General features: G+C 40.2%; 2 protein-coding genes and 1 long non-coding RNA gene across 3 annotated transcripts; all 3 read left to right on the top strand.

Annotated features, from left to right (window-relative positions):
• Nucleotides 1-13,097: 13,097 nt before the first annotated feature.
• lonrf2 (LON peptidase N-terminal domain and ring finger 2) lies at nucleotides 13,098-208,448 on the top strand. The gene is made up of 12 exons (XM_084107169.1): nucleotides 13,098-14,221; nucleotides 82,572-82,690; nucleotides 133,587-133,709; nucleotides 142,962-143,123; nucleotides 143,540-143,711; nucleotides 143,857-143,959; nucleotides 144,031-144,145; nucleotides 151,172-151,293; nucleotides 186,252-186,410; nucleotides 206,424-206,586; nucleotides 206,721-206,870; nucleotides 207,054-208,448. Exons 1-12 carry the CDS (start codon nucleotides 13,483-13,485, stop codon nucleotides 207,210-207,212), a joined length of 2,286 nt encoding a protein of 761 aa, XP_083963295.1. The 5' UTR covers nucleotides 13,098-13,482; the 3' UTR covers nucleotides 207,213-208,448.
• Nucleotides 94,241-99,811, top strand: LOC311078405 (uncharacterized protein). Its single transcript, XM_084107173.1, has 2 exons — nucleotides 94,241-94,465; nucleotides 95,653-99,811. The coding sequence occupies exons 1-2, from the start codon at nucleotides 94,350-94,352 to the stop codon at nucleotides 96,545-96,547; spliced, it is 1,011 nt and encodes a 336-aa protein (XP_083963299.1). The 5' UTR covers nucleotides 94,241-94,349; the 3' UTR covers nucleotides 96,548-99,811.
• Nucleotides 208,449-212,802: 4,354 nt separating the features above from the next.
• On the top strand, nucleotides 212,803-216,315 carry LOC311078240. Its single transcript, XR_014605085.1, has 2 exons — nucleotides 212,803-212,876; nucleotides 215,877-216,315. It is a non-coding gene; the product is annotated as an uncharacterized lncRNA (long non-coding RNA).
• The last annotated feature ends 8,653 nt before the right edge of the window (nucleotides 216,316-224,968 follow it).

The raw sequence follows: 224,968 nt of genomic DNA, 5'->3' as shown, positions 1-224,968 counted from the left end.
GTATATGTGAATGATGTATAATATAACTTCAAGTCAATTAATGATCTTTTATAAATTTATTGCTAACACTTATGTCCTAAACACCTAGTGAAACTTTTAATTTGGTTTATATAATCCCTCTATATTTGTGGTTGCAAGTCCGTTAACCTGTTGTACTCTACTGACGCTCTTTTCTCTTCATCCTTTCTCTTCTGCCACCATCCCTATCCGGGGCCAGATATAGCCATCTCTTAAAGGTGGAATCGATTTCCTTTTCTGTGGCCGCAGACGTCAGGCGGTTATGCCTCACAGCCGCTGAAACATACATGGTCTGAAATTAGTTTCTGGGTCAAAAGACAATGTGGCTGTTGGATTTTAAAGGACAATTACATTAAAACTGAACCCAGAACCTATTGACAGACATTCTGTAACATTTCACATAGAGACTGTAAATTTTGTTTCAAAATTGCAAAAAACTGATGCTTCATATAAATGTTAAACTTTTTTTCTTTTTTTTTTTGTTACAATACTGATTTTATCTCTCTCTGTGTCTCTGCGTATTTGAAATTTTAAGAGGGTTTTGTGGAGGTTATGGCGTTTATATAACACAAATTAGCATGAAAATGATCCTACTTTAAATTTGATAATCTCTATAGATCAGGGATGGGCAACTTCGGTCCTGGAGGGCCACTGTCCTACAGAGTTTAGCTTCAACCCTAATCAAGCACACCTCAACAAGCTAATCAAGGTCCTCAGGATTACTAGAAAATTACAGGCAGGTGATTTTTTCAGGGTTGGAGCTAAACTCTGTAGGACAGTGGCCCTCCAGGACCGAAGTTGCCCATCCCTGCTATAGATATAAATATCATAAGGGCATACACAAAATCCTTAATCAATAGAATATAAACTAAATTAATCAATATCCTTATGATATTTATATTTTTGTGTGATGTTTCAGGTGCCAATTGCGGCTACACATTTTTGTACGTTAATCCATCAGTGTATGTCACTTAAATTGAAATAAATAAATGGCTGTGATACAAAATAAAGATGTCTGATGTCATCTAACGTTAAATGTAATCGACGAACATTTAGTGAACTAGTACATTTTAAATAACAGCTACGATTATACATTGTTGCACATCTTTAACATTTAACTTTCCGACTATGTTAACTCATACTAACTCAAACTTTGCTCGCTTTGTTCTAGAGGTGAGAAGTCCACAACCGTTAGTGAAGTGCAGCCTCAAGTGTATCAGTGCCTGCCCACTTCTCAAACTGCGGCAGCGCTGGATCCGAAGTATCAATAGAATTTTTTTTATTTGAAGCGTTCTAAACCATTAACTAAACCAGCTAAATAGCAAGATTACACAGTTTCAATTGAAGAAAAAATATTTAAAAAAAAGACAAAAGTACAAGATTGAGTGTAAAGACTACAATGAGGTAAAACTGCAAACCCATGAAGCATTGCGTTTTAGGCGCGCTTTCTGTAATTCGACCTGATTGGCGACCTGATATATATAAACATACACACACACACACACACACACACATATATATATATATATATATATATATATATATATATATATATATGCTGTGTGTATGAAACTGTTATCAATTATGAAATATCTGAAATTACATTTTAACTGTGGGATAAGTCTGGCCACACATATGTGGGCCACATTTCTATATTTTACATGTGGGCCAAATAATACACTTAACCAGTGGCCCATATCCTGTTTGCCGCCTTAAAGACGGTTCAATCTCCCCCATAACCGGGCCATGTTCGGTTCACATGCCTCATGCCAGTGCCTACTGAATGCTAGCTGTGCCGGCTTCACGCCAAATCGGGACAGAATTCTTTGCTACCTGGGTAGTTTTCCCAGCCAGGCGGGCTGAAAAATCCTGAATGTGTGGAACCGGGCATCGATCGGGCGTGGTGATGTTATTGAGTCGACGATAATCCCCACAAGGGCGGCAACCGCCGTCTGCTTTGGGAACCATGTGGAGGGGTGAGCGTTGCACTATGCCCAGTTTTTCCATGTCTGCTAAGGCAACTGCCAGCTTCACTGGATCTAATCGATGGGGCCGGGCATGAACTGGCGGCCCGGATGTAGAGATATGATGTACGACCCCATGGCTGGCCAGTGCTGAGGAGAAAGTGGGCTTGGTGAGATTGGGAATTTCACAGAGCAGCTGGGCGAACCCGCACTCGCCTGTCAATGCGCTAGACATGGTGGTTGTGTCAACAGTCCATTAGTGCACAGGAAGTCTGCACCCAGGAGGGGCCTACTCACATCCGCTAAGACAAACTCCCATGTAAAACGTTGTCCATTGAAGCACAGTGGTACTACCGTTTCACATAGGTGCATATCTTGCCTTGGTTGGCCACCTCGAGCGGTGAGCGGTGAGCACCTTCCATTCTGAATGTCACAGAGGCATGGGAGTTGGTTTATATCATTCATATAGACTAGACGGATTTCAGAAAAATGGCCTTCTATAAGAAGTGAGGAGCATTTATGGGTACAAGTCAGGAACCGGCCTACCTTACATATTTCAAGGGTGCTGAGTCCAAAAAAACTGGTACCCAAGCGAAATTTTGAGTTTTTTACCTTCTAATTTGCATATCAAAATGGCCGCCAAATTGCCTATCTTGCTCAGTCGTTGGACCATTTTCCCCTAGTTTTTTTGTAAGTAGGCAATCAAGATGAGGAAATTAAGTTTCTAGATCGATAGTCAAGGGTCAGAGCAAAGATATAATGGAGGCTCACTGCCTTTTTTATGTATATATATATATATATATATATGCAAAATACCAACTTTTAAGGTGAAATTAAGCATTATTTGTGTCATTTTTTAAGGCCGACATACATATTCAATCAATATCACTCTTAAATGTTCCCAGTGTATATATGATATGTGATGTATTCCATATTACATAATAACTAAGAAAAACACCATTGCAAGTTGTCTGAGATTCATTTTTTTATGCAAATTAAGCATTTGTTCTCTAAATTTTAAGACGGGAAAAACCCAGGTGAATAGGGAAAAATATTCAAAAAGAGACCACCATGAAACTTCCCAAGTTGAATATTTAGATCAGGACATAGCATGGTCAGACCCATCTCTGAGGACCCTTTGCCTGAGGTGAATGTTACAGCAAAGAGGATCATAACAGTTTCACACGCTTTGGTAAATTTCCTGTTTTTTTTAATTTTTTTAAACAATGTCAATATTCCTTAGTTATTGATTGAACTTGTTACCCTATTTATCCGAAATGATACTTTTTCAACCATAGTGGGTCAAAATTTAGGGCCATATGATTTCCGCGATCACGGAACCGCGGACAGAATTGCGGACGCGGAATCTAGTTTTAACGCGGAATTTCGCAGAATTGTACATATTTGGAATGGAGTACCGGTACTCACTAACGTTTATAGGCTCGGCTGCTTTCAGATGCTTCCGTGTCTCTGAATGGTGCATATGCGCGGCATTCAGTGAGAAAAATTATCCTTAATTTTTCAGCCAAAAAATTATCCTTAATTTTGTATTTATTGTCAACGCAGTGCGGCAGCCAGCAGACCATAGCAGGCTGTATAAGCATGCTCATTGGCTGCCCTGCGGCAACTGCAGCAGCCTACCAGTGAGCCCTGCGTGACGTCACGCCCAATGAGCGCCTCAGCCCGCCAGAATGGGTGTGGCTAGCGTGTATAAAAGAGGGGCTCACAGGCTGAAATTCTGCTTTTCATAGACTGAAGCGAATAAGCTCGTGGCGCGACACGGCAGGTTACGCAATACTCGTTCCCTCTTCTAGAGAGAACCGAGGCCACGTTAGGTAACCGAGTACGTTCTCTTACGAGAGGTTCTCTCGTATTGCGTAAGTTGCTTACGCTACGGGAACCCCTTGTCAACGCCGTGCGCGCCGAGCATCCACTGCATGAGTCCCAGGGGAGCCCGGGGAACACAACATGCGGGAACAGGCGGCCAGCAACGCGGGCCAGCACATGTCATAAGCACTTCATAGGAATACAGAGCGGCTCTGCCGGTCTATGTATAAGCATGGAGAATGCGGCCAGCAGCACGGGCCAGCACAGTACATAAGCACATCATAGGGAGAATATAGAGCGGCTTCATAGAGCGGCTATGTATAGAGAGTATAACCCCTAGCGCAGCTGAGTGGAGAATAGGCGGCCAGCAACGCGGGCCAGCACCAGTGCACAAGCGCGTGATGGGGAAAATACAGAGCAGCTCCGCCGGCCTGTATATAGAGAATCTCATCCCTTAGTGCAGCTCACCAGAAAAGCTAGTAGTACACGAAAGTAGTCTGCACATGAACGACTGGGCAGAACATACATATCACTTAAACTGATAACAGTTTAGCCTGCAAGGCGGGAACTTCCAGGTTATAAAATCTCACGAATGTAGAGGGGGAGGCCCAGCCTGCCGCCATACAAATGTCGTGAATAGAAATCCCGCTGGACCAAGCCCATGATGAGGCCATGCCTCTAGTGGAATGGGCTCTGATGCCCAAAGGGCACTGCAGGTGTTTGGACGCATAAGCTGCTGCAATAGCGTCCACTATCCATCTGGACAGGCTCTGTTTTGAGGCGGCGAGACCCCTGGTGCGCCCACCAAACGAAACAAAGTGCTGCTCAGAACGCCTAAAGGCGGCGGAGCGTGTGATGTAAACTCGCAGCGCCCTGACGGGGCATAAGAGGTTATCACTGTCCTCACTATCGGATGCTGGCAGAGCCGACAGGGAGATGATGTGCGCCCTAAAGGGAGTGCCATTTGTCATTTGGTCCGAACTCGAGACATGCGGGGCTAACAGACAGTGCATGTAGATCCCCCACGCGTTTTACTGACGACAGACCTGTCAGAAAACGGTTTTGAGCGAAAGGTATTTCAGATCCACAGATTCTAGCGGTTCAAGGGGAAACGCTTTCAGGGCCTCTAGGACCAGAGAAAGATCCCAAATAGGAACCGGGGGGGGCCGCGGGGGGTTCATCCTCCTGGCTCCTCTAAGGAAGCGGATGATAAGCTCGCTCCTTCCTATTGCACGGCTGCGCGTCGTCTCCGCGAATGCTGCAATAGCCGCAATGTACACTTTGAGCGTGGAGGGGGACCCGCCCTTGTCCAACAGCTCTTGTAGGAAGGAGAGCACCCGTGAAACCCCACAAGTGTGTGGATCCAGACTCTTAGTAGCGCACCATTTAGAGAACACTGACCATTTAGTCAGTAGAGTAGAGCCTTAGTAGAGCCTTCTCGTGGAAGGAGCTCTAGACTGCGTGATCGTGTTTACGACCCCTTCTGGCAAATCAACGGGTATCCGTTGATTATCCACGCATGCAGAGACAGCGCTCTGGATGGGGATGCCAGATTGATCCACCGGCTTGAGAGAGAAGATCTTTCCTCACCGGGATCGGCCATGGGGCTACGTGCGACAGCCTAACTAGCTCTGGGTACCAGATTTGGTTATCCCATCGCGGGGCTATGAGGAGCACTGAGTGGCGCGTTTCCCTGATCCTCTTGATTACCTGTGGTAACAGCAAGATCGGAGGGAAAGCATACAGCGGGCGGCTGGGCCAGGTTTGGGCCAGCGCGTCCTCGCTCTTTGAGAAAAACGTCGGGCAGTGAGCGTTGTCTTTTGACGCAAAAAGGTCGACTTCCGCCCTGCCGAACAGGGGCCACAGTAGCTGGACTGTCTGGGGGTGCAGGGACCATTCTCCCGGGGGAATGTTGTCTCTGGAAAGTCTGTCTGGGCCGACATTCAGGTGGGCCGGCACGTGCGCAGCTCCCAGCGAGCGCAACGAGTGATAAGCAATCATGTACAACACCCCAGCAACCGAGTGGCGAGTTTTGCCACTCGTATGCAATCATGTACAACACCCCAGCAACCGAGTGGCGAGTTTTGCCACTGCAAGCACCACTTCACATTTTCTTCAGGAAATGTACATTCTAGTTAATGGTGCTTGCCAAAGGCAAGGCATCATTAGTGTTCTCTTGCATACTTATTATTAGTGGTGCTTGCTGAAAGCAAGGCATCACTATTGTTATTGCTCATACTTATTAGTGGTGCTTGCTGAAAGCAAGGCATCACTATTGTTATTGCTCATACTTATTAGTGGTGCTTTTTTGAAAGCATCACTATTGTTATTGCTCATACTTATTATTATTCTTTTTTTTATTATTCTGGACAAAGTTTGGCGCGAAACTCGCCCCGCACCGTTTGTCACAGACCCCTGAGTGAGGCGTCAAATCGAGCGGCTCATTGAGGAGAGGTGTGCTATGACTTTTCTAAGCGATCGGGTGTACGATGTTCGCACAGCGGACGAAAAAGCGGCCAAAAAAGTCCCATTGACTTTACATTGGGCATTCTAAAAATATTTGAATCCCAACCGACGTTTTCACACACACAGACTCCAAAGGGCCTGACACCCCTGCGTCTCTCCCTCTCTCTCTCTCCCTCAGAGGATTTATATTATCAAGCAGCCAATAAGTAATGACCTAAAATCTTCATAGCCACACCATAGCAACCAGTTTCAGCACCCTAGCAACCACTAAGAGCTCCCTAGCAACCACCCTAAACCAAAAAAAATATTTTTTTACATTTTTTTGTATTTTTTAACGCGATATTACACTCGTGGCCTTGCGATATTGCTCCATGCTTGTGCCTATTCGGCCATAGGCACGAGGCCGCAGGCCGAGTGCCGTACTGAAGGCACTCGTTATTAAAGATTTTAATAACTCTATAAAAACTCCATAGTAACCATCTTTGACAACTACCAACCACCTAGTAACACCATAGCAACTAAAAAAAATACCTTAGCAACCATCCTGAACACCCTAGCAACGTCTAGAAACGCTCTAGTAACCACCAAAAATACCGTAGCAACTACCCAGAACACCTTAGCAACTGCCTAGCAACGCCCTAGCATCCACCCAAAATACCATAGCAACTGCCTAGCAACACCATAGCAACCACCCAGAAAACCCTAGCAACCACCTAGCAACGCCCTAGCAACAACCAAGAATACCCTAGGAACCACCTAGCAACCACCTAGCAACCACCCAGAATACCCTAGCAACCGCCTAGCAACACCATAGCAACCACCCAGAATACCCTAGCAACCGCCTAGCAACACCATAGCAACCACTCAGAACACCCTAGCAACTGCCTAACAACCACCCAGAACACCCTAGCAACCACCCAAAATACCTTAGAACACCCTAGCAACACCATAGCAACCACTCAGAACACCCTATCAACCACCCAAAATACCTTAGAACACCATAGCAACCACCCAGAACACCCTAGCAACCACCCAAAATACCCTAGCAACCATCCAAAATATCCTAGCAACCGCCTAGCAACCACCCAGAACACCCTAGCAACCGCCTAGCAACCACCCAGAACACCCTAGCAACCACCCAAAATACCCTAGCAACCGCCTAGCAACCACCCAGAACACCCTAGCAACCACCGAAAATATCTTAGAAACCGCCTAGCAACTACCCAAAAGACCCTAGCAACCACCCAAAAGACCCTAGCAACCACCTAGCAACCACCCAGAATACCCTAGCAACCACCTAAAATACCCTAGCAACCACCTAAAATACCCTAGCAACCGCCTATCAACCACCCAAAAGACCCTAGCAACCACCCAAAATATCCTAGCAACCGCCTAGCAACCACCCAGAACACCCTAGCAACCGCCTAGCAACCACCCAGAACACCCTAGCAACCACCCAAAATACCCTAGCAACCGCCTAGCAACCACCCAAAAGACCCTAGCAACCACCAGAAATATCCTAGCAACCGCCTAGAAACCACTCAGAATACCCTAGCAACCGCCTAGCAAAAAACTTTCTGGTCCAAACTTTCTCAAGCCAACTTAAAGTTTGTCTCGACGAACTTTCGCATCTAGTTATTATTATTCTTCTTACTCAAAAAAACTAAATGTATCTCCTCCTAGAGCTTTAACTCTACATACTCCAAACTCGGCTCAGACCTTCAAACTGATCTGACTCGAGTTGCTTTATCTTTTCAGACTGATGGGACTTACGGTTTTCCTGAAAATGACGATCAAAACTCGGAAAAACTCCCATTGAGGAGTTACATTGGGGAGTTCTAAAAAATTCAAATCCAGATTCAAACTCACCAACCGACGAAAATTCAAATCTAAATACCTTGAAAACTTGATCCTGGGACAAACGGTCTAAGAGTTATGAGCGATTTTGAACTTTTGGTAGGTTGTCCCCAAATTGAGGCCTACCATCTGGCCAGGTTTCAAGTCTCTAGGCCTTACGGTTTGTCCTGCACGATGCGTTTTACGAATCCTTACAATTACAATAGGGTTTCAGCATTTCATGCTTGAACCCCTAATAAGAATGAAGGCTTTTTGCCAGTTATAGCGCCACCTATGGTCCGATCTCCATGAAACTCTGCATGCTTCCTCACCGTGTTCTGACACATATGCTCATCAATTTTGGTGAAGTTCTGAGTTTTCATTTGGGATGTATAGGCTTTTTAGTGTATTTTGCCACGCCCCTTTTCTAAATGACCCTGTTACAGCCACCCAAATGCAAAAGTTCAACTTTTTTTCGATAATTATTGATCTAGAGAGTCCAGAGAATTGTCCTAGACTGGTTTGGTTCCGATCGGGCGAAAAACCAGGGACTAGTTCGCAAAAGTAGGTTTTGGACAAAATTCGACATAGCAGAAAATGTTCCCTGCCTCCATCCAAATCGGAGATGGCCATTTTGTCCGATTTTGAGCGATTTTGAACTTTTGGTCGCTGTATGGGCCAATCGGGGTCATACTCTGATAGGTTGTCCCCAAATTGAGGCCTACCATCTGGCCAGGTTTCAAGTCTCTAGGCCTTACGGTTTGTCCTGCACGATGCGTTTTACGAATCTTTACAATTACAATAGGGTTTCAGCATTTCATGCTTGAACCCCTAATAAAAATCAGTACAATTACAATAGGGTTTCAGCACTTCGTGCTTGAACCCCTAAAAATCAGTACAATTACAATAGGGTTTCAGCACTTCGTGCTTGAACCCCTAATCAGCACAATTACAATAGGGTTTCAGCACTTCGTGCTTGAACCCCTAAAAATCAGTACAATTACAATAGGGTTTCAGCACTTCGTGCTTGAACCCCTGATAATAAAAATCAGTACAATTACAATAGGGTTTCAGCACTTCGTGCTTGAACCCCTAAAAATCGGTACAATTACAATAGGGTTTCAGCACTTCGTGCTTGAACCCCTAATAATAATAAGAAAACTAACAGATACAATAGGTGCCACAGCCCCTTCGGGGCTTGGCCCCTAATAATAATAAGAAGAAGAAAACTAACAGATACAATAGGTGCCTCAGCCCCTTCGGGGCTTGGCCCCTAAATATAGCTGCAAGCAGCAATACGGGGCCAAGCCCTGCAAGGCACAGCAAGCAGACCAAGTATGGCGCACAGCAAGTACAGCAGCGCAGCAAGCATTTAAGCACCAAGAGCAGTGCGGAGCCTGAAGAACAAAGCATCAGAAATTTAATGTACATGTAAATGTACATCAAGCACAGCAAGTACTGTAAGCACAGCAGTGCAGCAAGCATTTAAGCATCAACAGCAGTGCGGAGCCGGAAGAGCAAAACAGAGCTTAATTCTAATGTAGTTTATAGTTAGCCAATGTGGAGCCAGAAGAGCATTAGCGCAATGCAGAGCAAAAGATTAGAACAATGCTTGAACAATACAGGAATCAACACAATTTTTATACTCATCCAACACGGGGTTCGAACCCATGCATCATCCATGCGATGATGCAATTCTTTCCTTAAATCTTTTCAGAAGTGAGTTTGCTCAGATCCGCTCGCTAAAGGCAAGAATTTCATCCAACTACAATAAAAATAGCCTAATTAATGTGTTCACAATTCTATGGAAGCATGCATGTCATCCTGTGTCGTGTCGTGTCGTGTCCTGTCGAGTGAAGCCTGAAGATCAATAAGCTTAGTCGACAAGTCATAATTTCGATTTTGTTATGTCATAATTTCGACTTTTTAATGTCATAATTTCGACTTGGTATGTCAAAATTTTGACTTTTTATCTCATAATTATGACTTTTAAAGTCATCATTTCGATTTAGTAAATCATAAATTCGACATTTTATGTCATAATAATGACTTAAGAATGTCATAATTTCGTTTTTTTATGCTCGTTCTTATGTGTCGTGAATGGGCTTTAATGATGAGAAACTTTATTGAAATAATGACTTAACATCTCATAATAATGAGAAACTTTCTCGAAATAATGACTTAACATCTCGTTATAATGAGAAACTTTCTCATAATTATGACTTAACATCTCATAATAATGAGAGACTTTCTCGAAATAATGAGAAACTTTCTCGTAATAATGACTTAACATCTCGTAATAATGAGAAACTTTCTCATAATTATGACTTAACATCTCATAATAATGAGAAACTTTCTCGTAATAATGACTTATAATAGCGACATAATAGCGACATCCGCTGGTCAAAGCCGTGTAAATACATCACAGCAAACATGGCACGCTCTGCAAAACAGTTGTTTTCATTAAAGTCAGTGTGATCTACGAAGTGCAATCTGTAGTATCATTAAATAACATCAATTAAAAATCATCAGTAGGCCTATATCTTCCATACTTTTCCATGCGTACGTAAAGGTGTGAAAGTGGAATTCAGAAGCAGGACGGTTACCATGGTAACAAAGGACGTCTGCTTGTGCACACCGATGGAAATTGTGTTACATGAATTTACAAAACTATCAGATTAAAGTTGGAATATTACATTTATTCGTCAAGTTTAAGTGTAACATCTTCATAAAATATATGGGTATGTGTGTGTTAATATAACACGTATTGCAGATGATTCTAGTATATTTGATGTGCAGGTTCATCTGGAAGATATCAATATAGAAATCACCTTTAAGATGTTTAAGACTTTGGGGACATTTACACATAAGTGGGCAGTGGAATGGGGGAAAACGCAAGGTCGAGACGTGTTTTTAAAAGCTGAACTTCTTTTCAATTGAGCGCCGCGTTTTTAGAACGCCGTGTCATGCGCGAGACGCTGCAAAAGAGCGAGCGCAACGTCCGTCTAGTGCGCGTATGCCTAGAGAAGCAATGAAAAAGCGCGTTCTGTATAAACGGACCTTTACACAGATTTCCAGATGAAGTGTTCTTAAACAGATTTGGAAAGGTGTGCTGTCTTATCATTCCTCCATCTATTTGAAATCCATGGATCACCCTTCTGTGTTGCTGCTTGTTCATACACAAAAATACAAATTAATATTACAAATTAATAAAAGACTATCTAGTATGGAAGCCTGTCTCATATACTGATCATTTATCATTAATGTTATTCACTGCAGAGCGTGCCATGTTTGCTGTGATGCATTTACACGGCTTTGACCAGGGGATGTCGCTATAGCGTGGCACGCCCATAGATGGGCACGCCCTTCTGCTCCGCTGCTTTGCGCATGCGTAGAAGTGCAAGAAAGTTTCTCATTATTACGAGAAAGTTTCTCATTATTATGAGATGTTAAGTCATTATTATGAGAAAGTTTCTCATTATTACGAGATGTTAAGTCATTATTACGAGAAAGTTTCTCATTATTACGAGATGTTAAGTCATTATTACGAGAAAGTTTCGCATTATTACGAGATGTTAAGTCATTATTACGAGAAAGTTTCTCATTATTACGAGATGTTAAGTCATAATTACAAGAAAGTTTCTCATTATTATGAGAACGTTTCTCATTATTTTGAGATGTTAAGTCATTATTACGAGAAAGTTTCTCATTATTATGACTTAAAGAATCTTTACTTTTTTTACTCAATGTGGCAGAAACGGGCTTCCATAGATACGCATTCATACGATTTTATACATATTAATGGTTGCGGTTTAAATTTGTATATGTGATTCCACATAGATATTGATATTTGGGTTTATTGCTTAATAGTTGTTGACCTTGAGTATACATATTTGAGTTCTGTATAAGTTTGAACTCTAAAGTGCTAAAAATTTAAATAATACTGGCATAAGTTCATCATATAGAAAAGAAAGGGGGAATCAAACCTAGAACTGAAATTTTGAGTCATATACAAATTAATTCATTTTTTAAAAAAATTTTTTTTGGTTAATAGTCCAATTTAAAGTTGATTTATACACTTAAGTTTACATTTCTTTGCTTTGTTTTTGGCTTCTACAGTGTCATTGATCCACTCAATGTGTGTATTCTGTTAAATCCCAACGAACTACTTCACCTTACATAAGTGCATTTAATTCATATTGTACGTGTGTGTGTGCGTGTGTGTGTGCACCCTTGCCTCTTACAAATTCTTATTCTTACTATAATTCTTACTACAGTAATAGTAGACCATTTGGGGACTTTTGGCATACTCTTTTCAACACACCATGATTTGGGACACAATTATTGTAATTGCACATCTTGTTATATATCATGTCAGGTTGAACACTGATGACATCATCTTGAACTGACATTACGAAGAAACATGTTATATTTTTAAAAAAATATATATATACTCATTTAAGTGTGGTAAATTTTGTATTTTTATTAACAGTTTTTGTGTGTAAATTAACCTGTAGGCCTATGCCAAAACTGATGTATATTTGTTTAGAATACATAATGTGTTTAACAAATGAGTAATATGTTAGATAAAGCTTGGATATGTTCATAAAAGGTACAGCCAATGCATCAAGCTGCATAAATCTACAAATTTGGTAAACAAGGTTTAGTCATTGTTATTACACTTAATGTAGGCTATTAAATGGCATCTTACATAAAGTAAACAATTATATAAAACTTTGGATTAATGTTGAATATTCATGTTCAAGCTAGTCACACGAGCCAATAATTTATGAATGTCCTCAAACCTTTACGGTTTTTGAATGTCTTTCACATGCCATCGAATCAAAATATCATAACATTATCAAAAAGCCTTTTTTTAAGTATGAAATTATCTCCTATTTTCTATATACCTGCCCCTTTTAGGTTATACAACCGTCTGAATCATTATATAAGTGCGCTATATAACACCAATGGGGCCTCAATCCTGACGTCACGTGCTTCTTACGTGAATGAGAGCGAGACAGGCGGTCGGTGTCATACTTTCCCGTATTAGTGCGAACCAAATGTAACATCGCAACTGTCTCCGTTTGTTAAAACAAGTTATTAATATTTACAGTTTCCAGTAGCTCGTATAAGACATGGACATCCCCTAGAATGATCCGAACAAAAGAGTCCCGGAGAAGGACCGTTTCAAAAGGTATTCCGATCGAAAGAGTTCTCGAGGATTACACAGAGTGCCGTTGCCGGAGACATCGGGTCTTACATAAAACGAATGGGTCATTTTAAACGTCGGTCATGAAAATGCTTATACGTTGTTATTTTTTACCGCTTTCCTAAATAATAATTAGCGTTTCGTGTGGAGTAGCAGGAAATGGATTCTGGGATTCAAAATCACACCGAACATTATGTGCACGACCTCTCTAACCCGACCGCACCGGGTTTGTGTGCGGAAATGCTCGGGGTGGCAGACGAAGCGTGTTGGGCTGGAGACTTCGATCTGGCCGCGGAGATCTATTCCTCTCAGCTAGCCGAGCTGGAGCACACCGACCGTGGTCTCTGTCTGCGGAAAGCTGATGCCCTGGCCCGTGGGGGACGCATAGCCGATGCGTTGGACTCGTACTGCATCGCTGCAAACCTTCAGGCACTGAGACCTAATGAACTGAAGGTTTTAGTTGAAGTTATAGCGCATACGATACGCACGAAAGATCAGTGTGACATTAAGACAATAAGCGTGGGTTCTAACTCCGAAAACAGATGTTTTGAGAGTGACGAGTTAGAGGAAGAGCAGAACTTAGATTTGTTTTCGTGTCGCCTTTGCAAGTGCTTGTTAACGGAGCCGACGTCTTTGGTGTGTGGACACACTTTCTGTAAGCGCTGTCTGGAAGATAACTTGACAAAAGAGTGCAGAAGCTGTCGTTTAAAAACGAACAAAACACCAAGAGACTTAAATGTGGACGGACTCAGAGTAAATGTTATTGTCAGTGGCTTGATTGACAAATGGTTCAATTCGGAAAGCAAAGCGAGACGATACTGGTTGGAGGGGGAATGTCTTTGGAAAAAACAAGACTTATCCAACGCCATAGTGAAGTTCAACAAGGCGATGGAACTAGGTAAGAGACCAATAATAAGTTGTATTCTTATGTATACGGCCTTTCACCCAATTTATTGCAGCGAGTATTTTATAAAGAACTGACCTACTTTCCGAGAGACTGATGAAACAGCCACAGGGGGCGACATTGTGCATCTCGCTCTCAAAAATGTTTTGTATCAACGTGACTAATATAATTAACATATATTGAATTGGGGTTCATTGAGCTGTCAGGATGATAAAATGTAGGTACATTGATGTCTTGTTGATCACAATTACCAAACAACAACCATTATCTTTGGTTTTGTTGCATGTTATCAGCCCAACCCAAAGTCTTCCAAACAGTACTCTCTGTCTAAACAATGCACAATAATGATTGTGATATAATGATATTACTGAATTAATGCAGACATTTTGTTTACAAATTTATTTTGTTCAGGTTGCTGTTAGGCTCTTGTTTTAGCTCAAGTCTGGGTTTCTCAAAAGTAGGTCATTGCATTAGACCTGCTAATTATTTTAAGTGTGAGAAATACATGCTGTCTCATTTTGAAGGCTGTTCCCTCCGGGGGTCTCATTTGACAGCCACATCTCATTTCAGAAAAGCAACAATTACATTTCAAAATAAGAAAGAAATTACAGTAATTGTGCTTCAAGAGGAATAATAGTCTTGGTTGCTTTTCTAAAATGAGACGGTGACATATACAGCTGAAAAATGCGACCTGAAGGTGCAGCCTTCGAAATGAGACCCTACAATAAGACAGCTACCAAACAGTGAAACCACTGGAAAGCAAAGACATTGTTAAAGGTTAAATGTTTTGTCCAACAGATTAGCCAGACATTGATTAAGCTAATTTGTATAACAGAAATTTCATGTCTAAAGTCATTATGTCAAATGGAAAAGATGATGTCCTATTAGATATAAAAAATATTTTATTTAAAGTTTTTTTCCCCCCCTTTCAGGCATTATTAGAATGTTGTTTCCTACCCTGGAAGGTTACATGATGGTGTAAAAGAAATACAATTATGGCAATTAAGTAGGTCAGTTCAAATGTATCCTAACTAGGGGTGTAACGGTACACAAAAATCACGGTTCGGTACGTACCTCGGTTTTAAAGTCACGGTTCGGTTTATTTTCGGTACAGTAAGGGAAAGAAATGCAAACATTAAACTGCAGGTTGTTTATTACTATAATTTTTTTTTACAAGTTGTTTACACTTTTTTAAACACTTTTTAATAAAATAGATATAAAATAAAAAAAGAATAAGAAATAAAATACTGCTGCAAAGTTCTCCACTAAATAAAATACTCTCAGTCTCAAACCAATATCACATAATAAAATATAATGAAAAATATAAATAAATAACTATGATTACAGTGCAGGAACAGAAAATAGCCCTATATTAAAATAATATTAAACAAATATATTAATGTATTATTATTTTTCAATAATCAATTTAAGATTTTTTTTTCACTTTTTTAATAATTATCAAAATAAAATATAGTCCAAAGCTATTATTACCAGAGCATGTGATCAGAGCAGGTCATTTTACCATTGTTGCCAGCATGACTATACCAGCTGCTCAGCAAACAGAAGTCTAGTTACTACTGAGAAATGTCACCTTATTTGAGCGGACTTTGCTTTTCCAGTGCGTGATCGGTACATGATTGAAGTGTTTGGGCCGTTAACGACAGAGCAGAACGCGCAGCGCAAACAGGGACTCGAACATTGAGCAGAGAGCGCAGCGGGTCGTCGACACACACACACACACACACACACACCACGGAACGGAGAGTGCGGCGGCGCACACGAAGCGGAAAAGCTTTTTTTCGCCCTGCAGTCTATTTCATTGGTTTAGGTTACAGTGACGACGGGTAAAACACTGGTAAAACCAGAGAATGTCTAATAGGAAAAAACATTAGAATCAGCTGCAGGGCGGGATTTGCGCTGAACGCGGAGACTTCCGCCACTTAATATGTTCGTGTGGAAACACGAAAATGTACCTATGTTCCGCACACAAAATATTGCATTCAGTCATTCGGTACACACGTGCACCGAACCGAAAGCCCTGTACCGAAACGGTTCGGTACGAATACACGTACCGTTACAGCCCTAATCCTAACACATTTTGATTTTACAAGATAGACAGAGCCAAAATGTTTGCACTTGATGAGGATGCGTTAATTCCATGGATCACGCTTAACCTAATTTTGCCTGTCTAGAGCCTGTATTCCAAGCTCTATGCTGGGTAATTTAGACAGACCATTAGCAGGTCACTCACAGAGACAAGGCGTAAAAGCAGAAAGCTGAGTTTTGTTTCTCATAGTGAGCCTCACTTCTATGTTTGTGAATTAGAGTTTTGGCAGAATTTCTTCTGGTCTCTCACATGGTGGCAGTGTAGGCGGTTTGTGTGCTGTATGTTTTCTTCTCACAATATGCTGCTCGGGCAGTTTGAAAGTAAACACGAATGCTGCCTGCTTTCCCAGTGCTGACTCAGTGTCTGTCATATGAGAAACGTAGAGTTCCACCTTGAGTCACACATTGTAAATGCTGAGAAACGAATTTGTCTGAATAATTTTCTCACTGCTAAACAAGTCATGTAACCTTTATTTATATAGGGCTTTTTACAATACCGATTGTTTCAAAGCAGCTTTACAGAGATAACAGGAAAATAATGCAACAAAGTTTGTTTCTAGAAGAAAATAGCGTTGTCAGTCCAGCTTAAGTTCAGTGATGGTTCGTTTTTGTTGTAAAAAAGTTATTAATTTAGTTCATTTATATATATATAGCCGCTCTAGAGAAAACCGTGATGTCATTGTTAGTGGTCGACCGATATAGTTTTTTTTTGATGCCGATATCTTAGAGAGCAGGGTGGCCGATGGCCGATATAAAGCCTATATATATATATATATATATATATATATATATATATATATATATATATATATATATATAATATATATTAGGGTTGTGCACGAATATCCGAATTTTCGAATATTCGATGTGTAATTATTATTCGAAAAATAAAATACTATTCGAATTTTACTACGTTGCTTTGCTGGCGTTAATGCAGTGAATCCATGATAAATCCCAATCACCAACTCGCAGTTATAATTAAATGCACTGGGTGGCGCTGTGGAGCATGTTTAACAAGTGGATGGTATTTGATCACATTAGTGTTGGGCGATATGCTCCATTTTCATATCGTCCTATCGTCAGCCTGTGAGATCGGCGATACACGATATTATCGTGAGGGTGGCGGGGCTTACTTATTTGATTATTAACTTGCTTATTTACTCGTTAATTTGCTTGTTTTATTAGTTCGTTTTATATATGAGAATTGTTTTCCATTTTGCTAGCAAAGGTGGAGTGTTTATTAATAGGTTAAATCAGGTTATTTCCAGGTATAGTGAGGTAAAAAAAGATCCTAATCATTCTTGTATCTGACTTAGAGTATTTCAACATGTCAGCGGGAAATTTACAGACACACATTATCCTCTCATGCCGTTACAGATGCAGCATTTTGACTGTACTTCTGCACGAGATGGGAACACGTTTTAATAATTTCTTAGGTCAAGAAAGAGTCGGAGTTTGTGATGTCCTCCTACCAGTGCTCTCTCTGTCTGTATGCATTTCACATATCGCACTTCAATAAGCCCAAAGAACGCGGGTTGTGTTTTAAATGCCGGGAGAAATCAAAGGCAAAAATCTAAAAGTCGATCGGTTTATACTTAAACTTATGACTTGACTCCGATAAAGGAAAAAGGGTTAATGTGTTTACATGACATGCATTGTCAGTTTATTCAGCATACTCCAGTTAATAACGTGCATGTAAATACGCTCATTCCCTGAAAGTGAAAGCAGAAACAGACTGAGCTTTCGCTGCATTAACTGCGCGTTCTCTCAGAGACGACGGTGGATATAACGGTATAGCAACTATCTTAATTTACTGGCTTAATATTTCTCTTGTGGACTTACATTATTGACAGTGAAACAATTATTAGAATATTACTTGTTAAACAAGTGTTTGAAGTTGCTTTTGATTTTCACAGACGGCAGAGTTGTGCTGCGTTCGTGAACTAAAGACTGTTATTAGGCCTATATAATTTTATTAGGGGCCAAGCACCGAAGGTGCGGAGGCACCTATTGTATCTGTTCCCGTTCTTATTATTAGGGGCCAAGCACCGAAGGTGCGGAGGCACCTATTGTATTTGTTCCGGTTCTTATTATTAGGGGCCAAGCACCGAAGGTGCGGAGGCACCTATTGTATCTGTTCCCGTTATTATTCTTCCGACTGGGAGTCTATGGCAGCCCATAGAACCGATTGCGGGAAAGTTGTTTTGGTTTGACATTCTGATAGAGGACAGTCCCAACATTAAATACACCAATTTTGGTGTTTCCAAGTCATTCCCTCTAGTGCCACCACCTGTCCAAAGTTTCACTAATATTTTTCTAATAACTTTTGAACCGTAAGGCCAATCAACAATATTTGTATTGAATATTGAATTTTCCTAAAAAGCTACTTTTTCGAACTCGTCCTAGGCGGTTTGTCCGATTTGCACGAAAATTGAACCAGATCATCTACAGACCATGCTGACAAAAAGTTATGGAATTCAAGTTGATTAACCGTTAACCGTTTTCGATAAACCACAAACAAATTTTACGTAGCGCTTGCAAAAACAGACGTAAGGCTGTATCTCCGCAACGCTTTATCGGATTCAGACCAAACTTGGTACATGTCATCCCAAGCATGACCTGAGGCTACATGCTGCGTTTCGGCGCAGCGCCACCTACTGGTCCGGAGATATGAAAAATGGCTATTTTTGCTTATAACTTCTGAACAGTTTGTCCAAAAAAATTTGTCCATAAGTCGACTGATATCCAATTTTACCATATCGGCCATTTTGACTGTCGGCCATTTTGAATTTTGTGCTAAAATGCTGTATTTTAAGAACGCATGAACGGATTGTTACGAAACTTGGTATGGGTCATCAGCACAATGTCCTGAAGAAGCGTGAGAAGTTTCGAAACAGCGCCACCTAGTGGTGAATTTTTTTCCCCAAATGCTTATAACTTTGGGTGTGGTCGACTTATTTTCACGAGACTCATCTAAGTAGACTCCTGAATCCTTGCCGAGTCCTACGATACCAAACATGCTAGGTTTTGCCTTACGGTTTGTGTAGCGTTGTAATTTAGCGCTTAAAAAACATTTGGCTATATCTTCGAAACCGCTTGTCCGATCGAGACGAAACCACCGTCAGAAGTTTGGAAACATAGGTCGATAGCTATACACCAATGCCCAAATGCGAAAATATTGATAGTAAGGGGTAGTAAAATTCAATCAAAGTCATGTGTCAGTCATTTTTTACGTGTTTTTTCATATAAATGTCTATAACTCTGAAGTGAATTGAGATATTTTCACCAAAATTGACACACATATGTATGGGCTCACTCTGAGGACACATAAAAAAATTGTGTGACTGAGCCTCTTGGTGGCGCTATAATAGAACAAAACATGGAATTCCCATTGACTTCAATACAGTTTTGTGAAATAAAATGCTATACTAAACAAATGCATTGGTGTAATATTACGAAACTCAGAATGTGCCATCAGCACCATCCCCTGAAGGTACTCAAAATATTTAGAGACAGCGCCACCTAGTGGTCAAAAGTTATAACAACATTTCCAAAACTGCTAATAACTTTTGAATACATCGGCCTATGTAAATGCCACTGGTCTTAATAGATTTCTTGGGTCAAGCCGAGAACATAGATACCAAGTTTTCCTTATTTGGCCGAACTTCCTGTCCGCCATCTTGATTTTCATTCAAAACCTACTTTTTCGAACTCCTCCTAGACCGTTTATCCGATTTTCACCAAAATCTAATCGTATCATCTCCAGACTGTGCTGACTAAAAGTTATGGATTTCGTGTCAATAGACGAAACCGTTTTTGTATAGCGCAGCAGCAAAGTTTAGGCATGATGCCAAAATGACTTTTCCAGCTTTATCTCTGCAATGCCTTGACATATTGACACCAAACTTTGTATGTCATTATCACCTTACTCTGACCACATCACATTAATTTCAGAACAGTAATACTTATTGGCCAAATGTGATATACCATAAATCATTAGTAGTGACTATTTATAATTTTCTGCCATTTTGCCTAAAATCATCTTATGACTTTGATTGTTGCAGTTGGTCTGTTTCTATTTACAATGTTTGTTTAACTCCTAATTTTGCCACTACTGTGAATTTCGATGTAACTTTAGAAATTTTGGTCTGATTGATTTCAAAATTGGCAGGCAGTGTCTTTGTCTGCATTGCCATCAAATTACATGTACTTTGAGAAACATGGTTGCTATATGTCAATTACATTTCAGCACCTATTAGACAGGGATAATAAAATCTGAATGAAACCGTCATACTGTGTAGCATATATTGTCTATTATGCAAAAAGTGAGCCTGCATGACAGTAAATAGACAATAATGAACAAATATAAACTATGCTTACTGTAGTGCCTACCTTGCAGACTTGCTCTTCAAGTGGAGCCCATTGACGAATTATTTTATTCTAAATATCTAGGTTTTTTCAGTATGCATCAATGCCAAATAAAGGTGTAATATATATATATATATATATATATATATTATACTATACTCTCCTTTCATAAAAACTGCCAGTAGGTAGTAGAATTTTTTAACGAGCAAGTCATTGAATCTTTCAATCAAATAGCTTATATTCAATAAAACCACCATTCTTGTTCAAGTGATAATACTTATCTTATTTTATTAATATAAAAATGAGTAAGTCATTACATGCCCCCATAAATTGATATATTTAGCCAAAACAAAATAAGTATTTTATAGAAAATTTATATTATTTTGAAAAGAAGACTAAAATGTTATATTAATTTTAAATCGACAGCAATATATTTGTGTCAACTTGAAAAATATTAATATTGAAAATATGTGTTTTATTTTATTGATAAAGTTTTAACATTTTCAGCATTTGACAGATTCTATGTAAAACAATGTTGTCACCTTAGTTATACAAATTAGTTAGATCAATACATTTATTTCCATTTAAATTGATGTTAACTAATTTAAAATAACAAACATTGGGCTTAAAAGTTTCCTTATACTGGGGCTCACTCTAGTGGCAAACATTAATATCACAGCCTCTGTATTTCAGTTGAAATGGCTGATATAGGCTACATTAGGGATATAATTCACCTTTAGTGCTTTTAACGTTCATTATATTACTTATGGCACCAAGACAACAGAAAAACACTACTTACATTTGTATTTTATACAGGATAATTTTTTTTAAGGAAGCCATATGACCCAGTATGCATCCCTGCGGTTTACTAGCCTATTGATTGTTCATATAAAGATTGTTACGTCTACATTACAGAAGTCCATGTACTTTTTGATCATTTCCTGTTTGGAATGGAATAACGAGAATTGAAAAGCAGCTCGTTTATTCGTTTTTCGTTTGTGGTTTACAAATCGGTTTATGGGTTCGATATTTCATTTGCACACGTGTGCGGCACTGAAATGCCCCCTTCATCTGATTGGTCAAACTGCTCCGCCTTCAGTAGGCTACGAGCTTTTCTTTATGTCAGGCAGAATAAGAGTCAGTAGGAGTGCGCAATGACAAATGCACTTTAATAAAATAATGTCTGGAACCACCACTCACTGTTAACTACGGACAATATTTGAAGCAGAAATATTTTGCTGGTCACGTAATTCATGCTGCTGCGACTTGCAGGCGACCCCAATGTGAACCACAGTATGACAGATTATTTTAGCATGATATTTCCCATTGATAAATACAGTGCAAATAGTTCCGTATCTTTGGATAAAAGGGAAGTGTAAATAAAAATCAATAATAGGCTGAACTGTACCATGATAATATGTCCGTAACATTTACCACTCTCGTCTTTTATTTGCATCAAAAGGTAGGCGTGTGTGACATATGTAGGCTATAAATAATTTAGAAAATTGAATAGAAATAAAGTTTATGTTTATGAATGTAAGCATGTGTAGCCTACTCAGTTCACACGAAAATAAAGAGACAGAAAAGAGAGAAGCTAGAATCAGTGAACGTACATTAACACTGACAAAATGTTCAGGTTTGGGATTAATTAAAATCATGTTGGTTGAATAGCACGGCATACCTTTAAAAGGTATTAGTTTTATTATAAAACTAATATAATTTTATTACATACTGAATTGGTCGATGTTTCTCTGAGTTTTATTTATTATGTTGGCTTAAGAAAGTGTGCTTTATGCTTCCCCAAACTCAGCTCAGACCTTCAGACTGGTCTGACTCGCTTATATCTTTTCTAACTGTTCAGAATTACTTTCCCAAAAAAATCCATTGACTTGCGTTATCTGAGTAATGAAGGCCGTAATACTTAATGCTGTCCACTAGAGGGGGCAACAGGATAATAAGTGTTTTCTACCCTCTTTCCCTGTTTGCATCAGTTTAAATGACAAATAAATGCATGAATTGCATTTATAAATAGGCCATATCACTCTCTAGTTTATTTTAAGATATTGGTATTCACACTAGTTTTTGCATTGTTTCAGTTCTGTTTAGGCTATTGTAGTTTGTAATGCTTATGTTAATAAATGTATATAGGCCTAACACATTTAAACTTCTATCTATCTATCTATCTATCTATCTATCTATCTATCTATCTATCTATCTATCTATCTATCTATCTATCTATCTATCTATCTATCTATCCATCTATCCATCTATCTATCTATGTCTATCTGTCTGTCTTGTCTGTCTGTCTGAGCTTCCTTTGTGAAAAATAGCAGAGCATGTTTTTTTAAACTATTATTTAAAACAGTGGACTGCTATATTTCACAAAGGAAGCCCATTTGTGCTTGTTGATTTAGTCACTTTTGACTGTAAAAGAAATTTGATTGGATATCATATTATGGCATTTTGCCCATTAGAAATACATATTTGGTTTTAATGTTATAAGGTTTAGGAGATATAAATGAATGGCAATGCATGCTTTAAACAGTTTAATATATATCCTCACTTTAACTGATGTTCTAAATTAATGTGAGCTTTCATTATAGCACAGGCACATAGATAGTCACTGGTTTCACGGATGCAAACGAAACATTCAAGATCACAAAAAAGTTCACAGGCAAAACCAACCTTTTCATAAATTATAATAAAAAATAATGAAAGAATTATTTGTATATATTGACAATAAGTAGCATTGCTGTATTTAATTAATTAAATCAATTTAATACTGAAAATCCATACATTTGTATTATCAATCCAAATGAGTATAAATGCATAGAAATAACAACGAATTCACCAAACACAGGTGTGCATAATGGGCAACCCATGAAACAAATGAGAACACACTAGAAACATAGGCACCTCAGAAAAACATAACATAAGTTTAAACATAAGAATGAACTCAGAAACTATTGATATTTATTTTTTAAATCAAAATACGAGTCCTAGAACAGAAACAGAACATCACAATACATGCACTTCCAAAAGGCAGCTCTTCATGCCTAAATACAACATCACAGCAGCAGCAGTATGGTGGTGGGGAGACAGGGACGTGCGGTCAGGGTAGGCAGGGTAGGCAGTGCCTCACCAAAGGAAATGTTGACATTACATTTATTAATTCCAAGAACTTTATTAATTCACCACATTATGATTTATTTTATTCCAAATATTAATTTTTGTAACAAAAATTCTCAGGAATACACATATAATATACTCATTTTGCCATTGTTTGCTCCTAAAACCATTGTTTCATGCAGGAGGCAGAGGTTAGCAGTGCCTCTTTGGTCCATAGAACGTAGTTTACGTAGGTTTGCGCATGCGCAGTCAGTTCTCATGCTGTCTTGAATTATCAACATTGAGGCAGAGACCGAGCTTGCTTCATGTCACGTGATCCACTCACTCTCACTCAATCCGCGCTTCCCGATCTAGCGGCGCCTAGCGTTGGCTGTCAACAGGCCCGGGGTGGGTAATCGGGAGAATTCCCGGTGGGCCGCTTCACTTTTGGGCCGGTCGAGGTTTTTTTTCCCCACATTTGTCACGTTAGTTACATTAGGTTACACACGTTCCGCATTCTGACACCGCAGCGCGCAGCCTCTGCATAGGTTGTACCATGTGAGGGAGTTCTCCCCTCCCCTCCTATAGAGTTGGTTGGGTCCATAGCCCGTCTTTTCCAAAACGTTTTCTCAGGTAATTACCGCGGCACCGCCGGCGCCTACCGATAGCTGGGCCGGCTCGGTAGCTATGCGTCAGGGAGGATGGATGGGAGGAAGAGGCCAGGAGGTATGGAAGCTTGTTTCCGCCACAGAATAAAACATTTTAAAAGATAATTGCGACTTTTTATCTCGCAATTCTGTCATTATTTCTCAGAATTGCATGAAATAAAGTCGCAATTGCGTGTTATAAAGTCAGAATTGCGTGAAATAAAGTCGCAATTGCATGTTATAAAGTCAGAATTGCAAGATATAAAGTCAGAATTGTGTGAAATAAAGTCGCAATTGCTTCTTATAAAGTCTAAGTGAGTTATTATTTAACCTTTACATTATTTGTTGAACCATGGCATTAATACAAACTACACAATAGTGACTAGGCTGCTTGTCGGTTCGCTGACACCGCGCCGCCTCCCTCTTACTGTGTCCCGCACAAAACATTTGTTTTGTTGTATAAGTCATAAGATAGATGTGTCCATTAATTTGATTATTAGATTTGATTGTGCATTAGCCTCACATATGAATGACTTTGCTGTATGCAGGCAGCGATGTGATGATGCCTGATATGAACTTGGGTTGCTACATTAACTGAATGAATATATGCCACATTGATAGGTCACAGCCTACCCATGACAAGATTTCACCGCACGTTACTGTGGGGAGAAGATACTAAGGTGGAGAAGACCCGAGGAAGACACCACATAACTAGTGGAAGAAGAGCCCATGGGTGTGCAGTGGAGGAAAGACTAATGCAAAATCAATTAAGCTTGCCATGGCAGAAATGGCATAGTGGGATGCCTTGATGGAGGCGCAGGAATAGAGGCTCATGGTGGAGGTGGTGCAGACCTGTATAGATCAGATGGAAGACCAAGGTGAAGTCAGGATCATAAAATTGGTCTTGTTAGATTCAGGGCGACATGCCGAGTCGACTGATATCCAATTTTACCATATCGGCCATTTTGACTGTCGGCCATTTTGAATTTTGTGCTAAAATGCTGTATTTTAAGAACGCATGAACGGATTGTTACGAAACTTGGTATGGGTCATCAGCACAATGTCCTGAAGAAGCCTGAGAAGTTTCGAAACAGCGCCACCTAGTGGTGAATTTTTTTTTCCAAATGCTTATAACTTTGGGTGTGGTCGACTTATTTTCACGAAACTCATCTCTTTAGACTCCTGAATCCTTGCCGAGTCCAACGATACCAAACATGCTAGGTTTTGCCTTACGGTTTGTGTAGCGTTGTGATTTAGCGCTTAAAAAACATTTGGCTATATCTTCAAAACCGCTTGTCCGATCGAGACGAAACCACCGTCAGAAGTTTGAAAACATAGGTCGATAGCTATATGCCAATGCCCAAATGCGAAAATATTGATGTTTAGGGATAGTAAATTCCAATCAAAGTCATGTGTCAGTAATTTTTTACGTGTTTTTTCATATAAATGTCTATAACTCCGAAGCGAATTGAGATATTTTCACCAAAATCAAAACACATATGTATGGGCTCACTCTGAGGACACATAAAAAAAATGGTGGGACTGAGCCTCTTGGTGGCGCTATAATAGTACAAAACATGAAATTCCCATTGACTTCAATACAGTTTTGTGAAATAAAATGCTATACTAAACAAATGCATTGGTGTAATATTACAAAACTCAGAATGTGCCATCTGCACCATCCCCTGAAGGTACCCAAAATATTTAGAAACAGCGCCACCTAGTGGTCAAAAGTTATAACAAAATTTACAAAACTGATAATAACTTTTGAATAAATTGGCTTATTGTAATGCAACTGGTCTTAATAGATTCCTTGGGTCAAACCGAGAACATAGATACCAAGTTTACCTTATTTGGCCGAACTTCCTGTCCGCCATCTTGATTTTCATTCAAAACCTACTTTTTCGAACTCCTCCTAGATCGTTTGTCCGATTTTCACCAAAATCGAATCGTATCATCTCCAGACCGTGCCGACTAAAAGTTATGGATTTCATGTCAATTGACGAAACCGTTCTCGTATACCGCAGCAGCAAAGTTGAGGCATGATGCCAAAAGGACTATTCAGGCTTTATCTCTGCAATGCCTTGACATATTGACACCAAACTTTGTATGTGTCATTGTCACTTCACTCTGACATCACATCAGTTTTGTAACTGCACCACCTATTGGTCGAAAGTGATAATCAATTAAATCATATTTTTAATTACTGTTTCTATGATTTTTTAGCCATTTCGCCTAAAATCCTCTCTAAATGTCTTTAATTGCTCATTGTTGCAGTTGGTCTGACACCTTCAGCCATGTTGGCATATCCTGTCATCTGCTTGCGCTTGGCCCCGATAATTGCTGCTTGCAGCTATATTTATTATTAGGGGCCAAGCACCGAAGGTGCGGAGGCACCTATTGTATCTGTTCCCGTTCTTATTAGGGGCCAAGCACCGAAGGTGCGGAGGCACCTATTGTTTTCGTTCGCGTTCTTATTATTATTAGGGGCCAAGCACCGAAGGTGCGTAGGCACCTATTGTATCTGTTCCCGTTCTTATTATTATTATTCTTCATTTTTCCGACTGGGAGTCTATGGCAGCCCATAGAACCGCTTGCGGGAAAGTTATAAAATTTGGCACACTGATAGAGGAGAGTCTGATCTATCAGCATAGCAAATTTGGAGTCTCCAATTCATTCTCTCTAGCGCCACCAGCTGTCCAAAGTTGCACTCATGTTTATGCTAATAACTTTTGAACCACAAGGGCTAGAAACAAAATTCTTTTTTCCTCTGATGCCTTGGCTCAAGAAGATTCGATTGCACCCTATGACGTCATTTTCCGTCATGAAAATTTTTCCGCCATTTTGAATTTTCCGAAAAAACAACTTTTTCGAACTCCTCCTAGGCCGTTACTCCGATTTTCACGAAAATTGAACCAGATCATCTCCAGACCATGCCGACAAAAAGTTATGGAATTCATGTTGATTCTCTAAACCGTTTTCGATAAAACCACGAACAAATTTTACGTAGTCTTGCGAAAACAGACATAAGGCTGTATCTCCGCAACGCTTTATCCGATTCAGACCAAACTTGGTACATGTCATCACAAGCATGACCTGAGGCTACGTGCTGCGTTTCGGCACAGCACCACCTACTGGTCCGGAGATATGAAAAATGTCTGTTTTTGCTTATAACTTCTGATTGCTTTGTCCAAAAATCATAAACATGGTCTCGTTAGATCCAGGACGTCATGCTGAGTCGACCGATATCCAATTTTCCCAGATCAGCCATTTTGGCTGTCGGCCATTTTGAATTATGTGCTAAAATGCTGTATTTTATGAACGCATGAACGTATCATTACGAAACTCAGTATGGGTAATCAGCACGATGCCCTGAAGGAGCATGAGAAGTTTCGAACCAGCGCCACCTAGTGGTCAAAAGTTATAACAAAATTTACAAAAAGGCTAATAACTTTTGAATTAATCTGGCTATTGAAATGCCACTGGTCTTAATAGATTCCTTGGGTTACGCCGAGAACATAGATACCAAGCTTTCCTTATTTGGCCTAACTTCCTGTCCACCATCTTGATTTTCCTTCAAAACGTACTTTTTCGAACTCCTCCTAGACCGTTTTTCTGATTTTCACCAAAATCGAATCATATCATCTCCAGACTGTGCCGACTAAAAGTTATGGATTTCGTGTCGATAGACGAAACCGTTTTCGTATAGCGCAGCAGCAAAGTTGAGGCATGATGCTAATAGCACTATTCAGGCTTTATCTCTGCAATGCCTTAACATATTGACACCAAACTTTGTATGTGTCATTGTCACTTCACTCTGACCACATCACATCAGTTTTGTAACTGCTCCACCTATTGGTCGAAAGTGATAATCCATTAAATCATATTCTGGATTACTTTTTATATGATTTTTCAGCCATTTCGCCTAAAATCCTCTCTAAATGTCTTTAATTGCTCATTGTTGCAGTTGGTCTGACACCTTCAGCCATGTTGGCATATCCTGTCATCTGCTTGCGCTTGGCCCCGATAATTGCTGCTTGCAGCTATATTTATTATTATTATTATTCTTCCTTCTTCCGACTGGGAGTCTATGGCAGCCCATAGAACCGATCGCGGGAAAGTTGTAATGGTTTGACATTCTAATAGAGGACAGTCCCAACATTAAATACACCAATTTTGGTGTGTCTAAGTCATTCCCTCTAGCGCCACCAACTGTCCAAAGTTTCACTCATGTTTATGCTAATAACTTTTGAACCACAAGGGCTAGAAACAAAATTATTTTTTCCTCTGATTCCTGAGCTCATGGCGATTCGAGGGCACCATATGACGTCATTTTCCGTCATAATAATTTTTCCGCCATTTCGAATTTTCCGAAAAAGCTACTTTTTCGAACTCCTCCTAGGCCGTTTCTCCAATTTCCACGAAAATTGAATCAGATCATCTTCAGACCATGCTGACAAAAAGTTATGGAATTCGTGTTGATTCGTCAAACCGTTCTCGAATACCGCGCAAACAAATTTTATGTAGCGCTTGCAAAAATAGACACAAGCCAGTATCTCCTCAACACTTTATCATATTCAGACCAAACTTGGTACATGTCATCACAAGCATGACCTGAGGCTACATGCTGCGTTTCGGCGCAGCGCCACCTACTGGTCCGGAGATATGAAAAATGGCTGTTTTTGCTTATAACTTCTGAATGGTTTGTCCAAAAATCATAAAAGTGGTCTCGTTAGATTCAGGGCAGCATGCTGAGTCGACTGATATCCAATTTTCCCCGATCAGCCATTTTGGCTGTCGGCCATTTTGAATTATGTGCTAAAATGCTGTATTTTAGGAATGCATGAACGTATCGTTATGAAACTCGGTATGGGTCATCAGTACAAGGCCCTGAAGGTACTCAAAAGATTACAAGACAGCGCCACCTTTTGGTCAAAAGTTATAATTAAATTCCCAAAAATGCTAATAACTGTTTACTACGTACGCTTACGCTTGTGGGAATGTTATGAAATTTGGCACACTGACAGAGGAGAGTCTGATCTATCAGCATAGCAAATTTGGAGTCTCCAACTCATTCCCTCTAGCGCCACCAACTGTCCAAAGTTGCACTCATGTTTATGCTAATAACTTTTGAACCACAAGGGTTAGAAACAAAATTCTTTTTTCCTCTTATTCCTTAGCTCAAGACGATTCGATTGCATCCTATGACGTCATTTTCCGTCATGGAAAGTTTTCCGCCATTTTGAATTTTCCGAAAAACCTACTTTTTCGAACTCCTCCTAGACCGTTTGTCCGATTTTCACCAAAATCGAATCGTATCATCTCCAGACTGTGCCGACTAAAAGTTATGGATTTCGTGTCGATAGACGAAACCGTTTTCGTATAGCGCAGCAGCAAAGTTGAGGCATGATGCCAAAAGCACTATTCAGGCTTTATCTCTGAAATCCCTTGAAATATTGACACCAAACTTTGTATATGTCATTGTCACTTCACTCTGACCACATCACATCAGTTTTGTAACTGCTCCACCTATTGGTCGAAAGTGATAATCCATTAAATCATATTCTGAATTACTTTTTATATGATTTTTCAGCCATTTCGCCTAAAATCCTCTCTAAATGTCTTTAATTGCTCATTGTTGCAGTTGGTCTGACACCTTCAGCCATGTTGGCATATCCTGTCATCTGCTTGCGCTTGGCCCCGATAATTGCTGCTTGCAGCTATATTTATTAGGGGCCAAGCACCGAAGGTGCGGAGGCACCTATTGTATCTGTTCCCGTTCTTATTAGGGGCCAAGCACCGAAGGTGCGGAGGCACCTATTGTATCTGTTCCCGTTCTTATTATTCTTCTTCTTCTTCTTCTTCTTCTTCCGCTCTTGGAGTCTATGGCAGCCCATAGAACCGATTGCGGGAAAGTTGTTTTGGTTTGACATTCTGATAGAGGACAGTCCCAACATTAAATACACCAATTTTGGTGTTTCTAAGTCATTCCCTGTAGCGCCACCACCTGTCCAAAGTTTCACTTTTACTTTGCTAATAACTTTTGAACCGTAAGGCCAATCAACAAAATTCTTTTTCCCTCTGATTCCTGAGCTCATGGCGATTCGATTGCACCCTATGACGTCATTTTCCGTCATAAAAATATGGCCGCCATCTTGAATGTTCAAAAAAAGCTACTTTTTCGAACTCGTCCTAGACGGTTTGTCCGATTTGCACGAAAATTGAACCAGATCATCTTCAGGTAGTGCTGACAAAAAGTTATGGAATTCAAATTGATTCGTCAAACCGTTTTCGATAAACGCACGAATACATTTTACATAGTGCTAGCAAAATCAGTCGTAAGGCCGTATCTCCGCAACGGTTTATCGTATTCAGACCAAACTTGGTACTTGTACTCACAAGCATGACCTGAGGCTACATGCTGTGTTTCGGCGCAGCGCCACCTACTGGTCCGGAGATATGAAAAATGGCTATTTTTGCTTATAACTTCTGAACAGTTTGTCCAAAAATCATAAAATTGGTCTCGTTAGATTCAGGGCAACATGCCGAGTTGACTGATATCCAATTTTACCATATCGGTCATTTTGGCTGTCGGCCATTTTGAATTTTGTGCTAAAATTCTGTATTTTATGAACGCATGAACGGATTGTTACGAAACGTGGTATGGGTCATCAGCACAATGCCCTGAATGAGCCTGAGAAGTTTCGAAACAGCGCCACCTAGTGGTGAATTTTTTTTTTCAAACGCTTATAACTTTGGGTGTGGTCGACTTATTTTCACGAGACTAGTCTAATTAGTCTCCTGAAACCTTGCCGAGTCCTACGATACCAAACATGCTAGGTTTCGCCTTACGGTTTGTGTAGCGTTGTGATTTAGCGCTTAAAAAACATTTGGCTATATCTTCGAAACCGATTGTCCGATCGAGACGAAACCTCCGTCAGAAGTTTGGAAACATAGGTCGATAGCTATATGCCAATGCCCAAATGTGAAAATATTGATGTTTAGGGGTAGTAAAATTCAAACAAAGTCATGTGTCAGTCATTTTTTACATGTTTTTTCATATAAATGTCTATAACTCTAAAGCGAATTGAGATATTTTCACCAAAACTGACACACATATGCATGGGCTCACTCTGAGGACACGTAAAAAAAATTGTGGGACTTAGCCTCTTGGTGGCGCTATAACAGAACAAAACATTAAATTCCCATTGACTTCAATACAGTTTTGTGAAATAAAATGCTATTTTCATTCACAATCTACTTTTTCGAACTCCTCCCACACCGTTTGTCCGATTTTCACCAAAATCGAATCATATCATCTCCAGACTGTGCCGACTAAAAGCTATGGATTTCGTGTCGATTGACGAAACCGTTTTCGTATAGCGCAGCAGCAAAGTTGAGGCATGATGCTAAAAGCATTATTCAGGCTTTATCTCTGCAATGCCTTGTCATATTGACACCAAACTTTGTATGTGTCATTGTCACTTCACTCTGACCACATCACATCAGTTTTGTAACTGCGCCACCTATTGGTCAAAAGTGATAGTCCATTAAATCATATTTTTAATTATTGTTTCTATGATTTTTCAGGCATTTTGCCTAAAATCCTCTTTAAATGTCTTTAATTGCTCATCGCTGCAGTTGGTCTGACACTTTCAGACATGTTGGCATGTCTTGTCGTCTTATTCTGCTTGGCCCCGGTAATGGCTGCTTGCAGCTATATTTAGGGGCCAAGCACCGAAGGTGCGGAGGCACCTATTGTATCCGTTCGGTTTCTTATTATTATTATTATTATTATTATTATTAGGGGCCAAGCACCGAAGGTGCGGAGGCACCTATTGTATCTGTTCCGTTTCTTATTAGGGGCCAAGCACCGAAGGTGCGTAGGCACCTATTGTATCTGTTCCCGTTCCTATTATTATTATTATTCTTCATTTTTCCGACTGGGAGTCTATGGCAGCCCATAGAACCGCTTGCGGGAAAGTTATCAAATTTGGCACACTGATAGAGGAGAGTCTGACCTATCAGCATAGCAAATTTGGAGTCTCCAATTCATTCCCTCTAGCGCCACCAGCTGTCCAAAGTTGCACTCATGTTTATGCTAATAACTTTTGAACCACAAGGGCTAGAAACAAAATTCTTTTTTCCTCTTATTCCTTGGCTCAGGACGATTCGACTGCACCCTATGACGTCATTTTCCGTCATGGAAATTTTTCCACCATTTTGAATTTTCCGAAAAACATACTTTTTCAAACTCCTCCTAGACCGTTACTCCGATTTTCACGAAAATTGAACCAGATCATCTCCAGACCATGCCGACAAAAAGTTATGGAATTCGTGTTGATTCGTCAAACTGTTCTCGAATACCGCGCAAACAAATTTTACGTAGCGCTAACGAAAACAGACACAAGCTTGTATCTCCTCAACACTTTATCATATTCAGACCAAACTTGGTCCATATCATCACAAGCATGACTTGAGGCTACTTGCTGCGTTTCGCCATAGTGCCACCTACTGGTCTGGAGATATGAAAAATGGCTGTTTTTGCTTATAACTTCTGAATGGATTGCCCAAAAATCATAAACGTGGTCTCGTTAGATTCAGGACGTCATGCTGAGTCGACTGATATCCAATTTTCCCAGATCAGCCATTTTGGCTGTCGGCCATTTTGAATTATGTGCTAAAATGCTGTATTTTAGGAATGCATGAACGTATCGTTACGAAACTCGGTATGGGTCATCAGCACGATGTCCTGAAGGAGTCTGAGAAGTTTCGAAACAGTGCCATCTAGTGGTGAATTTTTTTCCCCAAATGCTTCCAAATGCTTATAACTTTGGGTGTGGTCAACTTATTTTCACAAGACTCATCTCTTTAGACTCCTGAATCGTTGCCGAGTCCAACGATACCAAACATGTTAGGTTTCGCCTTATGGTTTGTGTAGCGTTGTGATTTAGCGCTTAAAAAACATTTGGCTATATCTTTGAAACCGCTTGTCCGATCGAGACGAAACCACCGTCAGAAGTTTGGAAACATAGGTCGATAGCTATACGCCAATGCCCAAATGTGAAAATATTGATGTTTAGGGGTAGTAAATTCCAATCAAAGTCATGTGTCAGTCATTTTTTACGTGTTTTTTCATATAAATGTCTATAACTCCGAAGCGAATTGAGATATTTTCACCAAAATTGACACACATATGTATGGGCTCACTCTGAGGACACGTAAAAAAAATTGTGGGACTGAGCCTCTTGGTGGCGCTATAATTGAACAAAATATGAAATTCCCATTGACTTCAATACAGTTTTGTGAAATAAAATGCTATACTAAACAAATGCATTGGTGTAATATTACGAAACTCAGATTGTGTCATCAGCACCATCCCCTGAAGGCAACCAAAATATTTCAAGACAGCGCCACCTAGTGGTCAAAAGTTATAACAAAATTTCCAAAAAGGCTAATAACTTTTGAATAAATCTGGCTATTGAAATGCCACGGGTCTTAATAGATTCCTTGGGTCAAGCCGAGAACATAGATACCAAGTTTTCCTTATTTGGCCAAACTTCCTGTCCGCCATCTTGATTTTCATTCAAAACCTACTTTTTCGAACTCCTCCTAGACCGTTTGTCCGATTTTCACCAAAATCGAATCGTATCATCTCCAGACTGTGCCGACAAAAAGTTATGGATTTCGTGTCGATTGATGAAACCGTTTTCGTATAGCACAGCAGCAAAGTTGAGGCATGATGCCAAAATGACTATTCAGGCTTTATATCTGCAATGCCTCGACATATTGACACAAAACTTTGTATGTGTCACTGTCTCCTTACTCTGACCACACCACATCAATTTCGTAACAGCGCCACCTTTTGGTCAAAAGTGACAATCCATTAAATCATATTTTGAATCACTTTTTACATGATTTTTCAGCCATTTCGCCTAAAATCCTCTTTAAATGTCTTTAATTGCTCATTGTTGCAGTTGGTCTGACACTTTCAGACATGTTGGCATGTCTTGTCGTCTTATTCTGCTTGGCCCCGGTAATTGCTGCTTGCAGCTATATTTATTATTAGGGGCCAAGCACCGAAGGTGCGGAGGCACCTATTGTATCTGTTCCCGTTCTTATTATTATTAGGGGCCAAGCACCGAAGGTGCGGAGGCACCTATTGTATCTGTTCCCGTTCTTATTATTATTCTTCTTCTTCTTCTTCTTCCGCCATGGGAGTCTATGGCAGCCCATAGAACCGATTGCGGGAAAGTTGTTTTGGTTTGACATTCTGATAGAGGACAGTCCCAACATTAAATACACCAATTTTTGTGTTTCTAAGTCATTCCCTCTAGCGCCACCACCTGTCCAAAGTTTCACTTTTATTTTGCTAATAACTTTTGAACCGTAAGGCCAATCAACAAAATTCTTTTTTCCTCTGATTCCTGAGCTCATGCAGATTCGATTGCACCCTATGACGTCATTTTCCGTCATATAAATATGGCCGCCATTTTGAATTTTCTGAAAAAGCTACTTTTTCGAACTCGTCCTAGACGGTTTGTCCGATTTGCACGAAAATTGAACCAGATCATCTTCAGGCAGTGCTGACCAAAAGTTATGGAATTCAAATTGATTCGTCAAACCGTTTTCGATAAACACACGAATACATTTTAAGTAGCCCTAGCAAAAAGAGTCGTAAGGCCGTATCTCCGCAACGGTTTATCGTATTCAGACCAAACTTGGTACATGTACTCACAAGCATGACCTGAGGCTACATGCTGCGTTTCGGCGCAGCGCCACCTACTGGTCCGGAGATATGAAAAATGGCTATTTTTGCTTATAACTTCTGAACAGTTTGTCCAAAAATCATAAAATTGGTCTCGATAGATTCAGGGCAACATGCCGAGTCGACTGATATCCAATTTTGCCATATCGGCCATTTTGACTGTCGGCCATTTTGAATTTTGTGCTAAAATGCTATATTTTAAGAACGCACAAACGGATTGTTACGAAACTTGGTATGGGTCATCAACACGATGTCCTGAAGGAGTGTGAGAAGTTTCGAAACAGCGCCACCTAGTGGTAATTTTTTTTTTTTAAATGCTTATAACTTTGGGTGTGATCGACTTATTTTCACGAAACTCATCTTTTTAGACTCCTGAATCGTTGCCGAGTCCTACGATACCAAACATGCTAGGTTTTGCCTTACGGTTTGTGTAGCGTTGTGATTTAGCGCTTAAAAAACATTTGGCTATATCTTTGAAACCGCTAGTCCGATCGAGACGAAACCACCGTCAGAAGTTTGGAAACATAGGTCGATAGCTATACGCCAATGCCCAAATGCGAAAATATTGATGTTTAGGGGTACTAATTTCCAATCAAAGTCATGTGTCAGTCATTTTTTTCATGTTTATTCATATAAATGTCTATAACTCCGAAGCGAATTGAGATATTTTCACCAAAATTGACACACATATGTATGGGCTCACTCTGAGGACACGTAAAAAAAATTGTGGGACTGAGCCTCTTGGTGGCGCTATAATTGAACAAAATATGAAATTCCCATTGACTTCAATACAGTTTTGTGAAATAAAATGCTATACTAAACAAATGCATTGGTGTAATATTACGAAACTCAGATTGTGTCATCAGCACCATCCCCTGAAGGCAACCAAAATATTTCAAGACAGCGCCACCTAGTGGTCAAAAGTTATAACAAAATTTCCAAAAAGGCTAATAACTTTTGAATAAATCTGGCTATTGAAATGGCACGGGTCTTAATAGATTCCTTGGGTCAAGCCGAGAACATAGATACCAAGTTTTCCTTATTTGGCCAAACTTCCTGTCCGCCATCTTGATTTTCATTCAAAACCTACTTTTTCGAACTCCTCCTAGACCGTTTGTCCGATTTTCACCAAAATCGAATCGTATCATCTCCAGACTGTGCCGACAAAAAGTTATGGATTTCGTGTCGATTGATGAAACCGTTTTCGTATAGCACAGCAGCAAAGTTGAGGCATGATGCCAAAATGACTATTCAGGCTTTATATCTGCAATGCCTCGACATATTGACACAAAACTTTGTATGTGTCACTGTCTCCTTACTCTGACCACACCACATCAATTTCGTAACAGCGCCACCTTTTGGTCAAAAGTGACAATCCATTAAATCATATTTTGAATCACTTTTTACATGATTTTTCAGCCATTTCGCCTAAAATCCTCTTTAAATGTCTTTAATTGCTCATTGTTGCAGTTGGTCTGACACTTTCAGACATGTTGGCATGTCTTGTCGTCTTATTCTGCTTGGCCCCGGTAATTGCTGCTTGCAGCTATATTTATTATTCTTCCTTCTTCCGACTGGGAGTCTATGGCAGCCCATAGAACCGATTGCGGGAAAGTTGTTTTGGTTTGACATTCTGATAGAGGACAGTCCCAACATTAAATACACCAATTTTGGTGTTTCTAAGTCATTCCCTCTAGCGCCACCACCTGTCCAAAGTTTCACTTTTACTTTGCTAATAACTTTTGAACCGTAAGGCCAATCAACAAAATTATTTTTTCCTCTGATTCCTGAGCTCATGGCGATTCGACTGCACCCTATGACGTCATTTTCCGTCATAAAAATATGGCCGCCATCTTGAATTTTCAAAAAAAGCTACTTTTTCGAACTCGTCCTAGACGGTTTGTCCGATTTGCACGAAAATTGAACCAGATCATCTTCAGGTAGTGCTGACAAAAAGTTATGGAATTCAAATTGATTCGTCAAACCGTTTTCGATAAACGCACGAATACATTTTACGTAGCGCTAGCAAAAACAGTCGTAAGGCCGTATCTCCGCAACGGTTTATCGTATTCAGACCAAACTTGGTACTTGTACTCACAAGCATGACCTGAGGCTACATGCTGTGTTTCGGCGCAGCGCCACCTACTGGTCCGGAGATATGAAAAATGGCTATTTTTGCTTATAACTTCTGAACAGTTTGTCCAAAAATCATACAATTGGTCTCGTTAGATTCAGGGCAACATGCCGAGTCGACTGATATCCAATTTGACCATATCGGTCATTTTGGCTGTCGGCCATTTTGAGTTTTGTGCTAAAATTCTGTATTTTATGAACGCATGAACGGATTGTTACGAAACGTGGTATGGGTCATCAGCACAATGCCCTGAATGAGCCTGAGAAGTTTCGAAACAGCGCCACCTAGTGGTGAATTTTTTTTTTCAAATGCTTATAACTTTGGGTGTGGTCGACTTATTTTCACGAAACTCATCTTTTTAGACTCCTGAATCGTTGCCGAGTCCTACGATACCAAACATGCTAGGTTTTGCCTTACGGTTTGTGTAGCGTTGTGATTTAGCGCTTAAAAAACATTTGGCTATATCTTTGAAACTGCTAGTCCGATCGAGACGAAACCACCGTCAGAAGTTTGGAAACATAGGTCGATAGCTATATGCCAATGCCCAAATGCGAAAATATTGATGTTTAGGGGTACTAATTTCCAATCAAAGTCATGTGTCAGTCATTTTTTTCGTGTTTTTTCATATAAATGTCTATAACTCCGAAGCGAATTGAGATATTTTCACCAAAATTGACACACATATGTATGGGCTCACTCTGAGGACACGTAAAAAAAATTGTGGGACTGAGCCTCTTGGTGGCGCTATAATTGAACAAAATATGAAATTCCCATTGACTTCAATACAGTTTTGTGAAATAAAATGCTATACTAAACAAATGCATTGGTGTAATATTACGAAACTCAGATTGTGTCATCAGCACCATCCCCTGAAGGCAACCAAAATATTTCAAGACAGCGCCACCTAGTGGTCAAAAGTTATAACAAAATTTCCAAAAAGGCTAATAACTTTTGAATAATTCTGGCTATTGAAATGCCACGGGTCTTAATAGATTCCTTGGGTCAAGCCGAGAACATAGATACCAAGTTTTCCTTATTTGGCCAAACTTCCTGTCCGCCATCTTGATTTTCATTCAAAACCTACTTTTTCGAACTCCTCCTAGACCGTTTGCCCGATTTTCACCAAAATCGAATCGTATCATCTCCAGACTGTGCCGACAAAAAGTTATGGATTTCGTGTCGATTGATGAAACCGTTTTCGTATAGCACAGCAGCAAAGTTGAGGCATGATGCCAAAATGACTATTCAGGCTTTATATCTGCAATGCCTCGACATATTGACACAAAACTTTGTATGTGTCACTGTCTCCTTACTCTGACCACACCACATCAATTTCGTAACAGCGCCACCTTTTGGTCAAAAGTGACAATCCATTAAATCATATTTTGAATCACTTTTTACATGATTTTTCAGCCATTTCGCCTAAAATCCTCTTTAAATGTCTTTAATTGCTCATTGTTGCAGTTGGTCTGACACTTTCAGACATGTTGGCATGTCTTGTCGTCTTATTCTGCTTGGCCCCGGTAATTGCTGCTTGCAGCTATATTTATTATTATTATTATTATTATTATTATTATCATTCATATTTTGTAATTTTATTGTTTTTAGTGTTATTAGTGTCATTAAATGTTTTGTTAATGTGCTATGGAAACAAAATATTGACGAACAACGATGCCGTCTTCATGGCTCTGTATAAGAATGATGCGTCTGTTAAAACAAGCACTCTTGACAATTTGTGAATGGATCTCATACGTGCGTCTGTGAAGTCGCAAGTGTGGTTATGTGGTGATGTCGTTATGAATTTAGGCAAGGCAAATTAATTGTAGTTCCTAATTAATTTAATAACAATACTAGCTTCATAATAATAATAATGATTTAATACATTAATGGGAAAACGAGCTAATTATCGTATTGATATCGTCAAAGGCATCTGCCAGCAGCGATATCTCTGACTATTGTCGATACACGATAGGCTACTATCGTCTATCGGCACAACCCTAGATCACATAATGTCGTTGTCTGCCTCGCGAAGTTTGGAATTACTTAGATGAAAATTATATTACAAAATGGAAGTACTTTTAATCAAATTAATTAATGAAACTGAGTTATCATAATATCACCACCACAATGAAAAATCACATGAAATCCAAACAGCAGTCGACTGAGGAAAGACAGCTGTCCATCACTGCATTAACGACTGCAGGTAAACTCAGCTGTAGCGCGAGTGATCAGATATATCTTCTGATAGCAAAATGATTTTGAGACATATACTTCCTTTAAGTTTCGTTAAGGGAGACAGGTTATAGAACAGAAAACTCATAGTGCTTTTAGAAACTTTGCTTAGCAAACCGTTATCTTTGTGTCTCTGCAACGTCTGTCAGCGCAACGCGTTTTCTCACTCGAGCAAGTGGATATTATTTGTTTTTCTCAACATGAACGTGAACCAATATAAACACGATAACCATATGCTGACTCGAGTGCATACGATCTGTACGATAACTGCGCAGTCTGCTTTATAGAGCTCGGGCGTAGACGTTATGGAATGGTGCATTGTGGGTAACGGCGGCCATTTTAGAGGCAACGCAAAAGCCGGTTTGGAATAAGGTAATAGCGTAGCCGGCCGGTCTCCACCGGCACCGAGAAAGAAAGAAAAAGAATTATGGACCGTGACAAAAAAAAAAGTTGGCTATACCGTATACTGACTAACTTAATAATGAAGCCAAACAATGCTACTTAAAAAAAAATGAGATTATAGGTGGAATCGATCCCTATGAACAAAGTATGGAGTAATAATTATGAAAGTTTACCAAGCCTCAGTTTCCCTGATATTTTCTCCTACCTGGTCTGTGGAGTGAGCGCTTACACCTCCGATCCAGGGCCAGATTAACAATTTTCTGTGCCCTGGGCAACTACATTCAAGCCCCCCCCCCAAGACGCTGACTCGCGATCTTCGCTGTAGTGAACGCGCCAGAAAGAAATGCACATTTCATACGGATTACATAAGCAGAGAGCAGTCTGTTTTCTTTCATTTTGAATTGTTTGTTTAAAAGTAGACATTTCAATATAGATATATTTTTCAGGTCTGTGAGGCAAGTACCTTATATTCTGAGTTTCGGTTAATTTATGAGACAACCTCCAGTTCACGCGCCGGCGCCTCTCTGCTATATTTATTAAATCCAGGCAATTGGTTGATGAAACATTTATTAAAATTAAAATACAAATTTATGCAAAACGAAATTCACTTTAAAGAAAGGCTTTGTGCTTTCTGTTTGAAGTCTCTGCTCCGATCAATTTAAAAACTTGTCACTGGAGGCTCACCTGCAGTTCACAAATGGATGAGTGCAAGATCTGCAGATCTACAAAGTAAATGCGGAGAAAACAATCGGTCGCACTTAGGTACCGTTAACCAAGCATCAGTGGTGACACACACACACTTGTCAGATTCTGTGAGCTATGAAGCTTGTCTCTGCGGGTTTGTTACACTTCAGGAGTAATTTATCATACGTGCAATAATCCACTGTTTTTGTCCGGTAGTATAATATTGACGACCAGCGGCGACCCAAGCCATCCGACGCCTCTTTGTGATTTCAGACACCAAGTCTCCTTGTGTTTTTTCTAAGTAGGAAAATGGGGAAAACTAATATGATTTATGAAAAAAACAAACACTGCGTGTATGCTGCGCAAAACACGTGCGCGCTCTGATGTAAACAATCCCCACATGTATTAGCACTGTGTGCATGTGGCCCAGTGCGCACTCTAGTCTAATGGAAACAATCCTCACATGGAGAAGAAGCATGGTGAAAGGAGGAACGCTGCCGACGATTTATCCCGACTCACGCAGTTGACACTTTTCACACGCTCTCATGCCTCACATTCATTTTCTCATGCAGAGAAAAATCGCGGAGCAAAGACACCGACAGACTAGAATAGAGCAGGCTACTTATGATATGAAAAAAAATTCTCACCTCTTCTCATCCATTCTTATCCAAATTCTCATCCATTTTATTACGAAATTCAGACAATAAATACCGTTTTGGCACTTGTAAATGTGACGTGACAGATCGCTGTAGCGCCTCAGTTCAAGTAAACCGATCATCTTGGTGTCATGTGTACAGTACAACTTACCGAAAGTTATATATGCCTCATAAATAATAATCGATCAATCAGTGTTTTTCAGCCACGGAAAGAGGTCAATAAAACTGCAGGATAACAATTATGTCACAGAACGTTACATTTACCTCAGGAAAGCCATTTAATGACCATTGCACGTTAGTTGACTAGAAAAAATAGCTATAGAGAGGAGTATTTTGCTAAATATGTGCACTATATTACATATTTATTATATTTTTACTTGTCATTACATAATTGTTATTATAATGAAAACCGCATTATATTTAATTTAATTTGTTATTTTTAACCTTTAATAATACCAGCTGATAGGGCTCTCTGTATGTTTACAGCATTATGTGAGATGTATTTTTTCTTGAGAAAAATTAACATGTAGGCTATCTACTGTAGCCTACCTAATATTTATCCAAAGAGTCAATATTGAATCAAGATTGAAATCAAATCCCAAAAACTGAATTGAAATCGTGAAAATTGTGTTAAGCAATAATACAAAGAGTAGCCTACATGGTACTACATGGTAATACATTGTACCATGTAAACATTGTAACATGTTGTCACTAAACTTAATAAAATTCTACAATTACACCTATTGTGATGCAAGTTGGGTTTTTTTTTACATCCCCCCCCCCAATCCATCCGTTTCTCTTGTGCAATTAAAATATCGTGATAATACCGTATACCGTGATAAAAGCTCAAACAATTAATCGCAGCATGACAATTTGATACCAGCACATGCCTTTTATGTGTCCAATTAGTCCATGCGTTCATGACATCAAGGCTAGATTATTGTAATGCTATTATGGGTGGTTGCCCTGCACGCTTAATAAACAAATTACAGCTGGTCCAAAACGCAGCAGCTCGAGTTCTTACCAGAACCAGGAAGTATGACCATATTAGCCCAGTTCTGTCAACACTGCATTGGCTTCCTATTAAACATCGTATAAATTTTAAAATATTGCTGATTACTTAGAAAGCACTAAATGGTTTAGCTCCGCAGTACTTGAGCAAGCTCTTAACGCATTATTATTATTATTATTATACATTTTATTTATATAGTCCTATATTTTATAGTCCTTCACGTCTATTGCGATCTCAAAATTCTGGCCAGTTGATAATACCTAGAATATCAAAATCTTTTTTGGCCGCTTTTTCACCCCTGGGGTGAACACCGCACCCCCGATCGCTTATAAAAGTCATAGCACACCTCTCCTTAATGAGCCGGTCGATTTGACACCTCATTCATGGGTCTGAGACAAACGGTGCGGGGCGAGTTACGCGCCAAACTTTGTCCAGAATAAAAATAAGAATAATAACTAGAATGTACATTTCCTGAAGAAAATGTGAAGTGGTGCTTGCAGTGGCAAAACTCGCCACTCGGTTGCTAGGGTGTTGTACATGATTGCATACGAGCCAACAACCATGCCTGTACGATGTTGTGGAGCTGAAATATGGCTTCTATATGTTGCAATATGGTTGCTAGGTGGCTCTAAATGGTTGCTAGGGTGTGAATACACAGTTACCATGGTGATATTTACAGACTGTTTTCCAACTGAAACTAATGAGCCAACCCCCATCTCTATACAATATTCTGATGCAGAGATGTAGGTCTTGTAAAATGGTTGCTAGGGTACTCTGTTTGGTTGCTATGGAGATGCTTGTCAGCTGCTAATGATGAAACTGCAAAGGCTTCTTGTCACTATGAATGATATAAACCAACTCCCATCTCTATACGATGTTCTGATGCAGAGATAAACGTTTTGCTAAACGGTTGCTAGGGTACTCTATTTGGTTGCTAGCGAGTGGCTTGTCAGCTGCCAATCATGAAACTCCAAAGGCTTCTTGTCACTATGAATGATATAAACCAACTCCCATGCCTCTGCGACATTCAGAATGGAAGATATGCCTCTTTGGATTTTGGTTGCTAGGGTACTCTGTTTGGTTGCTAGGGAGTGGCTTGTCAGCTGTCAATGATGAAATTCCAAAGGCTTCTTGTCAGTATGAATGATATAATCCAACTCCCATGCCTCTGTGACATTCAGAATGGAAGATATGCCTCTTTGGATTTTGGTTGCTAGGGTACTCTGTTTGGTTGCTATGGAGTTACTTGGCAGCTGCCAATGATGCAATTCCAAAGGCTTCTTGTCACTATGAATGATATAAACCAACTCCCATGCCTCTGTGACATTCAGAATGGAAGATATCCCTCTTTGGATTTTGGTTGCTAGGGTACTCTGTTTGGTTGCTAGGGAGTGGCTTGGCAGCTGCCAATGATGAAACTGCAAAGGCTTCTTGTCATTATGAATTATATAAACCAACTCCCATGCCTCTGTGACATTCAGAATGGAAGATATCCCTCTTTGTATTTTGGTTGCTAGGGTACTCTGTTGGTTGCTAGGGAGTGGCTTGGCAGCTGCCAATCATGAAACTCCAAAGGCTGCTTGTCAGTATGAATGATATAAACCAACTCCAATCTCTATACGATGTTCTGATACAGAGATATTCGTTTTGCTAAACGGTTGCTAGGGTACTCTGTTTGGTTGCTAGGGAGTGGCTTGGCAGTTGCCAATGATGAATCTGCAAAGGTTTCTTGTCACTATGAATGATATAAACCAACTCCCATTTCTCTGTGACATTCAGAATGGCAGATATCCCTCTTTGGATTTTGGTTGCTAAGGTACTCTGTTTGGTTGCTATGGAGTGGCTTGGCAGATGCCAATGATGAAACTGCAAAAGCTTCTTGTCACTATGAATGATATAAACCAACTCCCATGCCTCTGTGACATTCATAATGGAAGATATCCCTCTTTGGATTTTGGTTGCTAAGGTGTTCGACAATGGTTGCTAGGGAGGGGCTAGGAAGTGTTGAGGTGATTCATGATTGGCTGTTTGCTGCCCCGAGTCAAATGAGACCACCCCCATGTTTCTATGACAATTCAGTCCGGAGATATCTCTTTGAACTCTTTCAATGGAAGTCTATGGAACTTGTTGCTAAGGGGCTCTAAATGGTTGCTAGGGCGTGGCTTGATAGCTTCACAATGATCCTGAGAGACTGATTGGTCGTCTGAGTAAAATGAGCCTGCCCCCTTGTCTCTATGACACTGTGATCAGGAGCTATGTTCAATACAAAATCCCTATGCAATTTACCATAGTAGGAAAAGCATGTGTGTTTCACGGGACGTTCCTTCCCCATAGTAAGTCAATGGGGCAACTTTGGGCAGCTTCTGCCCCCCAGGGGGGCAACTTTTACCCCATTGTGAGGTATGTTCTTACAGAGCCTGTCAGCCTCTTCAAATGTGGCAAATCACAAGTTTATGTGAAATCCTCGCTCTGAGCTAGGAGTCGTCAAAGTTTGTCGCAATGTTAAGTCTATGGGACTTTTTTGGCCGCTTTTTCGCCCCTGGGGCAAACATCGCACCCCCGATCGCTTATAAAAGTCATAGCACACCTCTCCTCAATGAGCCGGTCGATTTGATGCCTCACTCAGGGGTCTGTGACAAACGGTGCGGGGCGAGTTTCGCGCCAAACTTTTGTCCGGAATAATAAGAAGAAGAATAATAACTAGAATGTACATTTCCTGAAGAAAATGTGAAGTGGTGCTTGCAGTGGCAAAACTCGCCACTCGGTTGCTAGGGTGCGGTTAGCTAGATTTTAGCAAGATGATAACAAAATTAACATGATAAGCATGTGACTAACATAATGCTAGCACCATGTTAGCATGATTAGCATATTGCTAGCATGATTATTATGTTGCTAGGATGATGCTAGCATGCTTTTACCATGTGGCTAGCATAGTTTACCATGATTTACCATAGTTTACCATGATTTACCATAGCTTACCATGATTTACTATAGTATACCATGATTTACCATGTTCAAGTATGATTTACTGATTCAAGCATGATTTACCATAGTTTACCATGATTTACCACGATTTACCATAGTTTACCATGATTAACTATAGTATACCATGATTTACCATGTTGAAGTATGATTTACTGATTCTAGCATGATTTAGCATTGTTTACCATGATTTACCACGATTTACCATAGTTTACCATGATTTACTATAGTATACCACGATTTACCATGTTCAAGTATAATTTACTGATTCTAGCATGATTTACCATAGTTTACCATGATTTACCATAGTTTACCACGATTTACCATAGTTTACCATGATTTACCATAGTTTACCACGATTTACCATAGTTTACCATGATTTACCATAGTTTACCATGATTTCCCACGATTTACCATAGTTTACCATGATTTACTATAGTATACCATGATTTACCATGTTCAAGTATGATTTACTGATTCTAGCATGATTTACCATAGTTTACCATGATTTACCATAGTTTACCATTATTTACCACGATTTACCATAGTTTACCATGATTTACCATAGTTTACCATGATTTACCACGATTTACCACGATTTACCGTAGTTTACCATGATTTACTATAGTATACCATGATTTACCATGTTCAAGTATGATTTACTGATTCTAGCATTATTTATCATAGTTTACCATGATTTACCATGATTTACTATAGTATACCAGATTTACCATAGTTTACCATGATTTACCATGATTTACCATAGTTTACTATGATTTACTATAGTAGACCATGATTTACCATGTTCAAGTATGATTTACTGATTCTAGCATGATTTACCATAGTTTACCATGCTTTTCCATAGTTTACCATGATTTACTATAGTATACCATGATTTACCATGTTCAAGTATGATTTACTGATTCAAGCATGGTTTACCATAGTTTACCACGATTTACTATAGTTTACCATGATTTACTATAGTATACCATGATTTACCATGTTCAAGTATGATTTACTGATTCTAGCATGATATACCATAGTTTACCATGATTTACCATAGTTTACCATGATTTACTATAGTATACCATGATATACCATGTTCAAGTATGATTTACTGATTCTAGCATGATTTACCATAGTTTACCATGATTTACCATAGTTTAACATGATTTACCATAGTTTACCATGATTTACTATAGTATACCATGATTTACCATGTTCAAGTATGATTTACTATGATTCTAGCATGATTCACCATAGTTTACCATGATTTACCACGATTTACCATAGTTTACTATGATTTACTATAGTATACCATGATTTACCATGTTTTAGTATGATTTACTATGATTCTAGGATGATTTACCATAGTTTACCATGATTTAGTCAAAAGAGCCAAGTCCCATCTCTATACTATGTTTTGATGCAGAGATATACGTTTTGCTAAACGGTTGCTAGGGTACTCTTTTTGGTTGTTATGGAGTTGCTTGACAGCTGCCAATGATGAAACTGCAAAGGCTTCTTGACACTTTGAATGATATAAACCAACTCCCATGCCTCTGTGACATTCAGAATGGAAGATATCCCTCTTTGGATTTTGGTTGCTAAGGTGCTCGACAATGGTTGCTATGGAGGGGCTAGGAAGTGTTGAGGTGATTCATGATTGGCCGTTTGCTGCCCCGAGTCAAATGAGACCACCCTCGTGTTTGTATGACAATTCAGTCTGGAGATATCCCTTTGATCTATTTCAATGGAAGTCTATGGGACTTGTTGCTAAGGTTCTCTAAATGGTTGCTAGGGCGTGGCTTGATAGCTTCACAATGAGCCTGAGAGACTGATTGGTCGTCTGAGTAAAATGAGCCCGCCCCCTTGTCTCTATGACACTGTGATCCAGAGCTACGTTCAATAGAAAATCCCTATGCAATTTACCATAGTAGGAAAAGCATGTGTGTTTCACGGGACGTTCCTTCCCCATAGTAAGTCAATGGGGCAACTTTGGGCAGCTCCTGCCCCCCAGGGGTGCAACTTTTACCCCATTGTGAGGTATGCTCTTACAGAGCCTGTTAGCCTCTTCAAATGTGGCAAATCACACGTTTCTGCGAAATCCTCGCTCCGAGCTACGAGTGCTCAAAGTTCGTTGCAATGTTAAGTCATTGGGACTTTTTGGGCCACTTTTTCACCCCTGGGGCGAACACCGCCCCCCCGATCGCTTATAAAAGTCATAGCACACCTCTCCTCAATGAGCCGGTCGATTTGACACCTCATTCATGAATCTGTGACAAACGGTGCGGGACGAGTTACGCGCCAAACTTTGTGTGGAATAATAATAAAAAGAAGAACTAGAATGTACATTTCCTGAAGAAAATGTGAAGTGGTGCTTGCAGTGGCAAAATTCGGCACGGTTGCTAGGGTGCAGTTAGCTAAGTTTTAGCAAGATGATAACATGATAAGCATATGACTAATATAATGCATGGTTGCTAGGGTGTTCTGGGTGGTTGCTATGGAGTTGCTAGGTGGTTGCTAGAGTATTCTGGGTGGTTGCTAGGGCTTTGCTAGGTGGTTGCTAGGGTGTTCTGGGTGGTTGCTATGGTGTTCTGGGTGGTTGCTATGGTGTTGCTAGGCGGTTGCTAGGGTATTCTGGGTGGTTGCTAGGCGGTTGCTAGGGTATTATTGGTGGTTGCTAGGGCGTTGCTAGGCAGTTGCTAGAGTATTCTGGGTGGTTGCTATGGTGTTGCTAGGCGGTTGCTAGGGTATTCTGGGTGGTTGCTAGGGCGTTGCTAGACAGTTGCTAGGGTGTTCTGGGTGGTTGCTATGAAGTTGCTAGGCGGTTGCTAGGGTATTCTGGGTGGTTGCTATGGTGTTGCTAGGCGGTTGCTAGGGTATTCTGGGTGGTTGCTAGGCGGTTGTTAGGGTATTATTGGCGGTTGCTAAGGCGTTGCTAGGCAGTTGCTAGGGTGTTCTGGGTGGTTGCTATGGTGTTGCTAGGCGGTTGCTAGGGTATTCTGGGTGGTTGCTAGGGCGTTGCTAGGGTATTCTGGGTGGTTGCTATGAAGTTGCTAGGCGGTTGCTAGGGTATTCTGGGTGGTTGCTATGGTGTTGCTAGGCGGTTGCTAGGGTATTCTGGGTGGTTGCTAGGCGGTTGTTAGGGTATTATTGGCGGTTGCTAAGGCGTTGCTAGGCAGTTGCTAGGGTGTTCTGGGTGGTTGCTATGGTGTTGCTAGGCGGTTGCTAGGGTATTCTGGGTGGTTGCTAGGGCGTTGCTAGGGTATTCTGGGTGGTTGCTATGATGTTGTTAGGCGGTTGCTAGGGTGTTCTGGGTGGTTGTTATGGTGTTGCTAGGCGGTTGCTAGGGTATTCTGGGTGGTTGCTATGGTGTTGCTAGGCGGTTGCTAGGGTATTCTGGGTGGTTGCTGGGCGGTTGCTAGGGTATTATTGGTGGTTGCTAGGCAGTTGCTAGGGTGTTCTGGGTTGTTGCTATGGTGTTGCTAGGCGGTTGCTAGGGTATTCTGGGTGGTTGCTAGGGCGTTGCTAGGCAGTTGATAGGGTATTCTGGGTGGTTGCTATGGTGTTGCTAGGTGGTTGCTAGGGTATTCTGGATGGTTGCTAGGGCGTTGCTAGGCAGTTGCTAGGGTATTCTGGGTGGTTGCTATGGTGTTGCTAGGCGGTTGCTAGGGTATTCTGGGTGGCTGATATGGGGTTGCTAGGTGGTTGCTAGGGTGTTCTGGGTGGTTGCTATGGTGTTGCTAGGCAGTTGCTATGGTATTCTGGGTGGATGCTAGGGCGTTGCTAGGGTGTTCTGGGTGGTTGCTAGGCAGTTGCTAGGTGTTCTGTGGCTGAATAGGCACAAGCATGGAGCGATATCGCAAGGCCACGAGAGTAAAATTGCTTTAAAAAATTAAAAAAAATGTTTTATTTTTGGTTTAGGGTGGTTGCTAGGGAGCTCTTAGTGGTTGCTAGGGTGCTGAAACTGGTTGCTAGGGTGTGGCTATGAAGATTTTAGGCCATTACTTATTGGCTGCTTGATAATATAAATCCTCTGAGGGAGAGAGAGAGGGAGAGACGCAGGGGTGTCAGGCCCTTTGGAGTCTGTGTGTTTGAAAACGTCGGTTTGGATTTGAATTTTTTTAGAATGCCCAATGTTAAGTCAATGGGACTTTTTTGGCCGCTTTTTCGTCCGCTGTGCGAACATCGTACACCCGATCGCTTAGAAAAGTCATAGCACCTCTCCTCAATGAGCCGGTCGATTTGACACCTCACTCAGGGGTCTGTGACAAACGGTGCGGGGCGCATTACGCGCCAAACTTTTGTCCAGAATAAGAAGAAGAAGAAGAAGAAGTAGAAGAATAATAAGTATGAGCAATAACAATAGTGATGCCTTGCTTTCAGGGAATTGGATGGGGATTGGATGAATTCTCTAGGAGGAGTACATCAAATTCCACAGCATGCGTTTCTCAAACAACCCATAATAGCTGACTTCCTGTTGGGCGGAGCTAATAACTTAGGAAGTTGTTTGGCCTGATGAAATCTATACGTGTACCGAGTTTCATTTTAATTCATGCAAGCGTGTTTGATCTATGGACCAAGTTTTCGGACCCCGTTCAAGGGGGCGCTGTCGAACCCCCCTGCCACTCCCAGGTACCAGCTTCAGCCCGGCCCTGATGGCCGCGGGTTCTGACCTGTGTGCAAAGTTTCAAGAGTTACCTAAAGGCATTGGGGTGGCGGTGCCGCCGGCTTTGGCCCTTCATCGCTGTATATATATATATATATATATATATATATATATATATATATATATATATATATATATATATAAATAAAAGACAGAAAATATTACTTGTCTTACCTTTTAACGTTATTAACCCGTTGATTAACCGGTGGAAAAATATTCTCACCGTCACATACCTAGTATATTTTTATATAGATACAATAGTCCTACCTGATTTTGAACACAAGAGGGCAGTATAGCACTATGAATGACATGATTTATTTATTTTTTGGACTAAAAAAACATTCTGGCTGTTTTTAAACTTAAACAATTATTAAATTGAAAAAAAAAAGTGTTTCCATTTTTTACATTACTTTAATCCCTCGCCATAGCAAAGCCGTTTGAGATATGTATTGTCCGTTCACAATTTAGCATCTTTAATGTATTTTTATCATGTTGAAAAAGTTTGGTGGGAATAAAATAAACCACTTAAGAGGAGTGGGTAAAAATTCAGAGGCTGATTTTGCAAAGAAATCCACATTCAAACCAAAATATCTGACTTCCTGTTAGTCGGAGCTAATGACTGTAAATTAAAAAGTTGTCCGGCTCGATGAGTCCAATATACGTACTGATTTTTGTAACTGTGGGTAAAACTAACCCCCCCACTTTTGTCAAAAGCATTTTGAAAGTGACACACTTCCTGCTTCCAGTTGGTGGCGCTATAACTTTGACTCACAATAGTTACATCCATCTGATCGGCCTCTTACCATGAACACACTGCTGAAGTTTCATCAATATCAGTTAATGTGTACAGAAGTTATAACACTTTGTGTTTCTCTTTTTTCGCCATAAATTCGTGTCCTCGCCATGGCCAAACCGTTCGAGATATAAAAAATTCGTCCGCAATTTAGCATCCTCAATGTCTTGATTTCATACACACCAAGTTTGGTGGCGATTTAATTCATTCTCTAGGAGGAGTGTTTCAAATTCCACAGCAAGCGTTCTCCAAACAACCCATAATAGCTGACTTCCTGTTGGGCTGGCGTATAACTTAAGAGTGCAAAAGTTGTTCGGCCCGATGAGATCTATATGTGTACCGAGTTTCATATTAATTCATGCAAGCTAGTTTGATCTATGGACCAAGTTTTCGGACCTCATTCAAGGGGGCGCTGTTGAGCCTCCCTGCCATGCCCGGGTACCAGCTTCAGCCCGGCCCTGATGGCCGCAGGTTCTGACCTGTGTGCAAAGTTTCAAGAGTTTTTAAACAAGTTAACCTGTTAACCGTTGCCAGAGCGCGGACGCACTGAAGCGGTTTTATTTATATATAGTTCAAAGTTACTATCAGATTTAATGTTATACCTTGACAAACTATACATCATTAAAAAGATATAAGACTCAAGTTTCAGAATTTGACCACTATTGTATTCTGAGAAACTTATAGCGACAGTTATTTCTTAATTTGTGTCAGGAGTTATGAAATGAAAAAATTAGTCGATACCTTTGATGTGAATTATGCGCGTCAGCCGCTTTCATTCATAAAAAAACTCCCGTGCCGTCGTCATGACAGCGATACACAAAACAACGTGCCTCAGGGCTTTAGCTCAAAAATGTGCAGATTTGGAGAAATATTGATATATTCTCATAGGTTTATATCAGATTTCTATAGACAGGAATAATATTTATTGAATTTATACCCAAATGCGTCGATGTAATCATTATGAGCGTTTGCATAACTCTGATACTGTGTTTTCAATTCATACCAATAGCCTGAGGGCGCCCTCGCCGCCCTGTGCACAGTATTAGAACATGAAGAAGTGCCATAATCATGTGACAATCCAGGAAGCCTCGAACACACACAAAGCTAACGAGAGATCGCGCTGTAACTATGGCTGTAACATGCAGTTTTGAAGACAATAAACATGTTTGCTATGATATTTGAGTTACCTGTGTTTTTCAAGCCATGCCAGGTATTTCCATAATAATAGATTATATTTATAATGTAATGCTAATCTATATAGAATCGTTGTGCAGAACACTATCCAATAGTATATTTTCTGTCTGATTTTTTATCTGAAGCCAAATTAGATCACAAAAAATTATTTAAAATACTCGATTTGCTTTATAAAGTAAGTTTATAAGCACAAACATGGTTTTAATCTCATAAATTGTCGTGTATTGATGGTGTGCTAAGCTAACATGCTAGCTAGCCCTAGGTGCACCTGCCACCTAGAAGTTATATTTTTATTATGTTTTGAATGCTTACTGAAATGTTTCTTTATTCAAGAAATGCATTTGATACAGTTTAAAATGTAAGGGTGAACTTTAAGAAAAGAAATTAGTGACTGAAACCATATGAATAGCCTGTGAATAGCCAGTCGTTAGTAACTATAATGCAGACAAAAGAAATGCATATTTAGAGCCATAACCGGGCTGGAGAGGTGTGAATGTGTGCAGGGGGAGACTGAGACTGAATGGGGCTCGTTTGCACCACAAAACAATAAAGACAATATACTGGATAGATGGTTAGAAGATGACAATAAACATCAGTAGCATTTTAGCGTCAAATCAAAATAAAGTCACATGACATGGTCTTGAAAAACATTTCACTAAATACAGAGTTTTGGACTTATTATCTTCAGATTTTAAACATAAAATGTTTAGACATGTGGCATTAGCTGTAGTGCATTTCTAGATTGCTCCAGTGCCAACTTCAATTTTTTTTTCATGAGGATGTTTCATAAAAAATAATTTCTAATAACTTTACAAAACTTTGAAGCTATTTATAACAATTTTTGTCATTATGACAATAATTAATTCTACATTTACAATAAACTGCCAGGTGTCAGCTTTCAAATGAGATCATACTTGTGCTTTTAGTACAAAGGGTTCATGAACTGTATCTGTTTCAGTTTGGGTATGTCATTTCTTGGGATTTTTCAAAAGTGGGGTTGCAGCTTAACAGGTTAAGAGCCCCAAAAGCCGCTGAAACCTTGAAAAACAATTATAAAAGCAAATCTCTCCTAACAGACAAATCCCCCACACCCCACACAGACACTGATACAGAGAGAGAGAGAATTCTCCAAAAATCCACATTCAAACCAAAATATCTGACTTCCTGTTGGTCAGAGCTAATTACTATAAATTAGAAAGTTGTCCGGCTCGATGAGAACAATATACGTATCGAGTTTTGTGACTCTAGGAAAAACTAAGCCCCAATTTTTGACTAAAGGTGAGGTGACTACTGAGCCCCTCACCACGCCCATTTCTGAAACTTTACACATGTCTACTAGGTAATAAATGTAATGTGTCTGTCAAGTTTCATGCAATTTCAAGCATGCTAAGAGTCTCAAAAGCATCAAAAAAGAATATTAAAGTTCAATGCATTGCCATGGCAACAGTATTAAAGGTATAAAAAATCCTTTCACAGGTCTACATCTGCTGTGCGTTTACATTATACACATAAAGTTTGAAGCAAATCGGGTAAAAATAAGAGGGTGATTTCAAAGCATTTTGAAAGTGACACACTTCCTGCTGCCAGTTGGTGGCGCTATAACTTTGACTCACAATAGTCACATCCTTGTGTTCGGCCTCTTACAATGAACACACTGCTGAAGTTTCATCAAGATCAGTTAATGTATGCAGAAGTTATAACACACTTCCTGTTTCCATTATTCGCCATACATTTGTTTCCTCGCCACGGCCAAACCGTTCGAGATATCAAAAATCCCCTGGCAATTTTTCATCCTCAATGCCTTGACTTCATGCACACCGAGTTTGGTGGCGATCGGGTGAATTCCCTAGGAGAAGTGTTTCAAATACCAGACCATGCGTTTCCAAACAACCCTTAATAGCCGACTTCCTGTTGGGCTGGCGTATAACTTAAGAGTGCGAAAGTTGTTCGGCCCGATGAGATCTATATGTGTACCGAGTTTCATATTAATTCATGCAAGCTAGTTTGATCTAAGGACCAAGTTTTCGGACCCAATTCAAGGGGGCGCTGTTGAGCCCCCCTGCCACGCCCGGGTACCAGCTTCAGCCCGGCCCTGATGGCCGCGGGTTCTGATCTGTGTGCAAAGTTTCAAGAGTTTTCGAGCACGTTAAGGGCCCCAAAAGCCCCTGAAACCTTGAAAAACAATTATAAAAGCAAATTTCTCCTAACAGACAAATCCCCCACACCCCCCCCCCCCCCCACACACACAGAGACACACAGATACAGAGAGAGAGAGAATTCTCCAAAAAATCACATTCAAACCAAAATATCTGAATTCCTGTTGGTCGGAGCTAATAACTGTAAATTAGAAAGTTGTCCGGCTCGATGAGAACAATATACATACCGATTTTTGTGATTCTAGGAAAAACTAAGCCCCCATTTTTGACTAAAGGTGGCGCTACTGAACCCCTCACCACGCCCATTTCTGAAACTTTGCACATGTCTACTGGATAATAAATGTGATGTGTCTGTCGAGTTTCATGCATTTTCAAGCATGTGAAGAGTCTAAAAAGCATCCGAAAAGAATATTGAAGTTTGATGTGCTGCCACAGCAACAGTATCTAAGATATCAATAATCCTTTCACAGGTCTACATCTGCCGTGTGTCTACATTATACACATAAAGTTTGAAGCAAATCGGGTAAAAAATAAGAGAGTGATTTCAAAGCATTTTGAAAGTGACACACTTCCTGCTGCCAGTTGGTGGCGCTATAACTTTGACTCACAATAGTCACATCCTTGTGTTCGGCCTCTTACAATGAACACACTGCTGAAGTTTCATCAAGATCAGTTAATGTATGCAGAAGTTATAACACACTTCCTGTGTCCCTTATTCGCCATAAATTAATTTCCTCGCCACGGCCAAACCGTTCGAGATATCAAAAATCCGTCCGCAATTTAGCATCCTCAATGTCTTGACTTCATGCTGACCCAGTTTGGAGGCAAATGGATGAATTTCCTAGGAGGAGTACATCAAATTCCACAGCATGCGTTTCCAAACAACCCATAATAGCTGACTTCCTGTTGGGCTGGCGTAAAACTTAAAGCACGAAAGTTGTTCGGCCCGATGAGATCTATATGTGTTCTGAGTTTCATATTATTACATGCAAGTGTGTTTGATTTATGGACAAGTGTTCGGATCCCGTTCCAGGGGGCGCTGTCGAGCCCCCCTGCCACGCCCGGGTACCAGCTTCAGCCCGGCCCTGATGGCCGCGGGTTCTGACCCGTGTGCAAAGTTTCAAGAGTTTTCGAGCATGTTAATGCTTTCAGGGCTTGGGCCCTAATAATAATAATCCTTACGAAAACAATAGGGCCTTCGCCCTTTCAGGGCTTGGGCCCTAATAATAATAATAGAAAAATAAAGCTGCGAGCAGCGATTACGGGCCCAAGCCGGTGGCACCGCAACCCCGGTGCCTTTAGTTACCTAAAGGCACCGGGGTGGCGGTGCCGCCGGCTTTGGCCCTTCATCGCTGCTTGCAGCTATATTTATATATATATATATATATATACAGTGAGGAAAATAAGTATTTGAACACCCTGCTATTTTGCAAGTTCTCCCACTTAGAAATCATGGAGGGGTCTGAAATTGTCATCGTAGGTGCATGTCCACTGTGAGAGACATAATCTAAAAAAAAAAATCCAGAAATCACAATGTATGATTTTTTAACTATTTATTTGTATGATACAGCTGCAAATAAGTATTTGAACACCTGAGAAAATCAATGTTAATATTTGGTACAGTAGCCTTTGTTTGCAATTACAGAGGTCAAACGTTTCCTGTAGTTTTTCACCAGGTTTGCACACACTGCAGGAGGGATTTTGGCCCACTCCTCCACACAGATCTTCTCTAGATCAGTCAGGTTTCTGGGCTGTCGCTGAGAAACACGGAGTTTGAGCTCCCTCCAAAGATTCTCTATTGGGTTTAGGTCTGGAGACTGGCTAGGCCACGCCAGAACCTTGATATGCTTCTTACAGAGCCACTCCTTGGTTATCCTGGCTGTGTGCTTCGGGTCATTGTCATGTTGGAAGACCCAGCCTCGACCCATTTTCAATGCTCTAACTGAGGGAAGGAGGTTGTTCCCCAAAATCTCGCAATACATGGCCCCGGTCATCCTCTCCTTAATACAGTGCAGTCGCCCTGTCCCATGTGCAGAAAAACACCCCCAAAGCATGATGCTACCACCCCCATGCTTCACAGTAGGGATGGTGTTCTTGGGATGGTACTCATCATTCTTCTTCCTCCAAACACGTTTAGTGGAATTATGACCAAAAAGTTCTGTTTTGGTCTCATCTGACCACATGACTTTCTCCCATGACTCTTCTGGATCATCCAAATGGTCATTGGCAAACTTAAGACGGGCCTTGACATGTGCTGGTTTAAGCAGGGGAACCTTCCGTGCCATGCATGATTTCAAACCATGACGTCTTAGTGTATTACCAACAGTAACCTTGGAAACGGTGGTCCCAGCTCTTTTCAGGTCATTGACCAGCTCCTCCCGTGTAGTTCTGGGCTGATTTCTCACCTTTCTTAGGATCATTGAGACCCCACGAGGTGAGATCTTGCATGGAGCCCCAGTCCGAGGGAGATTGACAGTCATGTTTAGCTTCTTCCATTTTCTAATGATTGCTCCAACAGTGGACCTTTTTTCATCAAGCTGCTTGGCAATTTCCCCATAGCCCTTTCCAGCCTTGTGGAGGTGTACAATTTTGTCTCTAGTGTCTTTGGACAGCTCTTTGGTCTTGGCCATGTTAGTAGTTGGATTCTTACTGATTGTATGGGGTGGACAGGTGTCTTTATGCAGCTAACGACCTCAAACAGGTGCATCTAATTTAGGATAATAAATGGAGTGGAGGTGGACATTTTAAAGGCAGACTAACAGGTCTTTGAGGGTCAGAATTCTAGCTGATAGACAGGTGTTCAAATACTTATTTGCAGCTGTATCATACAAATAAATTGTTAAAAAATCATATATTGTGATTTCTGGATTTTTTTTTTAGATTATGTCTCTCACAGTGGACATGCACCTACGATGACAATTTCAGACCCCTCCATGATTTCCAAGTGGGAGAACTTGCAAAATAGCAGGGTGTTCAAATACTTATTTTCCTCACTGTATATATATAAGACAGAAACCTTATTACCTTATTCTGATTTTATGATACGCTCAAAATATTCCACAACAAATCCTTTAAATTTAAATGTAGGCTGCATTTTTAGAAGATATGAGGCTTTTAGTGTTTCCTTTTTTGACATTACTTTAATCCCTCGCCATAGCAAAACCGTTTGAGATATTTATTATCCGTTCACAATTTAGCATCTTTAATGTGTTTTCATCATGTTGAAAAAGTTTGGTGGGGATAAAATAAACCACTTAAGAGCAGTGGTTAAAAAATTTAGAGGCCGATTTTGCAAAGAAATCCACATTCAAACCAAAATATCTGATTTCCTGTTGGTCGGAGCTAATGACTGTAAATTAGAAAGTTGTCCGGCTCGATGAGACCAATATAAGTACTGATTTTTGTAACTGTGGGTAAAACTAACCCCCCCACTTTTGTCAAAAGCATTTTGAAAGTGACACACTTCCTGCTGCCAGTTGGTGGCGCTATAACTTTGACTCGCAATAGTCACATCCTTGTCTTCGGCCTCTTACAATGAATACACTGCTGAAGTTTGATGAAGATCAGTCAATGTATGCAGAAGTTATAACACACTTCCTGTTTCTCTTTTCTCGCCGTAAATTCGTTTCCTCGCCACGGCCGAACCGTTTGAGATATCAAAAATCCGTCTGCAATTTTTCATCCTCAATGTCTTGCCTTCATGCTGACCGAGTTTGCTGGCAAACGGATGAATTCTCTAAGAGGAGTACATCAAATTCCAGAGGATGCGTTTTCCAAACAACCCATAATAGCTGACTTCCTGTTGGGCGGAGCTAATAACATAGAGCACGGAAGTTGTTCAGCCCGATGAGATCTATATGTGTACCGAGATTCATATTAATTCATGCAAGCGTGTTTGATATATGGACCAAGTTTTCGGACCCCATTCAATGGGCCGCTGTTGAGCCCCCCTGCCACACCCGGGTACCAGCTTCAGCCCGGCCCTGATGGCCGCGGGTTCTGACCTGTGTGCAAAGTTTCAAGAGTTTTCGCGCACGTTAAGGGCCCCAAAAGTGCCCAATAAGTAGAAAAAAATAAAAAATATAGCTGCGAGCAGCGATTACGGGCCCAAGCCGGTGGCACCGCAACCCCGGTGCCTTTAGTTACCTAAAGGCACCGGGGTGGCGGTGCCCCCGGCTTTGGCCCTTCATCGCTGCTCACAGCTATATTTATATATATATATATATATATATATATATATATATATATATATTTTTTTTTTTATCATGTTGAAAAAGTTTGGTGTGAATAAAATAAACCACTTAGGAGGAGTAGCTAAAAACTCAGAGTCTGACATATCCAAAAAATCCACATTCAAACCAAAATATCTGACTTCCTGTTGCTCGGAGCTAATGACTGTAAATTAGAAAGTTGTCCGGCTCGATGAGACCAATATGCGTACTGATTTTTGTAACTGTGGGTAAAAGTAACCCCCCCACTTTTGTCAAAAGCATTTTGAAAGTGACGCACTTCCTGCTACCATTTGGTGGCGCTATAACTTTGACTCACAATAGTTACATCCATCTGACCGGCCTCTTACCACGAACACACTGCTGAAGTTTCATCAAGATCAGTTAATGTATGCAGAAGTTATAACACTTCGTGTTTCTCTTTTCTCGCCATAAATTCGTTTCCTCGCCATGGCCAAACCGTTCGAGATATCAAAAATCCATCCGCAATTTAGAATCCTCAATGTCTTGACTTCATGCACACCGAGTTGGGTGGCGATTTAATTAATTCTCTAGGAGAAGTGTTTCAAATTCCACAGCAAGCGTTCTCCAAACAACCCATAATTGCCGACTTCCTGTTGGGCTGGTGTAAAACTTAGAGCACGAAAGTTGTTCGGCCCGATGAGATCTATATGTGTACCGAGTTTCATATCATTACATGCAAGTGTGTTTGATTTATGGACAAGTGTTCGGATCCCGTTCCAGGGGGCGCTGTTGAGCCCCCCTGCCACGCCCGGGTACCAGCTTCAGCCCGGCCCTGATGGCCGCAGGTTCTGACCTGTGTGCAAAGTTTCAAGAGTTTTCGAGCACGTTAAGGGCCCCAAAAGCCCCTGAAACCTTGAAAAACAATTATAAAAGTAAATCTCTCCTAACAGACAAATCCCCCCACCCCACACACACACACAGAGACACAGATGCAGAGAGAGAGAGAGAGAGAATTCTCCAAAAAATCACATTCAAACCAAAATATCTCACTTCCTGTTGGTCACAGCTTATGACTATAAATTAGAAAGTTGTCCGGCTTGATGAGAACAATATACATAACGATTTTTGTGACTCTACTTAAAACTAAGCCCCCATTTTTGACTAAAGGTGGCGCTACTGAGCCCCTCACCACGCCCGTTTCTGAAACTTTGCACATGTCTACTGGCTAATAAATGTGATGTGTCTGTCGAGTTTCATCCAATTTCAAGTATGTTAAGAGTCTCAAAAGCATCTGAAAAGAATATTAAAGTTTGATGCGTTGCCACGGCAACAGTATCTAAGATATCAATAAACCTTTCACAGGTCTACATCTGCCGTGTGTCTACATTATACACTTAAAGTTTGAAGCAAATCGGGTGAAAATAAGAGAGTGATTTCAAAGCATTTTGAAAGTGACACACTTCCTGCTGCCAGTTGGTGGCGCTATAACTTTGACTCACAATAGTCACATCCATGTGATCGGCCTCTTACAACGAACACACTGCGGAAGTTTCATCAAGATCAGTTAATGTATGCAGAAGTTATAACACACTTCCTGTTTCCATTATTCGCCATAAATTCGTTTCCTCGCCACGGCCAAACCGTTCGAGATATCAAAAATCCCCTGGCAATTTTTCATCCTCAATCTCTTGACTTCATGCACACCGAGTTTGGTGGCGATCGGGTGAATTCCCTAGGAGAAGTGTTTCAAATACCAGACCATGCGTTTCCAAACAACCCTTAATAGCTGACTTCCTGTTGGGCTGGCGTAAAAAGTAAAAGTACGAAAGTTGTTCGGCCCGATGAGATCTATATATGTACCGAGTTTCATATTATTACATGCAAGCGTGTCTGATTTATGGACCAAGTTTTCGGACCCCGTTCAAGGGGGCGCTGTTGAGCCCCCCTGCCACGCCCGGGTACCAGCTTCAGCCCGTCCCTGATGGCCGCGGGTTCTGACCCGTGTGCAAAGTTTCAAGAGTTTTCGAGCACGTTAAGGGTCTCAAAAGTGCCCGAAAGGTTGACAGAAAAATAATAATAATAATAATAATAATAATAATAAATATAGCTGCGAGCAGCGATTACGGGCCCAAGCCGGTGGCACCGCAACCCCGGTGCCTTTAGTTACCTAAGGCGGTACCGCCGGCTTTGGCCCTCCATCGCTGCTCGCAGCTATATTTATATATATATATATATGGGTCAATGACGTATAAGGATTACAAAAGTTTGGGGTCAGTAAGATTTGTTATGTTTTTAGGAGAAGTCTCTTCTGCTCACCAAGGCTGCATTTATTTGATTAAAAATACAAACAAAAACTGTAATATTGTGAAATATTATTCCAATTTAAAACAGCTGTTTTCAATTTTAAAATATTTTACATAGTAATTAATTTCTGTGATCAAAGTTGAGTTTTCAGCATCATTACTCCAGTCTTCAGTGTCACATGATCCTTCAGAAATCATTCTAATATGATGATTGATGCTCAATAAATATTCATTATTATTTTCAATGTTGAAAACAGTTGTGTACAGATTTTTTTTTTCAAAATGCTTTGATGAATGTAAAGTTCAAAAGAACAGCATTTATTTAAAATATAATTTTTTTAACATTATAAATGTCTTTACTGTAACTGTTGATCAGTTTAACTCATCCTTCATAAATAAAAGTATTGATTTATTTTATTTCTTTCCCCCAAAAATAAAATTTAAATTATTACTAACCCCAAACTTTTGAGCGGTAGTGTTATGTTACAAAAGCTTTAGATTTCAGATAAATGCTGTTCTTTTGAACTTTCTATTCATCAAAGACTGTACACAACTGTTTTCGACATTTAAAATAATAATGAATGTTTCTTGAGCATCAATCATCATATTAGAATAATTTCTGAAGGATCATGTGACAGTGACTCCGCTTTGATCACAGGAATAAATAACAGTTTAAAATATATTAAAATAGAAAGCAGCTGTTTTAAATTGGAATAATATTTTACAATATTACTGTTTTTGTTTGTATTTTTAATCAAATAAATGCAGCCTTGGTGAGCAGAAGAAACTTCTCTGTTATGTGCGCTCCACAGACTGCATGCACGTCCGCTTAGAGTTCCGCCTTTTGCGTTCCGTCAATATTACGTTATTAGAAAAATATTTTTTTAGAGAATCGATTTTTTGACATTTGTGAATCGATTCAGAATCGTCCACGTCCGGATCGCGATGCATCTAAGAATCAATTTTTTCTCCCACTGCTAGATTTCATACAACAGGTTAATAAACAGTTACAATTAAGTCACTTACATTTTAGATGCAGTATTGACTGTTTTTGTTCTGTTTCAGCACCGAAAATAGTTAAAGATCACAGCAGAACCATCACGCATCACGCGTTTTCTCATAACTGAACGATTCAGCATTTTTAAGGAATCGGTTGACTCAAAGTTTGAATGATCAATCCATAAACATCTGTCTTAATCATGATCGACTCATTCGAACGAATCGTTTGAACGAATGAATCAATGACTCGCTTATTAAGATGGATGCCTGGTGACACCTAATGGCGGTTTAGTGTTTTTTAAAAGCATCATTCTTTCCAACGTGTGTGTGATTTGTGTGTGCAACATTATCAATGTCAGTGTGGAAGTCTGTATTTTTCTTTCACTTTTATATTAGCAATTTGTGTCACACGTCAAATAACCGGTGGGAAAATATCCTCAGACACATACCTAATAAATGTATCTTTAAATAGAATATTGGCCTACCTGGTAAAAAGTTTTATATACTATTTTGATGTGCTTTTGGACACAAGAGGGCAGTATAGCCCTATGTATGACTTGTTTTTTTTTTTTACTTTACTGTTTTTAATTTTAGAATAAAATTAGAATAAAATTCTTTTTAAAAACAGGATAAAATTGGTTTAGTTGTGATATTTGTATACTTTTATATATTAATAAATGGTGTATAATTACATTTTTATAAGATTTGAGGCTTTTAGTGTTTCCTTTTTTGACATTACTTTAATCCCTAGCCATAGCAAAACCATTTGAGATATTTAATATCCGTTCACAATTTAGCATATTTAATGTATTTTCATCATTTTGAAAAAAGTTTGGTGGGAATATAATAAACCAGTTAGGAAGAGTAGCTAAAAACTCAGAGTCTGAAATATCCCAAAAATCCACATTCAAACCAAAATATCTGACTTCCTTTGGCTCGGAGCTAATGACTGTAAATTAGAAAGTTGTCTGGCTCGATGAGACCAATATATATTCTAATTTTTGTAACTGTTGGTAAAACTAACAAAAAGCATGTTGAAAGTGACACACTTCCTGCTGCCAGTTGGTGGCGCTAAAACTTTGACTCACAATAGTTACATCAATCTGATCGGCCTCTTACCACGAACACACTGGTGAAGTTTCATCAAGATCAGTTAATGTATGCAGAAGTTATACCACTTCGTGTTTCTCTTTTCTCGCCATAAATTCGTTTCCTCGCCATGGCCAAACCGTTCGAGATATCAAAAATCCGTCCGCAATTTAGAATCCTCAATGTCTTGACTTCATGCACACCGAGTTTGGTGGGGATTGGATTAATTCTCTAGGAGGAGTACTTCGCATTCCACAGCAAGCGTTTTCCAAACAACCCATAATAGCCGACTTCCTGTTGGGCTGGCGTAAAACTTGACGGGGGGAAAGTTGTTCGGCCCGATGAGATCTATATGTGTACCGAGTTTCATATTAATTCATGCAAGCGTGTTTGATCTATGGACCAAGTTTCGTGACCCCGTTCAAGGGGGCGCTGTTGAGCCCCCCTGCCACGCCCGGGTACCAGCTTCAGCCCGTCCCTGATGGCAGGGGGTTCTGACTTGTGTGCAAAGTTTCAAGAGTTTTTGAGCACGTTAAGGACCCCAAAAGCCCCTGAAACCTTGATTAACAATATAAAAGCAATAGTCAAATCCCCCCCCTCCCCTCACACACACAGAGACACAGAGAGAGGGAGATAAAATTCTTCAGAAAATCCACATTCAAACCAAAATATCTCTCTTCCTGTTGGTCGGAGATAGTTAATGTAAATTAGAAAGTTGTCCGTCTTGATGAGAACAATACACATACCAAGTTTTGTTGCTGTTGATAAAACTAACCCCCCCACTTATGACTAAAGGTGGCGCTACTGAGCCCCTCACCACGCCCGTTTCTGAAACTTTGCACATGTCTACGGGCTAATAAATGTGATGTGTCTGTCGAGTTTCATCCAATTTCAAGTATGTTAAGAGTCTCAAAAGCATCAAAAAAGAATATTAAAGTTTGAAGCGTTGCCATGGCAACAGTATTAAAGATATCAAAAATCCTTTCACAGGTCTACATCTGCCGTGTGTTTACATTATACACATAAAGTTTGAAGCAAATCGGGTAAAAATAAGAGGGTGATTTCAAAGCATTTTGAAAGTGACACACTTCCTGCTGCCAGTTGGTGGCGCTATAACTTTGACTCACAAAAGTCACATCCATGTGATCGGCCTCTTACAACGAACACACTGCTGAAGTTTAATCAAGATCAGTTAATGTATGCAGAAGTTATAACACACTTCCTGTTTTCATTATTCGCCATAAATTCGTTTCCTCGCCACGGCCAAACCGTTCGAGATATCAAAAATCCCCTGGCAATTTTTCATCCTCAATGTCTTGACTTCATGCACACTGAGTTTGGTGCCGACCAGGTGAATTCCCTAGGAGAAGTGTTTCAAATTCCTAAGCATGCATTTCCAAACAACCCTAAATAGTCGACTTCCTGTTGGGCTGGCGTAAAAAGTAAAAGTACGAAAGTTGTTTGGCCCGATGAGATCTATATGTGTATTGAGTTTCATATTATTACATGCAAGCGCGTCTGATTTATGGACCAAGTTTTCGGACCCCGTTCAAGGGGGCGCTGTTGAGCCCCCCTGCCACGCCCGGGTACCAGCTTCAGCCCGGCCCTGATGGCCGCAGGTTCTGACCTGTGTGCAAAATTTCAAGAGTTTTCGAGCATGTTAAAGGCCCCAAAAGTGCCCGAAAGGTTGACAGAAAAATAAGAATAAATATAGCTATTGAATGATCAATCCATAAACATCTGTCTTAATCATGATCGACTCATTCGAACGAATCGTTTGAACGAATGAATCAATGACTCGCTTATTAAGATGGATGCCTGGCGACACCTAATGGCGGTTTAGTGTTGTTTAAAAGCATCATTCTTTCCCACATGTGTGTGATTTGTGTGTGCAACATTATCATTATTTTTCTTTCACTATTATATTAGCGATTTAAAAGCACCCACTCGTGTCACACGTCGATTAACCGGTGGGAAAATATCCTCAGACACATACCTAATAAATGTATATTTAAATACAATATTGGCCTACCTGGTAAAAAGTTTTATATACTATTTTGATGTCCTTTTGGACACAAGAGGGCAGTATAGCCCTATGTTTGCTTTTTTGTTGAACCAAATAGCACTAAATAGCCTGTTTTAACTTTTTCATTCTTCTTGAATTGCAAAAACAGAATAAAATGGGTTTAGTTGTGATATTTGTATTCTTTTATATAGAAATAAATGGTATATAATTACATTTTTAGAAGATTTTTAGTGTTTCCTTTTTGGACATTACTTTAATCCCTCGCCATAGCAAAACCATTTGAGATATTTATTATCCATTCACAATTTAGCATATTTAATGTAGTTTCATCATGTTGAAAAAGTTTGGTACGAATAAAATAAATAGTTTAAGAGGAGTGGCTAAAAATTCAGAGGCTGATTTTGCAAAAAAATTCACATTCAGACCAAAATATCTGACTTCCTGATGGCCAGAGCTATTGAATGTAAATTAGAAAGTTGTCCGGCTTGATGAGAACAATATACAAACTGTTTTTTCTTTACTGTAGTTAAAACTAACCCCCCCACTTTTGTCAAAAGCATGTTGAAAGTGACACACTTCCTGCTGCCAGTTGGTGGCGCTATAACTTTGACTCACAATAGCTACATCCATCTGATCGGCCTCTTATCACGAACACACTGCTGAAGTTTCATCAAGATCAGTTAATGTATGCAGAAGTTATTCCACTTCCGTGTTTCTCTTTTCTCGCCATAAATTCGATTCCTCGCCACAGCCAAACCGTTCGAGATATCAAAAATCCGTCCGCAATTTAGCATCCTCAAAGTCTTGACTACATGCACACCGAGTTTGAAGGGGACACGGTGAATTTTCTAGGAGGAGTATTTCACATTCCACAGCAAGCGTTTTCCAAACAACCCATAATAGCCGACTTCCTGTTGGGCTGGCGTAAAACTTGACCGGGGTAAAGTTGTTTCGGCCCGATGAGATCTATATGTGTACCGAGTTTCATATTAATTCATGCGAGCGTGTTTGATATATGGATCAAGTTTTAGAACCCCGTTCAAGGGGGCGCTGTTGAGCCCCCCAGCCACGCCCGGGTACCAGCTTCAGCCCGGCCCTGATGGCCGTGGGTTCTGACCTGTGTGCAAAGTTTCAAGAGTTTTTGAGCACGTTAAGGACCCCAAAAGCCCCTGAAACCTTGATTAACAATATAAAAGCAATAGTCAAATCCCCCCCTCCCCTCACACACACACAGACACAGAGAGAGGGAGAGAAAATTCTTCAGAAAATCCACATTCAAACCAAAATATCTCTCTTCCTGTTGGTCGGAGATGGTTCATGTAAATTAGAAAGTTGTCCGTCTTGATGAGAACAATACACATACCAAGTTTTGTGATTCTAGGAAAAACTAAGCCCCCATTTTTGACTAAAGGTGGCGCTACTGAGCCATTCCACCACGCCCGTTTCTGAAACTTTGCACATGTCTACGGGCTAATAAATGTGATGTGTCTGTTGAGTTTCATGCAATTTCAAGTATGTTAAGAGTCTCAAAAGCATCAAAAAATAATATTAAAGTTTGATGCGTTGCCACGGCAACAGTATCTAAGATATCAATAATCCTTTCACAGGTTTACATCTGCCGTGTGTCTACATTGTACGCATAAAGTTTGAAGCAAATCGGGTAAAAATAAGACACTGATTTCAAAGCATTTTGAAAGTGATGTACTTCCTGCTGCCTGTTGGTGGCGCTATAACTTTGACTCACAATAGTCACATCCATGTGATCGGCCTCTTACAACGAACACACTGCTGAAGTTTCATCAAGATCAGTTAATGTATGCAGAAGTTATAACACACTTCCTGTTTCATTTTTTCGCCATAAATTTGTTTCCTCGCCACGGCCAAACCGTTCGAGATATCAAAAATCCGTCCGCAATTTAGCATCCTCAATGTCTTGACTTCATGCACACCGAGTTTGGAGGCGAATCGATGAATTCCCTAGGAGGAGTACATTAAATTCCACAGCATGCGTTTCCAAACAACGCTAAATAGCCAACTTCCTGTTTGGCTGGCGTAAAACTTAGAGCACGAAAGTTGTTCGGCCCAATGAGATCTATATGTGTACCGAGTTTCATATTATTACATGCAAGCGTGTTTGATTTATGGACACGTGTTTGGATCCCGTTCCAGGGGGCGCTGTCGAGCCCCCCTGCCACGCCCGGGTACCAGCTTCAGTCCGGCCCTGATGGCCGCGGGTTCTGACGTGTGTGCAAAATTTCAAGAGTTTTCGAGCATGTTAAGGGCCCCAAAAGTGCCCGAAAGGTTGACAAAATAATAATAATAATAATAATAAATATAGCTGCGAGCAGCGATTACGGGCCCAAGCCGGTGGCACCGCAACCCGGTGGCGGTACCGCCGGCTTTGGCCCTCCATCGCTGCTCGCAGCTATATTTATATATATATATATATATATATATATATATATACACATACATACATACACACACATACATATATATGTATATATATATATATATATATATATATATATTATTGTTCAAAAGTTTGGGGTCAGTAAGATTTTTAATGTTTTTAGGAGAAGTCTCTTCTGCTCACCAAGGCTGCATTTATTGATTAAAAATACAAACAAAAACAGTAATATTGTGAAATATTATTCCAATTTAAAACAGCTGTTTTCAATTTTAAAATATTTTACATAGTAATTCATTTCTGTGATCAAAGTTGAGTTTTCAGCATCATTACTCCAGTCTTCAGTGTCACATGATCCTTCAGAAATCATACTAATATGATGATTGATGCTCAATAAATATTCATTATTATTTTCAATGTTGAAAACAGTTGTGTACAGATTTTTTTTTTTCAAAATGCTTTGATGAATGTAAAGTTCAAAAGAACAGCATATATTTCAAATATATATATTTTTAACATTATAAATGTCTTTACTGTAACTGTTGATCAGTTTAACTCATCCTTCATAAATAAAAGTACTGATTTATTTTATTTCTTTCCCCCAAAAATAAAATTTTAATTATTACTAACCACAAACTTTTGAGCGGTAGTGTTTAACGTTACAAAAGCTTTAGATTTCAGATAAATGCTGTTCTTTTGAACTTTCTATTCATCAAAGACTGTACACAACTGTTTTCGACATTTAAAATAATAATGAATGTTTCTTGAGTATCAATCATCATATTAGAATAATTTCTGAAGGATCATGTGACAGTGACGACTGGAGTAATGATGCTGAAAACTCAGCTTTGATCACAGGAATAAATAACAGTTTAAAATATATTAAAATAGAAAGCAGCTGTTTTAAATTGGAATACTATTTTACAATATTACTGTTTTTGTTTGTATTTTTAATCAAATAAATGCAGCCTTGGTGAGCAGAAGAAACTTCTCTGTTATGTGCGCGCCACAGACTGCACGCACGTCCGCTTAGAGTTCCGCCTTTTGCCTTCCGTCAATATTACGTTATTAGAAAAATATTTTTTTAGAGAATCGATTTTTTGACATTTGTGAATCGATTCAGAATCGTCCACGTCCGCATCGCGATGCATCTAAGAATCAATTTTTTCTCCCACCCCTAGATTTCATACAACAGGTTAATAAACAGTTACAATTAAGTCACTTACATTTTAGATGCAATGTTGACTGTTTTTGTTCTGTTTCAGCAGCGAAAATAGTTAAACAAAGATCACGGCAGAACCATCACGCATCACGTGTTTTCTCATAACTGAACGATTCAGCATTTTTAACGAATCGGTTGACTCAAAGATTGAATGATCAATCCATAAACATCTGTCTTAATCATGATCGACTCATTCGAACGAATCGTTTGAACGAATGAATCAATGACTCGCTTATTAAGATGGATGCCTGGCGACACCTAATGGCGGTTTAGTGTTGTTTAAAAGCATCATTCTTTCCCACATGTGTGTGATTTGTGTGTGCAACATTATCATTATTTTTCTTACACTATTATATTAGCGATTTAAAAGCACCCACTCGTGTCACACGTCGATTAACCGGTGGGAAAATATCCTCAGACACATACCTAATACATGTATATTTAAATACAATATTGGCCTACCTGGTAAAAAGTTTTATATACTATTTTGATGTCCTTTTGGACACAAGAGGGCAGTATAGCCCTATGTTTGCTTTTTTGTTGAACCAAATAGCACTAAATAGCCTGTTTTAACTTTTTCATTCTTCTTGAATTGCAAAAACAGAATAAAATGGGTTTAGTTGTGATATTTGTATACTTTTATATAGAAATAAATGGTATATAATTACATTTTTAGAAGATTTTTAGTGTTTCCTTTTTGGACATTATTTAATCCCTCGCCATAGCAAAACCGTTTGAGATATTTATTATCCATTCACAATTTAGCATATTTAATGTAGTTTCATCATGTTGAAAAAGTTTGGTACGAATAAAATAAATAGTTTAAGAGGAGTGGCTAAAAATTCAGAGGCTGATTTTGCAAAAAAATCCACATTCAGACCAAAATATCTGACTTCCTGATGGCCAGAGCTATTGAATGTAAATTAGAAAGTTGTCCGGCTTGATGAGAACAATATACAAACTATTTTTTCTTTACTGTAGTTAAAACTAACCCCCCCACTTTTGTCAAAAGCATGTTGAAAGTGACACACTTCCTGCTGCCAGTTGGTGGCGCTATAACTTTGACTCACAATAGCTACATCCATCTGATCGGCCTCTTACCACGAACACACTGCTGAAGTTTCATCAAGATCAGTTAATGTATGCAGAAGTTATTCCACTTCCGTGTTTCTCTTTTCTCGCCATAAATTCGATTCCTCGCCACAGCCAAACCGTTCGAGATATCAAAAATCCGTCCGCAATTTAGCATCCTCAATGTCTTGACTACATCCACACCGAGTTTGAAGGGGGCACGGTGAATTTTCTAGGAGGAGTATTTCACATTCCACAGCAAGCGTTTTCCAAACAACCCATAATAGCCGACTTCCTGTTGGGCTGGCGTAAAACTTGACCGGGGTAAAGTTGTTCGGCCCGATGAGATCTATATGTGTACCGAGTTTCATATTAATTCATGCGAGCGTGTTTGATATATGGATCAAGTTTTAGAACCCCGTTCAAGGGGGCGCTGTTGAGCCCCCCAGCCACGCCCGGGTCCCAGCTTCAGCCCGGCCCTGATGGCCGTGGGTTCTGACCTGTGTGCAAAGTTTCAAGAGTTTTTGAGCACGTTAAGGACCCCAAAAGCCCCTGAAACCTTGATTAACAATATAAAAGCAATAGTCAAATCCCCCCCTCCCCTCACACACACACAGACACAGAGAGGGAGAGAAAATTCTTCAGAAAATCCACATTCAAACCAAAATATCTCTCTTCCTGTTGGTCAGAGATGGTTCATGTAAATTAGAAAGTTGTCCGTCTTGATGAGAACAATACACATACCAAGTTTTGTTGCTGTTGATAAAACTAACACCCCCACTTATGACTAAAGGTGGCGCTACTGAGCCCCTCACCACGCCCGTTTCTGAAACTTTGCACATGTCTACTGGATAATAAATGTGATGTGTCTGTCGAGTTTCATGCAATTTCAAGTATGTTAAGAGTCTCAAAAGCATAAAAAAAGAATATTAAAGTTTGATGCGTTGCCACGGCAACAGTATCTAAGATATCAATAATCCTTTCACAGGTTTACATCTGCCGTGTGTCTACATTGTACACATAAAGTTTGAAGCAAATCTGGTAAAAATAAGACAGTGATTTCAAAGCATTTTAATAGTGATGTACTTCCTGCTGCCTGTTGGTGGCGCTATAACTTTGACTCACAATAGTCACATCTGTGCGATCGGCCTCTTACAACGAACACACTGCTGAAGTTTCATCAAGATCAGTTAATGTATGCAGAAGTTATAACACACTTCCTGTTTCATTTTTTCGCCATAAATTCGTTTCCTCGCCACGGCCAAACCGTTCGAGATATCAAAAATCCGTCCGCAATTTAGCATCCTCAATGTCTTGACTTCATGCACACCGAGTTTGGAGGCGAATCGATGAATTCCCTAGGAGGAGTACATTAAATTCCACAGCATGCGTTTCCAAACAACCCTAAATAGCCGACTTCCTGTTGGGCTGGCGTAAAACTTAGAGCACGAAAGTTGTTCGGCCCGATGAGTTCTATATGTGTACCGAGTTTCATATTATTACATGCAAGCGTGTCTGATTTATGGACAAGTGTTCGGATACCGTTCCAGGGGGCGCTGTCGAGCCCCCCTGCCACGCCCGGGTACCAGCTTCAGTCCGGCCCTGATGGCCGCGGGTTCTGACCTGTGTGCAAAATTTCAAGAGTTTTCGAGCATGTTAAGGGCCCCAAAAGTGGCCGAAAGGTTGACAAAATAATAATAATAATAATAATAATAATAATAATAATAATAATAATCCTACCGAAAACAATAGGGCCTTCGCCCTTTCAGGGCTTGGGCCCTAATAATAATAATAATCCTACCGAAAACAATAGGGCCTTCGCCCTTTCAGGGCTTGGGCCCTAAATATAGCTGCGAGCAGCGATTACGGGCCCAAGCCGGTGGCACCGCAACCCCGATGCCTTTAGTTACCTTTAGTTATATATACAGTATATATATAACAAAAGATATATACATTATATATATATCAGACAAGTAATATTCTCTGTCTTGTCACTTCACAAAAAAATGGTACAAATTGTACTACTGACTATTTAAACAGAGCAGTGTAATTTTGATAAGTTAGGTTGACTATTTTATAATTATATTTTATTAGGGCTATAATGAACAGGCTGCGATGTCAAGATTGCAATGCTGGTGTGTGTGTGTGTGTGTGTGTGTGTGTCATGGGCGTGATTGAACAGTGGAGACATAAAAATATACTTTATGGTGCTAACTTTAAAATTGAAATAAAATGCTCACGGCTGCACGGGAATTCATTCCTACTTCCATAGGAATTCATTGAAAAAGCTCGCTCTGCTCCCAACCATAATCAATGTCAGTGCGGCCGAACATATTTTACTTTCGTTTTTAAGTTAGCGATTCAAAAGCCCCCAGCGGTGTCACACGTCAATTAACCGGTGGTAAAATTATATTCTCACTGTCACATACATAGTATAGGCCGCCTACCTGAAAGAGAGTTTAGCTTGCCCGACCATAGTAGCCTGATTAGAACGTCAATGACAAAAAAATAACTTGGGAATCACTAAAACGAGAGATTATTCTAATTATATTACATTAATTTTAAGTTGCAATCAACAGTTGATAATAAATGTATTACTGATCAATGGTAACGAGGTTGCGCTGCTGAGGCTCGTGCAGCTTCTCCAGGAGAAACGTAAACAACTGAGCGCAGCACACAAAAAAGAAACCCAGTTAACAACATACTGACTATAAAAATTACAAATATGGAGTTTTTATATATTTTATAACATATGATAAGAGCACCCTCACTTGACGAGTAGGCTGTGTTTCCTGAATACAATCACGATTGAAACTGCGACATTGATTTCATCAACAGGTTAATAAACAGTTACAATTAAGTCACTTACATTTAAGATGTAATATTGACTGTTTTTGTTCTGTTTCAGCAGCAAAAATAGTTAAACCAAGATCACAGCAGAACCATCGCGCATCTCACAGCAACTTGTTTTCTCATTTCTGATTGATTCAGCATTTTGAACGAATCGGTTGACTCAAAGATTCAATGACCAATCCATAAACATCTGTCTCAATCATGAATGACTCAGTCATTCGAACGAATCGTTTGAACGAATTAATTAATGACTCGCTCATTAAGACGATCGCCTGGCGACACCTAATGGCGGTTTAGTGTTATGTTTAAAAGTATCATTCTTTCCAACGTGTGTGCACCATTATCAATGTCTGTGCGGACGTCTTCACTTTCACTTTTATATTAGCGATTTAAAAGCACCCGCTCGTGTCACACATCGATTAACCAATGGGAAAATATCCTCACAGTCATATACCTAATAAATGTATATTTAAATACAATAGGCCTACCTAGTAAAACGTTTTATATACTATTTGGATATCCTTTTGGACACAAGAGGGCAGTATAGCCCTATGTTTGCTTTTTTGTTGAACCAAATAGCACTAAATAGCCTGTTCATAACTTTTTCATACTTCTTGAATTGCAAAAACAGAATAAAATGGGTTTAGTTCTAATATTTGTATAATTTTATATAAAAATAAATGGTGTATAATTACATTTTTAGAAGTTATGAGATGTTTCCTGCTTCCTTTTTGACATTAATTTAATCCCTCGCCATAGCAAAACCGTTTGAGATATTCAATATCCGTTCACAATTTAGCATCTTTAATGTATTTTCATCATGTTGAAAAAGTTTGGTGGGAATAAAATAAATATTTTAAGAGGAGTGGCTAAAAATTCAGAGGCTGATTTTGCAAAAAAATCCACATTCAGACCAAAATATCTGACTTCCTCATGGCCGGAGCTAATGAATGTAAATTAGAAAGTTGTCCGGCTTGATGAGAACAATATACAAACTTTTTTTTTTTACTGTAGTTAAAACTAACCCCCCCACTTTTGTCAAAAGCATGTTGAAAGTGACACACTTCCTGCTGCCAGTTGGTGGCGCTATAACTTTGACTCACAATAGTTACATCCATCTGATCGGCCTCTTACCACGAACACACTGGTGAAGTTTCATCAAGATCAGTTAATGTATGCAGAAGTTATACCACTTCGTGTTTCTCTTTTCTCGCCATAAATTCGTTTCCTCGCCACGGCCAAACCGTTCGAGATATCAAAAATCCGTCCGCAATTTAGCATCCTCAATGTCTTGACTTCATGCACACCGAGTTTGGTGGGGATTGGATGAATTCTCTAGGAGGAGTACTTCGCATTCCACAGCGAGCGTTTTCCAAACAACCCATAATAGCCGACTTCCTGTTGGGCTGGCGTAAAACTTGACCTGGGGAAAGTTGTTCGGCACGATGAGATCTATATGTGTACCGAGTTTCATATTAATTCATGCAAGCGTGTTTGATATATGGACCAAGTTTTAGAACCCTGTTCAAGGGGGCGCTGTTGAGCCCCCCAGCCACGCCCGGGTACCAGCTTCTGCCCGTCCCTGATGGCAGGGGGTTCTGACTTGTGTGCAAAGTTTCAAGAGTTTTTGAGCACGTTAAGGACCCCAAAAGCCCCTGAAACCTTGATTAACAATATAAAAGCAATAGTCAAATCCCCCCTCCCCTCACACACACAGAGACACAGAGAGAGGGAGAGAAAATTCTTTAGAAAATCCACATTCAAACCAAAATATCTCTCTTCCTGTTGGTCGGAGATAGTTAATGTCAATTAGAAAGTTGTCCGTCTTGATGAGAACAATACACATACCAAGTTTTGTTGCTGTTGATAAAACTAACCCCCCCACTTATGACTAAAGGTGGCGCTACTGAGCCCCTCACCACGCCCGTTTCTGAAACTTTGCACATGTCTACGGGCTAATAAATGTGATGTGTCTGTCGAGTTTCATCCAATTTCAAGTATGTTAAGAGTCTCAAAAGCATCAAAAAAGAATATTAAAGTTTGATGCGTTGCCACGGCAACAGTATCTAAGATATCTATAATCCTTTCACAGGTCTACATCTGCCGTGTGTTTACATTATACACATAAAGTTTGAAGCAAATCGGGTAAAAATAAGAGGGTGATTTCAAAGCATTTTGAAAGTGACACACTTCCTGCTGCCAGTTGGTGGCGCTATAATTTTGACTCACAATAGTCACATCCATGTGATCGGCCTTTTACCACGAACACACTGCTGAAGTTTCATCAAGATCAGTTAATGTATGCAGGAGTTATAACACACTTCCTGTTTTCATTATTCGCCATAAATTTGTTTCCTCGCCACGGCCAAACCGTTCGAGATATCAAAAATCCGTCCGCAATTTAGCATCCTCAATGTCTTGACTTCATGCTGACCGAGTTTGCAGGCGATTGGATCAATTCCCTAGGAGGAGTACATTAAATTCCACAGCATGCGTTTCCAAACAACCCATAATAGCCGACTTCCTGTTGGGCTGGCGTAAAACTTAGAGCACGAAAGTTGTTCGGCCCGATGAGATCTATATGTGTTCTGAGTTTCATATTATTACATGCAAGTGTGTTTGATTTATGGACAAGTGTTCGGATCCCGTTCCAGGGGGCGCTGTCGAGCCCCCCTGCCACGCCCGGGTACCAGCTTCAGCCCGGCCCTGATGGCTGCGGGTTCTGACCCGTGTGCAAAGTTTCAAGAGTTTTCGAGCATGTTAAGGGCCCCAAAAGTGCCCGGAACCTTGACAAAATAATAATAATAATAATAATAATAAATATAGCTGCGAGCAGCGATTACGGGCCCAAGCCGGTGGCACCGCAACCCCGGTGCCTTTAGTTACCTAAAGGCACCGGGGTGGCGGTGCCCCCGGCTTTGGCCCTTCATCGCTGCTCGCAGCTATATTTATATATATATATATATATATATATATATATATATCTTTAATGTATTTTTATCATGTTGAAAAAGTTTGGTGTGAATAAAATAAACCACTTAGGAGGAGTAGCTAAAAACTCAAGAGTCTGACATATCCAAAAAATCCACATTCAAACCAAAATATCTGACTTCCTGTTGCTCGGAGCTAATGACTGTAAATTAGAAAGTTGTCCGGCTCGATGAGACCAATATGCGTACTGATTTTTGTAACTGTGGGTAAAGGTAACCCCCCCACCTTTGTCAAAAGCATTTTGAAATTGACACACTTCCTGCTACCAGTTGGTGGCGCTATAACTTTGACTCACAATAGTTACATCCATCTGACCGGCCTCTTACCATGAACACACTGCTGAAGTTTCATCAAGATCAGTTAATGTATGCAGAAGTTATAACACTTCGTGTTTCTCTTTTCTCGCCATAAATTCGTGTCCTCGCCATGGCCAAACCGTTTGAGATATCAAAAATCCATCCGCAATTTAGAATCCTCAATGTCTTGACTTCATGCTGACCGAGTTTGGAGGCGAGTGGATGAATTCTGTAGGAGGAGTACATCAAATTCCACAGCATGCGTTTTTCAAACAACCCATAATAGCCGACTTCCTGTTGGGCGGAGCTAATAACTTAGAGTGCGGAAGTTGTTCAGCCCCATGAGATCTATATGTGTACCGAGTTTCATATTAATTCATGCAAGAGTTTTTGATATATGGACCAAGTTTTCAGACCGTGTTCAAGGGGGCGCTGTTGAGCCCCCCTGCCACGCCCGGGTACCAGCTTCAGCCCGGCCCTGATGACTGTGGGCTCTGACCTGTGTGCAAAGTTTCAAGAGTTTTTGAGCATGTTAAGGGCCCCAAAAGCCCCTGAAACCTTGAAAAACAAAGATTAAATGGAATAGACAAATCCTCCCCACCCCCTCCACACACACACACACACACATAGAGACAGAGAGAGAGAGAGAAAATTCTCCAGAAAATCCACATTCAAACCAAAATATCTGACTTTCTGATGGTCTGAGCTAATGACTGTGAATTAGAAAGTTGTCCGGCTCGATGAGAACAATATACATACCGATTTTTGTGATTCTAGGAAAAACTAAGCCCTCATTTTTGACTAAAGGTGGCGCTACTGAGCCCCTCACCACGCCCATTTCTGAAACTTTGCACATGTCTACTGGATAATAAATGTGATGTGTCTGTCGAGTTTCATGCATTTTCAAGCATGTGAAGAGTCTCAGAAGCATCCGAAAAGAATATTAAAGTTTGATGCGTTGCCACGGCAACAGTATCTAAGATATCAATAATCCTTTCACAGGTCTACATCTGCCGTGTGTCTACATTATACACATAAAGTTTGAAGCAAATCGGATAAAAATAAGAGGGTGATTTCAAAGCATTTTGAAAGTGACACACTTCCTGCTGCCAGTTGGTGGCGCTATAACTTTGACTCACAAATGTCACATCCATGTGATCGGCCTCTTACAACGAACACACTGCTGAAGTTTCATCAAGATCAGTTAATGTATACAGAAGTTATAACACACTTCCTGTTTCCATTATTCGCCATAAATTCGTTTCCTCGCCACGGCCAAACCGTTCGAGATATCAAAAATCCGTCCGCAATTTAGCATCCTCAATGTCTTGACTTCATGCTGACCGAGATTGGAGGAGATTGGATGAATTCTCTAGGAGGAGTACATCAAATTCCACAGCATGCGTTTCCAAACAACCCATAATAGCTGACTTCCTGTTGGGCTGGCATAAAACTTAGAGCACGAAAGTTGTTCGGCCCGATGAGATCTATATGTGTACAGAGTTGTACAGAAATGTTTTAGTTAATTCCTACATCCATAGGAATACATTGAAAATGCTCGCTCTACTACGCACCATTATCAATGTCTGTGCAGACGTCTGTATTTTACTAGTATATAGTATACTATAGTTAGCGATTTAAAAGCCCTCAGCGGTGTCACACGTCGATTAACCGGTGGGAAAATTTTATCACAGTCACATCCCTAATATATTTATATATAAATACAATAGGCCTACCTGAAAGAGAATTGTACTTGCCCGACCAGAGTATAGCCTGATTAGAACGCCAATAACAAAAAAATAACTTGGGAGTCACTAAAACGAGAGATTATTCTAATTTCATTACATTCATTTTAAGTTGCAATCAGCAGTTAAAAATGAATGTATTACTGATCAATGGTAACAAGGTTGCACTGCTGAGGCTCATGCTGCTTCTCCAGGAGAATTGTAAACAAATGAGCGCAGCACACAAAAAAGCAAACCAGTTAACAACATACTGACTATAAAAATGACAAATATGGAGTTTTTATATATTTTATAACATATGATAGAGTTAAGCAACCTCACTTGACGAGTAGGCAACTATTTCCTGAATACAATCACGATTGAAACTGTGACATTGATTTCATACAACAGGTTAATAAACAGTTACAATTAAGTCACTTACATTTTAGATGCAATATTGACTGTTTTTGTTCTGTTTCAGCAGCAAAAATAGTTAAACCAAGATCACAGCAGAACCATCGCGCATCTCACAGCAACTTGTTTTCTCATTTCTGAATGATTCAGCATTTTGAACGAATCGGTTGACTCAAAGATTCAATGACCAATCCATAAACATCTGTCTCAATCATGAATGACTCAGTCATTCGAACGAATCGTCTGAACGAATTAATTAATGACTCGCTCATTAAGACGATCGCCTGGCGACACCTAATGGCGCTTTAGTGTTATGTTTAAAAGTATCATTTTTTCCAACGTTTAAACGTTTAAACGTTCCACCATTATCAATGTCCGTGCGGACGTCCGTTTTTTACTTTCACTTTTATATTAGCGATTTAAAAGCACCCGCTCATGTCACACGTCGATTAACCGATGGGAAAATATCCTCACAGTCATATACCTAATAAATTAATATTTAAATACAATAGGCCTACCTAGTAAAACGTTTTATATACTATTTTGATATCCTTTTGGACACAAGAGGGCAGTATAGCCCTATGTTTGCTTTTTTGTTGAACCAAATAGCACTAAATAGCCTGTTTTTAACTTTTTCATACTTCTTGAATTGCAAAAACAGAATAAAATAGGTTTAGTTCTAATATTTGTATAATTTTATATAAAAATAAATGGTGTATAATTACATTTTTAGAAGTTATGAGATGTTTCCTGCTTCCTTTTTGACATTAATTTAATCCCTCGCCATAGCAAAACCGTTTGAGATATTCAATATCCGTTTACAATTTAGCATCATTAATATATTTTTATCATGTTGAAAAAGTTTGGTGGGAATAAAATAAACCTTTTAGGAGGAGTAACTAAAAACTCAGAGGCTGATTTAACAAAAAATCCATATTCAGACCAAAATATCTGACTTCCTGTTGGTTGCAGCTAATGCCTGTAAATTAGAAAGTTGTCCGGCTCGATGAGACCAATATACATACTGATTTTTGTAATTGTGGGTAAAACTAACCCCCCCACTTTTGTCAAAAACATTTTGAAAGTGACACACTTCCTGCTGCCAGTTGGTGGCGCTATAACTTTGACTCACAATAGTCACATCCATCTGATCGGCCTCTTACCACGAACACACTGCTGAAGTTTCATCAAGATCAGTTAATGTGTGCAGAAGTTATAACACTTCGTGTTTCTCTTTTCTCGCCATAAATTCGTGTCCTCGCCACGGCCAAACCGTTCGAGATATCAAAAATCCGTCCGCAATTTAGCATCCTCAATGTCTTGACTTCATGCACACCGAGTTTGGTGGCGATTTAATTAATTCTCTAGGAGAAGTGTTTCAAATTCCACAGCAAGCGTTCTCCAAACAACCCATAATTGCTGACTTCCTGTTGGGCTGGCGTAAAATTTAGAGCACGAAAGTTGTTCGGCCCGATGAGATCTATATGTGTACCGAGTTTCATATCATTACATGCAAGTGTGTTTGATTTATGGACAAGTGTTCGGATCCCGTTCCAGGGGGCGCTGTTGAGCCCCCCTGCCACGCCCGGGTACCAGCTTCAGCCCGGCCCTGATGGCCGCGGGTTCTGACCTGTGTGCAAAGTTTCAAGAGTTTTCGAGCACGTTAAAGGCCCCAAAAGCCCCTGAAACCTTGAAAAACAGGAATTTTAAACAAATCTCACTCAAAAGACAAATCCCCCCACCCCTCACACACACAGAGACGCAGAGGCAGAGAGAGAGAGGGAGAGAATTCTCCAAAAAATCACATTCAAACCAAAATATCTCACTTCCTGTTGGTCACAGCTTATGACTATAAATTAGAAAGTTGTCCGGCTTGATGAGAACAATATACATACTGATTTTTGTGACTCTACTTAAAACTAAGCCCCCATTTTTGACTAAAGGTGGCGCTACTGAGCCCCTCACCACGCCCGTTTCTGAAACTTTGCACATGTCTACTGGATCATAAATGTGATGTGTCTGTCGAGTTTCATGCATTTTCAAGCATGTGAAGAGTCTCAAAAGCATCCGAAAAGAATATTAAAGTTTGATGCGTTGCCACGGCAACAGTATCTAAGATATCAATAATCCTTTCACAGGTCTACATCTGCCGTGTGTCTACATTATAAACATAAAGTTTGAAGCAAATCGGATAAAAATAAGAGGGTGATTTCAAAGCATTTTGAAAGTGACACTTCCTGCTGCCAGTTGGTGGCGCTATAACTTTGACTCACAATAGTCACATCCATGTGATCGGCCTCTTACAACGAACACACTGCTGAAGTTTCATCAAGATCAGTTAATGTATGCAGAAGTTATAACACACTTCCTGTTTCCATTATTCGCCATAAATTCGTTTCCTCGCCACGGCCAAACCGTTCGAGATATCAAAAATCCCCTGGCAATTTTTCATCCTCAATGCCTTGACTTCATGCACACCGAGTTTGGTGGCGATCGGGTGAATTCCCTAGGAGAAGTGTTTCAAATACCAGACCATGCGTTTCCAAACAACCCTTAATAGCTGACTTCCTGTTGGGCTGGCGTAAAAAGTAAAAGTACGAAAGTTGTTCAGCCCGATGAGATCTATATATGTACCGAGTTTCATATTATTACATGCAAGCGTGTCTGATTTATGGACCAAGTTTTCGGACCCCGTTCAAGGGGGCGCTGTTGAGCCCCCCTGCCACGCCCGGGTACCAGCTTCAGCCCGGCCCTGATGGCCGCGGGTTCTGACCTGTGTGCAAAGTTTCAAGAGTTTTCGAGCACGTTAAGGGTTTCAAAAGTGCCCGAAAGGTTGACAGAAAAATAAGAATAATAATAATAATAATAATAATAATAATAATAATAATAAATAATCCTACCGAAAACAATAGGGCCTTCGCCCTTTCAGGGCTTGGGCCCTAATAATAATAATCCTTACGAAAACAATAGGGCCTTCGCCCTTTCAGGGCTTGGGCCCTAATAAATAATCCTACCGGAAACAATAGGGCCTTCGCCCTTTCAGGGCTTGGGCCCTAATAATCCTACCGAAAACAATAGGGCCTTCGCCCTTTCAGGGCTTGGGCCCTAATAATCCTACCGAAAACAATAGGGCCTTCGCCCTTTCAGGGCTTGGGCCCTAATAATCCTACCGAAAACAATAGGGCCTTCGCCCTTTCAGGGCTTGGGCCCTAATAAATAATCCTACCGAAAACAATAGGGCCTTCGCCCTTTCAGGGCTTGGGCCCTAATAATCCTACCGAAAACAATAGGGCCTTCGCCCTTTCAGGGCTTGGGCCCTAATAATAATAATAAATAATCCTACCGAAAACAATAGGGCCTTCGCCCTTTCAGGGCTTGGGCCCTAATAAATAATCCTACCGAAAACAATAGGGCCTTCGCCCTTTCAGGGCTTGGGCCCTAAATAATAAAAATAATCCTACCGAAAACAATAGGGCCTTCGCCCTTTCAGGGCTTGGGCCCTAAATAATCCTAACAAAAACAATAGGGCCTTCGCCCTTTCAGGGCTTGGGCCCTAAATAATCCTTACGAAAACAATAGGGCCTTCGCCCTTTCAGGGCTTGGGCCCTAAATAATCCTTACGAAAACAATAGGGCCTTCGCCCTTTCAGGGCATTGTGATTTCTGGATTTTTTTTTTTTAGATTATGTCTCTCACAGTGGACATGCACCTACGATGACAATTTCAGACCCCTCCATGATTTCTAAGTGGGAGAACTTGCAAAATAGCAGGGTGTTCAAATACTTATTTTCCTCACTGTATATATATGAAGAGCTCTTTTCCAAAACGCGATAAACGGCATTTAAAAAAAAAAAATTTGTTTGTCGTGTCATTTTGTTGTGTACTGAACCTATTCACTGCTCCATCAACGTTTCATGCCAAATCGCTATATTTCCTTGTTTAAAATGTACTGCAAGATGCAGTTTCTTTCCAAAACGCGATAAGCGCCGAACCTATTTTTAGCCTAAACGCGATATATCCTCTGGACTAATCAGAATTCTCTCTCACCCTCAAATCACTCGCGCGTATCGCGCCAGACGCTCAATTCGCCTCATTCGCACGTAAACTCAGATGCGCGTAAACGCGTCTTCACATTGACTTAACATGAAAATCACTTGCGCCAGACGCTCTATTCGCGTTTGGTGTGAACGCCACTCACTCACATACACAAGGTAATGTCGTGATTTGTTCTATGTAAAGTGGACAATGGTTCGACTTGTTATGGGTTCGACACTTTACTGAATGCCAATGTATTTATTATGCCTTTTTTTTTTTTTAAAGACAAACCATCATTTTTTGGAAAAAGTTGATGGATTTATAGCGTTTTGGAAAAAAAAATGGATGGATTTATAGCGTTTAAAAAAATAAATAAAAATAACTTTGAATTTATCATCAACAATGTTGTTGTTTGATTTAATAATCATTGTTCAACATGTTCAGACTGAGCCAAAAAAAAACATTTTAAAAGGATAAATTGAATATTCACAAAATGTGTGGGTCTAGGTAAAAAATGTTATTTTCCTGGCTGGAAAATTTCATGCTCCTAGTCACATTGGTGTGCAAAAAAACTTAAATATGAATGGGAATATACAGTAGTCAACATTTGAAGTGGATCAAAACCATGGTGCAGTTAGTGTTACAACAGTAAATCCATGGTAACTTACGGCGATTTGTACACTAAAACGAACATTTATCGAACTCTTGGTGTTGTTTTATCGAGGAAAAATCGCAATAATATGCTATATCGTTTTATCTCCCAGTCCTACTTTTATGTAAAACCTACCCATTCTTCTCTCTACAGAGCCCTCTATATGTTGGCTTCTGGCTCGGCGGGCAGAGCTGCTTTTGGAAATGAAGAATTTCAGCCAAGCAATCAAGGATGCAGACACCATGTGCCAACTCCGTCCCCTGTGGCCAAAGGTAGGAATCTGTGTAGAGATGCACCTATACAAAGCATGGTTTTAAAATCTCATAAGACTAAGAACATTTCACACAAGTGCAAATATTCAAACAAGGTTTTGAATAGAAACAGTGCTTTCCTATTGAGATATTCAAACCAGGGACATTTAACCAATGGTAAACCAATTTTACTTGTGGTGTCTTTCATTTAATTAATAGATTATTCAGAAAGTACTTCATATACAGATTAACCAAAAATAGTCAAAAACATACTTCAAGTTAAGGCCATGACACACCAAACCAACATCAAAGAACTAGTAGCAATGAAAGCCAACTGTGCTGTCACCTCATCAATGTTACTCAGGAAATGTAATTAAATTACTGATAACTAATTACACCTTTTAAAAGTAATCAAGTTACTGTTCTGATTACTTTATTTCAAAAGTAATTAATTACATAGCCTCTCCAGTAGTTAGAAGTCTCTCCTGACTGCTGCATTTGACACTATCGACCACAACATTCTTTTAAATAGACTAGAAAATTAAGTTGGCATTAGTGAAATTGCATTAGCATGGTTTAAATCATACTTCTCTGACTGTTATCAGTTTGTAGCAGTAAATGAAGAGATGTCTTATCGATCAAAAGTTCAGTATGGTGTACCACTAGGCTCAGTACTAGGACCGTTGCTTTTCACTCTGTACATGCTACACTTGGGAGATATCATTAGTAAGCATAGCATTAGTTTTCACTATTATGCTGATGATACACAGCTCAATATTTCTTCACACCCTGACGAAACTTACCAATTCACAAAATTAACGGAATGCAAAGCTGATATAAAAAACTGGATGACTAGCAATTTCCTACTAAATTCTGAAAAAACAGAGATTCTAATTATTGGACAAAGACTTCCTCACGTAATAACCTAGAATACTGTCTAAAACTTGATGGCTGCTCTGTCAAGTCCTCGTCGTCGGTTAGGAACCTGGGTGTGCTCTATGATACCAATCTTTCATTTGAAAGTCACGTGTCTAGTATCTGTAAAACTGCATTTTTTCATCTTAAAAATATATCTAAATTACGTCTCATGCTCTCAATGAAAAATGCAGAACAATTAGTTCATGCGTTCATGACATCAAGGCTAGATTATTGTAATGCTATTATGGGTGGTTGCCCTGCACGCTTAGTAAACAAACTATAGCGGGTCCAAAATGCAGCAGCTAGAGTTCTTACCAGAACCAGGAAGTATGACCATATTAGCCCGGTTCTGTCAATATTGCATTGGCTCCCTATTAAACAACGTATACATTTTAAAATATAGCTGATTACTTACAAAGCACTACATGGTTTAGCTCCCCAGTTCTTGAGCGAGCTCTTAACGCATTATAGTCCTTCACGTTGTTAGTGGCAAGAATTCTGTTAACCCTTCATCACTGCGTAAGACACACTCTGAATCCAATTGTCTTTTAAAAAGTATTTATTCTTGCAAGAATAGTCCCAGTCAACCACACAGAAGTTACGCTGTGGAGTGAGTGAGACCCAGACAGGAAGAGATGGGCAGCCTTTATACCCTGTTTCAAGGTTCCTTCCCAGCGGCTGTTTCTTTGACCCATATAGATAAGGGACCCATTGCTGTTCACGTTTCTATACCTAAAGACACAAACTGTCAGATACTAGGGTCAAAGGTCCTGTCCCATATGTTCCTGAAGCGTCACACCCAGCCCCTCCCCAGGCAAGTACATACATATATCTTGTTTCACACATTGACAATATAGATCCGTGACGCATTACTTTGCAATATATGTTGAAGATCAATGGAAATCAAAATTTTCCATTACAATTCCCCCTTTTTATCATTCACTGATAAACAAAACAATAATACTAATACTGCAACAAATTGAAGTCATTACATCTCTTCATCTCTGATCACTCTTCTTAAACTAGTAAAAAAAGAATTTAAAAGGAAAAAGCTTAGGCTGTTTTTGTAAGGATAGGCCCTTAATTTTATAGCAAGCAAGTAAAGGTTTATCTGAAGCTGGGCTAAATTAATAATCACTGTTATTGCACTCCTGACCTAGATCAGACCCTCAGTCACCTCAGTATAAAAAAGAAATAGAATAGATCACAGTAGGAAAACGCATACCTTAACTCAATTTAACATGTTCCACTGTAGCCTCCGCTACTTGTATTGTCTGCCTAATTTTGTTCATCCTTGGGAATTTTTGTTAAAAATGAACTCTGACTTTTCTATTACAGACCGACCGTCTTTTTAGCTTATGACCGTACTTCACATCATTGAATAGATTTTCTACTTTTCCTGAAAACATTTGCACCAATCAAATCATTAGATCTATATCAATACTAAGCCCTAGTTTGATTTAATCAAATAAAATCATCAAAATCATCACAAAACAGATTCTTCTGCTAAACTTAAACCATTAGTTGGTCCACATCTACCTCCAGGTGTGCTGATCATCTCGTTCGCCCCATGGACATTCCGTCTTCACCAGGGTGACTCTTTGCGAGTCGTTGCAATGGCCTTTCCCTCGTTGGCAAGGGAGGCCGTTACTAGCACAAGCCCTTGATCCTTCACTTTCTGCTATATAGGATAGTTGAGGCTTGTCGGTGTAGTCTAAGGTGAGAGGCTTGTACCCAGGTGTCACACTCTCCAACCATTTTCTGATCATTACAAGATTTTTCCCTCAGATCACAACTGCGCACCCCCACTGGAATGAACCATTTCCTGCCTGCTGTCACCTGTGAATGGAGACCTTAAGTATTTTTGTTAGTGACCGCTTGTCTAGACGATCGTCCCTTTTGGTGTGACCTGTGGAATTTTCACCATTTGTTTACCTTGCTGATGATATGCTCAACATTTGTCCAATAAACCATTCGTTTCTTCTCATTTTACAAACTGAAACATTATCACCGGATAATTTCTTGCTCAATTAATAGCACTCAGAGTCCTTTTTTTTTTCTTTTTTTCTGAAAAACACTCAACCCACTTTGCTTATGTCAACAAAACAATATTTATACATTTGGAACAGAATCAGTTCTCTTTGATGCAATCCATCCTGACATTCTGCAAAAGGAAAATTAAGTTATGTGCTGCGCAGGCGTGGCACTGTTTCTTTCTGCCACAATAATAACCCAGGCCAGAATAGTTAGCAAAATTCATCCATAGCCATTATTTTATTGGGCACATTCTGCCCTGTATCAAAAATCTGCATGATCTGTAGAGAAAACAAATGTTGAGGTTATTGTCAGATAGTAAAGTACATGTAGTTTCTTTTGTCTGCTGTGCTGCCGCATCCGCCCTGGTGTTCCCTGTTGAAACAGCCCTTGTTATTAGCACACTTACAGACAGCAATTTTGTTAGGGAGAAGAATAGCTTCTTTTAGGGCTTTTACCCAATTAAACCCAGTGTCCTCCCAACATTTATTGTCCCAGCTGTGCGATGGCTTTCAGCAAATGTGAACCCCTTGGTAAACCATATTTGCCCATTGTTACCATCCCCCTTTTGATGCATGATCCAACTCGTGCATCAATTTAACATAATGGTGTTTGGATAAACAAATTTTGCAACGCTAACCCAAACACCGTCCTTCAGCCAAATTTCCTCCAGACATCTTTCTCTGCCTCTGAAACAAAAATATTACTTAAAGCCACAATCTCATCTTCTTATCTAATAATTTGAAGGGCAACGGCCCTGAGTCTCACAGAGTATCCTGCTTTTCAGTCCTGTTGTTTGGTCTCTTAAGTCAGTCATCTACAAACATTTTTCAATGTTAAAGTCATCAGTTGTTTCTATCAGGTCAGGTCGTGGTGTACAGACTTGGTCAATGTCTGTCAAACAACATTCTCCTCCTTTGTTCACTATAATCTACCAGACAGAGCTTGATGACCAATCAACGTAAAGCTTGCCCCATGTTCTGTACTGTCTTTTCATCAGATTTTCGGCTTTTTAAAAATTTGTCATTTTCCTTAACCCATCTGTAATAATAAAACACTCATTCCAGAGGTTAATGACACAATATACACACTATTAGGAAATAAGAGTACCCCAAACTAACACATACCAAACATGAATTAACACTTATAAAACATACAATGCTGTCACCATCCAACACACACATTCATACCTGACTATGTGTTATGAATGCTGCGAGACACGAAGATCGATCCAAACGCAGCTTTATTAAATAAGGGTAATCCAAACTCGTAATCCAGTAAACAGGCAGTGGTCAAGGCAGGCAGCAATAAACAGAGTCCAATAAACAATCCAGATAGGGGCAGGCAGAACAGAGTCAGAAACGGTAAACAGTCCAGGGTCAAAAACAGAAAACAAACACAGGAAACCCGCTCAGAAATGCAGACTAACAGTACAACAAGACTTTGCGATGAGTGAATGTGAAAACCAGGTATTTATGGTGTGAGTGAAACAAGGTGATGAGAAACAGGTGAAAGAGATGAGTGCTGATGAGTCCGGGCAGTGCGTTATGGGAAATGTAGTGTTTGAAGGAGTGATCACAGTCTAGTGTGGAGTGGCCTCTGGTGGCTCTTGAAGGCACTCCAGCTGGTGACTGTTACACTATGAACCGCTCATGTTCTCATTTTCATATCTAAAATTTAAGGTTTAAATAAGATTTTAAACTTCTCATTTTCCTGTAGCTTTTATCTAATTTTACATGGTCTCTTAACCAGTTTCAAAGCACGCCTGTTCATTATTCATTTTTCCTTAGAAAAGTCAGCTGGGTTGTTTTGGTTCATTATCATTATTTTGTTTCAGCTTGCTTTAGCAGGCCGATAACAGAAAGACAGATAGAGTACCATCACTGGCGGAGCTAGGGGGTGGCCGTGGCCACCCTTGGTCTAAGCTTGGCCACCCCTTTGGCCACCCCTCTCACAACTGCTGTTTCTGTCTCTTTTTTATTGACAAAAATTGCATTTTTTTAAACGCTGAACCGTCTCTTTAAGACCACAAAAAACGTGAGACTTTTCAGACGCACACTCCAACTTCACCTCAGCGCCAGGCGCAAGTCAAACGAGTGCGGAAATGTGCAAGTGCCGAATGAGCTTCAGCAGAACATCAGACAGTGATATGCACATAGTAAATATAGAGTCAATCTTTCTCAACTGGTGGGTTGCAAGACCGTTTTGAGTAAGTCGAATAGTGTACAGTCAACAACAAACGTAATTCTCTTTTTTTCTGATGCTACTTTTATTTTAGAAAATGTGTGTGAAAGCCTGTCAGATGCTGAGAAAAGCGCGTTGTCCTTATTCAGTTGGCTATCTTCGGTAAGATGAGATGTTGTCAGGCCAAATATCAGTAAAACTAACTAACTTTCCTGTCATTCGGCTGACAGCCGTTGTACTGTGCTTGCGGTACGCACATCACGCGCAAATGCGGCGCGCTGTAGCCGTAGTTCTGTCATCAATTAACTCATGTAAGAATCAAAAAGGCGATTAAAGCTGTCAAAACTGCATGCATATATTTGTTATATATGCGTCACATGTGTCTGGATTAAAATATTCTGCTATGTGAGATCACAATATAAGGCACAAACTGATATGTAATGTTTTAATGTCCAAATAAATGTGAGCACTGTGCATTTTTACTAGAAGATAGGCATTCATTTTGCGTTAATTTGTAAAGGACAAACAAAAATGGATAATTTTTAAATCCATAAAGTAACTAATTTTACATTCTGGCAACATTACATTATGAAAAACATAACATTTTACATTAGCCTATGTGCTGTTGACTTCCGCCTTGTTCACATTCTTGCACATGGGGATTCAAAAGAGAACTTTTGTTTTCCTTTTTAATTTAGGTATGATATAACTGTTGCAATTATTCATTTTGACAACTAATATAGAAAGTTTTTTTTTTTTTTTTTGACAAACTTGGAATTGGTTGAAGAGTTCATTGATTATATAAAACGCATTGAAGGTTGAATAATCTTTGGACTACAGTAGTTATCTGCATGTTATCTCATCCATGAAGATGCAACAATGTAGAACAAGCTATTGGAGATTTTGAGCGGGCGTGACGTAGCACGAGGGAGAGCGGTCGATTCAAACAACAGGGAAATAATGGATCGCATGACGTTTCGGACGCTGAGGAAATTGTTCATACTTACTCGTATGACGGAGCACAGCTATACAATTATGAGCCTGCTAGGCAGCCAAGAAAGCAGGGACAGGCCAGGATTAATGTTAGACAGAACAACGGTCAGAGGAGACAAATTGAGTTGTGGTGTGAGGAGATAGTGAAGAACAGGGCAGGTGAAGACCAGTGTTAGCTTATAGGTACGTTTCCTTGAAATTTCCTTGAATTAATTTTTTTATTTTATTAAAACTAACATCATAAATATGATATTTTTTTTACTTTGAGCAATGATGGAGCTATACTTGACTCTTCTTAGAAGCAAATAAAAGAAAACAGCTCCTTGGACAAAATGAAATGTAATATTGGTAGTAGGCTATAAACAGGTTTATTTTAGTTCAGATTAACATTTGAGGGCAGCAATTGTATTCATAATGTCAAAATAAAACCGACGTAATGTAAATTGAAAGCATTTTATCCTACTATTCCTGCCAAACGTCCATGGTTGCAGACAGTAGTGTTACTACAGTAAATCCATGGTGAATGTTGCTGATCTGTGGACACTGGATAGTTCATTCATTGCACAGTTTATTCCTGGTTTCCACGTCAGCGCTGTTTGATCCGTTAATAACGGAGAAATGTGAATATTTCTCACTAGATCTCGCAGCGATGTTATTACTTCAGTGGTGAATTCAAATGCTTTATTTACTGGATCTCGCAGTAACAGTGTTGCTTGATCAGGCTTGATCAGGCTCGCGCTGCACTGGTCCAAACTGATAAACGGTCCACACAAACACAATAACGACTCTTCACCTGCACAAACCGCGCCCAGGCACGAAAGATAGCACCGTCCCTTTTCTTGTTAGGAAACCGGTGGACTCGATGTCCTGACAGGCTGGAGTTTTTGCAAGCTCCACAAACACAATAATTTACCATGACGATGATAAATTGAAATACAAAAACTACTGAAAACACACTGACTCTTACTGAATACCAACCTACTCTGCACTGAGCTGCGGCAGAGCCGCAGAGCACAGCACACATCTCCCTCTTGTGACGTAAAATGACGCGATGTTGAAAAAAAGGTGGTTAATATGAGGTGGTGGGTAATAATAAAAAAAAAAATAATAATTCACTCAGTATTCCATGATTCCTAATTCACTACTATCTCAATTACAATCAAGTACAAATTAACTGTATTCAGTTGTGTAGGCACTAAAACAGTCCAATGCATTAGAGTCAAATTATTTTTTATGATCAAATAATTAAGATTTCTGTGCCAACTGGTTGCTGGCCCTAGCCTGGCCACCCCTATGAAAAAATCCATCCCTGCCTCCACTCAAGCAGTCTCTCTCACTATAAACAAATAATCTTTTCAACAGCCTCCTAAGACTGTAATTTAGACAGAATGTAATATTAAATCCATTACAATAACATTTGACCATTCACCTTTGTTATCCAGACTTTTCTAGAATCTACAAAAGCTCCAGAACCTTTGGACATAGCTGTCTTTAAATGTCTTACACAGCTATCATTCATATTGGCTAATTTGGTTTTATCATCAACTTAACTCATTACAAAACAGGTACGGGCTAAATAAGCAAGCACTGTTGCTGTATTCCTAGCATGGGCTAGACCCACAGTCACTACTCATATCCTAAATACATACATTGTCTATAATCATAAATACCAGGATATATAGGTTTCTGTACATTTTCCTTGCCCATAATGCAACTAACATCATAATTTTTTTTGTTTTAGAACATCACTTCTATCGTTTAAGGTCTGCATTATTGAACAACTCTTCTGATTATTCTTTTCACTCCTCTATCAGAAATCTTGCGAGGAGCACTGGTCGAGGCAAATTTATGGTGAAATTATTGTCTTTCCACTTCCGTATTATGTAGTGCTCACTGGACCATTCAGAAGCTTAGAATGGCGTCTATAACCAATGCCATCATTATGTTTTGCAACAATTAGGTTGCGAAGGTCTTGAGACAGCTCTTTGCTTTTACCCATCATGAGATGTGTCTTGTGTGACACCTTGGCAATGAGACCTTTTTGTAGGCCATCATTTGGGACTGAACCAGCTGTTATTAATTTCCACTGACAGGGGGCTGGATTGCTTTTTAATTACTGTAAGTTTTCAGCAGTTGTCTTGGCTTTCAATGCCTTTTTGCGCCTCCCTTTCTTCATGTGTTCAATACTTTTTCCCTGAGTCATTTCACATTATTACACATAACTTAATTTCTGAACTTATTTTTGTTTGTTTCTTTGTATGTATGGCTTACTTGGGTTGTTACCAACATCTGGTGAAAATTTCATGTCAATAGCACCTTTGGAAATATATTTACTGAGAAAAATGATGACGTGTTCAATACTTATTTCCCCCGCTGTATTATAAAGACTTCTTTAAAGTCATTGAATTTTACCTTTAAAACATTAATATTCAAATTGCCTTCTAAATGTATAAAATCTGTACTGCCTGTAGCATGATTTCTTTTAACATCTCCATATCTATGATTTTCAACTGAAACACTGTGCTTCACTATAAATAGTTCATTAACACTTATGACACAGGCTCAGATAACAGCTTTTAACTGACATTGAATGAGAGAGACTCTGAGACATTCAGCAGTGGTACACTGCACTCTCATCAACTTTTAACATAGTTTCATTTTACTTTCTTTTCTCTAGCCCAACTTAATACATTTGCCAGAATTTACATGTATTTTCAAACAACCATATTTTATATTTGTCTTTTGCCCACATCAGGGAATTTAGACATTACAAATTTCCACTCAGATTGTGTCTCTGTCGCACTGGCCGTTTCAGCCACAGCACACACCAGATTCAGATAAGCGAACAATTAGGATTCACACTAACTTTGAAGAGGCTATCACTCTCCGCTTGATGCATCTTTTGCAGTTATCATTGTAAATCATCCTGAGACTTTTTAAAGTGTTCCATTAAAACACAATCATCCTTATTATAGTTATAATATATAGTTATTTTTATATATTTTTCCACTCATATTATATTTTCCAGTCATTATCTGTAATTTAACATCAACCGGTACTTTTCCATTCACTTTAACCCCCTGGGGTCGACAATCGCGCCGGCACGATAGGCTCGCTTTTTTTCTTATCAGTGCAAAAGAGATTCAAAATACTCTGTTGACTTTGATCTTGCATACAAGTTTCATACATCAATCGATCCTGTTAAGTGTGTATTTTTTTTGTGTATACTCACAATAAAAACAACGTGTTGTGCTTTTTGCCAAATAAAGAAAAATAAACATGATGTGAGTTCTGCTTTCTCTCTGTCAGTGAAGTCCATTCTTAAACACGTCCGAAAATGAACTGTAACTCAGCGAGTACTCAGTTAAACAGGCATACAGACACACAGGCATGAAGCTTGAATTCTCTTCTTTTAAATGAAGTAATGTTTATAAAAAACAAATATTCTCAGTTTATGTAATATGTATGAAAAGAAAGAGATGTCAGTCGTTCTCAGCTCATTATGTTTTAATGTGACCCCGCCCACGGAGAGCGCGCGCTATTCAAACGCAAATGATCTGAGGTGATCCATGCAAACCTATGAAATGCCCACATCAGCTGGATAACACACACCGCAAGTTCACTTTCAGACTCATGTACTTTACGACGCTGTGAGGAATAATACTATCTTAATAATAATCCTGGAAAATTTACCTCAGAAGTGCTGGAAGTTTCATTTCGAGGAGCAACGGATCCGGCTGAGGAATAGGTCAGTTCTATATTTGCTTTGTTCTAATCGCAATAGTGTATGTCTGTACACGCAAAAATACTGTTTCAAAATGAATCGCGTTTTTGTGTGTGAATGAATGAACAGCTTTTACCAAACTCTATTGCTATACTGAAGCAATAGACTACAAAAAAATCGACTACAAAAATCGGATAGATTATAACGTTTTTACTGTAAAATACTGCCACATCAAATAAGCTTATAATGTTGCCAATTTCTGCTCATATGTTAAATATATATATACTATGTTTTGTCAAAAATAAAATCATCAACTAAGATGTTATTATAGTGTTTGTTCCAATGTAGGCTATATTCAAACTAATGAATCCTTAACTTTGAATTACGTATGATAAAATGTATACTTTAGTTTTTACAAAGAAAGATTACACTGGAAATATTGTTACAATTTTAATTGTTGTTGTAATTGTATAACCTTTTTAACCCTCTGGAGTCTGAGGGGTTTTCTGGGCCCTGGAGGTGTTCTGACATGCTCTGACATTTGTTGTTTTTTTCAGTTATTTATAAACATGTTAATGGCAAAGGTGTAAATTCACTCTATAAAGCACAAACAGGGCTACCATCATATCTGATCAACATGCTTGTAAATCTTTGTGTTTTTAAGAGAATAATGTTTATGCGTGGTTATTTGAAAAAATAAAAATGAAAGTTGCTGAAATAAGACCACAAAACATATAGTAAATATGTGTCCACAAGACTTTTGACTAATGGCCTAGTCGCCTAGAGTTTTTTCTTCAAAATGATGTGAAAATCATCCTGCCTAATCGTTCTCATAAAACAATACATTGATTTAAAAGTTGTAAAACAGTGTGTAATGGCCTATAAATATTATTTAAACGTTTTAAGCGCTGTAAAACAGTGGGTAATGGCCTATAAATATTAATGAGTTTCAGACCAGGGGTGTGACTTAAGCGGGTCGCACACCGGACACGCAGCTCAGCGCCGCGCCGCGCCACATCTAGGAAAACGTCCGGTATCACACACCAGACGCGCACGTTCTATTCGCGCAAGCTCAATTTTTTGAATCGACTCCTGGTAGAAGAGCTGCACGATGGGTGAGTTTTAACTTTATTTATTATTTATTATCATTATTTAGTTGTTTTATATTAATTGAATAATAGCTGACATGTTGAACGTTAATTAAGTAACAGTAAAGTATCAACAATTGTTTTGTTGTATCCGTTGTCTAGGCAACTATGTTACATGTTTACTAGCTGACTCGAGTGAAAACGTTAACCAAACGAGTTATTTGATATATTCTTGTTTATCTTATTGTACGTAACTGGCATTATAACATTATTTTACAAAGAAATAATATATTGCCAGTTACGTACAATGAGATAAACAAAAATATATCAAATAACTCGTTTGGTTTAGTAACGTTTTTCTTACAATGAATGATGAATGTACTGTATTTTAGTTTAATAATAGTTTTTCTTTAATATGTTTTGGTACTCAAGAACATTCACTTCTAAATTATTCACTATTCAACAGTCATATTTACATTTGGGTATATTTAACCTACGTAACTTATGAAGGCTTTTTTGTATGAATGCCCTGTTTTTCCTATTCTTCCCAAAACAGATACAATTTTGACTGACAAAAAAAAAAACTGCTGTACTGCTACTTTTACGTCGCAGACTGAAAAATAGAGGCAATCGAATTTGGGTACACCCTCTAAATGAAAAAAGGCAACAATTTGGAACTTTCCACCACCTTGTTCAGGAGCTACAATTAAGTCCAGAAAAGCACAAGCAGTACTTCAGAATGAATGCAGAGCAGATGGAGGATCTGCTGTCAATTATTGGACCTGACATCACAGGGATGTCAGTAAATTACCGGACACCAATTGAGCCAAAAGAAAAACTTGCAGTAACATTGCGGTAAGCAATTTTCTATATAATCTATATCTGATTTACAGTTTACATTTATTATGTTGGAAGAATGAAGACATTTTTTAACATAATAATTCATTTAATAGATTTTACCATGTGAGCCATATGTTAAGATAGCACAGTAATGTACACATAGATAATTCTAATAATAATAATAATTGCTGACCATTCTAGCCAGCCTCCACATACAATTACGGGTGGGTCCAAACATCACATACAACAGTAATAAAAAACAATATCTGTATGTAATTCTAACATAAAACAGGATTAGGTTAACAATTCCCAAATCAATCAACCAATCAAACAAACAACTGTTACATCTCATTGAACTATATGAATATGGTATGTTGAGAAAGCTGAGAGTGGCACAATATTTTAATTTGGAGCATTCCAGCTACCAAACAGTGGTGGTCCTGTGTGGTAGCTAATCACACCTTGCCCATGATGTGCCTGACTCTGCACATCCAGGTCATCCAGGATACGTAGCATTTCTATTTTTGCCCGTGTTTGTTCCCTTTTTCCCAAGGACCTCATTTGAGGTGCTAAACTTAAAAGGAAAAGCTCGGTTTCATCATGCTGTTTTGGTGGTACTGTTGGTGTTGCTAAAAAGTCAACAAGCTTTTCATTAATTTGTGTGTTTGGACTTTTTGGGTCTCTTTTTTTTTTCTTGGGTCTCTGTGGCCATCCTGAAACTTCACTTTCGGTCCCTGCTGTCTCTGGTACTGTGATTTCCTCTTCTGGAGTCATTTGTGTTTCTAAATCACCTTCATGGGTCGATCCATCCACAGAGGTGTCGAATTCAACGTTACTGATTGTACTGAGAAAAAGAGAGACAAACAAGAGCACACAGTTTATAACATTTTTATTTATTTTTTTTACAGTTAAAAGTCTAATTCAACACATACTTTAGTCCCTTGTATTGTATGTTAGAAAGCAAATTTAATATAAATATAAATCTATAAATAGTACCTTCTATTTTGTAGGAAGATATTCAGGAAGGAAATTGCGGCAGCATATTTCCACTCCTGTAGACGCACTGCTCCAGAGCCACTTGGCAATTGTTGTCTTTTCTTCCACTTGATGTAGTTGTCTCTTAGGGACTTCCATCTCATTCTGCACTCATTTTCTGTCAAAAGGGAGAAATTAATGTTTACATTAATGTTTATGTTTTACAGATATCTGGCCACAGGAAATTCAGTAAGAACGATTGCCTTTAACTACCGTATGGGGGAGAGCACAGTGGCTAAATCCATCAAGGACACATGTGCAGCAATTAACAGGCGGATGATGGATACACACCTAGCAAAACCAACTGAGCAGGAGTGGAGGAATATTGCCTCAAAATTTTCAACTAGGTGGTATTTTCCTAACTGCATAGGAGCGATAGATGGGAAGCACATCCTCCTCTTTGCACCACCACATTCAGGCAGCCTTTATTTTAACTACAAAAAAACATTCTCTGTAGTATTACTGGCTGTTGTTGATGCTGAATATCGCTTCCGCCTAGTCCATATTGGAGAGTATGGACGGTCAAGCGATGGGGGTGTCTTTGCTGGCTCAGCCATAGGGCAGGCACTAGATGCAAAGAAGCTGGAGGTGCCAGATGAACAGCATCTTCCAGGAGCAGAGCATCTGGGGAACATGCCATTCACCATTGTTGGGGATGCAGCATTTCCATTAAAAACCTACCTGATGTGGCCTTACCCTGGTCGGGACTTGACGAGACAACAACGCATCTTCAACTACAGATTGTCTCGAGCGCGCAATGTAGTAGAAAATGCCGAAGGCATTTTGTCAGCTCGCTGGAGAATCCTGCATAGCAGGATCAACATACACCCTGACAAAATAAACAGTCTTATTTTGTCAGCTTGCATCCTGCACAACTTTCTTCTCAAGCCAACGGAAGTAGAGAGGTGGCTGGATACCAGTGCCCCAACTACTGGATCCATGGAGAGCATTTCCACCGTTGGTGGACTTCGTGGTGCAAGGGAGGCCTACACGGTTCGAGACAAATTCTGCTCTTATTTCAACTCTGAGGGACATGTGTCTTGGCAGAATGAAATGGTTTAATGGTCACCATTAGTTTATGTTTTAAATTTAATTGATTTTAGAATTGATCACTTCCTTGATATCTTATTACTGTATGTAAATATTTAGGCTAATATCTTAATGTATGCCTGCTTACCTCATAATTTAGTCTTTGATTAGCATTAATATTAGCTTAGCACTAATCAATTATTAGAATTATTCTGTATTATTACAAATCAATTGCAACATTTCTTATAGCTACTAATATGATTTGTTTGTTCAATAAAACAAAGATGTTACATATGTGTGGTTTAAGCTATTGGTTTCATTTGTAAACAATTGATATTCCTGTGGTGCACTGAGGCAGGTAATTGGAGTCTTAATTCAACAAGATTTATTTATGGAAATATCATTGTCAGTTTGTGGTAAAAAATATTATGTTAAGGACATTATGAAATTAAAATAATGTGTGTAATGTATGTTATTTTACTATACAATTACGTACAGTCGTTGCTAACGTCACAGAACATTTTACCTCAGGTTGTAAGTTAACATAATTAGAGAATCTTACCTGAAAATCCGATGACATCGGCGATCTTCCTCCACGCTGCTGACTTCCTTGTGTTGTCTTTAAAAAATCTGTGGTTTATTGCATATATTTCAGGTTATTTCCCTACTTCATTGATGAGTTTTTCGTCGTCCATTTCGCTCCGCTACTACGCTACAGAAATGACCTGAAGTGTGTTGTGACCTGGTAAATCCAGTAGGTGGCAATACACGACAGTGAATGTAACCACGATAGGCAAGCGCACTGAGATTAAAGTATGGTTAGTATGGAAGAGTATTGAAAAATGGCACAAAAGGGAAAAATAAAAGATTAAAAGGTCTATGTTTGTTATAATTTAAAGATGTTGAATTAGGAATTTAAAACTAAACATATATTACAGCACAGGATGAAATCAGTATGTACATTAACGACGATTTGAGACAAATAATGTAAATTTAGTATTAAAAACTATGTAAATGGCGCTCTGTGGCGCGGCAGGATTTTGAACACGGTCCTGAGCCGTAGCTGGGTGCCGCGGACACACGCCGACAGGCGCCGCCGGTGTGTGTACTCTCATAGAGAATAATGTGTTCGAATTTAAAAGACATGGCGCTGCGCGGCGCGGCACTGAGCTGCGCGTCCGGTGTGCGACCCCCTATAGACACCCCCCCAATGACTAATGGCCAATCGCAGCCTGAACAAAGAAGTAGAGGAGGTTTTGTTTTTCAATCTGTTTTATTGTAATTCCTCTATGTGGAGGAACATAATGTTCTAAATTTGCTCTAAGCAAATCAAATGTGAGCAAAATAAAAAAAAATAATCAGTCTGTTATAAACAAAGCAATTGTGACCGATAAACAAAAGTAATTTGTACAATCCGACCCCCCAAACATGAAAAGAGCTGAAAGAAGTTAAAGAGAAAACAAATAACACACACTATAACCTTATAAACAATAATATGTTATAAATTATATGCGATTTTTAATACTGTAGGGCAGTAGCCTATTCCCGGAAGCAACCTCCGAGTGGCCCAGCCCATGGTCCCGTGTCGTCAAAAACGCATACGTAAATTCGAAATAGTGCGCGCAAAAGCACATGCGCAAAACCGTTTTGTAAAATGATTTATGAATTTATTTATTTTTATCATATGTCATTTTAAAAAAAAGGACATTTTACAAACCTACGTTTTGCGCATGTGCTCCTGCACGCACTTTTTCAGTCAGAACACAGCAATCAGAGGAGGACGCGCTGAAAATTGTAATGGTGTTCTCTTCCTTCATAACTCGTACTGAGAAGGTTTGAGCTGCAGAGGAATTTGTGACTGTTTCACCTGTTCAACCACATCAAAGTTTCGTAATTAGTAAGTCCGTGCTTTTTCTCTTTTTTTTTTCTTATGTGCTGAAGGGCCGCTGTGCCTTGGTGAAACGGTGTTTGTACGTGAAGAGCTCTTTTCCAAAACGCCATAAACCTAAAAAGCTGCCTCAAAGATCCAGCAAAAATAATGATTATGAATATGTAAAATATTGCAATAAGACATTTTAATTGTTTATTAACTTCTGGCAAAGATGAAGTTGACGATAGGCTATTGACTCGCAATCTTCAGCAGTAGGCTAGTGAATGCACCGGAGAAATGCACATTTATTAGGCTACATAGTTTTTTGTTTTGGATGGTTTTGTTTAGAACCAGCTTTCTGTAAATATATTTCACATTTTTTAGACCTGTGAGGCGAGTAGGCTACGGTCTGGTTCATGATGATCTCCAGTTCAAGCACCTTATGTTGTGATTGCTAGCCTATATTTACTTTTTATGTATTAAATCCAGGAAATTTGTTAATGAAAATAATATTAAAATTAAGATACAATTAATACAAAACGAAATTCGTTTTAAAGAAAGGATTTGTGCTTTCTGTTTTGAGGTCTCTGTGAAAGTTTGAAAGTCTTTTAGTGCTGCTTTCAGAGCGCTCGCGTCCATAATGGAGAACTGTCACGTAATATTGTTTTTTCCTCATAAATGCGAACACGTGTCAACTAATGCAAGTAAATTTAAAAAGACTTACTCACCCGAAATATTATCCACGGCTGGATCAAGTCGCTCAACGTTCGTCGCTCAAAATACAAACGTTCGTCGTCAGAGTCCTGCTCTTCTTCTGAGGAAAATTTGAACTCGTGTCATCTTCCAACAGCACAGGAAAGTGAATGAATGAAACTTGCTGGTTTGAAGGCATTTCAGGGGGTGTTTACCTTATTTTGCATAGATCACCTCAGCACATTATCTTATGAATAGCGCGCTCTGCGAGTGGGTGTGAACTCATTACAGATAATTAGATGAGACGGGAGAAACTGTACTTCTCTTTAGTTTCATACAGATTACATTGCAGGAGAATATTTGTTTTGAATGTGAATTGTTTTATTTAAAAGTAGAAATTTAAAGCATTCTTTAGACGCATGTTTCATGGTTGTGTGATAAGTATTAGCTGAGTTTCAGTTCATTTTCCAGACTTGTTTCAGAAAGATTTTTGCGGAGACAGAGTGAGCTGAAAGCGCACCCTGTTTATTTTATTTATTTAAAAATAAAAACAAGGTTTTGATGTTAATGTGAGTGTACACAAAAAAAGAAGACCCTCTATAGTTTATAATCATGTATTTATTTTATTTATATGACCACAAATTACGGATTTTTTTAAGTTTATGTTGCTGCTATGTGAAAAAAATCCAGCAAAACGCGCCGGCGCGTTTGTCGACCTCAGAGGGTTAATAAAATAGCACAAAAAATAAAAAAATAAAATAAAATATATACAAGGATAGATGTAAACAAAATCTTAAAGGGCACCTATTATGCAAAATTCACTTTTACATGGTGTTTGAACATAAATGTGTGTTGGCAGTGTGTGAGCAAAACCACCCTAGAATGATAAAAATCCACCCAGTGTTTTTTTTACAATCTCAATAAATTATAAGCACTGTCTCAGAATGAGCTTGCTTGGGGTTGCATGCTTGGGGTTGACTTGTCACCACTATAGGAAAAGCACCAGACATATTCAAGGACTGATCACTGATGGATGTGGATTCTTCCAAGGAAGTGGTAAGTGCAGAACTCAACCCTTGCAGTAAGGACTGGATAACTAGTGTTAGGGGATTTCCTAGTTTATGATACTGGAATTTGTTAGGAGGCCCACGCTGCCTTTTGGAGCGTCTAGGGTCAATAGCTCCAAGGTCATCATCTGTAACGGGCTGGTTACTTGTAACATCCTGGGCAGGTGAGATTGTGTCGTTGGACTGCGTTTCCTCCGTCACAGTGTCCGACAGACCTGAAAACTCCAGCACATTTCCATTCATAGGTGCTAACAACTCTGGGGGCTCAGTACTTTCAATGCATTTGCTTCTGCAGTTCTCCACTTCAACAGTGTCTCCATCTTGAACAGGTATACAATTTTCTTCTTCATTTTCTGATTTATTATCTGTGGAGTCTTCTTCTAGTCTGATGCCAGGTAAGGTTTCTTTTACAGGGTCTACGGCAGCCGGAAGGGTTCCAATGTCAGGTAAGGTTTCATTCACAGGTTCTACCACAGCAGCAGGGGAATTGAGAAACTCTGTTTCAGGTAAGTTCTCTACGGTCATAGGATGTTCTGGAGGTGAAATAATTTTTGTACTAAACTCCAATTGGCGTCCTGAATTTCCAATATAAGAGTCATCCTCTGATTCAGACTGACTACTCAGATGTTCTTGAGGAACCGCTTCATGTGCAGAGTGGGATCTGGTTCTAGGCTTACGATGAATTTTCAGAGGGTCTGTTCCTTCAATTTCATTCAGGGGTAGAAACCCACAAGGCAGTAGAAGGTTGCGGTGTAATGTGCGGACCGGTCCATCTTTCCCTTCTGGGCAGACTGTATATACTGGCATGTCACCTGCTTTCCGGACTACCACATAGATCTCAGAGGCCCATTTATATGACAACTTGTGTTTCCCTCTCAATCTGACATTTCGCACAAGGACTCCATCACCTGGTTCAAGTGTAGAGGCAACTACATTTCTGTCAAAACGTCTTTTGCTCCGGTCAGCTATTTTGGATGCATTGTGAGAAGCAACTCTGTAGCTTTCCTCTAATCTACTCTTTAGGGATTTCACATAGTGCGAATGGGACTGTAATGGGAAGTTGGTATGAAGTCCGAAAGCAAGGTCGACCGGCAGTCGAGGCTGCCTCCCAAACATTAACTCATATGGTGAGTATCCAGTTACATCGCTCCTGGTGCAGTTATATGCATGCACCAATGGTTTGACGTGATCTTTCCAATGAGCTTTGCTTTTGTTCTCCAGGGTGCCTAGCATCTGCAAGAGGGTCCGATTAAAACGTTCCACCGAGTTCCCTCTAGGATGGTAGGGGGTGGTTCTCACTTTTCGGATGCCAGCAATTCGGCACAACTCTTGGATGGTATGAGATTCAAAATCTGGCCCCTGGTCGCTGAGCAGTTTCTCCGGAAAACCGTAACGGACAAAGAAATGAACCCACAGGCATCTAGCAACTGTTTGCGCTTTCTGGTTACGGGTAGGAATAGCAACAGTGTACTTGGTGAAATGGTCTGTGACGACCAAAATATCCTTGGTGTTACTGCTGTCTGGTTCCAGTGACAGAAAATACATACAAACTAGTTCTAATGGCCTATGAGTCTGAATATTCACCAGGGGAGCCGCTTTCTGTGGAGGAGTCTTCCTACGAACACAGCGCTCGCACCTTTTGATTTTTTTGTCCACATCAGCTGCCATCTTCGGCCAGTAAAATCTGGAACGGAGAAGATCGAGAGTTCGCTCCAGACCCAGATGCCCCATGTCATCATGAAGACTGGTAAGTACAATTCCTCGAAAATGTTCAGGTAAAGCCAGTTGGTTCAACACTTTGTCTCCGTCCATCCTCTTCCGATATAACAACCCATTATTCAGCTCAGGTTTGTTCCATTGTCTCATCCACAAAGTTACTGCAGGTAAGTGGAATTTCGTTGTTAGACTCCAAGCACTCAATTACCTCTTTTATTTCAGGGTCAGCTCGCTGCTTCCTGATCAGATCTTCTTCAGACAGGCAAGGAATCTCTGGGAGACCATGGCCATCTTCTTCCTGGATTTCTGGAGGTAATGCCTTTGCGTTCATGCTCAGAGACTCTACCAAGGTCACCGGGAAAGACTGAGAATCATGGGATTGATTGATCTGTGAATGTTTTTCACAGATGGCCTCCACTACTTCAGGTAAGATTGTCTTGGTGTTGCCTTCAAGATCTCCAAGTATCTCCACTAGCATCTAGTTTGGCAGACGTAAGGACATAGGTGAGGGGATTGCTATCAGTGACCGCTGTGAAGTCTGCCCCATACAGATAGTCATGGAATTTTGTGGTGATTGACCATTTGAGAGCCAGAAATTCCAATTTGTGGGCAGGATACTTGGCTTCACACTTTGTTAATCCACGGCTGGCAAATGCTATGACTCTCATGTGTCCTTGCTGTTCTTGATACAAGGCTGCTCCTAGTCCTGTAGCACAAGCATCTGTATGCAATAGGTAAGGCAGACAAGGATTTGCGTACCCCAAGACAGGAGCAGAGGTTAACCTTTCCACAAGGCTTTCAAATGCCTGTTGACACTCGGTAGTCCATCTGTCACACATAGACTCTTTTGGATTAAAGTAAGTATGATCTTTATCTTTCCTTTTTCCCTTTCGAACAGGAGGATAGCCAGCTGTAAGGTTGTTGAGCGGCTTTGCAATCTTGGAGAAATCCTTAACAAATCTACGGTAATATCCTGTAAATCCTAAGAAGGATTTTAGTTCCCGCAGGTTCTGGGGCCTTGGCCAGGTTTTAATGGCCTCAATTTTTGATGGGTCAGTTTCTACACCATTCTGGAAGACAATGTGGCCCAAGTAGCGCACAGATGTTTGGAAGAATTTGCATTTCTCGGGTGAGAGCTTCAATCCGTATTCTTTTAGACGATTCAGGACTTGTATCAGTCTGCGCTCATGCTCCTCAAGGGTTTCGGAGAAGATGATAAGATCATCAGTGAAAACTAAGACTTCTCTTCTATTTAAGTCACCCATGCAGCGCTCCATGAGCCGCTGAAATGTGCTTGGCGCATTGGTTATCCCTTGCGGCATACGGTTAAACTCCCAGAACCTGAGGGGGCATACGAATGCTGTCTTCTGCTTGTCTGCTTCATCCATCTCAATCTGGTAATACCCAGACTTTAGGTCGAGAACAGAAAACCACTTGGAACCAGTTAACATAGAGAACACTTCCTCCAGGTTTGGGAGTGCGTACGCATCTCGTATGGTTTGAGAGTTTAGCTTCCTAAAGTCAATACATAGCCGCACTGAGTTGTCTTTTTTCCGGACCAGTACAATGGGGGATGCGAATGGGGACTCAGACTCTCGTATAATACCAGCTGCTAACAACTCCTGTAGATGTTTCCTGACGGCATCAATATCTTGTGGGTGGATGGGACGAGCTCTATGCTTGAAAGGAGTTTCGTCATTCAGTTTAATTCGGTGCTTCACCTTATCGGTGTGCCCATAATCCATTTCCTTCAAAGCAAAAACTTCAGGCATGGAGTTTAACAAGGCTGATATCCGTTCTTTCCATTCGGAGGGCAGTGGGCAGTCTCCAAAATCGAGAGTTATCTGAGGACTTCCTGGTGTTTCAGAAACATCACTTGTTAACGGCTTGTTTATCACCTGCTGGACAGCATGCATTTCTGCAATCACAGACCGGGGAGGGATTACTATGTTAGTCTGGGTTTCATTCTTGACTACCACAGGCAAGGAGAAGAAACGTTTCACAGGTAAGGCGTGCAATCCACTAGCAACTAAAAGACCACTTGGCAGAGAAGATATGGTGGGGAGGACTTATAACAGTCAGTGTTTCTGCTGGAAGGTAATTCAGACAGACGGCTCCATCAAGAACAGCAGTGCATCCTGCTGGCACTGTTTCAGGGACTGCCCATTTTAATGTCACACACCCAAGGGTTTTGGCACATGATTGTCGATGCCTCACATCAAGTGTCTTCAGTACAGCTGCGTACCCTTTAGAAGTTGATTTGGGGCTGACAGTCTCTTTTTGAACGTAACTGGAGTAAAGCACATCCAAGGTATTTGTGCCGATGAGGACTTGTGGTACATTTACCAAATCAGGAACCACCAGTGCTAGTGTGGTAACCTCGATATCTGTTCCTAGGAACTCTTTGGGAAACATTAAAGTTAACTCCACGTACCCAAGGTAAGGCACTGATTGTCCATTGGCTCCCTCCACTTCCAGCAAAGATTCCAGGGGTTTCATGGGGTAATGAGACAAGTTATTTTTGTAAAATGAGAAGGGGTTTGTAGTTGTGGGGGTTTAAAATGATTGTAGTCACCTGGGAACCAATGTCTAAAAGGCAGTTCACTTTGATTTCGTCAACATAGATTTGGGCAGTACATTTCATTCCAATTAGTCCCTTTGGCAGTTTGCTTTTAGGGCAATGATGCTTTGTCTCAGTCTCCATATGCCCTGCTACAGAGACTGTCTGGTGTTTAACTGAGTAGTAGTGGCTTGGTTCTTTTGGTCCCACTGAGCTTGTTTTTCTCTCAACTGGCGCCTCTTCTCATCTACCTTAGAAGGGTTTGGTTCATTTTCGCAGTTGATGGCAAGGTGTCCCTCCTCACCACATCTAAAACAGTATCCAGGACGAGGACGATTGAACGTCACTGAACCACTGAGTTGATTGTTCTCATCCCTCTCAGTTTGCCTATGCTGGAATTTTGCAGTCTTCCCGGACCGATGTTGTGGTGTTACAGCGGTTGACAACTGAGCCTTTAACTCTGCCACTTGCTTCTCCAGTCCTGCTATTTCCTTAGCTGCTGGGGTTTCTTTTGGCACTTTACCAGAAATGGATGTTCTCATAGCCTCTGCTTCTGCTTGTAGTTCTACTAGCTCTTTCTTTAGCTGGATCAATTCAGAATTTTTGGAATAATCAGGCTTGCACTTCTGGTAAGTTGAGGTTTGCATAGCAGCAACCTGAGCATTAATTTCAGATATTTGAGCCCTCATAGTATCCACCTCTTCAGCTGCTCCACCAACTGCATCATGGGAGTATGTTGACATTTGATGAGTAGCAGTTCTCATTTTGGGGGCATTACTCTGTTTGTTCAATCCAAAATGATTTCTCATTCTGTCTTCTGCAACTTGCAACCGGTGCAAATAACTGGAGGGCTTCTCCCCTGGGTTCTGTAGCATGGTCATGAATTTTGCTAACAGCTCATCGCCATCCTCTATGGATCCGTAAACAGATTATAGCAACTCCAAGTAAACTGAAGGTAAGGACTGGGGACTCACATGTATAATGACATCAGCAGCAGGAGGGAGCAGACTATCAAGTATTCTCCTCGTGCGAGACAAATCCGAAATGGAAGGGTCATCTAATAGAAATTGAACACTTGCCCGCCATGTGTCGAAGTCTGGCTCGTTTACTGGCCTAGGAACTTTCCCAGAGAAAGACCTGAGACGGAAAGAGGCAGGTTGTAATGTAGCAGTGTCGTTGGTTCTGACAATGTGTTCAACTACAACTTTTTGCACGCTGGGTGGATCAATCATGTCCATTGTAAGTACTGGATGGGGTAACACTGTAGCTGCAGGATGGCTAGTTCTACTGCTGGGTCTTTCCTTGGACAGGTTTTGTGATGTCTCAGATTCATTTGAGGGAGGGGCTACTTGTTCTGTGGTCAATCTCTGTAATTTGGCTGGGGACGACGGTCCATCCAGTGAGCTGGTGGTGCTACTATCACGAGTTTGAGAATCTGCAGCATGTGGATAGTTAACTCTTTCACCTGAAGCAGATATGGGCTCAGCAACAGAACAGCCAGCTTTCATCCTCTTTAACTCCTCCTGGAGCACTTCTTCAATTGACTTTCCACTAGCGCTAGCAATAGTTTGTAGTTCCTCGAAATACAGCTTAGTGGCACTGTCACTAGCTACTTGAGTGTAGACACAGCTTAAGGCACGCACTATGAAAGTTGTATCTGGGTTTGACGTACTGACCATTGTTACGGGCAGAAGGGGCATTAGTGTTTTCATAGCGGAGCTATAAGTAAACTCTATAATGGCATGTTGATGGAATTCGGAGTTTGGGTCATCAATGAGAAGGTTGCGACTAATGCTGCCATATCTCAACAACCATGCTTCTAAGTCCTGATCTGTTTCAGTTAATGTTAAGCCGCTGACTATTACGGCATTTGAGACATCTACATTCTCTCTTTTTACAATTTCCATTTTGTCAATATTCAACTGAGTGTATAGATTATTAATTTGACTCAAAACCAGTCACTATTGCTGCAGAACAATCTCTCTCCTGGCTGGCACTCGCCACTTTCACTTGTAACCCGTTTTACTTGTAACCCGTTACACGTGATAAATTTGTGTCAACTTTACTAACGGACCAGTGGGCTCAAAAGATTAGGTTCGTCCGGGGAGAGAGATGATACAGCAGCAGTGAATACTCAAACAAAAGGATGAGGTAAGAAGTTTGAATTTACTGAATATGTTATTTTCTTTTCTTTACCTTGTTGTTAGATTGTAATGATTAATCAATTAGTTGAACATGGACCCATATAACCTCACACAGGCGTAAGGAAAACAATAGAAAATGAAACAAACAAAGCAAAACAAGATTTCGTTCACTCTGAACGTAAATACTCAAAGTCCAAAAGTCTGATGTTTCTCAATGAACAGATCAGTTCATAAACTCAAGTCCAAAAGTTCGTGAGGCACTTAATTCAGTCGTCCTATTCTGCCCTGGATAGAACAGAATAAATTGATGTGTGATTCTAATCCTACCGTTCAAAGACGAGCAAGTTCAGTTTCGGCTTCGGTTTCTCTTTCAACAGGGAAATCAAAGGATTCGTTAACGGGCGGCTCGCCAGTCCAACCCCACCGTTACGCACACAGGAAGAGCTGAGACAATCCACAATTCAGGAATGATTCGCACTTCGTCCGATTCACATGCAGAATGGATCACACTCATCAACTGGACATCACAGCACTCACATGGAAACAAAAGCAGAAGAACAAAAAAAACCTGGCCAAGGAACTCGTTTACATGTACATCAGAAGAACCAGGGAAGTTCCAGATGATACACGTTCTCAAAATGTCATTCTTGAGCATAAACTGCTTCTCTCTGAATCATCAGTTCTCGACTCAAATCGGAGCTTCAAATCTCCCGGAGCAAAACAAGCATCTGCTCGCGTCAGAGGTTCACAGAGAAAAAAAAGTTCTAGAATGTGCTGCTCTCTAAAAGTGCCGCGATAGCAGAATTTTCCATGACGTCATTCAAAATGCGATCTCATTGGAGGCTTATGTAAAGGGAGATATTGGACATATTTATAACATTCAATATTTTATATTTCTCCATTTCTATATAATTAATTAATTTGTTTGCAGTCTTATATTTGATCTGAAAGCAGCTTTCATACTTTAACTGTTTAATTGTTTAATTTGAAGTGCATTTTGTCTCTGTCCACTGGTAACCTGGGTTACATTAATCCCTGTTAATCATACTCAACGCCCTATTATTTTTATCTGAAACTCACTTTTCATACCATTTCAACTTAATTTGACTCAACAGGCGTTAAATAGTTCCATAAATTCTATCAGAAATTTTATTTTTATATATTTCTTCTCATCTTTCCCTCTTTCCCTTCATGCCAGTTCCTTCTGCATCCTTTTCCATTCTTTTCGCTCTGCCTCATCTAACCAGTACATGATTGTTTGCTTACAATCCCCACACACGTGTCTCACACAACAACCTTTTTGTTTTTCACTTCCCTCTTCCATAGAGTCTCTCACCGCTGTCAGCCTAGTGACACTTAACATTCCCTCCCTGGGAAAATCATGGTACTTGATCAACTTCTTGCATGCATTTTGCCCTTAATTCTTTCATTTGACAGAAAACCGGTGTACCTAATTTCGCTAGCTTTACAGAGATAAGCGTATAATTTAATGTAACAGAGATTGTCTTGGCCTTATAGCGGTTCTTTAATAAAGTTATTTTCCAGCTAAAGTTAGTTTTGATTGATTCGCTTCCGTCGCAACGATCATTTGTTATTAAATTAGGGGCCGCTAAGATGACACCATTCTCTCTACACAGACTTTTAAACGCGAACCTGTGAAAAACGCTGATGGCGTTCACATGCGCATTAAAAATTGGTTCTATAGTTTTTTGGCGTTTGAATATATGTGCGCAGGTTTGTAATTCCCTACAAACCAAGCCTAAACAAAGTGCTGGTCTTTCCTTATAAATTTTGATACAGAATTTTACTTTATTTTGTCACTTCGGGGTAGGTACGCAAAACGAATTTTCCCGACAACGCTTTATCTGTAGAGTGGTAATGGGATCCTCCATAGGGAGAGACTAGTTGGCACTTCAGCACTGCGTTGTCATCGGGTCCAGGCGCAGGTCCTTCATCAGATCTGGATACAGCCCGGATCGGGCAGGCTGCGGGAAAACCTCGGGATAAACAAAGACACTAAAATTAGCGTACATGCCATTCTTCTTATGATGTAACGAGTACATCAGGATTTATGGGAAGTGTTCCCGGTTCCGGCTGACCTAATCTATGCAGCCTAACATTGAATTATAGAAGTCTATAATGTGTTATGTGTATGCTAGGTCAAAGAGATGTGTTTTTAGTCTAGCTTTGAACTGACAGAGTGTGTCTGCTTCCCGGACAATGTTAGGAAGACTGTTCCAAAGTTTTAGTGCTAAATAGGAAAAAAATCTACCGCCAGCAGTCGATTTTGATATTCTAGGTATTATTAACTGGCCGGAATTTTGAGATCGCAATAGACGTGAAGGACTATAATGCGTTAAGAGCTCGCTCAAGTACCGCGGAGCTAAACCATTTAATGCTTTGTAAGTAATCAGCAATATTTTAAAATTTATGCGATGTTTAATAGGCAGCCAATGCAGTGTTGACAGAACCGGGCTAATATGGTCATACTTCCTGGTTCTGGTAAGAACTCGAGCTGCTGCATTTTGAACCAGTTGTAGTTTGTTTATTAAGCGTGCAGGGCAACCACCCATAATAGAATTACAATAATCTAGCCTTGATGTCATGAACGCATGGACTAATTGTTCCGCATTTGTCAATGAGAGCATATGGCGTAATTTAGATATATTTTTAAGGTGGAAAAATGCAGTTTTACAGATACTAGACACGTGACTTTCAAATGAAAGATTGGTATCAAAGAGCACACCCAGGTTCCTAACGACGAAGACTTGACAGAGCAGCCATCAAGTGTTAGACAGTATTCTAGGTTATTACGTGTGGGAGTTTTTTGTCCAATAATTAGAATCTCTGTTTTTTCAGAATTTAGAAGTAGGTAATTACTAGTCATCCATTTTTTTATATTAGTTATGCATTCCATTAATTTTGTGAATTGGTAAGTTTCGTTAGGTTTTGAAGAAATATACAGAGTATCGTCAGCGTAACAGTGGAAACTAATTCCATGTTTCCTAATGATATCTCCTAATGGTAGCATGAAACTGAACAGCAGTGGTCCTAGTACTGAGCCTTGTGGTACGCCATACTGAACTTGTGATCGATGAGACATCTCTTCATTTACTGCTACAAATTGATAATGGTCAGATAAGTATGATTTAAACCATGCTAGTGCAATTCCACTAATGCCAACATAATGTTTGAGTCTATTTAAAAGAATGTTGTGGTCAATGGTATCAAATGCAGCACTAAGATCAAGTAACACTAATAGAGAGATACAACCACGATCGGATGATAAGAGCAAATCATTTGTGACTCTAACGAGAGCTGTCTCTGTACTATGGTACGGTCTAAATCCGGACTGAAAATCCTTGCAGATATAATTTCTTTCAAGAAAGGAACACAGTTGTGAGGATACTGTTTTTTCTAATATCTTTGACAGAAAAGGCAGATTCGAGATCGGCTTGTAATTGACTAATTCTGTAGGATCAAGTTGTGTTTTTTTAACAAGCGGTTTAATCATAGCCAACTTAAAGGTTTTTGGTACGTATCCTAATGACAAAGATGAATTAATGATATTAAGAAGAGGATCTATGACCTCTGGAAGCATCTCTTTCAGTAGCTTAGTCGGTATAGGGTCTAACATACATGTTGTCGATTTAGATGAATTAATGAGTTTGCAAAATTCTTCCTCTCCTATAGCAATAAATTAATCAGAATTTTCCTCAGGGAGACTAAAATGCACTGCCTGATGCGATACTGTAGTAGACGGTTGCATAGTTATAATTTTGTCCCTGATATTATCAATCTTATAAGTGAAGAAGTTCATAAAGTCATTACTGCTGTTTTGCTTGGAAACTTCTAGGCTTGAAGCTTTCTTTTTAGTTAGTTTAGCCACTGTTTCAAATAAATAACTAGGGTTTTGTTTATTTTCTTCTAATAGGTTTGAAAAATAAGCAGATCTAGCAGCTTTTAAAGCCTCTCTGTAAGTAATCGAGCTCTCCTTCCATGAAATGCGAAATACCTCTAGTTTCGTTTTGGTAACCCTTCCTTTTACAGTCCCCTAATTACTAGGTATTTACCTGGTAAATATATGGTAAGTTATAGTTGGTTATTGGTAATTACCACAGGTAACAAGAATGTAAATGCAGAGAAACTACAAACTAATTACTAGGTATTTATTGGGTAAATATATGGTAAGTTATAGTTGGTTATTGGTAATTACCACAGGTAACAAATATGTAAATGCAGAGAAACTACAAACTAATTACTAAGTATTTACCTGGTAAGCATATGGTAAATTATAGTATTTTAGTGTGTAATTACTTAAGGTGATTAGTATGCAATTACAGAGAAACTACCAGAAAAAAGAAAAAAAAACTGTTAAATATCAACTCAACAAAGTACTGTGTACTTGTTACCGGTTTAGGTTGGTAATAACTCAGATTTAATTGTGTACTTCCTCAGAATGTAGGCAGCCAATTTTTAGAAACACCTCCAGTATTACCCATCAATTCAAGTTAGGTTTGTAGTTATCCTAGGGTTATGTTGGTAACAGTCCATGTTTATTTATTACTATCTTGAAATTAAGACGGTAGTTTCCAATAAATTACCTTGTCTTACATAGTTGTTGTTCAGTGCTACACCCATTTATAGAGGGTTTATCAAATAATTTACCTTACACTTACCTGGTAACTACCCCGCAGGAACAGTTTTCCCTAATGTCATGGCACATCTTAAATACTGGGTATGTTCTTGCAGATGTTTTTAGAATTTACTCAGTAAGTAAAGTGCAACTGTACTGTAAAATGAAGCCTTGTTTATTTCCATGGTATTACCAGAATTGTACCATATAACCTGATCATTCCCTTTTCCATATAGTCACAATTTTTTACCTCGTATGTCCTGCAACGTTACCAAGGAAAACATGACAATTTATTCGGTAAGTAAAGTGTAACTGTACTGTAAAATGAAGCCTTGTTTATTTCCATGGTATTACCGGAATTGTACCATATAACCTGATCATTCCCTTTTCCATATAGTCACAATTTTTTACCTCGTATGTCCTGCAACGTTACCAAGGAAAACGTGACAATTTATTCGGTAAGTAAAGTGTAACTGTACTGTAAAATGAAGCCTTGTTTATTTCCATGGTATTACCGGAATTGTACCATATAACCTGATCATTCCCTTTTCCATATAGTCACAATTTTTTACCTCGTATGTCCTGCAACGTTACCAAGGAAAACATGACAATTTACTCGGTAAGTAAAGTGCAACTGTACTGTAAAAGGAAGCCTTGTTTATTTCTATTGTATTACCAGACTCTTACCACATCCTTTGCTACTGCTTAAACATTTTTGAAATCACAAACTTTTACCATGTGTGTTCTGCAACTTAACTAAAACATTCCAGCCTGGTCTCATTAATACGTAGTATTAATACGTAATTTTCAAAGATAGAAAACTACATAGGCTACAATTATGAAGAAAAACAACATATGTGTAATCACAATAATTTATTTATTGCGAAAATGTCAAAACGGGTACCAAAAGTCGTTCACATGATGATGTGTTGCAGTCACAGTCCTCTCTTTCAGTATATAATAGTTTTGAATGAGGTACAGAGCAGAATTTAATATATTAATCCATGAAAATGTTAATCCGGCTTCGCTCTGTGTGAAGGCGCGCGCTTCTCCATTTCAAATGTAGTTTACCGACTGAAATACGGCATGTCGCAATCTGTGACGAACATGGACGAACAGGCGAGAGCCAATGAGCGTTTGATATCACTGCCGTAAAACATGTCGTAGCGCTTCTTGAGGGCGCAATTTTTGAATTTGAATTCATCACGAGCGCGGGATTTGACAGTTACGGACTGCGCTGCTGTGATAGCCTGTGAAATGGAGATGAAGATCACTCACTGGATAAAGGGCTGAATTTGGATCTCTTTCTTGCAAACGTATGGATTCTAAAGATTTGGATTAACGTTATATCAAGTATAATAAAATTGATGTCTTTTGTGAATTTATGTTGGGTTTTGGTGTATTATTGTTCTATTGGAGAAAACGCATTTTGTGTCTCACTGTAAATAAACTAAATATTAAAATGGTTAAACGATTAAATAAGGTATTTTTAAGGTTTTAAAGTGTATTCTTGTTTAACTGCATGTAGGCTAATCATTTTTGTGCTGTTAATACGTAAACATTTTACATATTAGTGCTGTAAATACGTCAGTATTATACGTTTCTGTGTGTATAAAACGTAAGTAAATGTACGTATGGTAGAATTACACTTTGCGTAAAAATACACGTATTCTCATGAGATCACGTTGAACATTCTCAGTAAGTAAAGTGCAACTGTACTATAAAAGGAAACCTTTTTATTTCCATGGAATTACTGGGATCTTACCTAATAATCTGTAATAGCTACAGTTACGTAGCTATTACAGATTATAGGGTAAGATCCCAGTAATTCCATGGAAACAAAAAGGCTTCCTTTTACAGTACAGTTGCACTTTACTTACCGAGTAAATTGTCATGTTTTCCTTGGTAACGTTGCAGGACATACAAGGTAAAAAATTGTGACTATATGGAAAAGGGAATGATCAGGTTATATGGTACAATTCCGGTAATACCATGGAAATAAACAAGGCTTCATTTTACAGTACAGTTACACTTTACTTACCGAATAAATTGTCACGTTTTCCTTGGTAACGTTGCAGGACATACGAGGTAAAAAATTGTGACTATATGGAAAAGGGAATGATCAGGTTATATGGTACAATTCCGGTAATACCATGGAAATAAACAAGGCTTCATTTTACAGTACAGTTACACTTTACTTACCGAATAAATTGTCATGTTTTCCTTGGTAACGTTGCAGGACATACGAGGTAAAAAATTGTGACTATATGGAAAAGGGAATGATCAGGTTATATGGTACAATTCCGGTAATACCATGGAAATAAACAAGGCTTCATTTTACAGTACAGTTGCACTTTACTTACTGAGTAAATTCTAAAAACATCTGCAAGAACATACCCAGTATTTAAGATGTGCCATGACATTAAGGAAAACTGTTCCTGCGGGGTAGTTACCAGGTAAGTGTAAGGTAAATTATTTGATAAACCCTCTATAAATGGATGTAGCACTGAACAACAACTATGTAAGACAAGGTAATTTATTGGAAACTTCCGTCTTAATTTCAAGATAGTAATAAATAAACATGGACTGTTACCAACATAACCCTAGGATAACTACAAATCTAACTTGAATTGATGGGTAATACTGGAGGTGTTTCTAAAAATTGGCTGCCTACATTCTGAGGAAGTACACAATTAAATCTGAGTTATTACCAACCTAAACCGGTAACAAGTACACAGTACTTTGTTGAGTTGATATTTAACAGTGGTGTTTTTTTCCCCTGGTAGTTTCTCTGTAACTGCATACTAATCACCTTAAGTTACACACTAAAATACTATAATTTACCATATGCTTACCAGGTAAATACTTAGCAATTAGTTTGTAGTTTCTCTGCATTTACATACTTGTTACCTTTGGTAATTACCAATAACCAACTATAACTTACCATATATTTACCAGGTAAATACCTAGTAATTAGGGGACCGTAAAAGGAAGGGTTACCTTTGTTTTCTTCCAGTTGCGCTCCATTTTTTTCTGGCTGCTCTCTTAACCCCCTGAGGTGCGATAGGTTCGTTTTTTTCCTTATCAGTGCAAAAAAGAATCAAAATACTAATATTAATTTTTATGTTATATGCTTGTGTTATACATCAATCGATCCTGTTAAGTGTGTATTATTTTTGTGTATACTCACAATAAAAGCAAAGTGTTGTGCTTTTTGCCAAATAAAGAAAAATAAATGATGCGAGTTCTGCCTCCTCTCTGTCAGTGAAGTCAATTCTGAAACGCGTCCGTAAATGAACCATAACTCAGCGAATTCTCAGTCAAACAGGCATACAGACACACAGGCATGAAGCTTGAATTCTCTTCTTTTAAATGAAGTAATTTTTATAAAAAACAAATATTCTCTGTTTATGTAATCTGTATGAAAAGAGCGAGATGTCAGTCGTTCTCATCTCAGCTAATTATTTTTAATGTGACCCCGCCCACGGAGAGCACGCGCTATTCAAACGCAAATGAATGAGGCAATCCATGCAAACTGTGAACGCTCCCATATCAGCTCGAGAAAACACATCAAGTTTATTCAGATCATTGTACTAGTTTACACTGTCTCGCATCTATCTTAATAATAATAATGGAAAATGTACCTCAGAAGTGCTGGTATTTCGAGGAGCAAAGGATGGAATACTGTAGTAAGTTTTTTTCATTCTCAAGTGAATCGCGTTTCTGTGTGTGAATGAATGAACGGCAGAGATGCGCGCTGTTTTCCACACCTCGCAAAAAGACAGTTTACATTTGAATCGCGTTTCTGTGTGTGAATGAATGATCCGCTTTTAGCAAACTATATTGCTATACTGAGATGAGTAAAAATCGACTGAAATATGTTGAAATAAAATGTATTTGTATAACCAACGTATTAAACTGCAACATAACATTTGTATTCCTTATAATAAAAACGAAAGACCTATGTTACAGACATATGAAAGACAACATTTCGTTGACTAGTTTTGGATAGATTATATATTTTTACTGTAAAATATCTGCCACCTCAAATAAGCTTTTGTTTGCCAATTTTTGCTAATATGTTAAATATAGTATGTTTTGTCAATGTAGGCTATATTCAAAGTAATGAATCCTTGAAATATGTATAATAAAATGTATACTTTAGTTTTTACAAAGAAAGATTACACTTGAATTGTTGTAATTGTAACCTTTTTAATAAAAAAATCTATATTTACAAGGTAGATGTAAACAAATTTTAAAAGGTAAATATAAGCCTTTTCTTTAAATACATTTTATTGTGTTTTATTATTGACAAATTTGGGGAGAGGATACATATTCCAAAACTGAAAATACAGTATGAGAATTAACTGCACAATTACTAGACATGTTTTCCTTGGATATTATACAATTTGCAAGCACAATTTGTGGAAAAAATAAAATAAAATTGAGATGCTTCCAACTGTGAACCAATGCTCTTGCATTCTTTCTTGTGGCTATAGGTGACACCTGAATGAATTGTTCATTAAGTATGTGGGCCCCATTGTCTCCTCAGGTGTGAACCACTAAATATGCATGATGGTGTTGGATCGTTGACGCCCTTTGCGCATATTGCCTTTCCAAACAAAAAGTGTTTTATTTACATTTACATTTAGTCATTTAGCAGACGCTTTTATCCAAAGCGACTTACAGATTAGGACTAAGTTAAGCGAGTCAAAATGAAGAGGCAAAAACAACGCAAGAAGTGCTCAAAATACGAAGTTCAGGCATTATTCAGAGTAGCATAAGCCCGGTAAGCGAGGTTTTTAAAGGGAAAGGGAAGGTTTTTCTTTTTTTTTTTTTCTTTTTTTTTAAGAGGTTAAGTGCTCACGGAAGAGATGGGTTTTCAGTTGTCTTTTGAATGTTGTCAGGGATTCTGCATTCCGGATGAGGGTGGAGAGAGTGTTCCACCAGCATGGAACTGTGTATGAGAATGTTCTGGAAAGAGATTTTGTGGCTTTCTGTGATGGAACCACGAGACGTCGCTCGTTGGCCGATCGTAGGCTTCTGGTAGGGATGTAGGCTCGTAGGAGTAAGTGAAAGTAGGAGGGAGCTGAGCCTGTGATAGATCTGTAAGCAAGCGTCAATGCCTTGAACTTGATGCAAGCAGCGAGAGGTAGCCAGTGCAGAGAGATGAACAGAGGAGTGACGTGTGCCCTCTTGGGCTCGTTGAAGACAAGACGAGCTGCAGCGTTCTGGATCATCTGTAGAGGTTTGGTTGCACATGATGGAAGTCCAGCCAGAAGAGCATTGCAGTAGTCAAGCCTAGAAATGATTTATAAGATTTAAATCAATGTATTGTTTTATGTGAATGATTAGGCAGGATGATTTTCACATCATTTTGAAGAAAAAACTCTAGGCAAAAGTCTTATTGACACATATTTGTGGCCTTATTTCAGAAACTTTAGTTTTTAGTTTTTTCAATAACCATGCATAACCATGTACATGCACGTTGCTCACATATTATGGTAGCCCTGTTTGTGCTAAATAGAGTGTAATTACACCTTTGCCATTAATATGTTTATAAGCAACTGAAAAAAGCACAAATGTCAGGACATGTCAGAACATCTCAAGGACCCCAAAAACCCCTTAGACCCCAGAGGGTTAAGGGCTAAGTGTAAACTATAACGTGTAAACTGCAAACTATATAGGGAGCCCACACATTACTATAACATTAAAGGTTAACAACAGAGCCTAGACTTTTAGCCTAAATTTAGATGCTATTTATTTTTAGATATAATAATCAACATTTACTCGCGCTCCGCACTGCCGCTTGAAATGAGGAGCCTACTACAGTGATCTGTCACGCCACATCAAAGAGCGCCAAAATGGCATTTATTGTTTGAATTTTGTGATAAAATAGACAGAATTTGAAAGATTACACCTTGCTTATTATCGAAAGTAACAAAACACGGGGCTTGCTATTATATGGTGTTAATGGTGGTTAGGTTACAACGCTGTATTCGTTGTGTACACATACTGTAAGACATGAGGTCCATTGAGCCAGGGCTGGGCCGGGGTAGCAGGGGGTGGGGCGTGTTCGGTACGCCATGAGAGTATCACGATATGTATCGTGGGTGGTGTATCGCGTTTTTTTTGGTTCGGTTTGAATATCATTACACCCCTACTCCAAGTGTTCCAGGCAAAACTGGACCGGACCCCACAGCCTTCAAGGATTTGCGCAGCGCCACAGACATGGCCCTACGTGCCACGAAGACCACTGCCCAGGCCACTGGAAGAAGCATGGCCAACCTAGTAGTACTAGAGCAACACCTGTGGCTCAATCTCACAGAGATTAAACATGCAGACAAGACTGCTTTCCTGGACTCCCCTATATCTACCGCTGGTATCTTCGGCCCCGCGGTGAAGGGTTTTGCTGAGTGTTTCACTGAAGTACAGAAGTCTTCGCAGGCCATGTGACACTTCTTGCCCAAACGCTCCAGTTCGGCTTCAGATCGCCCGAGGAATGCGCCGACCCCACAGCCAGCCAAACCAACGCCGCCGGTTTCTCAGCCCCGCCCAGCGGCTGAAACCAATTGACGCCCACAGCCAGCTAAGCGCTTCCCGTTCCCGCAACGCCAGGGTCCAGTTATGCTGGACCCTGAGCCTCGGAAGCCTTCCTAGTCCAAGGACAGGAAGGAAGAGAAAGGGGTTAACCCTTAGGGGTCTAAGGTGTTTTTGGGGTCCTTGAGATGTTCTGACATGCACTGACATTTGTGCTTTTTTCAGTTACTTATAAAAATATATTAATGGCAAAGGTGTCATTGCACTCTATTCAGCACAAACAGGACTACCATAATATGTGAGCAACATATATGTACATGTTTGTATTTTTGAGAGAATAATGTTTATGCATGGTTATTGAAAAAAACAAAATTAAGTTTCTGAAATAAGGCCACAAAACACATACTAAATATGTGTCCAAAAGACTTTTGACAAATGGATGTTTTTGCCTAGAGTTTTTGCTTCAAAGTGATGTGAAAATCATCCTGCTTACTCATTCACATAAAATACATTGATTTTAAACTTTGTAAAACACTTTTTGTTTAGAAAGGCAACATATATATATATATATATATATATATATAAACACATATAAACACACATATATACATACAAATACATACACATATATATTTCTTTTGTCCTTGCATTCTTGAGGTTCCCTCTCAGTAACATACCTGACTGAAAGGCTCATTATGCGGGTCATTGTCTTCTCAGGTGTGAATCACATCATTATTCATGATCTTTCACGCCCCCACGCATATATATATATATTCAATTCAATTCAAATTTATTTGTATAGCGCTTTTCACAATACATATTGTCTCAAAGCAGCTTTACAGAAAGTGCATTTCAGAAATGTACATAGAAAAATACAGTTAGTTAATCATGTATTAATTTAGGGCATAATATATCGCCAGCGTTGAGTCGTCTCTTCACAGACGTCGAGTCGTCTCTTCACGGGTGTTGGGGCATCTGAAGGTTCCATGAGAGGCTGGATACAAACTGGAACTGACTAGCGTCCCGAGATAACGACAGAAAAGCAGATGGGAAGTAATTAGCATAGCTGCTGTTCATAATATTAATGCCTTCGATATGATTCAACTGTAGTATAAAAGGTAGTATTATGCGAACGCTTGGCTAAAGAGATGTGTCTTTAATCTAGTTTTAAACTGGGACAGCGAGTCTGAGCCTTGAACAATATCAGGAAGGCCATTCCACAGTTTAGGAGCTAAATGTGAAAACGCCCTCCCTCCTTTAGTGGACTTAGATATCCTAGGAATGACCAGAAGCCTCGAATTTAGTGATCTTAAAGAGCGCGATGGATTGTAGGGCGATAGAAGTTCCGTTAAATACCCAGGAGCTAAACCATTTATGGCTTTATAGGTCAGTAGTAATACTTTGTAATTGATACGGAACTTAATAGGTAACCAGTGTAGAGATGATAGAATTGGTGTTATATGATCATATTTCCTTGACCTAGTAAGAACTCTAGCAGCTGCATTTTGGACTAACTGTAGCTTGTTTATTGAGGATGCAGGACAACCAGCTAATAAAACATTACAGTAATCTAGTCTCGAGGTCATGAATGCATGAACTAACATTTCTGCATCAGAAACAGATAGCATGTTACGTAACTTAGCAATGTTTCTAAGGTGGAAAAAGGCTGTTCTTGTAACATATGAAATATGATTTTCGAAAGACAAGTTGTGGTCTAATATAACACCCAGGTCTTTTACTGTAGTGGATAAAGTAACAGGACATCCTTCTAAATTACAGTTGTATTGTAAGAGGTTTTGTGGGCAGTTTTTTGGGCCAATAAGTAATACCTCCGTTTTATCTGAATTTAATAGCAGAAAATTACACGTCATCCAGTATTTTATATCTTTAACACACTCTGTCAATTTAGATAATTTAGTGTTTTCATCTGGTCGTGATGAAATATATAATTGAGTGTCATCAGCATAACAGTGGAAATTAATTCCATGTTTTCTTATAATATTACCAAGTGGCAGCATATATATTGAGAATAGCAGAGGGCCTAACACAGATCCTTGCGGCACTCCATAATTTACTGACGTTATCTTCGTAATCAGCTTAATGCCTGTCCATGAACACCAGTGTAGTTTTGTAGTCGATTTAAGAGTATTTTGTGATCTATAGTGTCGAACGCAGCGCTAAGATCGAAGTAAAACTAGTATTGAGATACAGCCTTGGTCAGAAGCTAGAAGTAAATCATTTGTAATTTTAACGAGTGCAGTTTCTGTGCTATGATGCGGCCTGAATAGATTGGCCATAGATATCATTTTCTTGCAAGAAAGAGCACAATTGAGAGGACACAACTTTTTCTAGTATTTCTGACATAAATGGAAGATTTGAAATGGGTCTGTAATTTGCTAGGTTATTATGATCTAATTGTGGTTTCTTAATGAGCGGTTTTATAACTGCCAACTTGAATATTCTTGGAAAATGACCTAAAGATAAAGATGAGTTAATAATATTGAGAAGAGGCTCTTCCACTACAGGTAACACTTCTTTCAGTAGTTTAGTTGGTATTGGATCTAATAAACATGTTGTTGGTTTAGATGCAATGATAAGTTTATTTAGCTCTTCCTGTCCTATAGTTGTAAAGCGGTGTAGTTGTTCTTGAGGGGCGATAATTGAGGCTGAATCATAAGACACCATTAAAGATTTTACATTTACAATTGTGTTTCTGATGCTTTCTATTTTCTCAGTGAAGAAATTCATAAAATCATTACTACTAAACTGTAACGGAATATTTTGCTCAGGTGATGTCTGTTTATTTGTTAGTCTAGCCACGCTGTTAAATAAAAACCTTGGATTATTTTGGTTATTTTCTATTAGTTTGCAGAGATGCTCAGCCCTGGCTGCTTTTAGGGCCTTTTTATAATGTGACATACTCAGTAGCGTACCGTGGGGTTTCAGTCAGGGCCTTCAGTAACGATCTACACCCCCCCCCCCCCCCCCATCGCCATAACAACACACACAGATTCATGCAAAATACAATCATGCACTGTATGCACTATTGCGTAACATCAACAACGAGACAGCTGATCTTCAACCTCAGCGCACACGCACACCACTGTACATTATAAAAGCTGCACTGAAACATCTCGCGCACGGATGTACCTAATACAAATAAATAAAACATCTCTGGTTAACTAGCAGGACATTCATTTTCGTTTGTTGAATAAGATGCATTCTAGCGCTGAAATGTGGTGTTCAAGCTGAGTGCTCGTTGCCGCTGTTATCAGTGGCGCGGATACAGTGTTCTCTTGTGGCTCGCGCAAAGTTTTCACTCAGATGCGCGCTTCAATCTATCGCCATTGCGGAGACTTTCTATTCGTTGAAATCTTACAAAACAAAATGCACACAAATGCCCTGCTTGATATACAACCACTGATGAACATATTCTGTAAAAAAATAAATAAAAAATATACGAGTGTGGATTCGATCCCAGAACCTCTGACACGCGTGGCAAAAATTCTACCACAAGACCATCACAGTACACATAAATTATATAAGAATCAATGCATTTAGTCACGTGGAAATTCTCGGTACTGACAATATTAGTAGATCTAGAATGACAAATGTACCCAAAATGACCCAATGTACTAATGAAATTGATTTCTGGACATTGTAATGTTATTTTTCCTGAAAATTGTTATTGTACACAAACATGTATTGTATCTGCCCACCCATGTCGATGACATCAGCGCGGGCTAGCCGTTGACACATCGCTGGGCCTCTGGGGCGTTCTGTCATACGCATCACAATTTGATTGGCTGATAAAACACGTCAGTCAAAGTTATGATCAAATGGAAAACGGCAGCTTCAACGGAAGGCTAGCTATACAACTAGTGCTGGTCCACGGAGCTGCGTTTAGTTGACATATGTAAAATCCAGCTCAGACTCACAAAAATTAACCATATTCTTTCTGGAAATATAATCGTAACGTACTGATAGACAGTAATTGAATTTAGACATGTTCAGACACACATTAATTTAATTATAGAAAAAAAATATATTTTTTATTTTGACAGGGCCAGCAGAGAAGGCCCTGCTGGCTCTGACGGCACACCACTGGACATACTGTCTTTCCATGCGATTCTAAAGACCTCTAAATTAGTTTCCATTTACGCTCTAAATTATGAGTTTCTCTCTTGATAACGTGTAGCACTGTTATACCATGGTGCTTTAGTTTTTTTCTCTAACCTTTTTTAATCTAATTGGTGCAACAATGTCTAATGTACTAGAGAAAATGGTGCTTATAGTGCTAGTCATTTCCTCTAGTTCATCTGTTTGTTTGGGTTCACTAATCAGCTGAGTTAGATCAGGTAAGCTATTTGAGAATCTATCTATAGTGGTTGGAAGGATTGTTCTGCCTGGTCGATAACGTGGCGCAACATGACAAATTTCAGTAGTACGTAGTATGCAAGTCACCATGTAATGATCAGTGACATCATCACTTTGCGGTATAATATCTATATCGGTTGGATTGGTTCCATGTGATGTAATTAAATCTAGCGTATGATTAAGACGATGAGTGGGACCAGTGACGTTTTGCTTGACCCCAAAGGAGTTTAATAAATCTGTAAACGCAGCTCCTAACGCATCATTTGTGTTATCGCAGCTCCTAACGCATCATACGTGTATGCTAAAATCTCCAACAATTAATGCTTTATCAAAATTGACCAATAGATGTGAGAGAAAGTCTGCAAACTCTTCTAGGAAATCAGCATAGGGCCCTGGAGGTCTATATACAGTAGCCAAGGCTAGAGATAATAGGGATTTCTTTCTTACATCTAAGAGCGTAATATTTAGCACAAGTACTTCAAACGAATTAAACCTGTGACCTGTTTTCTGAGTAACATTAAGAATATCTCTATAGATTGTTGCAACACCGCCGCCACAACCAATCAGACGGGGCTCATGCTTATAACAGTATCCTGGTGGAGTAGACTCATTAACCCTCTGGGGACCAAGCTGTTTTTGGGGTCCTTGAGATGGTCTGACATGCCTTGACATTTGTGCTTTTTTCAGTTATTTATAAACATGTTAATGGCAAAGGTGTAAATTCACTCTATATAGCACAAACAGGGCTACCATAATATGCGAGCAACGTGTATGTAGATGTTTGTATTTTTAAGAGAATAATGTTTATGCGTGGTTATTGGAAAAAATTAAAATGAAAGTTGCTGAATTAAGACCACAAAACACATATTAAATATGTGTCCACAAGACTTTTGACTAATGGATGTTGTCCCTTTGAGTTCTAGCTTCAAAATGATGTAAAAATAGTCTTGCTTTATCGTTCACAAAAAAAAATACATTGATTTAAATGGTGTAAAACAGGTTTTGCTTGGAAAGCCAATATGCGAGGGGGAGGAGTAGTTTACACCTTAGATTACAATGTCCCACCCACTCTGCATAATGAGCCATTCATTCAGGTGTGACACTGACTGAGCCACAATGCAAGGACAAAAGATGTATTTAGAAGAAGACTTATATTGACCATTTAAGATTTCGCTTACATCTCTCTTGTAAATATGTTTTGCTATTTTATTAAAAATGTTACAATTACAACAATTATTACAATTTCAACAATATTTCAAGTGTACTCTTTCTTTGTAAAAAAAAAAAAAAAAAAAAGATAATAGGCCTACATTTTATCATATGTATTCATTAGTTTGAATATAGCCAACATTGGAACATCTAACATCTTAGTCTATGAATTTATTTTTGACAAAAATAGTATTTTTTTTGCAGTTTAATACATTGCTTATACAAATACATTTTATTTCAACATATTCCAGTCGATTTTTACTCATCTCAGTAGGCTATAGCAAAGCAGTTTATTCTTTCACACACAGACGCGCGATTCATATTTAGGCTAAACAGTCTTTACAAATATGTCCCCTTCATTCATCTCACAGAAAGGCGAGTCATATTATAGAAATGCGATTCATCTTTTTGCGGTTTACATAGGCCTACACTAACGTTATTCCATAACGTTATTCCACACGTGAGAAAAGAAAACAGCCTACCTCACTCCTCAGCGGAATCTGCTCCTCATTTCAGGAGATATTGCTCCTCATCAGCACTGTTCTGAGGAATCTTTTCTCCATAAGGTAGGCTATAATGTCTCACTCGCGAGGAGTCGCGACACGCTTTGTTTACAGCTGATGTGGGCGTTTCACAGCTCTGAAATAGTTCTCAGAATTTGCGTTTGAATAGCATGCGCTCTCCGGGGAGTGGTCACATTACTGTGAATTAGCTCGTAATGAGCTCGACAGGAGTCGCTCTCTTTTTATACAGATTACAGAAGCTGAGAATATTTGTTTTTTATATAAATGACTTCATTTAAAAGATGCGATCTCAAGCTTTATGCCCGTGGGTCTGTTTGCCTGTTTGACTGAATTTTCGCGGAGTTATAGATCATTTTCGAACGCGTTTCAAATGGGAGTTTACTGACAGAGAGAAGGCAGAAATTGCATCATGTTAATTTTTCTTTATTTGTCAAAAAGCAAAACACTTTATTTTTATTGTGAGTATACAGAAAAAAAATAGAAACTGAACAGGATCGATTGATGTATTACACGAAAATGAAAGATCAAAATTAACAGAGCATTTAGTGTTTATTTTCATTGCTAAAAAAAAAAACGAGCAAAACGCGCGGGCGCGTTTGTGGTCCCCAGAGGGTTAAAACCGAAATAATAATTTGGTTTAAGCCAGGTTTCAGTAAGGCAAAGTACATCGAAACTATTATCTGTGACCATTTCATTAACAATAACCGCCTTAGGTGTGAGCGATCTAATGTTTAGAAGACCTAGCTTTATAAATTGTTTTTGTTCACTAATATTGAGATTTTCTGGTTTAATCACAATTAGATTTTTCCTAGATCCTACAGTTGATTTAATGTTTGACCTCACTAAACGAGGAATAGACACAGTTTCTATATAATGTTCTACATTGGTGCTTATATCAATTAAGTTGGGACAACAAAGACTGTGATTTGGACTTTGACTTACTAGTCATATGGTGTGTAACGCCTTGGAGATGTTGTCCGACAGAAGAGCCGCTCCGATTCTGCTGGGGTGAAGGCCATCAGCATGGAAGAGCCTAGGTCGCTCCCAGAACAGATTCCAATTATTTACAAAGAGCAGTCTCTGTTCATTACACCATGGCATTAGCCGTTTATTTAGAGCAAATAATCTACTGAACCTTTCATGTCCTAGTCGGTACATGGGAAGCGGTCCAGACACGATGATCGTTGTTTCAGGCAATGTGCTGCGTACTGTCTCGATCAGGCTCCTGTAGTCCTTCTTCAGAACCTCTGTCTGCCGCAGCCTGATGTCGTTCGTTCCCGCGTGCAGCACGACAGCTCCGACGCGCTCGTCACCGTTTAGGATCGTTTAGGAACCGTTTAGGTTCTGTATTTTCAGAAAGTTTTGGAATATTTACCCTCTCCCCAAATTTGTCACTAATAAAACTGTCACGTTCACCGTCTGTCTCTAGACTACAGTTCCCAGAATCCTCTTTGGCACACCTGCATTCACTCTCTCCAGATCACCTGCACCTGTTCATAATCAGCAGCCTCATCAGCAAGCTCTATAAAACACTCACCACAGCCTCAGTTCATGGTCAAGCCTCCAACAGGAACAGACCATTATCCATTGTCTCCTGAAGTCTCTGGTGCACCGATTCTGCAAAGTAACGTATACTCACCTGTGAAACACTAACCTCTGTATCATTGTTCCGCTGTCTCCAGAAATCCTGTTTGACTCCATGTTACCAGTGATCCTGTATCCTCCTGAGCTTCCTGTGTTCACTCCGAGCTTGCTTGCTAGCGACTGCATCTGAAAGGGAAAAGACAAGTATTAATGAACTGTAACTGCTTGACATCAACTAACCTGAAGTTAACATGCTCACCTGTTGTCTGCCCTGCACTGAGTGATCTTCACCGAATCTGCACCTGAACTCTGAATACTCACCTTGCACTCTTGTCTATTTGAATAAAACTGTGTTTGGATTCACTTACCTCTGTCTCCGTGCCTGTATCCTGACAGAAGGCTTGACCAATACCGGATATGGATCCTACACAGCCCGCAGACAGCGCTTCCGCGAACCCCTCGGAACCCACTATGTTCGACCAGAACGGTAGAACTCTGGAGGAATTTGCTGAAGTGTTCCTCACATTTACCAGGATAGGAACTGGGATGAGGACTTCCTTCAACAGCAGTTCTGGAGCGGGTTAGACGATCCACTCGCCCAGATACTGCTGTTGGATGATCTCGACCTACCTCTCGTCAAATTCATTGACCGCACACTGTGGGTGTGTGGTTCCTCACTCACTGTGGGAGACATCCAGCCTGATCTCCACGTCCAGCCAGACCTTCACATCCAGCCCGATCCTCATCTCATCAGCCCAGCTAAACCCACCGAACCAGTCCTCTGCCCAGTCAAACCAGTGCTTCACATCAATCCCGCCGACCCAGAGCCATCATTCGTTGCAACGCCCCCTCGCTCTCGTAAACGGGGGAGGAAGAAGACTTCCTGCATTCCCCAAATTCTGGAGGCCACCCCTGAGCAGTCTGTCCTGCATGTCTGTTCTGTCGAGATTGACGATGCTACCCTTTCCCTGTATGTTGCTGCTATTATGTGTGTCTGGGCCGCACATACCTCCCTGTCGGCTACCTCAGCTCCATCCTCTCCTGAGCCACATGTTTCCACCCTCAGTCCAGCCGAGCCGGCACTTCACGCCAGTCCAGCCGAGCCTGCACTTCACGCCAGTCCAGCCGAGCCTGCGACTGAGAGCGTCATGCCAGCCGAGCCTGCGACTGAGAGCGTCATGCCCGCCGAGCCTGAGACTGAGAGCGTCATGCCCGCCGAGCCTGAGACTGAGAGCGTCTTGCCCGCCGAGCCTGAGAGCGTCATGTCCCCAGAGCCAGTCGTCGGCCCAGATGAGCCAGAACCAGTTCCGAGTCCAATTCTGAGTCCAGTTCCGAGTAAAGAAGTCGCCTGCCCTGTCGAGCAAGAGCAAGAGCCAGAGCCAGTCTTCGAGCAAGAGCAAGAGCCAGAGCCAGTCTTCGAGCAAGAGCCAAAGACAGTCTTCTCAAAAGCGTTTTCCCTGCTGGTTCCGTCCAGCCCTGAGTTTCCTGATATGCTGGTTCCGTCCAGCCCCGAGTTTCCTGATATGCTGGTCCCGTCCAGCCCCGAGTTTCCTGATATGCTGGTCCCGTCCAGCCCCGAGTTTTCCAATCCGATGGTTCTGCCCAGCCCAGAGCCTGTTGATCCTGCGCCAGAGCCCGCTGATCCTGCGCCAGTCTTGTCCAGCCCAGAGTTTCCTTCGCCGCTGGTCCCGCTTAGCTCAAAGCCCTCTTCACCGCTGGTCCTGCCCAGCTCAAGACCCTCTTTGCTGCCGGACCCCCCCTTTCCTGTCAATTTCCCCATTAAAATTTGGGGGGGGCGCAGTATACCTGCTAGGGGGTCCGCGGGGGTCTCTCCGACGAGGTTCCCAGTACCACCATGGCCACCTGAAAAAACATCTCCGCCATGGCCACCCGAAGGGTCATCTCCGCCATGGCCACCCGAAGGGTCATCTCCGCCATGGCCGCCCGAAGGGTCGGTTCTGCCATGGCCCCCTGACCAGCCTGCTCCGCCTGGACCGTCCTGGAGTCCAGGATGCCCACCCTCCCACCCCATTTGTTGGTATATTTTTACGGCGCTAGTCGCGCCTAGCGGGAGGGGGGGGTTATGTCACGTTCACCGTCTGTCTCTACACTACAATTCCCAGAATCCTCTTTGGCACACCTGCATTCACTCTCTCCAGATTACTAATCACCTGCACCTGTTCATAATCAGCAGCCTCATCAGCAAGCTCTATAAAACACTCACCACAGCCTCAGTTCATGGTCAAGCCTCCAACAGGAACAGACCATTATGCATTGTCTCCTGAAGTCTCTGATGTATCACGATTCTGCAAAGTAACGTATACTCACCTGTGAAACACTAACCTCTGTATCATTGTTCCGCTGTCTCCAGAAATCCTGTTTGACTCCATGTTACCAGTGATCCTGTATCCTCCTGAGCTTCCTGTGTTCACTCCGAGCTTGCTTGCTAGCGACTGCATCTGAAAGGGAAAAGACAAGTATTAATGAACTGTAACTGCTTGACGTCAACTAACCTGAAGTTAACATGCTCACCTGTTGTCTGCCCCGCACTGAGTGATCTTCACCAAATCTGCACCTGAACTCTGAATACTCACCTTGCACTCTTGTCTATTTGAATAAAACTGTGTTTGGATTCACTTACCTCTGTCTCCGTGCCTGTATCCTGACAAAAACACAATAATAAATAATTTAATGAGAAGGCTTATATTGACCTATTAAGATTTTGTTTACATCTACCTTGTAAATATTTTTTTTTGTGCTATTTTATTAAACCATTTTCACATGTAAATCAACAACAATTACAATTTTAACAATATTTCAAGTGCAATCTTTCCTTGTAAAAAGCAAACGTATTTCAAAGTTAAGGATTCATTAGTTTGAATTGGAACAAACACTATAATAACATCTTAGTTGATAATTCAATATACCTACTTTATCTTTGACAAAACATCTCATACTATATATTTAACATATTTAAATATAAATGTATTGGGCAGCAAAAGTGTTGGGCAGAAATTGGCAAACAAAAGCTTATTTGATGTGGCAGTAATCTATTTTTACTGGAAAAACTTTATAGTCTGTCCAAAACTAGTCAACGAAATCTTTTCTAAACATTCATATTTAGTCTGTAACATATTGTTTCTATGCTATATTAATATAGGGCATATAAATGTTAATTTGCAGTTCAATACGTTGCTTATACAAAGACATTTTATTTCAACATAGTTCAGTCGATTTTTACTCATCTCAGTATAGCAATATAGTTTGGGAATATCTAAACTATTAGATGTGTTCATGTTGTAATAGCATGTTGTAAGTGCCTGTAGTAAACAACAGCGTGCATCTGTGCCGTTCATTCACACACAGACAGGTCATATTTAAAGTCTTTTTGCCGTTTACATACACTATATTGCGATTAGAACAAAGCACTTAAGAATAAAACACTTACTATTCACAGTCCTCAGCTGGATCCATTGCTTCTTGAAGTGAAACTGAAACCAGCACTTCTGAGGTAAAAATTTTCCAGGATTATATTACTATTATGCAATTATTATTCCTCACAGCGTAGCAAAATGACGTAAAGTACATAAAACTTGATGTGTTTTATCAAGCTGATGTGGGCGTTCACAGATTTGCATGGATCGCCTCAGATCATTTGCGTTTCAATAGCGCGCGCTCTCCGTGGGCGTGTTCACATTAGCAGATAATGAGTTGACTGATGAGAACGACTGATATCTCTCTCTTTTCATTCAGATTATATAAAAGGAGAATATTTGTTTTCGTTTTGAATTGGATCATTTAAAAGCAGACACTTAAATGATTATAAAGATATATTGCTCTTGCCTGTGTGACTAGTATTCACTGAATTTTAAGTTTAGAGACGTGCTCCAGAAAAAAAGTTCACGGAGAGGCAGAAAGCACACCCTGTTTATTTTCTTTATTTTACAAAAGCACAATGTTTTGTTTCGATTGTAAGTGGGCACATACAAAATTAGACATTTAACAGTTTATTTTTTTCATATTTCTTAAGTCTGTATGACCATAAATGACGGAGTATTTTAACCTGTTAGCCTGCACCCCCACTTTTGAAAAATGCCCAGAAATGGCATACCCAAACTAAAACAGATACAGTTCATGAACCCTTTGCACTAAAAGCACAAGTATGGTCTCATTTGAAAGCTGACACTTTTGCTGACACTACAATAAGCTGGCAGTTTATTGTAAATTTAGAATTAATTATTGTCATAATGAACAAAATTGTTATAAATAGCTTCAAGGTTTTGTAAAGTTATTAGAAATTTATTTTTATGAAATATCTTCATGAAAATAATATTGAAGTTGGCATTGTATCAATCTAGAAATGCACTGCAGCTAAAGCCACATGTCTGACCCATGTTATGTTTAAAATCTGAAGATAAGTCTAAAACTCTGTATTTAATTAAATGTTTCTAAAGATCGTGTCATATGACTTTATTTTGATTAGCTATAGCAATGGCTCCTCATAGCGTCTAGCAGATGCAATACTTGTTCCCATTACTCTCAGGGAACCGAGGTTACGTTAGTAACCGAGTACGTTTTTTATGTTCATGAGAAGGGTCCAATATGTGAGAAATGAATGGAAAAGAGAAAACAACAGTCCGTGTACATTCTGATAATTTAAGTTGCTTGCTGCTATTTGGTTTAGTTTTACATTTATCCTTTTAAACAATATCTGAAAGTGTGGTACAGATACATAGATGACATATTTCTTGTGTGGTTGGGCTCAAAAGAAGAACTGATTGCTTTTAATAGTTATGTAAATACCAGATTGTCCTCTATCAAATTCACATTGACTTATGTTAAGGTCCTCCCGTTTTTGGATGTTTTAGTGAGGAATAAATAAGCATAGTGCGGCATCTCTCCCACTTTATGTAGTAGTTTTACATTTAAAATTTTGACCCCCAAAATAAATATAAAAATATAAAAAATAAACCATTCATCTCAGGTTCATTAGTTTTTGTTTTGTTTTTAAGTAGAAAAATGGGAAAACAGCGCATTTATTTATTTTCGAGAAAACAAACCCCCCCCCCGAGAATTTGGCTTGATTTTATGTTTTTAGGCTCAGTGATAGAAAATGGATTAACGGCTTGAATATTCGATTTCCACATGTGGGTGGGCATGAAACGCCCCTTTCCACTGATTGGTCTACCAAAGATCAACCTGTGCCGATTTCAGTTCTTCCACAATTCCATGCAACAGAATAATAGTCCTCCGTTGCCAATTGTTGGACTGATTCTTAAAATGTTTATTACAAATATTCTCTCTCATCAAACAACCGGACTAAGGAATGCTTTTGACACAAACCGCACTGGGCATGGCCTAGAAATGGCTATCTTCTCTATAGGTTCGACAACCTACGCGCCAGAGAAATATTAGCTGATTATTTCTGAAATAGTAATGTACCTTGAATCTGCACCCACATTACCCATCAGCCTACTTTGGCACACCACTGGTTTTATTTAGCTATCCAACTATCAAAATCTGTGTAGCAGAGCTGTTTGACCCTCTGGACAGCACGGAGGATGGAGCAGATGCTTTTACGTTGTAGCGAAGTGCAGACCAGTATCGATTTAAGTGTAAATATGCAGCAGTCATAACTTTTATTTTAGACAGCATGCTGAGTTTTGAACAAGGGATGAAGCTGAAATCAAATTAATTAATGATATTGCAAAATAAAGCCACAGAACTGATGCACTGCTGACTCCAAACACTGGACAATACTGTTTCGTATTGTTGAATGAATCCGAGTCTTTGAACAAATCGGTTGAGTGAATGATTCAATGTCCAATGGACGGCTTAATTCCTGAATTAATCAGCCTTTGGAACAAATTGGTTGAATGAATGACTCACTGACTCTTTTAAGACTTGCTGCCACCTACTGGCGGTCTTACTCTCATAATCTAAGTATCGTTTCATAGTTCATTTTGAAATGAAATGTACTTTATTGTCCCTGATAGGGAAATTTGTAATGGACTCCATAGCCAGCATTTCGCCAAAACCTGATACATTAAAAAATTACACAAAATATTCATACACATCATACACATAAAAATAAATGGACTTTATTTTGTCATTTAATTCATAAAGCTATTCAAAATGTTATATTTAAAACATTAATCTCGCAACACTATGCAATTTTAAAGGGGTGGTTGATTATGATTTCACTTTTTCAACTTTAGTTAGTGTGTAATGTTTCTGTTTGAGCATTAACAACTGCAAATCTGTAAAGTTACAACGCTAAAAGTTCAAAGCAAAGGGAGATATTTGCTTTTAAATAAATTGATTTTTAAGGACTACAACAAACAGCTGGTAGGGACTACACGACATTCCTCCAGGGTTAGTGACATCACCAACCCTATAATTTACATAAACCCCGCCCCCCGGAACACGGTTTATAGATTATCAAGACAGAATATGCTAATCAATGACTAGAAGATAACTACACATAAGCTACATAAATTCATCAACTAACCATTAGGAAATGTCCTGTTGCATTCTACATGTTGTCACTTCTTGAGTCTCTCCATCATTGTCTGGATCCGGTTTGAACATAAAAGGCTAAAAGTTTTTGAAAATTTCAGTGTATGTCTGTGTGAGTGCAAGCTCTTGAAGCTCCACCCCCTGTGCTGGGAGCAGCAGCTCATTTGCATTTAAAGGAACAGACACAAAACGGTGCGTTTTTGCTCACCCTCAAAAAGTGACAATTTTAACATGCTATATAAAAATATCTTTGGGGTATTTTGAGCTAAAATTTCACATACACACACTGGGGACATCAAATACTTATTTTACATCTTGTGAAAAGGGCATTATACCACCCCTTTAATCACTGTGTAAATCCTCTGAGCAGCATTAAACAGTTTGTAAAAAAAAATCTAAATGCCACTTCAGAATTCAGATGCAGCTTCTTTGGTTGATACTGATTCATTTGATTGGTAACAGCCTATTGTCTTATTATTGTACTTGAATTTATTGATTAAATTTAAGAATTTAACAAAAGATGACAAATATATTTTAAAAAGATTAGAAAAATTGAAGATGACGATACATTTACAAATACTCTTCTCTGGCTTTATTGTTTTAAGGTGTCATTTTATGGTTTTGATCTTCCCGCAACTGAGAGAGCACTTCCTGGACCTGTGTTATAAATTGTATTATAATGGCTATTTAACATTACCCCTGACTAGGCGTGCCGTGCTGCATAGACAATCAAAAAAATAACATGTAAGATATAACACGCCAGTTGGATAGTGACAAATATGATGCCATATCTCTATGAAAAAAAACATAACAACAACAACAAAACTAAAAACTAACAGAATAACAACTAGAACAATAGATGTGACATTGATAAAAAATAATGTAATTTATATCTTTATCATATTTCAACTTCCTTGTCCAAAACAGCACTTCGTTACAATGTGCATCTCCGTGCTATCCAGTGGGTCGTGGAGCTTTGCCACACAGATTTTGCTAAATAAAACCAGTGGAGTGCCAAAGAAGTAGGCTGATGGGTAATGGGTGCAGATGCGAGGTATATTAATATTTGTGAAATAATCAGCTAATATTTCTCTGGCATCTCATAACATTATTTATGAAGTTGTAATTTTGCAGTGTAAATGCATTAATGCCAGCTTTGAGCTTCATTTAACAGCCTCAGTAAATAAATTAATCTGAATGCCATATGAATTTAGTGATAAAATTGAAGAGTTTGACTTGAAATATGTCACATATTTAATAATGTTTGGAAAAACTGAAGGCCTTTTAGACCTCTAAAAATACAAATATGCCCTTTTAAGGACCATTTAGCCTTTCCATACGTGTCAAAGTTTTTTGCATGTTCACATAGCAAGTGTGACAGAAGTCACCAAGTTTTGTACTTGTGATGAAGTCCAATAAATAAATAAATAAATAAATAAAATATTTAAACATGTAATTTTGTTTGGTCACTAGCAACCAAAGACTACCAGAGGGTTAAATACATGTGCCCACTGTGCATTGTTTTCTTAAAGCCAGCGGGTTGCGTAGGCACCATAGTTCTTGTGCCCGGAATATTGCTGTTTTGTGTTGTTGGGCTTTAGTTACTTTTATTTACCATGTTTTCTCTTTACAGGCTCACTACATTAAGGCCACAGCATTCAGGGGCACCGGCCGCAGTGAAGAGGCTTTACAGGAGTATTTCTTCTGTGTGGCTTTGAAATCTGACTGGATCACTGTAAAACTGGAGGCTCAGAAGGTACATTAATCTTTGTGTATTTGCGTATGTCAGCCTTTGTCTGGCAGATCTCCTCACATGATGGTTTCTCCTCTGGGCTGCACGATTTAGAAAGAAAAAAAATCTAATTGCGATTATTATTATTATTATTATTATTATTTTATCAAAATTGATTTAAAAGGCAATTTAAAAAAAAAAAAAAGAGCTACAGGTTTGTTGTGGTGGTTTGCACAGCATCAAAGAAAGACCAATTACAAACTTATCCTCGAACACTAAAATAAACAAATGAAACCGCACAGTTAATAGCACTACTGTTTATTTTAAAATGACATTATTAAAATGACATTATAAATGATTCTGCCATTTATTTTCAAATAAAGTTGTCATGATCCAAACATCTGGTATGATGCGAATGCACAAGTGAACTAAGTTACTTGCTAGTCAGAAGGCTCCTGTTCCCAAAATGCGCTCTTCCCATAACAACGCACTAAAACATGGACTCACAAAGAATTCACAAAATTATTTTACAGTAGTGTTTTCATTATAATTTTATGTAGCCTATATAACAGACTGCTACCAATCTCGATCTGAATTCTGACTTGATGCAGCCTGAATCACAATGGCACTGTGTTTCGTTAGTTGGCCAAAGGAGAAGCATCTTCTTTTTTTTCTTCTTCTTCTTTTTTTTTTTGACTGAGCCTTGTTTCTCACAAGGTTTTTTTCTCCATTCTGTCACCTCCTGATGACAGAAGTGAGTTTGGGTTCCTTGCCACTGTCGCCTCTGGCTTGCTTAGTTGGGGACACTTAATATTCAACAATAATATTGATCTGACTGTACTGATGCTGTTCTATGGGAACGATGACATAATTTTTAGCAGAACTGTTTTATAGATGAGATGAACTAATTTAGTAATTGATAGGGGTGTGGCGAGACACTTAGCTCACAAGATGGGTTCACGAGAACAAGACAAGATTGTTGCACAGAATTTTTAAGAAATCCTCTATGACAAAATTCATGACTGGAAAAATAGTAGCAGGTGCATTTTGAAAAGTTTTAACTAATCATCTTGTAATGAATGTCATTTCAGTTCTACTTTCTGAATATGAATTATCATATACATTGAAAGAAAACAATATAAGCACTGTAAAAGGTTTTGCCACAACTGAAGGAGAAAAGTCTCGGTTACATATAAAAGTACATACAAAAGTCTCGGTTACATACATTTAAATCCATGTGTTCTAAACCTAAATCTGAACCTTGGATAAATGATTTTACTCGGGCTGCTAGACAAAAGTGTAGAAAAGCGGAGCGCAAGTGGAAAAAAGATCATTTGCAGGTTTCTTATGAGATTCTTAGAGAAAGTTTGCATAGTTATCAGAGAACTGTTAAAGCTGAGAAGACCAAGTATCTCTCAGATTTTATTTTAAATAATTGCCATAAACCTCATGTTCTTTTTAAAACAATTTACTCTGTTCTGAATACCCCCCAAACCGTTTATCATGTAGAATCTTCTGAGGCCTGTGAAAAATTTCTCCATTTCTTTGTGGATAAGGTTGCCTCAATTAGAGCAAGCATTTCACTTCCTGCTTTAGACCCCTCCATTTCCATAGAGTGTGCAGCTGTTTTCACCCGATTTGAGTCTGTATCCCTCGCTACACTTACAAACATTGTTACACATTTGAAACCCTCAGTGTGTCCCACTGATATTGTCTCACCTCGCCTTTTTAAAGAGGTGTGGGACACTATTGGACCTAATATTCAAGAAATTATAAATAGCAGCCTTGTTTCAGGCTTTGTACCAGTCTATTTAAAACAAGCGGTGGTGCAGCCACTCATTAAAAAAACTAATTTGGACAAATCGGTACTCTCAAACTATCGCCCTATCTCTAAACTTCCATTTGTCTCGAAGATTTTAGAGAAGGCAGTTCTATTACAGTTACAGTCCTTTTTAGACACACATGGTGTTCTTGAAGTTTTCCAATCGGGTTTTAAGACATTTCATAGCACTGAATCCGCACTTTTGAGAGTTTTTAATGATCTTTTAATTTCAACTGACTCTGGAGATTGTGCAATTCTTATGCTTTTAGATCTCACAGCAGCATTTGACACAGTTGACCACAGTATCCTTATATCTCGCCTCGAGCATGCCGTAGGGATTAAGGGTACTGCCTTAGAATGGTTTAGGTCATACTTGTCAGACAGAGATTTTAAAGTCAGTTTTGGTGGCTCTATTTCACCTTCTGTGTCTCTCACATGTGGAGTTCCCCAGGGTTCGATTCTCGGGCCAATTCTCTTTTCACTCTATTTGCTCCCCCTTGGATTAATATTAAAAAGACACAACGTCAGTTTCCATCTCTATGCAGATGATTTGCAAATCTATCTGCCCATCAAAAGAAATGATGGTAATTCTTTAACAAGATTGGTTGACTCTTTTAATGATATTAAAGCCTGGATGGCTGTAAATTTTTTAAACTTTAATGAGAGTAAAACTGAGGCCATGATTTTTAAACCCAGTGCCACTTCTGATGTCTCACAAATAAATCTGGCCATTTTGCAACCTTATGTTAAGTCTGTTGTAATAAACTTGGGAGTTAAAATGGATTGTGATTTTAAAATGGAGAAGCAGATCAACTCTGTTGTGAAAGCCAGTTTTTTTCAACTTAGGCTTCTCACTAAGCTTAAGCCCTTTTTATCCATCATAGACTTTGAGAGGGTTATACATGCATTTATCACAACACGTCTTGATTATTGTAATGCTCTGTATGTAGGTGTTAGCCAGGCCTCCCTTTCTCGTCTACAACTGGTTCAAAATTCGGCCGCTCGTCTTCTTACTGGCATTCGTAAGCGTGAGCATATCACCCCTGTCCTTGCCTCTCTTCACTGGCTCCCTGTTAATTTTAGGATTCATTTTAAGATTCTATTGTTTGTTTTCAAAGCCCTTCATGGACTAGCTCCTGTTTATATTACTTCTCTGTTGAAGCCACATGCTCCTTCAATATCTTTAAGGTCTGCAAACCAGTCTCTTCTTGTCGTCCCTAAAACGCGTCTCAAAAGCAGAGGGGATCGAGCTTTCTCAGTCGCAGCCCCGAGACTGTGGAATGAATTGCCTCTTCATGTTAGACTGGCCCCCAGCCTTCTGGTTTTCAAATCGCGACTTAAAACACATTTTTATTCCTTGGCTTTTAATCCGGCATGAGAATTGTTGTAATTGTTTGGTGTTGTATCTTGTCTACTTATTGTTTCTTCTAAATGTACAGCACTTTGGTCACCATGGTTGTTTTTAAATGTGCTATAGAAATAAAGTTTGTATTGTATTGTATTGTATATGTAACCCTCGTTCCCTAAAGGAGGGAACGGAGACGTTACGTCAGTGACTAACGAAATGGGGGTTTCGCTAGAGAGCCCTATCACCTTCGAGTATTAGAAAATGAGCCAATGGTATGAAAATACCATGGGTCTGCGGAATTTGAATCGCGATCTCCACCCCACCGTATGGGTATAAAAGGAGCAGCGAGCACAATTTCGCATTATGTTACCTGCTGAGGAGCCGCGACTGTGCACCCCGGCCGTTTCAGCGGCACAGTGGTAGTGGCATGCGGACGTAATGTCTCCGTTCCCTCCTTCAGGGAACTCAGGGTCTATGGAGACATCTGAGTAAAATAGCACACATATCCAGTCCGTGGAGTGGAATGGGTGCAGCAAATGAAGACACAGAGCAGATCCTAGCTACTGGCCACTGGGAGCGAGTACACGAGAGGACACTGGCTCTACACGGAGATTGTAGAATCTCGCGAATGTGTTAGGTGTCGCCCAGCCTGCAGCTCTACAGATGTCTGTTAGCGAGGCGCCATGCGCTAGTGCCCAGGAGGAAGCAACGCTCCGAGGCGCTCTGCGGGCAAAGCTGCATTGCAACAGAGCGCTCCACCGGAGGGACCGCAGTGTACCCTTTGGCCGCCGCGCCATCGAGGGCAGAGAAAGCTGCCGGCCTACGAGAAGTCAACAGGGACTTCCACGATCTGGTGACTTCCTGATGCACCTCCAGGAAGAAAGGCACTGGGGGCGGGTACTGGCGACCGCCAGCATGCGCCACTTCCAGGAACCAATCGTCCAGGCTTGAGCGCTCGGGGGAGGGCGGCGGGCGCCACTCCAACCCGATGCTCTCAGCTGCCTGGGCAAGCATGGCCGTCAGCTCTGTATCGGACTCAGTGAATGCTGACACTCCCGAGGGAAGCAACGCAGCCAAATCCTCATCTCCAGAGGAATCTAGCCCGCCTTGTGATGCTGTGAGCGACATGGCGTCATCTGCCGGAGCCCCGAATGAAACACTGGGTCCTGAAAGGAACCAGGCTCACCCAGAAGCTCCAGGGCTTGCGATGTGGAGGGGGCCGTGGGCCGAGGAAGACTTGTCGAGTTGTTCCACACCATAACCCTCAGATCACCCTGGCCACCAGCCAAAGTATCCCCTCTCGAGGAGGAGATAGATTGGGGTGTGGCAGAGGGGAATCTACCCCCACGGAGGTCATTGAGTCTTGATCTAACCACCGCGATGGCCACGTTCCCGCAATGAGAACATGACTCATCCAGGAGCACTGCCTGAGCGTGATTAAAGCCCAAACACGCGAGGCAGCACTCGTGACTGTCAGGCGGATGGACCATGCGCCCACAACCAGAAACACATGGGCGAGACATATTTAAAAAGACGTGCCCGTGCAGCTCTTTAGAAAGAAAAAAGCTCTTTTAGTAGTGCTGAAGTGCCCAGGGGAGAAACACGAGCCGCGTGCAAGCCACTGCACAGACCAGCAGCAGGATTGTGAATCTGCTGAAACACGCCGTCACACTAACACCGGCTGAAGAGCGCTCATTGCTTTGAAGAAGGCGAAGGAGAAGCACATACACGCTTCGGCTCCAAAGCAAAAACATAATGCGAGATTGCACTCGCGGCTCCTTTTATACCCATGTGGTGGGGCGGAGTTCGCATTGCAAATTCCGCAGACCCATGGTGTTTTCATACCATTGGCTCATTTTCTAATACTTGTGATGGGGCTCCCTAGCGAAACCCCCATTTCATCAGTCACTGACGTAACTCGTAGTGACTGACTGAAAGAGAAACAGGCTCCTGTATGATTTCACATGAGTCTCTTCAGACCTTACTGTACTTGAATTATGAGCTTCCAAAACTTCTGATTGAGGCTGTTTGTGACTTAATTGAACTACTTTCCACAAATTGAACATATAAATTAAAAGTATAAATACCAAAAAAACCAAATAAAAGTCTTTAAAAAATAAAAATTAAGTGCAAACAATAAGTGAAACCATAATCAAAGTACTCTCTCAATATTCAAAGTGCAAACAGAGACCAAAACAGAGACCAGAGCTAAGAGGTGGTTACAACTACTCAGCCCAGCCTAAGATAGGTTTAATAGCCTAATTTGCACGCATCAGAGAGCTTGCGTTTTAATTTCACTCTCGAATTCGTGATCGCACGCTCTCTGTGTATAGGGAGCGGCGGTGCTAAGTGCGCATTTTACAAGAAAAGACATTTATCTGACATTAAGGCTCTGTTGCGCAACGAATCATCCGCCATGGTTTTGTCAGTCTAGCCTTACTCTCGTCACGCAATCAGTGAACTGTGATTCCTGCTTCACTGTGTGCTACTCTGCTAGCTCGTGCTGGATGAGCAGAGCATGATAAATGGTTTTTATTTCTTTAACGAAAAAGAAAAACAACAGTGGAGGCATGTAATGTAAACTGTGGCTTATTCTATGCTAATTTCACCCTCATGCTCTGTCATGCGATATCACAAGATGGCTTTTCCCCTCGACGAGAAATCTCATCACAATTTACGAGATCTCATCATACCCCTAATTAATTGATGATCTTTACAACGGAACTGAATCAACACTGAACTGACTTCAGCTGAACAACAGCCGAAATGCATAATGCATTTCCCTGTTATTACTATATAGCTGCTTTGAAACAATCTGTATTATATAAAGGACTATATCAATAACGGTGGCTTGACTTGACTTCTGCTGCACATTGCACATATTTTTGCACATATTTTTCTCTTTGAAGTGATTTCAATCATATTTCAAGCAATTCTAAATTATCGTGGCAGACAGTAAGCAACTGAAGCGTTTCAGCTGAAGGAAATTATCCATTATTTATCTGCTTCAATATATAGGCCAAATTTTCTTATCGAGTCAATAACAATCACATTAAAAATTAAAGGAGAACTCCGGGCAATTTTTAAGTTAATCTTGATCATTAGACCTTTGTGAGTACTGTCTATAGAAAAAAAAAAACGAACCGGATCGGTGCTTGCAACACGGAGCTACTACAGCTAATGTCCAGAGCTCCCACTCAGCTATAACAGCAGTTATGGGGGCATATACATAAAGGGTGTCTTTGCGCCTGTTAACAGACACAAAATGCAATTAAAATGTCTGTCCAACATGAACAGGGCCCTTACATGACAACAAGATGCGTTTAGCAACTTAGCCATTGTTTAAAATCACCTAAATAGTGTTTTAGATGGCTAGCTGTAGTCTCGCGCTGAAGTCCCGTGGGAACTCAGTTGTAGCCGGAAAAAGGTAAACAACAGTGTGCAGGTGGGAGGAGCGTTGTGTGTGTGAAGAGTGATGATCGGAGTTGCTCACAAGTGAAGAAGAAATGGTTTGCGTTTGTGCCGTTCCGAATTGTGGCAACAGAATGCGAAAATACAAGAACACAACGCTCCTCCCACCTGCACACTGTTGTTTACCTTTTTCCGACTACAACTGAGTTCCCACGGGACTTCAGCGTGAGACTACAGCTAGCCGTCTATTTAGGTGAATTTAAACAATGGTTAAGTTGCTAAACGCATCTTGTTGTCATGTAAGGGCCCTGTTCATGTTGGACAGACATTTTAATTGCATTTTGTGTCTGTTAACAGGCACAAAGACACCCTTTATGTATATGCCCCCATAACTGCCGTTATAGCCGAGTGGGAGCTCTGGACATTAGCTGTAGTAGCTCCGTGTTGCAAGCACCGATCCGGTTCGTTTTTTTTTTTCTATAGACAGTACTCACAAAGGTCTAACGATCAAGATTAACTTAAAAATTCCCCGGAGTTCTCCTTTAACATATATTGGCCGATACTGATATGGTGGTCGATATATTGTGCATTCCACATCTTTCAATTCCACTTCAACCTTCTTCCTGCGTGTATCATACAGTTTTGGGATGACTTCATTAAAGAGTGTACAAAAGGGAATGTGATATATTTTACCGAGAATATCTCGCCCTTATCTCGGTATCTTGCCATATCTTTAGCCATGTAACATATGACACCTGTTATTTTGCTGTACCTTCGTGAAGATTTGTCATTGGGTGTGACGCTTTTAAATGCTTGAGCAATTGAAGTTTGCTTGGCTGTCAGTTGTGTTTGTTGCAGTGAACCAGTCTGTTTATCCGTGGACCTTTTAACCATGCATCCATCACTGTGATGCTTCTGCAGGTGTGATAGAGGTTGTTTGTGTTGTCTCGCAAGGTTGACACAGATATTCGACAGGTTGTACTAAGTACTTGCCTCTTTTAAGCACACCAGAACTTAAGCACATGATACCTTTTTATTTTTTAGGTACAAAGTCATCTGCAGGACTTCTACAGACAGACTGGTTCTTGGCTTGTGTTACGTTCCCTCTTTAGTCTAGGGGATTTAAAGAGGGAGTAACAAATTATGTAACAAAAATAAATAAATAATCGTGAGAAATCTCCTTTCCGTCTATCCCAGCTCTAATTACTTTTCACATTTATATCTAAAAGGCTACACAAGACCCATTGATTTACACCTTGTCACAAAAGGAAATTGAAAGAGTATGCTTAAGGAGTTTTTCCTTTATTAAAGGCTTAACCGATATATTTATAAAACAAACAAAGATCAACAAACAGGCAAACAAATTTAAATAATAACCAGATCGTCAGGAGAGGGCCAGGCCAAAATAACAAACAAAACGGGCTTCCTAAAGTTTAAACCCAGCTAAATTACCTAACAAAAGAAATCAAAAATTAAAGACAGTTATCTTACCTCTCTCCCTGACTAGCGAGAAATAAACAGGAGAAAAGTTTAGGGATGGATAATCCAAATAAATTGGCGCCCATCTCCCTACACAGTTTAATAATTTAAACTCACACAGTCTAAATGGTGGTTGTACTCAGACAACAGATTTCACAACAGATTATACGTTGGTGTTTTTTTTTTTCAACAGCAGTTCACACAACAACGTCTGGGATAGCTGGAGAGGGATTCCTGCTGATCACAGTTTCTTTGCTGCTTTATACAGGCTGCCAACAGAAAGCCACGCTCCTGCTAATTAGCATCAGCTGCGGACGATTTGGAGCGCTGCATGAGAGAAATGCTGCGTTCCAGTCCAAAATTATCATGCCCTTCACTCACTACTTCCCTCAGTGCCCAGTACTGGCGGAAACTGCAATGGCTGAACTGGAACGTCCTAAGCCCTTGATCACTTGGAATCAGCTAAAGAGTTGATTTATTATTTAAATTTTTTTCCCTTTAAGAATTTGTTTAATGCAGCATCCAAATGTATGGTGTGTGTGGGTTGTTTTAAATTAAAAAAAAATATATAATTAATATATCATAGAGTTGTTTGTTGTGGTGGTGATTAGACGAGATTTGTGGTGACTTCACAATCGTACTGCATTGTGGGACATATAGGTGCCTGAAGTGTACATATGAAGTAGACTCGCTCCCTTGGTCAAAATCGAGGGAACGAGGGTCTGTCCATATAAACTTCCCTCGTCCACTTCACGAAGTGGAACGCACTTCAAAATGGTGGCGGGGATTCCCCCGAGGGGAAGTGCTTAGGGAAGTTTGCAAGTGTGTGTCTAAAAGTGGACTGGAACGCAGCAAAAGAGAGAGAGAGAGAGAGAGAGAAGAAAGGGAGAAAACAATCACCAGCACAATATAAACACAAGACTATGTCACAGGACGTAACACTTGTTATTCACTCAGCACGTGCATTGTGTTAATATGCCTCCTATTGGTTTAACTCTGTGTCAATGTAATGTGTTCAGGAAGCAAACAGTCTACGTTAATAATCACAGCCATTTGAAAATTGCAATTTCGGTTTAGAAACGATTAATCATGCAGTCCTACTTAAGCCCTTAGTTTCTTTAATTTAAGAACTGATGAGTGTTAGGTGACTGCAGTGTGATGTTTTGCATGTCCATGCCAACATTACTGTTGTACAACTGTATCTGTGTATCTACAGATCCTGAGTCACATGTTCTCTTCAGTCTTTGTGAATGAGGGTCTGGCTACGTTCCTGCAACCCCTTCCAGCTGGCCCCTCCCCTCGTGTCAAACCCTCATCCCTCCTCAGTTCTCTTCACTCCTCTCTTCATAGAGATGGAGCCAAAGCAGGCTGCTCCAAGGTTACTGCATATGTGTTCACAGATACAATTGATTTCAACAATTTGCTACAATGAAGATATCACACTGACCCCCGGTTTCACAGACAAGGCTTAAGCTAGTCCTAGACTAAAATGCATGTTTGAGCTGTTTTAACTTAAAGTAACTTCCACAGACAAATATTAAAATCTTTTTTGTCTCAGAATGCACATCAGTAATGTTTTTTTTTTTTTTTTTTTTCTATGCCACGTTTATTAAAGCTACTTGAATACCCTAATTTAACTAAGGCCTAATCCTGGCTTAGTTTAAGCCCTCTCTGTGAAACCGGGCCTGAATGTTTATAAAACTAATTTTGCTTTTCAAGCCATTTTTTGAATCATAGCATAGGACCACTGCATCATCAATTCTAAAACCATTCTTTCTTTCTTTTTTTTCTTAGGAACAAACAGTCAGTTGCAGTAATTTCAAAGATGGGAAATCTTATATTTTACAAAGATCTGAAAATGTAAACTCTGTTGGCCTTTCTTCACTTTTTGTTCCACCCATCCTAAAAAGGAAATGGACAGAAGATGCTAAGGAGTTTGAACCACCCAGCAAACAGCTCAAAGAAGGTATGGGGTTTAAATCCATGAATTATTCAGCTAAAAAAAAAAAAAGATTACTTTGAACAAAAAATTGTGAAGTAAGGAATTTTGTATTTGGCGCTAAGATCTCTTTTTTTTTTCCTATATTTTCTTCCATTTGCTTCATTCCCAGACAAGGCAAATTCATCCAAAACTCTCCCTACCTTTTCTCAGGAAAGGCAAGTTCCATCGCAGCTTTTGGACAGTGCAGACTTTGAATGTTCTCTCTGCATGAGGTAATAATAAATTCTGTCTTGAAAATAATTCTTAATTTTGTATACATCTAAAACCTCCTCACTTATTGCAGACTGTTTTATGAGCCTGTCACCACACCCTGTGGACATACTTTCTGCCTTAAGTGTTTGGAGCGCTGCTTGGACCACAACCCTAACTGTCCTCTGTGTAAGGAGAACCTCTCTGAGGTAAATATGAGGCCTATTTACACTTGTCACTTAATGTGTTTTTACTGATGAGATAGCTATCCAATTTCTTAAAACGGTTTAATTTTCACTTGGCCACATAATGTGTCTCCGTAAAGTTCACATCACCAAAAGCAACAGATATGTGCTGCAATTTGTTCATCATCAGCTTTTTTCAAGATCGAAAAGACTGCAAAAGGAGAGAGAGCTGCGCCAACGTTGGGGGAGAATATTTTAATGAAAATGACTGGGTTGAGTCTTCAGGATGTAATGCCGAATATTGAATATCCTTTGCAGCAGTTTGCGCATCTGTTTGCAGAAGAAAGATGCTCAACTGTTCATCTCTGTTGGGCCATATCTGTGGAGATGCGTGTTGCGGTAGTGCAGTCATATCTGGCTACTGGGAGCCGGTATTTTGTACCATTTTGGAGGGAGTAAATTTTACTTATATGGCTTCAACAACCAGATACATTTACACTTGTCCAGTTTAGTCTGAAATGCATCTCAAACAACCTCCTGAATTGGTTTGAGCGATCGGATTTAAATGTCTCTAAAATGTTTCAGAGGGCATTTACACCTGGTCTTTTCATGATCAGAGAAAACACATGAACTCACCAGGTGTAAATAGATATTAGATTAATAAATAGATAGCCCATAAATCCTTAGTTGAAACTGAAAATCCCTATGTTGAAAATTGGTATTTATCATCTTTGGTGGACGTCCTAACATATCCTCTAATATGACTCGAATACATAAAAAAACACGGCTGCCAGCAGTAAATCAGATTTCATCAGCTTATTACATTAAATCACCTTTAGAAAAATGTAGATATTCATACGTTTCATATAAAGCTGAAACGACACGTTGATGTAAAGTCAGCAATAGGCAAAAAAACAACAAAAAAACTGTGAACATGCTGATATCATGAGCAACGATTTTGGGGGGGGGGGGGATCTCTGCGATTTTTCTCATTAAAAATTTGATTTAAAAAAAAAAAAAAGAGTAAAGAACACCAGGTTTGTTGTGCCTACTTGTAGGGCTGCACAATTTGTCCCCAAAAGTTTGTGCTTATATCAATATGACTTATAATTATTATGATGATTATTAGTAGTAGATAAAGATATTTAAAAAATAATTACACTATTTTATTATTAAAAATGTATAAAATATTTAAGAATTAATTAATTAATATAGTAATTAAAAGAATAATACAGAAAACTTTTATTTTATGGGAAAAAAGCAAGCGTAACTGTAAATCATTAGAAAGGAACACTTCAATACACTACACTAGAGAAACACATGGATTACACATTCCAGAAATCTCTAATATGGACAAAGGTATCCAGCTATCGTTGTAACTGAATAAAAATAATATAGAAATGCTTTGACTTATTAAATATGAAGACAGTAAACAGAACAAAGTATATTTATAATGCAATGCTAATCCACATAGCATTAATTACAGTATAGAATACGATAAAATAATATACTGTCTGCCTCATTCTGTGAGAACTTCTATTTAGGATCTGAAGTGACTTCTTATTTCTAACACTCGCCTGACGTTATGAAGTGATATGTATGTAAAATAACACATTAACTAATGTAACTGAGAATAAATGGCATAAATGATATCCTTTGCTATAGTGTTGTCAAAGTACCAGTACTTCGGTACCAAGTCGGTACTGAAAATGTGACGATACCAGCATTTCTGTAGTACCGGGTATATTCGGTACCCACTAATAGGCAGCTGCTTTAAGTCGCTTCCGTGTTTTTATCTAAGCGCGGGGCTTCAGACTAACTTTTTACTTGGAGCACTGTCTGTAGCCGATATATACCTGTGTATATTAAACTGCAAAAAGACTATTTAAATATTAACCCTGTATGTTCTGCTTGTCTCTGTGTGAATGAATGGCGCAGACGTGCGGTTTCATTTACCTCACACACACACACACACTGAAGCACGAGTGACGCTCGCGCTGTTTTCAGTCTCTGCTGCCTCACGATATGATGACATGATGAAATTCAGCTCCAAAGCCACTCTGAGAGTCACTTCATGAGCATTTTACCGTTTAATTTGAGAAAAAACTATCGTCATATCATACACACACAAGAAACTCAAAGGTCTTCATGGCAACCCGTCAAAATAAAAGTTTGGTTTAACTTGGAAAAATAGTTCCAACAGATTTTGCTGTGGTATCGAAATTGGTACCGAGAACCGTAAAATTTTAATGGTATCGGTACCGACTACTGGAATTTTGGTATCGTGACATCCCTACTCTACTAGATTAATCACTTTCGTCTTCTGAAGTAAATTCAAGGGTTATTCCTCACAGCGCATTCTCTTCCAAACTCGATGAAAAGCAGAGGAATCTGATGAAGCTTGATGCTTTGTTTATCATGGTGTTGGGGGCCTTTACAGGTTCACATGGCTCACGTGGACAATTACCGTATGAATAGTCTGCGCTTGCACGTGGGTGTGACCACATTACAGGTAATTCAGAGTTCAGATGGGAAGGTGGTTTTAATACTGATTACATAAACAGAGAATATTTTTAATATGATTACGTCATTAAAAAGTATACACTTCAAGCTTTTTAAAGACATATCTCTCTGTGTGGCAAGTATTCACTGAGTGTCGGTTCATTTTTGTGACGTGTTTCAGAAAGAAGTTAGCAGAGACTGAGACGGCAGAAAGCGCACCCTGTTTGTTTGTTTTCTTTTACATTTACATTTAGTCATTTAGCAGATGCCTTTGTCCAAAGCGACTTACAAATGAGGACTAAATTAAGCGAGTTATCGTGAAGAGGCAAAAACAATGCAAGAAGTGCTCAAAATACAAAGCTCAGGCATTGCTCAGAGTAGCATAAGCCAGACAAGGGAGAATTAAAGGAAAAGGAAAGATTTTTTTATATTATTTTTTATTGAGGTTAAGTGCTAACGGAAGAGATGAGATTTCAGTTGTCTTTTGAATGTTGTCAGGGATTCTGCATTCCGGATGAGGGTGGGGAGATCATTCCACCAGCAAGGAACTGTGAATGAGAATGTTCTGGAGAGTGATTTTGTGGCTCTCTGTGATGGTACCATGAGCCGTCGCTCATTGACCGATCGTAGGCTTCTGGTAGGGATGTAGACTCGTAGGAGCGAGTGAAAGTAGGAGGGAGCTGAGCCTGTGGTGGATCTTTAAGCAAGCGTCAATGCCTTGAACTTGATGCGAGCAGCGAGTGGTAGCCAGTGCAGAGAGATGAACAGAGGAGTGACGTGGGCCCTTTTGGGCTCTTTGAAGACAAGACGAGCTGCAGCATTCTGAATCATTTGTAGAGGTTTAGTTGCAAATGATGGATGTCCAGCCAGAAGAGCATTGCAGTAATCAAGCCTAGAAATGACTAGGGCCTGGACGAGAAGTTGTGTTGCATGCTCAGTTAGGAAAGGCCTGATCTTCCTGATGCAGTGTGCAGTGCAAACCTGCATGATTGAGCTGTCTTTGTAATTTGGTCTGTGAAGGTCAGCTGGTCATCAAATATTACTCCAAGATTTCTGAACGACCTTGATGGGGTGATTGATGAATCTAGCTTGATAGTGAAGTCGTGCTGTAGAGATGGATTGACAGGGAGGACGAGAAGCTCAGTCTTTGCCAGGTTGAGCTACAGGTTCCTTCATCCATGCTGAGATGTCCGCCAGACAGCTTGATATACGTGCAGCTACTGTGGGATCATCTGGTTGAAATGAGAGGAAGAGCTGTGTATCATCAGCATAGCAATAGTAAGAGAAACCATGTGCCTGTATGATGTGTCCCAGTGTTGTGGTGTAAATGGTGAAGAGGAGGGGTCCAAGAACTGAACCCTGAGGAACCCCTGTGGTCAGTTGATGTGCTTTGGATACCTGGCTTCTCCATGCGACCCTGAAGGATCTACGAGTGAGATAGGATTCAAACCAGTGGAGAGGGAGTACCTGTGATGCCCTGTGATGAGAGGGTGGACATAAGGATCTGATGATTCGGAGGCAGCTTTTGCATTCCGTAGGGCTTCTGTGGCTTTTTCTGAACTCATTTTCAATATCAAGCTCTTCCCTATCAGGAACATGTTAGAATGTCAGGTTATTTTGTAAACATCATGTACACCATTTAACAAACATGATCTGAACATGGATAATTGCATCATGTATTTTCCTCTCATCTCTGTAGTGTTTATGGTAAATGGTAAATGGACTGCATTTATATAGCACTTTCACAGACCTATGGCCTCACATTCACCCATTCACTCACTCATTCATACACCGACGGCAGTGTCAGCCATGCAAGGCGCCATCCAGCTCGTCGGGAGCAGCTGGGGTTAGGTGTCTTGCTCATGGACACCTCGACACTTGGTCAGGTGGAACTGGGGATTGAACCACCAACCTTCCGATTTGTAGACAACCTACATGAACCACTGAGCCACTGCCGCCCCCAAAAAAGCACAGCGGCACCCAAAAAAGCACAGCGGCACCCAAAGAAATCGCTGCTGTTCCATAAGTGTCACCTACTGTCAGAGAGTGAATTTGCATTTTCATTTAGTCCATCTGCTGTTTTTTTTTTGTGCAGGTGTCTTATGTAGCATAATTTCACAAATCTAAAATCAGACCATTCTGTTTTTTATTTAAATCTTGTAATTATACAATCTAATCAAAAACAACTGTTCATGCTACATGTGTGTAGCATCGGTGTTTGGATTGATTAAAATGCAGTGGTTTCCTCTAATTTCAAATGGCTACAGATATTTTTAAAGACCAGTTTGACATGTTATAGAAAAAATAAACAACAAATAAATTAGCTTGAAGAAAAAAAATTGGCAACCGGTGTTGGAATCTGCCCATTTGCTTGTAAAAAAAAACAGAATTGGCCCTGAAAAATCATGATCGGTGCATCTCTACTCTAGAGCGTGTAAAGCTTAATCTGTTTAAAAGCTTTATATATTAAAGCTTGAATTTATATTAATTTAAATGCAAAGTTTAATATCAGTTGTCAATTAATATAGTAATCATATGAATATATGAATTCTACAATCATAATTCATATATAGTAAAAATACAATAAATCATTAGCACCAAAAGAGGGGAAATTGTAATCCATTTTTAAAGAAATATGTGATCTCTGATTATAATTTTTAAGCATTACCTTAATGTTTTCTAATGAAATTGAAGACATATTTGTGAAGTTTCCAGACATGGCTGAATATATTGCTGTCTGTGACGGCCCGAGTGGTGGCCGCACAAGAGCGGTAATGTGGATGCACACACGCACACACATGCACACACGCCAACATGCATACATTTACACGAAGGATATACATTTAAGAATAATCTTTATTTAAACTTATTTTGTCATTCATATTCATTTGTTTTAGTATAATGATGGATCATAATAACCACACGAAACAAACAATATTAATTAATCATTTCTTTATTGGGTTTTCATATGTTTATATTTACAGCACATTTCTATATACATTGTTACTGATTTGAAGTGAACACAAATTAGTTGCGTTGTATATGTTACTTATATTTGTTTCTATTTTGAGTTTAAGTTTGAAATGAGATGAAACTGGATCTTAGTGCAGCAGTCTTTATTAATGATGAACTCAAACTAACAGTAACTCAGGATTAAAAAAACAAGGGACAGAACAACCAGGAACTAGGAAAAGTTACACATAGACGACGACAGACCCTGACCAGGAGTAAACATGGGGCTTAAATACACAGCAAACAAGAGAGGGTAAATTAACTAGACACACCTAAACAGACCTAATCAATTAGTAACCATGAAAAAAAACTGTCAGGGGGCAGATTAGAAGATTAACAAAGAAATACAAACATAAACAGAACAGGAAAAGAGATCAAAAACAGAACTCTAAGGTCTTGTCCACACAGAGACACGTTTAGCTGTATACGTAAAAATGTTGTATCGTATTGGCGTTTCGCCAAGATGTATCTGGCGTTTTGGAAGCCTGAAATCGCTATTTTTTTTATCCAGGCCCTAGAGTGGATAAATCTGAAAACGACACCCTTGCGTTTTCGTGTGTACAGCCAATCCGTATATTTTGTGAAATGATAATGTCTTCACCCCACGTGTTGACCATAGTCAGACACCGCTACGTCACGTAACAGCAATAACAACTGCGGACTACATGCTTGTGTTCGTGCTGCAGAAGCTACTGAGCCTCTTTTATTTATTTATTTATTTATTATTTACTTGAATGTATTTGTATTTTATTTCTTTATTTTACTACTTTATTTATATTTTCTTTCTTATGCTATAATGCTTGTCTGTTGTCTGATTAAGACATTTCATATTTTTTACCAGGCCATTTATGGTTGTTTACATTGTTCAATAAAGTTCTTGGTAAAAGAAAAAAATAAGCTACTGAGCCTATTGTTATTGTATACAGCGCGCAAGGTTTATGCACATGCTCCAAGTCTTCACAAATTTTTAGTGCATCTCTGTGGCAGAATTACAGCTCCACATACTGGTTTGGCATGGATACTACATCGTTTTGAGTCACAACCCTGTGTTTACAGATTTTTTTTTTTAGAACAAGGGGGAAAAAAAACGGAAAGGGTAGGCTCTGGCTTCGTGTGGATGTGGCCTAAATATGAACAAATAAACTCAAAACATGACAAATACATGATACATAAAATAATACTTCCATTAAGAGATTACAGTCTCATATTATATTAGAAATGCATGGCAGTTTTATTACTGTATGGTCTGCATGAGCCATTGGTGCTTCAACCTAGATAATTGTGGTTATCACACACTTATGAATAATGAAGTTGTTTTAACATATAATAATTTTACTATACAGCCCTGATCTGTATGAACAACATTTTATTCTCTCCTCAATGAAATGTTCTCACCCATGTCAGCATAAATGTATCATTGTTTTGCTTTAGTTTTCTTATTCATTATGTTGTTTCTGAAACTCAGTCAGTTTAGTGAGATTAGTCATTGAGGAGATACTTTCTTATCTAAAGTGCACATATCTTTCTTTTTTGCAGTATCTGGCCACTAGAGCGGACAACATAACTCATCTAATTGAAGAAGTATTGCAGCGCTACTTTTGTGAAGAGTTAGCAGAAAGGCGGAAAGTACATGAAGAAGAGATGAAAGAACTGTCAAAGTAAGTTGGCTTTGGATATAGTGGTTCCCTTTCGTGGTCACTACGAGTTACGTCAGTGACGACGAATGGGGTTTCGCTTAGAAAGCTTGTCATCTTTAAGTATATAAAACGAGCCAATGGCAATGAAATGCCATGGGTCTGCGGAATTTGCATAGCGTAACTCCGCCCCACCCTGTGGGTATATAAGGAAGTACGCCGGCATCATGCAGATATGTTTTCGCTTCGGAGCCGAGTTATTCACTTCACTCCACAAGCCAATTCTAAGTTATCATCTCTATCCTCTTCGAGACGAGCCACTCTCCAGGTGTTGGTGTGACAGCGAGTTCCAGCGAGTGCACATTCCCTGCTTATCTGCAGTGATTTGCCAGTGTTTGTGTGTTCATCTCCCTGGTCGCTTCAACACTCTGCGGAGAAATCTCCTTTCACAAAAGAGCATTGCAAGCTGCACGTATTTTTAAAGATGCCTCGCCCGTGCACTTCTGGTTGCGGTCGCGTTATATCTGACTCTGATGGGCACAATCGCTGTCTTGCGTGTCTGGGCGTTGACCACGCTAGGGCAGCATTTGTGGATGAGTCATGTTCCCATTGCGGGAACATGACCAATGCGCTGTTGCGGTCGAGACTCAATGACCTCGTTCGAGGGAGAGTCCCCTCATCGGCACTCAGACCTACGAGCTCCGCGAGAGCTGGTACTTCGGCTGGCGGCCAGGGTGACCTGAGGGTGACGGTGTGGAACAAAGCGCCGACTATTCCACGCTCCACACCCCCCCTCTTGCACAGCGCAACCCGAGAGCGTCCCAACTGAGCCCGCAGCATCGTCTCTCAGCATGCTGCGGGTCTCTTTTGGCGGTCCAGAGGAAGATGTAATGAAAATCGCTGCATCACAAGGTGGGCATGAGTCCTCGGGAAGTGAGGATTCGGCTGTGCTGCCGCATTCGGGTGTGCCAGCATTGTCCGAGTCTGATCCCGAGCTGATGGCCATACTTTCCCGGGCAGCCGTGGCCATTGGACTCGAGTGGTCTCCACCACCCGGTCCAGTGCGCTCGTGGCTGGATGATTGGTTTTTGGGTGCGGCCGCTGATCCCCGTCAGCGTCCAACCCCAATGCCATTATTCCCGGACGTGCATGAGGAGGTCACGAGGTCCTGGAAGGCACCCCTGTCTTCCCGTGATCATTCGGCGACCTCCTCCGCCTTGCCTCCTCTCGATCAGGCGGCTGCCAAAGGGTCCACTGGGGTTCACCAGGTTGAACGCTCTGTTGCGATGCAACTGTGTCCGCAGAGTGCTTCTTCCCGCGGCGACCCTAAGCACCCCTCCAAGGCCTGTAGGTTCTCCTCCACCCTTGTGGCGAAGGCCTACAGAGCTGCGGGGCTGGCAGCCTCCTCACTGCATGCCATGGCCACTCTGCAGGTCTACCAGGCCCAGATGCTCAGGGACATGCACGAGGGGAGGACTGACCCAGGGCTCTTTGATAAGCTGCGTGCCGCCACCGACCTTGCTCTCCGAGCGACGAAGGTGACCGCACGCTCCCTGGGTCAGGTGATGTCCACATGTGTGGTCCAGGAGCGACACCTGTGGCTAAACCTATATATAATACCCGAATCTGATCCATGTAATGGTTTTTTTTTATAATACTTTGCCTAGTCACAGTTCTTTTCATTTTAGGAAAATTCAACCAGATGAAGTTCAGTATGTCATTAATTAATTAAATGTGAACAGTGGTGCTGGACTTGATGGTTTAGAAAGTTTATCAAACTAGCATCCCATATACTTATGTATCCTCTTACTTATTTATTTAATCTCTCTCTGACGTCATGTGAGTTACCAGCCATTTGGAAATGCACACGAATCACTCCAATACATAAAGGAGGAGATGTATTAGATCTTAATAATTATAGACCCATATCTATTATATGCTCTATTGCTAAAGTGTTTGAAAAATTAATTTATAACCAACTCTCACATTTTCTTAGTGCAAATAATATCTTATCACCATTTCAATCTGGCTTTAGGTCTAACCACTCTACATCTACTGCCCTTCTTAAATTCACCAATGATGTGTTCTCTGCTGCAGATAATGGTGAACTTACAGGTGCAATATTTATTGACTTGACTAAAGCATTTGATCTTGTTGATCACTATTTACTTTTAGATAAACTCTATGCTATAGGCCTGTCTAAAAATGCAGTACTGTGGTTTAGTTCATATCTCCACAATAGAAAACAATGTGTCTTCCTACATGGAATTAAATCTAATTTGTTGATTCAACAAAGGGGTGTGCCCCAGGGCTCAACTTTGGGACCACTCCTTTTTTCTATCTATGTTAATAACTTACCATCAATTTTTAATAACTGTTGTGCTCAACTTTATGCCGATGACACTGTCTTATATACATCTAAACCTGATCTTCTTCAAATCCAAGCATGTCTTCAGTATGATTTTAAAATTTTACAAGATTGGCTTTTTCATAACAAATTATTGCTTAACAAAACTAAATCATATCTTATGATTTTTGGTACCAGACAGAAACTCAAATCTGAATCCGATTCTTGTATAATAACTTGCTCTGACTGTACTCTTTTGCTTCAAGTTGAAAAATTGTAATATCTGGGTGTATGGCTTGATTCTGAGCTGTCTTTCAAACCACATATTGATCATGTTTTACGTAAAGTCAACTATGGAATTAATGTTCTTTATCGAGCTCGTAACTGCTTTACTCAGAGTGTGCACAAGAAGCTTACCTCTCAACTTATACTTCCGATTTTTTACTATTGTGATGTTGTTTATCAAAACTCCGTAAAATCTGATCTTTGTCGTCTTAAAACAGCATACAACAGACTGTGCAGATTTGTTCTTGGATGTCCCTTTCTCACGCATCATTGCACAATGTATAATGCCCTTAATTGGCCATCTCTAAATATAAGAAGACAAAAATTCACTGGCTTCAACTAGTATTCAAATGTATTCATTTCAATTACCCTTCTTAACTAAAACAGTATTTTGTTCCAATTACTTCAAATTATCAATTGAGGCACTCTGTTCAGCTTTACTTTTCTGTCCCCCGAGCTAAGAAATCAGTTGGTAAAAGAGCTTTTATGTTTAAAGCTATTTTAGATTGGAATAACTTACCTTCTGATATTAGATCCATCACTTAATTTGGGATGTTTAAGCATACCCTGTCTTCTTACCTTGTGATTGACTGCTCTTGTAATGTATGATGCTGACACATTGTGTATATCCTATACTTAAATTAATTGTATTATTATTTTGTGATCCACGTACATACAATATTAAATGTATTTCTGTCAGTTTGACCATCTAATGGTTGTAGAGTTCTTTATGTGTATGTGTATGTGTATGTATGTATATATATGTATATATATGTATGTGTGTGTATATATATATGTATATACAGGGTGGGCCATTTATATGGATACACCGTAATAACATGGGAATGGTTGGTGATATTAAAGTCCTGTTTGTGGCACATTAGTATATATTAGTACACACCACCCATCTTGAGGAGTTTGCCCCCTCACATATACTAATGTGCCACAAACAGGACTTTAATATCACCAACCATTCCCATGTTATTACGGTGTATCCATATAAATGGCCCACCCTGTATATATGTATATATATATATATATATATATGTGTGTGTATATATATATGTATTTATTAGGGGCCAAGCACCGAAGGTGCGGAGGCACCTATTGTATCTGTTCCGTTTCTTATTATTATTATTAGGGGCCAAGCACCGAAGGTGCGTAGGCACCTATTGTATCTGTTCCCGTTCCTATTTAGGGGCCAAGCACCGAAGGTGCGTAGGCACCTATTGTATCTGTTCCCGTTCTTATTAGTGGTGCTTGCTGAAAGCAAGGCATCACTATTGTTATTGCTCATACTTATTAGTGGTGCTTTTTTGAAAGCATCACTATTGTTATTGCTCATACTTATTATTATTATTAGTGGTGCTTTTTTAAAAGCATCACTATTGTTATTGCTCATACTTATTATTAGTGGTGCTTGCTGAAAGCAAGGCATCACTATTGTTATTGCTCATACTTATTATTAGTGGTGCTTGCTGAAAGCAAGGCATCACTATTGTTATTGCTCATACTTATTATTAATGGTGCTTGCCAAAGGCAAGGCATCATTAGTGTTCTCTTGCATACTTATTATTAGTGGTGCTTGCTGAAAGCAAGGCATCACTATTGTTATTGCTCATACTTATTATTATTAGTGGTGCTTTTTTGAAAGCATCACTATTGTTATTGCTCATACTTATTATTAGTGGTGCTTGCTGAAAGCAAGGCATCAGTATTGTTATTGCTCATACTTATTAGTGGTGCTTGCTGAAAGCAAGGCATCACTATTGTTATTGCTCATACTTATTATTATTCTTCTTTTTATTATTATTCCACACAAAGTTTGGCGCGTAACTCGTCCCGCACCGTTTGTCACAGACCCCTGAGTGAGGTGTCAAATCAACCGGCTCATTAAGGAGAGGTGTGCTATGACTTTTATAAGCGATCGGGGGTGCGGTGTTCGCCCCAGGGGCGAAAAAGCGGCCAAAAAAGTCCCATTGACTTAACATTGAGACGAACTTTGACCACACGTAGCTCTGAGCGAGGATTTCGCAGAAACGTGTGATTTGCCACATTTGAAGAGGCTAACAGGCTCTGTAAGAACATACCTCACAATGGGGTAAAAGTTGCACCCCTGGGGGGCAGGAGATGCCCAAAGTTGCCCCATTGACTTACTATGGGGAAGGAATGTCCCATGAAACACACATGCTTTTCCTACTATGGTAAATTGCATAGGGACTTTGTATTGAACGTAGCTCTGGATCACAGTGTCATAGAGACAAGGGGGAGGCCTCATTTTACTCAGACGACCAATCAGTCTCTCAGGATCATTGTGAAGCTATCAAGCCACGCCCTAGCAACCATTTAGAGCCCCTTAGCAACAAGTTCCATAGACTTCCATTGAAAGAGTTCAAAGAGATATCTCCAGACTGAATTGTCATAGAAACGTGGGGGTGGTCTCATTTGACTCGGGGCAGCAAACAGCCAATCATGAATCACCTCAACACTTCCAAGCCCCGCCCTAGCAACCATTGTCGAGCACCTTAGCAACCAAAATACAAAGAGGGATATCTTCCATTCTGAATGTCACAGAGGCATGGGAGTTGGTTTATATCATTCATAGTGACAAGAAGCCTTTGGAATTGCATCATTGGCAGCTGCCAAGTAACTCCATAGCAACCAAACAGAGTACCATAGCAACCAAAATCCAAAGAGGCATATCTTCCATTCTGAATGTCACAGAGGCATGGGAGTTGGATTATATCATTCATACTGACAAGAAGCCTTTGGAATTTCATCATTGGCAGCTGACAAGCCACTCCCTAGCAACCAAACAGAGTACCCTAGCAATCAAAATCCAAAGAGGGATATCTTCCATTCTGAATAACGCAGAGGCATGGGATTTGCATTATATCATTCATAGTGACAAGAAGCCTTTGGAGTTTCATGATTGGCAGCTGACAAGCCACTCCCTAGCAACCAAACAGAGTACCCTAGCAACCAATATCCAAAGAGGGACATCTTCCATTCTGAATGTCACAGAGGCATGGGAGTTGGATTATATCATTCATACTGACAAGCAGCCTTTGGAATTTCATGATTGGCAGCTGCCAAGCTACTCCCTAGCAACCAAACAGAGTACCCTAGCAACCATTTAGCAAAACGCATATCTCTGCATCAGAACATCGTATAGAGATGGGAGTTGGATTATAGCATTCATACTGACAAGCAGCCTTTGCAGTTTCATCATTAGCAGCTGCCAAGCAACTCCATAGCAACCAAACAGAGTACCCTACCAACCATTTTACAAGACCTACATCTCTGCATCAGAATATTGTATAGAGATGGGGGTTGGCTCATTAGTTTCAGTTGGAAAACAGTCTGTAAATATCACCATGGTAACTGTGTATTCACACCCTAGCATCCATTTAGAGCCACCTAGCAACCATATTGCAACATATAGACGCCATATTTCAGCTCCACAACATCGTACAGACATGGTTGTTGGCTCGTATGCAATTATGTACAGCACCCTAGCAACCGCTTAGCAACCACCCAGAATACCTTGGAAACCGCCTAGAACACCATAGCAACCGCCTAGTAAAACCCTAGCAACCGTGCCGAATTTTGCCACTGCAAGCACCACTCACATTTTCTTCAGGAAATGTACATTCTAGTTATTATTCTACTTCTTTTTATTATTCTGGACAAAAGTTTGGCGCGAAACTCGCCCCGCACCGTTTGTCACAGACCCCTGAGTGAGGCGTCAAATCGAGCGGCTCATTGAGGAGAGGTGTGCTATGACTTTTCTAAGCGATCGGGTGTACGATGTTCGCACAGCGGACGAAAAAGCGGCCAAAAAAGTCCCATTGACTTTACATTGGGAGTTCTAAAAATATTTGAATCCCAACCGACGTTTTCACACACACAGACTCCAAAGGGCCTGACAGCCCTGCGTCTCTCCCTCTCTCTCTCCCTCAGAGGATTTATATTATCAAGCAGACAATAAGTAATGGCCTAAAATCTTCATAGCCACACCCTAGCAACCAGTTTCAGCACCCTAGCAACCACTAAGAGCTCCCTAGCAACCACCCTAAACCAAAAAAAAACATTTTTTTACATTTTTTTTATTTTTTAAAGCAATTTTACTCTCGTGGCCTTGCGATATCGCTCCATGCTTGTGCCTATTCGGCCATAGGCACGAGGCCGCAGGCCGAGTGCCGTACTGAAGGCACTCGTTATTCAAGATTTTAACAACTCTATAAAAACTCCATAGTAACCATATTTGACAACTACCAACCACCTAGTAACACCATAGCAACTAACAAAAATACCTTAGCAACCACCCTGAACACCCTAGCAACGTCTAGAAATGCTCTAGTAACCACCAAAAAACTCTAGCAACCACCCAGAACATCCTAGCAACTGCCTAGCAACCACCCAGAACACCTATCAACTGCCTAGTAACCACCCAGAACACCCTAGCAACGCCCTAGCAACCACCCAGAACACCCTAGCAACGCCCTAGCATCCACCCAGAATACCATAGCAACTGCCTAGCAACACCATAGCAACCACCCAGAACACCCTAGCAACTGCCTAGCAACGACCTAGCAACCACCCAGAACACCCTAGCAACTGCCTAGCAACCACCAAGAATACCCTAGCAACTGCCTAGCAACCACCCAGAACACCCTAGCAACCACCTAGCAACACCATAGCAACCACCCAGAATACCCTAGCAACCGCCTAGCAACACCATAGCAACCACCCAGAATACCCTAGCAACTGCCTAGCAACGCCCTAGCAAACACCCAGAATACCCTAGCAACCGCCTAGCAACACCATAACAACCACCCAGAACACCCTAGCAACTGCCTAGCAACGCCCTAGCAACAACCCAGAATACCCTAGCAACCGCCTAGCAACACCATAGCAACCACCCAGAACACCCTAGCAACTGCCTAGCAACGCCCTAGCAACCACCAATAATACCCTAGCAACCGCCTAGCAACCACCCAGAATACCCTAGCAACTGCCTAGCAACGCCCTAGCAACCACCCAGAATACCCTAGCAACCGCCTAGCAACACCATAGCAACCACCCAGAACACCCTAGCAACTGCCTAGCAACGCCGTAGCAACCACCCAGAATACCCTAGCACCCGCCTAGCAACACCATAGCAACCACCCAGAACACCCTAGCAACTGCCTAGCAACCACCAAGAATACCCTAGCAACCGCCTAGCAACCACCCATAATACCCTAGCAACCGCCTAGCAACATCATAGCAACCACCCAGAATACCCTAGCAACCGCCTAGCAACACCATAGCAACCACCCAGAACACCCTAGCAACCGCCTAGCAACCACCCAGAATACCCTAGCAACCGCCTAGCAACCACCCAGAATACCCTAGCAACCGCCTAGCAACACCATAGCAACCACCCAGAACAACATGAATAAGCCATATCTCAGCACCAGAACATCGTACAGACATGGTTGTTGGCTCGTATGCAATCATGTATAACACCCTAGCAACCGAGTGGCGAGTTTTGCCACTGCAAGCACCACTTCACATTTTCTTCAGGAAATGTACATTCTAGTTTTTCTTATTATTATTCCGGACAAAAGTTTGGCGCGAAACTCGCCCCGCACCGTTTGTCACAGTCCCCTGAGTGAGGTGTCAAATCGACCGGCTCATTGAGGAGAGGTGTGGTATGACTTTTCTAAGCGATCGGGTGTACGATGTTCGCACAGCGGACGAAAAAGCTGCCAAAAAAGTCCCATTGACTTTACATTGGGAGTTCTAAAAACATTTGAATCCCAACCGACGTTTTCACACACACAGACTCCAAAGGGCCTGACACCCCTGCGTCTCTCCCTCTCTCTCTCCCTCAGAGGATTTATATTATCAAGCAGCCAATAAGTAATGGCCTAAAATCTTCATAGCCACACCCTAGCAACCAGTTACAGCACCCTAGCAACCACTAAGAGCTCCCTAGCAACCACCCTAAAACAAAAAAAAAATATATTTTTATTTTTTTTTATTTTTTAAAGCAATTTTACTCTCATGGCCTTGCGATATCGCTCCATGCTTGTGCCTATTCGGCCATAGTACTGAAGGCACTCGTTATTAAAGATTTTAAGAACTCTATAAAAACTCCATAGTAACCATATTTGACAACTACCAACCACCTAGTAACACCATAGCAACTAACAAAAATACCTTAGCAACCACCCTGAACACCCTAGCAACTGCCTAGCAACCACCCAGAACACCTAGCAACTGCCTAGCAACCACCCAGAACACCTAACAACTGCCTAGCAACCACCCAGAACACCCTAGCAACTGCCTAGCAATGCCCTAGCATCCACCCAGAATACCATAGCAACTGCCTAGCAACACCATAGCAACCACCCAGAACACCCTAGCAACCACCTAGCAACCCCATATCAGCCACCCAGAATACCCTAGCAACCGCCTAGCAACACCATAGCAACCACCCAGAATACCCTAGCAACTGCCTAGCAACGCCCTAGCAACCATCCAGAATACCCTAGCAACCACCTAGCAACACCATAGCAACCACCCAGAATACCCTAGCAACTGCCTAGCAACGCCCTAGCAACCACCCAGAATACCCTAGCAACCGCCTAGCAACACCATAGCAACAACCCAGAACACCCTAGCAACTGCCTAGCAACCACCAATAATACCCTAGCAACCGCCCAGCAACCACCCAGAATACCCTAGCAACCGCCTAGCAACACCATAGCAACCACCCAGAATACCCTAGCAACCGCCTAGCAACACCATAACAACCACCCAGAACACCCTAGCAACCGCCTAACAACATCATAGCAACCACCCAGAATACCCTAGCAACGCCCTAGCAACCACCCAGAATACCCTAGCAACCGCCTAGCAACACCATAGCAACCACCCAGAACACCCTAGCAACTGCCTAGCAACGCCTTAGCAACCGCCAATAATACCCTAACAACCGCCTAGCAACCACCCAGAATACCCTAGCAACCGCCTAGCAACACCATAGCAACCACCCAGAATACCCTAGCAACCGCCTAGCAACTTCATAGCAACCACCCAGAATACCCTAGCAACGCCCTAGCAACCACCCAGAATACCCTAGCAACCGCCTAGCAACACCATAGCAACCACCCAGAACACCCTAGCAACTGCCTAGCAACGCCTTAGCAACCGCCAATAATACCCTAACAACCGCCTAGCAACCACCCAGAATACCCTAGCAACCGCCTAGCAACACCATAGCAACCACTCAGAATACCCTAGCAACCGCCTAGCAACTTCATAGCAACCACCCAGAACACCCTAGCAACTGTCTAGCAACGCCCTAGCAACCACCCAGAATACCCTAGCAACCGCCTAGCAACACCATAGCAACCACCCAGAATACTCTAGCAACTGCCTAGCAACGCCCTAGCAACCACCAATAATACCCTAGCAACCGCCTAGCAACCACCCAGAATACCCTAGCAACCGCCTAGCAACACCATAGCAACCACCCAGAACACCATAGCAACCACCCAGAACACCCTAGCAACCACCTAGCAAAGCCCTAGCAACCACCCAGAATACTCTAGCAACCACCTAGCAACTCCATAGCAACCACCCAGAACACCCTAGCAACCATGCATTATATTAGTCATATGCTTATCATGTTATCATCTTGCTAAAACTTAGCTAACTGCACCCTAGCAACCGTGCAGAATTTTGCCACTGCAAGCACCACTTCACATTTTCTTCAGGAAATGTACATTCTAGTTAGTGGTGCTTGCTGAAAGCAAGGCATCACTATTGTTATTGCTCATACTTATTATTATTCTTCTTTTTATTATTATTCCACACAAAGTTTGGCGCGTAACTCGTCCCGCACCGTTTGTCACAGATTCATGAATGAGGTGTCAAATCGACCGGCTCATTGAGGAGAGGTGTGCTATGACTTTTATAAGCGATCGGGGGGGCGGTGTTCGCCCCAGGGGTGAAAAAGCGGCCCAAAAAGTCCCAATGACTTAACATTGCGACGAACTTTGAGCACTCGTAGCTCGGAGCGAGGATTTCGCAGAAACGTGTGATTTGCCACATTTGAAGAGGCTAACAGGCTCTGTAAGAGCATACCTCACAATGGGGTAAAAGTTGCACCCCTGGGGGGCAGGAGCTGCCCAAAGTTGCCCCATTGACTTACTATGGGGAAGGAACGTCCCGTGAAACACACATGCTTTTCCTACTATGGTAAATTGCATAGGGATTTTCTATTGAACGTAGCTCTGGATCACAGTGTCATAGAGACAAGGGGGCGGGCTCATTTTACTCAGACGACCAATCAGTCTCTCAGGCTCATTGTGAAGCTATCAAGCCACGCCCTAGCAACCATTTAGAGAACCTTAGCAACAAGTCCCATAGACTTCCATTGAAATAGATCAAAGGGATATCTCCAGACTGAATTGTCATACAAACACGAGGGTGGTCTCATTTGACTCGGGGCAGCAAACGGCCAATCATGAATCACCTCAACACTTCCTAGCCCCTCCATAGCAACCATTGTCGAGCACCTTAGCAACCAAAATCCAAAGAGGGATATCTTCCATTCTGAATGTCACAGAGGCATGGGAGTTGGTTTATATCATTCAAAGTGTCAAGAAGCCTTTGCAGTTTCATCATTGGCAGCTGTCAAGCAACTCCATAACAACCAAAAAGAGTACCTTAGCAACCAAAATCCAAAGAGGGATATCTGCCATTCTGAATGTCACAGAGAAATGGGAGTTGGTTTATATCATTCATAGTGACAAGAAACCTTTGCAGATTCATCATTGGCAACTGCCAAGCCACTCCCTAGCAACCAAACAGAGTACCCTAGCAACCGTTTAGCAAAACGAATATCTCTGTATCAGAACATCGTATAGAGATTGGAGTTGGTTTATATCATTCATACTGACAAGCAGCCTTTGGAGTTTCATGATTGGCAGCTGCCAAGCCACTCCCTAGCAACCAACAGAGTACCCTAGCAACCAAAATACAAAGAGGGATATCTTCCATTCTGAATGTCACAGAGGCATGGGAGTTGGTTTATATAATTCATAATGACAAGAAGCCTTTGCAGTTTCATCATTGGCAGTTGCCAAGCCACTCCCTAGCAACCAAACAGAGTACCCTAGCAACCAAAATCCAAAGAGGGATATCTTCCATTCTGAATGTCACAGAGGCATGGGAGTTGGTTTATATCATTCATAGTGACAAGAAGCCTTTGGAATTGCATCATTGGCAGCTGCCAAGTAACTCCATAGCAACCAAACAGAGTACCCTAGCAACCAAAATCCAAAGAGGCATATCTTCCATTCTGAATGTCACAGAGGCATGGGAGTTGGATTATATCATTCATACTGACAAGAAGCCTTTGGAATTTCATCATTGACAGCTGACAAGCCACTCCCTAGCAACCAAACAGAGTACCCTAGCAACCAAAATCCAAAGAGGCATATCTTCCATTCTGAATGTCGCAGAGGCATGGGAGTTGGTTATCATTCATAGTGACAAGAAGCCTTTGGAGTTTCATGATTGGCAGCTGACAAGCCACTCGCTAGCAACCAAATAGAGTACCCTAGCAACCGTTTAGCAAAACGTTTATCTCTGCATCAGAACATCGTATAGAGATGGGAGTTGGTTTATATCATTCATAGTGACAAGAAGCCTTTGCAGTTTCATCATTAGCAGCTGACAAGCATCTCCATAGCAACCAAACAGAGTACCCTAGCAACCATTTTACAAGACCTACATCTCTGCATCAGAATATTGTATAGAGATGGGGGTTGGCTCATTAGTTTCAGTTGGAAAACAGTCTGTAAATATCACCATGGTAACTGTGTATTCACACCCTAGCAACCATTTAGAGCCATCTAGCAACCATATTGCAACATATAGAAGCCATATTTCAGCTCCACAACATCGTACAGGCATGGTTGTTGGCTCGTATGCAATCATGTACAACACCCTAGCAACCGAGTGGCGAGTTTTGCCACTGCAAGCACCACTTCACATTTTCTTCAGGAAATGTACATTCTAGTTATTATTATTCTTCCGTTTCTTCCGACTGGGAGTCTATGGCAGCCCATAGAACCGATTGCGGGAAAGTTGTAATGGTTTGACATTCTGATAGAGGACAGTCCCAACATTAAATACACCAGTTTTGGTGTGTCTAAGTCATTCCCTCTAGCGCCACCACCTGTCCAAAATTTCACTAATATTTTGCTAATAACTTTTGAACCGTAAGGCCAATCAACAAAATTCTTTTTTCCTCTGATTCGTGAGCTCATGCCAGTTCGATTGCACCCTATGACGTCATTTTCCGTCATAAAAATATGGCGGGCATCTTGAATTTTTCGATAAACCTACTTTTTCGAACTCGTCCTAGACGGTTTGTCCGATTTCCACGAAAATTGAACCAGATCATCTTCAGGCAGTGCTGACAAAACGTTATGGAATTCAAATTGATTTGTCAAACCGTTTTCGATAAACGCTCGATCAAATTTTACATAGCGCTTGCAAAAACAGTCGTAAGGCTGTATCTCCGCAATGCTTTATCATATTCAGACCAAACTTGGTACATGTCATCACAAGCATATCCTGAGGCAACATGCTGCGTTTCGGCACAGCGCCACCTACTGGTCCGGAGATATGAAAAATGGCTATTTTTGCTTATAACTTCTTAACAGTTTGTCCAAAATTTATAAAATTGGTCTTGTTAGATTCAGGGCAACATGCCGAGTCGACTGATATCCAATTTTACCATATCGGCCATTTTGACTGTCGGCCATTTTGAATTTTGTGCTAAAATGCTGTATTTTAAGAACGCATGAACGAATTGTTATGAAACTTGGTATGGGTCATCAGCACGATGTCCTGAAGGAGCGTGAGAAGTTTCGAAACAGCGCCACCTAGTGGTGAATTTTTTTTTCCAAATGCTTATAACTTTGGATGTGATCGACTTATTTTCACGAATCTCATCTCATTAGACTCCTGAATCGTTGCCGAGTCCCACGATACCAAACATGCTAGGTTTCGCCTTACGGTTTGTGTAGCGTTGTGATTTAGCGCTTAAAAAACATTTGGCTATATCTTCGAAACCGTTTGTGCAATCGAGACGAAACCACCGTCAGAAGTTTGGAAACATAGGTCGATAGCTATATGCCAATGCCCAAATGCGAAAATATTGATGTTTAGGGGTAGTAAATTCCAATCAAAGTCATGTGTCAGTCATTTTTTATGTGTTTTTTCATATAAATGTCTATAACTCCGAAGCAAATTGAGATATTTTCACCGAAATCGACACACATATGTATAGGCTCACTCTGAGGACACATACAAAAAATGGTGGGACTGAGCCTCTTGGTGGCGCTATAATAGAACAAAACATGAAATTCCCATTGACTTTAATACAGTTTTGTGAAATAAAATGCTATACTTAACAAATGCATTGGTGTAATATTACGAAACTCAGAATGTGCCATCAGCACCATCCCCTGAAGGTACTCAAAATATTTCGAGACAGCGCCACCTAGTGGTCAAAAGTTATAACAAAATTTCCAAAAAGGTTAATTACTTTTGAATAAATCTGCCTATTGAAATTCCACTGGTCTTATTAGATTCCTTGGGTCAAGCCGAGAACATAGATATCAAGTTTACCTTATTTGGCCAAACTTCCTGTCCGCCATCTTGATTTTCATTCAAAACCTACTTTTTCGAACTCCTCCTAGACCGTTTGTCCGATTTTCACCAAAATCGAATCGTATCATCTCCAGACCGTGCCGACTAAAAGTTATGGATTTCGTGTCGATTGACGAAACCGTTTTCGTTTACCGCAGCAGCAAAGTTGAGGCATGATGCCAAAAGGACTATTCAGGCTTTATCTCTGCAATGCCTTGACATATTGACACCAAACTTTGCATGTCTCATTGTCACTTCACTCTGACCACATCACATCAGTTTTGTAACTGCGCCACCTATTGGTCGAAAGTGATAATCCATTAAATCATATTTTTAATTATTGTTTCTATGATTTTTCAGGCATTTTGCCTAAAATCCTCTTTAAATGTCTTTAATTGCTCATCGCTGCAGTTGGTCTGACACTTTCAGACATGTTGGCATGTCTTGTCGTCTTATTCTGCTTGGCCCCGGTAATGGCTGCTTGCAGCTATATTATTAGGGGCCAAGCACCGAAGGTGCGGAGGCACCTATTGTATCCGTTCGGTTTCTTATTATTAGGGGCCAAGCACCGAAGGTGCGGAGGCACCTATTGTATCTGTTCCGTTTCTTATTATTATTATTATTATTAGGGGCCAAGCACCGAAGGTGCGGAGGCACCTATTGTATCTGTTCCCGTTCTTATTATTATTAGGGGCCAAGCACCGAAGGTGCGGAGGCACCTATTGTATCTGTTCCCGTTCTTATTATTATTCTTCTTTTTCTTCCGACTTGGCGTCTATGGCAGCCCATAGAGCCGATTGCGGGAAAGTTGTTTTGATTTGACATTCTGATAGAGGACAGTGCCAACATTAAATACACCAATTTTGGTGTTTCTAAGTCATTCCCTCTAGCGCCACCACCTGTCCAAAATTTCACTTTCATTTTGCTAATAACTTTTGAACCGTAAGGCCAATCAGTAAAATCCTTTTTTACTCTTATTCCTGAGCTCATGACGATTCGATTGCACCCTATGAAGTAATTTTCCGTCATAAAAATATGGCTGCCATTTTGAAGTTTTCGAAAAACCTACTTTTTCGAACTCGTCCTAGACGGTTTGTCCGATTTGCATGAAAATTGAACCAGATCATCTTCAGGCCGTGCTGACCAAAAGTTATGGAATTCAAGTTGATTCGCTTAACCATTTTCAATAAACGCACAAACAAATTTTACGTAGCGCTAGGAAAAACAGTTGTAAGGCTGTATCTCCGCAACGGTTTATCGTATTCAGACCAAACTTGGTACATGTACTCACAAGCATGACCTGAGGCAACATGCTGCGTTTCGGCGCAGCGCCACCTACTGGTCCGGAGATATGAAAAATGGCTATTTTTGCTTATAACTTCTGAATGGTTTGTCCAAAAATCATAAAATTGGTCTCATTAGATTCAGGGCGGCATGCCGAGTTGACTGATATCCAATTTTACCATATCGGCCATTTTGACTGTCGGCCATTTTGAATTTTGTGCTAAAATGCTGTATTTTAAGAACGCATGAACGGATTGTTATGAAACTTGGTATGGGTCATCAGCACAATGTCCTGAAGGAGCGTGAGAAGTTTCGAAACAGCGCCACCTAGTGGTGATTTTTTTTTTTCAAACGCTTATAACTTTGGGTGTGGTCGACTTATTTTCACGAGACTCATCTAGTTAGTCTCCTGAAACCTTGCCGAGTCCTACGATACCAAACATGCTAGGTTTCGCCTTACGGTTTGTGTAGCGTTGTGATTTAGCGCTTAAAAAACATTTGGCTATATCTTTGAAACCGCTAGTCCGATCGAGACGAAACCACCTTCAGAAGTTTGGAAACATAGGTCGATAGCTATACACCAATGCCCAAATGCGAAAATATTGATGTTTAGGGGTACTAATTTCCAATCAAAGTCATGTGTCAGTCATTTTTTTCGTGTTTTTTCATATAAATGTCTATAACTCCGAAGCGAATTGAGATATTTTCACCAAAATTGACACACATATGTATGGGCTCACTCTGAGGACACGTAAAAAAAATTGTGGGACTGAGCCTCTTGGTGGCGCTATAATTGAACAAAATATGAAATTCCCATTGACTTCAATACAGTTTTGTGAAATAAAATGCTATACTAAACAAATGCATTGGTGTAATATTACGAAACTCAGATTGTGTCATCAGCACCATCCCCTGAAGGCAACCAAAATATTTCAAGACAGCGCCACCTAGTGGTCAAAAGTTATAACAAAATTTCCAAAAAGGCTAATAACTTTTGAATAAATCTGGCTATTGAAATGCCACGGGTCTTAATAGATTCCTTGGGTCAAGCCGAGAACATAGATACCAAGTTTTCCTTATTTGGCCAAACTTCCTGTCCGCCATCTTGATTTTCATTCAAAACCTACTTTTTCGAACTCCTCCTAGACCGTTTGTCCGATTTTCACCAAAATCGAATCGTATCATCTCCAGACTGTGCCGACAAAAAGTTATGGATTTCGTGTCGATTGATGAAACCGTTTTCGTATAGCACAGCAGCAAAGTTGAGGCATGATGCCAAAATGACTATTCAGGCTTTATATCTGCAATGCCTCGACATATTGACACAAAACTTTGTATGTGTCACTGTCTCCTTACTCTGACCACACCACATCAATTTCGTAACAGCGCCACCTTTTGGTCAAAAGTGACAATCCATTAAATCATATTTTGAATCACTTTTTACATGATTTTTCAGCCATTTCGCCTAAAATCCTCTTTAAATGTCTTTAATTGCTCATTGTTGCAGTTGGTCTGACACTTTCAGACATGTTGGCATGTCTTGTCGTCTTATTCTGCTTGGCCCCGGTAATTGCTGCTTGCAGCTATATTTCTTCTTCTTCTTCTTCTTCCGCCATGGGAGTCTATGGCAGCCCATAGAACCGATTGCGGGAAAGTTGTTTTGGTTTGACATTCTGATAGAGGACCGTCTCAACATTAAATACACCAATTTTGGTGTTTCTAAGTCATTCCCTCTAGCGCCACCACCTGTCCAAAGTTTCACTTTTATTTTGCTAATAACTTTTGAACCGTAAGGTCAATCAGCGAAATTCTTTTTTCCTCTGATTCCTGAGCTCATGGCGATTCGATTGCACCCTATGACGTCATTTGCCGTCATAAAAATATGGCCGCCATCTTGAATTTTCAAAAAAAGCTACTTTTTCGAACTCGTCCTAGACGGTTTGTCCGATTTGCACGAAAATTGAACCAGATCATCTTCAGGTAGTGCTGACAAAAAGTTATGGAATTCAAATGGATTCGTCAAACCGTTTTCGATAAACGCACGAATACATTTTACGTAGCGCTAGCAAAAACAGTCGTAAGGCCGTATCTCCGCAACGGTTTATCGTATTCAGACCAAACTTGGTAATTGTACTCACAAGCATGACCTGAGGCTACATGCTGTGTTTCGGCGCAGCGCCACCTACTGGTCCGGAGATATGAAAAATGGCTATTTTTGCTTATAACTTCTGAACAGTTTGTCCAAAAATCATACAATTGGTCTCGTTAGATTCAGGGCAACATGCCGAGTCGACTGATATCCAATTTTGCCATATCGGTCATTTTGGCTGTCGGCCATTTTGAATTTTGTGCTAAAATTCTGTATTTTATGAACGCATGAACGGATTGTTACGAAACGTGGTATGGGTCATCAGCACGATGCCCTGAATGAGCCTGAGAAGTTTCGAAACAGCGCCACCTAGTGGTGAATTTTTTTTTTCAAATGCTTATAACTTTGGGTGTGGTCGACTTATTTTCACGAAACTCATCTTTTTAGACTCCTGAATCGTTGCCGAGTCCTACGATACCAAACATGCTAGGTTTCGCCTTACGGTTTGTGTAGCGTTGTGATTTAGCGCTTAAAAAACATTTGGCTATATCTTTGAAACCGCTAGTCCGATCGAGACGAAACCACCGTCAGAAGTTTGGAAACATAGGTCGATAGCTATACGCCAATGCCCAAATGCGAAAATATTGATGTTTAGGGGTACTAATTTCCAATCAAAGTCATGTGTCAGTCATTTTTTTCGTGTTTTTTCATATAAATGTCTATAACTCCGAAGCGAATTGAGATATTTTCACCAAAATTGACACACATATGTATGGGCTCACTCTGAGGACACGTAAAAAAAATTGTGGGACTGAGCCTCTTGGTGGCGCTATAATTGAACAAAATATGAAATTCCCATTGACTTCAATACAGTTTTGTGAAATAAAATGCTATACTAAACAAATGCATTGGTGTAATATTACGAAACTCAGATTGTGTCATCAGCACCATCCCCTGAAGGCAACCAAAATATTTCAAGACAGCGCCACCTAGTGGTCAAAAGTTATAACAAAATTTCCAAAAAGGCTAATAACTTTTGAATAAATCTGGCTATTGAAATGCCACGGGTCTTAATAGATTCCTTGGGTCAAGCCGAGAACATAGATACCAAGTTTTCCTTATTTGGCCAAACTTCCTGTCCGCCATCTTGATTTTCATTCAAAACCTACTTTTTCGAACTCCTCCTAGACCGTTTGTCCGATTTTCACCAAAATCGAATCGTATCATCTCCAGACTGTGCCGACAAAAAGTTATGGATTTCGTGTCGATTGATGAAACCGTTTTTGTATAGCACAGCAGCAAAGTTGAGGCATGATGCCAAAATGACTATTCAGGCTTTATATCTGCAATGCCTCGACATATTGACACAAAACTTTGTATGTGTCACTGTCTCCTTACTCTGACCACACCACATCAATTTCGTAACAGAGCCACCTTTTGGTCAAAAGTGACAATCCATTAAATCATATTTTGAATCACTTTTTACATGATTTTTCAGCCATTTCGCCTAAAATCCTCTTTAAATGTCTTTAATTGCTCATTGTTGCAGTTGGTCTGACACTTTCAGACATGTTGGCATGTCTTGTCGTCTTATTCTGCTTGGCCCCGGTAATTGCTGCTTGCAGCTATATTTAGGGGCCAAGCACCGAAGGTGCGGAGGCACCTATTGTTTTCGTTCCCGTTCTTATTATTATTAGGGGCCAAGCACCGAAGGTGCGGAGGCACCTATTGTGTTTGTTCCGGTTCTTATTATTAGGGGCCAAGCACCGAAGGTGCGGAGGCACCTATTGTATCTGTTCCCGTTCTTATTATTATTATTCTTCTTTTTTTTCTTCCGACTTGGCGTCTATGGCAGCCCATAGTACCGATTGCGGGAAAGTTGTTTTGGTTTGACATTCTGATAGAGGACAGTCCCAACATTAAATACACCAATTTTGGTGTTTCTAAGTCATTCCCTCTAGCGCCACCAACTGTCCAAAGTTTCACATTTATTTTGCTAATAACTTTTGAAATGTAAGGCCAATCAACAAAATTATTTTTTCCTCTGATTTCTGAGCTCATGGCGATTCGATTGCACCCTATGACGTCATTTTCCGTCATAAAAATATGGCCGCCATCTTGAATTTTCAAAAAAAGCTACTTTTTCGAACTCGTCCTAGACGGTTTGTCCGATTTGCACGAAAATTGAACCAGATCATCTTCAGGTAGTGCTGACAAAAAGTTATGGAATTCAAATTGATTTGTCAAACCGTTTTCGATAAACGCACGAATATATTTTACGTAGCGCTAGCAAAAACAGTCGTAAGGCCGTATCTCCGCAACGGTTTATCGTATTCAGACCAAACTTGGTACTTGTACTCACAAGCATGACCTGAGGCAACATGCTGTGTTTCAGCGCAGCGCCACCTACTGGTCCGGAGATATGAAAAATGGCTATTTTTGCTTATAACTTCTGAACAGTTTGTCCAAAAATCATAAAATTGGTCTCGTTAGATTCAGGGCAACATGCCGAGTCGACTGATATCCAATTTGACCATATCGGTCATTTTGGCTGTCGGCCATTTTGAATTTTGTGCTAAAATTCTGTATTTTATGAACGCATGAACGGATTGTTACGAAACGTGGTATGGGTCATCAGCACAATGCCCTGAATGAGCCTGAGAAGTTTCGAAACAGCGCCACCTAGTGGTGAATTTTTTTTTTCAAATGCTTATAACTTTGGGTGTGGTCAACTTATTTTCAGGAAACTCATCTTTTTAGACTCCTGAATCGTTGCCGAGTCCTACGATACCAAACATGCTAGGTTTCGCCTTACGGTTTGTGTAGCGTTGTGATTTAGCGCTTAAAAAACATTTGGCTATATCTTTGAAACCGCTAGTCCGATCGAGACGAAACCACCGTCAGAAGTTTGGAAACATAGGTCGATAGCTATACACCAATGCCCAAATGCGAAAATATTGATGTTTAGGGGTACTAATTTCCAATCAAAGTCATGTGTCAGTCATTTTTTTCGTGTTTTTTCATATAAATGTCTATAACTCCGAAGCGAATTGAGATATTTTCACCAAAATTGACACACATATGTATGGGCTCACTCTGAGGACACGTAAAAAAAATTGTGGGACTGAGCCTCTTGGTGGCGCTATAATTGAACAAAATATGAAATTCCCATTGACTTCAATACAGTTTTGTGAAATAAAATGCTATACTAAACAAATGCATTGGTGTAATATTACGAAACTCAGATTGTGTCATCAGCACCATCCCCTGAAGGCAACCAAAATATTTCAAGACAGCGCCACCTAGTGGTCAAAAGTTATAACAACATTTCCAAAAAGGCTAATAACTTTTGAATAAATCTGGCTATTGAAATGCCACGGGTCTTAATAGATTCCTTGGGTCAAGCCGAGAACATAGATACCAAGTTTTCCTTATTTGGCCAAACTTCCTGTCCGCCATCTTGATTTTCATTCAAAACCTACTTTTTCGAACTCCTCCTAGACCGTTTGTCCGATTTTCACCAAAATCGAATCGTATCATCTCCAGACTGTGCCGACAAAAAGTTATGGATTTCGTGTCGATTGATGAAACCGTTTTCGTATAGCACAGCAGCAAAGCTGAGGCATGATGCCAAAATGACTATTCAGGCTTTATCTCTGCAATGCCTTGACATATTAACACCAAACTTTGTATGTGTCATTGTCACTTCACTCTGACCACATCACATCAGTTTTGTAACTGCGCCACCTATTGGTCGAAAGTGATAGTCCATTAAATCATATTTTTCTTCACTGTTTCTATGATTTTTCAGGCATTTTGCCTAAAATCCTCTTTAATGTCTTTAATTGCTCATTGGTCTGACACTTTCAGCAATGTTGGCATGTCTTGTCATCTGATTGTGCTTGGCCCCGGTAATTGCTGCTTGCAGCTATATTTAGGGGCCAAGCACCGAAGGTGCGGAGGCACCTATTGTATCTGTTCCGTTTCTTATTATTTAGGGGCCAAGCACCGAAGGTGCGGAGGCACCTATTGTATCTGTTCCGTTTCTTATTATTATTAGGGGCCAAGCACCGAAGGTGCGGAGGCACCTATTGTATCTGTTCCATTTCTTATTATTATTATTCTTCCGCCATGGGAGTCTATGGCAGCCCATAGAACCGATTGCGGGAAAGTTGTTTTGGTTTGACATTCTGATAGAGGACAGTCCCAACATTAAATACACCAATTTTGGTGTTTCTAAGTCATTCCCTCTAGCGCCACCACCTGTCCAAAGTTTCACTTTTATTTTGTTAATAATTTTTGAACCGTAAGGCCAAACAGCAAAAATCTTTTTTCTTCTGATTCCTGAGCTCATGCCGATTCGATTACACCCTATGTCGTCATTTTCCGGCATATAAACATGGCCGCCATTTTGAATTTTCCGAAAAAGCTACTTTTTCGAACTCGTCCTAGACGGTTTGTCCGATTTGCACGAAAATTGAACCAGATCATCTTCAGGCAGTGCTGACAAAAAGTTATGGAATTCAAATTGATTCGTCAAACCGTTTTCGATAAACGCTCGAACAAATTTTACGTAGCGGCTGCAAAAACAGTCGTAAGGCTGTATCTCCGCAGCGCTTTATCGTATTCAGACCAAACTTGGTACAAGTCATCACAAGCATGACCTGAGGCAACATGCTGCGTTTCGGCGCAGCGCCACCTACTGGTCCGGAGATATGAAAAATGGCTATTTTTGCTTATAACTTCTGAACAGTTTGTCCAAAAATCATAAAATTGGTCTCGTTAGATTCAGGACGACATGCCAAGTCGACTGATATCCAATTTTGCCATATCGGCCATTTTGACTGTCGGCCATTTTGAATTTTGTGCTAAAATGCTGTATTTTAACAACGCATGAACGGATTGTTACGAATCTTGGTATGGGTCATCAGCACGATGTCCTGAAGAAGAGTGAGAAGTTTCGAAACAGCGCCACCTAGTGGTGATTTTTTTTTTTCCAAATGCTTATAACTTTGGGTGTGGTCGACTTATTTTCACGAAACTCATCTCATTAGACTCCTGAATCGTTGCCGAGTCCAACGATACCAAACATGCTAGGTTTCGCCTTACGGTTTGTGTAGCGTTGTGATTTAGCGCTTAAAAAACATTAGGCTATATCTTCGAAACCGCTTGTCCGATCGAGACGAAACCACCGTCAGAAGTTTGGAAACATAGGTCGATAGCTAAATGCCAATGCCCAAATGCGAAAATATTGATGTTTAGGGGTAGTAAATTCCAATCAAAGTCATGTGTCAGTCATTTTTTATGTGTTTTTTCATATAAATGTCTATAACTCCGAAGCGAATTGAGATATTTTCACCAAAATCAACACACATATGTATGGGCTCACTCTGAGGACACATAAAAAAAATGGTGGGAATGAGCCTCTTGGTGGCGCTATAATAGTACAAAACATGAAATTCCCATTGACTTCAATACAGTTTTGTGAAATAAAATGCTATACTAAACAAATGCATTGGTGTAATATTACAAAACTCAGAATGTGCCATCTGCACCATCCCCTGAAGGTACCCAAAATATTTAGAAACAGCGCCACCTAGTGGTCAAAAGTTATAACAAAATTTACAAAACTGATAATAACTTTTGAATAAATCTGGCTATTGAAACGCCACTGGTCTTAATAGATTCCTTGGGTCAAGCCGAGAACATAGATACCAAGTTTTCCTTATTTGGCCGAACTTCCTGTCCGCCATCTTGATTTCAAGTCAAAACCTACTTTTTCGAACTCCTCCTAGACCGTTTGTCCGATTTTCACCAAAATCGAATCGTATCATCTCCAGACTGTGCCGACTAAAAGTTATGGATTTCGTGTCGATAGACAAAACCGTTTTCGTATTGGGCAGCAGCAAATGTGAGGCATGATGCTAAAAGCACTATTCAGGCTTTATCTCTGCAATTCCTTGACATATTGACACCAAACTTTGTATGTGTCATTGTCACTTCACTCTGACCACATCACATCAGTTTTGTAACTGCTCCACCTATTGGTCGAAAGTGATAATCCATTAAATCATATTTTGAATTACTTTTTATATGATTTTTCAGCCATTTCGCCTAAAATCCTCTTTAAATGTCTTTAATTGCTCATTGTTGCAGTTGGTCTGACACCTTCAGCCATGTTGGCATGTCTTGTCATCTGCTTGCGCTTGGCCCCGATAATTGCTGCTTGCAGCTATATTTATTATTATTATTATTATTATTATTCTTCCGCCATGGGAGTCTATGGCAGCCCATAGAACCGATTGCGGGAAAGTTGTTTTGGTTTGACATTCTGATAGAGGACCGTCTCAACATTAAATACACCAATTTTGGTGTTTCTAAGTCATTCCCTCTAGCGCCACCACCTGTCCAAAGTTTCACTTTTATTTTGCTAATAACTTTTGAACCGTAAGGCCAATCAGCGAAATTCTTTTTTCCTCTGATTCCTGAGCTCATGGCGATTCGATTGCACCCTATGACGTCATTTGCCGTCATAAAAATATGGCCGCCATCTTGAATTTTCAAAAAAAGCTACTTTTTCGAACTCGTCCTAGACGGTTTGTCCGATTTGCACGAAAATTGAACCAGATCATCTTCAGGTAGTGCCGACAAAAATTTATGGAATTCGTGTTGATTCATCAAACCGTTCTCGAATACCGCGCAAACAAATTTTACCTAGCGCTTGCAAAAACAGACACAAGCCAGTATCTCCTCAACACTTTATCATATTCAGACCAAACTTGGTACATCTCATCACAAGCATGACCTGAGGCAACATGCTGCGTTTCGGCACAGTGCCACCTACTGGTCCGGAGATATGAAAAATGGCTATTTTTGCTTATAACTTCTGAATGGTTTGTCCAAAAATCATAAAAGTGGTCTCGTTAGATTCAGGGCGTCATGCTGAGTCGACTGATGTCCAATTTTCCCCAATCAGCCATTTTGGCTGTCGGCCATTTTGAATTATGTGCTAAAATGCTGTATTTTAGGAATGCATGAACCTATCGTTACGAAACTCGGTATGGGTCATCAGCACGATGTCCTGAAGGAGCCTGAGAAGTTTCGAAACAGTGCCATCTAGTGGTGAATTTTTTTCCCCAAATGCTTCCAAATGCTTATAACTTTGGGTGTGGTCGACTTATTTTCACAGGACTCATCTCTTTAGACTCCTGAATCGTTGCCGAGTCCAACGATACCAAACATGTTAGGTTTCGCCTTATGGTTTGTGTAGCATTGTGATTTAGCGCTTAAAAAACATTTGGCTATATCTTTGAAACCGCTAGTCCGATCGAGACGAAACCACCGTCAGAAGTTTGGAAACATAGGTCGATAGCTATACGCCAATGCCCAAATGCGAAAATATTGATGTTTAGGGGTACTAATTTCCAATCAAAGTCATGTGTCAGTCATTTTTTTCGTGTTTTTTCATATAAATGTCTATAACTCCGAAGCGAATTGAGATATTTTCACCAAAATTGACACACATATGTATGGGCTCACTCTGAGGACACGTAAAAAAAATTGTGGGACTGAGCCTCTTGGTGGCGCTATAATTGAACAAAATATGAAATTCCCATTGACTTCAATACAGTTTTGTGAAATAAAATGCTATACTAAACAAATGCATTGGTGTAATATTACGAAACTCAGATTGTGTCATCAGCACCATCCCCTGAAGGCAACCAAAATATTTCAAGACAGCGCCACCTAGTGGTCAAAAGTTATAACAAAATTTCCAAAAAGGCTAATAACTTTTGAATACATCTGGCTATTGAAATGCCACTGGTCTTAATAGATTCCTTGGGTCAAGCCGAGAACATAGATACCAAGTTTTCCTTATTTGGCCAAACTTCCTGTCCGCCATCTTGATTTTCATTCAAAACCTACTTTTTCGAACTCCTCCTAGACCGTTTGTCCGATTTTCACCAAAATCGAATCGTATCATCTCCAGACTGTGCCGACAAAAAGTTATGGATTTCGTGTCGATTGATGAAACCGTTTTCGTATAGCACAGCAGCAAAGTTGAGGCATGATGCCAAAATGACTATTCAGGCTTTATATCTGCAATGCCTCGACATATTGACACAAAACTTTGTATGTGTCACTGTCTCCTTACTCTGACCACACCACATCAATTTCGTAACAGCGCCACCTTTTGGTCAAAAGTGACAATCCATTAAATCATATTTTGAATCACTTTTTACATGATTTTTCAGCCATTTCGCCTAAAATCCTCTTTAAATGTCTTTAATTGCTCATTGTTGCAGTTGGTCTGACACTTTCAGACATGTTGGCATGTCTTGTCGTCTTATTCTGCTTGGCCCCGGTAATTGCTGCTTGCAGCTATATTTATTCTTCTTTTTCTTCCGACTTGGCGTCTATGGCAGCCCATAGAGCCGATTGCGGGAAAGTTGTTTTGATTTGACATTCTGATAGAGGACAGTGCCAACATTAAATACACCAATTTTGGTGTTTCTAAGTCATTCCCTCTAGCGCCACCACCTGTCCAAAATTTCACTTTCATTTTGCTAATAACTTTTGAACCGTAAGGCCAATCAGTAAAATCCTTTTTTACTCTTATTCCTGAGCTCATGACGATTCGATTGCACCCTATGAAGTCATTTTCCGTCATAAAAATATGGCTGCCATTTTGAAGTTTTCGAAAAACCTACTTTTTCGAACTCGTCCTAGACGGTTTGTCCGATTTGCATGAAAATTGAACCAGATCATCTTCAGGCCGTGCTGACCAAAAGTTATGGAATTCAAGTTGATTCGCTTAACCATTTTCAATAAACGCACAAACAAATTTTACGTAGCGCTAGGAAAAACAGTTGTAAGGCTGTATCTCCGCAACGGTTTATCGTATTCAGACCAAACTTGGTACATGTACTCACAAGCATGACCTGAGGCAACATGCTGCGTTTTGGCGCAGCGCCACCTACTGGTCCGGAGATATGAAAAATGGCTATTTTTGCTTATAACTTCTGAATGGTTTGTCCAAAAATCATAAAATTGGTCTCGTTAGATTCAGGGCGACATGCCGAGTTGACTGATATCCAATTTTAACATATCGGCCATTTTGACTGTCGGCCATTTTGAATTTTGTGCTAAAATGCTGTATTTTAAGAACGCATGAACGGATTTTTATGAAACTTGGTATGGGTCATCAGCACAATGTCCTGAAGGAGCGTGAGAAGTTTCGAAACAGCGCCACCTAGTGGTGAATTTTTTTTTTCAAACGCTTATAACTTTGGGTGTGGTCGACTTATTTTCACGAGACTCATCTAGTTAGTCTCCTGAAACCTTGCCGAGTCCTACGATACCAAACATGCTAGGTTTCGCCTTACGGTTTGTGTAGCGTTGTGATTTAGCGCTTAAAAAACATTTGGCTATATCTTCGAAACCGATTGTCCGATCGAGACGAAACCTCCGTCAGAAGTTTGGAAACATAGGTCGATAGCTATACGCCAATGCCCAAATGCGAAAATATTGATAGTAAGGGGTAGTAAAATTCAAACAAAGTCATGTGTCAGTCATTTTTTACGTGTTTTTTTATATAAATGTCTATAACTCTAAAGCGAATTGAGATATTTTCACCAAAACTGACACACATATGTATGGGCTCACTCTGAGGACACGTAAAAAAAATTGTGGGACTGAGCCTCTTGGTGGCGCTATAACAGAACAAAACATGAAATTCCCATTGACTTCAATACAGTTTTGTGAAATAAAATGCTATTTTCATTAAAAACCTACTTTTTCGAACTCCTCCTACACCGTTTGTCCGATTTTCACCAAAATCGAATCATATCATCTCCAGACCGTGCCGACTGAAAGTTATGGATTTCGTGTCGATTGACGAAACCGTTTTCGTATAGCGCAGCAGCAAATTTGAGGCATGATGCTAAAAGCATTATTCAGGCTTTATGTCTGCAATGCCTTGACATATTGACACCAAACTTTGCATGTGTCATTGTCACTTCACTCTGACCACATCACATCAGTTTTGTAACTGCACCACCTATTGGTCGAAAGTGATAATCCATTACATCATATTTTTAATTATTGTTTCTATGATTTTTCAGCCATTTTGCCTAAAATCCTCTTTAAATGTCTTTAATTGCTCATTGTTGCAGTTGGTCTGACACTTTCAAACATGTCGAAATGTCTTGTCGTCTTATTCTGCTTGGCCCCGGTAATTGCTGCTTGCAGCTATATTTAATTATTGTGTCTATGATTTTTCAGGCATTTTGCCTAAAATCCTCTTCAAACGTCTTTAATTGCTCATTGTTGCAGTTGGTCTGACACTTTCAGACATGTCGAAATGTCTTGTCGTCTAATTCTGCTTGGCCCCGGTAATTGCTGCTTGCAGCTATATTTATTATTATTCTTCTTTTTTTTCTTCCGACTTGGCGTCTATGGCAGCCCATAGTACCGATTGCGGGAAAGTTGTTTTGGTTTGACATTCTGATAGAGGACAGTCCCAACATTAAATACACCAATTTTGGTGTTTCTAAGTCATTCCCTCTAGCGCCACCAACTGTCCAAAGTTTCACTTTTATTTTGCTAATAACTTTTGAAATGTAAGGCCAATCAACAAAATTATTTTTTCCTCTGATTCCTGAGCTCATGCCGATTCGATTGCATCCTATGACTTCATTTTCCGTAGTAAAATAGGGCCGCCATTTTGAATCATTCGAGAAACCTACTTTTTCGAACTCGTCCTAGACGGTTTGTCCGATTTGCACGAAAATTGAACCAGATCATCTTCAGGCAGTGCTGACAAAAAGTTATGGAATTCAAATTGATTCGTCAAACCGTTTTCGATAAACGCACAAACAAATTTTACGTAGTGCTTGCAAAAACAGTCGTAAGGCTGTATCTCCGCAACGGTTTATCGTATTCAGACCAAACTTGGTACATGTAATGCCAAGCATGACCTGAGGCAACATGCTGCGTTTCGTCGCAGCGCCACCTACTGGTCCGGAGATATGAAAAATGGCTATTTTTGCTTATAACTTCTGAACAATTTGTCCAAAAATCATAAAATTGGTCTCGTTAGATTCAGGGCGACATGCCGAGTCGACTGATATCGAATTTTACCATATCGGCCATTTTGACTGTCAGCCATTTTGAATTTTGTGCTAAAATGCTGTATTTTAAGAACGCATGAACGGATTTTTACGAAACTTGGTATGGGTCATCAGCACGATGCCCTGAATGAGCCTGAGAAGTTTCAAAACAGCGCCACCTAGTGGTGAATTTTTTTTTCCAAATGCTTATAACTTGGGGTGTGATCGACTTATTTTCACGAAACTCATCTCATTAGACTCCTGAATCGTTGCCGAGTCCTACGATACCAAACATGCTAGGTTTCACCTTACGGTTTGTGTAGCGTTGTGATTTAGCGCTTAAAAAACATTTGGCTATATCTTCGAAACCGTTTGTCCGATCGAGACGAAACCACCGTCAGAAGTTTGGAAACATAGGTCGATAGCTATACACCAATGCCCAAATGCAACAATATTGATGTTTAGGGGTAGTAAATTCCAATCAAAGTCATGTGTCAGTCATTTTTTATGTGTTTTTTCATATAAATGTCTATAACTCTGAAGCGAATTGAGATATTTTCACCAAAATCGACACACATATGTATGGGCTCACTCTGAGGACACATAAAAAAAATGGTGGGACTGAGCCTCTTGGTGGCGCTATAATAGAACAAAACATGAAATTCCCATTGACTTCAATACAGTTTTGTGAAATAAAATGCTATACTAAACAAATGCATTGGTGTAATTTAATGAAACTCAGAATGTGCCATCAACACCATCCCCTGAAAGTACCCAACATATTTCGAGACAGCGCAACCTTTTGGTCAAAAGTTGTAACAAAATTTCTAAAAATGCTAATAACTTTTGAATAAATCTGCCTATTGAAATGCCACTGGTCTTAGTAGATTCCTTGGGTCAAGCCGAGAACATAGATACCAAGTTTTCCTTATTTGGCCGGACTTCCTGTCCGCCATCTTGATTTTCATTCAAAACCTACTTTTTCGAACTCCTCCTAGACCGTTTGTCCGTTTTTCACCAAAATCGAATCGTATCATCTCCAGACCGTGCCGACTAAAAGTTATTGATTTCGTGTCGCTAGACGAAACCGTTTTTGTATAGCGCAGCAGCAAAGTTGAGGCATGATGCCAAAAGCATTATTCAGGCTTAATGTCTGCAATGCCTTGACATATTGACACCAAACTTTTTACTTGTCATTGTCACTTCACTCTGACCACATCACATCAGTTTTGTAACTGCGCCACCTATTGCTCGAAAGTGATAATGCATTAAATCATATTTTTATTTACTGTTTCTATGATTTTTCAGGCATTTTGCCTAAAATCCTCTTTAATGTCTTTAATTGCTCATTGTTGCAGTTGGTCTGACACTTTCAGCAATGTTGGCATGTCTTGTCATCTGATTGTGCTTGGCCCCGATAATTGCTGCTTGCAGCTATATTTAGGGGCCAAGCACCGAAGGTGCGGAGGCACCTATTGTTTTTGTTCCGGTTCTTATTATTAGGGGCCAAGCACCGAAGGTGCGTAGGCACCTATTGTATCTGTTCCCGTTCTTATTATTATTATTCTTCCGTTTCTTCCGACTGGGTGTCTATGGCAGCCCATAGAACCACTTGCGGGAAAGTTCTAACGGTTTGACATTCTGATAGAGGACAGTCCCAACATTAAATACACCAATTTTGGTGTTTCTAAGTCATTCCCTCTAGCGCCACCACCTGTCCAAATTTCACTTTTATTTTGCTAATAACTTTTGAACCGCAAGGCCAATCAGCAAAATTCCTTTTTCCTCTAATTTATGAGCTCATGCTGATTCTATTGCGCCCTATGAATTCATTTTAGGTCATAAAAACATCGTTTCTATTTACTGTTTCTATGATTTTTCAGGCATTTTGCCTATAATCCTCTTTAATGTCTTTAATTGCTCATTGTTGCAGTTGGTCTGACACTTTCAGACATGTCGGCATGTCTTGTCGTCTTATTCTGCTTGGCCCCGGTAATTGCTGCTTGCAGCTATATTTTATTTATTTATTTATTTATTTTTTGTCTTGTATTTGTAGTTCTGTGTGCGTTTGTTTGTTGTCTATCTGAATATTGACATGTATAACTGTATTTCTGTTTATTTGATTATTGTTCTTTTGTGATGGTTGTGATGTATTTTAGGACCCCCTCGAAAACGAGATGGTGCATCTCAAGGGGTTTATCCTAATAAATAAATTTGAATATATAAACCTGGCCGATATGCGGGAGGCTGAGTGAACCCATTTCCTCGACACCCCCATATCCCAGGCTGGCCTCTTCGGGCAGCCCAGCAGTTCTCGACTGCCCAGAAGCAGAGTGAGGCTCTTAAACATGTCCTGCCCTGACAGCCCGCTATGCCACCCACGCCTGGGCCGGTCATTCTGCCTCGCTGCACCACCGAGGGTACGTCTGTGGTCCGCATGACCCCACTGGTACAGTTCTTGGGAGCCTGGTTAGAGCTTCCCAGACTGTCCCGCTGGGTCGCGAGGACCATCAGGCTCGGCTACGCGATTCAGTTAGCGTGGTCTTCTCCCCGCTTCAGGGGAGTCCGCTTCACTATGGTCGGTGGCAATGCCCCTGTCATGAGAGCGGAGGTCGCCAACCTACTGGCGAAGGGTGCGATCGAGACTGTCCCTCCAGCCGAAATGAAGTCCGGCTTCTACAGCCCCTACTTCATTGTACCAAAGAAATCCGGTGGGTTACGACCGATCCTGGACCTGCGCGCCTTGAACCGCTCCCTTCACAGGATGCCGTTCAAGATGCTCACGGTCAAACGCATTTTCGAATGCGTGCGGCCGCAGGATTGGTTTGCAGCGATCGACCTGAAGGACGCCTACTTCCATGTCTCCATTCTTCCTCGACACAGACCGTTCCTACTGTTTGCTTTCGAGGGGCAGGCATACCAGTATGCGGTTCTCCCTTTCGGGCTAGCCCTGTTTCCTCGCGTCTTCACGAAGGTCATCGAGGCAGCCCTTGTTCCTCTATGGGAACACGGGGTTCGCATCCTGAACTATCTCGACGACTATCTCGGGTCAACTGGGAGAAGAGCAAACTCTGCCCCATACAGAGTATCTCTTTCTCGGTATGGAAATCGACTCGGTCGCCATGTGCGCGCAGCTTACGAGCGAGCGTGGGCAGTCACTGCTGACTTGCCTTCGTCAATTTGAGGGCAAGAGTGCGGTTCCACTGAAATTATTTCAGAGGTTCTGGGGCATATGGCATCCGCAGCCGCAGTAACGCCGCTCGGATTGCTTCATATGAGATCGCTTCAGCTTTGGCTTCACGATCGACAGATGCCTCCACCATGGGATGGGGCGCTATGTGCAATGGACATGCTGCCGCGGGCTCCTGGACAGGACCCTAGTGCCTTTGGCATGTCAATTGCCTCGAGTTGCTGGCTGTACGTCTCGCCCTGCACCGCTTCTGTGCGTTGCTCAGGGGTCAGCACGTACTAGTCCGATCAGACAATACCGCGACAGTAGCGTACATCAACCGACAAGGTGGTCTGCGCTCCCGCCGTATGTCGCAACTCGCCTCCTCATATGGAGTCAGAAGCATCTGAGGTCGCTTCGAGCAATTTATATCCCGGGAGACCTGAACCATGCGGCCGACGAGCTGTCTCGGCTTCGGCCTCTCCCTGAGGAATGGAGACTCCATCCCCAGACGGTTCAGCTGATTTGGGATCAGTTCGGGGACGCACAGATAGATCTGTTTGCCTCCCACGACTCGTCCCATTGCGACCTGTTTTATTCCCTGACCGAGGGCACGCTCGGCAAGGATTCACTGGCGCACAGCTGGCCGCGGGGCCTCCGCAAGTATGCATTTCCCCCAGTGAGCCTTCTTGTGCAGACCTTGCGCAAGATCAGGGAGGACGAGGAACAGGTCATTTTGGTTGCCCTGTATTGGCACAACCAGACCTGGTTCCCCAAACTAGTACTCCTCGCGACAGCACCTCCCTGGCCAATTCCCATGAGGAAGGACCTGCTTTCTCAGGGTTGGGGCACCCTATGGCACCCTCGTCCCGATCTTTGGAACCTCCACGTGTGGCTCCTGGACGGGACGAGGCAGGTTTGAGTACCCTACCACCAGCAGTGGTGGCTACCATCACTTCCACTAGAGCATCGTCCACGAGACATGCCTATGCGTTGAAGTGGAACCTCTTCGTCAACTGGTGTTCTTCTAAACAACAAGACCCCATGAAATGCCCAATCAGTGTCGTGCTTTCCGTCCTGCAAGAAGGGTTGGACCGAAGGCTGTCTCCCTCCACCCTGAAAGTGTATGTTGCCGCCATTGCCGCACATCATGACTCAGTTGACTGTAAGTCCGTTGGAAAGCACGACCTGATCATCAGGTTCCTGAGGGGAGCGAGGAGACTGAATCCTCCTCGCCCTCCTCTCGTTCCCTCTTGGGACCTTTCAGTGGTACTAACTGCCCTGCAGAGTGCTCCCTTTGAGCCTCTGCAATCAGTGAAGCTTAAGTTCCTGTCAATTAAGACAGCGCTCCTGGTTGCATTGGCCTCCATCAAGAGGGTAGGGGACCTGCAGGCATTTTCGGTTGACGAAGCGTGCCTGGAATTCGGGCCAGCTAACTCTCATGTGATCCTGAGACCCCGGCCTGGATATGTGCCCAAGGTTCCTACCACTCCCTTTTGAGACCAGGTGGTGAACCTGCAAGCGCTGCCATCGGAGGAGGCAGACCCAGCCTTGGCACTGCTCTGTCCAGTACGCGCCCTCCATGCTTATGTAGACAGAACGCAGTGTTTCAGGACCTCAAACCAGCTCTTTGTCTGTTATGGTGGGAAGCTGAAGGGAAAGGCTCTGTCCAAGCAAAGGTTGTCTCACTGGATAGTGGACGCCATTGCTTTGGCATACCAGCAGCAAGGTCGACCATGCCCCCTTGGTGTGACAGCCCACTCCACCCGGAGTGTGGCATCCTCTTGGGCTCTAGCACATGGCGCCTCGCTAACAGACATCTGCAGAGCTGCAGGCTTGGCGACACCTAACCAGCCAGTATTAGATTCTGCTCAGGTGTCTTCGCTTGCTCGCCATTCCTCTCCACGGACGGGATACGTGCGATATATTCCTCAGGTGAGACTGATAAGCCCTGAGTTCCTCCAGCACTGTTGACGTCAATGCCAGAGTTATGCCACCGGCAGCTTTCGTGCTTGGCTAGGTGCCTCCATGTGCATGGTTCCCCCTCTGGGCGACCCCCACATGTGTATTTCCACTGTAAGCCTCTCTGAGCATGTGTCTTTCCCTCAGCAAGCCACCTTGCCACCCCTGGGGTTGAAATATTCCACCTGTGGCTAGACACCCCAGTGATTGTCCATATGCAGCCCCTCGGGGTCATATATGTATTCCAAGTCCCCCCCTTCGCGTTGGGCCTGATTGCATATTTCCACTGAGATATGCTTCCCAGTGTACCTTGGTATTCCTGTGTTAAGTAGGAGTCCTTCGTCCATGCCAGACTTACGCAGGGCACTGGAAGACAGCCGAGGTGGCGTGATTAGACTGGGAACCCCATTCGTCGTCACTGACATAACTCGTAGTGACCACGAAAGGGAACGTCTCGGTTACGTATGTAACCCTCGTTCCCTGAGTAGGGAACGGAGACGTTACGTCTCCCTGCCACTTCCACTGTACCGCTGGAACGCTTGAGTTCAGTCTCAGCTCCTCAGCGAAGACATATCTGCATTTTGCCGGCATACTTCCTTATGTACCCACAGGGTGGGGCGGAGTTACGCTATGCAAATTCCGCAGGCCCATGGCATTTCATTGCCATTGGCTCATTTTATATACTCGAAGATGACAGGCTTTCTAAGCAAAACCCCATTCGTCGTCACTGACGTAACGTCTCCGTTCCCTACTCAGGGAACGAGGGTTACATACGTAACCGAGACGTTTTCCTAACACTTTTCTGACCTTTGCTGTAATGTCTACACACACTCACACGCATACACACCTAGGTTTTGACCACCTCTCAAAGGCTGTTATCTTTTTTATACCCTGAACAATTAATGATTCATCACATAGCTATTTGTTATATATATCGCAATTGTTCTCCATTGCTTGCCAAGACATTGGTATCGTCTCTTGTTCATGTGTTGCACTTTCTTCTTGTTTCAGCTTGAACCAGGAAGTGCCCATCTTCGTTTGCACCATGGCATTTCCTACCATTCCCTGCCCACTGCATGTTTTTGAGCCTCGATACAGGCTAATGATACGCAGATCTATGGAAACGGGAACCAAACAGTTTGGCATGTGCATTGCTGATGAACTAAAAGGGTAAGAGGCCTTGAATAAAATTTTAAGTGTGAGTCTACATTTTATTTACTGGTTAATAAAGGGAAATCTGTTTGGTATGGTATTGCAATTAAAATTTTCACCTATATGTGGTCGACCAATTAAAGGGTCATGAAATGCCCTATTTCACCGCTGGCTAGGTCTCACCAGTTTTGAAAAAGGCGTGGTAAGAAGTGGAGTGGAAGGGGAAGAAAGGAGACTACACTCCCAAGCCCTATTGAGACAGGATTAGTTTAACTTTTAGAGGTGGGGCAGGGCTCCAGACTAACTTTTTTTACTAGGAGCGCTGTAGCCCCTGACTGAAAATTTTAGGAGCGCAAGCAGAAAATTTAGGGGCACGCCTTAAATCAGCTTGCAATAGAATTATTCAAATTTCCCCCAAAATAACTGTAATACTTCTATTAAAATTCTTTAATAATAAACACAGACTTAACATACAGATATTACAATGTGCAGTTTTATTTTAAGTTCACAGGGCTCCAGACTTACATTTGAGGGCAGCAGCACCGGAGCCACTGAGTTCTACAAAAAATATCTGGTAGCAATGGGGCTGACAATAAAGCACTAAGCTTAATTTAGGGTGTAGATGAAATTAACTTTAAGTATTATCATTCATAATGTCTCAATATTAATTAAAAAGCAAAACAAGTGAAAAAAATTATATTAGGGAGTGAAAGTAGCCAATAAGCATCCTACTGTTTACAATGGTAATTTAATTTATTTTTTTATTTTTAAATAAGAGTTTTCCTACATCTTAAAATGTTTAGTTTTAGGACAATCTTTTTTTATGTATAGTTTTGAAGTGCTGGAAAAAGATGTTTAGTACTTGTAAGCGTTTGACTATTGTATATATAGCGTATAACCATATAGTCATGGTTAGAGTTACTACAGGCTAAATCCATGGTGAATGTTGCTGATTTGTGGACTGAAACCCTTCTATAAGTGTTTCTCCTGGTTTTCACGTCAGCGCAGTTTGATCTGATATCTATGGTTTATAACAAAGAACTCTGCGCCGAATCGGAATGTTTCTCACTGGATCTCGCAGCGATGTTATTAATTCTGAGGCGAATTCAATGGATTTCTTCACTGGATCTCCTACTTACAGTGTCGCGTGATCGAGCTCGACCCGCGGCTGGCAAGTTCGGGGCGCTGCGCTGCTGTCTATTATTGGTCCAAACTAATAAACGGTCCGAAGCATAAATGAGTAACGCATTTTTGTTCCGCTTTCATTTTGTTTGCATTCGCTGCTCGGCAACGTTGTGGTCGCAATTGGTAGCAGTCTGGAGCCCTGTGGGGTAAAGTAATCATTACCAGAGCTTCTCAGTGATTTTAGTCCCATCCAAATGTGCTATCTCAGTAATCATTACAGACCCTATGGGCCCTATTTTAATCATTTTAATCATTATGGGCCCTATTTTAACGATCTAAGCGCATGGTCTAAAGCGCACGGCGCAAGTGCAGTTAGGGCGCATGTCCAAATCCACTTTTGCTAATTTAACGACGGGAAAAATGGTCGGCACGCCAGGCGCATGGTCTAAAAAGGTTGTCCCTATTCTCTTAACCAAAAAAAATATTGCGGCATTGACTTTAGACCAGGTTTCAGTTGGTAAATGGCACAGTCTATTTCAGTTGCCTCAAAATAGCAACATGCCAACAATGCGCCTGAACACACCTCGTTTTCAGACCAGCACGCCCATGGGCGCACAAATGGGCGCAAATGCATTTGCTATTTAAACAACATGTTGCAGGACGTGAAAATTAAAGCTGCGTCGGGCTAAAACTAGCAAAAAACACTTGCGTTGAGCCTGGCGCTACATTGCAGCGGGTGTATAATAGGGCTTCTTTTAGCGTTAGGTAAGTGCCTATTACCAACATAATCCAATCTAAATCTATATATATATATATATATATATATAGTATTTGATACACTGCCGATTTTGCAGGTTTTCCCACTTACAAAGCATGTAGAAGTCTGTAATTTTTATCATAAGTACTCTTTAACTGTGAGTGACGGAATCTAAAACAAAAATCCAGAAAATCACATTGTATGATTTTTAAGTAATTAATTTGCATTTTATTGCATGACATAAGTATTTGATATATCAGAAAAGCAGAACGTAATATTTGGTACAGAAACCTTTGTTTGCAATTACAAAGATCATACGTTTCCTGTAGTTCTTGATCAGGTTTGCACACACTGCATCAGGGATTTTGGCCCACTCCTCCATACAGACCTTCTCCAGATCCTTCAGGTTTCGGGGCTGTCACTGGGCAATACAGACTTTCAGCTCCCTCAAAAGATTTTCTATTGGGTTCAGGTCTGGAGACTGGCTAGGCCACTCCAGGACCTTGAGATGCTTCTTACGGAGCCACTCCTTAGTTGCCCTGGCTGTGTGTTTCGGGTCGTTGTCATGCTCGAAGACCCAGCCACGACCCATCTTCAATGCTCTTACTGAGGGAAGGAGGTTGTTGGCCAAGATCTCGCGATACATGGCCCCATCCATCCTCCTCTCAATACGGTGCAGTCGTCCTGTCCCCTTTGCAGAAGAGCATCCCCAAAGAATGCTTCACGGTTGGGATAGTGTTCTTGGGGTTGTACTCATCCTTCTTCTTCCTCCAAACACGGCGAGTGGAGTTTAGACCAAAAAGCTCTATTTTTGTCTCATCAGACTACATGACCTTCTCCCATTCCTCCTCTGGATCATCCAGATGGTCATTGGCAAACTTCAGACGGGCCTGGACATGCGCTGGCTTGAGCAGGGGGACCTTGCGTGCGCTGCAGGATTTTAATCCATGATGGCGTAGTGTGTTACTAATGGTTTACTTTGAGACTGTGGTCCCAGCTCTCTTCAGGTCATTGACCAGGTCCTGCCGTGTAGTTCTGGGCTGATCCCTCACCTTCCTCATGATCATTGATGCCCCACGAGGTGAGATCTTGCATGGTGCCTCAGACCGAGGGAGATTGACCGTCATCTTGAACTTTTTCCATTTTCTAATAATTGCGCCAACAGTTGTTGCCTTCTCACCAAGCTGCTTGCCTATTATCCTGTAGCCCATCCCAGCCTTGTGCAGGTCTACAATTTTATCCCTGATGTCCTTACACAGCTCTCTGGTCTTGGCAGGTTGGAGTCTGTTTGATTGAGTGTGTGGACAGGTGTCTTTTATACAGGTAACGACTTCAAACAGGTGCAGTTAATACAGGTAATGAGTGGAGAACAGGTGGGCTTCTTAAAGAAAAACTAACAGGTCTGTGAGAGCCGGAATTCTTACTGGTTGGTAGGTGATCAAATACTTATGTCATGCAATAAAATGCAAATTAATTATTTAAAAATAATACAATGTGATTTTCTGGATTTTTGTTTTAGATTCCGTCTCTCACAGTTGAAGTGTACCTATGATTAAAAAAATTACAGACCTCTACATGCTTTGTAAGTAGGAAAACCTGCAAAATCGGCAGTGTATGAAATACTTGTTTTTTTTTTATATATATAGATATATGTGTGTGTATGTTATACGTGTTTGCACAGATGATATCAGAAAGCAACGTAATATGCACATGGCGACAGGAAGGTGACGGTGCGTAAATCGAGTTACTCCTCCCACTTCTGCTAGTTTTACTGAGATATCTTATTCCCGTGCGAATTGGCCATTATTATTACAGATGTCCTGTGGTAAAATTACATTACTCAATCTACCCTTGTAAAAACTAATCCTGTCCAAATAGGGCTCTAGTGAGTAAAAAACATCAAGGATTCCCACACATGTACACTGTAATTAACTATTGCACGCAACAAAATGAACAAATATCTAGTGTTGTTTTTTGTTTTTTTACAATTAACACAGCATAGTTTATTTCCTGGCATCCTTTTGCTAGTGTTAAGGGGGTCGCACACCGGACGAGATGCACACCGGATGAGATTATTATTAATAACAACAGAAGTTGTAGCTGCAGATTAAGTATCCAAAATGCCCTTGACTCTAGATCCAATATCTACAGTATAATTAATAGGTAAAATTGAGAAGAAAAACCATTTAATGGAGACATCAGTAGCAAGATTGGTAATAGTGATACTGGGCTTTATTAATAGTTAATAGTGAAAAGATGCAATTAAACACATTCAAAAATAAACAATGTGAAATTACAATATAAAAATATATATTAAACATTTTAATGTTTGGTGCGATTACAGAAAAGTAATAATTGATGACGGGTCATTTAATTAGTCGAAAATAATGAACACCTGAGGTGGTTACACCTTGGCTGTGCTGCATTATTTTCTAATAATTCAATGGACCCGAGTCAATTATTCCTCTTAAACTATGGTTACCACACCTCAAAACAGATGTTGTATTTTTAGATATTTGTCAGGTATTTGACCTTAAAACACAATTGCGAGGTTATTTTTCTCAATTTCAAGGGTTGTATAAGAAATGTTCTTCTATTGTTCTACATATCAGGCTGGTTAAGCTACTAATTACCTCAGGGGTCTCAGACAATTATCCATTAATGGATGTCATGTTTTAGTTGGGCTAGTTATTAAAGATCTATATCATAAAAATATACTTCATTGACTGTTCGATTATAATTCTGATATATATTAAAAAAAAACATTTCTTAAATTTTTAAAAACATTCTTATATCACATATTCTTTTGTTCCTTTCCATTTCACAGTACAATCAAAAGTATTGTAATCATGTGATTTTTAACAATAAATATGCAGTATGTTTGTTACTATTCCCTATATAGTGGGTGTTACAGTATTGACGTTTGGCATGCCTATTCGATTATTGATAAATATAGGCAGGTTCCAGTTTAATCTAATAGCCTAAATAGGCTACAAAAATACAGCAAAATGGTCATGCCAAAGAAAAAGCTTTTATTTATTCGAAAATGGTCAGAAAAGTAGGCTACAGTATTTTTAATTTTATGGCATTACACTTTAGCCAATGTATGCTACATTCCACTGTGTCCACGGCTAGAAGAACTTTAGACATTCTGTTTATGTACTTGTTGCATGCCATTTTTTGTAAGTTCCTTGAACCAGAATTTATTAATGGCAGCAAGTCAGACAGACTTTGTAGTTAGGGGCCAAGCACCAAAGGTGCGGAGGCACCTATTGTATCTGTTCTCGTTCTTATTATTAGGGGCCAAGCACCAAAGGTGTGGAGGCACCTATTGTATCTGTTCCCGTTCTTATTATTAGGGGCCAAGCACCAAAGGTGCGGAGGCACCGTTTGTATCTGTTCCCGTTCTTATTATTAGGGGCCAAGCACCAAAGGTGCGGAGGCACCGTTTGTATCTGTTCCCGTTCTTATTATTAGGGGCCAAGCACCGAAGGTGCAGAGGCACCTATTGTATCTGTTCCCGTTCTTCTTCTTATTATTATTCCTTCTTGCGCTCTTGGAGTCTATGGCAGCCCATAGAACCACTTGCGGGAAAGTTGTAACGGTTTCTGATAGAGGACAGTCCCAATCAATACACCAATTTTGGTGTGTCTAAGTCATTCCCTCTAGTGCCACCACCTGTCCAAAATTTCACTCATATTTTGCTTATAACTTTTGAACCGTAAGGCCAATCAACAAAATTATTTTTTCTCTGATTCCTAAGCTCATGACGATTCGATTTCACCATATGATGTCATTTTCCATCATAAAAATATGGCATTAAAACATTTAGAATTTTTAAAAAAAGCTACTTTTTCGAACTCGTTCTAGACGGTTTGTCCGATTTGCACGCAAATTGAACCAGATCATCTTCAGGCAGTGGTGACAAAAAGTCCGGAGATATGAAAAATAGCTAATTTTGCTTATAACTTCTGAACAGTTTGTCCAAAAATCATAAAATGGCTCTCGTTAGATTCAGGGCAACATGCCGAGTCGACTGATATCCAATTTTACCATATCGGCCATTTTGACTGTCGGCCATTTTTAATTTTGTGCTAAAATGCTGTATTTTAAGAACGCATGAACGGATTATTATGAAACTTGGTATGGGTCATCAGCACGATGCCCTGAAGGAGCCTGAGAAGTTTCGAATCAGCGCCACCTAGTGGGGAATTTATTTTTTCAAATGCTCATAACTCTGGGTGTGGTCGACTTATTTTCATGAGAGTCATCTCATCATACTCCTGAATCCTTGCCGAGTCCAACGATACCAAGCATGCTAGGTTTCGCCTTACGGTTTGTGTAGCGTTGTGATTTAGCGCTTAAAAACATTTGCCGATATCTTCGAAACCGCTAGTCCGATCGAGACGAAACCACCATCAGAAGTTTGGAAACATAGGTCAATATCTATACACCAATGCCCAAATGCGAAAATAAAAGTAAGGGGTAGTAAAATCTAATCAAAGTCGTGTGTCAGTCATTTTTTACATGTTTTTTCATATAAATGTCTATAACTCCGAAGTGAATTGAGATATTTTCCCCAAAATTGATATGTATGGGCTCACTCTGAGGACACATAAAAGAAATGGTGGGACTGAGCCTCTTGGTGGCGCTATAATAGAACAAAACATGAAATTCCCATTGACTTCAATACAGTTTTGTGGAAAAAAAATGCTATACTAAACAAATGCATTGGTGTAATATTACGAAACTCAGAATGTGCCATCAGCACCATCCCCTGAAGGTACCCAAAATATTTCGGCCACCTACAGCGCCACCTTTTGGTCAAAAGTTATAATATTTTTTTTTAAAACCTCTAATAACTTTTGAATAAATCTGGCTATTGTAATGCCACTAGTCTTAATAGATTCCTTGGGTCAAGCCGAGAACATAGATACCAAGTTTTCCTTATTTGGCCGAACTTCCTGTCCGCCATCTTGATTTTAATTCAAAACCTACTTTTTCTAACTCCTCCTAGACTGTTTGTCCGATTTTCACCAAAATCGAATCGTATCATCTCCAGACTGTACCGACTAAAATTTATGGATTTCGTGTCGATTGACGAAACCGTTTTCGTATACCGCAGCAGCAAAGTTGAGGCATGATGCCAAAAGGACTATTCAGGCTTTATCTCTGCAATGCCTTGACATATAGACACCAAACTTGGTATGTGTCATTGTCACTTCACTCTGACCACATCACATCAGTTTTGTAACTGTGCCACCTATTGGTCGAAAGTGATAATCCATTAAATCATATTTTAAATTACTGTTTAAAGGATTTTTCAGCCATTTCGCCTAAAATCCTCTTTAACTGTCTTTAATTGCTCATTGCTGCAGTTGGTCTGACACGTCATGTCGTCTTATTCTGCTTGGCCCCGATAATTGCTGCTTGCAGCTATATTTGGTTTTGCTTCTCTCCGAATATAGTCTTTGAGAGCATGCCACACCATCTCAATGAGATTCATATAAGGTGATTCGGTGGGTTTCTTAAGACAGTTTATACCCTCTTTAACAATGACTCTCTGCTTGCAGCAGTGTGCTTCATGTCACTGTCCTGGAAAAAAAGGTAATGGACTCCAAAGTTTTTCCTAATGTATGGGGCGGCAAATTATAAAAATAAAATAAAAATCTATATAACCATCTTATTAAGAAGGTTATTTAAAGCCCATTTAAAAGACAACAATTGCTAGTACAACCAAAGGCATCTTTTTTTTTTTTTTGAGCCAAATGAAATTTGAATGCATCTTCCAAAAATAAAAATATTTTTATTTAAAATATGTATTCAAATATGTATTATATTAAAAATATGTAATTTATGTGATTCATGCACAAGTATTTGTTTGCATCAGTATACACCTTATCAGGTCCAAGACATCTGTAAGACAAACTGTAAAGGGTCTTTTTTTATTTGTTTACACTGACAATAACAACAGAACAGTGATTTTGTAAAATAACAAACAGAATGCGGTTTCTTCCGTCTCGGTTTCCGTTCTGGAGTGCGTCATAAAATGACTGCACCATTTTAATAAAACATAATGCAAGCAGATAAATCATTTGATAAATAGATAAATCTTATTGTTTACAATCTTGTTTCATCCTTTCAATATAAAAGTATTTGCTACTCACTCATAAAGACAGTCTTTGCTGCCATCTAATGGTGTATTACTGTAACTTTCACGATCACTAACGGACTCTTTCCAAATATTGCATATTATTTATATAAAATAATATTTATTGAACAGCAATAGCCATTATAAAAGACAATAGGAAATAAACCAAACAATTCAATAAAGCAAACAAATAAAGCAAACAATTCAGTCAAACATACAAAAGCAGTGCTCTAGTACTGGATTTAAATTAAATATTGCCTAAATATAAAGTTATGGAACTTAATTTTCCCCTTAACCCAAAGAATACCCATTTGATATACCGCAAATGAATTATATCTCATGTTTAACCACTATCCACATAAGAGCTAGAGGCAAATTTCTGAAGGACTGGCCAAGATTAAGCCGTTCTCAACGGGTGCATGAGAGCTGAACGGCTGCTTGTACAACAAATTGTAAAATAGGTGCTATGTTTATGAGTCACATATTTGAGGTCTGAATAACCACATTCTCGCCTAAAATAAATCTTAAATGGGTCCTATTATGCTTTTCAACTTTAGTGTAGTAAGTTTAGTTTAATTTTGTAATGTTGCTGCATAAAAAGATCTGCAAGCTCAAAGTCCACTCCAAAGGGAGATATTTTATTTAACAGAATCCCCCTTTCAAGAACTACAATGAATGGCTCATTTGGACTACAACGGGATTTTTGTGGATCTTATGAAGTCACAATGTTAATTATTTCAATAATCGTTTTTCTGTGCGCTACACATTTTATGGAGAATGCTTTTGTAAGACGGTTCACAAAAGTAATTTTCGCTTAGGAAAATTAACCATGGTTTTTGATCGATTACTGTTTGTATTACCTTAGTTTTCAGACAAATATCACAATTAAATGGTGGATAACATTGTATATATAATGTATAAGAAAATGACAAAAAACATGCCACTCTGAGACATCCTGTGAAATCCCTACTTGCAAAGTCCATGCATGACATCCGTTCTGCACGATCCTCTTGTTCGTTAACATTGTCAGGGTCTGAATTGGGCTCGAACTGGTTTGAAATAACCTGACAATTTACACTAGAGAAGAACTCGCAGTTATGGAGGGGCTGGACATTTCCCGTACACGCTCTAAGTCACAAAACACTGGGCTAACTAACCAATCACAGCACATTTTGTATTGCGGAAGGAGGGGCTTCATCGAAATTGGCGTGTTCGAGCCAGACTGGGGAGAGAGGTGGGGAATATTGCACATTTGAGAACCAGAAAGAACTGTTGTATAAAATGTAATAGTCTGTAGACTAGGCATACTTAAAGATTGATTTAAAAGAAATAACAACAGCAGTCTGATCTGGCCTACAGTAGCTACTGAGTGTTGAACTAAAGAATGTTGTTCCATGCACCACCTGGTGGATATTGTGTGAAGCACAACAAAATTATTTTAATTCTTAAAAGCATGCCTGCAGGGCTCTCCGTGATCATCCGTGACGAAATGCGCATTCTTAAAGGCCATGGTACAATGATGTATAACTATTAATCAATATCTTGCTCTGGAGGCAGTTATATGCAATTTATTTGCATTACAGATCCTGCAATATCAAAACAAGTCATTTTTGGATCTTGATTAAATAAATGCTTTGTTTATAATGAGGGGGATGTTTTAAGCTATAAACTTGCTGGATGTATGTTACAAAGACCTTTTATGTCAAAGATCAAGGCAAATTTTATTTCTTATGTCATGACCCTTTTAAGCTGCAACGCCACTTTTGAAAAATCCCCAGAAATGGCATACCCAAACTGAAACAGATACAGTTCATGAACCCTTTCTACTAAAAGCACAAGTATGATCTCATTTGAAAGCTGACACCTGGCAGTTTATTGTAAATGTAGAATTAATTATTGTCATAATGAAAAAAAATAGTTATACATAGCTTCAAAGTTTTGTAAAGTTATTAGAAATGTATTTTTATAAAACATCTTCATGAAAATAAAATTGAAGTTGGCACTGTATCAATCTAGAAATGCACTGCAGCTAAAGCCACATGTCTGGCCATGTTATATTTAAAATCTGAAGATGTTAAGTCTAAAACTCTGTATTTAGTTAAATGTTTTTCAAGATCATGTCATATGACTTTATTTTGATTAGACTCTAAAATGCAACTGATGTTTATTTTCATCTTCTAAGTCATCTATTCAGTCTATTGTCTCTATTGTTTTGTGGTGCAAACGAGCCCCATTCAGTGTCAGTCTCTCCTGCACACATTCACACATCTCCAGCCTGGTTATGGCTCTAAATATGCATTTCTTTTGTCTGCATTATAGTTACTAACGACTGGCTATTCACACTGTTTCAATCCCTAATTTCTTTTTATCAAAGTTCTCACTTCACATTTGAAACTGTATCAAATGCCCTTCTTGAATAAAGAAACATTTCAGTAAGCATTCCTATTTAGAAAAATTCATAAAAAAAATAACTGCAAGGTGGCAGGTGCACCTAGGGCTAGCTAGCATGTTAGTTTAGCACACCATCAATACGACAATTTATGAGATTAAAACCATGTTTGTGCTCCAAACTTACTTTATAAAGCAAGTCAAGTGTTTTAAATAACATTCTGTGATCTGATTTGGCTTCAGATAAAAAAATCAGACAGAAAATCGATTATTTTATAGTATTCTGCACGATGATAAAGTCTATATTGATTAGCATTACATTATAAATATAATCTATTATTATGAAAATACCTGACATGGCTCGAAGAACACAGGTAAATCAAATATCATTGCAATCATGTTTATTGTCTTCAAAACATCTGTATCTGCATGTTACAGCGATCTCTGTTAGCTTTGTATGTGTCAGGGACTTCCTGGAATGTCACATGATTATGGCTCTTCTTCCTGTATTCCATATATGGACTATACTGTGCATAGGGCGCCCTCAGACTGCTGGTATGGATTGAAAACACAGTACATCAGAGTATCTAGCGCTCATAATGATTGCATCAACGCATTTGGGTATAAATTCAATAAATATTATTCCTGTCTATAGAAATCTGATGTAAAGCTGTGCAGATTTGGAGAAATATTGATAGATTCTCATCTATCAATATTTCTCCAAATCTGCACATTTTTGAGCTAAAAGCCCTGAGGGACAATGTTTTGTCAAGCGCTGTCATGACGACAGCACAGGATATTTTTTCTGAATGGGAGCGGCTGACGCTCATAATTCATATTAAAGGTATTGACTAATTTTTTCATTACATAACTCCTGACACAAATTAAGACATGACGCTCTGGTGAAGCTTAACAGGTTAAAGACCAGTTACACATACTGAATGGATGGCATTTGTGTTGGTCTGTGAAACAGAATTTATGCCATGCAGAAATGCAATTACTACATTGAATCGATAACCACTGGGAAAGTCATGCAACACCAAGGATGGACAATATGGCCAAAAAAAATATCACATTAAAATTTTGTCAGTCAATATTGATGATTATCTATATAAGTTTAAAGGCAGATTTTGGCTCCTTGTAGAAACCAGACAGTTAATTGTGGTTTTATTATTATTTATTTATTTATTTATTTATTTTTCAGAACATGACAAACACTTACCAAACAGGTGAACATTTCACAAATCTAAGGTAGTATATTCAAAACATAATGATAATTTTCTTTCTTCATCAAAATATGCACAAGTAAACTTAAGTAAAATCCTTTTTCAGTCTTTTTTCCTTAACAAAATAAATATAAATATCAAATTAATTTAAAGCCAAGACCCAGTGGATCGTCACAAGTTAAACCAAGTCACGGTTAGTCTTCACAAGTCTCGTCATGTCACCGCTGACCAGCCGGAGTCCTCTCACGTCCTCTCTATCACACCCAGATATTCAAGGTCAGTGCTCCGTTTTCCCAGTCTGGCTTCCAGTGTGAAGGATGCACCGCTGGTGTCTGCACGCGCAGCTGGTATCCCCAAACCTGCTCACTTTAATCCTCCTGTTCCTGCACTAATTACCCTATCAGAAGCGCTTCCCACGATGGGGATCGCTTTATGTTGCGTTTGGGCTGCATACACCACCTCGGAACTGCCCCAGGCAATGGCACCCGCTGCAGTTTCTCCAGAGGTGGCGGCAGATGCTGCAGAACCTCTCGAAGCGGCGGTACTCGCTTCAGCCTTGTGTATGGTGGTAGCGCCCAGCAATGTCCTCTCAGCCTGCCATTTCACAGTCAAAGGAACCGTAGAGGAGCACTGTACCTGTCCTGTTAGTGAACCTGACCTGATTCTTGATGCTACCACTGTAGAACCACCAGAGGTGGCGGCATCTGCTGCAGAACCTTCGGAGGTGTCAGTGATAACTGTTTATGAATCCTTGTCCTGCCCTGTTACGGATCCAGAGACTGTTCTAGTCACGTCTGCTGACCCAGAGACTGGTCATGTCACATCTGCCGATCCAGAGACTGTTCTAGTCACGTCTGCTGACCCAGAGACTGGTCACGTCACGTCTGCCGATGCAGAGACTGTTCAAGTCATGTCTGCCGACCCAGAGACGGTTTGCGTCACGTCTGCCCAACTAGAGCCTGCACTTCACGCCAGTCCAGCCAAGCCTGCACTTCACGCCAGTCCAGCCGAGCCCGCATTTCACGCCAGTCCAGCCGTGCCTGAGACTGAAAGCGTCATGCCCGCCAAGCAGGAGTCTGTGAACGTCATGCCCGCTGAGCCAGAGCCAAAGCCCTCTTCGCCGCTGGTCCCGTCCAGCCCAGAGTTTCACAAGATTCTGGTCCCGTCCAGCCCAGAGTTTCACAAGATGCTGTCCAGCCCAGAGTTTCACAAGATGCTGGTCCCGTCCAGCCCAGAGTGTCCGGACAAGATGATCGCCGCCATGGTGTCTGTTCCTGAGCCGGTGTCTGTTCCTGTGCCCTGGCCGCCTGAAGGGTCGTCTCCGCCCTGGCCGCCTGAAGGGTCGTCTCCTCCCTGGTCGCCTGCACGGTCGTCTCCTCCCTGGTCGCCTGCACAGCCCGCTCCACCCTGGCCTTCCGTCCTGCCGCAGTCCCCAGGTCCTCTTCTGCTCCACGGACCTGGCCCTCCATCCCGCCCCCGGATCCGCCTCCGCGCCACCTCCCACTTGGACAGTTTTGGAGCGTCTGGAAGCCGCTCTTTGGGGGGGGGCTATGTAATGATCACCAGCTGGAGTGCCCTCGAGAGCCACCAGAGGGCACTCCACAATAGACTAGGATCACTTCCTCACAAACTACATTTCCCATAACTCACTGCCCGGACTCATCAGCACTCATCTCGTACACCTGCAGCTCATTCACATACACCCATATAAACCTCTGTCACTCTTCAGTTCACTGCGAAGTATTGCATTGCCCTGGCTTTCAATTCCGAGCATTTATTCCTGTGTTTGCTGTTCTCATTTACTGACCTTGGACTGTGTATCTCGACTCCTGATTGTTCTCTGCCTGCCTTTACCCGGATTGTTAATTGGACTTTGCCTTTTGCTGCCTGCCCTGACTTCTGCCTATGACACCGATCTGCTCTGAGTTCTCTCCGTTGTTCTGTCTGCTGTTGTTTAACCACCTGGGGTCGGCAGTATCGCCGGCGATACCAGCTCGCTTTTTTTTTTATCAGTTCAAAAGAGATTCATTTTGCTCTGTTGACTTTGATATTACAAACACGTTTCATACATCAATCGATTCTGTTAAATGTGTATTATTTTTGTGTATACTCACAATAAAAACAAAGTGTTGTGCTTTTTGCCAAATAAAGAAAAATAAACATGATGTGAGTTCTGCTTTCTCTCTGTCAGTGTAGTCCATTCTGAAACGCGTCCGAAAATGAACAATAACTCAGCGAATACTCAGTCAAACAGACATACAGACACACAGGCATGAAGCTTGAATTCTCTTTTTAAATGAAGTAATTTATATAAAAAACAAATATTCTCAATTTATGTAATCTGTAAGAAAAGAGCGAGATGTCAGTCGTTCTCATCTCATCTAATTATTTTTAATGTGACTCCTCCCACGGAGAGCGCGCGCTATTCAAACGCAAATGGCTGAGGCAATCCACGCAAACCTGTGAACGCCCCCACATCAGCTCCAGAAAACACAAGTTTAATCAGATCATGGTACTTGTTTACACCGTCTCGCAGCGCTGTGAGGAATAATAATAATGGAAAATGTAACTCAGAAGTGCTGGTATTTCGAGGAGCAACGGATGGAATACTGTAGTAAGTTTTTTTCATTCTCAAGTAAATCGCGTTTCTGTGTGAATGAATGAACGGCAGAGATGCGCTGTTTACCACAACTCGCAAAAAGACGGTTTAAATTTGAATTGCGTTTGTGTGTGTGAATGAATGTTTCGCTTTTAGCAAACTATTTTGCTATTGTAACGAAGCACCAGACTCAGTAGGATCCATTTGCAGCTTTATTAAGAATAGTCGTACAGGCAGGGTCAACAACAGCAGACAGATCAATGGAGGAATCACAGAGAACATCCGTATAACAGGCAGAGGTCAGGGCAGGCAGCAATAATCAGAGTCCAATAAACAATCCAAGTCAGGCCAGGCAGAGAAACAATCAGGAAATGGTGAAACAGTCCAAGGTCCGTAATACAAGAAGCAAACACGGGGAATAACGCTCAGTAGTGACAGCCAGGGCAAATCAAGACTTCGCAGAGATGTGGTGTGTGGAAGTGGCTTATATGTGTGTGTAAATGAGGTGCAGGTGTGTTGCGCAATCAGTCCCAGGTGAGAGGCATTATGGGAAATGGAGTTCAAAACGAGATGGTTAATATTCAGGAGACGGATCCCTCCGGTGGTGCGGAGGAGGCGGTACGGAAGCCTCCTCTGTAACAGAGCCCTCCCCCTGCGAGCGGCTCCTGACGCGAGGAGGCAAACGACGCCGGGGCCTTCCACGAGGTCGAGGGGCCGGTTTTTCCGGGTGCATCCGGTGAAACTCCTCAGTGAGTGTGGGGTCCAGGATATCCCCTGAATTGACCCAGGATTGCTCCTCCGGACCGAACCCCTCCCAGTCAACTAGATACTGGAGAATATTACCCCGACGTCTAGAGTCAAGCAACTTGTGCACACGATACGCCTCCTCGCCGTCAACCAGAATAGGTGGGGGAGTCTGAGAGGCGGCCCCCTCCTCCGGCTCTCCCCTCGGACCACCGGCAGGTTTTAGCAGGGAAACATGAAAAGTAGGAGAAATACGATAATTAGCGGGCAGGTCTAATCGAAATGATACAGGAGATCGGCATACTCGGATGGTAAGTTTTCTAGTTCTGGCTCTGGTGCTGAGGGAACTGGGACTGGACAGGATATACGCGTGACTTTGGATAGACATTGACTGTGACAAGTGTGATCCCATTGAATAATCTGACCGTCTCTCCAAGAGATGTGCGGATTGTGCGTCTGTAACCAAGGAAACCCGAGAATGATGGAATGATGTGGAGCATGGATGACGTAGAATTTGATGGATTCGGAATGTAGGGATCCAATGTGCATCTTGACTTCTTCTGTTATGCGGTGAATTTTGCCCTCACCAAGGGGTCGCCCGTCTAGCGCCTCCACTGTCAGGGAGGTATGACAGGGATTCAGTTGTAGTTTACACTGTACAGCAAATTTGTGAGAGATGAAGTTCCCCGCTGCTCCTGAGTCTATTAAAGCAGTGGTTGAAATAGAATTACCCTGGACCAGCAGGCGCACCGGTAGAGTGAGACTGGATACAGTTGTGTGTGTTTTAACATTTGAACTCACCGGTGGAGACTTGGACGAAGGACGAACTGGGCAGGAAGACTTCATGTGTCCAGACTGACCACAATACAAGCTCAGGTGATTCTGCATTCTTCGTTCACGTTCTTCTGGCGTGAGGTGAGTGAAACCAACTTGCATCGGTTCATGATCGGATGTTGATTCTTGGAAGGAGCGATGTGATGTTTGGGTAGAACGTCGTGAACGGATTAGATTGTCAACTTGTATGGCCAGATCGATGTATTGATTCAAGTTTTTGCCTTCATCCCGACAGGCTAGCTCAGATTGCAATACAACAGTTAATCCCTTTCTGAAAATGGTCTTTAGTGTATCTTCTACCCAGTTGGTTTGTGCAGCGAGCGTGCGGAAGCTTAATGCATACTCTGCTGTTGTTCTTCTTCCCTGGGAAAGATTGAGCAGTTGTTCGCCAGCACTTCCTCTCTCAGTAGGATGCTCAAAAACGCTGCGAAACTGTCGAAGGAAAGCCCTGAAGGATGTGAAAGATGACCCATCTGGTCCCCAGACAGCAGTGGCCCAATCTAATGCTCTTCCTGTGAGTAGTGAACATACAAATGCAATTCGGGTGGAATCATTGGAGTAAAGTGATGGTTGTTGATCGATGAAGAGTGTGCATTGAAGCAGGAAACCTTTGCATTTTGTTGAGGTGCCGTCGAATTTTTCAGGAAAGGCTAGTCGAGGGTTAACTGGAGTACTCACAGTGGGTGGAGAAACTTCTTGAGATTGCACAGAGGGAGCATTAGCCGCTAACGCACAGAGACCTTGTAGATCCTTGACAAGCTCCTCAGTAAGCGTTGTCAGATGATTAAGCTGGTGGTGATGCAACGTGAGTTGTGAAGCTTGAGCTGACAATTCTGTGGACAGTTGCATTACCGCTGCTGGATCGGGTTTTGGCGAAGTCTTCTGTAACGAAGCACCAGACTCAGTAGGATCCATTTGCAGCTTTATTAAGAATAGTCGTACAGGCAGGGTCAACAACAGCAGACAGATCAATGGAGGAATCACAGAGAACATCCGTATAACAGGCAGAGGTCAGGGCAGGCAGCAATAATCAGAGTCCAATAAACAATCCAAGTCAGGCCAGGCAGAGAAACAATCAGGAAATGGTGAAACAGTCCAAGGTCCGTAATACAAGAAGCAAACACGGGGAATAACGCTCAGTAGTGACAGCCAGGGCAAATCAAGACTTCGCAGAGATGTGGTGTGTGGAAGTGGCTTATATGTGTGTGTAAATGAGGTGCAGGTGTGTTGCGCAATCAGTCCCAGGTGAGAGGCATTATGGGAAATGGAGTTCAAAACGAGATGGTTAATATTCAGGAGACGGATCCCTCCGGTGGTGCGGAGGAGGCGGTACGGAAGCCTCCTCTGTAACAGCTATACTGAGTAAAAATCGACTGAAATATGTTGAAATAAAATGTATTTGTATAAGCAACGTATTAAACTGCAAATTAACATTTATATTCCTTATAATAAAAACGAAAGACCTATGTTACAGACATATGAAAGACAACATTTCGTTGACTAGTTTTGGATAGATTACACATTTTTACTGTAAAATATCTGCCACCTCAAATAAGCTTTTGTTTGCCAATTTTTGCTAATATGTTAAATATAGTATGTTTTGTCAATGTAGGCTATATTCAAAGTAATGAATCCTTAACTTTGAAATATGTATGATAAAATGTATACTTTAGTTTTTTATTTGTAAAAACTAAAGTATACATTTTATCATACATATTTCAAAGTTAAGGATTCATTACTTCATTACTTCATTACTTAATTAAGATTAGACTTTACACTTGAATTATTGTTGTAATTGTAACCTTTTTAATAAAAAAATATATATTTACAAGGTAGATGTAAACAAATTTTAAAAGGTAAATATAAGCCTTTTCTTTAAATAATTTTTATTGTGTTTTATTATTGACAAATTTGGGGAGAGGATACATATTCCAAAACTGAAAATACAGTATGAGAATTAACTGCACAATTACTAGACATGTTTTCCTTGGATATTATACAATTTGCAAGCACAATTTGTGGAAAAAATTAAAAAAAATTGAGATGCTTCCAACTGTGAACCAATTTGGTAGAATATACATATATATATTGCTCTTGCATTCTTTCTTGTGGCTATAGGTGACACACCTGAATGAATGGCTCATTAAGTATGCGGGCCCCATTGTCTCCTCAGGTGTGAATCACTAAATATGCATGATGGTGTTGGATTGTTGACGCCCCTTGCGCATATTGCCTTTACAAACAAAAAGTGTTTTACAAGATTTAAATCAATGTATTGTGTTATGTGAATGATTAGGCAGGATGATTTTCACATCATTTTGAAGAAAAAACTCTAGGCAACTCATTAGTCAAAAGTCTTATTGACACATATTTAGTATGTGTTTTGTGGCCTTATTTCAGAGACTTTAGTTTTTTGTTTTTTTCAAAAACCATGCATAAACATTATTCTCTCAAAAATATAAACATGTACATGCAAGTTGTTCACATATTATGGTAGCCCTGTTTGTGCTAAATAGTGTAATTACACCTTTGACATTAATATGTTTATAAGCAACTGAAAAATGCACAAATGTCAGGGCATGTCAGAACATCTCAAGGACCCCAAAAACCCCAAAACCCCCTCAGACCCCAGAGGGTTAACCCTGCCTGTCTGACCACTCTAATAAAAGCTGCAAATGGATCCCTCCTCGTCCGCTGCATCATTACAGAGTGCATAAGTTTTCTTTTAAACATGGTACTTTTTTTGTGAAAAGTACAAACATTTAAAATGTTTTGGCACTTGAGCAAGTAATAATTCCACTGTTTTTTATTTATTTTTATTATTATTATAAAAAGAAATCCTGGCACAAAATTACCAGCTAAGGTGTCGCACCTGAGTATGAGCAGGAGCAAGAGCACCTCTCTTTTCAAGAAAAATGCATCTTTTTCGTCAACACTTGACCCATTAATTCTAACATTTTCTATTAATAACTTGAAGTTCTTTAATAGGTTAAAGAAAATAGGTTAATCTAGGTTTAAACTGACAGAGTGTGTCTACCTCCCAAACAACACTTGGAAGACTGTTTAAATGCTAAATAGGAAAAGGATCTACTGCCTGTAGTTGATTTTGATATTCTAGGTATATATAATTGTCAACTGGCCAGAATTTTTAGACCCCAGTGGGCATGAAGGGCTATAATGTTATAGGGGCTCGCTCAAGTAATGAGGAGCTGCAACATTTAGAGCTTTATAAGTAATCAGCAAGATTTTAAAGTGTATACAATGTTCAACCCTTGTGTGTCCTTAAGGACATTTTTTTCTTTAAAAAAAAGTTTTGTCATTTTGCCTGTGCTAATCCCAACTGCATAAATTTTAGCAGAAGTGTGTATTTTTTATTGGAATTTAAATAAATGTCTCACTTTTTCACTGTATTTTACACTAGGTACATAAAAGTTACAAATTGGATTTTAAGGACAAGAATGTCCCCTCTAAAATGGCAATTTTGATGTTGGTTGGGTTGTGGGTTGGTTTTTAAAATAGGCTTTCATTCTGTTCACTAAATAGCACCATTTTTGGGGGGGTTGGCCTGTAAAGAAAATATGGGCTTTTTCCTGTTTCTGCTGTGTTTAACGCCAATTCAATAAATTATTCAGCTATAATTGTGTGTGTTGGTATGTCAGAGTGTGGTTTGTAAGTATGTTTTGTTACTTGGTGTGTCTTTTTATCTAACACCTTTAACCCTTTGATTATTCAGGTAGGGTAAGGATAGTCTAATCCAGCGTAAAACATACAGTACTCGCCCGCAGTTTGAAGTTATTCAGAAATTACATGGAAGAGACTCCCTTGTGTTTTTATTTTTATTTTATTTTATTTTTTTGAGGCTCAGTTTGTAGTTATAAGTCCCACATGAGGCAATTGTAACAAAAAGAAACCTTATTTTAATTACAATACAAAGCAGTTAATGTAACAAAAAAAAAATTAAACTTAAAATAAGCTAAGATAAGAGCTCTATAATCAAGCTCTAAATGGGCTCCCTTTTTTACCATAAATGTATTGCCACGTGGCATGCCACTGCCAAATCATTCTAGATATCAAAAATCTGTTTGCAAATTATCTTCAATGTTTTGGTATAATGTTGACATGTGGTGAAAATGTGGTAATGTGTTAATGAAGTGCATAACATTTTAACATTGCGTGGAGTTAAATGGGTGAGGTCTATGATTTACAGGTTTGCAGACCACGGCTGTATGCTGGAGGTGAGAGATGTCAAGTTTTTTCCTGATGGACGCTCTGTGGTGGACACCATAGGCATTGCACGTTTCAAAGTGCTCAGTCATGGGCAGAGAGATGGATACCACACAGCCAAGATTGAATATTTGGAGGATAAGAAGGTATAGAAATATTTTTGCATTGTACGAGCGCATGAAAGTCCAAATCCAAAAGTTGTATTATGTATGTGTATGAAAGAGAGAGAGAAAAAATCCCCAGTCTTCCACTCAGCCATAATATGCATTTTTGTGTTTAGGTTGAAGGAGAGGAGTTGACAGAGCTCCTGAAATTGCATGACTCTGTGTATGATCAGGCCATGGCCTGGTTCACTTCACTTAAAGATGATATGAAGAGTCAAATCATCAGCCACTTTGGGCAGCTGCCTGCCAAAGACTCTGACCCACAGGTGAATGTTTGCACCAAATCAGTCTCGCATTTGTTCTAAATGCTAGTTCATAGTAATCTTACCTCCAGCCTTTCTGTTGTGTAACATACCCATGTATAATTCACATTTTTCAATTCCTGTAGTTTGCATTTATAATCTAATACATTCAATACTTATGTTTGATTCTGGTCTTGTTTTTCCCAGGGGAACCCCAGTGGTCCTGCATGGTGTTGGTGGCTGTTGGCTGTGCTTCCGCTGGAAAACAAAGCCCAGCTGACCATCCTCGCCATGACCACTCTTAAGGACCGGCTGTTTGCCATTCGCAGGGTCCTCATTTTTGTAACTCGCAAGCGCCCTCGATGATAAATGATGATATCATTATCTTAATTAACCCATAGCTTGGGAATGCTGCTTCAGGCTGGGGTCACTGAGGTGTCTTCCAGCAGCCATCTTGGTCTGTCATTGCATTATGCAACCCTCACAATTAGTGAAATTGTGCAATAAAAAAAGTCTGCATCTTAATATGGTAATTTAGGCTCATCAATTAGCAGTGGTAAACTTACTTACTGTAGTGTGGTCACTGAATAAAAGAGCTTGTCACTGATGTCCTACATTAGGAAGCTCTCATTTAGTTTAGGTGCAGTCACACTGTTTTACAGTAGCAACAAACATTATGAAAATATTGCGAACTTTTTTTCTTGAGCACTTTCTGTGCTTTGAAAATATCACCTCTGTTTTGTGCCTAGATGGTGTGTAAGGCTGACTAAATGCTTCCCATGGGCTTGCAAGTATCAATACTGGCCTTATTGTGTGAAAAATCAGAGCTTAATTTTGGAAATGATCAGCCACCTTATTTCCATATTGTAAAATATGACAATTAAAATAAAACTTATTTTGACTTAATACAGTACAGTATACAATATACAGTAGTGAACATTTGAAGTGGATCAAAACCTTTCATCAAAGTTATACATGAATTTTGAATACCTATTCTTGTCTTAGGACAACTTTGATTAACTTTTTTGATCCACTTCAAATGTTGACTACTGTAAAATGAAATGTATTGTAACATTTTGTTGTCTTTATCTCATCTTTATTTCTTTTATGCATTTTGATGTCTAGTTAATTCAGAAACCATAAATTCAGTCATAAATTGCAATGTTCTGCTGATGTCCATTATTTTTTTCACCATGGGTTTAAAATAGTCTTGTAGGTCATACTCTACTAGCTTGAATACAGCCTTAATGATATTTAGTAACAACCACAGGTGTGTGTTTTATTTTTCAGGAGATGAATTGAAACTGAGTTCATTGCAAATTGAAGCCAAATTGTGGGAAGTCATACTGTCATTTTTAAGTTGGAACAGGCACACTTTTTTATGTGATTTGTGATGTCTATATTAATAATCTTTATAGACTATAGGAGGGCTTTGAACGTTCACATTCTTTTTCTTCTCATTGTTCGCCTCTTTGTGATGTGCATGTCTTGTGTTTGTCCATTATCTACACTTTCCTGTGCAAGTTACTATTTACATTCTGCTTTTTTCATGTAAATTTGTACATCAATATGAAATAAAACACATTTTATATTTTAAAGCAACAGATGTTATGTTTCTATGTGTCTTTTCTAACTGAATTAGTCTAAGAATTCAGTACTGAGTTTAAGGGTGAAGTATGCAGTTCCCTTTCATTCAGTCACTCCGAGTTACGTCAGTGACTGACGAAATGGGGGTTTCGCTTAAAAGCCCATCACCTTTGAGTTCTAGAAAACGAGCCAATGGCAAAACAATGCCATGGGTCTGCGGAATTTGCATAGCGCAACTCCGCCCCACCATGTGGGTATAAAAGGAGCTGCGCGGCAATCTCGCATTATGTTTTTGCTTCGGAGCCAAGAGCTTTCTTCACTTCTCTGCAAGTCTTTCTGAGTTCTACTTCTACGAGATGTGCGACTCTTCAGTGCTGTTGGTGTTACGCCGTGTTCCAGCGAGATCACATTACCTGCTGCTAGTCTGTTCAGTGATCTGCCAACAGTGTGTGTGTTTCTCCCTGGGCGCTTCAACACACTGTCGAGCTTTTTTTTCTCCTCTCTAAAAGAGCTGCACGTGGCATGTCTTTTTAAAGATGTCTCGCCTGTGTATTTCTGTAGACAGGTTTTGCCTTCTGATGGGCACGATCGCTTATTGAGTCATGATCTTATTGCGGAAACATGACCATCGCAATGTTGCAATCGAGACTCGATGACCTCCGTAGAGGTAGAGTCCCCTCCGCCACACCCCAATCTATTCCCTCCACGAGAGGGGATACTTTGGCTGGTGGCCAGGGTGATCTGAGGGTCAAGGTGTGGAACAAAGCTGCTCCGATTCCTCCTCGGACCACACCCCCCCTTGCACATTGCAACCCGTGAGGTTGCGGGCCAGTCTTCGGGCGGGCCCCACATTTCATTCGGCTCTCCAGAAGACGACACTATGTCTATCGCTGTATCGCAAGGTGGGCTAGAGTCTTCTGGAGATGAAGACTTGGCTGTGCTGCCTCCTTCGGGTGTGCACACACTGCACGAGTCTGATCCAGAGTTGACTGCCATGCTTTTCCCGGGCAGCTATGAGCATCGGGCTAAAGTGGAACCCTCCGCCCTGTCCCTAGCACTCAAGGCTGGATGATTGTTTTTTTGGGAGTGGCGAGTGCTGACACTGGCTGATATGCAGGAGGCTGAGCGAACCAGTTTCCTCAACTTCCCCATATCCCAGGCTGGCCTCTTCGGCGGCGCGGTCGAGGACTTTGCCCAACAGTTCTCAGCCACCCAGAAGCAGACTGAGGCAATTAACCCTCTGGGGACCACAAACGCGCCCGCGCGTTTTGCTCGTTTTTTTTTTTTTAGCAATGAAAATAAACACTAAATGCTCTGTTAATTTTGATCTTTCAATTTTCGTGTAATACATCAATCGATCCTGTTCAGTTTCTATTTTTTTTTCTGTATACTCACAATAAAAATAGTGTTTTGCTTTTTGACAAATAAAGAAAAATTAACATGATGCGATTTCTGCCTTCTCTCTGTCAGTAAACTCCCATTTGAAACGCGTTCGAAAATGATCTATAACTCCGCGAAAATTCAGTCAAACAGGCAAACAGACCCACGGGCATAAAGCTTGAGATTGCATCTTTTAAATGAAGTCATTTATATAAAAAACAAATATTCTCAGCTTCTGTAATCTGTATAAAAAGAGAGCGACTCCTGTTGAGCTCATTACGAGCTTATTCACAGTAATGTGACCACTCCCCGGAGAGAGCGTGCTATTCAAATGCAAATTCTGAGAACTATTTCAGAGCTGTGAAACGCCCACATCAGCTGTAAACAAAGCGCGTCGCGACTCCTCGCGAGTGAGACATTATAGCCTACCTTATGGAGAAAAGATTCCTCAGAACAGTGCTGATGAGGAGCAATATCTCCTGAAATGAGGAGCAGATTCCGCTGAGGAGTGAGGTAGGCTGTTTTCTTTTCTCACGTGTGGAAATAACGTTATGGAATAACGTTAGTGTAGGCCTATGTAAACCGCAAAAAGATGAATCGCATTTCTATAATATGACTCGCCTTTCTGTGAGATGAATGAAGGGGACATATTTGTAAAGACTGTTTAGCCTAAATATGAATCGCGCGTCTGTGTGTGAAAGAATAAACTGCTTTGCTATAGCCTACTGAGATGAGTAAAAATCGACTGGAATATGTTGAAATAAAATGTATTTGTATAAGCAACGTATTAAACTGCAAAAAAAATACTATTTTTGTCAAAAATAAATTCATAGACTAAGATGTTAGATGTTCCAATGTTGGCTATATTCAAACTAATGAATACATATGATAAAATGTAGGCCTATAATCTTTTTTTTTTTTTTTTTTTTACAAAGAAAGAGTAGGCCTACACTTGAAATATTGTTGAAATTGTAATTATTGTTGTAATTGTAACATTTTTAATAAAATAGCAAAACATATTTACAAGAGAGATGTAAGGGAAATCTTAAATGGTCAATATAAGTCTTCTTCTAAATACATCTTTTGTCCTTGCATTGTGGCTCAGTCAGTTTCACACCTGAGTGAATGGCTCATTATGCAGAGTGGGTGGGACATTCATAATCTAAGGTGTAAACTACTCCTCCCCCTCGCATATTGGCTTTCCAAGCAAAACCTGTTTTACACCATTTAAATCAATGTATTTTTTTTTGTGAACGATAAAGCAATACTATTTTTACATCATTTTGAAGCTAGAACTCAAAGGGACAACATCCATTAGTCAAAAGTCTTGTGGACACATATTTAATATGTGTTTTGTGGTCTTAATTCAGCAACTTTCATTTTAATTTTTTCCAATAACCACGCATAAACATTATTCTCTTAAAAATACAAACATCTACATACACGTTGCTCGCATATTATGGTAGCCCTGTTTGTGCTATATAGAGTGAATTTACACCTTTGCCATTAACATGTTTATAAATAACTGAAAAAAGCACAAATGTCAAGGCATGTCAGAACATCTCAAGGACCCCAAAAACAGCTTGGTCCCCAGAGGGTTAAACATATTCTTTGAATCTTCATAAAAGTCAAATGTGGTGTTTGTTTATCTGTACTTGATGTGAAGCACTTTGGACACCTGGTGGCTGCTGTAAAGTGCTATAGAAAAGTGCTATAAAGTTTGATTGATTGATTGATTGATTGATTGATTGATTGATTGATTGATTGATTGATTGATTGATTGAAAAGTCGTCGAGGCAGCCCTTGTGCCACTCCGGCAACACGGGGTTCACATCCTGAACTATCTCTATGACTGGCTGATTCTAGCTCACTCTCGAGAGCAGGTTTGCGAACACAGGGACCTGGTGCTCCAGTATTCCGCCCGTCTGGGCCTTCGGGTCAACTGGGAAAAGAGCAAACTCTCCCCGGTGCAGAAGATCTCTTTTCTCGGTATGGAAATTGACCGGTCGCCATGTACGCGCAGCTTACAAGCGAGCGCACGCAGTCACTGCTGAATTGCCTGAGTCCATTCGAGGGCAAGAGTGCGGTTCCACTGAAGTTATTTCAGAGGCTCCTGCGGCATATGGCACTGAAGTTATTTCAGAGGCTCCTGCGGCATATGGCATCCGCAGCGGCAGCCACACCGCTCAGACTGCTTCATATGAGACCGCTTCAGCACTGGCTTCACAATCGAGTCCCAAGATGGGCATGGCAAAAGGTCGAACCTCTCCTTCTACGGGCCGGAGTGACCCTATTGGTTGCGCTTTATTGGATCACCCGGACTTGGTTCTCCAAATTGTTGCTCCTCGTGACAGCCCCTCCCTGGCCAATCCCCCTGAGGAAGGACCTCCTTTCTCAAAGACGGGGCACCCTCTGGCACCCACATCCCGATCTGTGGAACCCACTCCGTGTGTGGGTATGTGTGGGTTCTGGACAGGACGCGGCAGTATGGAGTTAGAATCATGCCAAAACCTCACACACACACAAAACGTGTTTTACTCACACCCAACGATTCACAAACAAACTTAGTGTGGTTTGCAAATACAAAACATCACTCACAAACTAATGCATTTTGTTCTGCAAATAAAAAACGTATCTATCAAACAAATACAGTACGTTTTACATATACAAAGAAACGTATTTCTTCAATGACAAAAATATCCTCCAAGTACAAACTCAAATCTTTCAAGTACAAACTAAAATCTTTCAAGTACAAAAAAAATCCTTCAAGTAAAAAAAAAAAAACCTTCAAGTACAAAACAAAATTCTATAAGTACAAAACAAAATTCTACAAGTACGAAAAACTGTCACGTGACTTTTGGCACTAATTTTCCGCCTTGCTGATCCACACACAAATGCCTTCAGATCCACACACATGCTAGTAAACGGTCATGTAATTCGCACTCCACAACAGCAGGTGGCGCTGTTACCGACTTGCTTAGCGCCGCCACGGACATGGAAAGAGAAGAGAAGAAGAAACGCTAGCGTGGGGGACGTTTTTTGAACAAGATGAGCGGCCAACAGGTGAGTTTGCAGTCGTTGCTGGTGAAAAATCAAATGTTAGAAATGTTAGTATATTTAGTTAGTAAATATCAAACTCCAGAAATGTCTGTCATGGGTAGGGTGAATGGCCGTAGCCAGCTATGAGGTCACCGAGGTCCGGACCTCGGTAAAAAATAATTTATATAAAAAATAATTTTTGAGTAATTTATATTCAAAAATAAAATTTCAAGCTCTCTGAATGATTAATTAGCCTTTTAAAACACTTCATATGAGTGTTTGCAATTCATGTCGCTGCGAGAAGGTAACGTTAGAACAGTGAACGGGGCTTGAGAGCGTGTTGTGACTTGTGAGTGACCCCGGATTTCCACCAACTGTGGAACGGCTGCGGATCGGCTCCGCTGCGTGTCGGCTCCGTGCTCCGTCATCCTTCAATACCCACCAGGTCCGGATTTGTTGCGGAACGGCTGGCTGACAGCTGAGGTCACAAGGACCCACGAGATCTCGCAAATTCACGTATGATCGCGCGATATAAGTACTGAATTGCTGCGGAGCTCTCCGGCATCCGGCAAAAATAGAAGCTCTGCGTATCTGCTCCGGAGGGCTGCGGAGCGCCGGAGTCGGAACGCAGCCGTTCCGCAGTCAGTGAAAATACACACATTGACTTTAATGGAAACATATTGACTCCGCCGCCGTTCCGGAGCGGATCCGCAGCCGTTCCGCAGTTGGTGGAAATTAGGGGTGAGGGCGCGGGTGCAGCCTCCGTGTTGCCAGATCCACCTATTATACGTCTTTTTGGACTCGTTTTTCCCATTTATTGTGACACTTTAGGAAGTTTTTTTTTTTTATTACCTTTCCAAGTTAATGTGAAGTGGCGAAGTTATGAGATGATGATAACAATAGAAAGACTGGTAAAAATATGTCTGGCCATTTTATTTGTTTATGATGCATATAGTTCAATTACCAGTTATTCTACAGTTTACAGTAGTTGGTTGTCGTTAAACTGCAGTGCATTTAAATCTCTGTAGCTTTTTCAGTAGTTAAGTACTTTGGATCATGTAGTTTAGCTAGTTAATTACAAACTGCAAATTCATAGTATTCAAATAACATTTTTTTTTTTTACCCTATAAAGCCCACAACAATAGGAAAAGCAGTTCTGTCAGGTCCATTAAGTCAAGAACACAGACAATAAAAATAATTAAAGAATTTATATTGAATAGATTGCAAACAGGTTGATGTTCCTGAATTGAATTTGGCGGTATGGCTCTGTTCAGGGAGTCCTCTGACCTTTCATGAGCACCATGAAATAGCAGAGAGTCAGAGGACAGCAGCAGCAGCAGCATTAGGGAACGCTCACACAGTTTAGGACTGTGAGAGCTAAAATATCCCCCCTGTGAACAGAGCAGGCAACATGACATAAAGCAAATACCATGTTATGCATAAGGAGGAGCTGGGGAGGTGGTGGGCAGCAGAAGCGAGCAGCAAGTATGTATGAGCAACTGAATGTGCTTTAAATAGGGCACCTTGTTTGAGCTTTGGCCATTGAGCAGCGAGGGGAGTTAACGAGCTAATGCAGCTCAGCTGGAGCAGATCAGCTGACGGGACAGTGTTGTTAGCAAACAGCATTAGCAGCGTCTTGACTACCTGGCCTGCCAGAACTGACGCTGACGCTCAATTTCTGTCAGGTCCATTAAGTCAAGAACACAGACAATAAAAATAATTAAAGAATTTATATTGAATAGATTGCAAACAGGTTGATGTTCCTGAATTGAATTTGGCGGTATGGCTCTGTTCAGGGAGTCCTCTGACCTTTCATGAGCACCATGAAATAGCAGAGAGTCAGAGGACAGCAGCAGCAGCAGCATTAGGGAACGCTCACACAGTTTAGGACTGTGAGAGCTAAAATATCCCCCCAAACAAAACCACACCTGGCAATTCTCTGAGATACAGAGGATGATTTTATTTTAACAATTTATATGCCTAGTAATCTACAAATATACACGGATAATTTGCAATATGTTATAATCAGATGAGTCCTGACCACCCATGAGTTAGCAGACTCAGGGGACAGCAGCAGCAGTATGTTCTGATCAGATGAGTCCCCTGACCATCATGAATTAGCAGAGTCAGGGGACAGCACAGTATGAGGAGATAGCAGCCGCATATAGGGGCAGCATTATCAGCATGAGGGGATGCAGCAGCAGCATAAGGGCTCTCACATATTTTGACTAGATGAGCTATTCCCCCCAAAACAGAAATTGAGTGTCTCGAACGGTGTCGTCTGAGCCACCCTAATTTAGCAATTATATTATGGTAAAAATTATTAATTAATTACTGAAATGACTATTCAAGACCACAATAGCTAAAACATGCTGTTACCTAGAATTATCTGTCTTTGAACTGTTTTGACAGTCTACAGTGCAAGCGCTATGAAGAGATGACTAAGCCACCTTCTGAGAAACAAGCTAGATGAAGGAATTAAACAGCTTTTTACCAGCGTACAGATCAGCAGAAGCGAGCAGCAAGTATGTATGAGCAACTGAATGTGCTTTAAATAGGGCACCTTGTTTGAGCTTTGGCCATTGAGCAGCGAGGGGAGTTAACGAGCTAATGCAGCTCAGCTGGAGCAGATCAGCTGACGGGACAGTGTTGTTAGCAAACAGCATTAGCAGCGTCTTGACTACCTGGCCTGCCAGAACTGACGCTGACGCTCAATTTGATAAGGGAATGGGGTTTCACTTTTATGTGTTTTTGTAGTGCTGTCATGAAAGCTATGTGGTTTTAACCAAATTTGAGTAGAAATATGATTTCTTAAGTATTTTGTATGCATGTCTTGATGTGTCATATTTTGCAGTGTTAACAATGCACTTAAGATTGCACCCCTGTGTTAAGTACCCTTTTCTGCTTTTTTAGAGCAATTCAGAAAAAAAAAAAATACAAAGTAAGAAAGTTAATACACGTCTTTGCTGAAATGTATTGTGCTGTTGTTGTTAACAAGCCATGGTTCATTTGCTCTGCTCTTAGGATTGCAAGTGTCCTGGGACAGGTGAGGGTGTGAGTGGGAAACCCACTGCTGAAACTTGGCCCTGGTTTGTCCTCATGGATGAGGTGTTGGGACAGAGGCATTGCACCAACCCCCGTCCTCATTGCCTCAATCCCTGAGGACACACCAGGGCCGAATTCAGCAGTGGGTGCCCACGGTGAGGAGGAGCCAGGGGCAGCAGCACCAGTAGCATGAAGGCGGCGAGACAGAGAGGCCAACTACAAAGGGAGGCAGAGGCGAGGAGAGCACTGGAGAGTAGGGAGAGGATGGACAGGCTGTTTTCTCTTCTTGAGAGAATGATTGAAAAATATATATTTTTTATTCTTGTTTCACTTTTTTCACTTTTACTTTTTAAAAGGAAAGAAAAATTCTGTGTTTTTATGCAACTTTAAATGTGTAAATAAAAGAGAATGAATTGTTCTGGTCATTGTTTATTTTTGTAATGACAGTAATAATTTCTACATGAAACAAATTCTTCTATACTTTTTTTTTTCCAAATACAATTGGTAAATGAAAATCATTTGTTCCACAGGCTACATTAAAGTACTTTTTCCAACTATGAACAACATACGTTAAACATATCAAAATCAACATAAACATTTACATTTACAATACATAAAATAAGAAAAAAATGATGTAGACTTCTATTGAGCTGAGCAGGGAGACCCTGGAGCTGCTGGACCGGGATGGGCTGCCCCTTCTGCTGGTGGGACATCATCTGGGACGGTCTCCAGAGTGTTTGAGTGCATATTTCCACTATCCACTAAGTTGTCTACCAACAGGTTTGCAGGGCTGATTCAATCGACGGCTCCCATGTCACTGAGGTTTTTTTTCTTTTCTTTTTTCAAAGAGTATATTTCTGAAAAAAGTACTTTTAATAACTACTAATACTGCATTGGGGGAAACCTATTAAAACCTTAGTTAAGCAAAATTATCTTGCATACTCTAATGTACTTAAAGTATCAAGAGTAAAACTAGAAGTATGTATTCTGCAGGGGAAAAAACTCCTTGTCAGGGTTTTTATTATAGTTTTGTATTTATATTATGCTACTACTGCATTTTACTTCTGAATATTTTCAAGGTTGTTACATTATATAATTGTGTAGTTTAATGTAAAATCATATGTGTGGGGAAAAAAGTACTTCAGTAGGTTACTTCACATTTGTACGTGAACACTTAACGAAATATGCAGTTCCGAAAATTAACGAAACAAAATGTTGGTCTATTGTCACAATATTAACAAATTGTTGCTAACTACAGCGTCCTATACAAAGGGCGCATCTGAAGCGCTCGGACCGGTCTAGCCTACGGAGGATTGTTCTTGTCTCCTGGCAACTGTGACAGCTGCCGATGACGAGCGCGAGAAATACTGGACTTTTTTATATTCAGTTGGGTTTTATATTCAAACCGGGCTAAACCGAAAATACATGACCTGGCAGCGCCGGGGCTGAAACATCCTCACCATGTCCTCCAGTAAAATATAAAACATAAAAAATACAATAGCCAATTCTGGCTCCATAGCTGTTTACTCAATTAGGCTATCAAATGAATTATCAGGTTCGCAGCTGTCCTCTCGCACCGCTGCTTGGCACCTGGAGCGGTGATCAGAAACACCTGGTTGCGCAATTAGGAAATCCTACGAAGGCTACATGGTGCGTCCTTCGAAGGACGCATATAGGCTGCATCCTTGAAGTCTTCAGTCCTTCGAACGATGCAGCCTTCACGTTGGAACACAGCTATCATGTTCAAAACGTCCCCCACGCTAGCGTTTCTTCTTCTCTTCTCTTTCCATGTCCGTGGCGCCGCTAAGCAAGTTGGTAACAGCGCCACCTGCTGTTGTGGAGTGCGAATTACATGACCGTTTACTAGCATGTGTGTGGATCTGAAGGCATTTGTGTGTGGATCAGCAAGGCGGAAAATTAGTGCCAAAAGTCACGTGACAGTTTTTCGTACTTGTAGAATTTTGTTTTGTACTTGAAGGATTTTGTTATGTACTTGTAGAATTTTGTTTTGTACTTGAAGGTTTTTTTTTTTTACTTGAAGGATTTTTTTTTGTACTTGAAAGATTTGAGTTTGTACTTGGAGGATATTTTTGTCATTGAAGAAATACGTTTCTTTGTATATGTAAAACATACTGTATTTGTTTGATAGGTACGTTTTTTATTTGCAGAACAAAATGCATTAGTTTGTGAGTGATGTTTTATATTTGCAAACCACACTGAGTTTGTTTGTGAATCGTTGGGTGTGAGTAAAACACGTTTTGTAATGCATTAGTTTGTGAGTGATGTTTTATATTTGCAAACCACACTGAGTTTGTTTGTGAATCGTTGGGTGTGAGTAAAACACGTTTGTGTGTGTGTGAGGTTTTGGCATGATTCTAACTCCATACGGCAGGTTTGAGTACCCTACCACCTCAGGTGGTGGAGACCATCACTTCAGCTAGGGCCTTGTCCACAAGACATGTCTATGCTCTAAAGTGGAACCACTTCGTCACCAGGTGGTGTTCTTGCCAAGAAGATCCCAGGAAATGCCTGATTGGGTCGGTGCTCTCCTTCCTCCAAGAAGGGTTGGAACGAAGGCTCTCTCCTTCCACCCTGAAGGTTTATGTGTGTCTAAAGTGCTGGAAAACAGAGAGTTAAAAGTATCTGTCACAATATTGAGTTCTTCTAAGCTATCTGGGATGCTGAGATGATGAAACTGATCAGGAAGATTATTAATGAAGCAATCTTTAGTGGCAGAAATGATAGGTCTAACATATTTGTAACACAGAGTCGACTTTGCAGCCTTGGCTAAGTGAAGAGACTAGATAATAATCTGAGATGTTATCGCTCTGCTGCAGAAATTTCAACGGCATCAACATTGATTCCATGTGATAATATTAGATCTAGAGTATGATCACAACAATGAGTAGGTCCTGACATGTGTTGTTTAACCCTTAATCGCTGTTTGGGGTCATTATGACCCCACTGGACTTTTCTTTCATTTTTTAAAAATGTTACCTTCATATCAGAGGCATGAAACTCTGGGACTTTTCCTAAATAACCTATCTAAACATGCACAAAAAAACTGGGCTTGATTTGGTTGTTCTAAAGGTGTGTAAAAAAAAATTTACCGTTTAAGCTGTTTGGGGTCAAAATGACCCCACATTGAAAATGAATGGGAAAATGAAAAAAATGACTTTTTTTTATTTTGTTTGTCAAAAAAATAAAATTAAATCCATTATAAATCTGAAAATTTATACATATAAACCAAGGTCTGGTCCTAGAGCATAAATAAAAAGTAGAACGAACTTTCTATCTCATACACACACACACACAGACACACACAAACACATAAACAAACACACAAATGTATGTGTTTGCAACAGAGAGCATTTTTACAGAAATTGGTAAATAAAATAAACAAAACTGGCATAAATCTAAAAAAATGTACATTTAAATCAAGGTCTGGTCCTAGAGCATAAACCCAAAGTGGAACAAACTTTCTATCTCATACACACACACACAGACACACACAAACACACACAAACACACACATGTATGTCACTGCAACAGAGAGCATTTTTATAGAAATTGGCAAATAAAATAAATAAAACTGGCATAAATCTAAAAAAAAATTACATTTAAATCAAGGTCTGGTCCTAGAGCATAAACCCAAAGTGGAACAAACTTTCTATCTCATACACACACACACACAAACACACACAAACACACACAAACACACACGTGTATGTCACTGCAACAGAGAGCATTTTTATAGAAATTGGCAAATAAAATAAACAAAACTGGCATAAATCTAAAAAAAAATTACATTTAAATCAAGGTCTGGTCCTAGAGCATAAACCCAAAGTGGAACGAACTTTCTATCTCATACACACACACACACACAAACACACACATCTATGTCACTGCAACAGAGAGCATTTTTATAGAAATTGGCAAATAAAATCAACTAAACTGGCATAAATCTGAAAAATGTCACATATGCAACATGGAACAAGCTTGTTCACACACACACACACACACACACACACACACACACACACACACCACAGTCATGTCATAGTGGTGACTTGTAATGGTTCTGCAAATGTATGTATAATAATTTGCAAAAGCAGATAATTCAAAATATATCAGAAAACAACAACAAATTCTAACTCTGACAAAAATACAGATTTTTTATGTATTTCAAAATGTTTAAAGAAATATTCACAAAATATATATATCAAAGTTGTGAGGAGAAGTTGAAGCATCACAAACAATAAAGTGAAAATGAATGAGTCTCTATGGCCCTCTATTGGATATATGTGGTCATTGCACTTTCTTTTTTTAATTATAATTTCTAAAGTTTTTCCACAAACCAGCAGATGTCAGTATTCTATCTCTAACACATAGAGCAATGACCAAAAACTATTTAGATTTAATTAAGATCATCATTTAAGTAATTTTTTCTTTAAAAAATCATTTTTCATGAGCCAATTTATGGCCTAGTTATGTAATTGTGCAGTAAATGGGTAAAAAACTTCAAAATTTCCACAAAAACACAGCATAAATGTATAGTTGAGAAGTAAATAAAAAAAATTATATATAGTTTTCCATATAAAAAATGTATATTTCCTTATGCAATTGCTCTTTAAAAGTTTGGGGTCAAAATGACCCCAAACAGCCTAAATGTTGTCCTTTTTTAACAGCGATTAAGGGTTAACTCCAATAGAGTTCAGTCTTTAAATGCAAATCCCAATGCATCTTTTTCGTTATCTACATGTATATTAAAATCACCAACAATTAGGAGTTTATCTACAGCCAGTACTAACTAGAGAGTGTTACATTAACTATATTTTAAAGACACTAGAAGCAATTATGAAAGTACATATAAAGCTGTATTAAAGTCCCACTTAAAATACATCTGAAATCAATTACATATAATGTGCATTAAGTGCGCTGAAAACATTGCGCACTTAAAGGAGGAGAATACATCCGATTGCTCCTGTCTGCCTTGTTGCTCCTGCTGCAGTTGTTGCGTTGGTGTGCGTCTGAAAGCTTTGTATATCTCTCTGTTTTGAATCATTTTTTACTATCATTCCTTGTTGTTTATACTGCTAAATATAACTTACTCAACATCACACATTAACCTGACATCGCTAGCTTCAATCTAAATCGTTATTGCTAGCACAACACGCTAGTAATTCGCTATGTTAACGTGCCATCTGTGCGCTCTTTATTTATTTATTTATTTTTCTCGAGCGCGCTCGCGCCTTTTACGAGTCCATCAAACAACTTAGGTGAGTAAGATCAGTCAACAAACACGGTAAGTCATGTCATCTTTTCCTCTTATTGTTACTTGTACCTCATGCAACATGTTTAGCATATCCTTCTCTGTCAGCACAGGATTTACATGTGATAAATGCAGAGAGATAGTAAAGCTGACGGAGAAGATTTCAGAACTAGAGACACGCATCCAAGCTTTAATCAAGGTTAATTGTAAGAGTGCAAGGGTTTTAGATACTGCTTTGGATGCGACTAGCTTAGTGAACTCTTTACATTGTTCGGTTCCGGCTGAAGTAGAGCCCGTGCAGCAGGGCAATTGGGTGATGGTGAGACGCTGTAGTCCGGGACAAAACATCGCTCCTCCGTTCCGATTACAACTTCAAATAGATTCTCCCCTCTCAGTGAAACACCCACAGTGAATCCTGTTGAATGTGCCCTAGTTATTGGCGATTCTATTACACGGAACGTGGAAATAGAGACACCAGCCAGCATAGTCACATGTTTGCCGGGAGCCAGAGCGCCTGACGTCAAAGCAAATTTAAAAGTGCTGGCTAATGATAATCGTAAATTCTCTAAGATTATTATTCACGTCGGCACAAATGATGTTCGACTCCACCAGTCGGAGATCACCAAAATGAATGTTAAAGAGGTGTGTGAACTCGCAAGTACGATGTCAGGCACTGTAATTTGCTCTGGCCCCCTTCCTGTTTGCAGGAGTGATGAGATACTTAGTAGATTGTCCTCACTCAATGTCTGGTTGTCTAAGTGGTGTCTGCAAAATAATATAGAATTCATAGACAATTGGAAAGTTTTTGGGGCAGACCTGATCTGTTGAAAAGAGATGGTATTCATCCCTCCTGGGATGGTGCTGCTCTTCTCTCTAGTAATATGGCACATAGTCTTAGAGCTCAAACATGACAATCTGGGGCTCAGGTCAGGAAGCAGACAGACTGGCTAAACCGACCGTCTGCCAGCTGTCTCACGTCACCAAGGTCAGATAAATCCCATCACATAGAGCCTCTTTCACCTAGATATCATCATATAGAGACTGTGTCTGTTCCCCGAATTAGGACATACAAAAAAAAAAAACATCTAAGGGTAAAAATGTAATTGATGTTCAACAAATAAAAAACAGATAGAATACAAATGAGCAAATGATAAAGCTTGGGTTGCTGAATATTAGATCCCTTACTTCAAAAGCACTTATTGTTAATGATATGATTACAGACTATAATCTAGATGTGCTGTGTTTGACAGAAACCTGGCTAAAACCAAACGATTGCATTACTTTAAATGAGACCACCCCGATAGATTACTGTTATAAACATGAACCTCGTCTGAAAGGCAAAGGGGGAGGTGTTGCTGTAATTTATAGTAATATTTTTTTAGAATTACTAAGAAGTCTAGTTTCAAATATAATTCTTTTGAAGTGTTGGTGCTTAATATAGCAATATATAGTGTAAATGATAAATCACGTTTGAGATTTGTGCTGGCTACTGTATACAGGCCACCAGGGCACCATACAGACTTTATCAACGAATTTGCTGACTTTCTATCAGAGTTAGTACTGGTTGCAGATAAAGTCATAATTGTTGGTGATTTTAATATACATGTAGATAACGAAAAAGATGCATTGGGATTGGCATTTAAAGACATTCTTAACTCTATTGGAGTTAGACAACATGTGTCAGGACCTACTCATTGTCGTAATCATACCCTAGATCTAATATCATCACATGGAATCAATGTTGATGCCGTTGAAATTCTGCAGCAGAGCGATGACATCTCAGATCATTATCTGGTCTTGTGTAAACTTCATTTAGCCAAGGCTGCAAAGCCGTGTTACAAATATGTTATACCTATCACTTCTGCCACTAAAGATTGTTTTATTAATAATCTTCCTGATCAGTTTAATCATCTCAGCATCCCAGATAGCTTAGAAGAACTCGATATTGCGACAAAAACTTTTTAACTCTCTTTTCCAGCACTTTAGACACAGTTGCTCCGTTGCGCTTAAAGAAGATTAAAGAAAATAGTCCAATGCCATGGTACAACGAGCACACTCGGGCCCTTAAGAGAGCAGCTAGAAAAATGGAGCGCAACTGGAAGAAAACAAAACTAGAGGTATTTAGCATTTCATGGAAAGAGAGCTTGATTGCATCAAATCTACCTTTTCTGTCAAAGATACTAGAAAAGGCAGTATCCTCACAACTATGTTCCTTTTTAGAAAGAAATGATATCTGCGAGGATTTTCTGTCAGGATTTAGACCGTACCATAGTACTGAGACTGCTCTCATTAGAGTTACAAATGATTTGCTCTTATCATCCGATCGTGGTTGTATCTCTCTATTAGTGTTACTCGATCTTAGTGCTGCATTTGATACTATTGACCACAACATTCTTTTAAATAGACTCGAAAATTATGTTGGCATTAGTGGAATTGCATTAACATGGTTTAAATCATACTTATCTGACCGTTATCAGTTAGTAGCAGTAAATGAAGAGATGTCTCATCGATCACAATTTCAGTATGGCGTACCACAAGGCTCAGTACTAGGACAGTTGCTTTTCACTCTGTACATGCTACCCTTGGGAGATATCATTAGGAAGCATGGAATTAGTTTTCAATGTTATGCTGATGATACTCAACTCTATATTTCTTCACGCCCTGACGAAACTTACCAATTCACAAAATTAACGGAATGCATAGGTGATATAAAAAATTGGATGACTAGTAATTTCCTACTACTTAATTCTGAAAAAACAGAGATTCTAATTATTGGACAAAAAACTTCCTCACGTAATAATCTAGAATACTGTCTAACACTTGATGGCTGCTCTGTCAAGTCTTTGTCGTCGGTTAGGAACCTGGGTGTGCTCTTTGATACCAATCTTTCATTTGACATTCACGTGTCTAGTATCTGTAAAACCGCATTTTTCCATCTTAAAAATATATCTATTAAATTACGTCATATGCTCTCATTGACAAATGCGGAACAATTAGTCCATGCGTTCATGACATCAAGGCTAGATTATTGTAATGCTATTATGGGTGGTTGCCCTGCACACGTAATAAACAAATTACAGCTGGTCCAAAACGCAGCAGCTAGAGTTCTTACCAGAACCAGGAAGTAGGGCTGGGCGGTATGACGGTATATATCGTTACCGTGGTAGAAGATTTTTTCATTCCGTGTATACCGCGACATGTAAATAAGTGGCTGTGGTTAACAGAAAGTCCTTGGAGTTACTGGTAAGTGGCGTCTTTGGCACAGGAACGAGGCAAGATGTCTTCCACAGTACAGGGACCCTTTGGAGACTCAGACTCAGATTGAAGACATGATAAAGGACTCCACACAGCTGGGAGGCACAGGCATTGAGCACTCCAGGACGAACACCATCAGGGCCTGCAGCCTTATTAGAGTGTAGTTGTTGTGGCAAATTCATAGTTCTTTTTGGTTCAGGTCTGTAACGCAAAGAAGATGATCAGATTGTCAGCTCTCTATATGATTAAATTACTGAAATTACCCCGTGATCAAAACCCCCTCTAGTCTGAGACCTAATCAACTCGCTGACATCCTTATCCACAAACACCTCTATTGTCTCAAGATTCTTCCTTGCAGGACGTGCAGACCAAACGGCGCCAACAAATGGCGTAAATCATTGACTGCCTATCTGAAAACACAGATCTCTTACTGCTGAATCAACAAGAACCTTTTGTTTATTGCTCGGCGAACATCCGCTGACCAATAAGAGCAATCTCGAGAGAACCCCCAGGGATTCTCTCGGACATTGATTTACATTTAGAC

The sequence above is a fragment of the Abramis brama genome, assembly GCF_963993115.1.
Source record: "Abramis brama genome assembly, chromosome: 2".
Classification (NCBI taxonomy): domain Eukaryota; kingdom Metazoa; phylum Chordata; class Actinopteri; order Cypriniformes; family Leuciscidae; genus Abramis; species Abramis brama.
Note: the sequence above shows the minus strand (reverse complement) of the source record. Positions and strands in the feature narration are given on the sequence as shown.

What these genes read in the sequence shown, in the direction of transcription:
- lonrf2 (XM_084107169.1), top strand. Translation starts at nt 13,483, where the DNA reads ATGGATTCTGGGATTCAAAATCACACCGAACATTATGTGCACGACCTC. An exon ending in TAAAACTGGAGGCTCAGAAG is followed by an intron (nt 133,710 to 142,961) that starts GTACATTAATCT and finishes GTGTATCTACAG; the next exon opens with ATCCTGAGTCACATGTTCTC. An exon ending in GAATGTTCTCTCTGCATGAG is followed by an intron (nt 143,960 to 144,030) that starts GTAATAATAAAT and finishes CACTTATTGCAG; the next exon opens with ACTGTTTTATGAGCCTGTCA.
- LOC311078405 (XM_084107173.1), top strand. Translation starts at nt 94,350, where the DNA reads ATGAATGCAGAGCAGATGGAGGATCTGCTGTCAATTATTGGACCTGAC. An exon ending in AAACTTGCAGTAACATTGCG is followed by an intron (nt 94,466 to 95,652) that starts GTAAGCAATTTT and finishes TATGTTTTACAG; the next exon opens with ATATCTGGCCACAGGAAATT.